The 288,358-nt window shown below is 38.3% G+C and overlaps 2 protein-coding genes across 2 annotated transcripts; one reads left to right on the plus strand and one right to left on the minus strand.

Annotated features, from left to right (window-relative positions):
• Positions 1 to 19,890: 19,890 nt before the first annotated feature.
• On the plus strand, positions 19,891 to 191,130 carry AOPEP (aminopeptidase O (putative); the record flags this gene model as incomplete). The annotated part of the gene is given in 18 exon segments (XM_080362763.1): positions 19,891 to 21,126; positions 28,517 to 28,683; positions 36,341 to 36,491; positions 40,725 to 40,973; positions 79,223 to 79,412; positions 80,976 to 81,082; positions 86,608 to 86,710; positions 86,829 to 86,936; positions 95,129 to 95,172; positions 102,366 to 102,426; positions 115,500 to 115,562; positions 116,192 to 116,275; positions 127,335 to 127,339; positions 127,341 to 127,394; position 127,396; positions 169,963 to 170,079; positions 188,255 to 188,341; positions 190,990 to 191,130. Coding segments are annotated over 18 exon segments (2,535 nt in total). The 5' UTR covers positions 19,891 to 20,323.
• Positions 191,131 to 205,932: 14,802 nt separating this feature from the next.
• Positions 205,933 to 269,740, minus strand: FANCC (FA complementation group C; the record flags this gene model as incomplete). Its single annotated transcript, XM_080363079.1, has 14 exons — positions 269,573 to 269,740; positions 267,897 to 267,981; positions 262,267 to 262,361; positions 233,056 to 233,175; positions 232,296 to 232,360; positions 229,524 to 229,688; positions 228,986 to 229,142; positions 222,902 to 222,954; positions 219,927 to 220,026; positions 215,671 to 215,746; positions 214,811 to 214,889; positions 210,967 to 211,138; positions 207,935 to 208,135; positions 205,933 to 206,076 (listed from the first exon to the last, which is right to left on the minus strand). The coding sequence occupies exons 1-14, from the start codon at positions 269,735 to 269,737 to the stop codon at positions 205,933 to 205,935; spliced, it is 1,677 nt and encodes a 558-aa protein (XP_080219205.1). The 5' UTR covers positions 269,738 to 269,740.
• Between the last annotated feature and the right edge of the window lie 18,618 nt (positions 269,741 to 288,358).

A 288,358-nucleotide genomic window follows, 5' to 3' on the forward strand; every position in this document is an offset into this window, starting at 1 on the left:
TATTTTATATATGTGTGTGTTATAACTGACGTATGTATTTTGCATTACTTCTTTGTAGATTATAAATACATCATAACAGTCTATCTCATGAGAATAAAACCTATATTGATAAATTGAGGAAAATTATCTTTCAACATTTACAGTAGTTAGAAGTAAGAGTTAGAATCAGTTAGGTTATTTGAGGCATGTAATGCATGTGGTATGGAATTTCGTGCTGAGCTGTATGTCCTACTCTGGAAGATGAAATGTACATTTCTTGGGAAAAGTATAACGATATTGCTCTTGTGAATACAGTAGTAAGTACCTAATCCAAACACCTTTTTAAGAAATTGTTTTTCATATTATATACTTCCACACAGTACAATTTTTTGGGTTGAAATTCTTCGGCTTGTGTCATGCAGAAGATTCAGGTTAAAGGTTCATCAACCCTCCTTGCATTCAAGTCTGGAATTTACTAGGGACACACTAAATTAAGACAAAACTTACTCTCAAGTCCTACGAAAGCAATGTTGAATTTTGCTCTTTAATCCAGGTGCTTTGGTGGTTTCCCCCCACACACTAGTGCTGATGTGATGGGCTGATTGCCCAGAACAGGCCCAGGCTGTAATGGAGATCCAGCGCATGTTTCACCAGCCTCCCCAGACACAATCCTCCAAGTGCTCATGAAAGGATTTTCACAAGCAATTGATCCAAAATGCCATTTGGAGCTCAAAAAGGCAACAGCTTTATTTTTCATTAAAAAGACACATGTATTTCCATCATTCAAGCTGGCACAGTGGTTTTTACGTGTCACCCATCACCCTGATATCTCAACACTTCCAAAATGTTTTGAAATAGAAATTCTATCTCCGCTACACCTATTCTCTTCCAAAACGTGGAGTAAGTAGCATGACTACTGAAATAGCCTAACTAGATCATAGCTCAGTTCCTAGGTGTGAGAAATGTGGTGAATGTGCTGAAGAAATCTGAGAAAAGCAATTACAGTTATTTTTTAAAATCAATTCTGAATTTAGCCATCTTGATTTTGGAATTAAATTGCCGTTTATGATATTCTTGGTGAAGTTCTGAGTTCTTGGTTCCCACGTTCAGTAACTGAAGGGGAGTTAAGAATGGGGCAGATGACTCTGTCACACTTTCCCGCCAAGTTACTTTACATTCAGTTTCAATCAGTGCCTTCTCAGACAGGTGTGTATGTCATCTACATACTGAGATAGTGCTTATTGTCCTAATAGAGATAGTTTTCCAAAAATTGTTCTGGCAGGTTCTCCCGCTTATGTCCTCACCACCCCTAAATAAGGTTTCTTGTGGATTTTCGACCAAACTATGCAGGGAGCCGAATGTCATGTTTGCAGATGTGAGCCTTCCATTATGTTTAATTTTGGTGCTGTTGGGGAAAATTGCACAGTGTCTAGCAAAATATTTCAGTGTATTCCTCTGGCTTCTTTTGGATGTGATGTACACAACTGGTGATGTGCAGGGGCACAGCTGGCAGGAGGGTGAAGGCTGCCAGCAGAGCTGAAGGGCCAGCAGCTGCCTCCCTGACACCCTCTGCACTCAAGTGGCCCCAGAGACTGGCAGCTGGCTCTGAAAACTGGACTTTGACCACTTTCCTCATCCTCTTGCTTAGAAAATGAAGGATACATACTGCATGCTCGAGAGGTCTCCCGGTAATGAGTGAAATTCATTTTGGCACTGAGTAACTCATATACTTCATGACTGCAGTTGTACTTCTTTCTGACATATGTGGAGCTGGGGAAGTTACAGCATCACTGGCCACTCCCTGCGGCCGTTCTCCTCCAGTTACGTTTAACAACCTTTTCAGCCTATCTGTCAGATCATAGAATATTTTCTAGACCCTAATTTGCTTATATTTAGTCCTATCCTGCAGCATTTCTTGTGTTCCTGAACCTTTTCTTTCAGTTTGCTAGTGGCAAGCCACTTCATATTATTAACAGTCATAGACCTACAGGAAAAATATTAAATTATGCATATGTTTAGTTACATTCTTTGTTTACATTACATTTGGAGATCAGAAAGTGAACAGGAGTTTTTCTATTATGATTCACTCCATTCAATGTCCCTTTGGTGTACTATTTGAAAGGGTCCATATTGAGCTTAAGTCTCCACTGAGCATAATGAAACCCACAATCCCAGGGGCAACAAATATTTTATTGTGTCAGTTGAGAAAGGTTTCCTGAAAGCAAGTCTTTTCAGTCTCTTTATCGCATATTTGAATTACTGTATTAGGATTTTATCAGGCCAAATGGTATCAAAGCATGAGGCCTAATTAAGACAATCATTGATGTTCATGTGGAGGGGGTGTTTTTCAGCACTGGATGAAAAGAATCACTGTAGCTGAAATAACAGACTGGAAAAAAGAAACAATCCTTTTAGGAAAATACAAGTTAAATTAGATTGCAACACTCTTGATGCAAGAGTAAAGCCATGGAAGAACATTTATATTTAGCAATTATATCAATGATGAATTCTTACAAGTGATAAGCTGGTAGCAATAGCCACTGAATCTACACCAAATTTGATCCTAAGGTCAGGCGTCCATTTTTATCTTTATATTTGCTTTCAAAAGGTAACTTTATATGAAAGATATCTTTCGAAACCCCAGAGTGGAAATGCTATATGTATCTAGCTAAGATATAACACAGCATATGAGGTTCACTTTCATCTCCCTTGGTTTCTTTTAATATTCCTATGTACTACTACTTTAATATGTGCAACCAAGGAAAAATCAGTAGGCAAGGTATAATATTTTTCCTACCTCTCCTGGAGCTTCAGGGACATATCCACAGCCAATTTGCTTTGCAGACTTCCACATATGGTATACTTAACACATCAGTTTTGAAGATTTCAAAAACCACCTGCAGATGGGTCTCCATTTATATTAATCAAACCACTGATAAAGTAGGACAGTCATTCCACCTGTTGCCTGCAGAAGCAACTAAAGCAGAGAGGACTTCCTTGGAAGAGGATAAAACTTAGCTGCAACAGGGCCACCCCAACACTCTGGACTGTGTGGGAAAAAGCTCCAGTTTTAGTGTCAAGCAGCATAATACCAGTTGGCACTTTTGTTAACTCTTTTTCCTGAACAATGTGTGGCATTGGGAAAAAAAACCAGCAAGCCAAGAACTTGTTGGTAAGAGTACCTATAAAAGTTATCAAAGAGTATCTATAAAAGTTATCAAAATAAATACAAATGACTGAGTTGTGCCAGCTTTGCAGGCTTTTAAATTCAGTTTCATGCATAACTGCTTTTATACCACATCCTCCAAGGTGCTTCATTACTCACCCTTACTGTATAACATTTATAAACATTTATAGCACTTAACACGTGTGTATCACCGCTACTAGAGTGGAGGTGTCTGCGAGATCCTTGCTGCCATCACGCTATTCATGCTGCCCTTCTGTTAAACCCTTTCCTCCTATCCTGTGTGTCTCGTTTCTTTAGAAGACAACCCTGAAATACAGGATGCCTCTTCCTCCATGTTGTTACTGCTTTTAGCTCAACTGGTTTGTAGGTACTATTGTCACAACTGTAATAATTAACAGTGCAAGGCAAGTCACATGTTCACAGGAGTTTGAAAGGAGCCAATGTCCAGTTTCAAGCTATGCCCCAGTTGTGCACACTCTCAATCAAATGCATTTTCAACTTCAATTGTCAAATATAATCTTCAACTAACATTTAACAGCTTAACTTGCTGTGCCAATGAAGTGACATACTCACATGTAGTGTTGCTTTTTGTGGTTTTAAAGAAGTAGTCATCATTTAACATGGGCTCATACTGTTCTTGAACAGTGCAAACTCGTATTGTAATTGGAAAAAAGATAAACTACGCACAAGCTTAAAGCTGATTAGACTCCGCAGGACGGAGAAAATACTAGTTACCAGATAATACTAGTTAATATATAACTAGCATGGTAATTTATGTATTAACTATGTTAGTTAATGGCAATATGAGTCACTCCAGAACACAATCTTTCCTTCTTCTACTTGTTTGTGGTCAGCATCTTGTCCACAACTGAAAGGTGTTTTGTAACTATGGTTTGTGAATTAAAAGCAGTCTAGATTAAGCTCTTTAGACTGAGTTTTGCCCTCTTCTCGACGTTTCAAGTACTCCTATAGAGCAATTGCTCCAAATAATTCCCACTGCTGTCATGCTTGGCACCAAAATAATGTTTATGGGATACCAGTGACAAAATTGCTTTAAAAGTATGTAGCAGTTACCTTCCCTATTTTTGACTTTTAGAACTTGTCAGAAGTTTAGCTGTTAAAGGTGTAAAATGTTAATACTAGTGAAATGTTGCCTAAATAAGCTGTTATGAAAATAACCCTTTATGTAATCTTCAGGTTTTTTTGTGAAAGTTACAGCAGTATTTTTGCACTAAGTTTTTGTTTTTAATGGCAGAAAAACTTCCATACTGGAGTCATAAGCAGGTAACCACTTTGCTCATGTTGGAGGCCAAATAAAGCAAGCATCCAGTATTTATGTACATCAGGCTATCACTGTTCACTTGACAACAGCAATCCAAGACTGTTTTACTATAAATGGGAAGGATGATGATGTGCCACAGTGTATATGCATTTGGACAGCAACAGAAAATGCTATTTGTCAGAGAAGACCTCTTCTTTCAATAAATAAATAGGTTTAGGGTAAATATGGAGCAAGAGAGGACGTTGTTTTACACTCATGAGGTTCTGGTTTAGGTTTTTTTTTGGCTAGAACAATGCATTCTCTCAGCCACTGGAAAAGGAAGCCATGTATGCAAGTAAAAGCAAGAACAGTCAGCAATGTTGACAATCCACTGATCCTTAACAAAGAGCTCTGTACATCACTATTGCACAAGTAAGAAACTTGACCCATATTGTGCACTGAAAATAAAACAAAAAGAAACCACTAAGGCTACTCTAGTGCAGCTTTTGCTTAAGCTACAGCATTCTCGATCAGAAAAAAATGCATTGCTTTTCGAGTATTTGTGAAGTAATGTGTGTTTTCACAGTCATATACTCTTGTTTATATATATCAGATGTTCTCAAACAGAACTGTTACAAGTGCCAGTTTCATCTGGATTCAGAACGCATACTCAAGCCTAATTCGAAGTGAAACACTTATTTTGGACTCAGCCTTTCCTTGATTACTGCAGATGGCCCTACGCAGAAAGTCCTTCCTGAGTAGGAGTAGTGTGATTGTAATCCTCAAAGAGATGACTCTGTACTGGATATGGCTGGGTCAGAGATATTTTCTATCATCTTCCTACCAGTGCTAGTACATTCCAATTATTTTAGAAAGACGGGGATATCTAGCAGCTAACTGGGATTTCTAGCAGCAACCAACGACAGAGCCTGAGGGAATGGCAGAAGATGTGCCAGGGGAGGTTTAGGTTGGACATTAGGAAAAGGTTCTTCACCCAGAGGGTGGTGGAGCACTGGAACAGGCTCTGCAGGGAGGTGTCACAGCCTGACAGTGTTCAAGAAGAGACTGGACAACACCCTCAGACACATGGTCTGAACTGTGGGGTTGTCATATGCAGGGACAGGAGTTGGACTCGATGATCCTTGTGGGTCCCTTCCATCTCAGGACATTCTATGATTCTAAGCAATTCCAGTGCTGGAAACAGCCATCAGTGAACCCAGAAGGCCTGTTCCTGCTCTTTTCCCTCGCTCCATGAAGAGAAGCTGCTAAATAAATGTATACTGTGATTAAGTTACAAAAGACGTACCCATCATTAACCAGTTGACATGACAAATGCTTTCTGACCACCTGCAAAACGAGGGGATGTTTTTCAAGCTTTAGATCCTTCTGCATGACAAGAGGGAGACAGAAGATTAAGTGACACATTGTTTAGAAGCAGAATGCTTAGTTTATATTTAACTAATAATTAATAGGTGTATTGTAAGTAAGAAACTAAACAATTGTAACTAACATAATCAATTATTTCTTAGTATAGACTTCAAAATTTTAAAAAATATATGCAGTAATTATAAGCAACGCAAGGGCATCCAGCGTTTGGGGCACTTCTGGAGGGTGATCCCCAGCGTTGTCAATTAAAGAACGCCGCTTAACAGTATAATTGACTCTACAGTTGAGTTTTCGCCGTCTCACCCCGACTCCCTGCGAGTGTGCAATTCGGCCGTCAGCCGGCGGGGGGCAGCAGGCCGGCCCGGCCGCGCCGCTGGGCCCCCGGGAGCAGCCGCTCCCGCCGGCGCCTCGGGGGACGGGCCAGGGCGAGGGGGGGGCGGTGCCGGTGCATGATGTCATCAAAAGGCGCCGCGGCCGGTGCGGAGGGTGGTGTGGGCTTGGCGCGGGCCCGGCAGGTAACGCCGTAGCCGGTGGGCCCTGGCGGCCGCTCAGGCGCCCGGCGCGGCTGGAAGGGGAGCGGGCCGGTAGCGACCGTTTGTCCCGCTCGCCTCGCTCGCCTCGCCCCAGGAGCCGGCGGTGGCGCGTGCCGCGGTGAGCCCGCCCGCTCCGCCCGCTCCGGGCGCAGGAGCAGCGAGGGGCTGAGCTCTTCGGGCCCCGGGGCGCTTGTGGAGTGACCCAGTCAGCGTCCCCGCCTTTCCCGGTGAACCGCGCTGCCGCAGCTGGAGAGCAGTAGGCGGCGGGGCGGTCAAGATGCGGAGCGGTGCGGGCCGTGCAGCCAGCGGTTCCTGTCGTCTGCTTTCACACTGCTGGTGCAGCTCCAGTCGGTGCCCTTCACGTAGGACTCCGTCTTAAGTATGTGTTTCCTGAGAGAACTTTAAATCCAATTCCGGTCAAGCTCGTCAAAGCTGATTAACAAAGTTTTCTACGTGTTTGCCTCTTTAACGCTTGGAAACTTACGGGTGAAACTCATGTCTCAATAAATGGCATTTTGTAATTCGTCTGTGGGTTTCAGCTCAGTTGTGTGTTAGGTCCGTTACTCAGGGTAACGCTTAGTTTTGCTGTGCCCAAGCTGAGTGTCTCGGGTAGCTCGCTAGTGTGAACACTGGAAAGTTTAATGTTTATAAATATGTAAAGGATGGACCCAGGCTCCTCTCAGTGGCAACCAACGATAGGACACGGGGCAATGGGTACAAACTGGAATACAGGAGGTTCCACTTAAATATGAGAAGAAACTTCTTCTCAGTAAGGGTGACAGAGCACTGGAACAGGCTGCCCAGGGAGATTGTGGAGTCTCCTGCTCTGGAGACATTCAAGACCTGCCTGGACACCTTCCTGTGTAACCTCATCTGGGTGTTCCTGCTCTGGCAGGGGGATTGGACTAGATGATCTTTCAAGGTCCTTTCCAATCCCTGACATTCTGTGATTCTGTGAGATGACTTTTTCAGATTCCAACCTTAAGGAAATAATTCTGTTACGTTGTAGGTGGCATTTGTAAATGACAGGTGCAGTGAGTTAAAAACAGTAATTCTATTTCAGCACAGATTTCATTTGGACACCTCCTATGTATGAGTGTCTTCTCACCTTCATGCTCCATCTCCTGAAAATCACACACAAACACACCTTTTCATTGTGTATTTTGAGTGGAAATAAAACCCAAAGTAAATTTGCACCTCTTTAATGCTGTTCAGTGTTTACACAGAATCACTGAGGTTGAAGGGAACCGCTAAAGATTGTCTAGTTCAGTGCCCCAGGTCAAGCAGGGTTAGGTATTGTAGGTTATCCAGGATCATGTCAACCTTGAGACAGTTTTGTGAAATAAAAAACTGAAAATTCCATCCTTAACACAGATGAGTTTTCTGTAAACATAGTAATTGTAGATTTGTGGGCAGGAACTTGTAAAATGTTTAGCTGTATATATTTGGGCTCCATTTAATGCTGTTAGGTATTTGCTCATTGCTGTAATACAAAGAACTGCCAATCCACTAACGAGAGTTTATGAGGAATATCAGGATGCTATTCCTAGCTTATTTACTGGTAGTAAGTTATCCCTCTGTCTCAATCTTTGTTTAATTATGTGGTTTTCTTTGGGAGTGGGTATTTTTGGGACAGAAGGGGACTTGATGTTTTTAAATGTTGTTTGTTTCAGCTGAGAGAAAAAGTTTCCTATTTTAACTTGTAATTTCAATTTATGGGAAGCAACTTCCACTGCTGCTACCTTGTAGTTGGTAAAGTCTGTGCTGCTTTGACTCAAAACGAGTTAATATTCTTCATGTAGTTGGAAACCTTTCTTTTTTGTAGCCAGCATGGTCATTCTTTTGGAATTAGTTTGAGAACAAGAAGGTAACACCCTGGGACAGAGTTGTCTGGGAGCTGAGGACATTCTGGGCTCTGCCCACAGGTGTGAGGCAGCGGGGAAGGGGGGCATGGATGGGGCAGAGCTTGACTGACATCCAGACTGATCCATAAGAGTATTCTGTCCCATTAGTGTCATGCTTCATATTCAAGGAGAGTTGGGATCTTCTGGCTACTCCTGGAGCTGGGACAGAGACCTCTTTGGAGGAGTTCTGTTTTGGAGTTTCTTTGGTTCGGCTTTTTGCCATCCTGCTGTTTTGCAGAGGCCTCTGGGCCTTTTTTTCTCTTCTCTCTCTGGGATCGGCTGTTGGGACCATGTGCTATTTCCTGGGACTAGCTGCTTGGTGTGGACAGATTCCATGAGGAATTGCATTGAGTATCTTTTATATTCTATTCCCATTTTATATATATTATTAGTAGTATATCAGTGTTATTTTATTAAACTGTGTTTATCTCAAGCCATGAGTTTCTCCCTTTCGATTCGCTCTTATATTTCGGGGTGTGGAGCGGGGTGAGTGAGCAGCTTTCATGGTTATATTGCTAGCTTGGGTTAAACCATGACAAGATCTTCCATTGTATTCATTATTTCTATGGTTTCCAGACTTAAAGGAGGCTTCTAGAAAGGCACGAATTGCTTTGTCGAGGGATGTTACTAATTTAATTAACTTTCACATCAAAGCCTCATTACTCTGTGTGCTGGTTTTCTTGTGACGCAGAGTGAGGTCTGCAAGCTCTTCTGTATAGATTGGGTTGCAGTAGTTTAACAGTAGCGAATATTTCTCTTAGTTTATTTAAGCCTTTCTTTCATATCCAGAAGAAAGTATTCCTGCCTTATGAAGGCTGATGATGGCTTAACTATTTGTGTTACAGGTGTGGAATAAAAGTAAGTTTGTAATTACTGAAAATTAGGCATGGTACATATATTACTTTAAAGAGCAGAATTACTCTTGATGCTGATGTTCAAAACTGACTTCTTGGTAAGATCTTAGTGTCTTACATTGTATAAAAAAATTATGAAACAGGAATTTAAAGAAGCTTCCTTGAAAGCACTTTAAAGGGAATTAGTTATAAACCTCTTATTAAAGAGAGTGTTTATCCCAAAGACTTTTTTTTTCTATTTTTTTATTTTTTTAAATGCCGAGTGGAGAGCATTGTAAGTTATAATTCTAACACCTGCATGTTGAAAGCAATTGATTTAGCTTTTTTGTACAGATGAAGCAAATCATGCTTAGCTGAAGGTGGAGAGAAGCAAAGCATGATTTAATTTTGCACTGGCTTTTACGTGAAGATAAAAAGGTTGTGTTGTTTAAATATGTAGCATCTGGATATTGGCCAGTGGCATGTAGGGAAAGTTTGTGGTGCTAAATACTTCTATACCTTTTGAAGAATATAGGGAGTACATAACATGAACAAACTGATGTCTGTGCATCTGAGATTATTGTTTGTAGCCTGCAATATCAGTTTAAATTACCAATTTGGCTGCATGGGTCAGGCCATGGGCTGGAGCAACTGCGTGCAGAGATATACTTGCCTCTGTTGACTGTGTTCAAAGGGGATGATTCTGGCAGAACCAGCAGCTGGGAGGAATATCTTCCAACAGATCTAGCATAAATTGGTAGGGTTTTTCTGACCATCCTTAGTTTTCTAGGAAACCCAATTTGTGTACATTTATTTTTAATTGCCTTAATTGGCTGTTATTTCAGGCAATGAGTTTGTGTACTGTCTGAAAAACAGAAAAACAAAGATAGGAATGGCCTCTGTCTTGGGCATTAATGGCTGCTACTTGTGTCGGCATTTGTCTGTGCGCAAGTTTGTGCAACTCTGATTTTGCACAATAAAAATATTAGTATGTTTTTAAGTCGTTAACAAGTGAATGTACTCAAATTTTTGGAACAGCTTTAAGTTAGGAATTTTCCAGGGCTTGGCGGAAGTCAAATACAGAGTTGTAACTGCCTGGTTTGGTTGGAGATCTTGATATTCTCTCATATAGCCCTCTCTTTCATTCATTTTTGTTTTCTAGATTGTCTAAATGCATAAAAAGAAACAGCTAGAGTTGCGCTCTGAAATAAGAGGTATTTTGCGTATGCTTACAAAAGAGCATGTTTGGCACAGTCCTACATTTTGGCATGAAGAGATACCTTAGACAACTGCATTTTGCACCTACCTTTATTGTCATGTGTTAGCCATATAAGACAGTCCATTACTGGCTGATCTAGCAGGACTGCAATGAAATAAAGTGTGTGATTGGAAAGTAAGTAGATGATTCAGTGAATTCTGTGTAGTACATTTATAGCTTGTGCCATGGTATCATGCAGTCATCTCTAATAACCATGTATCTTCCCTATTTCTCAAGGGTAGTTTTTTTTCTGAAGTTTGTAAGCTTTTCATTTGCTTCTACCTAGTTGTGCCTGTGTTGGACCTCTCAAAAAGTCCAGATGGTTTTCTGATTTTCTCATGTAGATTGTTAGAGTGGCATTAGACTGGAATAGTTAGTTGTTAGCAGTTGAAAATAATGGTTTCCTGGAATAATGGAATATCAGTATCAAGTATCATAACTGACCATTCTAGTTTTTAATAGGCTGTTTACAGGTTTAATTAGACTACTTTGTATAACAGTTATTCTCACTTTCTTCGTTTTCTATTTGTAGTGGATATATTACCAGGGTAGTTCAGATGCATGGGGTTTTTTTGCCCACTTCCCCCATAGGATGGGATTTTGTTTCCAGGTTCTTCCTCTCTGTCTCTTTATTTCATTTTCATTTTAACTGTAACAACCAAAACTATGCATTACTGTGTATTTTTTTTATCACAAAGAAACATTTTTTGCTTACTGGTATTTTTAGGAAGTTTATACTTTAATCTTGTCTACTTTGCAACCATGTTTTATTTTGACGGAAAGCTCTTTTCTCGGGTTTGCTTTCAGAGGCATATGATTCTAGTTCAGGCCGATGCTTTCGCTGTTAAATGGAAAAGTGTTGTTATACAAATATTCCATGAAGGATCACCTCTCCCCTATTTTCCATTCTTTGTGCCTTTTATGTAACTCTATTATGCACGGATGATAAAGAGTGATTCTACTCATGCTGGCCACCATCTGCTATTATTGTTCTTTACTCTTTTGCAAACATCTACTAAAATATTAAAACATATAACCAAACAATTAGCTTGCCTTACATTTTTATGACTTACAAAGCATGTTTGATAAAGAAGGTGCATTAAATCTGAGGTCTATTTTTAAAATGTGCTAGCAATTTATTACATCTTTGTATGCAGAAGAAGAATAACACCAAACAGTGTTTGTAAAATGATCATTAAGCATTTGTGGTAGCAGTATAGTTCCTTATTTGTTTTCATGCTTAGAATCCAGCCAGTGAACCTGTTTTTCTAAAGGTGAAATGCATTACTTTCAAATAAATGAAAGCTGGATACTCGTCTTGCAAACAGATTATAGCAAAGATATTACAGAAGACAATGTTGTGTAAGAGAAGTATCTCAACAAAGATGTCAGAAATAATGGCTCTAGTATGCTCTTTCTGATGACAATGCCTTCATATGTGCATAAGGTAGCAAGGAACTTCTTGTATCAAATCCAGGGATACTCAGAACAGCGTAGTTAGGAAGCAGTAGTAAAAGATGTACTATTTGCATATACAAAGCTGGGATGTGTATAGAGAACTTCCAAGGTGTACAGCAAAGATATTGCCTCAGCTTTTGAGGTAGTATGTTTCTTGTATTATGTGAACACCATGATTATAGTTTATTCTCTTAACCTGTTAAGGAAGAATGAAAGGAAATGCAGAATGAATAAAAGTTCAGTTATAAGACTGTATTAGATAGCTGGACCATGAAATAAACCAAATGGTACCTGCTTGCTTTGACATTTGTGTGGCAGAATGCATACCAGTGGCTTGTGATTGTCTGAAAAACACTTTTGAGGTATTTAAACCACATCGGTGACAACACAGCAGTGTTCAAAAAATACAGGTATGAATATATAGGCAAGACTTTCCATTTCTATGTAGTCAGCAAAGGCAGCTCTTTTTGTTTAAAACAGAAGCCCCATTTCTCTTTACATCTTTCATACTCAACCTCCTCATCCTGAAAAGTGCTGAAAATGTTGCATGACAAATGCTACTCTGAATTAGTTTCACAATCGTAGACTGTTTGGGAGTCAATTTAGTTACACTTCATCTGAACCTCTGTTGATTTTGTCAGAAAAAAAGCAGGGAAGAATCCTGCCTTTGTATACCTAAGCCTGACTTGCAAATTTGTGTTATGTTGCAGCTGGTGTTTATTTTGCTTAGGATTTTGATAAACTGTATTTTAGTACTTGCAGTAGAACACATATTTGTGGGATAATTATATTATGATTTCTGTACATTTTTGGAAGACTTGATTGAAGAAGCTACAAAAGTTGCACTTAATCGAGTGCAGTTGGAATCAAATGGTAAATTAAATAATTATTCACAGCCCGTTCTGCTAAACTCCCCAAATTACCACATATTTATGAAAAGACATCACAGTTCAAATAAAGAGGAGAGGATGGGTTTACAAGCCTGTTTGATTGTTGCACAGCTACACTTTTTTTTTCCATTTTTTCTTCTCATCTGACTCTTGTACCTATTATTACAGCTTTTGCTTCTGTGGGTGCACACATACTTGCTCTCTGTGTCATCATGCTGATTTGATTGTATGAGACCAATGAAGGACAGTCTATGTGTGGATGCTAAATTTCAAACAAAATATCAGCATGTTTTTACAGTATTGTTGAAATCGCAGTACTAATTGAGAGCAAAGAAGTAGATGCCTAGCATTTACACACATGCAACAATATATATACATTAATATCTTTTTGTCCTGTACAATTACAGGGTTTCACAATGGTCCTTTTAAGAAATTTTTTTTTAATTACATTTTAGGTCTGATATTACATTCTGCAGTAATGTTATCCTCCTCTTTTTGTTGAAGTGCATCCTTCCTTCAGTGCTACAGAAGTTGGGTGCATAGTTTTTTAGTTGCCTTATCTTCTGCTTTTTTTCTTGGTACTGAAAAAGTTACCTGTTTAAGTGACCAAATAGACAGTTTATTCCTAACTTTTCTTCTTGGAAGAAACGGAGACTTTCTCCCAGGGTGGCCGAGATCTAGTATTTGCTAAGCCAAGCACAGTCCAAAGGAGTGGATATCTATCTTTTCTGGAATGCAACCATTTATCCATGTATTTTAATGTAATGAAATTAGCAGTCCTGTTGAAGACAGGACTCAAATCAAATCAACTTAATTCATATATCATAAATCATATAATTCATATATTCATAAATCATATCAAATTCTTACATAAAATGGCTTTGGGTACAAATGTAACATTTAAATAATCTTTCTAGCTCTTATTCAGGTGACTATAATATATGCCTTAAAATATTTCTACTAGATTGTTCTAAAATTGCGTAGATGTACACTTTCTGCATTGAAAATGCCATGCACTTTCAAAATATGCATCATTTTACCATGAATTTTCTTGTTAATAAAGCAGGTGTAAATAAAATAGGATTTAAAAAGCACAACTGTTTTGCAGCTCTATTAATATTTACTTTTAAAAGTATCTGGAATATACATGGTTTTAGCACTCATTATACTTCTACAAATTTTGGTCTGATGTGAGTCTGAAGTTGTAAGAAGAGTAGTTAAAGGCAGTGTGTGTTGTTTATATTTTATAATCACTTATAATATAAATTTAAAGGCAGAATTTTATTGCATATGTACCCAACTGATTCAATATGTAGTGGTGTAACATTACCCACACACAAGAGGGCACACTAGGTCCTCTGGAATATTATTATGGAAAACCTTTTCATTTAGGGTAAATTAATAAGTGTTAAGAAAATAATATAAGCACACCTTGAATGTGCTATGTGTAATTTTTAACAAGCGTTTTTTATTAATATTTTATGTATGTGCCAGAAAACTTAACTAATCTTACCTTAAAATGCTTTTGCTTTAGTTCAGTAAATATTGTAAAGCTCTGTGATTGAACATTAGCATTGTTGTTTAACCTGGCTTACAGAAATGTAATGTAACACATCATCATTTCTTTCTTGCCATAGCATGTTATAGTAAAACGATTATAAATACAAGAGTTCTGTAGTGAAGTTCCAGGATTCAAATACAAACATTTAATGATCTGAAAAGCTTTTAAAAATTGTCAAGTTTTGGTAAATTTCCTTCTTTTTGTTTTATTTTGTATTCTTTCTCTGAAATAAGCATAATGCTTCTCTGCTTCCATCCCTAAAATTTATGTATGGAATGAAATCTTTTAAAGATACATTAGTGCCACTTGAAGATTTCTTTTTTTCCTTAATTTATTACTGAAGTAGCAATTGATTTAAGTTTTAAGGACCATTTTCTCATTGTCTTTTTTTTTTTTTCCTGTACCAGTATTAACTTTGTAATTCTGTTTCAGAGCTTTTTAGAGTCATTGGAGGTAGTAAATAATCAGACTTTACTATGCATTTGGGCTTCTGTTCATCTCTCCCCTTTTCCTGTCCCTTCCTTCCTAAGAAGGCATTCAGTGGCCCAGTTTCCACTAACAGCAATATATTGTTCTCTGCAGATCTCTATACCTTCTGAAAATCTGTCATATAGTTTGCAGAAAATGTCTTGCAATGCCTTTAAAAATATTCTTAAGGAATTTTCTTTCAGAAAACAATCAATGCAGACAATATTGTTTAACTTGACCCTGGAGCAGGACAGTAATATTTTGTTTGTTCTCTTGTTATTTCAGTTGCATTCTAGGTTTCCATTGAAAATGATAAGAACACTGTTTTCTTGGAGTATATTTCACTATGCTTATTCTCAAAATTATGTATTTTCGTTCTTATTCTTTATTTGCTCCTTACCTGCTCATCTATTCTTTCAGTTCAATACCAAGAAAAAAGCAGCTCTGCAGAATATAAAAATGACAATTTTTAAATTTTTTAAGTTAGCTCTATTTAATGCAGTATAATACAGAATGGAGTTGTATTTGCAAGACAGCTTAATATCTTTTTGCTTGTCTTTTGTCTGTGCCACTCTAAGAAGATTCTGACTGTATCTTCTGTACACACCCCTTTAGGTACTGGGGTACAGCACGTAATCTTCCCTCATCCCCAGGCTGATCAGACCTGGCATCGTCAGCCTCTCCTCCTACACCTGTGTGCTTCAGCCCTCTGGTCCTGTTACTGACTCTCTGCTAGGCCTGTTCTGTCAGTGAAATAGCAATTTTTCAGTAGACTTAGTTTCTTAGTTTTTTTTCAGAGGATTAAGTTAAGCTATGTGAATTTTTAGGCAATCAGTTTATGAATACTTAGTAATTTATTTTTTTTTAGTGAATATTTAGTGAAAAAACAAAAAGCTATTAGATAATGAAAAAATAATAGAAGTTTTGCCTTTGGATGAGCTGTTGTGTCCTCTGTTAATTTTCTTTAATTTGCCTTTAAATTTAATTTTTAATGTTATTTGTTTGTAATTTATAAACCCACCAAACAAAACTCCTAAGACCATCTTCAGCATTCACCAGTGATTTACTTTTTAACTCTTAAGAGCATTTAAAATTATTTCAACATACTTAAATGTAGTTGAGTCTGTACTGGGTTTTGCTCAAGTTTTATTAAATTTATATATAGCCTTGTGCTGGGTTTAAGTTCATCCCAATCTGAACTGCCTCCCAAAGAACAATCATATTCTGTCCCCAGCTGCATGTTCATGCCTCTTTCCTTGAGTTGTCTTCTGCACTTGTGTAGCTTCATAGGAAGGAAGGCTGTGTGGAGATTTGAGGAAGACAGACAAGTTTCCTATTGTGGCATCTCAGGCAAAGATTGGCTTAGTTTTGTTGTGAATAAACACCCTCATGTTTTATGCTTGCATTAATCAAGTGATTGAATGGGGTCAATCTGGAGAGATTACAAGCACTTTGGAGTTCAGGATGTACGTTATTTCTAAAAATTGGTTTAAGTCGTTGTTGAAATTCAGTAGCAGTTAGCAAGAAGTATTACAGAATGAGAAGTACAGCGTGCAAATTAAAAAAAAAATGGGAAGAGCTCAAAGAATTGTTTTGTGTTTATAGCAATATCAGCTCAGGTTTACTAGAGCAAATACTGAGATTTAAAGGCCAAGGTTACAAAGAAACCCCACTTTTGGCATTAGCAATACAAGTACCTATTGTCCTTCTTACGCTGGGGCTCTGATGCCCCTGTGGGTCTGTTGAATGACCAGGCTGTGTAAATGATCTTATTTTATTACTAACAAAATTAACTATTTTGACTCAGAGCACAATTAAAACTTTATTTTAATAATCTGCCTATTCTGAACTGGTGTGTTGGGTGACTGGAGAGATGGAAAAGTGACCTCTGAGTTAGAAGGGGTGAGAAGCAAATTTGTGCTTCCACTGTATAACAAGGTCCTCTTAATCCAAAACCATAGGAAGCATGAGTTTAGTGAAGCTTAGAGGGGAAAAAATGTTTACAGGAAAGAATATTTAATTCAATATTATAGAAAAATGGATCATACTAACTAGTGAAACTGAACAATACCCTTCTGCAGAGGTATTTAAAAACAATAGAGGAGTGTTTTACCTACTTCTGTTTCATCTCGAGGGAAAGAACTAGATTCTTCCACGTAATCAGGCATATATGCAATAGTGGAAACACAAAAAATAGAGCAAACATACACACAAACAAAACATACTTTGAGAATATTTTTAATAAAACTGGAATTTGGATGGAATGTGTAAGAAAAGTCAAATGGGGTAAAAACGACACAGCTGGCTGATGAAAATGCATTTTTATGTGAATGGCAGGTAACCTGCAAAAATTCTAGTTCACACATACAGGGCACATTTTAAAGAGCTCCCTGTGTGTATTTGAGAATTATTGCTTTTAATGAGTATTAGGTGTGTACTTCAAGCAGTGCAAATATTTGGAGTCAAGTTATGAACTTTCTAAATATTTTAAATGAAGCAAACTAGACAAGGATGCTCAGTTAATTTGAACAAATATGAATAGGACTGGGCAAGAGCTGCATGCATTAACAATACTGTGGAACCCCAGAGAGTGAGAGTTTTGAAAAGGATTTTTATGTATAGAATTAATTTTTTGGATGATGCTTCAATTAATTGTGGTTTTTAATTTTGGGGGGTTTGGGGGTTTTTTGTATTGTTTTGTTTTTGTTTTTGTTTTTTTTTTCTATTGGGATTGAATTTGCTTGTATGGCACTGTCAACATCTTAATCTCCCTGTTAATTGATGCTAAATATATATGACAGTCCTCTACATACAAAATAAATGTGAGCTATTTTATTTGAAGATGTTCAGAGGTACTTCTTACCATGGCAGCTGAGAATGTAATGTAAGTTAATTATCTTAATACTTTTGAGGTGAGAAATTGATCGCATCATCCCAGTGGAAAACAGGAAAAACAGGAATATAAACCACTTAATATTAGTACAGCATGAATAATTATTGTTAGTATAGTACTCACATTGTATAAAATGTATCAGTGTTATACTTGGTTTTCAAACCTAAGTATTTATGCAAAATGAATTATTGAATGCCACCTCACTGTTGAGGTTTTTTCCTTACCACCAATACATGGTCAGAAACCTGTCAGAAGTCATAAGGTTTTTGTAGTCAGAAAAAAATGCAGATGACATCAAGTTCAGTCCACAGTGTTATTCACAAACATGGTAGATGCATTGCTCATTTCGCAGCATTTAGAACCTTTGTTGGCTCTGCTGGTATTCCCAGATAGGTGTCAAGACAAGGACATGATTGTAATGGCTATGTGCTATTTATAGACATTCCTCATTCACCAAGCTGAGGTTTCTTTTGTTCCGCTTCTGTACTATTTTACGGACTTTCTAAATTAAAGTAGAAAGCGATCACTACGATGATATTAGGTCCAATATGTATTTCAGGGTACTTCTTCACCTTCCTCTATTTTTGTTTGGTTTTGTTGTTGGTTTTGTTTGGTTGGTTTTTTTGTGTGTGTGTTTTTTGTGGTTTGTTTGTTTGTTTTGGGGGGGTGGGTTGTTTGTGGTTTTGTGGGTGGGTGGGTAGGGGTGTTTGTTTGTGGGTTTTTGTTTGTTTTTGTTTTTTTAAGTCAAACTGGCCAAACGCAGAGCAACACTGCACATGTATCTGCAAAGATAAGTCATCCTTGGAGAGCCACACTGAAATTACCGGGATGCTGCAGAAGCTTATTAATCTGGTTATGGATCCTGATACAAGGTTGAATTCTGGAAGTACACAGATGTACACATCTGTCAAAGCAGTGTAAGATGCAAAGTGTATTTTTGCAAATACGTGAAGCTTGAAAGCACTCAAAATAGTAGACTGTTATGATGAAGAAGAAGTGATTAAATTTGGAGAAGAAGGCTGGGAAAACTCAGAGAAGTATCTACTTGATGCAGTTCAAAAGATGCAATGAGTGTCCCTTGGAGGCAGTCTTGAAAGTATTCTGGGTATTTCAGTGAGAGAGAGGCTTCTGAAGTGAGCTTGATGTCCTGGTATGTTTGCAGAAGTGCAGGAGTATTGATGTAAAACAGATTCTTTTCAGCTCATCTTCAAAGACATCCCTGTAAGAGCTGTTTCTGACTGGTAGAAGGCCATCAACAAAGAGATATTTGCCATGTTTTGTGTGCTTTGTGTGAAGCTGGTTCAGGGAACAGTATAGGTCATTTTTTGGCCTGAGTCTTTTCACTTACTGATGCTAGATTGCCAACACATCCTGGATTCCTGCAAAAGGAATAGCAGGTCTTGGGGGAGTGTGTCTTCTCCTCTGTGCTGACTTTGAGAACTCCACAAAAAGTGTCTTTGGACTCTGTCTGTGATGAGGCTGTGAAACTGCAACACGGTGTCATGATGAAATAACCTGTTTGCTTAAGGCACTTAAAAACTAGTCTTGGCTTTCTATCATGAAAGTCTCAGTGAACTGGCAGGGAGAGGACTGCACATCTTAACAGTTGTTTCTTCCTCTGATTTCTGTTTCTAGTCTAGAAAATAGACAAAAAGGACTTAAGTGAGCTAAAAGTGCATGACTTTAGCTTAATGGTCATCACAAAACAGAATGCATGCCAGTTAAACTTCTGTGACTAAATTCTGCCTGCTCTTCCAACAAATCCTGATGCATTTTAATATTTTATTCATTTTGTGGGTATTTGCAGATTTTTCCAGTGGGAAGACCTTTTGTTTTCTGTAAGATGTTATTATCCTGAGTGTTAATGGATTTCCAGCTATTAAGAAGTAATCATATACATTAAGTATTTAACTATAAATTTGAAAAATCTTAATGAGCAATCTCAAAGGAATACTTGGAATGCACTCCTAGTAAACTGGCTCATTTTCTTGTAATTTAGTAGAAGGGCTGATAGAAGAGCAGTTGTAATGTGGAAAGTATATTAAACCCTGGAGATACACTATATATCTTAAAATATCACTTTAAAACTTGAAGGCGTATGAGGTGATTTAGGCTTACTTTTGTAACTTAGAATCACAGTAGAAGAATGATTGCTATCTTTTGAGGTAATGCATTTGAAATAAATACAGCAACCTTAAAAACAAACAGCGCAGAGATAAATTAAATTAGACGTTCCACTACTATATATCTTTTCTAAAGGATTATTGTGGGTGAAGAGATTAAATGGGAGGCCTATAGTAAAATATGTTTCTTTGAGTTTATAAAAGCTGTTTAGAACTATTTTCATTTGAGATCTCTGAAAAATAATGCCAGTGGTTCTTGAAATCCAATCCTGAAGCAACTAGCTTGATGACATTCTGTGGAGACACAACCACCCTTTGGCTGTACTATTCTTCCTAATGACAACTGGACTTTAAATGACTTTTAGATATAGTGCATTTCAGAAACAGTTGTAAAATTACTATCTGATTTTTATTTTTTTTTTTTTCTACAGAGTGTAAGGAGTGGAGGAGCTGGAATTAATTTCAATAGTATAATATTAATTAAAAATATTTTTGGCACTGGGAGGCTGAAGATCCTTGTTTTTTATGGAGACATCATATTTAAGAAATGTCTGAGGCTTCGTAGAACTGTTGCCCAATAGACTGGAACATGGAGACACAGCTAGACCCCATGAAGGATGACTTGCCCTTAATGGCCAACACTAGCCACATGCTTGTAAAGCACTATGTGTTGGACTTGGATGTGGATTTTAAAAGTAAAGTTATTGAAGGCATCATAGTTTTATTCTTTGAGACTGGGAGCCGGTACAGGAAAACCAGCAGTACTGGCGAAGAGAGCTGCCAGCCACAGTTTGATGTAGCCTGTAAAATGAGAGCATCTGAACTTTGCCACATTCCTGTGACAAATGTGAGTGCCTGTTCATCTAAAATGGAATGTAATGATTTTGCTGCCTGTGGTAAAGGTGAAGATACTTCTGATAAAAGTTGTAACCATAGCAACAAGGAACAGGCTTCTGGGATTTCTAGTTTAAAGAACTGCTGTGACATAGAGAATCACGGGAATAAGGATTTTCTGCTGATTTTGGACTGCTGTGATTTATCCGTGCTAAAGGTTGAGGAGGTAGATGTTGCTGCTGTGTCAGGCACTGAAAAATTCACAACGTCTGCCAAGCTAACTGATGCTTCAAAGGAGATGGGAAATCTCAGGAATCAGATTGTACATGAACTTGTGACTTTACCTGCGGATCGCTGGAAAGAACAGCTATACTATTTTAGTTGCTGCAGCAAAGCACCTGGCTGTGGAGAGCTTCTCTTTACTACTAGCACTTGGAGCCTGGAGATAAGGAAATCAGGAATTCAGACTCCAACAGACTTTCCTCATGCAATAAGAATATGGTACAAAACCAAACCTGAGGGAAAATCAGTTACATGGACTACAGACCAGAGTGGCAGGTATGTAACTATTAGCTGAAAGCTTTGCATGCATTGATTTTAAACATAGGTGCAAGAATGCAGAATTGTGTAATGCTGAGCAACTGTGTGGGCATTGTCTTCCATTGTTTTCATTTAATCAATGGTTTGAATCCTTTTGCTGTCCTGTATGAGAACAGACAAACTCTCTGCTCAAGAAACCCCAGTGAATGGACTTGGAGACCTCAGGCCTAAGAGGTGGCGTTTGCTTATTTGGAGTGGGAGTAAATAGTTATGTATGAGAATACGTGTGTGCAGGGAATAGGGAATAATTACTTAGGGAGAGAGGAGTTAGGTATGCCTGACAGGTTATTTTCAACTTAATACTTCGTGTTCTTTTTTGTTCCTGGCTTACACAGCCGATCATACAGCACAAAGATCAGTATACGTATTTTTCATAGAACTGCTTTACAACTAGTCTTTTATCAATATTTTAATAAGTTTACAGATGCAGTCTTTTCCTGTTTAGTCTCTCATAATCAACTTTAAAAATCTCCTTTATCTGTTATGTAAAGTACATTGATAATAGCAAATGAACTGTGAGTTGAAACTGCAAGAAGAATTGGCATTTAATTTAGAATTTGTGAAATTACACAGTATTGTACAGAAAAGTCAAGATAAGCTGTTTATAGGAGGGAAACTATAATCCACTCTTGACTTCTACAACTGTAGCTGTTTTACTTGAATGTTCAAAGCTGTATTTTAATGGTTATTAGTTCTTTATGATACCTAAAAAACAGGAACAAATTTGGAAAATGAGGAAGAAATTTGGCCTAATTTAATACTTAGTTTTCATTCCCAAACTAGAGCTATATGGTTACCTTTCATTTCAGTTATGCTAACAGAAATTAACATTCTTCTCCCTGCATCTATCTGCATCTTCATTAGAGAGGAAAATGAGGCCTTTTAATTGTACAACTGGTAGTTAGGTAATTCCACTGCTAAACCATGATTTGCATCAAGTCCAGGAATGTCTCATTCATATTCATTACCTCATCCCCTTCCTCCTCCCATCTTCACTCCTCAATAAGTTGGTTTTGGTATGAGTTTAGGAAATTTAACTCAATATAGTGTCTTTAGTTTTGAAAATTCTGAACTTTGGTTACCTGCAAAGGTAGGGCAATTGCCTATGATCACACTTATCTCTGTCTACCTGCCCCTTACCAAAGTCTTTGAGTCTGTTAGGAACACTCAGCTGGTATAGGGCTCCTCCTCTGTGTGTTGGCTGTGTTTTAAGCATTAGAAGGTTTCTTTTAAGCATCTAAGTCACTAATGTCTTTTAGTTTTGACTCTTTTTCTCTGTCAGTGCAAAGCATTGATCTCGCTTTAGAGAAGTTTAATGGCCGTTGTATGGAAACACGTGGAATTTTATGTACCAGTAATGAAACAGGAAAAGATGGCTTGACATGAGTTAGGAAGTCTGATGGTAGGAAATAGTCTCAAGCTGGTTTATTTTAAGCCTTTTGTAGGGTATTCCATAAATTGATGCCTGTCAGAAAATAAGTTTTCATACAATAGTCATTAGAAGCTCTCTTGCTGCATTTTTAAAAATCAAATTCTGTATGTGATGAACCCATAAATATAGTGGTAAAGCTCTTTGTGCAAAACACTGTCATATTTTTCCTTCCCTTTCTTAAAAGCAAACCTATTGAAATGTATGGGAGAAGTGCTATTATGTTATGTTCTCATAGGGAAATTCTTGAACTTGTTCCAAATTACGCATATGGTATAATCCTTTCCTAGAGGAGTCTATAATTTATGGTTTTAACTCCAAAGAAAAGTGAAGTGAATAACAACATAGGAGCATTGTGTGGCCACTTCCAATGTATTTCCTCCAATGTAACACTGGTACAATGTTATGAAATTTAATCCATGCACTATTTTATAAAGACTTCCATTTGTTTTGTTTTAAACAATGATGTATTATAATACCAAAAAAAAAAAAAAAAGGGTTAAACCAAAGTTTTGTAGGATGAGTTTAGGCAGGTTGAGTCTAGCAGCAGCCTACGAAGATGATTAGGGGTCTGGAGCATCTTTTTTATGAGGAGAGACCGAGAGAGCTGGGTCTGTTCAGTCTGGGGAAGAGAAGGCTGAGAGGGGATCTCATAAATCTTTATCTTAAGAGTGAGTGTCAAGAGGATGGGACCAGACCCCTTTTAGTGATGCCCAATGACAGGATGAGGGGCAAAGCTCATAGACTGAAGCACAAGAGGTTCCATCTAAACATGAGGAGAAACTTCTTTAACTTGAGGGTGCCAGAGCCCTGGACCAGGCTGCCCAGAGAGGTTGTGGAGTCTCCTTCTCTGGAGACATTCAAAACCCACCTGTATACATTCCTGTGTGATCTACTCTGGTGAACCTGGTTTAGCAACTGGGCCAGAGGTCCCTTCCAACCCAACCATTCTGTGATTCTGTATGTGTATACAAACCTGATGTTAGCACAGCAGGGCACACTTCTGTTTTCTGTAGAGAAACTGAACACCTGGAATTTCAACATATCCCTGTTTGGGCTTTTGATACTAGAAAACACATGAATCATCAGAAGGAAGGTTTTCTTTAGCCTTAGAACATGTTTTTAATAACATGGTTTTTTTGTGGTCTTTATGCAGAAGTCTTAAAAAGGGGCGAAAAAAGAGGAATAGAGTATGTGTGGGTATGCATTTATTTTTTCAAGTTGAGCCCTACATATCGGATATACAGAAAAGGAAAAATTCTAGGAAGTAAAAGGCGTGTGCTCTGTGTTTGTATTTCCTGTCTCCAAGGTGTATTAGCAATACAGAGTCAACCGCAGAGCTGTGTGGTTCTAATGAAGAGAGGGAAGAAGGCAGAGCTAAAAAGGAATGAGGAAGAGGCTTACCAAAGTACAGTGGATACACTCTAGACCTCTCTAAACCTGGACGCTGGTTCCTTCCTCCACTGGTATGATGGCATAGGTGGTGTGTACAGCTGGATGATAAGGCATATTAGGGAGCTAATGTAACTGAAAATAAGCAGTGCGGAAGGGCATGTTGTTTGGAATATGCTACTGAGGTTAGTTTGGAAGGCGGAGTTATCTGTTTTCACTGGTAATAAGACTTTTGTGCCAATGTAACACTGTGTTTGTAGCCTTTATGGAGTTTGAGGCATCCAGTGAATTTGCATAATACGTTTGATATTTTCAAATCAAAATTTTTGCAGGGTAGAAATGGGAAAAATGGGTCAGATTTTCAGAGTTTAAAACTGCAAATTAGAGAATATGTCCTGAAAATAGATGTCCTGTGCCTACAGCACAGGACAGAGGAGGGTCATGCTGTGCACTACCAGAGGCACTGCATACTGGAGTACAAGGGGCAAGCCTGATGGCACTCCTTCAGGAAGATGGAATGCGAAAGGCAAGTTTTTTCAGTAAAATGTGCCAATGAGAGGACCACACTAAACCAGAGCAGGCTGAGAATGAAATAGTGCTGTGAAAATAACATCCATATGAGCAATAAAGGTCGAAGTGTTTTCATTTTTGAATCTAAAATGGAGGTGAAAACACAGAAGATTAAAGAGCTGGTGATATGAGGAAAGAACGGTCAAACCAGCATGTGCGTGTTTGTGAATTGGCCAGTCAAGAAACCAAAACAACCTTTGATTTCAGAACAGAGCTGAGAAAGTCCAGCTGTATTGCAGTTCATATTAATAGGAAAACTGGTTTTGAAGACGGTGGCTTACAAGAGGTGGTATTTTTTTTCCTTCACTGCTGTGGCAATAGAGCAATTAGGAAATCTCCTGTTTATTCTGTCAATAGCCAGTTATTGCCAGTCTTTACTACCATTTACACAGGACCTATAGCTATAAAATTACCTTTTGTTTAAATGCAGTCAGGTGATAGTTCCTAAGGTGTTACAGATGTAGTAATGAAAGTTGTATATGGAGTGGAATTCAGAATCATGAATCACAGAATCACAGTGTGTTAGGGATTGGAAGGGACCTCAAAAGATCACCTAGTCCAATCCCCCTGCCAGAGCAGGAACACCTAGATGAGGTTACACAGGAAGGTGCCCAGGCAGGTTTTGAATGTCTCCAGAGCAGGAGACTCCACAACCTCCCTGGGCAGCCTGTTCCAGTGCTTTGGCACCTTCACTGAGAAGAAGTTTCTTCTCATATTTAAGTGGAACCTCCTGTGTTCCAGTTTGTACCCATTGCCCCATGTCTTATCATTGGTTGTCATCAAGAAGAGACTGGATCCATCCTTGTGACACTCACCCTTTACATATTTATAAACATGAATGAGGTTGCCCCTCAGTGTCCTCTTCTCCAAGCTAAAGAGACCAAGCTCCCTCAGCCTTTCCTCATAAGGGAGATGCTCTACTCCATCATCTTTGTTGCCCTGCACTGGACTCTCTCCAGCAGTTCCCTGTCCTTCTTGAACTGAGAGGTCTAGAACTGGACACAATATTCCAGTGAAAGAATAAAAGATTAAATAATGAGTTCACCTCATAAACACTCCTCTCTGAAGCAGGAGACTGTTCAGTGTTAGGTGACATCTTAGTTGATGGCATGCTGTCAGTCAAGCCCCCAGGTGACCTTGCTATGAATGTATTAATATCTAATTAAAAGCTGACGTAATTGCTGCTCTTTTATTAATAGTTTCCTCTCAAAGTTTAGAGCTTTTCTTAGAAGAATTTGACATATTTGAATCCACTTTGATTTGAAATAATGACATTAATAAGTGTACCTGGGCAAAAATGGTATTAAAATGGGTGAGGAGTGGAAAGGAGGGTTAGTTTTGAAGAAAAGATTCTGTATTTGAGCAGTCTTTCTCCACTTTTCTAACTGCCTTTCTGCTTGGGCCTTAGTTGTACAGACTTATGACATGCCTGTGCTTTTTTTTGGAATTTAAATATTTTAGGAAAAAAAGTTATGTAACATGTATGATTTCTCGTAATGAAAGCCTTCCTAGTCCAATGTGAAGTCCAAGGTGCTGGACTAGAAGGCTTGATACAAAGCCTTTAAAGGCAGCTTGAACTAGTACTAGCACTAAGCAGATCTGTTCACTGTGTTTCATTTTCCTCATCTGCAAAACAGTATTGATATTATTTGTAAAATACTTCGTGATGTGCAGGTAAAAGGTGCTCTTGGAGAACAAGATGACGTTAGTGGTCTCTTCAGTGTCTGTTCCCTTTTATGTTTCTCTTGTGTTGGACACAGTGTTGCAACTTCCTGCTCAGTGCTGTTCTGCCAGCCCATTTTCTCAGTCATTGTGATGTTTTCTTCTAAAATTTCTTCAGGATGTGGAAATCCCTTAAGACTGGGTTGTACCAATGGCACCCAGCAACACAGCCTTTGTAAATACATGGTAAACCATTAGTAAAATATATGTATCAGCAGTCATGAATTTCACCTTTCCTCTCATTCCTATAAACCCTACTAGGATCTCTTTTTATAATCCTGTATATTTTGATTAAGTTTTCATGAATGAGGAAGCATCCTTTCTTTCCAGTTGCCTCCCAGCTCATGTATGTTTTAGGGTAAATATGTCCAGCATCTCTTGTTTAGCGCTATAAGGAGGAATCTGAACCTCCTAGGAGGTGAAAAAGCAAAAGCAAGCTCTTTTTCTTATGAGCTCACTGCCATGTGCTGTTTCTTTTTCAGAGAGAAAACCCAGTTATTTTATGTGTATCAGAATTGGTTACAGTTTCAGTTTTAGATTAATGCCAAAGCAGTAAAAGCTGATTAAAGATTTATACAAATTAGTGGTCTTTTACATTTAGCTGTGCTTTGTGTTTTACTGGGTAAAAGATAACCAGTTGCCTTTCTCACCACTGCCGTTATCTATTGAGCTTCACTGGACATTTATGTCCTAGTCTGTTCACTCTGATACATGGAAGGGGGAACCAGATTATTTTCTTTTTCCATTTGTATGCATTAACAATACACATACTTAAACAGTAGTTTCCTTCCTTGTTTTACTGAGTCATCAGTTGGCTTGCATTAGTTAAGCCACAGTGACTAGACTATGCCATGGACAGCCCTAGATCCAGCAGCACAGATAGCACTTTTGACAAGAGGGCAAAAATAGCTTCAGAATATTTTTCATCTGTGGCTGTCAGTATCTCCAAGTTCTTTCTCTCTGTGTAGTTTAGAGTTGGCTTTAGAAAAGAAATAAGTTGGATGGCAGAGCTCTTTGGAGGGGACTAAAAAAGATGCTCAGATCTTAGCCATTGCAAAATAGATTTTGTTCTAACAATGTGTCTCCTATTTTCCAGAGTGTTTTGATGATTTTTAAACTCAAGTGATGAAAGATACTGATCAGAATATTTTTGGCCTCAAGCATTCATGAAATAATGTGTTGTGCTCCTAGAATATTGGCTTTAAATATCACAGGATTTTAAAAACTCAGTTCAGTGAAGAGGTGCTTTTAAGATTTTCTTTCTTTAGGTGGATAAACACACTGAATGCATTTGTTTTACATAATTTATATTTGAAAACTTAGCTTTTTTAAGCTAAGGGGTGGTGCTATTCAAGTACTAGGAATTAAGATAGGACTGCAAAATGCAACAAAAGCATTGCAAACCAAGAATTGTGACATCTGTGCACCAGCAATAGTGAGCTAGAAGAAGTTAATGAAAGGCCTTGTTACCTTCCCAGCTGTGGCTAAACTGCTAAAAAGAAATCGGGTATCATGAAATATTGCAGGTGAAATTAGAAAGGTGCATTAGATAAAGAGGCTGCTTAGTAGAGCAGTACTGCAGGGAAGATTGCCGAGTGAAAAGCAAGAAGGAGGCTGAGGCTGATAGCAAAGACATGCTTTCTTTTCATTATATGCCCTGTGGTTGACATCCTGAAAGGAGGCTGAGCTAGCATGAATTACCTTACTGGAAGAAGAAATGTAAAAATACAAAGTTTTAGTGAGACTTGGGCTGATTAAGGCTCCAGACTAGATTGAGTGCTCTGAGTTTGGTTGAGCCTCCAGTCTGTATAGAGAGAGGGATTAATGATAATTAAAGCATTGCTATGGTGACAACAGGGAGGTGTCACAGGTGTTGGTGAAGCCCTGCAATGTCATCTTCAGAAGATATTCAGAAGCCGCCTTTGGTCTTACGGGTTCAGCTGAGAGCTATTGCATGAGACTGAAAGGCTCAAGCAGAAGCAGGATAGGAGAAGGATTTGATTTAATATTTTCTAGTTTTTGCGAAAGTTATTGTGGTGATCTTGCTTTTCTTCGTCATGCCTTAAATGACTTAGATTGTACTTTGATTGGTTCATGTCAGAGAGATTTGAAACCTACATAACTGAGGCTAAAAAAACCCCACTTGGAACAGCAGTAGATTTGAATTTTGACAGAAAACTGAATTCAGTCTTTCTAATTGTAACTCCACCTTCAATCTCTTTTCCTTCCATCTAGGCCATGTGTTTATACGATGGGATCGCCAATAAACAACAGAGCGCTTTTCCCATGCCAAGAACCACCTGTTGCCTTGTCAACATGGCAAGCTTCAGTTCGAACAGCTGCAGGCTTTGTTGTGTTAATGAGCGGTGAAAACTCAGCAGAACCAATCCAGCTTCATGAAGGTGAAATATGAAATGTTTTCTGTAGCAAAATATTTTCAATAATTTTATAATTAGAAATATAGCTTAGTAAATATATGATTGTTGAAATCATTTAGTTCCTAGCCTTAAAGGCACTTACATGTCTACCTGTAGTCTCTGTGTCATTCTATGGAAAAGTTAGCTGCTCAAGGCCTCAGGAGAGCGTAGTATGAATCCAAGCCATCTGCATTTCACTGTGTTACATCTACTTACTTTTTTCTGTGTTTTTATTCATTTTACTTTTTCCCAAACCTAGACCTCCTTTGTCATAAATTTGCTTTGTTTTAGTTACTCTGCAATTGAATGTTTCATAGGTGAAGTACCTTATCAGGCTCTTGTCAACTTCGGACCTTGGTAGAAAATTACCTTTCAGTTTTAGTTCTCCAGTCCAAGTGTAGCTCAGCATGGCACTGATTAGAAGCAGTCATTGTATTATGTCTCTTTACTGAAATATATGGAATAGATTAAGAATCTGAGGTCAGTTCCCTGAAAATCATGCGCTTTGTTTGTTTTGTTTGTTTGTTTGTTTTTTGGCATTGGTAAATCATACCTTGTGCAACAGTAAGCGAGCAAGTATTTTTCTCCTGTGTTTGTTATGCTTTATTGTCTAAACCTATGTCTGCACAGACAGGGAAGTTTGTAAGGCAGTTCTGGACATGATAATACAAAATACTTCTCGCTCCCATTAGTTTTGAGGTAGTCTGTCAAACAGGATCTATATTTCCCAGTGTAACTAGTTGGGGTAAAATTAGCATACAGAAAAAGGGTAGAATCTTTCTTCTGTTCCCCTTTAAAGAGGCAAGCTTATTCTTGAGGGAAAAAAAAAAGGAAAAAAAGTGTCCTGCATTTGAGAACCATCAGTTAATCCATTTGCATGGAATTGTCTGGTTAATTTTAGCCTGTGTGGAGCCTGTTTCAAGCCTCATCTCTGCTGTTGAACATGGAAAACTGCCACGATGAGCTGCTCAGCTCACTTGGACAATAATACTTTCCTGTCTCGGCAACAAGAAAGCAAGCATGCTCTTGACTTCAGACTAGGAGAGCAGCTCCGCCATCATTGTTTAATTAGTTTAATCCACACCTAGACCTTGCTAATGAGTTGTTGCCTGTCTGCACCTCAGTGGTGGCTATGTGGTCTGAAATATTAAGAGCAAGAAGGATGCTTTTGTGAATTTCTAGACATATAAACCTTAGAAAACTATTCAGGCAGTAAAAATTGGCACAGATCAGTTAAAACTGATACTCTCTTAGACCAATTAGCTAGTCGAAAAGGCTGTATTGTGAAAGAATTATTTCCTCATTAACATTGTTTTGTCACTCTAGTTTGAAAAAAAAAGAATAAAGAAAAAAATCAGTTGTGGGGAAAGGCATTTAAAAAATACTATTAATGGAGTGTTGAGAATAGTATGAGGCTACCGTATTGTTAATGGTAGCACTGGGACTTGGTCACATGAAGTCAACGTTGTTACCCTGTGGAGAACACAAGGGACTTTTGTTTAAATCCTTGTCATTGTTGCAGTGGGTCATTTTTTGTTGGTAATTCATATATCAGCTTAAAGCTTTGTTTGTTTTGGTTTTGTGGTGTGTGTGGTGTGGAGTTATTTTGGTGTTTGTTTTGGTTTTGTTTGTTGCTGTGCAGGTTTTTGTGTGTGTTTGTCTGTCTTAATTTTCCAAAGGCTAACTCAGTATATTTCCTTCCCTAAGAACTCTGAGAGAAAGAAATACTGTAAGAAGTCTTTAATGGAAAGGCCAGTACAGAGGAAATGACTCATTTTAGCTTCACTGTGCTAATGAAGTGCTGAGTGAAAAGAGTAAAGTGAACTGGGAAGAACCAACTGTACCATAAAAGCCGTCTCCTCTAGGAGCCATGTGACAATGGCAAAGTTTCGTGCTGAACTTTACTGAACTGAAGCAGCAGGAGGACCCTACTACACTTCTGTCCTTACAGTTTTCCTTCTGCATCTCCACAAGATTGAATTCCCAAGAGCGTGGAAGATTTTGCTTATTTCCAGATATATGTGAAACACACAATTATTTACGCTAGTTTTGATAGTGTGATGCAAAGGTGTTGGTTTTCTTTAAAGGTAGTAGGCATTGTGCTCCAGTACTTCTCAAAGACTCAATAATGGCTGAGACACTCATTATCTTGATGCTTACATAGAGTTTCAAATGAGAAATCGGTTTTAGAGAGCTGTTTGAAGTTGCAAAAATGTACAAAACAGATACAGAGGAAAGAAGGGAAAGGAGCAGTATTGTGAAGAATGAATTATTTGAAAACCAAAACGAACCCAAGGCTCAAGTGCTAGTCTGAAGCCTTAAATAATTTCTTAAAGAATTTAGGAATACAAATTCATTAGTTTAATTAGTAGGACTTTTATGAGTTAAAAAGTACAAAATTGTCTGTAGTGTTAAATATCTTGTCCCACATAGAAGTTGTTAGGCAATTATGCAGGGCATATGAAATCTATCTAACTTAAAATTTTGTCTTTATGTTTTTAAAACACACTCAAAAGCCTTTCAGGGTAGCTTCAATGAAAACAACTTTTCTTTGTCAAATTATTTACATACATTATGGTATTGCTGTGCTGCATATGTATAAAATCATACATAACTGGCCAAACACAAAAATATATTTTTAAAAATGGAGTTTCTCAGAAAGAATAAGCATTTTGGCAAGCAGTTGTGGATTAATTTATTCTGAAGAGAATTACAAGTTAGCTGAATATCTTTTTCTTTTAAAAGTCATATTTATAATGTGTACAGACAGATAATAGAACAGCAGGCAAGGATGATACCTTCATGCTTTTAAACAGAGATCTACATTCTGCTTCACAGACCTACATGTCTAGATGTGTGGATGCTGTGATCCAGGGCATAGCTACACACAGCTCACATGCCCAGATTCCTCATTTTGCACTTGTATTTGCAGGTTTTGGTAATAGTGTACTTCTGCCTGTAGGTTCCATTTTTGCATTCTCTCTTCTACAAAACTATGGCACATCCTGTCATTTGAAATAAAGTTAGGCCACATTTGTTTAAAAATACTGATATGTCACTTACTCAAGTATAAATGATAACTATTCAAGTATGACCTAAAAGTGCTTAAAATACCATGCATTCTTTCTGGAGTACTTAGAGAACAAAAATCTATCAGAAAAATGCAATTGACCATGTCATTTGGGAGAATATTTTACAGGAGCATGAAGTATGCGTGTGCGCGCGTGTATGGTGAACCATTTAACCTTTGGATTCACTTTTCAAGGCTTGTCAGTTTTACTTTCCTTCAGCATGTTGCTGTAACACATAGAAGGTGCAAATATATATAGTCACAAACACCGTTTGTTTTAGTTCATGTTCAACAAGTAGATACTCAGCCATTAAGTGTGAAACCGATTGGCTTGCTTTTCATGTGTTTACTCTACCCTTATGTAGTCTTGTTTTGCCATCTCTGATTCCAGGAGGAAGGTGTATTCTGCCATGGGGAGGAAACATGGTGCTAGAGAAGCCACTGCTGCTCTGTAGCTGGCAGCAACAACAGTTGCCTTTGTTTGTGTTCCTCTCACTTTTCACATGGCAAAACAAAGGAGTCTAGTACTTTTTTTGACTGATCTCCAACATCTATCAGGAGCCACAGCATGGGAGTTGACAGCTCATCACATGCTACTCATCCCTCCCAGCTAGTGTTGAACTAATGTTCCGGCAGGAATGTGAGGATGCTCTGTGGGAAATTACGGCTTTCAGATGAGAGCAAAGATCTCTGCAAGTTACAAGGAGTTTCAGAAAGACAGGGAGTTCTTAATCCTGGTGCTCCAGCCAAATAGTCATTTTGGAATAACTGCTTATTTAGCTGTAGTTTTGTATATTAGAGCTAGCTCTTACTTTGTATATCAAATGCTGTGTGGGACTGTCTCTTTTGTTCTTAGAGGTAACTGAGTTTTGCCTTTCTTTAGTAAATCATGGACACAATCTGTATTTTGTGGTGTTTATATTTGTGTTAGTGCAAAGTATTTGAGGGAAAATGCATTAATAACTAAAAAATACTCTTAATCTTCTTGCATCTAACATTAACAGATGGTGACTCTCAGGTGTTCCCTTACTTATAATGGACTCCACAGATTCAAACAATCTTAGTGGTTTCAAAGACAGATAAATGCATTAAAAATTCTAGGAAATAATTACATCATGCATCATTATTATTTTAAGTAGAAGAAATAAATGGCCTTTAAATTGGTCTTTTGCACAATTATAAATAGATTATAACTTTCAACACTTTTAAAATATAGTCCTAAATTTTGCATGGGATGTTTTTAGTTATACCTTATAGAATAGGTGATTGTTGTTACACGGTTTGCACAGTTATGACACATTTGCTTTACAGAACTGAAAAAAAAAAAGTTTTTTAAATAAATACTTTCAAAATTACTTGTAGAAAAAATATTTTGAAAGTATTATAATTGCCTAAAATAATTATGTGTCGGAATCAAGTTGCTTTTAAATTAATTTTGGTTTTAAGGAGGAGCATTACACATAAAAGGACAGGGGTGCTCTCCCTCAGTTTTTCCCATAGACTAAGGCCAGCCTAGTCTCCTGTTTTTCCTAAAATGTCCTTGCTTAGTCAGAAAATGTTTTTGTGGTACAGAGCGCTGATTTTGGTCAAGCAAGCCGACTCCCCGTTTGAGCGGCACTGTTTTCTCTTACCCTAGAGGTGGTGCTGTCTCCACAGCAGCTCCTGGCAAGCCCAGGGCACCCTGGGGAAGGGGAGAGCAGGGAAAAGGGGAGCTTGTGATACCAGTCTGTGCCCTGGGATACATCTGAGGTTACTGATGGAGGAAAACAAAACAAAGCTCACTGACCTGAAGAAAGTTAAAGAAAGGCAGTGAAGCTATGGGAGAAAGGAGCAGGTTGTGAGCCAGTCTTACCAGTAGTGAGAGGAGAAGACCTGAGATAAATGAGGGTTAGACTGTTTGAAACTGTATTTCACTGTAATTGCTGTAGAGAAGTCTTGCCTGCATAAAGACCGTTTCAGTCACTGATCAGTGAACACACTGCAGAGACAACTCAATTGTCGTGCCAGCACACATGATTTCAGTTGTTCAAGACAAAACATCTGTAGGATAAATATATATTTTTCCTACACAGTTCTAGAGTATGAATGGAGAAGGCATCTAAAAGCCCTGCAGGATATGGGTTCAGCCCCAGTTAGGTGTGTAAAGATAGAATAGATCTTGGATCCTGTTCTTGGAGTATCCAGAGTTTGCATGGTCTCTCTAATGCCTGCACAATAGAAGGGGCTTGGAAAAATACAAGGATCTGTATGTTAGCTGCCTTTTTTTTTTTCCCCCCCTCTCTTTTTTAGGGGGGAAATCCTAATTTAGATAAATCTTAAAACAAAGAGAAAGAAAAACTGTCTTTGGCATCTTCACCCTTTTGCAAGGTTTGCTCCAGCTCTAAATAGCATGTGTTGGTTGCTAATTCACATACATTTCTGAATGCAGTACATGCTGTTCTTCTCTCCAGACCACTAAACTGATTCCCCATTCATTTCAAGATTCTATTGAAATTACCCTTATTTTTTAAAAAAACCCTATGGCCTTGCTTGCTCCAGCCTGTCCTGCTAAACTTGTTTCTCCCTGTAACCCTCTCTGCTCCCTCTGTTCACATGACACAGGCCAACACCCTTTCCTTTCAGACAATCTCCTCACTGTTGTGAGAGCTTTTCCCTTTACACCTCCTGCCCTCTGGAACAGTTTTCTGTGACTGTCTTTTGACTTCCACACTTGTTTTAGAACTTGGTTGAGAACACATTACTGTTTTTCCATTATGATTTTTCAAATTTTCACTCTTCCTCTGGCGTTACTTAACTCTTAAGGTTTTACAACTCACATAACTGCATGGAGCATTTTGTAATGCTTTGTATATAACATGCTACACAATGTATTGTAGACCACCTATGGGCCTTCTCTGATATGCATTTAAGTCAATGGTAAAGCGTCCATTATCTTCAGGGTTTGCAGGCTTGGGCCTTTGGCAGTTTATATCAATGAAACTGCCTACATCAGGAGTTTGGTATTTCAGAATAATAAATTGTTTCTGTCCTGAGTGACCTCTTTCTCTCAAGGTGGCATTCACTTGCCTTGGCTCATTTGTAGCTTTGGTAAGTTAATAAAAAAACAGGAGGAGAGGGAGGGAATTTGGCAAAGCAGTTATCCTCTTTGTTCCTAATGTGTTTGGAGCAAATACATTCTTTCTGCTCACATACTGACAAGAGATTAGGAAAATTACAGAAGTAATACATACTCATCTGACAATAAAGTCAAAAGATTTTTGATGCTAGTGGTGGATTTTGCCAAAAGTGGAATGGAGTGAAGCAGTGTAAGTGGTTGCTAGTGCATCTATGAGACAGGGGCTTTATCTGCCTCTTACAAGACTACACAAAATCCTTCCTTTGGACAGCTTGACCTTTTATGACCATTAAGGTAGGAAACTCAGAGGTGCTTTGCTGCAGCTTATTTCTTTTCCTCTGTGCATTATGTCCTCCTCTTGATTGTGGGCTTTTTCCCTTCTTTTCCATTTGACAGTGTTCCATAGCCCTGGTCAGAGTATTATTGCTAAATAAAAAGTATTATTGTTCTCTTAAAGTAACTGAAGTTTGTATGTTTCCACAGTTGCCACAGCTACAGTTATTTGCGTATGATTCAGCAGGTTGTAATGCATGCTATACTCTTTCCAAAAGTAATTAACTTATTGGTATGGCGTAGTAGCTGTATTTGTGACCATAAATGAGTACTTGAATGTGACCCTTAAGCTATACCCTTTTTAAAGGAACAAACAGAAAACCTAAGCAACATTTAGATTAATGAAAAGCATGCTGTCCTAAAACATCCTCCAGTTTATCCAAACCTGTTCATAGATACAGCCATCCTATAGTGTACTTTTTGTCTTCCAGCACTGTGTTCCCATAATGGTGAGATTTATCATCTTTTAACCTTCTAATAGACCCTCTAATCGTGTTTTAGCAGTACCTGCATTATCGTGACCAAATCATTGACTTAAGCAATATCCCATCTGATTCTAAGCTTTGATTTCTCACTGCCTGAATGGCACATCATGTACCTCAGCTTGTCAGGTCCAATTCACAAGCACTGGTGGTTTTTGTTAGAACTTGCCTGTCAATTTGGTTCTGTCCAGAACACAAAGACAATATTTTGTTCTGTGTGAGATAATACAGCTAAGACAAAATCATAAGGCCATTGATCCAGGGTTGAAAGAGTTAAATTTTAATCTTTTTTGTGTATGGATTTAAATATGGTATTAGATTTCATGTCTGATGCAATTCTTGGGCAGTAACAGTACAGTCATGTTAAGCTGCATTGATAACATCCTGCTTATGGATTATTTATGAATAGATAAAGACATCAGCAGACAGAAGGAAGTTTCAGGTGTAAGTAAGCAGTACTGAACACGTTTGTTACCTGTGACTGCTCTTACATGTCTCAGTGAAATTATTTTTCTTTCTTCAACAGAAATATTGGGATGCAAGGAGGGAGGTTTGGCTCAAAATTTCAAGTACATAAAAACATGAAGTATTCAACGTATGCTGTGATGGATGAGTCTGTACAGATGTTCTTTTTATTTACAGATATCTTGAGCTGGTACTACTATGTGACTATGCCAATGCCAGCATCCACCTTCACTATTGCTGTGGGGTGCTGGCAGGAAGTTAAACAGCAGTCCTTCACAGCTGCTATTCAGACGAAGTTTTCCTTGCCATCTTTACAAGCTGATTTCAGGTTGGTGTTCACAATATTGTTGAAAAATGAGATACATGGGTAGCATTTTGATTTACTTTATGGAATGTGAAAATGAGTCATAACAGTACAGGAACCAAAATAGAACTTGTTTAATCTGAACAGAAAAATCTTGACAGGAAAATAATTCCAAAGGTATTATTTCATGGGTAAGGGTGCGGTTCTTTTTCTGTGAAAACAAGCTGCTTAGTGAGCAATAGGGTTAATAAATCCAAGTGTCCTCTGGGTTTGGATCTTACATCTTGTGTCTCTTAATGCCCTGCTGTAGCAATACCAGGTTCTCCCGTGTTTCTCACAATGCCTGGCTGTTAAGATCTTTCATGCTACAATATTGCCTGCTCACCTGCTTTTTTCTTCCTGTCCTGTCCCATCCCAGAGGTAGAGCTGGCCTGTGCAGTGGTTTGCCTGGGATGATGTGTAGTGACTGTGTACATGAAAGACCTGTTGCAGTGGTCCCATAAAATACAGTTAAACCACTGATTCTTTTCAATAAAAAATACTCTGTTGTCTAGTACATGCAGTGCTTACTTAGCTGTCTTTCTCCAAACCTGTAGAAATATAATTATTTTGAATACATCTATTCTTCCTTCCAATCTGGTGAAAACTGCTCATTGAGTTTGAATTATTACAGAGCAATGGATGAGCAGAACAAAACTATATAGGCCTGCAAATGAGATTTGAAGCCAAAAATTAAGTCCCTGGAGAAGTACCACTTGCTTCCATGTGTATTCAGCATAGTTAGCAGAAGACTCAGACATGGCACTTTATTTCCTCACGTGTTACTCTCAGCTTTTCAAATTCATAGAGTTACAGAATCATAGAACAGCCTAGGTTGGAAGGGACCTTCAAAGATCATCTGGTCCAATCCTTCCTGGGAAAGGAAATGCAGATGCTGTTATCTAGCACCCATTGCCCCTTATCTTCTCCATGTGGCTCTTTGTGAGGAGAATGCCTCTACGCTCTTTGTAGATGCCCTTTCAGTACTGGAAAACTGTGAGTCTTCTCCCCTCTCTCTGCTCTCTCCCCTCTTTCCTCTTTCTTCCCTTTCTAGCTCTGTCAGTCTTTCTTCACAGAGCAGGTTCTCCAGCCCTTTGATCATTTTGGTTGCCCTCCTTTGGACCTTATCCAGTCTGTCTGTGTCTTTTTTCAATTGTGGGAACCAGAACTGGACACAGTATTTCAGGTGCAGCGCAACAAGCACTGCATAGTGGGGTGATCCTGTTTCTATCTCTGCTAGTAATGCCCTTGCAGATGCAGTCTTCATTGCTGCATCAGTGCAGTGCTGACTCATATTCAGCTTGTTGTCCACCAGGAGCCCTTGGGTCCCCCTAAGCAAGGCTGCTCCCTAAACACACAGGTCCTGGCCTGTGCTGGGCTCTTTGGTTATGTCATCCCAGCTGCAGTACTTTGCAATTGTCTTCATTGAACTGTGCACTGTTCTTGCTATCCCGTACTTCCCACCTGCCCAGCTCTCTCTAATAAGATTGTTCTCCCTTCTGATGGCTTCACCTCACTGGCCTCATTTGATCCTGTCAGCAAACCTGGTAAGGTGCTTTCAATCCCATCATCCAGGACATTTGTGAAGATGTTGAACAATGTGGGACCCAGCATCAGTCCTTGGAGAACTTGTGACAGGCTGCCAGCCTGAGTAAAAACCATTCATCATCACTCTCTGAGTGTGTCCTGTGAGACAATTTCATACCCATCTTACACACCACCCATCCAGTCCGTAGCCTACCAGTTTGTCCAGGAGAAGGCCGTGGGAAACGGTGATCTTTTGTGGAAGTCCAAACGAACAATATCCGCTATTCTCCCCACGTCAACAGAAAATGTTATTTTGTCATAGGTGATGATCAGGTTAGTCAGGCTGTATTTTTTCTGTTATGCATGTAGAAACTTAGGTGAAACAATACTTGCCTTTTAGATAGCTGTTTTGGGCTAATACTGTCTTAACATTAAGACAATGGAAGTCCTTCCTTTTTTGGTAAAACTAGTGAGACTTTGGAACTTGAGGATGTAATAGGGATTTCTTATTGGAATTTAAAATTAAGGGATTTTCATGGCTTGCAGCTTGGCGAGTTTGTTTTTTAAAAAATCTACTAAATCTTGATAGTAGGAATTTTTATATTTTATCCAAGATCAGTAAGACATGCCTATTCAAGCTTTAAAATAGTTTATAGGTTTGATAAGCTTTTAGAAATTATTTTATGTCTATTCCTCTACTATTTATATATTTATAATATGACTGCCTTTACACAGTAGATTTTCACTTTATACTCCTCTCTCATGTATAGCATGTTCAGTAATGGAATTCTTATTGATTTGGTGCAAGAGGTTATTCTGACAGAGTGTTGATAGAATAAATGAAAGCTATCATTTTCTGTATAACTTCTGAAGAAAGGGGAATGTTTTTGTAGCTTTTTGTGGAGAAAATTAGTGCAAGTTTTAATCAGTGTGATGGTCATTGGATGAGTTAACTGGCACAGGGAGTGTGATGTATCTGCAGCCATTGAGTTAATGACAGTGGAAGAAACAGAACTGATGCATTTCAGGGAAAAAAATTACAAAAACAGGTCCTCTGCAAGTGTCCTGTCCATTATGCATAGACAAAAAAGAAGAGCCTAAGTGTACAAGGTTGTTTTGCAGTTATTTGGGATGTAAAAATCTATGTCCTTAAAAATCTGCTATTATAGTTATATCTATTTAATCTTTATTTGAGAGTTAGCCCAACAGAGACTTCTTACTTATTTTAGTCTTTAAGACTAGGTAACCACGCAAACATTTGGCAGAGTAGCACACATTTCTAGAAAGGGTGTGAAATGGATAGAGAAGCAAATGTTAAGGTAGTATCTTAGATACAGTAATGGAGATAAGCTCTTGGGCAGCAGGAAAAGGAAGGATTTCTCAAAGAAGTTCAGCTGAAATATGTAATGTAATTTATGTCCAGGTGCCAGTGCATTTGACATAAGGAGACTGTATCAAAGGAAATGTTACGTGGGGCTAGGGTTTTAAGTAAGTTTCTTATCTCCTTGTGGTCGGGAAGGGCTTAGCAACTTTTGTAAGAGATAGGGTGCTTACCTTTCATGTTCTTGCCTAATCTTAACTCTGATAGTTAAATAAAAGTGACATTGTTTTAAAGCAGAAATATACTGGGTTAGACCACCCTTGGAAAAAAAATGTATAATGATGGATGTAGTTTCTTTGCATATGTGATCAATGAGATAGCTTAGGGTCCACTTCTTTCACAGAAAGAGTTACATAAGATGTTCAAGTGTTGGCACTTCAGCAAAATGAAGTATTTTTCTACGTATTACCATTTGGTTTAGTGTCAGCACTTGCCTGGATTGTGATCTTCCAAATATAAATCCTTTGGGTGATGCCAAGTGCAATAACAATAAGTGCTTTGCCTGTCCAGGCATAGTAGAACCAGCTTCCTTCAGTTGAAATTTCAAACCAAGGAGAGGCTCTGTGCTCTACAGAAGACATGCTAGCAGGTGAAAACATGAACCTGATTCCTGCTTAGATATGAGTCTATTTGGGCAGATAAATTGCTGTGAAGTTGTATGACTCAGTGTTTAGGAAGGACTTGATTTATTCCTCGTTCCTTCCAGCTACAGCTTTGAATATCCTGTAAAAGTAATGTACAAGTAAGCTTGATCCTAATGTGATATTTTCAAATGTCTACAGTGGCAAGCCTGAATTGATATCTACTGTTGTTTTTTACTTAAGAAAAAAATAAACTCATAAAAATTCTTGGAGAACTTCAGCAACAACGGAAAAAAAAAAACACAACCTGTTGAATTTCAGTCTAATTGCACTTATTATATTTGTGTTAATATGTACAAAATTATGTTTTCGTAGTCAAGTTTGAATAGGAATTCTCTGAGTAAATATTTTTGTATTGTTACTTAATTATCTTCATGTACATTTTTAGCACTTGTTCTTTTGATGCATACCTATTGCAAAACCAAGGTTTGACTAGTCATGTTTTTTTAGTTATAAGTAACTATATCAGTTCTACGCAGACACATATTAATTAGTGTTTTCACAGCACTGCACATGTGTGAACAGTGTGAGAATACAAATGACTTGGTTTTATGCAAACTATGTTTTATTCTGATGTTTAAAGAATATCCTCGTGTTAGCATACTCAATTGTGCACATTTGTGGCATCATATTTAACTTCTTTTGTTTGTTTGCTTTTGTTATTGTCAGGTGGCATGAAGAAATCTGTGGTCATGTGGAATATCCCTGCCGTTTCCAAAATCCTGCTGCCAGGTTGCAGGCAGTTATTCCGTATAGAGTCTTTGCTCCCTGGTGCCTGATGGAACACTGCGAAGAACATTTGCTTCAGCTCATTCCTCAGTGCCTCTCAGCTGCTTACACCACACTGGGTACCCACCCCTTTTCCAGGCTTGATGTTTTGATAGTTCCTTCCAACTTTTCCAGCCTGGGAATGGCTAGGTAAAGAAACTCCTTAAAATCTGTCTCATCTCTGGTATTTGGTTAGACTCCTTTCAGCAGCTAGTTAACAGTGTCAAATTGCTATCGATATAAAGGTGGTGTGATATTTTTCTTAAACCAAACTTTAAACTCTAGTTCTCGCTTCATGTAGGTAGGTTTGTTTCTATCCTTTGTGCTATCATCTTTAATTTTAGTTTTAACAGGGCCCAGGGAAGTAAAACATAAGTTCCTTAGACATGTGGGTCTGAATTTCCTCATTTGCCAAACTGAAGTTCTTTTATTGGTTCTAGTGATTTCAATACTCGATGCTGTTATCATTTTGTCCTGTTTTCTTTTGGCATTGATTTTACTGTTGTGTCTTGACAGAGCAAGAGCATGTTAAAATCCAGATCCAAAGTAATTTGTAAGCCTTTTGTGATTTATGAGTTTCTGGTCAAAACTGAACTTTGGAAGCTGAGTAAGGCAAACTGTAAGGATTATATTAGCAAGTTTTCATGAAATTATGGAGAATAAAATGATTATTTAAATATTTTTGGTTTTACAGTATGATTCCCAGTTCTGGAATTACAATATAATTTTATCTCTATAAGTTGTAAGGCAATGCCTGGCAATTGAAATTCCCCATTTACTTTTTGTTTTTCTTAAAAATATATGAGATAGTATTTGTTAATTGCAAAGAAAGAAACACTGGTTTTATTCACTGTGTGCCTAGTGCCAACAGTAGAGTGGATTCATTTAGGCAGATGGATAAAACATCCAAGGGAAGAATTAAAGGCAAAGCTCTGTTAGAAGGATGAGGAGTGAAAGGAAACATGTATTCCCAGTCTATCAATTTTGTATTTTGGAGGTCTTGAGGCAGTTGTTGAGTAGGTTTGAAATCTGTAGCAACTTCAACAAATTGCACAAATTGCCAGCTTAGATGAACCAGAAGTTTGTATCTTTTTACAAACTGCATAATTAATCAAATAAGGAGACATTTTGTTTCATGGTGTGTATTTTGCTTCTTATTTTTGTAGATCTTTTTAATACAGCTTTCCTTTTTCAATCTTTCTTTGGGATAAAAGTAGAAAATTATGCTGGCACATAATAATATGTTATAGTTTTTAGTATAAGTTTACTTTCATTTTGTTTATGAAGATCTGTAAAATTTAAAACTTAAGCATTCAGTGACACTCCTCTGTCATAAGAGCCTCGTTAACTTGTGTTACCATGTACTGGTCACTGAATTTTCATTGATAGCTATTCATTCAATGAACTTCTAAATGAAAGCATCAAAAACTTAGACGAGTCCTGGTTCTTTGGGCACCTACCACAGACTATATTCTCTGATGCTTTGCATAGTGGTTTGATTTGGAGGTAAGCGTGATGTTGCGTACCATGTTCTTGGAGCTGCTTGGTAGAGCTGCTTAGCGATTTCCTCCTAGTTGTCAGGCATGGTACTCAAAGGTTGACACAGATCCTCATAGATCATCACTGTAATTGAGGAGGAAACTGGCCATTTTAGTTAGCTGTGTGATTAGAGCAGTGATCAGAGGAAGATGCGCAAATAGTGCAGACTGAGAGGGGAAGGGGAGAGAGATGTCTAGGCCAAAATGACAGCATGCAGTGGGGAAAATCTTCAAGATTTGGTTGTTGATATGCTATTGCTCTTTGGTAAGTTGCCAGAGCTTCCCCTGCATGTACCTTTCCCGGAATTTACAGGGGAAATACGCCTGCAGGTTATTCTGTTCCAAAACCATCTGTGGTTATCTGAGTCCAGACTGCGCGTTCAGAATATTATAATTGTGCTTTCTTTGTGAGGGAGATGAGAAAAACCCTATGCTTTGCTTTCCTTCTTCATCTTCTAACCACTGTCAGTTCCAAGTGATCCATATCACTGAATATAAGTAAAGGATGAAAGAAATGGCATGCATACTTCCTGGTGTTTTTCATTCAACAGTTCATCTAGCCAGGCACATCCAAATTTTTCAAAACTGAAATAAAGGAATAATTTAAGCTGTTTAAATGTCAAGCTGTATTTGGACAGCAAAGGAAATTATTAAGTGACTCATAATAGCTTGTTTGTTCTTGTTTCATGTGATTTTTCAAATAGAGGCTTCTATGTATGTAGCAAGCTAGTTAAATGGTTAATTCCTTTGCATGCAATGATAATTACCTAAATGACTTCAGTTAAGAATAAGCTATGTGCAAAACCATGTCCAAACCCACATTAAAAAAAAACAGTTAGCTATTATCTTGGGTTAAAAAGGGTGCTGTAATATTTATTTTTTTATCTTCTAGTCTATCTGTAGCAGTATAAACATAACACAGCATGCCAGCACAAAGGAGCTTTGTTTTGAGAATTCTAATTGTACGCCTGTCTGCCAGGGAAGGAAGCAGTCATAAATTTCAGTCATTATCTGAAGTATCAGGGCTTTACAGCATTTGGCACTTTTCTTTTTCTGTTCCTCATTAGCCAGTAGTGACTGTGTTTTTTATACCCCCAAATACTTCCCTTTCTTTAAGGGGTATGTTTCCCCAGCATTTTAGACTGGTACGAAATGATGATTGTTCTTGCATAGAGAGACCGAATTAGGTGTTTTAAGCTATTCCAGCAGCTGCTGCTGTGGGTCAACTGCATTTCTCTTCAATTCTGACAGATGCTTGATGAAAAAAAACTAGTTGAAAGCATGTAGATTTTACTTGCGTTTTCTGCACATCTCCACATCTCTTCCTGTGTTTTTTAATTTGTTATGGACTTCTGTATGGAAGTGGGATCCTGACTGTATAAAATAATTGCAGTCATCCCCTCTTGCTTTCTGCAGATCTTTGAGGCTGGAGGATTTAATTTTGCACTCTCTCTTTGTTTTACACTATTTTAGTTCAAGTGATTCAGTATAGCTTCTCCCAAATTTGTGTCTTACATGTTTTTGTTGGTAATATTATGTTAAACTGTACATAAACTAAATTAATAAAGCACTGTTGACCAAAGTTAAATAGCTTTAAAGCCAGAGATTCAGTGCCTTCTGTAGAAATTTGAGAGTTTCATGAATACCTAACAGCACTTAATTGTCTGATTTTAAGTTGTCTCACTAGCAGAAGGGAGTGAATTGGATGAAAAGGAGTAGGGAAGTGTGTCCAGATGGCAGATTCCAGAGCTCCTAATTAGAATGTTCAGGGAGGAGAACACTAACCTCACACTACACTGAAAGGTGCACATCATTCATGTGCTCATGAGCTAAGAGTTTAAAAGCAGGGGATTGAAAGCAGCACCATGTTTTGATGCTGTTGATGATGACATGCTGCTCCCTGAGGAACTGTCAGCCCCACTGGCATTTAAGTAGCAGTTATTTTACAGTTGCAAATGCTCTCATGTGAGCCAGTAGTTACCTACGTGAACAAAACTGGCTGAACGACTTCAAATAAAAAAAAGTCTATGTGTTCCCTGCTGATTTGCACTCTTCGAATCAGTTCATTCCCAGTTCAGTTTTGTTAATCACATTTGAAATCCTAGTGTTTCAAAATCTCTTCCTGCTGACTCAGTTTCCTTTCCTTTTGGCAAAAGCTGAAGAGATTCCGAATTACTTATTCTTTTTCATTCCCCGAGGAAATATTTTTTAATACAGAAACTAAAATATTTTGTGCCACCTGAGCCTCTGCTTGAGATCTTGACTTCTCTTCCAGTGTTTAATTGTGTAAGCACTCTTTCCTCTTCTTTCCTCTTCTCTTCTTTCCTCTTCTCTTCTTTCCTTTTCCCCCATAGGGGTTGTAAGCCTTTGTTTTCATTGAGTTGAAGTACTTTTTTGAAACAATGGCCTTCCAAGTTCTTTGTTTCCAGCATGTATAGTCTAAATAACTTAAGATTACTGCTTTTTCTGTTTGAATTAATGTACTTTAGATGTACTAGTTTTGTAGTAAGTGCCAAGCTTTTTGTATCATAACTTTACTAGTGACATCACATGTTGCTGGGAGCTAGAAGAGTATGATGAGAAAAGTGTCCCTTTGTAAGTACTATGCTCTTAGTTTTTCCTTGAGCACTTAGTACTAGTAACTGCTGGTAACAGAATAATGGGATAGATGGACTTCTGGTCTTACCTGATTTGGCTGCTCTTACATCAAGTTTGCCCATCAGTGCTAGCAAGTTAAGTGGAACCAAAGCACTTCTGAGCAAGATACTGACATACTCAAAACAGGATTATAATCTTAGGTTGTCTAAATACTTTTTAGGCTCTAAAATTCGTGGCCTCATTTTCAAGTACTCTGGACATCCTTGAAACCCAAATGGTGTTCGGTGACAGAAACATAAGGAATGCTTGGCATATTTGTAAATCAGGTCAACTTATATAGCTGGCTAAATACGGATTTAGCAAGCCCACTTTCAGTTCCTATTTATAAAGATCTTAGTCACTCTTCTTCTCTCTTGTAAGTGGTCTTTGATGGTATTTTAAGAGGAAAGAATATCCTTTTCTTCAAAACACGGTATGTCAGCAGAGCTCTTGAGTCTTTCCAGGCCATGTCACTAGGGTTGTTAACTTTTTCAATTGAAAAGGGAGGCAAAAAAAAAAAAAAAGAAACAAAAAAGGTCAAGCAGTCTCTTTGATCTGTGCATCTGTAGCCACCATTTATCCAATCTGTATGTTCTGCAGTGTTCCAATGACAACTGATAAGTCTATAGGAAAATCAGCCAGGACTGTTGGAAAACATCCAAGTGTCAAACCTAAATGTCAGTCTTTAGCATTGTTCAGTCTCACTGAACTCTGACTGTCTCAGCTGTGGAAACCTTTTGTGAGTGAATATATTTGTATACATTTTTGCACAACATTTTCAGTTGCGTTAATTTGAGAAAATACTTACATGAGTAATCCTTAAATATGAACTGTCCTTAGTCTGTTTCCAGGAAGAAATAACCATGTACAAAAATTAAAGTGAGAAGTAAAATTATGATGTCTGGAGAAAAAAGAAGAAAGTATTATTTTTAAACTTATTTTTGATTCATTATGTAGTGGAGAACCTTAACTTGAGTCTTGCATATTTGTTTGCTTATGTGTGTATTTTGGGTTGGTTTGTTTGTTTGTTTGTTTGTTTGTTTTTTAATATGAGAGACTGGTAATTGCCTGAGATTTTTAATCCTGATCCTGCAAATGGTTTTGCATGCCCTCAAATTTACATGCAGAAGTCCTTTTCTTTTCATTCAAAAGCCATACTTGCATCTTTACTTAGTGTATTTGTTGGCAGGAATCATGACTTATTTAAACATATGGGAACTGTGACTGAATGATGCAAGTGACTTTAATGTCATGTGAATGTAAAGAAAAAGCTATTGAGCTTAGATTTCCTGGAAATATTTGCAAGTAGTGCTGGTTTGGTATCCATCCAGTGTTGTTTAAAGAACGTGGAGCTTGAAATCCACAGTAGAATCCACCTAAGAGGAAATCGTATCTGCTTTTCTTGTGCTACTAAGATGAAGAGTCGAGCAGGATATTTGGTTGAAAATAATATGAAATCCATTCATCAATGCAAACAGAAGTGCTAAAACAGGACTGAGCATTGAACATGCTTCTAACTCTATGTTCTGTTTCTCTGTCCTGTTTTAGATGACTAGCTGTGCTGAGTTCTTTATGAAAGAATGTAAATTACCATTTTTTTTTCCCCAAGGCAGTTTCTCCAGTTGGCATTTTTTCATTTGGAAAATTATGTATTTTCTAAATCACACACAAATAAGTAAACATTGTTTATTTTAGTATTGTGGAGATTACCTATGAAACCTGTGTTGTCTATGGTACAAGGACTACCATAGTGTGTTGTGAGTAGAGAGATTCACTTTGGTATACATTGGGTTCCTTTTGAATAGTAGCTGTTGTGGTAGATATTTGGCACATTTCCTACCCTCACACACTCTAATGCAATGCTACTGTAAATAATAATTCAGTATACCTATGTTTAGCAAAGGGGGTCCAGAGATTTGCCTTGGGGAACGGAGAGGGGAGATTTTTTGAAAGAGAGAAAAAGTTTATTATCTATTTCAAATGTTGTTTTTGTTTTTAATACCAGAAAGGTGATCAGTCCTGGGTGACATAATATTCAAAATTCACTGTAGGCTATACAGGCTATAACCTACAGGCAGTTTTGAATTCAAAGAGATCTTAGATCTGTCTTCCAGCCATCTAAACACTTAGGTCTTTATATTTTGCTTTAATCTTTCCTGTCTCAGATTTGTCACTGTCCTAGGAATTTGGATTTAGTTTTTAGTGCTATAGAATTTAATTAGAATTGTAATGAAACCAATATTAATCTACTGATGGGGTAGCAAATTGGTAATATTTACTTTTGCTGAAGCACTACTTTACTATTTCAAAAAAATAAAGTTATTCAAAATACATCCTGATTGGAGTCTCAGTAATTCAGAGTCTGCAGTAATTCAGAGTGTGTGGCTGTACAACACATGCATATGAACTTAGTGGTATTTAGGCATTGAGAGCAGGTTCTGATTCTTAGCTGGAGCCTGAAGTGTAATTTGCTACCACTGCAATCACAGTCCTTCATCCAGTTGTCATTTTGGGATCAAAACAGGATTTAAAGTGCTTCAGACACTATGTATTTACTTACTAATGTGCTGAGTTGCCTTGTTGGTCTATTAACTCTTAACAGATGTTCTTTTGAATGTAAACCTGCAAAGAGGATAACTAAGCTCATTTCTTGATGGAAAACAAAACTTGTTTTTCATCATTTCATAAAATTGCTACAGTCAGAGAAATATTATTACTTTAAACCAATATCAGAAATAAGATTAATTGTTCCTAAGAGAATGTCCCTCTTCCCCTTCAGAATGATATCTAAAAGATTAATAAAGCAATGAGATTTCTTACCATCAATGCCTCTTTTTTCCTCTTTAGTTTCTTGAAAATAAGTACTTACAAAATAGAGAGTTCTTTAATTTTGACTTAGCAAATATGCTTTCATGTCCTTTGAATGGCACTGGAAAATGCCCAATTCTTTGTAAGAAACATATCAGGTTTTCCGTAAGGTAGTTTCTTAAGACAGATACTATCAGGTCTTATATTGGCATTTTCACTGATGCCAGTTATGTTTGACTGCTGCAGAACACTGAGAAAAGAGAGAATAAAAGGTTAAGCACTTTGGCTGTGACAAAGAAGGATGTAGAAGTTATCTGCTGCATTTTTTTTTAAATTATTATTTACCTCCTCCCACCAACTAACAGTCAAGTTGTTCTTCACTGTGTCTTGTGACAAAATAAAAGGCAGTTGATGTTCTTGTCACTACACATTTCAAATATTAGACATGAGACTGTAACAGAGGAAGCCTTGTTTCTTTAATTTGTGGGATATCTATGTATTTTAAATATGGTGTGTTTTTTTGGTGGTGTTTGTTGTCGTTTTTTTCACTATCCTTCTTATAGTGCCACAGCAATAGCTGCTTTTATACTTAATCTCCAAAGGGAGATTAGTCAAATGCCTTGTATAACCACCACAGTTCAGATAACATGTCTTTTTGTGTTAGTGTGATATCTTAATGTAACATTTGTGCAGGAGTGTGTATTGTTTTTCTTCCAGTAGCAACAGCCTAAAGCAGAAAACTATTTAGTAGTCTACTAAAACTGTGAAAGCAACCACTGCATCTTAAAGTGGATTGAAAAGGCTCTACAGTAATGTAAACTCCATGCTCTGAAACTACATCTTGAATTGAAACCAAATTCCAGCAATACTGCCTGATATTCTCAGCAGTCCGTGGTGGACCACTCATAGGTCCTCAAGACAGCACTCACCAGGACCCAACCAGATCCATAAGTGATCTTGTTGCCTCTGTATTATATCAATCTGACAATCATGACTTCCTGGCTTTTCAGTTGTAAGATTGCTGCCTCTTCGTGGACACAAAAGTGTAGAAGCTCTCTCTGATGAGACTTGTTCTGTTGTTTCAGTCACCCATTCTCTAAGACTAACTTCAGGACATTGCTAATCTAGAAAGTGGCGATGTTTATTCTTACTTCTGCTAGAAGAGCTAGTTTGAATGGATTTTCTATGAACTGGTGCTAAAAGAGCCCATTTTTCATATTGCTCCTTTTTCTTCTTCAAAGAAAAATGCAGAATAGAAGCTCTGGTATGATGGAATTCAAGTCTAACTTGATTGTAAAGCAAGTGGAAGGGCCACAGCATGTTTACACACAGAAGGTAACTCCATATAAGATTTATATTTCTCCTAGTCTGTGAGTTGAACTCTTTCTGCTGGTTTTGGTGTTTTTCCAGAAATGGGATTGTCAGGTAATTTAAAATGACAAACACACAGGGGCTTTTAGAACTTTTGAAATAAACAAATAGTGAATTATTTACTCCGGTGCAGAAATTCAAATTTATTTTTTTTTTTTTTTTCTTCCAGAAAGCTTGGGAAGAAAGACAAATTAAAAGAAAAAATAGTGTAAGCCCAAAATAATCTGGATAGAACATTTAGAACATAGGCTATGTAGTGGTGAAGATTAGGTCTTTCTCTGCAATTAATCATTTTTCTTGTAACCATGTGTTACTTCCACATTTCTGCACAGGCTTTCCTGAATATGTACTTTGGCTTATTTGTGGTACCAGTATTCATATTGACAAGATTCTTTGGCAGGAAGAAAACTCAACTTATCACAGCCATCTTCTGTAGTTAGTGGAATCATTTATTGGTCATTAAGAATAATTTATCTTCCATGGCCACCAACAGAACTTGTAAGATTATTGTTATGATCTTACTAATTTTTTATCATTAAGTGGTTGGATATGGGTTAGATGAGGCCTTAACTCTTACATTCCTTTGCAGTGAGGATTTGGATCTCATGGTTTTACGGTGCTCTAGGGATAGTTTCTGTTCTCAAAACTATGCAATTTCTCCAGTAAATTGTTACATAAACAAAATCTGGTGCTAACAGCTCTGACTTTGTGTGAATCAGAAGGCGAGAATCTCTTTCTTGTCACAGCTGGGGTTTCATATATGTTTGGTTGTTCTTTTAACTCTGAGACCTTCTCCAAGTACTTTATGATAGGCTCATTCCCTCTGACCAAGGTGACTTTATCTTCCTGGACCTTGGTTTGGCTTTCCATCTTATGTACCCTTGTCCTCTTTGAAAACTTATCTCAAGGTATCTTCTTCAATAGCATTGGCACTTGGGGTTTTTTTTCTCCCACTGCTTTCAGCTGCTGCAAGTTTATTTTTTTCACTTCCATAACATTCACCCCCTCTAACTCTACACTATTGTGTGGTTAAGTGTCTTTTCCTCATGTATGTTGTAATTCAGTACTAGCTTTGATCATGACCATTCAATTAAGTCTTCCTCTGCTTAATGACTTGGATCCTATACTTCCTGTATTTGCTGTTCTTCTCATTTCTTTGCCGTCATGACATTCTGTCAGCTGGGAAACTTCATTCTTGAAGGACAGCATTATCAGATTAATGATGTTCAGCAGCTTATTTTACCTTAGAGTGATCCTTTTCATTTAGACATTTTGTTAATCTGTTTCTCTCTGCTCAGTCCCCAAATCTGTCAGCATGGGGCTTCGCAAGGGCCTAGATCAAATTTCTCTCAATAAGAGGGAATAGCAAAACATTCCTTAGTGTCTCATGATCCATTATTAGTTTTCTAAGCAAAGCTCTGACATTCCCTTGCTATATGAGGTCTGACACTTCCCTGTAACTTCAGCAGTAATGGACTGCAAGCTGGTCTAGAATGCCGATGGAATTCTGAGTTTGGATCATAATCTTCAGGAGACTCCAGTGTGCGTCAAAAAGCATCATTTTCATCTCTCACATATTCTGTGCTTTTAGAATAGTAAATCCAGTCTGCTTGGCTAGCATTACTGTTCTGACATTTCAATGCTGATCAGTTAAATTTGCTGCTGAATCCACTTCTGAGGTGTGATTATGGTGTTCAATAAGCAGCTGCTGCCCTTTGGCTGAGAATGCAGAACTCATTTTTCAACACTGCCACCACTGGATGCTGGCAGCTTTGGACCCATTTTGCCAAGGAACACAAATTCCTCTTTCTTTCTGGATTCCTTCCACTATGTATAACTTCCAGCTTCTTTACACACCACTGTAGTAACATGTAATGTTTCTTTCTTTAAAATTAAAGAGTCTTCCACTTCTTCAGTTTGGACGAGAATGTTTGGATGTGAGCATTCAGGTGGTTTACCAGACCTTCCACAAGAAAGTTTTCTATTTTTAGATTAAAAAATCTGATTGTTTACAAGGTCTGATGGATAGCAGAACTGCTAAGAATAGCTTAGGCAGTGTTACATTTTCAGCAAAGTACACATTTTTGGTAGATATTGTAAGAAACACAGGGTCCAGCAACTGTGGAAAGATCTTATGATCCTTTACTGTTATTTTTGGAGTGTTTGTGTGTTGAGGGGATTGGCTGGCCTTCCTTTATGATTTTTTTTTTCCCGAAGTAAGGTTGGAAGGGATGTGGTTAGTAGTGCCTTGAAGCTTTTGCTTGAAATTAACTCCATGGATGCTGACTTAAGTCATGGATCTTTTGTCATGGAGGCATGTAAACCTGTGAAATTTAATTGACCTAAGTGAGTTCGCATAACTGGTTTCTTTAAGTCAGTCTGGACATTAGGTAGTGAGTACATCATGTCCCTCTTTTGCATGGAAATTAGACTCAAAACCTAAATGTAATAAGTTTGCAATGCCTCAGTGTTGAGCTAATTTCTAGTTTAGAGATCAGTATGCTTAGTGACAAAAGTCAATAACTTTACAAATGCTTCTGAATATGTCTTCATACTTCTGCTTAAAGAAAAAAGGCAAAATAAAAATGAGACAAAAAGGAGTCTCAGAAACCCCACACTGTTACTGACATTGACTGTGTTAAACAAGTAATATAGTATTGTTACAGTGGATGAAAAAGTTGATGTAGTCACTATGGACACCGCTACATCTAGAGTCCGTACAGTTGGAGAGATGTACTTTGTACTTGATTTAGTCTGGTCCCCTGAGCTAAATATTCTTTCCTAAGCACTGAAGATGTTTAGAGGGGTACATTTTTTTGACACAGTTATGTTCCTGTCATGGTGAAATAGTGCACAACTGGAAAAGAGAATCCTCTCTGGCTTCCTCTGGAAGTTACATAGGTTGCCTGCACCGAAATATCTGAGAGCTGAAACTTTGGAAGTGTAAGTGTGAATGACTGGAGAATTTGCTTTAAAAATATACTGTTGGTCTGAATGGAAACACTAGCATGGGCATAGCCATTATCTCCCTGCAGCAATAAACTTGCTATCAATTGCACTAAATAGTTTGCATACGAACTATGTGGTACAGTGTTTAACTGTACAGTTGTACATAGTAACAACGTAACATGAGGAGATTTTACAGTTGGGAAAGCTGAATTTATCTAAAATAGAACCTGAAACAAATTATTTCTTTGCGGATGTTGGGCTCTGGATCAGTTACCATGACATTCAAGTCCTTAGGTCTCCTGGGTTCTTAGCTTGGCAACCACATGCAAATTTTTTATATGCCTTTTTGGCTACACCTTTTTGTACCCTTTTGGATCTAACAGTGATCAGTGTTTCCATTCTTTTCCTCTTTGTGAGTGGTCACGCTTTGATCACTGCTCTTTGTGTCTGGACCTGGATATCTTTTTGAAGCTTAGGTGAGCTGTAGTCTTGATGACTTTCTAATCAGTGTACCATTAACACAGGGCGTCCTGAGAGCCTTGTCCTTGCTGCGTGTTTCTCGTGTTTCTCGGGGTGCCGCCACACCCGGGCATTCCCATTCATCCTCTGTTCATGCATACTGTTGAAGTTCTCTGCAATACTCCTGCCAAAAGTCAGACAGTAATGACATTTGATCTTTTGTGGCTTAGTTTTTGCTCTCTCTCAATGACATTTTTTCGAAAAAGCTTTTTTAAATGGTAGACTCTGAGGACAACTTGTGGCTGTGGTGTTAAATTTGGACTAGGCTATGACTGGAAACCAGGAGAGTTTTCAGCAAGCCATGTATGCCAGTACCAACCCTGTAAGCTACAGTTAGGTAGGGCCATTGGTCTTCCTGCTTTTTCCCCTCTTCCCCAAGATTCAGCTGCTCAGGATCAAGGTGCTCTCCCTCATCCTGGGACTGGCTGCTCAGTGCAGATGGAGTTTGTGAGGAATTCCTTTGAGCGCCTTTTGTTTTATGTTCTATTTCCATTTTAAACATAGTAGTAGTAGTGCTATATTAGATTTTGGGTTTTGTTTGGGTTTTTTTTTTGTTGTTGTTGTGTTTTCTTTGTTTGTTTGATTTAAATTAAACTGTGTTTATCTCAATCCATGAGCTTCTCCCTTTGCTTTTGATTCTCTCCCCTATTTGGGAGGGGAGGGGATTCAGGAGAGTGAACAATTGGCTCTCATGGTTAGACTGCTAGCCTGGGTTAAACTGCAACAGTACCATATCATAACCTTCATTAATTGGGTTTTGGATGAGAGTTGCTGGTGTTCTGCAAACAGCTGATAGAAGCAGCTTAAAGCTATGTGTGACAAATGAAGTTTTTGGAGAGTTTCGTGTAGAGCAGCAATTTCTTTTTGTACAGGTTCTGGCTATTTTGTTCTTCAGCTCATTATTCCTTGCTGGTGCTATGTTGTCTGCTGGAAAGCTTTTTCCATCGAGGCTGGAATCATTTGCTGGCTGGCCTGGAGACACCATTCTGTCCTGACAGGGAGCATTTCCTTTACCAAGAGAGTCTGGTTTGGGAATGTATCAAACCTTTGCTTTCAGATTGACTTTCCACAAAATTTAGATTAAATTTCAAAGCTTTAAGTATCTTAAAAACACTGTCATACAAGCACAAAACCCTAAAAGACCATATCAGGTTTCACTGTGGTGGAAACCGTGGTGATCTGCAACAGAGGGGCAAACTGAAGAAAATCAAGCTTTATCCAGGGGGTAAATGTCAGTGGGATTGATCTGATTTTACCAACGGGAAAATTGTTGCCCATGCTTGCTTAGTATAAATATTCAGTACTGCATATATTTATATATTTTTATAGATGTATGTATATTTAAAACCCCAAACCCTATCAAAACATGAAACATCTTTACTTCTGCTGTTCCCCTGAAGGAAGGATCAAAGAAGAAACAATGTGCAACAGTCGTTAGTAACATGAGTTAACCCAGTCTGATTTATAAAAGTATGGAGAATACAAATTTGCTTCTAGTTACATTATTGCTAGTAGATTAGCTCAACTGAAATCTAGTCAGGGTAGTACCAAACTGCGCAAGTATAAGAGAACAGAATTAGTCCTGCCCACACATATAGTTTATTTAGATTGTAAGGCTTCAGTAAGACTTTCCAAAAGTTTATGTGGTTGTGTTTATGTTAATTAAACCAATTCTGTTCAATGATGAGCTTTTGTTTATACACAGTGTGTATTTTCAGGAATTATTTACTCAAACATATAAAGACTGTTAAAAGATTCTGAGATGATGAGTCCTATAGCAGTCTATTTTTATTTTATGATTTATTTTTCTCCATTAGTGTTGCTTTAAAGCTTAACAAAAGTAAGTTTTTATATTCTGTGGTCTACACATACTTCTTTTTCAGTCATCAAAACTATGAAAAAACATGTTTTACCAGTGCAAGTATTTGTACTGTATCTTAATTACTATTCCAGCAATAATAAGTTGAAAATTATGCGTATTTTATTAGTTTTTCTTTTCCAATGACATAGTATTTTCATTCTGATAGCACTGTCTTTTGAGAGCTTCATTAACATTCCCTTGGGAAGTACTGCAAAAACTAATCAAAGATATTAGGACGCATTGATAGAAATCTCACTCCTTGTCTAGCAGAGCATAACATAGTCACTAAGAATTTAACAGCTAGCTCAGTAGTATAACACTAAGAACTCTAGAAAGTGACTTTAATGGTAAATTTGTATTGTTTAGTTGCACAACACAAGTTAATAAAACTAAATCAATAATAAGTATCCTAAGGTAACTCTGAATTGTACTTTTCTTTCTACACATGTACCTGCCAGGTATTATGTATGCATTGAATTAGTAACAGGTATAAGCTATTGAATACATTGCATATTTGGTGTAAAACTGTACCATGCAAACTTGTGCAATACATTCTGGACACCTTGAAAATATTCTTTTAATGAGAAGTAGTTGTGTGTTCGATTAAACTCTGTGAAGGTAGGTGGCAAAATTTTGTAGAAAAGAGAGAAATGTACAGAGGATGTTTCCAGTGATTAATAGCAGTGATAACATTTTAGTTAACACAGAAGTTTTTTATTTCCCTTTTGGGAGGTGTTTTTCACTTGTTTGACACTGGAGGCAGTACATGGGCCCTATTTTTAAACAGAATTCAGCAAATAAATATCGTGGGCATCTAATGGCATAAGAAGTTTAATTAATGTCTGCATAACAAGACTTAAAAAGCACTGCTTGATATATTTGTGTTCTAAGTTGCAGACTAAGGTAGTGTTTAAGGACAGTAGAACAGGAATTATTCATATTTTTCTCCATCTGAATGTGAATTGTTTTTTTACTTCTGTCTTTCTCTTTAGTCTTGTATTATCTTAAATATGATCCTTTGTGGAGTCAAAGAAGGGAGATTTTTCTTCTTTTGTGACAATTTTGTTTATTTATGAGCTTTTACTTGTGGGTTGTTGTAATAGTTCATCCTAAAATGGACACATGTTTGAACTCCTATATAAAATCTATTTCTAAACAGTATAGATTACTGCTCAACAAGAATGCTGACTGTGTCAGAAGAGAAATATCTTTCCAATAATAACCACCCTGAAAGCAGAAAATAACAGAGCTGTCAATTCAGTGAGATGATCCAGATGAAGATATCAAACTTCCATCATTATGTTTTCTCTCTGCTTACAAGTAATGGCATACATAAATCACATTATAGTGACAGCAGACCATTAAAAACTGCAAGCCAAAAGATTAGGAGAGTTCTACTTGTGATTTTTTTCTGTGTGATTTACTGCTACTTAGAATGAATTTTAACATAGATTAATTTTAAGTGAAATGGACATGGTACACACAAAAATCTGATAGCTGCATTATAGTAAAGAGAAATGCTGGCATCTCTAGAGGTCAACACATTTGTATGGTGCACTGCCTCTTCTCTGTCTACTCCTATTTAGTCATAATTATCTCTATTCCCACAGGTTTTCTCAGAGTTGGCATAACTTCCCAGTCTCATTAAAAAGTCAACAGCCTCCACAGTTCTTATTCTTCACAAAATCAATAATATATCTGGTAGTTTTTGGAAGTATTACTCCCTGAATGTCTGTCTGAGGCCTGGCGGCTGTTCTGTTGCATGCTCTCAGTTTCCATTGGGAGATGAATGTGTCTGCTGTTTTTCAGAAAGTGCTTATCCTTCTATAGATCACTGCTCTTTCTTTGTAGCTAGGTAGGAAATTTCATAACCATAACTGGCCTAAAAATTTTTGATTTGATATAATATGTCCTGCTCTTTCAAAACGAATTTTATTAATGCTAATGGACATAGCATGCTCACAAAGAGGTGGAAGGATAAACGTTTGTCTGAGATTTTCATAGTCTTTGTGATGTTATTTTGAAAGATTTCTGGGCTGCATTCGGGCATGAGATTTTCTTCACAGGGTTCCTGTTGACGTCAGCGGTAGGTATGTTTTCATATCTGGAGACTATACTCATTTGCTTTTAACTACATAACATATGGATCAGTGCTTAGATACCAAGATTATAGGAGCCAGAGAAATACCTAGCTACAGAGACATGGGTGGAATGGCTAAAAATATACACATAGTTTTAGATATTTTAATCTACTATAGTATGTCTAAAAATGCAAGGCATTTTTAAGATGTTGATCTTGGCACCTAAAAAAATGAGATTACTCTGTGATCATTTCCAAACAGTTTATAAATTTAACTTTCATTTGGATAAAAAATAAAGTAAAACAAAACTTTAAATTAAACTAGTCTCAGTTGATGGATATATGTGCTAGAAATATTGCCCTCTACCTTGTATCTTGTGCATAGCCAGATGTAGTCAAGCACAAATTATCCAGATCTGAATGTAATATTGTTGTGCTGTAATCTTGTTGTGAAGGTAATGATACAATATCACATTAAAAATGGTGGTTATTACGTTAAGGTTTTCTTTTAGTCTGCCAGTTTGTTCCTTTTCATTCTGATTAGATTTCGCTTTTACCATTCCAAATTGATTAAAAAACCAAATATTTCTTGTTTATAAGCTGTTATCACACAGATCTTTTCTTTTTCTGTTCTTGACTTGACTAAAAATGTGAGATGTATTATAAATCATAGCTAGCCACTTTCTCACATCATTTTAGCATTCTGTTTTCCACGTGTGTATGGTACTTTGCCTTGTGATTTTTTTTTTAATAGTCAATTTTATGCCTTTTTATGTTGGTTGAAAATGAGTTTACATTTTGAAACTTGCAATATGTCTACTCGTGTGTATCTTTTTGCATGTATTATCAGCATATTTACCACTACTACTGCATGTACAGTGAAAAAGAGTACATTCTGTGCGCAGTGTGTTTTTAAGTTGGAGCTAAACCAGTTGATCACTTTCTTAATCCAAATATGTGTGTGCTTCTGGTAGCTGGACATTTGGAATAAGTTGAAACTCTAAAAAAAAAGAAATTTTTCATTGTTCTTTTGTTTGATATCAATTTTAAAGTGTTTTTCTGCGTATGACCATTGTGGTAAAAATTATCTGCTTGTATTAGTTGGTATGAGGTTGTATTACTGATAACCTATCTGAAGAAATCAGGTGGCTAAATTCAAATCTGGATTCTCATTTCTGAATGAGTCAAGAAAAGTGTGGATGTAAGAATTTCATTCTGTTCTTTGTGTTTGGTATCAGGTGTAGGACCAAGATTTTTCATCCTGTGTGCAAAATTCTGTCATGAGACTAAACCAGCTATTTTTGCTGTTACAATTGCTTCCTAGCACCCCAGGCTTTTCACATGAGTTGATCATGTACAAGTCTGACAGCACAGGAGTCACTTAAGCTATTTGCTCTGGGTGATTACAGAATCTATGCTGCTGTCATCTGTAAATAACCTTAGGATCTCCTAGACACTATGAAATCTGTGAGTCTCAGTACTTCTGCCACAACAACAATTAGCTATCTCTGGACTTCTAAATGACAGACTGGAAAGGAGTTGGTAACATCCGTGATTTTCTTGTGGTTGTTAGGGAATAGACTGCCTTAGCTTATTGAATTATTTGGTATACTGCTTCTTATATAATCTGGTTAGAAACTGCTTATTTAGAATTTGCTTGGCATAAATAATTTTGCTTAGCGTAACTTCTGCATGCTGTGAATGTCTGAACTTTCTGCTTTGTTAAGTAAAAAAGGCTTCAGAGTCTTCAAGCTAGAAGACAAGGGGAGCTGCAACCCTGGAGATAAGTAAAGGAATAGAACGGTGTCTAACAGAAGAATATTTTGGCTATTGCCAAGATCTTATTTTCTCTACCTACAGGTGCAAAATAGCAAGTGAAGGTCAGACCTATAATTGACAGCCTGCCTGACAAAAATTAAGAGACCCAATGAAGAACAAACTCTAATTTGCAATTTACCCAGAGAGATATGCATGGACGAGGGCCTGGCTTGTGGGGATATCATTATCCAAGTTTTGTCCCACTGAGGGTCCGTCTTCAGGAGGCATCTAGCTTGAGCTGCTCTATGCTGTACCTTGCAAATAAATTATTTATTTTAGAAGAATTTCTGGAGCCCATGCCTGAGTCTCTGCTATGGGAAACCTAGGGAAAAGGAAGGTCCATAACAGGTAGTATCTGCCCCCTTAGGGTTCAGGTCAGAGGCCAGACAGGTTTGAAATAGGTCACACAGAGTGCCTCCTGTGAGTGACTGTCAATATACATGTTCCACTTTGGGGTATACTTGCATGTGTGCATCTGAGCTGATACAGCTTTTTCTAGCCAAAATAATCTGTACCTTGTACACATCTAGCTTTTCTTTGTGGTCTACCCTGAATGTGTGGAAGGCAGTGCATGTCTTTCATTCTTTAGTGCCTCTCAGCTCTAGCTTTTGCTTAGGTAAAGCATTCCATGGCTTCTGGTCCATAGTTATGTCATGTCTCTTCTAAGCTTCTGAAGTAATTTTTTTTTAAAATTACAAGTTTTTTAAAATTTGTGAATTACAAATAACTAGTCTTCCTTATTTTGTGCAATACTTTTAAACGGAGTTGGCAAAAACTGTGAACATGAATAGTATACGAATGCATTTGTGGTACTTTAAGTGATTGTGCCTCTGAAACCTTTTTTTTTTGTTTGGTTTATGATTCTCTCTTTCCACGGTAATTAGGCAAACAGAAAGGGGAGTTATATTCAGCATCTTAAAACCTAGCTGCCTTTTTTCAAATGCATAATTCATAGGAAGGATTACCCAGTGGTCAGATAGAAAGAATTGTGTTGGTATAGTCTTCTGTTACACTTTCACAGTCATGTCATGGAGAGACAAGGAACTTCTAGATAATTTCCTTTCTTCGGTCATGGATTTGCTGAGAGAATTGCTACCTGTGAACTGAAATGAATCTGTTGCCATTTATGGCTACAAAAACTAAGATGGGAGGCTCTGTAGAATTTTCCAGTTGAATGAAGAGTGCTACACATTTTCTTTTACAAATAGCCTGTTTTTTTTCTGGTTAAATTGTCAGTGTTCAAATCTTACTTAAAATATCTGCTCTGTTATTTTGTGTACAGCAGTCAGAAAGGCACAGTGAAGCAGCTCTGGCGAAGGCCGGCACTGAATTATTTTCTACCATATTATGTTTAAATTAAATGTGACCTGGAGCTTTCAGTGGGCAAGCAACTTGCACATAAAGGTGGCTTGGGGTTTTCTGTTCATGGTACTAATTGCATGGTGTAGTGTGCTGCTCCAGAAGCCTGTGATGAAGCTCCGTGCAGTAGATGCACATATTCCTTTATGAGATCCCAGAGAATGGGATCGTAGTGTGCTCATTATTCCTAGGGTCTGTTTTGTAATGTGTTTTGCAAAGATCTCTTCTGGCCATTTCTTTGTGTAGCGTTCATGTGGAGCCAGCGAGGGAGTCTTTGAGATGGTCATTGCTTCCGTGCTGTCAGCATGCTGAAGATACCCACCTCCCTGTCATCACACCCAGATGGTGCAGGCTCTGCTTTCCCGCTGCCTGAATCATGGACTTACATAAGGAGGAGTTGGCTGAGTTTCAGCAGGAGGTAATGCTAATAGGAGGAAAGGAAAAAAATAGTGCTGCTTTGTCTCATTCTGCAGTTGAGAAAGAATGTTCATCCTCTTTGAAGAAGGCTCGTCTTCTAACAATTTATTAGATTCTGGTAATTCTGTGGAATTGTTGGATACAACTTTATTTGTAGGAGGCACGTTTTTACTGAATAAATAATTTGTGGTGAGAATTATTGGTCAATGAGTGGATCTTCTTCATTTAGCACAATTTAGACCCTCCCATTTTAGCTCAGGATGTGGGTAGTCTTCTGCTGTGGGTTTTGGAGGCCTGCTGTCAGTCGTTTCCAGTCAATTGTTGTTTATTTTAAACTTCAATTTTAAACTTGCCGAAAGCTTTATGTGTTAAAATGTTTTATACACGTGAATATTAAAATAAACTTGTAGGCTGAGATACATGTTTGTCACTCTCCAGTTGAAATAACAAGAGTCATATGCATCCATCTGAAGAACTGAACTTGGCTTTAAACATTTTCTTGTTTCTCTGTATGGGGATCCCTGGAAGGGCACAGAACAGTCAATGCAGAGAAAAACTGTGATTCTTGCAAGTGTTTGCCTTCTATGTTGCATTTCTTGCTTTACTTTTTTCTTGTTTTCAGCTATTTTGAAATGACTTCTTTCTGATTTGTATGCAGGGTATACTTTGACTGTGAGGGACCTGAAGATGATAAACTATTCTGTGCCTGATCAGAATCTTCCCCTCTACACAATAACATAAGCATCACACTTCTGATGCAGCCAGTCCCTGCACCTCTAGGGAGCAACAGTCTGTTAGGAGCTTTGCTTAAGTTTCCTGCATTTACAGCACATTTGTACTGCTGTTTCAGCTTTGGTAATATGACCAGCTAAAATTTCCTTCTAACTATGCCAAATTATAAAATAAAGCCGTAGCAGTGCAGTTGCCAGGAAAATAAGAGGCTGGACACTGACATATTTATGATGTAAATTCTTCCTGTTGTTCAGTTCTGAGGCTGCTGTCACTTTTCCAATTTACCAGTCTAATGTACGTGTTCAAGACTGCAGATGTCTACATTAACTGAACCATTTATTTATGTATTTATATATATATTTATACACACACACACACATATATATATATGTATTTTTTTTAACTTGAAGGAAAATCCTTCTCAACAAATAAAACACAGTGATTAAAGTTAGGGAGTTGGTAAGCTGAGTGATTCTTGACATTGAGTAGACACCCATGCTAACACCATAATTCTTATAAAGTGTCAGTGAGCTGGTTCGTTTTTGTTAATTTAGTAGTTTCAAATGACCTTGTTTAATCTTGCTGTCTTCAGCTTTGTTATCTTAAGCTATGGGAAAAGATGTTGAGTAGTAGGCTACATTATTTGGGCAGTAGCTTAATTCAACTTTTCTGTACATCACTACCTGATCTTTACATAGTGGGGACGATAGATGCGTTTGGAAAGTTTCAGCTTAAAAAATAGTACAGTACGGAATTCCTTGAAGTATATTCTGCATAGTCTGAATAAATCAGCATTACAGATTGAGATTTTCCTTTATTGGGCTGTTTTATGCCTAAATCCAGATTTCTCCTATATACGTGACTTTGTTATGTGGACATATGTAGAAGACGTATATGGGGAACAGCTTTATAGCCATCCAGAAACATTATGTTTCTAGTTCTTGACCCAAGTCTGTGTCTGCTCCTGTATGTATATACTTAGATAGTACGTTTAGCTTTGGAGCGGAATGCCATCTGATCTTCCTGAGGGTATTTTGACTGGCAAAGGAGAGTTGATCAGAGAGGAAGCTTGTCCTCTTTCTGAGGTAGAGTTTAAGACTGCATAAGGAAATCTAATATTTTGATCTGTCTCCTAAGAGCTTTGTGTGTGCAATTTTAAACACACAGACAGCCCGAGAGCTTACCAATGTCTTGGATTAGTTCCTGCCTGTTGAAATAATTGAATTAAACTGCAATGACAATGTTGCTAAGCGTTTGAAGGAAACAGCTGGGAGTTAAGGATCTTACTGAGGGTAAAGAGTTTGTTTGTGACTGTATGTATTACTCCTGTCTCCCATCTGATGCTTGTAACATAGCTGAAGGAGGAATTGCAGGGGATCTGTAAGATACTGAGAGACTTGTCTCTTCTGGAAAAATGGATGTGAGCACTAACTTCAGAGTGTTAGATGTTTTAGCGCTTTTGCCATGAAATTGGGATTTAAAAAGAAAAAGGTTTTAACCCTGCTTGCAGATGCTAAGCTTCCTAGCAGATTCAGTCTGAGTACAGATATGAAATGTGATTGGAAGGTCCTGTGCTGCCCCTTGACACAGTTCTTACCCACTGGCAACTTCGTATTTTTTGTTGTATATAGCAGGTTTTACTGCTTTAAAAAAAAAAGGGCAGAAAAGTGTTGGTGATGCACCAAAAAACATGATACAAAAGGATTCCCTTTCCCTTCACTCTGATGCTCAGGGAAATTGCTCAGTATTTACTCATTAGGCTTGAAAGCACTTTGAGAACATAAAGACGCCCATGCTAACACCATAATTCTTACAAAGTGTCAGTGAGCTGACACTTTATCACATAATTTTTAGACTTTCGACATCTGAATGGGATGCATACATACTATTCTTAATGATGGGTGATTTTAATCTTCACAGTGACAATAAATCTGGCCAATCCCTTAAGCAACGATGTGGATTTCTTGATGTTTTGATCCCTTTCTACTTATTGCAGAGGTTGGTTAATTTTAAAAAATGTAGGCCTTTTATCTATTGTTACTACTAATGCTTAAAGGTCAAAGCAAGTATTCCAGTAAAGTTTACTTTTAACTATTCATTATAATCTGCTTATTCTAGGCTTTAACCAGTGTGAAGAAGGTCGCTTTGGCAGTAGATTATTTCTATTTCATGAGGTGTAGGAAACTGCTCTAATTTTCATAATTTCCTTTTCACATGTAAGTTAAGTAGAGAAGACTGTTTGGATAGAATGAACACAATGTACTGTTCTGTCATGACATGAATATCTGCATGTTCGTTTTGGAAATATTCAATGGTATACTGAAGAACATTCATTAAATAACAGTGATAAATGTGGTGAAAGGACAGGGGATATCATAGGACTTGTTGAGGGAAATCTGGGAAGTACTGATATTAATGCCTTGGTTTATCTTTGTTCTGAGACTTTTGCAGTGAATGCACCAATAAAGCTAATAAAATGAGGGATGGTTATTATAATTATTTTATTTCAAACATCTGAAAAAATTCTTTGCTAGCTTTTGTGCTTTCTCTGCCACTGCCAAATTTTTAAGTTGCATACAGAGCAGATTCGTCTGATGTATTGGTCTTCTACAAATAATTCTGCGTCCTTGTGTTTATTCATTGATGTATGAGGGAAGGACTGAAAAACGGACTTCTGTATCTGGAGAACAGTCATGTAGCTCTTGTGTCTATTCCACTATATTAAAGTAAAAATGAGAATTCTTTTCTTCAAAAGTGAATTAACATGTATAGTTCATTTTAATTTTTTTTTGAAACAATTATCATAAGAAGAAATATTATTTGAAAGGTCCAAGCAGATTTTCATACCTATATGAGTAAAGTAACCATTTATAACCCTTAATATATATTAAACTAAATCAATTGCCTTTTCAAAACAATTTTATCTGAAGTCCCCTTCCGTCCATTCCTTCCAAATAATTGCAACCTTGTTTAATTTTCAGAAGAAAAATACTAATTAAAACCCCTCATGCTTTCCAAGTGTTTTGATACTACCACCAAACCCTAAAGCTTCAATGAGTTTTCAAAGAGATTTTGCTGCCTTATTTTACATCTCAGTGATTGACTTCTGGCATAGATTTCTTCTGATCGTGCTTAATGAGGAAAAATTGGGTGTTTTTCTGAGAAAAGCTGAACTTGAGAATTCAGAATTTCAGAGTACTGTCAAAATGTTATAGCTTGTCCTGTAGAAGTTAGCACCTATTAAGTTGTGGATCATTATATTTTACTGGAAATTTGAAACTTTATTATGATGCAGTTGACATGCCTGAGGAACAGGGTGCCATCCAGAGGGACCTGGACAAGCTCAAGAAGTGGGCCCATGTGAACCTGATGAGGTTCAACAAGCCCAAGTGCAAGGTCCTGCACATGGGTTGGGGCAACCCCCAGTATCAATTCAGGCTGAGGGATGAAGGGATTGAGAGCAGCCCTGTGGAGAAGGACTTGGGGGCACTGCTGGATGAAAAATTGGACGTGAGTTGGCAATGTGCACTTGCAGCCCAGAAGGCCAATTGTATCCTGGGCTGCATCAAAAGCAGCATGGCCAGCAGATTGAGGGAGGTGATTCTGCTCTTCTGCTCTGGTGAGACCCCATCTGGAGTCCTGTGTCCAGCTCTGGAGCACTCAATACAGGAAAGACATGGACCTGTTGGAGAGGGGCCAGAGGAGGCCACAAAAATGATGAGAGGGCTGGGACATCTCTCCTGTGAGGACAGGCTGAGAGAGTTGTGGTTGTTCAGCCTGGAGAAAAGAAGGCTCCTTATTGTGGAGACTTGAAGGCAGACCTTATTGTGGACTTCCAGTACTTTGAATGGACCTATAAGAAAGATGGGGACAGACTTTTTAGCAGAGCCTGTTACAACAGGAAAAGAGGTGATGGTTTTAAAGGAGGGTAGATTCAGACTAGATATGAGCAAGAAATTTTTACAGTGAGAGTGGTGAAACACTGGAACAGGTTGCCCAGAGAGATAGTAGATGCCCCATCCCTGGAGACATTCAAGGCCAGGCTGGATGGGGCTCTGAGCAACATGATCTAGTTGCAGATGTCCCTGCTCATGGCAGGGGAATTGGACTAGATGATCTTTGAAGATTCCTTACAACCCAAGCTATTACATGATTTTTCTAAGGGCTGATATGTGATACATTGCAGTCTGAGTGTTGTCATACAGATTTTCCCTGCACAAACACATGCTTCCCACTAGTTTGTTGCTGTTAGAGATTTGCTTTGAGACCGGTAGAGATCTTGTGATATAGACTGTTGAAATTTGTAGAGGAATGCATGTAAGAATGTTTCTTCCTTAGGAAGATCAGAAGGGCAACTAGACTATTGAGAGTGCTTCCAAGGAGGAGAGAAGGGTGCTGCATATTTCCTTTCTCTGTGAGGGAATTTGATCTGTGATGGATTTGGGGGAAATCAATATGTAGGCTTGAGAATGAAAATATGAAAAAATGGTTTGGAGATTGTGATTTGTTAATAAAGCACCACCTCTGTTTTCTGAGATGGTTTTTGGCTTTCCTTTTTCTGTGGTAGCATGAAGGAAATAGGTGGTTTCTTTTCTTTCAATTTAAAGGCCAGTCCATTTTCTTGCTGGGTGGCAGGCATCTGGTTTGTGACGACTGCCTGCTCTGTCCACAATGCTGCGTAAATTATGTCTCTGCCTAATGAAAGAGGTTATTATGTGCTTTGGTATTACAAGTTTATAATAATTTTGACTTCTAAGTCTAGTTTTAAATGTTGACATAAAACAGTGAAGGCATATTCATTTGGTAGTCTGTCTCATTCGTGGTATGATGCTGCACTGGTATTTACAAAGGTTCGTTTCCCTTCAATTATAGTGCATTTTACTTATACCATCTTTAAGAGTACTTGGAAAATTGTTATGTTCTGCTTAAATTGTTTGAAGGTGAAATTAAAGTTAGTGTTTTGAACTGTAAAGAACCAGTACAGTGAATTTGCTGGAATGTTTTTTCTCATTCATTGTATACAGAGCTATTTTGTCAAATAAACGTCATGGAGTTCACTGTCAGGAATACATTTTTTGTATGATCACCAGCTTTGTAGTGATAGGTACTGAGTTAAAGCTATGACATAATTCTGAATAGCCTTCTTAGTCTTCTTGAGGATAACTTGTAGACAATCAAAAGAAAGGTGCACGTGGCTTGATCACAAAGCATACTTTTCAGAGCCCTAAATTAGACCTTAGCACGATGAAGTAAAGGAGGAGACTTGCTTGTCAGTGATTGAAATGGCTGTACTACTATCTTTTATATCTTACACATGTATCTTATGATATTTCAAAGGTTTCTGTCTTCACACATAAATTTTTGTGCAGTTCTCAGTGCTAGCTGAAGGGCCATTAATTACAGCAAAGTGCTCCAGACAAAAATGCAGCATATCAGTGACAAGATCGTTAGTTTGGAGAGAACACAAAGTTATTTCTAAGTAACTGTAGAACATGATTTTCAGCTGTTTGGCAAAATTTTTATCTTACCTGCTGCCTCCAGTAGTATAAAAGGTAAAACCTTTAGGGCCAGTGCTGCTTTTCTGATTTTGATTTTGTGCAATGTATTTGTAATGCTAAATATTACATATTAATATTACACAGTGTGTAAGTAAAGCAGTATGGGCAAGTTATGTCTTGGAACAAACAGATTTACAGAGTAATTCCTCTTTCTGAATCCTATTACTTTGGTTAAGGTTACCACATTTTCTTTGTAGGAATTTGATAGATTAGAGGCATGTTAACACAATGCTAAGAGTACTGCTCGTATTCACTCATTTTTCCAGAACAGCTGGAATACTATATTAATTTAGTTGCATGAAGATGCCTGATTTAAAAAAAAAAAAAAACAAAAACAAACAACTATCTGCCTTAAGCACAAGGAAGCAGAAAAGGATAGAACAAAGCGGTGCTATAGGTCTGTAGTCTATGTGAAGTCTTAGCTTCACATAATTTTCTGAAAAGAGATCTATTGGCAGAGAAAATAGGATTCAACAAATTCTACTCATAGACTAAGCCACTTCTTTTTCTTAAAAACCACACTGAGCACATCTTTGTAATTTCAAACCATTCTGCCATTACGGCCAGTATAAACCAACAGTTTCTACTTACTGCTCTTTTTTCTTATAATATCTGAGAAACAGGCCTCTGATTTTATGGTGTTATTGTGCAGTCTGGTAGTGCCAGATATGTTGCTTGAAGCTTCATTTCAGTTTTGGCTTGGCCAGTTGATCTGGGTTAATACAACAGTACATATGTATAAATGCAAAGTCTCTAAGTTCCCAGAAAACAAAAATGCACTGCAGTCACAGAGGTATTTCCAGTGCTTTCTGGGAAGAAACAGCTACATCCAATTTGTGTATGTCAGTATAAACGTAATATTTGCAGTGAATTCTTGGGTAGCTAAATTTAAACCTGTTGTAGGTACAGCTATAAAGTGATACTTATTGGCAGGGGTGAAGTACGTTTTACTGTCACCAAAGAGCTTTTTCCTCCAGAACCTGGAACTGAGCCCAGCAGAAGCACATTGGCAGTCACTGTGCCCTCCCGTCTGGTGTCAAAACAGCTTCTTGATTTTACCTGTGACTTGGCTAAGAGGTGGTGAGGGCAATATGCTAGAGCTAGAGGTTTGAATCCAGAATATGACCTCAGTTTGGAATGTATCTTTTCAAGTGTTTCCTACTCTAAAACCAATATGAAACTGCTATACTGAAGTTTAAGTAGCAGTCAGGCAAGTATGTACAGTTTGTCAGAGGCACACTGGTAGTTGAAGCAAGTCTGAAGGATTGTTCTCCCACTTGACATTAAAGTCTGCTTAAACTGAAAATGTAAAGTAATTACACTATCTGCAGAGATTAGCTAGATTTACAGCAGAGTGACTAGATTTGGCTGTAAAATTTTCTGAAAAATTATACAATTTACACTTCTTGATCATTTGGTTCATAAATCAAAACTGATATGAATGCCAAATACCATTAGAGATTTTTAAAAAAATTATTTTGTCAGTGTTGACAATGCAGAATATATAGAAATAAATTTAGCCATATGACAACATGCAGACACAACTGAGTCTGCAAGGAAGTATCCAACAGGGACTACCTGTTATCCAGCTAGCATTAACTGAATTTTAACTGGAAATCTGATCGTGTTTGGTCTTGGTCAGAATTTTGATATATCTTCTCCTTCTCTTCCTTTGAGTGTTCAATATCCAGATGAATATGAATGTATGGTCTGACAAAAAGAGAAGGGTTTTAGTGTATTGGCAGAACTGTTGTCAGGAGAGTACCTGGGGAGCAATCAAAAATTTTCTACTTCTTTAATATTTAAAATCCTTGGTGGTTAAAAAAAGAGAAAACACACAAACAAAAAGCCCAAACAAAACCAAGCAAGCAAACAAGCAAAGGAAAACAATGACAACAAAACCAACCAAACAAAAACCCCACAAACAAACCACCTCAAAACGGATATATTTTGACCCATGGAAATTTATTTGCTGTGCTATTGCAAGACAGAAAACCACCTTGCTCTCTCCTTCTGGGCTTGGAAAAATGCTTATTGATTTAATCTGTATTAGGCTTAGCATTTTGCCAAAAAAATGAATTTGGCATTCTCAATTTAACAACTTCAAAAGTTCTTTTCTATTTTCAAGGTTTATTTGGTGAATTTAGAGAGCGAAAGTTATCCAGCCACTGCTGGAAATCTCCAGAAGAAATGTTGCATGCATTAGATGCTTCTAGAATATAACGGTGTTTGCTTCTTTTTGGCATCTTCAAAAAGAATAGGTAAATGTATCCTGTGGCAGTGTCCTGGACAACAGGAAAAAAATTTGTTTAGTCCTTATGATGGACTGAATCAAATTTGGAGATGTATGAAAAGGTAAATTCACTAGAAGGTGCAGTGGAATGAAAGTTCATTAGTAGGTGATACTTAATATTGTAATACATTAACACTGTTCTCAGTGATGCTAGCTATTTCCAGTTAATCTGTCCCTTGCTATGTAATTAAATAATAATAGCTGGACATCTTTGTATGATGAATAAAGTAATTCACATGCATACTAACTTCTTCCAGCTAAACTGTCCCTCTGCTATATGATTCAACAATAATAGCTGGATGTCCTGTATAATGGCTACACTAATTCTCAAGCACACTGAAGCTCTTCTATCACTGGATATGATGTAATTTAACATATTCTTCCACCAGCACAATAAATGTGACTGTGTGTGAAAGAGAATCTGGTTTTGTGGGTAAGATTTTAATTGGAAATAGTCTTCCAAAAAGGAGGAAAATTAATGCATCGCAAAGAGTTTGCTGTTCCCAAAAGACTTTGTTTACAGTTTTGTTGAACTATTAAGCATTTATCGTAAGGAGAGTAGATTGTTCTAGTTTTAATAATTATAGTGCTGTTCTGTTTTAATATTGCATGGTCTGTGGGCTGCCATAAAGTTGTTACAAATTGAAGGGCTAATATAACACGAAATGAGGCACCTCTTCTGAATGTTGCTTTTGTTCTGTATTTAACAAATTAGTATGTTGACATTTGTCACTGATGGATTTCATTATTTGCTGAAAGGGCTTTGAGGGGTCTGACAGCATGAATGGTTTGTCCTGCAGACTTTTGAGAATTGATAATGGCATCTTTGTTCTTTGTGCAAAAGCACAACAGATATCTTATTGAGTGACGCATACAAAAAAGAAGGCTTGTATAGCTGCTGCACAGAATAAACTAAGAAAATAATTTTGAAGCCCTTACATATTCTTCTATGTTGGTTTTTTTTTGTTTGCTTTTTGCTAAAAACATGTATCACATTTATCTATGTACCAAGAAGCATTGGATCCTCATTCAGTAAAATGAAAACATGCATTTTGTGTCAGTTTATATACTGTTTATAGATGACAAAACCAAGAAAAACAGGTAATTCATGATAGTTAGTTGAATTTCTATCACCTGAATAATTTTTAAGAGAAGTGTGCACAGTTTTGTGGCATTTTTATATACAGAGGATAAAAACATAGGGGGAACAATGCATTTTATCATGGATAATGAAAATATAGACTCGACAGTGTTGGATTTGCACTCATTCTTTTAAGTATAATGAAAGACATCAGAAAATTGTTTTTTCAGTACCAATTCTTAAAGGCAGGAATTGTGGTTGAAACTGTGTATGGGCAAAAATTAGATCACAGGCAAATTGGCTAATTATCTTAATCTCATTGTTTTCTCCCACACTTGTAGTTGGCATAAGAATGAAGACTGTATTAGATATGAACTGAAAATTTAAAAGACTTGAATCTGCCTCCTTTATGATTTGAGAAGTTCTAATATTTTTTTAAAAACTCCAAGCTTTACCTTTTTATTTAGTTTTTCTTAGTAATATCAGGGATGTGTAGTGCTCTGTCCTCCAGAAATGTCTGGGATTTTCTGAATGATTCAGGGATATATCTGGAGTTTTCTTGCTCTGCAGGTGAAGTGTTTGCGATAGGAATCCTTAAAAAACAAGAGCATTCCTTAGGTTTATTTTGTTGTTGTTGTTGTTGTTGTTTTTTATACTACTCTAGCTGTAGTTTATAGAGATTCAATAAGAACCACTTCTGCCTTCAAGCAGATTTCATTTTCTTCTCACTTTTAGAATGGTGATACCACAAACTTTACATTGAGAAAAGGATCCTGAAAATTGAAGCAGCAGCACCAATCTCTTTTCCTTTTGTCTTGTTGGTTTGCCTTTGTTGTTGTTATTGTCGTTGGTTTTTTCTGGTATGTGCAGATAAAAGCTTTCTTGTATATATCAAGTTGGAGAAAAAAATTACCCATTGTTTTATTTTGTCTTGTCCATGTCACCTTTCGACAGCACTAATAGATAGGTCCTTAACATGAGTGAATTTTCATTGAATACAGAGAAGCCGATACATTTTGCTCTTTCTGTCTGATTATTTATCATCATTGGTTATTTACACTTTGGCTCTCAGCTGTGTTAATATATGCCAGAAGCTTCATGATGCAGTAAAAGGAAATCCAGGTCTTCCAGTAATAACAATGATGGAAAGCTACAAATAATGAAATCCATTCATGATCAGATAATACAATCCATCATTGACAAATGTCATCATTTAGACTGAAATGTTGTTAGAGACTGTTAATCATATTAATAATTTTAGCAAGAATTCAAAGAATAGTTTGAAAAGGCTCTGAAATAAATGCTGTGTGCATTTTTAATACAAAATGAGAGATCCTATGTTTTTTAGTCTTCCTTTCGGTATATGACAAGGAATCTCCCCCAGAAAATTATCACACAAAACCATTTTGTATTTATAAAATGAAAGGTGTGAGTACCTGCATCTATATGTTTCCATGATCCGCTTACTGTTAAAATAATATGATCAATTAAAACAACTGCAATGATCAATATCTGTCCATTGCTATTTTCTGTTCACTTTTTTATTTCTGCAAGACCTTAAGGTTAATTTTGTGGTCCCAATCTCATAAATCATTTTTAAGTGAGAGAGTATGAATGTGAATGCATTGTTCTAATAGAGACTTTCCACACTATTATTTGTTATTAACTATTTTCACATGGTTAATAGCATAACATGGTGGTTTGGTATTGTCTTGCTTTCCACGATTTGACTGTTTTCTAATATTTGGAAGCACTCAGAGAAATGTGATGAAAGTTCTGTATTAAATCTGGAATTTAGAAAGTCCATAATGTAAACCTAATATTGCATTTATATGTGTGTATAAAGTTCTTACTGAAATTAACGAGAACATGTTTTTTCTTCTGGCTCCTCAGACATGAACAAAATTTTCTCTTCAGGTTCTGAACCTCTTTTGTGATCCTGCCTATGTCAGCAAGAGTAGAGATGTTCTATCATTGTTGTGACCTTTGCATCAGCTCTCTTATGTCAAGCAGAAAAAACACTTCTATGAAAAATTCCATATCCTAAAATACTATTAACAGAACAATCTGAACTAGAAATATCTTTATTTTCTTGATCTTTATTTCTTTACTCTTTAACTGAAGTACTCTAGATTTACTTCCAATCTATTTTTCCAGGGAAAAAAAAAAAAAAAGCTAATTGAGCTGTGTAGCTTCTGAGTCTTGTTTGGAAACTTCTGAAATGAACCAATGCAATTTTGTACCATGAATACTTAGTAAGAGATCTGTAAATTGCTGTCCCTGATTCACAAATTATTTTCCATGTTAGCTATGTCAGCACTTTTTGAGGATCAATTGCATGTGAAGTGTGTGAAAGTTAAAAACTGAACTCTGGAAAACAGAGAGAGCAAAAAGGGTGCTTGCATTTTTTGGAGCCACTTTACTTGCACTTGCTCCTAAATCAGGTAACTAAAACAGTTAAATCTGAAAAATTAATTCTATGATACACGACATGAAAAGCTTTAGTCCTCAAGGTATTTCTCTTTCAAAGCTGACTGTGAGATTTTTGACAGTAATGTAGCCATTTGTTACTAGGAGGTATTATGTAATTATTTTTTATGAGAGAATTCCATTACTTTGTGGTTTTTTGGTTGTGAAGTTTCAAACAAATCCGGATTAAAAAAATCTTGATGGGAGCTGAGGATTTTTTTGCTTTTCTTTGTGTACAACAGCAGGTAGTTTGCTGCTTGTGACAAATCCTGGGAGTACAGAAGTTTCTAAATGAACAGATATTCCTGGGCTTATGTAAAACATTAGGAAACAAAATCTGGAGAGTTAAAAAAAAATTCATGCCCTGCAAGTTCCTTTTTGTGATACCAAATGTGTAAGATGTAAAGAAGTGAACTAGAGCTGCTGTTGGACATCTTGAGGGTCATCCGAGGTCAACTGATGAGTAGCTTCTCACCTCCACAGTTCTTAATTGGGTTGACTGCTGGTTGATCTTGTCACCTCTAGTTCCCAATGAGCGTATTGCAAAGTTGGGTTAGCTCACTGGCAATACTTGGATGCCAGACATCAGACTGGAGCCCGCATGTAAAATACAATGTCCTTTCTTTCCTTCTTGGGTTACATCCCAAGTGAGAACATTTGAAGCATGTAGGATTTATTACCGTGATAAGACTGTAGCAGGATATCAGCCACAGATAATTTGTTTAATGAATTTTTGTAAAACTCCAATTAAAGTTTTTTTGTTTTAGCCCTGTCAGTGTGTGTGCTCTGTATGTTACGGAGAACATGAGACAGCATTGTTTAAAGAAATTAGTTGCATTATTACCAGATCATTCATCCTGTGGTGTGTTTCTGTTCTTGAGAGTTTGATGTAGGGAAAATTCTCATAACTGTTCTGTGAGACGTTTCAGTCTACAGTTTTAGCATTGTATATTTTGATCAGATGATGGAGAACAGAGGAGCTGAGGCCCAGAAGAAAGCTGAAGCTTCAAAACACAGCATGCTTTAGAAAAAACACAGAAAAAGAAGACACATTTTTGGCAAGACTGGTGCAACAATTAAAACCTCCAAAATGGTTCCATACTAGATGCACATGTTGTTGGGTAACTAAATAAGTATCTTGTTTTAACAGGTAGAGCTCTGCATTTGTACTTGAAGTCCCCTAAGACAGAAATATGAATCTCACTTTTAGGACTGAATGTCCTATAGTATTCACATAAAAAGTTAATAGATGGTATAACTGTATGTGGTTAGTTCCCATTGATCAAATTTTAAATGAAAAGAAAATCTTCAGTAGTTTGTTTCTTTACATTTTTTTTTTTTTAATTGTTTAAAAGATTAAATATACTGGAGATTCTTTTCAATACTTCAACCTTTTACTCATGTGAAAGTTCCAGAGCAAGTTATGATTGAAATTTTGAGGGAATTTATGCAAGTAAATACATTATATACCATGAAAGGGTATAGCATATCTTTTCACTTGTGAATATGAAGTTAAGAGATTTAAATTACAGGGCATGTGATGAGTCGATAAAACATTTCTTTAGGCTGATCTTAGATGAGCTGGGAGTTTACGAAATTATTTGTTTATTTTTTTAAGCACATCAAACCCGTATGCTTTGCCTTTTGGTCAGTATGATCAGTCTTTTTGCAGTAGCAAAGTAAGGTTTCCCGACATTAAAACAAAATTGCATTTGTAAATTCTTGTCTATTTTCAGTGTGGTTTATTTTTGTTCATCATGAAGTTCCAGAGCTATTTTGGTATCTGAAGAAAACTTATAAAATTTCCTCTTAGTAACGTCTCGATAAATAAAGTTGTTGACTTGTAAGTTCAAAGACATTGGAAGATGGTGTATGTCACATTTATATGTGATTAATACATCCTGTCTTTTTATGAAGGTTTTTACTTCAGGGCTGTTCATTTGGTGTTATATAGGGTTGGAGATAATGGGAAATATCAAGAGTTGTTACAAAACCAGTTGTCTGTGTAGCAGCTGTTTGAGCTTAGGATCATGTTAGCTTTTTCCTTTCCCTGTATAATTTCTTCAGTTTTGTGCCAAGTACCAGTTTTGCTGTTGAACAGTAATAAACAGAGTTTCTCCTGAGAGGGTTTCACCCTTATTTACACACATACTGGCAATCTGGTTTGGTGCAGTGAAACAAGCAAGACTGAAGTGATTGTCTGCCAGTTTATGGAGTAGCTGTTCCTCAGGTGCTCAGATCATTAATTAGATGCTTGACTGAAATGTGAGGTTTGGATGTTGAGTTGCTGTGCTGAGTTGATGGATACCATCCTCCTTCCAACACTTTGGAGTTTGTTTTCTTTTCCTATTGCCTACCCGACTGTGTTATTGCATGATTTATGAAGTAAAAAGTTAGCCATCTGCTCTAGAATCATTTTCAGCTGTAACTTCCAGTCACTTGTTGGTTTCCCACTATGATGATAGGAAAGGAAAACTTTATGAAGTTTCCATTATTTCTGGAACAATACTCATAGTACTCTAAGTACCAGATCCTGGTCTCTGCAACTGCATCTGCATATCTATTTGAGTTTCTGGTACACTATAAACCTAGGAGATTAAAAATGTTGTATCTGTAGTTGTCTCAGTACTGGACCGTACCATACACCAGTATGCTGGAGATGACAGAGGTAGGTAAGTGGATGTTGCATGGTCTTGTGTCTGCATTCCAATGGCACAAATGTCCTCAAAGATAAATTAAGCTAACACTCAAAGTATGATGTAGATACCGCAGACAATATACGAATACTGTTCTTTGTATCACTGGAATAATGTAAGTTGAAGGCAACTGATGAGAGATTGCATAAACTGTGTGTAAAGAGCTGCCATTTAACTGTCTAACTTTCTCAAATTATGGTAATCTTTAAATGCATATGTTAATTTTAATGCATTCCTGGTTTTAGAGAGATTTCCCCTGCTCCCTTCTACATGTTTAAGGGATTTTCTAGAAGTACAGTAACTGTCTAACCCATTTACCATCTGACTACCTTTTTCTAAATAGGAAAAGATACATTATAACTTCCATCTCTAATAATGATTTTGCTTGTGACTCCAGAAGCATAATTTTTCCAGCTTATATGGTCTTCGCTCTGTTATTTCAATAAATACATAAGAAAATGTATCTGCAAAGGCCTGTGTGTTAAGAGGGAAAGACTTCTACTTCAAAAGGAATGGAACAAGTCTGTTAGAAATGAGCTTCATGTTCCTAGCTTTAAAGTTTTTGCACGTACATTTGGCCCGAGTTTGTGCTATGTGTCTCATCTGATTATGTGTGAGCAGCCAAAGATAGCACATTGCTGCAGCCTGTGTGCAAAGAGGCACCTGCATCGAAGTCATAAGTCTGGAGAAAATTTTTGCAAAATTGCTTTCAGAGACTTGGCCTCTCAACTGGTCAGATTACTGTTCAGAGCTCTAGGACTCACTGGAAACCTTTTATTTGTTAGAGACCATTTACTAAGGACATCTACATGGGTGGATTTGGATGCTGGAACATCAGGATCCTTTGGCCCTTAGCACCAAAAATTTCTTTCCCATTAGGGGTCATTTTTTCCTTCATATGCCTTCGTAACATAGTTGCAGTTCTGACATTTCCCTTAACCGCAGTTTATCTGGGAGAGGGAACTTCCTCCTTCTTTCAGTCAGTTAATACAAAGGTCTAAGTTATGAGATATGATTCTGGTCAGAATAATATAACCTTTTACTTTAAAAGCATAACCAAGTGTATGCTTGTTGAAAACAAGTCATTAACTTATTTTTCTCTAAGAGCCATTGGGAACTTGTCCAGCTTCCTGGGAAGGACTGGTGTGGTTTTTACTTTTTTGTTAACTGGGAGAGGTTTCCCATCTTCCTTACCGCATCCAGCTAACCTGTTCTGGCCTGCTTTAGAAATGGGGCAGACTTGAAAAGACATCAGCTAGAGGCATTTATAAGCTGCACATAGGACAAGGGGTAATGGGTTCAAACTGGAACATAAGACGTTCCACTTAAATTTGAGAAGAAACTTCTTCTCAGTAAGAGAAACAGAGCACTGGAACAGGCTGCCCAGGGGGGTTGTGGAGTCTCCTTCTCTGGAGACATTCAGAACCCGCCTGGACACCTTCTTGTGTAACCTCATCTGGGTGTTCCTGCTCCTGCAGGGAGATTGGACTAGATGATCTTTCGAGGTCCCTTCCAATCCCTAACACTCTGTGATTCTGTGATACCTTTTCAGGTCTTCCTGAAATGGCTGAGGGGAATCACCTTTGTCTGTTCCTAGTGTATGAATGGATTTATTTCCTTTTCAATTTCAGTTAAAGAAACAGAAATCAAGCTTTGTAATTTGTTCCTAGTAAATCAAATGGATGGTAGAGGGTCAAATTCCTATTCTGGTTAAACAAACAAACAAACAACCCCCCACACATACAAATGGCTATTGCAATTTAATCATCATCTTGATTATCTTATTTTTTCATGTAGACACTTCCTTGAATTATTGAGTGTATTAGTAACAACACTGATAGTAACAATGCACAATGAATAACATTGAACATCCTAGACAATGTAAGAAAACGTAGATTTGGCTAGCATCAGTAGAGGTGGAACAGAGTTTCTGGAATTCAAATGTATTGGAAATACCCAATCTTTATTTTAAATTAATACATAGAATCAAACCTCTCCCCAGACTAACAGATGCTGGACATATTACAGAGACATAGGCAGTCTTTGATAAAATTACTTTTAAGATAAATGGAAACTTTAGCCTGCTCTGTAGTGATATTTGATGGTATATGAGGCTCTGAATTGGAGATATAACTACTTGTTAAGGGTAAACGAAATAAAAGGATCATTTAAGTTGGTCTCAGTAAAGGAAATTGCTGGTTGTACCCAGGATCGGAAATTAAATTCTGCTGCAGCACACAATCTTAATTTTGGCCTCGTAGAAAGTTGTATTCTTATTCTTTGGCCAAATTTTAATACATACACATTTTTTCTCACTGTAATGATCTGTAATCCTTCCATAAAGGAGAAGATTGTCCAAATGTGGCTTTTCTGTTATTTAAGTGATTAGAAAAAGCAGGAACTACAACCTTTACTTTTATTGTGTATTTACTACAGTAAAATTAAAATGCAAACCATTCTGTAAGCCTGTTTATAAGGCATGAAGTTACTTTTGTTTTGCTTAACCAAATGGCCGAAACACTGCCAGCAGTATGTCTGGAATGTTATTTACTTGGTCCATTTCTGTGGTTTTTCTTTGTAGCACTGTACACATACCACAGTTAGGGGTCATTTACTTATAACTGACCAAACTAATACCCCTGAAGCTGCAGTTATTCTTCTCATCAGGGGCTTTATAATAAAAGGTTCATCATGTTCTACAGCTTCTGTGGTTGCACTTTTCCCCTCTCTCGCCCTCCCTCACTTCTCTTAATCAGAATTGCTTTTGGCGAAGATTTGGAGAGCCGCTGGGTTTTTTTATTTTCCCTTGTTCTCTGTGACTTGATTCCTCTATTAGTACTTCAGTTTCTTACATTGTATCTTACAATGCCAGCTGACTGAAAGGTATTAACTTGTTTTGCGGGAAGACTATTATTATTTTATAATGAGATGGCTATTGAGTATGCTTTTCTATTTAAGTGTGTATCATATTTTATAGTCTCAGTTCCAGACGTTCAACTGGTTGCAGGAAAACTGTGGGTGTTTTAACATTTCCAACAGAAGGGTAGGGCGGGTGGGGAAACTCTTTGGAATGCTGATGAATAATATTTGACTCTTGCAAATGTCTTAAGGCCATGCGGTCCCCTCCCATGCTTGGAAGGCTAGACTTAGTTTTAAAGACATGTGGTCTTGAAGGTATTACCATGATGCTTTGTTTCCTTTCTAAATGTCTGGAGTTGAGAAAACAGTTGAAATGCTGATTATGGACACGGAGAATTAGTGCAGGAATAATGTGCAGGTGGTGGGCTTTGGTGTGTGCCCTTTCTACTCCTATCTGTGGAACAGTGCTCTGTTAATCCCTTGCATGTTACCCAGAGGGCTTCATTCTCTCATTTATTTTTTCCCAGATGTACTTAATGTCAAAAATTACGTAACTTTTGAGTTGTTAATGTCTGTAATGTCTACAAGCATAGCAGAAATTGCCTTACAGCAGAACATGAGTTGGGAACTACATTAACTTGCAATTCAGTGTGTTTTCAACAGCAGAGTAGGAATTCATAACAGTTTTTTTCCACAATTTCTTCTTACGGTCCTTGAGTCCAAAGCAGAGTAGGTACAGATTGGGTTGTTCTCCCCTGTTGTGTAAAGCAGATATTTAGTGAATATCAAGACTCCTTCTCACTTCTGTGCTTCCTTCCTCTGCATTTGCAGAAATGATCAACTCTTATCATCAGACGGTATCTTTTTAGCTTGTTTTAAGTTTCAACAAGCATGTGTGCTTTACTACACATGGCTCCTGTTGCTTTTGGGTAGTGATTTGTTTCCTTTATAAAATGTTACGGCTTTGTTTATTTCCAGCTTTGATCATTTAATTGATAAATGCTTGCTGCCTATATTCACACCTGCTTTTATTGTCTTGGCATATATATAAATGTTACTATTCAAATACATCAGTCTTGTAATTTGAAAAATATAAAACCTTACTTCTTACAGATTTGACAGTTCAATGCAAAACAACTGCTTGGCAGAATTGCAGTTTGATTCTTTTCCAACCAACAACACAGTACAACCTAGTTCCTAAAAACGCCTGAGCTATAAACTATCAGTCATGACCTAGCATGCATATAGTAATAAGAGGCTGACAAGTCTAGTAAAGCCTATATTTTATTATGGCCATCCAATACATGTTATAGGAGGTCAATAATGTATTTTGTTACTCATTCCTATTGTGCAGCCCACACATCATCTTCCTGTCACAGAGCATACTACCAGGAGGGAGCCATCTCTGTGGAACACGTCTGTGCCATGAAATTGCTCATGCTTGGTTTGGACTGGCCATTGGTGCTCGTGATTGGACTGAAGAATGGATCAGTGAAGGTTTTGCCACTTTTTTAGAAGATATATTTTGGGCTAGGGCACAACAGGTAAGGTTGATGATATGTTACTTCTCAGTTGAATTACGTGGAAATCAAAATTATATACCCTGCTGTGAACTAGATATAAATTAAACCTCCTGTTATGAAGACAAATCTTTTAAAACAATCTTGGAATTTGCATGACAACTTGATTTTAAAAGAAAAATGTCCTTCCTGATCCACAGTGAACACTAATCTTTACAGAGGTAGATGTCAGTGCAAATGAGAATGTAAACGTGTGTTTGTCAATTATTACCTTCCCACAAATACACTACTCAATTATTACAATTCAGCTATCAAACAGTTGCTCTACATTTCACTTGCACTGTGTTCCTGAAACTGGAATAATCAGCAGAGCCTTACTGGCTGTTGTCATGTTCCAGGTACTTAATGAAAGCGATCTGGTTTTGTCCAGTGGATAGCCAAGAAGTGTACCTCAAAACAAAATGGAAGCTGATGAAATAGGGCATCAGCACTTCCACTTTTTCTTTTATACTGCCCAGCGAGAGTTACCCTTATGTCAGAGGCTTAGAAATAATTGTCTGCCTTAAAGCAAAAAGCTTATAAATTGTATGTCAGCCAGTAAAGTGTTTTTCTGATCCAAGCCTTATTTTTCTTGTACCTCTACTACTTCAAGTGTTTTGTGTGTTAGTCATCTCTTCCTGTGCTTGTGTCAGGCCCTGATTCTACCCACTAAGTCTGCAGAGCTCCATCTGTGGAAGAGCAGGGAACTGGGAACTGACATCACACACTCTTCTGAGCCTCACTTTTATTAAGTATCAGGCATATTTATAGCACTGAACACAACAGAATTCCTTGTCACCATGTTTCTGGAACAAGAAAAAGAGGAAGGCTGTCTAAACACTTCGCTTTTCCCTTCTGGCCCTAAAACTCATTTCTGCATTATATTGAGCATCTCTCCACTCTGTGAGCTCTTCATCTTAATTCTGTGCTTTTATGAGTCACTTGAAAGCATTTTCATGGTAGTAGACACCCTTACATGTAGCTGAAGGGAAGGAGTAAGCAACAAAAGGGTGATTAGTATGCTTGTTAATTTATAAGATAAGAAAATGTATTTTTTTTTCCTTTTTAGAATGTATGAGTAATTTTGGTGCTGTGCAATCATACAGTTGTACGATTATGAGTATATTCCATAGTGCCTGACTGTAATTTCATGTGATATTATTGCTGTGAAGTCAGAACACAAACCAGCTCTTTGCTTTCAAGGCTGGGAAGAGTAAAGATGCAACCAAAACCAATATGCCAGGTATTGGCCCTGTACATTCCATTCACTTATTGCCAATCACTAAAGGGAAAACAACATGCCCATTTCTCTCCACAGGCAAGAAATATTTAACTGACTATTGATTTGATGCACATAGGAAGGCTTTTGTTTTCCGTAGTGCTCCTATTAACTCTTACAGCAGCAACTGTTATGTTTTATTTTGTTGTGTTTTTCGTGGCTAGTTGTACTCCTTCCTGCATCTTCTGCAGGTTAAGGGGAAATAAAACAAGTTTATCTTTCTGAAAATTATTATTGTGTGTGATCTGTGTTTTTTGTATACTAAGCAGCTGTCACATGATGAGGTAAAATGGCATCAGGAATTGAAAGCTTTACTTCGCTGGAGACGACTCAGAGATGAGGTGCAGAACTCTGAAGAAGAGCTGCAAGTTTTAAGGTAACAATATGACAGTGTAATCTTTGCTTTTACATGTTCTCTCTCCTGTTTTCCACTGTTTTCTCCCTTCAAAGGATATGTATTCAAATCATCTGATTAAATCCACTGCATTTCCTTATTTCCTTCTGAAGAAAAAAGAAAAGTCAAATTAAATTGACTAGGTCATTCATCTTCTGTATAATGCAATTGCTTTTCTCTTTGTTATAGAAAGCTTTCAAAAACATGTGATTTAGTTTTATATAAAATGTCTCTGAGCAGTTTACAAGAGCCTCTATTCAGGGGAAAAAAAAAAAATAAAGGCCATTTCCTGAACAAAATTCACTGAAGCTGTAACAGATTCACTTTCTGTGGCTGAAGACAAGCACATATGGGATTATGGTGTCTAACTGCCAAGCTGAATGAAGCTTTAAAAAACAAATGAAAAACCATAATGAACTATATAAATCTGCTCTTTCTTTAGAAGTTACTAATACTGCTATGTAAACAAGATTTTGATCTTTATGTACCAGATGCCAAGCTCAAGTCTTCTTCCGTAGCTGAAGACATTAGATCAAACAAAGATTCTTGCTTTGCTAATGATTAATAATCTGGGCATCTGGGCTGTTCTGTTTGGTGCCCTGAGGGTTTGCTGTAGTCTTTTATCCTGAGTGGCTTCCTAACATCTCTGCTGCTGGTGTCCCTAGTCTTTGACCAAGAAAGGCAAGTTTACTAATCCTGACTTAAATTAGCCCTACAGTGACCAAATCACAGAAGTACAGGGACAGATTTCAAGAGATTATGTAGACCATTCTTCTACCCTGAAATACAGGTAGTATACACAAACCATCTGAAGCAAGTTTTTGCTAACATGTGCTAGAAACCTCCAATGAAAGAGTTTCCATGGTACATAGCTACGCTGCTTTAGTGTTAACAGTAAAAAGTCGCTTCATAATGCACAGATGAAATATAGTTTATTTCAAACATTGCAGGTTTCTTCTTTTCTTTCACCAAGTGGAAGCAAAGAACAAATTGATCCCTGTGTTGTATATAACCAACTTTTAAATGTTTTTGGAAGGCTTTTGCCATTTCATTCATTTTGAGGTCTTCCCTCCCTTTTTGTGCTTTCCCAGTAGGACTTCAAATCCTTTTATATTTGGGCAGTGTTCAATGGCATAGAAGTTCCTCTCTGTGGCCTCATGTCTTCTGAAAATGTGTCACTGAGTTTGCCTAACTGTAGGCCTTCATTGATCTGTTTTACTTAATGTTTATTGACGAATTGTTTATCCTACGTGTCAGTGAAGTTTTGCATTTGCAAGTGTGTGATTTGATGATAGGTGTAAATACAAAAGCAAGCTTTATTGCTAGCTGTCATACAGCTGCTACCAACACAACTACTTATTGACAGATGCTAGGGGTTTAATCTGTTTTAAAATAAATTCTTTTTAGGAACATTGGTTCTTGTGATATGAGGCTTATCTGGATGTATACTTCCATTTTCAACATGATGGAATCACATATGTCACATTTTGCATTAATTAAGCAGTTGTTATTTTTAATAAAATGTTTGCGGTGTAAATTTTTTAAATTGTTTTTCTAAGGGCCAAAATATCCATTGCAGTTTGAAACTAAGGAAGGATTCATTTATCTTTAAATTGAAATGTGAGCTTTCTATTGACTTCCACAGTTAGTAGACGTTAAATCTCTGTAATAAGCATGCTGTGTACCTTTTGCATAGTGGTGTTCTCAATGCTAATACAAAAGAATGACAAGTCATTTCTAGTTTGAAAAATATGCCTCTAGTATACACTTCAGGAGAGGAACATGATACCAGCTTGGATTTCTGGCAATCTCTTCCTTTCTGATGTTTCTAGTTTCCTGTGATTGCATTTAAGGGCTTTCCGCTGGTTTCAGTCAGGTATAAATATTTTCTGCTGGTTTTGTGGCACAGACTTGCATAGGTTGTCTCTTCATATCCTTACTGTTTTTTGTTTATTTTGTTTTGTTTTGTTTTGTTTTTGCTTTTTCTTTGTGAAATTATGTCCATGTGCTTTCCGGAGTTGGTATGTAAGAGAGAAAATTTCAGTCTTGGCATTGCACTGGGTTTTGAGTCTATACTGAGGCTTATGCTGGTTCAGGCTTGTGTTTTTATATAAGAATAATAATATGTCAGGAAGATAAAAAAGAACAGCCAATCCACTCTTCCCAAGCATAAGCTTATTCTTCACTTACTTTTTTGTTTCCTGCTGAATGATCGTATGATTTTCTGTGCTTTCTCCTGACAGCAGGAAAGCCCTGCCTAAAACCTGACCGCTGATCCCATTAACTTTTGATCCAGCAAATACGTACCTGTTCAGACTAGGTGAAAGCCACTCAGCAAACTGATCATCAGCATGATGTTTCTTCTTATGGATATTTAATACTATGTTATAGTAGCACCACATAAACTACCTGTGAAAAGAGAAGTCAGGTATGAAAGAAATAAGTAACTGTCTTTTCAGCAGACAGCAACTCGGAAAGGCAGCACTGGCAAATCTTATTATTGGAAAAGAATTTGTGGCACTGTAGTGCTCATACAGAATAAGGCTTCAGACAGAATACTATGTATTTTCTCAGAGTTTGAAGCAAACTTGCAGGGATAAAAGCACTTGTGAAATATGTCCTGGCACTTACTCTATTGGCAAGCATCAACACCACCATTCTAATTCAGTCTTTCATTTTATGAAAGCAAAGAAGACTACAGAAGTCCATTTCATTCTATGGAATAGAGCTGGTGGTGAGACTGCTTCATGTTCTGGTCCCTGTGACTGAACTTCAGTCTGTGATTCTTCATGAAGACAAAACAGTGTTGATAAATAATTCTCAGTTTGTCTCTGAGTTCCACCTGAGTCAAGTCCATTTTCTTCCCGATGCAATGCTCTTTGAAGGCTCTGTAGGTGTTTAATAACAAGTTCTATCACACTTATAGAAAACATGACTTTCAGATAGTCTCTTGTGGTCTCTGCATCAGTTTGCATGACTACCTAGCATATCAGAGTATTTAATTACCAAGGACTTCCTGGTGAATTTTTACTTTGTACAATGTACTTCTTCATCTGGAAAAACAAAAACAAAAAACAAACAAACCCTGCATGTTTTGTTTCCTTCAGAAATTTACCTAATTATCTATCTATCTAATTATCTAAAATGTGCCAGGTAGCAGATTGAATACTTTGATTCAGCTTGCCTTTAGCGTTAGGCATAGCTTCATCAACTAGGTTAGATGCCAGGTTTTGTAGGTCAGTGTAACAAACATTCAGTCTCTGTACCTTCAAGGTGTTGTAAATATACTCAGCATTGCTTTGAAATAGTGTGCTGAAATACTGATAGCAGAGAACAGGGTAACTTCCTGAATATTTACACTCTTTTGCAGACATGATCAGGGGTATATATGTGCAAAAGGAAAGAAACTCTGCAGCGCCATCATCCAGATGGGATGCTGCTTCCTAGTCACCTACTAGGATCTACATAGGCACAAAGTTGGTTGAGGAAGGAAGGAAGTATGGTTGCGTAATTTGGAATAATTGTGATTATGGGGTGTACTTCAGTTTAGTGTGGATCCTGTAGCCTGTGCTCAAACTCCATTTTTCAGTCTATAGACTGGGCTATTTATTATGAGAGAAATGAAGCACTTTGGGCTTTTTATATAGACAGAGAACAATGAAGAGTTATGTATGGACTGCCAATAGACCTGCCTTCCAGGAGACTCACGCAGAATGGAAATAGGTAGACCTCTGCTCTTCTAAGTGCGTCTGCAATAGTTACATTGTCTTGAAGAACTGGAGTTACCATAGGATAAGAAAAGAGTTATTGATCTCTTCTTGACTGACATCCAAGCTGATCAGTGAGGGTACTCCATACCATTAGCATCATGCTTTGTATTTCAGGAGAGTTGTGTTTTCCAGCTTGAGAGATCATTTCCTGTTCTGCTCCATTTTGAGTTGTGTTTGGAGTTTTCTTTTGGTTTACCCCTTTGCCATCCTGCCATTTTGCAGTGGCCTCTGGGTCCTTTTGCTTTTTTCTCCCTCCCTGGGATCTCCTGTTCAGCACTCAGGTGCTCTCTCTTCCCAGGACTGGCTGCTCAGCACAGACCGAGTTGGTGAGGAATTGCATTGAGTATCACTTACTTTATATTTTATTATTTGATATATATTAGAAGCAGTAGTAGCATATTAGTTTTATTTGTTGTTTCATTAAACATGGGTTTCTCCCTTTCCTTTTGATTCCCCTATTTGGGGGTGGGAAGAGTGAAGGAGTGGCTGTTGTGGTTGTGATTGCTAGCTCAGGTTAAACCGCAACAACATTGTTTTTCTATTTTATTTCAAACAGTTACATTTTATGAAGATTTTACTGTGTTAAGTGAATTTCATGTGCAGAGTTCCTAAATACAGTGCCTAAACAGTGAAAATACCAGCTTAGCACTCTGGACAAAACCGTAATAGGAAGCCATTACGTGGATATGAAAAAGGAAGCATGTTTTCCTCAAAGCTGACATACGTATGAAAGAAATTTGATCACAGGGATTAGCTTGTGAGAAGTGTATGAGTCATGTTGTTTGAAGAATCCTGTACTGCTGTGGCCTGTTCTGTAGGAGCAGTAGGAAGGGTGTTTGTTTAGAACACTTAGAACTGGAGAGGTTGTTTCAGTTGCAGGGTGAGGCTCCTAAGACAGACATCAGTTCTCAGACTACTGTTAGCTGGGACGTTTTCTGGGTGGAAAGAAAAAAGCTAGAGGGCCCTTCAGTACTCTGCCTGTGAAGGCACTGCTTACAAATGAAGAAAAAATGTTTGCATAGCTTCTCTTTAGTTTCACTCTGTGCTTATAAGAGCCTAGAAGTCCTCCAAACTTTACTGCTATAGATTTCTGGCATACCAAATGCTGTATTACATTTTAAGATCAGACAGTGAAGAAGTAGGTTTTTTCGAGACAGTATTGTGTGTAAACCCCGAACCTGTGTGTGAAACTCTTGATCTTTTAACATTTCAACTACTTTCTTCCAATCCCAAATGGCAGAAATTAAAACCAGAACATAATAACTTCTGCAGTGTATTACATGCAGGTGATAGACATTATTCTTGCAAGTATAGTCATGTAAACTGTTAAGCCAATGTTGAGATATCTCTAGTTGAATGTAATGACTTCAGTATCCATCCCTTTCCCTTAAAATTTCTTTTTTTTTTTTTTTTTCCCTTCATTTCTCTGTGCACTGTAGAATGGCATGCAGTGTGATCTCATGCTGGCAGCAAAAAGAATGTACCAACTTAGTGATGAATTTCATTTATACCCCACCTGTCTGGTCAGCTATGTGCCAAATGGCATTAAAAGTATGATTTCTTTGTTTGTTTGCCTGTCTAAGCCAAGTTATTTACTTATGGTAAAGACTGAACTAGTCACAGGTGTCTAAAATTACTACGTAATTCACAATGCTTTCAACTATGAGAACATGTAATGTATGAAGTTAGTTCTTTACTTAGTTATACAAGACTTAAATAAGTGTGTTACCATTTTAGGCCCAAAAAGGAGAGCACGGGAGAACTGAGTGAGTCTGGAGCATCTGTTGTCAAACATGGTCTTAAAGCAGAAAAAATCTTCATGCAGGTTCACTATTTGAAGGTGAGTACTGTCAGCTGATTTTTATTGAAATTGCTTTATTAATATGATAAAGACTTCTTTCTTCTAGATATCAGCTGATTCACAGCATCCTGTTTGTTTCTGGCTTAATTTCTTACAGGGTTATTTCCTTTTGCGGTCTCTGGCAAGGACAATAGGGGAGGCTTCATACCTTGCATCTTTACGAAAATTTGTTCATAAGTTCCATGGGCAACTTGTCCTTTCTCAGGTACTGTGCTTGGGGTTGTTCCAAACTTTTGGAAAAAACAAATGACCTAAATGTTCAGTTTGACTTTCTAAATCACCACTTCTGGCTGTGGTGAAAAGAAAGATGCAATTGTAGCTTGGCAATATTGGTGAAATTCCTACCTGCTAGAGGGCAGGACATTTTTTCAGGGTGATACATAAATTGGACACCCTGCTAGTATCTGATAATTTTTTTTTTTTTCTTCTTTTAACTTGGTACTTCGAAATGTCAATGCTCATAGGTGCTGATGTTCTCAAAGACAGGGTCATTTACCATACTGGAATTGTCTCCCGTAGTCTTTTATCTCATAGGTTTTGCTTGTGATCAGTCAATCTTTTCCCTTATACCTCTTTGTTTCTGTTAGAGAGGAAACACAAGATAGGAGTGTAACTGAAAACTTCTATAAATTTTAACAGTCTGTGCATTTTATATTTCTGACTTTATTTCCTTCCTCTCTGCCTGTTACTTCATTCAATGATTATCATTTCACAGTCTTTCTCATGAGGACAGTCTCATTCTCACCAAGTCAGAGAGTGATGTGCCCATCACTCTGTGATAGTGCACCCACCTGTATTACAGTCTTGTCACAGTCTCTGTATAGTTTTCCTCATCATGGTCCATACTCCCATGCTTTCTAAAACAATCTGTTACTGAGGTGTTAATCTAAAAGGCATGTTTAAGATGTGCTGCTTCTTTCTTTCAGTAGACTTTCTCTAACAGTGATACCATGCAGTGGCAGCCCACTCTTAAGAGCAGTTGTTGTCATACTTCAGGATTTCTTCCTGGATTGGTGAAGGCTTGGTTGTAAAAGATAATGTTGAATTAGGAATCAGAATCTGCTGCCTTCCCTAGGTCCAACTGCATATATTAATTACTTGAACTACAGACTTAGCTTTTTCTCTTGCTGGCATAAATGGTGTATAATTGTACCATGCAGAATAGAACAGCTTCAAAAAGAAAGATTGAACAAGTCACACGATATTGTACCATCTGTCACATAGAGAACCCAGTTGGGGTTCTAAGTGGAAATGTACCTCCCCCTAGGTCTTTCTGAAAGTGTCCTGTAGCCACTGGCTGTAGCATTAAAAGGGGGGCTGTCTTGTCCTCCAGTGTTTTGTTTTGAGAAGGGAATGACATGGTTCTCCAAACCCGAAGTTCTAGGAGATCTTGTCATCCAGCTTGCACCATGTAACTGCAGCTTGTTGACTTTCTAATGCTGTGAAGACAGTCATTCATGGGGTTGTCTGTGAACCAGCTGTGCCTGTAACAAAGGCACAACATGATAAATGGTTGGCATCACTAGAAGAGCAGTGTGATGAGAGTGAGGGGCAGGGGAAGAGGAGGGAGAAGAGGTATGAGTGAACTTCTGAAACCAGTTTCTTTGAAGTCTGTCTTTTCTGAAGTTACGGTTGAAGTCTTTGAGAGGATTCAGGATGGTGACAAATGTCTCCTTGCAAAACAGAGTACGCGCCTCTGATTTTTATGGAATGGGGTCTAACACATAACTGTTTCTTCCAGCCACAATGATTCTTTGCTCCTGCACTTGCTGTTTTGAATCTCACTCTTATGGAGTGAGATGTATGCCCACGTATCTTACAAGTAGCTCAGAGACCCATGGATTCTTTCGTATGTCAGCTCACCCAGAAGTTAGGCATAGTAGCTCTATTGCAACAGCTCTGCCCTGTGAAGGAACATTTGGAGTGTTCAGGGAGTTAAAGTTCCACTGCTGCAGCCGACTACTGTACCATGTTACTGAGACGCTGAGCAGTTATGTTTGGGCATAGTGTGGAGGATGCCAGGGACTGTATGAGCCTTGTCTACACTATGGTGTGCAAAATCATAAATATGACGCTCCGCTATTACAAGGCTAGAAACCTACAGAAATCATGAAACTGCTAAAAGCATGAAGCAGCCCAGTGTTTTAGTCTGCAGGTAGGAAAGGTGCGCACATTTTGGTGAGGAAAAGTCAACTTGTTGCTCCTGGTTGATGTGAGATGAGTTGTGTCAGTGGACTGTTTAAATGCTGCAAAATATCTTAGCACATTATACTATTAGTTATGATAGCTAGATTGCATTGTAATTGAACTACCCATTTACTAGACTTCTCCCTTTATCCATCATTCTGCTATGAAATGTCAATTTGTAGCTTATCTGCCTCCACTCTCATAAGATGAAACACTGTATGTTGTTTCTGCACCCAGAAGCAACCATTTTTCATATTACATAGATAATTGTTCAGTCTTTTAATGATTCAAGCAAGAGTGATGCTTTTATTTCAGGTTTCTTAGGCTACTTTTTATTTGAATATGTGCAACATGTCCATAGCTGCATGCTTAATGTGGGTCAAAAAATATACCTTCCTTCGTTTGAAGATACCTAATTTGGTGGAGAAAATATTGAGTACTATAGAACTTTTATTGTGTGCTTTTTCTGCTTTTACCTTGTTTCACAGCATTCTAAATCCAGCTCCCATTGAAGTTGCTAGGAAGGGAATCTTAACGTCATCCTGTTATTTGGCCACTGTGTTAAAAATGAAAAGGGTATAGGGCTATATCCAATTGTAAATGTACTTACTTTCTTTGTAAGAAGTTTAAAAATTTGTATTTATGTCAGTGTCTGGTATAGGTAGATAAGCAATCACAGCAGGAGTTGCAAATGCAGAAGCAATGAAGTCAAGTTAGTATGAAGTTTATTATTCAAGTTCCTTCTTGAACAAACATGCTGTCAGTGTTTACATGAAATAGAGGTGCAAATGGTAACTCTAAATATCATAGTGTTGACTTTCACTTTGTCCGAAATAATTGTAAAAGTTCCCAGCTTTAGGAATTGTGGGGATGAGGGAAAGTAAGAACAGCGAAAATAATTGCCCATGTTCTGAATACTGGTCTTGTTTTCAGTGGTGTTTGTAGTATTTTTCCTAGATGTAGCTGCAGGTGCAAGGAAATGACTTCAGATGTAAAACATTAATCAGTTTGCCTTTTTCCTCCATTTTGATTGCGTGTTCAGTACGTTTTTAATAGTAGTTTTTGTTTATTTTAGTCAAGTTAGCAACAGACGAGAAAAGTCTGGAATCTTTGAGGAGGATTTTTAAAAAATCTTCCACTTCTCTTTCTGTGAGATAATTCATTTAGTAACTGTTTTGCATTAACTTTTAAAATAATTAACAGAGTGATACTGACTATAAATAAATAGAAAGGAGTGCAAGCTGATGATATTCCTAACAGTTGAAACTATTGTTCAATTTTATACTGAAAGAACAAAGCCGTGGGAATTTACTTGTTTGTGGACTTTAATTTTCATGTAGTTCTGTCTGCTGTAATAATAAACCAAGATCTGTAGTGTTTATCCATCTGATAGAGTTACAATTTGCTATAGTGAAATGAAAGTTAAATAGGCAGTGCTTAAAAAAAAATAATAATTTATGCTATTCATGAAAGTTTTAAAGGCAAGGCTGCTGTGTATGTACCTATATCAACATGTTCCTGCACACCAGTTTGCATAGGTACATACCATTATTATCATCGTTTCATAGAATCAGTATCTGCACACACAAATTGCCATTCAACTATTTATTAGCTTGTAATTAGAATAGTAAGTCTAAACATGTAGTGTGGATGTATTTTGATCTCTCAGCCTCTAGAATCTTCTTTTTATATAAAGATTTAACCAAAAATTTGTCTTTGCAGTTTGGCCCCAGCTGTTTCATGCTTGCTAACCTATGAGCTTGAGTGACCAAGTGTTGACATCAGTGAGGTGTGGTGTGGACTCTGGTGCTGTCCCATCCACAGCAGCCTCTAGGACAGGGGCTTTGCTTTCTACATTTTCACGTGCTTGGAAAACAGAAATAGACGGGGCAGTTTTATGCAGACTGAGTTAGCTTCCTGTTCCAGTTCTTGCATAAATGAACATATTCCTACTTTTTTGTTAGCTGTGCACTGTGCCCATTCACTTTCCTTATATATATATATGTACAATGAGACAACTTTCAATTACTATAGGATCACTGTCCTTTTCTTAATCTTTTTCCCAAAGACCTTTGCCTCATTTATGTAGAACAGGTGTTTCATATGAAGCAGCTGTGTGGTATTTTGTTTTCTGTTCATTGTTCATAGGCACTTTATTTACCATGCAGTATGCTTTTCTTTCTGTTCATCTTTTTGAATTCTAACAAGTGTAAAGCAATAAAAAAGACTGCTTCACTAGATCAGACATTTTAACCTGAGATTAACACCTAAAGGCATGTTCAAGTTGCATGTCTTCACTTCCTTGCCTGGGGTCTAGTTTGAACCTTCCCATCAATAAGGTAAGGGGAATACCAATGCTTTGTTCATTGGACTAAGTGACAGTCAGCATTCTTTTTCCAATTTATCTGGTGACTGAAAGGACCTATCTGAATGGAGTTATCTGCTTTGAGGTGTTCTGACATGCACAAAGATGATTTTGTGAAAGACCTGAGGCTCTGACAGAAACCCTTTTACAAATACAGCTGGGGTGATTTAAGACTTGCTTCCCTCAGTTATTCACACTGTACCTAAAAGGACAAATACAGTGTTGTTAGTATGGACAGTTTACTAAGATTGGTTTGTGTGAAAGCACTGGATTGTGAATTTGGACAGCTCAGGTAGGCTACAGGTTCCCTTCTGCTGCTGTGCTACACGGGAACAATGACCCCAGTCAGCAGAATGCCAGGAAGGGCCATCCAGGGGGCTGATACCACCTTAATGATCCACAAGATTTACCAGAAATCCTCATCAGGTCTTCACATGTGCTATGTTTTCTGGTTTGCCACAACAGTCAGTCATTTTTTCTTCAGTGAATTGCTAGTGATCTGAATTCAGTTCCTTGGCACGAGGTGAATGGGCAATGGGTTCTGCTTTTGGCTGAAGCTTGTCAGTGGCTCTGTCGCCTGGGGCTTAAACTGCTAAACTGTCTGGATAATGACTGCTGGCTGATAATAGAGCGTATAGCTGGGGAGTCTTGCCTACTCATGATAAGCTGTTGTCTTTGGAGGGGCAATCTGAGCTTGTTAGCAAAACACCAAGAGAAGGATTTCAACATGTTGTCGATTTTCTTACATTAAAGCCAGGATGATGAATGGGGAGGGAATTAAAAACATACAGGATCCTAGGAAGGGTGCTCATTATTTATTTTTCCACCCAAACCACACAAAGTAACATTTACCATTTAGTTATGTCATTTGCAGACTGCATAATTGATAGGGATAGTTGAACTTTGAGTGGGTAATTTCCGTACGTGCATCTGGAGTTTATTTGTTGCCAACTGAATGTCCTTTTAGATGTATCACTTTTAGTCACGAAATCGCCACTGCCCTTATGCACCTCCTTTTATTTCAGTTAGAGAATTTAACTGAAAGTATCTCTTGGTCATAGAGTACTTGAAATATCTAGATTTTAATTTTTTCTTAAAGAGGATATCATTTGTCTTTTGATATTCAGCGTTCTTTATTTATTATCAACATGTGTGATCAGGGAGAGGTACCTGTCTGGTGCCCTAAAACAGTTCAAGAGTAAAAACTCAGATCTGTCTAATTAGCACTTCAAGTAGCTTTCTTTCTTAGGGTTCTCAAAATAACTTCTCCCAACCTACTTCTCAGTCATTGGGCCCCCACTTTTCTTTGCCTTTAACTCAGATGTGCTACACGCATTAACAGTGCAAAGAAAACTTCTCCCTGATCTCAGTTCACCGTCTGTATCCAGATTTGATCTGCTCAGCAGCAGGCCAAAGATGCAGTTGTGATTAAAATTGTTAGCTTCAGTCTGGTCTATGGTGAGAGCAGACAAGTCTTTAGGGAATTTAATTATGAGGGTCTAGCAAATCCTTAGTGAACATGTGTGAACTCATTTTTCAAGAACTTTTTCAGTTTGGCTACATGTCAAAAAAGTTCGACAATCTGCAGAATAACAGTTTCTGTATATAGGGAAAAGTTGTTTTCTAGCCTCTGGGTTTCCAGGCAGCGAAGAACAACAGGAGTACATAGGGAAGTGAGATTATTTAATAGCATGAATATAAGCCACCTTGTTAACAATGCAGCACTGTGGTGGCATGTGATTCCTAACTCATGTTTTCTTTCTAGCTTCATTGAATTACTTGCAACAAAGACAAAACACAAACTATAATTTGTTTTATGATATGACTCAGCATTTATTTATGATTATCCTGGTCACTAGCACCTCTTAAAGAAATGGCATCAAAGCTTAAAAAAACCACATTATCCCCTAACTTTTCTTTTGGACACTTCTGAACCATTTCATTGGGGAGAAAGAAAAAAATAGCCTGCGGATAAAATTTCACTCCAGATGGTTACAGTTTGGCAAAATTATAAGCAACTAAAAAGTCAGACCTATCATGGGATGCCATGCAGACTTGATAATAGGCAAATATTAAAAAGCCATGCAAATATGAGGTAAGTGGTCATTTGTTTCCCTACTCTGTTTTGTAGCATCAAAATAGCAGCAGTTAAAACAGAATAGATTAATCCTAATTTTAAGAAAGTGTGTAGAAGTATAGTTACTGCCTTATTTTTAATAGATATTTGGAAAAATGAAGACTGCTTTAATCACAAAGGAGATGTTTAATTTCATAGTATAATATACAGAATATAAAACCACTTCTAATACGAGCGGTATCTTCAAGTATACTGTAGATTTAATTATAAAAAGTTGATGCATTCCAATCAGGGAATCTAGCTGGATTAATGTATACAGAGATGGGGCAAATAGTGTCAAGGATGACCACTTCAGTATTACTTTTCACACACTTCTGAAACAACTCTACTGATGATATTTTCGTGTTCTTTATTTCCATGTAGCTTACTCTGCACCTCCAGCAAAGCTTCCACAAGTGAAAGGAGACAATAGTTCTCTGTTTAAATACAGAATAATGGTACAGAACTGCAAGAAGTAGTATGAAATAGGGGTATTCACACTTCATCATCATGTCAGCAATACACCATAGTTAGGACAGAACAAACACTGGCACAGTTAATGATGGCATTCTTTCCACAGCAACGCTGAGCCCAGTGCTGTGTAATTTACCTTTTGTGATACGCAAATTCTGCAGCCACTGCAACATTGCTTGAATCTCACTTGTAATCTGAAGGAGGAAGGCTTAACGGTGTTACCAGTAGTTTCATTTGTGCAATAACTATTTATTTGGTTCCCTAACAATGCCAATATCAGGCAGAGAAACAGCATCTTTTGCTGAATGCCATGGCAGGGTCTCTAAGTAAAAGCTTTTTGCCTTTTAGGAAACATTCTTCAAGACCTTAAGAGAGCAAGTGCTTGCATCAGAAATCAGCATGCACTTCTGTATTGCAGTGAGGAACATCATTAGCCTATGAAACTTGTCTCCACAAAGGCTAGTATTAATAAAGTGGATGTATTGCTTTATGAAGTAGCATATACATGAATAACTGATATTAATAAATCCTCTTCTGATGAGATTATTCACAGGATTTAGTCACAGTGATTGTCATTAAAATTAAGTCATGTATAGCATGGGGTGTCAGAGTACCTTTATGTCTTGTCAGGTATAACTCTCTAAACTTTCATACCCTTGTAAGTGAGGATGACAGTAATCCTGTTCTACTGGCATTGCACCTTCTTTGTAAATCCATGAAAGAAATTCTACCTACCTTTTCTTTGAACAATTTACTCCTTAGTTGGTGTGGTTGGCAGCAATATTGTGAATTTTGTCACAGAATGAGTAGATGTGATGTACCTATATATAATTAAAGACAGTGTGATAACATAAGCACAGTGGAGAGAACATAAACACCCTTGATTCTGCTGTTTCTTAGCCTTTAAGTATGCGAATCTGCAGCCTTTTGACAGTTTTAAATATAGATTGTGTGTCTATATTATAGATTAAATGAAAGAATGAAAGTGGGAATGTGGGATTTTGTTAAGATAGCCAGAAGGCTTTTCAAGCCCATATTCTTTCAATATTGACACTTTTTACTTGAGTGGGTTGGAAAACTGGCAAACATAACATATGTTGTATAAATAACTGAGCAGTATATTACCATAGTGCATATATGCACTTCTTTGTCATTCTGTTATCTGCGGTCTTTATAAATGTATTGCTGACTAGCAATGCCGACACAGTTATGTCTTCATAAACATACTAACTATGGTGCTCTGTTTGTTTTCCAGGATTTTCTTCGAATGCTTTTGGAAGACATCCCTGAACAAAAAAAGTAAGTGAGAACCAGGCTAGAAAAGTCAAAAAATAAAGTAGAAATCCAATTTAAATATCAGCTGTGCTAGCCAGAAATATTAGGAATTTTTTTTTAGTATTGTTCAGCTTATTTTTTCAAGAGTGTGTGTGTATCTTTCTCTGAAAATTCTCAGACATATATACACAACAAATATGAGGCTTGCTGTGTTGTTGCTATCCCATGCTCTCCGCAAGCAGTGCCTTTAACTTGCAGCAGTAAGGACCTGTGTTCACTACACGATCTGAAGTGCCAGAAGCAGCTGCCTCCTCAAATTATAATGATCTCTGATTTTGGCACATGGCGCCTTCGATTAAGGAGGCTACAGAGCTTTGTCGTGGATCTGGGAAACTAGAGAAGATGGATTTTCCTCAAGCAGTAGTCTGGAACCATCCTCTCTGTGTCAAACAGTGTGTCAAATGGGAAAGGATGGAAACCACTGACAGAAATCCAGGCTTAATTGCCTGACATGTCCTTCAAAATGCTGCTGTATGTGATTGTGACTGGCCAAAGATGATACAGCTGGTCTTTAGCAGAGCTTTGAATCATCCCTGCTTATCTGTTGGTTTGCTCTGTGCTACTACTGACTGTGCTACAAATAAGAATTCTTTTGTAGTGGTGCATTACATATTATAGTTTTTAAAGATAAGGTATTCATTTGAAAAATGCAATTTTGGGAGGCATGATTCCAAAAGTCTTCATAAATCTTGGTGAGTAGTTTAGAAAAAAAAAAGAGAGAAAATATTAATAGAACTCAAATGTATTGATTTTTTTTTAGTGAAACTGCTGTTCTTAGGGGTTCAGAGACAGAGAAGCTAGTTATCATTGAGATAATATGTTCTGTGGCATCATGAGTTTAGTCTGGGTGGTGTTACATTTTCCAATGATGTACCATAGGATGATATTTTATTTTTATCATTGGATATGAGTTTCCAGCTTAATAGAATCATGAATATCAAATGGAATATCTGGGAAAGACAATTATTTAGTGGCGTATTATATACTGATTTGTTACTAAAACTTCTGTTTTCCTTCCTTTGTTTCCCTTGTGTTTCTCTGAAGTCCAAGCCCAGTGCAAATTGTTACTTGAGGAAGCATCCAATATTCAGCCTAGAAACATGGCAAACTTTAAGCTTTCAGTGAGACTAATGCAGAAGAAATATGTCTCCATTTGCATTGCATAATACACCAGAATGTATGGACAAAATTTCAGATCTGTGGTAATTCATTTTATAGTCAGACATGTAACATATCTGAACTTAGGTACTGCCAAAATTACCTTAGGTGCAGATATCAACAGCAATGCCAAGAATAACAGAACAACTTTGATATACAGGCAGCCTTTCTTTCTTATCTGCTACAAAGACGTTTTTCATTCTTGAATGTATTCTGTTGCTAGTAACAAATACTAGCCTGAGTTAAAATCAAAGTGAGGAAAGATAAAAATAAAATATCTTTAGAGATCATCTACTGATGAGTGCTTTTTTGCACGAAGATTCAGTGGTAGGAATGAAATGCTTTTCAATATTAGAGCAATGAAATTCTTTGTAACATACAAAACCTTCCAAACTTGTGTAATTCTACCAAGTAGAATTTTAATGTTAAAACTAAATGCTTATTACTTGAAAAATATTAAGCACTCTAAAATACTGATATTTTTAATGGATGTTGGATTTAATCATTAGGAAAAAAAAAATATATATAATTTAGCAGTAGTAAACAAAGCCAAGTCCTGCCCTCAGCTGTGGCAGCAGAAGCAGACTAGTATAGCTATTATAGGAGCAGAATTTGGCTTATGAGAGACTTTTGTAATGAGAACAGGATTAATATTGGTGGAAAGCAATAGTGTGGAAATTTTCTGTAATCATTAGTTTTCTGCTATTGGATACAGCAGACCGTATCTAAAAGATTCTCACTCTTCCAGTACTTAATTCCTTTACATATTTGTTACAGGAGATTTTTTTAGAACATTCTCAGAGATGAGCAGTTCCAAGATACAGATGTAACTTCTTAAGTGTCAGTGATTGATTTTTGTGGCCTTTTATGCTCAGAGGAGGAGGATTATATGCCTAGTTTATAGGGCTACTTCACTTCCTGCTCTGACTCAATTTTAATGGCATGTTAGCAGTAGGAATCCATTCTCCAAGGCAGGATCCTCCTGTTTCTGGACTGCAGCTGGATACTGACATCAGACAGGCCTAGAAATCCCTTCTGGTCCTTTAGAATTTCCTGACTTACCCTTAGGGCAGATTATTTCTTTGCGTGAAGGGCTAATGGCCTATCATTATCCTCCTCTGTTTTCAAAGCCTTTTAAAATATAACATGCACTGGCTATAGCCTTACATTACCTTGACCTTTCTATAGAAAATCTACAGTACATCCCACCTGTAACTGAGGGATTGTATTTCTTCCTGTGTAATCTGAAACTTCTCTACTTTAAAACAAACAAACAAACAAACAAACAACAACAAATCCTCTCATATGACTGCATATCACAGTGCTCTAAAACTGATAACATTCCCAGTGGCTGTGCTCTCCCCAGGGCTTAAACCCATAGTCTTTGCTGTAAATTGACCCTCTCCACATCTGCCCAACATGTGAGCCCTGCAAACACTATGTTTTTAAGGCCCTGTAACAAAGAGAGAGTTTCACCAGCCTCAGATAAATCAGAGATTCAGCTGCTTGTGCTCTTCATGACTGCAGGATTTTTTGAGCAGGTCAGTTCTGTTCTTTGTGGTTTTCTGGTGTTATTTTTTTATTAAATTTCATTCAATTCAATAAAATAAGTACGTGTACTAATAAAGCTATGGTTTTAATAATCTATGATATACAAAGGAAGGCTTGTGTTGCAGCTTTGCTATTTCTACTGTTAATAACTCAGGCTTACTAACCACATTCATTAGATGTCTTCATAAATTGTCAATTAAGTACTAAATCAATGTTAAAATAATGCTGTAATTTCAAGTGACACAGCTATACAGGTACATGTCTCTTTCATTCATGCTTGCTTTCTTCATTACTCACATTGTCATGAATGTGGTTATTTTGACTGAGACAAACAGCTGGTAGGCACCTAAATCTCAAAGCAAATCATTGGGAAAGATTTTTTGCTGTGTTTTTGATTCCTCTTTTTTTTTTTTTTTTTTTTCCAGTAAGCCAAAATAGATATGCTGGACAAAAAACAAAGTGAATTTTATCTGCAGAATCACTATTCAGTCACTAGTCTTTATTTGCTCTAACTATGCCTCCATCTTTAGCTGGAATGTCTTCCTTTGACAATGATTGACATGTATGAATGTATATATCTAGGTGAGGCAAACACGCTTGTTGAAGTATTTTCAGTTGGATGTGGCAGACATTTTATTATCTTCCTTTAAAACAAACAAAAAAACCAACCAAACAGAAAAGTTGCACACTTTCACGTACACTGTTTATTTGCTGCAACATGTTATTCTCAAAGTGGTTTCTCCCCCTTGACTGAGGAATTTAGATAAAGTTTGCAGAGTGCCTTCAGGCATTGTGCAATGGTAGCTTGATATACACAGACATATTTTATAATGCTAGTTTTCAAATTAATAATGTTAGTATTTTACAGAACTTGCTCTGAGACATTGAATCTAGCCATTAACAGTATGTATGCCTGTCTGGAGATCGTTCCTAGGCTGACTGGTTTATCGTCTTAACAAATGGGCAAGAGATGAGATAATGGATGTACTAGCATTCTCATTTTACAGTAGGGATCTGTAGTACAAAGCAACTGGAGAACCTGCCCAGCCTTGTAAGAGCTCTGTTGTAGAGCTAATCAATTGAACCCAGATCCCACAGCCCAATACAGTATCTAAACCAGGCGGCTGTTCAGGAAATCACACACACACCAGATTTAAGTCCTTACAGATGCTTAACTGCAACATAAGCAGGTGGTAAGTGCCCTTTCTGAATATGGATGCTTTACTGAACTGCTGCCTCTATAAATATCAGGCTCTGTGACCTTTCTCTAGGACATTTGTTTTGAAATAGCAGTCTGCTTGTGATCTATTTTTTGGGCTTGATCCTAAGCCCAACAAGTTAGTCGAAACCTTTCCAAGGACTTCACAGTTCTCTTTTGATTGACTATCAGCACATTCAGAGTAAACCGGTGCAATAGTCTGCATATTACTAGTATATTCGGGAAAAAAATAGTGAATGCCTGTAAAACACTAAAACAAGGCAGAGAAATAGTAGCATTGTTGTCTCTGCCCTTGAGAAAAATGTCAAAGTTTCAGGAGAGGCTGCTCAACTTACTGGTGGTGTTTCTGCCTCGATTAGTGTGGTGTCAGAACAGTGCAATTCTCCTCAGTGTCATAAGCCTGTTTCAAAGCCAGTGTTTTGAAATGGCTGTTGTTGGCTTTGGAATAAATAGAGAGTGTATTATACAAAGGCACTACATAATAAATATAGTGATACTATTTTGCATAGATTTTTTTTTTTTTTTCTGAAGAAATGTCACACTTTCAATTAAGCTTAATGTCGGGGGGGGGGAGGGGAGGAGGAGAAAAAGGACAAACTGGCATTGTGAAGCTGTGTTTTTTTATCCCTAGGTAAGACAAATTAAATGCACAAATAAGGGTATTTTCCCCTAGCTGTTAGCTCTGTTTCAGCATTGGAACACTAAGCTGTATTGGGTTTGATCCATACAATAATAAATAAAAAATTATTATTCTGATTATACTGCTTGAGACAGAATAAATGGTACAATACACCTGATCCAGCTTTGACTATATAAAAGTTGAGTGTCCAGTTTTAAGCTAGTCCTTTATGTGCTCTCTGTAGTAACCAGACAGAAATAAGAACTTAAGAAAAAACATAATCTGTCCCGAGGAAGGTGAACTGACTGACTGTTTGGAGATACTATTCCTTCTCTCCATTCACTGTGAAAGAGACTCTGCTAACTAACTTAGACTGGACATCAATTTTTAGAGCACTGTAGTAAGGTAAAGGTAATTATAGCCTGAAGGATCTGGCAGTCAAATGCTCTAAATTTAATAACAAGGTACTATAAAAGATGACGAAATCTGCATATTTAGTAGTTCATTTGAATGTCAAAGACTACCCCATTATAAGCATTGTATATATGTTCAATTATATGTAGGAAATCAATTTACATAGGCATCAGAAATCTAGAATGGTAATTTCATGAAAATTCAGAATCCTGGCCATGTAGAAATGCTTCTGCCTGACGGCTGCAATTATTTGAACAACATGATCAGAGGATTTTTTTTTTTTCTGTGACAGTCTAATGTCTCCTAATGATACAAGATATATTTTGACATTTCAGATTTAGTGATTGGTAAGATGTCTTTGTCTCTATGAGAATTATTCTCTCTTCTGGGACTTCTTAGGTCATCTCAGGCAGGCTGGTACACCATCTCTTACTTGTAAAGATAATGTTGAAGTAAAGTTTGGACCTAAATTGCACGAACTATCAAAATTATCAAAATTACCAGCAGTGAATAGACTATTGCTGTTTCCACATTACCCCTCCTTGGCCTACACCTTAAGATATGAGTGACCAAAAAATGAAGAAAACCACTAATAGAAAATGAAAGCATATATAAATGGCTTTATTTTCATTGTAATCTGAATGTTCTTTTCCTTTAATCTGTAGCTTCATTTGATGTTCAGTATGGTGCTGCAGCCCATGTATGCAAGCATATCTTAAGTAGCTTAATGACAAACGGCAGCATTTGTAAGGCAAGACTTATGTTTAAGGCACTTGGGTGTCTAGTTTTTGCCTTTGTTACAAAATTCCTGTACATGCTGGACAAGCTTATTAAGACTAGATAGCTTATTTTTGCATACACAGTTGAACAACCACTCGATGAGAAGCCAACTGACTCTCTATTTTGATCAGATCCTCCCAGCTCTAATTCGCCTTGGCAGCATTTTATTCTGTTGTGTAGACCTGCTCATTTTAATGGACCTCCTTCAGAATAGCGTTCGGTGTGAATAGGGATGACACATCTCCCTGTAAAATGGTGCAGAGTGGATGTTATTGCTGTTAATTCTATCTCAAAGAATGCTAACACATAGTTCTGCTTGGAGACAGAGGGTAAATTTTTCATCTTGGATTCAATAAGGATAAGAATATCTAACCCAGTATATAAGCCATGTCTGAAAAAAGTGCTGTTGTTACGTGTATTAATATCAATAATTTTGGTTGTTCCAAATAAAACTAGCCAGGTTAAAAATTGTAACTATGATCAGTAAACACATAGACATTTTTACTCTGTGAATGTGTACCAGGGTCATCCACTAGCTTGGATTCATCCACTGAGCTTGACTGCTTTTGAGATTCTGTAAGTTCTCTAAGCCTTAGGTTTCCTATTTGCATGTCAGGCATAACAGTGATTGCTCTCCCTCCCATTGGCATATAGTGAAAGTTAATATTTAAAGATGTTTAAAAAACATTCAGTAAAAATGAGTGATGTATTCATTTTAAATCCTTATTAGTCACTGATACAGTCCATAAATAAACATCCGTTAGGGTCACACCAGAGCACAGCTTTGTCAAGGGTTAGGGAAAAAAAAAAGAGGCTTATTTGTCATGTAATTCAGATAAAATTTGTATTGGATTCCTTCTCTTCCTGCTTCAAAGCTTCTAAATGGCTGTTGTTTTCATGAATGCAGTGTTGGTTATGGGTCTACATTACACTGCAAGTATTAGAATGAGTCTTACCATGCACAAGACCATGAACATCTATTCTGCTTCTTCAGAATATTCACTTTCATTGAGGGCTTACTGAAGTTCCGTTTTCAGTATTGGCACACTGCATGGACCGTGTGATTTTTTTTTTTCTCTTAAAGAGAAAGTTCACTCAACAAGAAGTACAACTCCTGATCATACTTTACGTGTTTCATAAATGCAGTTTACTATCTTACATTTTCTTTGTCCATCTTCATAATCACTGTCTTTATCATGTGAGTTTTAAGCATACAAAAGCTGATCTGTTTTTAATTTGCTTATATCACCTCTGGTAGTATTATTAACTACAATAACAAGAATGTAGTACCACTGCAATACAACCAATACTTGGAATTCAGGGTTTTCCTCAGATTCTAAAGGGTTAATTGTCATGTGGAAAAAATTGTATTTTTGTGTCTGTCTTCTAATTTTTTTTTTGTCTTTCCTTTTTAAGATCTGGTTTAACTGTGGAAAGTATTGTCCAGAACTGGCTTGACACTTCTGGAATACCAAAGGTAAATACAAAATACCAGCTAACAGTTCTTTCTGGAGTCTTGCATTTCTTGTTACATTATATGCTTTTTAAATCTTTACCTGAACTTACAACAGGTATGATTTTAAATAAACAGTTTTGACGATGACCATTGTCTCAACAAACCTGCCAAATGGCACACTTTACAAAACTTATCCTCTTGCTTAATACTGTAGTTACATGGAAGTATGCTTTACAGTATAGTGGTGGACTCTGCTACATGTCAGGAGCATTGTTCAGAGTTTTCGGTAGAGGAAGTACTCGACAGCCATACTGACAGCAGTAACTAAATGTTAAATTATTTGCACTTTCATATTTTGTGAATATTGTGCCTTGCTGAAGAATCTGCTGAATGGGTAACATATTTCATTGGTGTTCCAGCTCTGTTGCAGTTGAGACTAAGCGTTATTTTCTGCTTTTAATATTAAAAGATTTTAATATTAAAGTTTTAAGTCCTGTGAACTGAAAATGCTTAGTTGTGTCTATGCTATGTGAAGGCTCTGATTATTCATTTTGGTCCAAAACTGCTATTACCTGAAGAAAGATACCTCTGCATAAATATTCCTAAAACAAGTTTTATTCTAAGTATGATTTTATTATACACTTGGGACTCAACTTCTAACTGGTTTCCCCTAAGATGGCATCCCCTAGGTTGCTTGGGACTTACCTTTCCTAGTGCTTCCATTTCTTTTGACTTCACATTAGCATTAAAACAAACAAGCAAAACCAACAAACTTTTAAGAGTTAGAACAGTAAGTCCTGGTTCGTATGTGCATAAGTGAAGGTACTCAGGCAGCAAGACGGAGGCTCTGAGGAGTAAGCATGTTTGCAGGTAGAATTGTCAAAACAGCTGGAGAGCTCAAAACAATAAGCAATGGCCACTGAAGCTGCGTGGTACCCAAACAGTGGCTGAGCTCTTCGCTTGGCAGGTGTGCATGTCTGCTGATCTCTGTATGGGCTAGAAGGCTCTTTGGGAAGTTTTGCCATGAGATCAAAATGTTCAAAGGCTAATATCTGAATATGCTGTAACAGCAAGGTGGAGGGTTTATTGTTTGTTTGCTTGTTGGTTTTTGTTGTTTGTTTGTTTGTTTTTCCATGTAAAATTATTGCAGATAAAATGAGCTTTAATTGGAAGGGAGGAAAGGAAGGGACAATAAAGTATCATCATGCATCTTGATGTTCAGTCATTTCTTGAAAAAGGACCGTGATTTTAATGCTTTGTTTTGATCAAGGTTTTCTTTCTGACACAAAATTCAATAGATTGTAGAACAGCTGCTTCAAGTGCAGGGGAGAAACTGATGTTGCACAGCTGTAAGACACTGAACTGGCTGTCTGAAATGAGAGAGTTTTCTGGCATTTTACATACATGTATGTCTTTGAGACTGTGCCTTATTAGTATCCCACAACCAACTCTAAAATCACAAATAAGGAAGAGAAGAGCAGACTAGAGAATTGAAAATTATTTTAATTAATGTGAAAACTGAGCTCTGTGTTCCTGAGTGTGTAATGAAAGTTGTTCAGAATAAATAGTGAGCAGTTTCATTATGCCCTGCAAGTATCTATTGGTTGTTTAAGCAAAACAGATAGCAAAAATATTTCCACATCCAGCAGACTGGATGTAAATCGTTGTAAATTTTCTTTAAAGACCACGGAGATTTCCCTGATAGTTTGGCTGCTTTGTAAAAACAATTTGAACAGGAATGGTGCTGATCTAGTATTGCTTCTTCTGAGAACCAGGATGCTGACCTCTTCGCTCTTTCTCTCTTCCCTCAGTAACCTTACCGTTGTTGCCTTCAGCAGTTCTCAGTCTCTTGTGGAACTAGTGAATAGGAAACCCTGTTTCATTCATTTGTTAAATCATTTGGGGAGCCCTTATTAATGAAATCAAGACTGCAGAGGTTGCTTATTAGCTCTCGATATGTTAGTATCTGTAATTGAAATATGACTGGATTTACTGACTACAGAACTATAAATATACTTGTGTCCTGTAAAGGAACTGATAATGAAACCCCCTTAAAAAGTATTATATTACCTTTATTTCAACAAACTATTAACTTGGCTAACACGATGAATCTGTGTGAAAAAGGCACACAGACTACCTTCTTGCATGCAGGTGAACTACTTGCATTATATACAGCAGCCCAGGAACACCACCGAACTGATTTATTCTCTCTTACATGGGTTGCCAGGTGAGTGGAGTAGAGTGTGTGAAGAGGAAGGTTTCCATCAGCCCCCTTGGGCGAGGTTTTGTGGCTGAGCCAGCAAGTCTGGCAGTGTGAGCAGCGCGACGTACAGAGCATCCGCTGCCGCTGAATACCGAGCAATTGAAAAGCCCCTGCTCACCACCCTTGTTTTACTGACTGCACTGTGGAGTCCTGTAGCATAACAGTCAGTCACTCTTAATCCTGTCCCTCTTAGAGGGACAAAACGCATTTCTTAGTGGCTTAGTAGATACCTCTGAGGAAGAACTTTATGGAGAATTTAACCATTTTAAATTTACAAATACTATCTAAGGCCTCACTGCATTTGTAAAGTTCCTTACTGGAGAGACTGTCATCTGTAATGAGACTGGGAAACAGGCATTATGCTGGCCATTCTGAAAATCAAGTCAAAACATGGTTCTTTATATCTCTCTCATATGAGTATTTTTGTATTTTGTAGTGGCTGTGGTTATTTCCATGGCATCTTTCATTTCTATGTTTCAGTAGGTTTTGCTCAGGAAATTCACATCATCCATTGACTATAAAGAAAATTCATCACTTGTGGTTCATTTGCAGCATTAGCTACCTAAGTGTTTTTTAGGAATTTTCTTCCATGGTTATATCCAAATGTATCACCTCTACACAAGTGGTACTCCCTAACAGTGCCTAGCTTAAGTACACTTGAAGGGTACTTGTGCAGAAGATGGATGAGGGTAAATACTTTCCACTCCCCAGACTGCTGAAAAAATGTTACGTACAATCTTCCTTCCAGTGGAGGAATTAGCATTTTGTGTTCTTTACAGTCATATGGCACAGCATCTGTCTTACTGAAGACCCTGTGCTCCTTTACCTGTGATTTGTTACATTTGCTACCTCAAATCCTGTCTCAAGCTCTGTCCAGGGAACCACATATATATACCCCTTTGTGCTTGTAACTATTGAAACTTTAATATTTGTCAATCTATATTACCATTTCATTATTGGAAAAATAATTTGATCTTTTCTCAATATTGTGCCAATTTCCTGGATCATATATATACTACCAGTAATCAAGAATAACTTAACCTAAGGGAGACATACTGATAAATAAACACAGAATTTGGCCTCTTGCCATGAAAAAAATAATCCTGCGTGCCAAGTTACACTTCCAAATTTGGTATTTTCTAAAGCATTGAAGGTTAATTTTATAAAGAAGGATGTGTGGTAATGGTTGGCATGGAAGAGTGCCACAACACAGTGGTTTTCTTCAGGCTTGCTGTGCAGGAAAGGTTTTCTCATACACAAAACAATCGGGAACATCAGAGATGAAAAGCAGGCATTTCTGAAATACAAGCTTTCATGAAGACTTTTTTTCTGGGAACACATCTTGGTGGTGTTAAAGAAGGTGAAGCATATTGCTTTGTTGAAAATAGCTTTTATCAAGTCAAGCAACCTTCAGCATGTACTTCTGTCTTAGAGGTGACTCACCAGGGGATTATAGCAACTTTTCATCATGTGCAAGTAGCAATGACTTAACACCACTAACTTTAGTCAATGAGTTAAGCTGGCAAGGAGGAGAATCAGAAGAACAAAACAGCATTTAAAGCTGGAAAACACCTATGAAATCACTTAAGTCCACTTTATTCCTGCTGCTGCTTTGTCCTCTTAAGTACAGTTTCTATTGTGTCTTTCAGTCTATGTAATGTTTAATTAAAGACTAAAAGACCATATGCTTCTTGAGGAAGATTTTCTCGGTTGTGCACAGACTTGTCTTTGTGTTATACTGCCCACTTACTCCTATCTGAAGTTCTTATTCTACCCTATATAATTGATGTTTTAAAAATATGCTTAAAATCTTTCCCCATTTTGAACTCTGTTGTATACTGTTTAATTGAGAAGTAGACCAATAAACATTAGGTATTCTCTGCATCTCATAAACTCCTATACATAATTTTTAAACTCCTTCCAGTTTCTCCACCTTTTTTTTTTTCCTTCCTCTGAAACGACATTGTTTCATAACATACTATTATTTACTGGTAAACTTGCTCTCTTGAATGTTCATTGGGTGTGGATTTCATTTAGTACCTTGAGTGATGGAAACAATCTTCTTCAGATTCATTTTTGAGTGGGGAAAAAAAAAGAGTAGTTGGCCTGCTCCTTGATGATTTTTAGTTTCCAACAGATCCTCAGCGTAATCGACAAGTCTTATGTGATCACATAGCGGCAAGCACTAAGATAAACACACTGAACATTCCCTCAAAATTAGGAAAAAATTGCTAGAGGTGATAGCACTGCTGTATTCTTCTCCTAGTCCATTTTGCTGCTTTATCCTATGAAAGCTTAATTCTTCTCCACTGTTCTACCTTAAACAGTATTTCTTGATGCAAGTAGGTACTGCCAACAGATATTTCAGAGTGTGTACAGCTTATAGTGTGTATTGTGAGAATACTACTCCGTGCTTTCTAATTCTCAATGATCATTGTTACAATGATCCTGTTACAATACCAAGAATTTTGCCATTTAAAAAGAATTCATATTTTTCCCCTTTGCACTGGTCTTTGTTACTGTGGTAAATAATTAGTTTAAGTTACATCTGCTAATGTTATTTGTAAATCATTTTTATTTCTGGAAAAAGACACTGTCAAAAGGAATCTTCCAGTAATGAATAGTCATTTATTCATAGTATTTCTACTTTTATTTGTATATGACTGGCTCCTGGATTGTCCTACTTTAAGAAGAAATGGATTGGAAAGGAAACTCATAGCAAAATTATTAAAAATTTTGAAGTGAAATAGAATTTGTAAAGTGTTCTAAATCAATGCAAGTAACATCTCTGTGGTTTCATACATTTTAGGAAGATGTTACAGCAGCTCAGCTACTTAATATGATGTCTGATAAGGCAGTCTGTTGTTAAGAAGGTTCCTGGCTTTTGCCTCAGTTACAACGTTTATAGATTTATTGACAAAATTACTAAGACAAAAATACAGATGAAGGGATAGCTCTACAAGAGAATGCATCACATGGTAGCAGTTATGGTCAATTACTAACAAACCAATCACATTCTTTTTTTTTTTTTTTAAAGTGCTCTTACTAAATTTCTAAATTACCTTGAGCAGTTGTTCACCCAAGTTTTACAGGTGTAATAGAAAAGTTTCCAACGAAAAGAATCAAACTTATTGGATCATAGGTTGGATTTGTTGACATTTGATATTTCTTATCATTGCTGGTCATGCCTTATCTTGTAATTTTTCTGTCAGGTCATACATTATAACTGCATATTTGTGGGTGACAACACTGAGAAAGCAAATAAGTGAAATCCTTATTGTTTCTTGAGATACAGTAAATTTGAAGGCACTGGCAGTGAGAATGACCTGTTAAGTAGGAAAAATCTCATTCAAGGTTGTGATTTGGGGAAAACAATTGCGAAGGGGCTATGAAGAGGCCAGATTTTCTTATTTAATAAAGTTTAACAAGTTGGTATTAAGTATTATTCACAAGAATAACACATAGCTACTTAATTACTGAAGTATGATGCTACTTTTTTTTTAATCTGAACATGGAGATGTGTGTTTTAACATCAATGCAGAGGATATAACTGCTGATAGTTGAATTCTAGTGAGTTGATACTTGAAGAAGAATCTGAAGAAAGCATAACTGCTGCTTTAAGATAAGCACTTATTATTGCATGTGGAAAGCACACTTTTAAGAATAGGTCCTTTATCTCAAGAAATATAGTATTGTTTTGATATCAGAAAACTTGCAGATTGGAAGATTAAAAGATCTTTCCAGGGTCCTTAAAAATTTAAATGAGCATAGGTCAACAATATAAATTGATTAGTGGATTCACTAACATGCACAGTAAGAAAAAAAGTTTTGAATATGAATTGTTAGTGCTGTGTTTTTCTGAAATTAGCAGTTGTACTGCCAACATTGCATTCCATTTTCTTAGAAGATGGAATTCTCAAAAATATAAAAATGTATTCAAGCAACATGTATAGTGCTGTAGTGTGCATAAATGTCAGATGAATCATGAAGAGAAACAAATCAAGACAGATTGCACTGACAGACTTTCTCTCGATGTCATCAAGTCTTTGGAGGATGTTTTACATGAAGACTATCCGTATGAAAGTCTTTCTAGACAGACTAAAATATATGGAGAATATGATACTTTGTTTGGTGCAAACTAGATCAAATAAATTGTAAGCTCTGTTATTATTTAAATAGATCCTGTGTTGATGTAAAGAAGGTTATTGGCATAAAATGGCCTCCTAATTTATTTATAATAGCTGTTCCTATAAATTGTACTTAAGATACTGCTAAATCAGATGCAACAGTGATATCTTCTTGTTTGTTGAATAGTTCAAAAATTCAAGAGAATTGCTTATATAAAATGATACATCATTAGTGGCCACTAAGGACCCAAATATATTTCAGAGCTCTTCAAGTTCAGGCATGGCTTAGAGTATTATAGTTTTGGAAGGTTTGGGATAAGTTTCTTCTGCATTGCTGATTTTAGAAGAAAAACACAGACAGTCAAGATCAGAATAGCATTTTTATGAATTCTTGTGTGATCACATTCTAAAATTGGAAAAAATTCTGCCTTAGTTTTGACACCCACATAATGCTGAGTAATTTGGTGTCTGGGTTCAATATATATATGAATTTTTAAATATTATATTTGAAAGTATTGGCCATAGCATTTCAGTACCTCTGTTCAAATTTCTAAAAGTGAAGTTTAAACCACAGTTTTAGGAGTCTTAATTTAGCCATTAATATAATAATTCAGAAAAAAAAAAAAAAGCTTTTGAGACTCTCAGCTTGGACTTCAGTCTGCATTAAGGCTGAGCAGGATACTTCACTGAATTCAGTTTTATGATCCACTAAAACATTGGGTTGCTTCTTCAGTCAAAAGCCAGATTTTCACAAACGTCTTTCTGTTTTTCTTCAGGCTGCGTTTCAGTATTGTATGTGTCCAGCTCAGATATACAGTAGTAGTAGTAGTATAGTAAATTTGTGTGAGTAATAGCTTGTTCAAGAAGCTGAAGTGCATTTGAAACAAATGTTCAATTTCTGAAATAACTGTGGACTGAATTCCACTCATTTGTTCATCAGAAGCTCTTTTAAGTTTAATAAATCTCAAGCAGTCATTCTGGTTCTCCTTTCTATTAATTGCATTGCTGAACACAAAAGCTGTGTTATGTGCAGAATGACTGAGCTTATCCCTAGTAGAAAGAAGTTATGTTTGGCATCTAAAGAACAATAGCAGTTTGCTGCCTGGCTGATCAATGCTGGATCAAGTTCACATTCCCAAGCTCCCACTCTCCCACCTACATGTGCAGAGGGTGGAAATATAGAAGAGAGAGGGAGGACAGGTCCTCTTTTACACAAAAAATGTTGAACTGAGACTTGCCTAATAGGGGCAAAGCTGGCCTTGCACAGCATTAAACATTGATTTTAATCCATTGCTTGTAAAAACATCCCAAGAAAAGCACAGAAGTTAGCAACCACTGCTTGTCACGTCAGTTGTATAGGACTGTCCAGTATCCATGTTCAGGCAGGTGTTTCTTTGTTTTTCTCTGTAATTAAAAAACAAATGAGCAAAAAAAAGCCCCAACAACACAGGGCTTTCACACTCCTATGCAGTCTGGCCAGCCAGTAACTATCCACTGCATACCAAGATCTTGGTGTTGGATGGAGCCAAAGTGAATTTTACAAAGGATTCTCTTATGTCAAAGAAACTTGAGCCATAGTTGTTCTCCTCTGGTTTCAAAATGTCTAGATTCAATTTACTTTTAAATTGACAGAATGCAGAGCTAACCTGAATCTGAGGTCTTATTTGCATACATAATTGTATTGAAAAATGTCATATCTTGTAGATTCACGGAAAGGGCTGTCAAGCATTGGAACAGGCTGCCCAAGGAAGTAGTGGAGTCACCATCCCTGGAGGTGTTTAAAAGATGTGTAAATGTTGTGCTTAGCAACTTGTTTCAGTGCTGGACTTGACGGTGTTAGGTTTATGGTTGGATATGATGATCTTAAAGGTCTTTTCCACCCTAAATGATTCTATGATTATCTTTTAAATATTATCTTGCTACTTGTAGAGGAAGGTGCTATAATTTGCAGTCTGGAGTGCGTTGGAAGTTTGTAGCACATGGGAATACTTCTCAAGCATAAAGGCCTAAATATAAAAACAATAATCTACTTTTGCAGTTGCTCCAGAGAGACACATGTATAGTAGTGAGAGCACCTGGCAAAATCAAGAGGAAAAAAAAGCATTTAAACTCTAAAAATATTATTATAATATAAATTATTCCAATATGACACATAATTAACGTATCATTATATGTTACGTATTCTTATTCAGTAATAAGCATATTATGTAGAGAACCTGTGGTCACGTGGCCAGAGATACTTTCTCAGATTATGAATCTGATCTTGAACTAAATAGGTGGGTACAGTGATTTATCTTTAGCCAGGAACTTTTTCCACAAGGCAGGGTTGCTAATAGGATATGAAGGATGTATTTGCATTACCCCTTTGAAAAAAAAATATTCCTGCCACAGTGTTTGAAAGTCATGTTGCAGTGTACTGAAAGTATAGGCTCAAAGTTATTGTTTCAACAGGTTTTTGTCGCTTGGAGGTAGAGATCTTTTCAGGAAGGACAAGTTTGACTTGAACATCCTGTCTCTGTAGGGTTATTACATTGAAGAATATCAGACATACAATAGCACGCTGATCTGGAAAGAGCGTGTATACACCACCACAGAGGCTTTTGAAGGAATTAGAACATTTGGATTTATGGTATCAATATAAATTACCATATTTCCTAAAATACAGATCATGGCAGAACAACGTGATTTTCCATTTCAGTGACTAAAGCTATGCTCGTGAAAACTGCACAAAATAAGTTGGAGGACTTGGTACTCTTACAGAGGCACATTCTGGGCTGAATTTCTTTTTTGGTTAGTTCTGATCCGCCGCTGTTACGCCGCTTCTTGCACAGCAGATGCACCAGCCATCTTGCCACTTTTAGTTGTAGCCCACTGCCCCCCTAGTCTATCTGCCACATTCTGATAACATTCTAACAGTGTTTTAAAATCCTTGCAATTGTTGCTCTTGCGGAATACAGTCAAATGTTTTGAGCTGTTATTAATCAGCTTCTGAGCTACTGGATAAATATACTTTTCAGTGTTTTCATTTTCCGAACCTGTTTACAAAAGTTTGGAAGCGACGTCTCTTTTGCTGAAGCACTTTTCAGGTCACATAAGCTGTTCCGAGGGCACACAGTATCCTCAGTTTGCAAGTAAGTTAGTTTTCCAGCTCAGACTAGTATTTTTTTCCTATAAATCTCCTGTGTGGTAGGAAAACAGTTACGTATCTTGCCTTTTTATCATAGTTCCTTTAAATTATCCTTTACTATCTTTATCCACAGCAGTGATGGCATCAGCCTTAAAAAGTAGGCAGTATCATTCTAGTACCTTAGTCCATTTATTGTTTTATGTCACAAGGAAAAGTGTAGAGGGGTACAAAATTGCAATTTGTAGACTGGTGAAGTTATCTGCACCTTTTAGGAGAAAACAAGACATGATGGTAAAATCTTTAGACTTTTCTGTGTGCTTGCTTGTGGCCACATAGTTCTGAATATATAGATGAAAGCGTATATATACGATGTAAAATTCAGTAATTTAGAGGAAAATAAAATCTCAAGGCATGACAGGCTGGAAAATGACTCAACCGCATTAATTATCAATTTCCTCTGCTTTGCAGAAGCTCTTCTGAAACTAATTTACTGTAAATATTTCCATTCCTCCATTTTCAGTTTTTTCTTTTTGCCTTCCAGTATCTGAGAACTGCTGGCAAGCCAACAAAATGGGCACTAAGTCAGTGTTCACGTTAGATAAAACAACCTTCTTAGCTTATCAATATTGAATGTTTTAGCATGAGAGTAGCACAGACCAGCTGAAGTTACAGGCAACCTACGCAAAGTGCATGATTATAATTTTTCATTGAGTAGTGAAATAACATTAGTAGCCATCACAGTCTGAACAATTTTAAACCAGTTTCTGTTTCAATTTAAAATGAAACAGTTTTCTGTTGCACAAATATCCTGCATATAGGCTATATAAGCAATCCTGAAAGTTCATTGTATGTTGGACTGACTTGGAGAATAGTTGGTGTAAATCATTGCCTAAGTTATTTACCACGGTATTGGACCTCCTCTCCTCTGTTTCAGAATTCAGTTATGTTTAATGCTTCTGCTGGAAGAACAAAGGATCCTAGCATGCTTTGACATGCATACATGCTTGTTTGGAACCGTAGTGGTGTTTGCAACCTAAGTGTTACATAGGATAGCTCCACTAGCAGTTTCTGAAAGTCTTCCCAAGTAAAGAAGGACACGGAGGATGGACTAATCTCTTAAATTTCTGTTGTGAGGGGATTGAAGTATGACAATCAGTGTCATGTGGAGAGCAAACAGGGCTGTTGATGGAGCATGATGCAGTCATTCTCCCTTTAAGTTGGGTGTGCCATCACCCTTCTATGTAGTGTAAGGAAGCTCCTCCTTCTGGAGTATGGAAGAATGCAGTAGGAGACCAAATGTTGTTAAAAATATTTTTTCTCCCTTTCTTCCCTTTCCGTCCTCCCCTCCTCTTTTCCACTTCCCCGTCTCTTTTCCATGCTCTCTCTCTCCCACTCCCAGCTTTCCCAGCAGAATTTCCTAATCTGGTCCCGAGCTCCGTCTTACTGAAGCACCAATAAGCAGAGTAATCGCTGCAGTGCAATCATCTCACAGTATACAACTGTTCAAGTCGCGGTGTGCACAGCAGCAAAGCACTGGGGAACCACAGGTGTTGGCTCCATGAGGTATATTGCTGTTACAAAAAGTCGGTAACAATTCCTGTGGAGTTTCCGTCACTGCTGTGCAGCTGCTAACAGGAAAACAGGAGCTACCTCTGAGTTTTAACACACAGCGTGTTGATGTGTTCAGGAATTTTCATCCCAAATCAGCCTCAGGGTCTGCAGATCAATGTCTCATGTAATTTTTTTTCCCCTAGTTTTCTCCAAACATTTGACAGGAGAGGAAGTGTAATTTAAAGTATAAATTTTCCATTGTTTCTATGACCCAGTCCTTCCCGTAACTTCTGTGGGAATGCACAATCTAATCTGTTAACTGATCCAAAGAAATATTGTTTAGGTAGTTGCATTAATTTGTGTCTGCCATTAACATAATTTTTTGTTCATATTCTTGTTCGTTCTCTTTGAACTACGCTCTGTTGTTCTTTCTTTATTCAAATGCACACAGTTCAAGAGTCAATCTCCAGGAGCTTTCAGAATTACCATTTAGCAGAAAATCCGTTGTGGCTTTAGAAAACAAAAATACATTGTTGATACAAGTTTTAAAGTATACCTGTTGTGAGTGTGAAATAAACATCTATAGTAAGATTTTCTACTGCGATATCTCTATTAAAAAGTTTTTCTTTGTGTAATGCTTCATAGTGAATTTGCTTCTATTTAAAGCATTGAGTTTGATCTTGGCTTTGATCTAAAGCTTTTGATCTTGAAAGAAGGCAGTAAAACAAAAAGGGTAGGAGAGAGGTTTTCTTTTTTCAAGTGATAAAGTTAAAGCGGTACTGTCAAAATTTAGTGTCCACTAATTGTACCTACCTTTGTTTACTTAAATGTGTTTGCAAAGTCCATCTAATTCTATATATGGGAAGGTTTGCTCAAAGACATGCTTTAGTGAGTCTTATTGTTTTACAAGAGCACAGATTTCCTTTTGAAGTTTTCAGGGAATTGTCATATGTAGTGCAGAGTATAAAATGTTTTAAAACTACTGAAAATACCTTACTAGCATTATTTTAACTCTGCCAGGTGTGATGCAGTCTGTACTTTATTGTCCCTCATTTTAATGGTAAACAGAAAGCACATAATAGAATCTAAACGTAAGAATTTCTAGTAGTCAGATTTTGCATGGCTGATGTTACTTGAGTCTCTCCCATCATGGTGGATGGAGTCTGAATATCCTTTTCCAGGGGTGCATAAACATCTGTTGAAGTCCCATGCTTAAATTTAATGACCTGCTCGCAGTCTCTTGTTGAGTAAAGCATTTCACTGAGGCCTCAGTAATACGAATAAAAAGCTGGTTTGGTTCTTAAGACGCATTTCAGACCCTCCAAGGTAATTTAGTACTTGGATTCTCTAGATGTCAAGCAAGTATTGGAAATCTTGAAGCACTTAATGGGGATGATACTTTCTCTCTGGAACTGGCCCCATGAGGCTGTTCCTCTGTAAAGGCCTGTAACAGAGGGTCTTTAGAGGAGGGTTCATACGAAAGCGTCTTTCACAGCGAGAGACCCGAGGGGAGAGCGCCTCTCTAAAAATTAGGCTGTAAAGCCGTGACGAGCGCGCACGCAGAGGTTGGGCAGGGCCGGCCCTTCGGTCGGAGGGAGCCAAGCCCCGCTCCGCTCCTCCGGGGCGCGGAGAGCCGCTCCCGCGGGCAGGGGCCCGACGGGCACCCCGGGCAGTGCTGCAAGCGGCTCTCCGGCCGGGGGAGGCGCGGAAACCCCGGCGGGGCCGCCCCGGCGGCGTCCGGCCCTTACGTCTTTAATGCAGGCTCCTCCTCTCCGCGGGGCTCTCGGGGGGCCGGAGCACGGAGGCGGGGGACCCCGCGGAGGTGTTTCATTTCCTACCGAGAGCTGCGGTGTGCCGCCACCGAGCCCGGGGACGGCGGGACGGGATGGGACGGGGGGGGCGCGGCTCCGGGTGGCGCTGTGGCCGGGCCGGGGGGCGGCGGGGGCGGCGGAGCGGGCTCAGCGGAGAGCAGCGGTGATCCTCCGCGGACGAGCCTGCCTCAACGTGCGCTTTCTCCCCCGTGTAGCCTTTGCTGGAGGAGGGTGAGACTTGGGAGGAGTGTCAGCTCGTCCAGCAAGTGCGCGGCGAGGTGAGGGGAAAACCTTTCCTTGGTGCTACGTTGTCCCCTGCTTCCTTCCCTTGCATATCTGTTCCTTGAGCCTTCCACCTGATACCCTCTTCCAACCCCGCCACGCTTTCACTTTAAAAAAGTAATCGCTCTTGTGTTAGGAGTAAAAATATTTATATGGCGTAAATAACCCGAGTATTATTACTGTATTAAATAATAACGACCTCCCCATCTAAATTTGGCATTAGTAATCTGGAACAACATTTGAGTGGGTGGATGGAAATAAATTTCTTACTTGAAATAGAAAGTGTGAGGGATAAAGTGCAGATATTTTTCCCAGGATTTTTGCACGCTGCCATGATAACTTTCCATTTTGCAGCATGGTCTGGCATCAAACACATTCTTTGTGCAAAAAAACCCTTACACTGAAAGCTCTAAGATGAACAACACTTCAGACTTTGACCATGCGCAAGTAACTAACTGGATTACCTAAAACCATGTCATTCTAAATGAGAAAAGTGCTTTTCCTATTTCCAGTGAAGCAATGGAAAAAATTGTCTTGAGTCTGTTTATAGCCACTTATTAATGCGGAATAGCTGTGCTCAGGTCATGTCGTCTTCCTAAAAAAGCACTATGGTTTTGAACTCCAGGTCACAAAATGGATTCAGACAAACCAGAGGATCAGAAAAAGTGGCAAAAAGAAAAGAAAACAGGATGAAGTAGTTTTCCAAAAGGTAAGGACTCGTTACGTGCGTTTGTGTAATGGGACAAAGGGCAACACATCCAAAATGCTTTCTGATGATGTTCTCTTGAGCTCTGTAGAGACGTTCTTTACCTTCTTCAACAAGGTGATACTAAAAGGATGTTACTGATAAAGTTTCAGTGTCATGCAGTTATGATGGAAAGAAATGAATAATCTTTTCAGATGTCTGTAATTTAGGAGGCACATTTTCCCTATATTTGTATTTAACTGGAACATTCCAAGGAAGAAAGAGGGCTTTCATCAGAGAAATCAATAGCACTTGAGAGCTTCTGACAGGACCTGCACCACTGTTTGGGAATTTTCAGATACTGGTAGCTGATAAACAGTTTTCATGGTGGATATTGGGACAATAGTAGGTGTGATATGTACATTGAAACACATGTTCTGACTATGTTCTTGGCTCTTCATTCAGAGAGTGAGTTTGAAAATCATCTATTTGCAATATAGATTTCAGTTAGTGAAAACATGTCTGGATATTTTTAAAATTGCTACGGAGGATTTTAGAAACTGAATACAACACAAACTATTTTTAAACTGGTGATTTTTGATTTAGCTATTTTGAAACATTTGTTCTATAATGTTGAGTTGACCATTTAAATCACAATGTAGAGAAGTAATTAGCTGACACTTCTACTAAGTAGCTGTTTTCTGTCCTTTGAAGAAAAAAAAGTGAATAAAGATGCATTTCCAGATGCATTATTAGAATTGTGCGGGTTTTTTTCTTTCTTTAGTTTTACAAACAAATCTATAATTATTTTCTTAAACCCTTGTTACCTTTAAAGGATTAAAATAGCAGTGTGTTGTTTTGCTGTTTCGGCACTGCTTCTAGAATGCATGATGAATCATTGCTGTTTCTGTAGCCAAATTCTTGCTGATAGCGTGGCTGCCAGCTCCTGGGATGTGTTGCCTTAGTATGGGCATTGCAGTATATGACAAATGTCTACCAAGTGCATTGTTCTGTGTGGATGATTTACCAGCTCCATGGTGAGCTAAAAACCATCAAATAGCATCCTTTAATTCATTGCGACTTCTATTTTGTAACTGGAATACATCACTTGGGAAAGATGTTTGTGGTGTTGTACTTTAGAATGACATGATTTAAACAGAGAGAGCATGAACTTTTGCCCAAATGATTGCATTGCTGTTTATATTTCCGGATGTGAATGTTTTTTTCCTTGTATGTGTAAGCACTTATATTTACAATCATTCTATGTCAAGATGAAAAAGGATTTTTTTTAAGGTTAAAAATAGAACATTGTGAATTGTGAGCAAATTGCATTCATGGTACTCATAGCGCTAGTACAGCGTACAGTGTGCATACATTTTGAAGTAATTTTTAAATGGTACAGTCCCCTGCTACATCTTAGCAGTCAGCTTATAGGTACCTTGTGCTGTTATATCCTTCCTCATCTCTTCTTATAGGGGAAAGCTTCCTCAGTGCAAAACCCCTTTGTACTGATAAAATTCCCTTTCTGTTGGAGTGGGGGGTTTATTCTCTTACTGCTTCAGAGTTTGCGAGAGAGAACTTCAGCATGTAGGGTTGCCATGTTAGAAGTGCAAAACCTAATGTGCAAACCTAAGTTATGCTGATGGGGTTTTTTTAAACAGTAACTCCTGAGTAAGGTCTGTGAGCAGAAATGTGAATTAAAATTGAAGGTAAGAAAGCACATTGTTGTAATATCTGTAAGTATTAATAATTATTGGGAGATTCAGTGCAGCAGTGCATCGGCAGGGTACTTAACCCCATGGTAAGGAAACAGCGTAACAATAACCTGATGTTTGGTTTTGAGACCATTGACTAGGCATCGAAGGCAGGGTTCTTCATGTTCCTTAGAAGTTTGGTCATAGCAATGGTGACTTTTCCAATACACTTAGAGATGGGAGAAGAGAAGAGAAAAAGAGAGAGACCTCGCTGGTGCTGGCAGAGCTTTACTGTATTATTTGGCTTCAGCATTGGTTACAACCAGGTTTCCAACATGGATGTAGCAGTCAGCGTGGTGCCAAGTCAGTGTGGACGGTGCTAACCTCTGTTCCACTAGAATTCTTGATTTTTAGGTGTGTCTGTATTGGCTTGTAGCAGAAGTGGCACCATAACAGCAGTCTAAGTACTTCTTTGGGGATGAACAAGAAAGGAAAAAGCACATAATGGAAAAGTAAGGCACTGTCGAGGAAAGTAAGCAGAGGAAGGAAAAAAGACATGGAGTGGGAAGAGGGAGGTGAGAAGCAAAGCAGTAAGTTAACAGAGAAGTCAGAAAGCTGGTACCAGCTCATATCACAAGTGTATTTAAAATAAGGATACTGATGTATTTTGCTACATCCAGAAAACTGAGCTTTGCATTGATCTTGCTTATCCTTTCAAAACAAGCACTAACTTATTAAATGCAGCTTCTAAACTTTCATGTGCCTATGCTGTCCGATTTTCCTCTATCATTTTTTTTCTTTATGATAGGAAGTCCTATTTCTAATACAAGACGGATGGCTTTGCTATACTGAGACACCGCCAAATCAAAGCAACTGCTTCTGCATCCAAGTACAAAATCTAGGACAGAGAGATAACTCTGTGTGGAATAAGTGAAACAGAATTGTGGAGGAAAGGTTGCTGACAACTACCGGGGAATTGCTTCTTGAAAAAAAGTTGCCTTCTAAACAGTTAAGTTTGTAGGAGCTGACTTTACATACATGTATGTGTATTTAAAGAACGCTGGAAGATACCGTGTGCTGGATCAGAACTGTGTAACTGGTAGCGTTGTCGGCGTGCAGGGGGCATTTGAACCAGTGGGGAAGCTTGTGTAGAAAGTTGTGGTGCTGCTCTCCAGTGTGGACCCGCACATGATGGATTACAGCAGTGTAACAAGTTCCATGGGTGAGGACGACTTCGTAGTCAAGTAACTAAGGATTCTTTTTCTTTTGCTCTTTTTATCTCCTTTTTTTTAATCTCTATTTTTGAGCCTCTTTTCCCTTTCAAACCTTCTTGCTGCTTTGTCTCTCGAGTATTTTATTTTTTCTCAACAGCTTTTATTACAAGCTTTTCTGCTGTTTTTTTCACCCTTCTTTTAATTCTCCATTCTCCTTTGCCGCCTTCAGTCACCTTCAGAACTGTTCATTACTTTCTGTTTACTTTTCAGTTGTCTTTTCTGTTTCATAAGTTATTGTTTGCTCACCCTGTTTTCTTTTAATAGTGCCATATATATCCTCTTCTTACGACGTGTGCATGCATATACACAAGTTTAAACCCACTCACACCTTGCATTTCTGCTCTTGTCATCTTTCCTATTCTTGTGCATTCTTTACTCCTCATTTACTCTTACGCCGTCTCTTCATCTTGTTATTTACCTGGTTGGCACATCTGGCAATCAGTATGTGTTTCAATACAGAATGTTGTTTATGTGAGAAAATTGGAGAAGGTAGAACAGACTTTGGAAATAATTGGTTGGCTAGAATTAGCATTGTTTTACTATGAAGAATGTGATAGAAATGCTAAGTCTTGTTATTATTTTTGTTGTTATACTGAACTGTGCCTTAAAAAAAACCACCAAACCTCCATTATCAGTGCCAGTGCTGAGTGTTAGGCAGAAGAAAAGGATCTTTCACTCAGACGAGTGGAATTGTAAGCATGCAATCTGTATCCACTGTGGAGTTTGAGGGAAGACTTACCTTTTTATTAGGACACTAATTCATTTTTATATGAAGTTTAGTGTTAAAACATAAAAGCTGCTTTGAACGTATTCCAGTGGCAGAAAAAGTGTCACTGGCTGGGAAAGCTAGGGTACACAGTAATTAGGGAGAGCATTGACAAATGTGTCTGTATATGTACTGGGTAAGGAATTCGCATGATTCATGCAAATTATCAAAATTGCATTTGTCTGTTACAGTTTCAGTGTGATACTATACTGAAACTTTAAGGAATAATTCAACTTTTCCAGAATAATCTCTACTGCTTTCTCAGAAATACTGTTTTAATGTGTTTAAAGTTTGTCTGCTAGTTTACTGAAAATGTGATTGTCTTTGATTTTGTCTTTGATCTGTGGGTTGTTGCTATTGGTCATTCTTCTCACTCTAGAGATTTACAATTGCCAGTATTTAAGATCTGTTAATAATCCGAGCAAATATGACTTTGTTGAAATAGCTGTTAAGTTTCTAATAAAAAAAGAAAAACAAAATTAAAAAGCAGTTGTGATATGTATGACTAATGCTAAATGCTATGACTATTTGTCCTTTAACAGTGAATTCATCAGTGTAACTGAACCACAAGAAATGGATCTTGTAATTCATTAAAATGAGTTGTGATGTTATACTTCAAGTAGAAAATGTTTTGAAGTCTCAGCAAAAAATAGGTATAAAAAAATACGATGTGGTAAAAGAGAGCTTTTATTTGACTAGGGAATTTATTCAGAGTTATGTGCTTTGCTAATTCGGCCAAAGGAATATTAATAATAAAATTACTTTAAAATTTTAATTACCATATCTTTTTTGTTTCTCAAAATGCATGTTTTCACTTGAATCCACCAAACTAAGAATCAAAGTAAGGATCAAATCTGAAATACATCTCTTGAGCTTGTGCACTGTATAGTGCTTAACAGCTTAAAGAAACATGGTAAGAAGCCCTAAAGCATTCTTCAGAGTGTTCAGTGGAGTTGTTTGCTGTACCAAGTTCTGTTAATCTCACAGAACTTTCTAGGAACCCTGTAAATGTGTTTGCTGGCCTTCACTGATTCCAGAAAACATTTATTTCCTTTGGCAAACAGGGATTTGGATAGAAAACTTTATACTTGCTTCATGTACAAGAGCTGAGTTGCATTAAATGTAGTTAAGCTATCTGAGGAATAGAGACCATGATTTTAGAAACTTTTCTCTTGAATACATATGAATATAATTTTATGCCAATAAAACTAAACATTTTCAGCATTTAGTTTCCATCCCTGTAGAAAAATGTGTGCTTATGGGTTGATAGGAAACTAATTGTACAGCTCCAAAAAACCATTAATTTTTAGGATAGTGCTGCTTTGAAGTTTACTTAGGAAACATTTAATAGGACAAGAAAAGACTATGTCTATGTGTAAAAAATACAAAAATTTGCATGGAATTTTTGTTTTAGCCATAATTTTTCTTTTAATTAGTCCAGTTCAGACCTCAGTACTGGCTGTATTTTATTTGCAGTAGTGTTTTGTCAAGATCTTAGTTTTGTTTTTAATAGCACCCATCTCTATTAGCCAGGAAGTGTTGTCGCATAGTATATTTCACATTGCATCTCCCAGATAGTTATTATTATTATTATTATTATGCTGTCAGAGGATGAATGTTCTTATTGGGCCACATTTTTAGATCAATGAAGCAACTTACCATTATGCATATGATGATGCACCCACTCCCTTCCTTTCAGACTCTGAGATGACCATTTCTAAATTAGGAGAGCTCAGGCCAGCATGGCCATGTGTTGAAACAGTTTAAAGTTTACAGATAATTAGATCACTGTTAATTATAGCGGTCCAAGCCAGCGGCCGTCCTGTGCAGTGAAAGATTCGGGTCACTTTAATGTAAAACACAAGGTTTGTGCAGAAAAAGGCAGTTTTCACAGAGAGGTTTTTTACTTTTGATTTGTAGGATGAATTAGTTATATGCCTGTGATGGAACACTGTTTGGCAGTCTTGTTGGAGGCATTTTAATGAGGCAATGTTTGTGCATGTTGTATGATACTAACAAGGTGAATTATATTACTGGGATCTACCTATGCCACTACCATTTCAGTGTGCTGTTGTTTCTAGTTATAAAGCCCTATTTTTGGTGGTTGAAATGTGCGTCTTTGTACCTTAGCTTACAAATACCTGTTGTCTTTAATAAAACAGAAAACGGAAAATGTGAGAATGGTTTTGTTCTTTCCAGAATAACAGAGAAACAAAAAGCATTTGATCAGTGTTAGCAGTTCTCAAATGTCTGCCCCCGACAGTGTTTATGCAGCGAATTCTGAGCAGTGATGTAGGGAGTTTTGGGACCAGAAAGAAGTCTGTCCCTGCTGGGGCATTTGCAACTGGAGCAACTTAGTACATTTGTAAAAAAGTGGTATGCTGCACTCAAACACTCCATAAGTTTTCTTCTACAGAATTTCCTATGGATTTTTTGAAGTAGTTGAGAATCTACACTTGTGCATGACAGCTGAATAACCCGCACGATTTAAATGTCCCCAGGTTCTTCTTGATGTGATTGACTGTAATGACTCAAGGAGGTTTACTGGTCTGCTGGCTCAAGTGTGTGCTTTATTTCAGTCTTACATGTGTTTTATTTCAGTCTTACATTTATTATGCATTGTCAGAAATAGGCTTAACAATTTTTTGATGACCAGTCTTAGCTATTGTCCTCATTCTGTGTCTTTTTTTTTCAGTTAAGATTATGTTCACATACTTTGTAGTAAAAGCACATGTATAGAAGTCTGTAAGTGTGGACATGGTTATTTAAAGAAATATATGAGCAAGGCAAAGAAATATATGAGAAGGCAAAGGCTAGACTTTTTACAAAAACAATTTAAACGGTTTTGGTAGTTCTTAATCTGCTTTTTGATGGCCTTAGTACTAAAAGTAGTCATGAGCACAACTTAATGTCATCCTCTCCTCTCCTTTGAGCCCCCCTCTCAAGAAGTTCTTTAGAGCAAGAAGGTGGCTCATTGTTACAAGCAAATACATTCTTGCTTTAATTAAACAGATAGAACTGAATTCTAAAGGTCTGTAAATTGTACTATGCTCATTTGGTCTGTGCTGCATGTATTTTCTCATCTTACTTTTCTTGTGGAGACAAGTTGACTACTCATAATTGTCTAGTTTCTCTCAGCAGACACTTCATTTCTAGGTTTTGTGAAACCTTTACCAACATTTGAAACTAGACTACAGTATGTCAACATTAGCATGGTATTTATGCTATATAAGTATATATAAATCTCTATATATGGTATATAAATACAGAAAATATTTTTGATCTGCTGAGATGAGACACAAGGTGTCCAATATCTGTCATTTTATTGGAACTGCGGTCTCACCATGGATGAGTGAACAGAAAATGTTTTCCTTTTCTCTTTATACTGTTAAGCTAAGTCGTTATTCTACAGTGAGCTCCACCTAGGCGCTCTCCGTATCCGAACAGCATTCCTGAAGCACAGGATATTGATACTTAAATTTTCCATAGTTTTGATTCAGAAATGATCGCCAGTGACAATTTGCTTAATAAAGAAGGTACAAGAATTTTGTTGTCCTCCTGTGCTATAATTGTGTTGTAGTTAGCAATCATTTTTCGAGAAAAGCTTTTGTTTTTATCCAGAAAAATTGCCGACGGGAAAGAAGCTTAGGTGATTGTGTTCTTCTATATGTGTCTTTCTCCCTTCTCTGCCTTTAATTTAGGCATCATTGGGCATTTTCAATGAAACCTTAGTGCTCTAAATCTGCCATGTTCCTACAAGATGCTGTGTGACAGGACCACATAAACACAGTGCAGAAGTGTCAGATCCATCGTTTCTGGGAATCCTGACAGATGCATGAGGGGTCGATGTTCTGACTGTCCCAACCATGGGAAACAGTTTTGTGGACACTTTGAGACTACGAGGCAGTTTGTTCGTGAGACACAAGTTCCTAAGAAATTGAATTAAATTACTTCTGATTCTCACAGAATTTAATGTTTTGGTTTTATGAACTGTATCCTATGTACTCTTCTGGTCACATGCTCCAAATGTGATGAACACCCTCATAATTAATTTGCCATGCAAAAGGAAAAAGGGGCTTCCTTCTTCACTCCTAACACAAATACCTGAGGAAAAAGGGGCTTAAGACTTAGCTTGGAAGACTGATGAGTGTCTCGCTTATGTTCTCTCATCTGTATTGCAAAAGGAAATGAAATAAAGCTAAAGAGCATTAAATGTTTCCATGTTCAAGATCCTGTTTATTTCAAAGAAAAGATGACCAGCTGAGTGCTAGTTTTGTAATGACTATGGTTGTCTTGTTTGAATTTGAGAGATTACTCTGTGTTTTGGCTGTACTTCTGATGAATTCAGTGAAGTTACTCATATATTTAAGCACTTTGCTCAACCAGGCCTTAGTCATTCGTCCTCAAGATAGTCTTTCCAAGTGACCACTTTTCCGATTGAAGAGGATATTTGATATCTCCTGATTGCTCAGAGTGCTTTTTACTGGGAGATAATGGTGTGATTTATACATCTTATCTATCTATCTGTCTGTCTGTCTATCTATCTATCTATCTGTGCTTTTCTTTGAAAAACTGCATGCTTGTTTATCAGCACAGGGAAGGAAACATATATGACAACAAAAGGCTTTTCTGTATTACATGCATTTCTCCTAATTTTAGAGCAGCTCAAAGTTGCAGGATTGAGTTGTATAAAAGTAGCTGAGAGATTCTGGTCATCTCAGAACATAATACCTAGTAGTATGAAAACACAGTTTTAATCCAACTGCTTTTTACAAAGTGTATTCTACAATTGCAGAGTGGTGGGGCTTGTTTGGTTGGTTTTGTTTGTTGGTTTGGTTTGGTTTTGTTTGTTTTATTTTAGGTGTTGTTTTTATTTTTTTAATATATGTAAGGACCTCACTATAATTTCATCAGATACCTCAAAAACATGTAACCTGTCTCTTAAAATTCTCTGTCCTTCAGAATTGAAATTAGAATGTTTATCTTGATTTTCCAGATGATAAGCGAAGGCGTGGAGATGGTTAGGTAGCTTGTCCAAAGACACCTAAGAATATTGAGCAGTGCAAGGAAATGGTCTGAAATGTTCAGGTTTGGAGTCCTAACACAAACCTTGACCTGAGGGCTCTCTGTGTTATAAAAACGAAAGAATTCAGACACATACTTTTTCGTGAAGCAATCAGTGCTCTGTGCGCCAAAGTGCGGACCGATTGGTGGCGTTTGAACCTGTACCAGAGATGGGAAGAGAAGCGAGCGCTGTGACTTCATCTCCCCAGTAATGCTGTGAAAGAGCCAGTGCATGTAGCAGCGTAACTGGAAAGATGAACTTGAGCATGGCAGGGTTAGTTTTATCAATGTTTATATTGCAATAGCAGATAATTTCTAGTAATGAATCAAGGCTATGGTTAGTGGTTTCTGATTGTAAGTATCAAAGATAAGTGTTGGCTTTTACTGTATTTTAAAGGTTTATAATTTAAAGGACAACTGTTTACATTTTTATCTTTGAATGCCTCAATGAGTGTATGCAGTCCTATAACTTCTATTACAAAGAGAGGGTGGAATAATTAATAAAAGCTTGCTAAAGCATGTTTTTTTCAGTGCAAATAGTTTTGAATGTGTGGTATGATAGGGTGTTTGGGGCCTTATACTTGGTTGAGAAGCCAGAAATGTGCCTGTGTGCTGTGTGTGCACAGCATAGAAAGAGGTATGATGGACAAGTCTGCTCCTGTCTTGTTAAGCTGCAAGTAATGAAGAGCTGCACCTATGATAAATAACAACTGCATACGTAATTCTTTACTACAGTTATCTTAATTATGTGTGTTGCTTCGCAGCTATCAGAAATACAGCATTAAGTATCTTGTGTGAATGTCCTGTGTAGTGGTCTAGCCTTCTGGTATGAAGTGGCATGTAAGTAAATGTTTAATTAGCTATATTTATTTAAAAGTATCTGGTCAGACTGTCAGATTCTCGTGTGGTTTGTCAGCAACACAGGGACTTATTCTGAAAAAAACCCCATTTTGTACTTCCTGGGTTTATTTCATATCTTGCACTTGTTTTTAATCAGTTAAAGCTTGCGAATATCCTATATATGAATTTGTTTGAAGAGTTTTTTAAAAAGGGAGATTGTGTAATACGAATGACCTAGATGGCGTGTAGACACCAGGTCTTTTCATTTGTTTTCTCTTGTCCAGAGCATTGAGACAGGAAGCATTCTTAGAATTATTTTTAGATTTCTAAAAGTCAACCTTGATTTCCTCATGTAACACTAATCCTTTGGCTAGCCCTGAAAGCAATATTGTTTAGTCTTCCATGGTGCCATATGCTTGCTATTTTTTGCTTTATTTTGGGTGCCTGTGGTTTTTTTAAGAAAGTACTCAAACTTTCATTTATATTGGATTGTAATACTTGAACTTTTTGAGCATAGAAGAAAGTGCTCCCTGTTGTATCCATTATTATTCTCACTGTGGGTCCAAATCTGGCCCAGCAAGGGTTTTGATTTATTGAAGTCTAGTGAGATGATCATGTCTAAAAGATTACTTTCTTGCTCTATAATTGTGTTGTCTTTATGTCATCACGTCTGTTGTGACAGAAAGGTGGCTGAGAAATTAGGAGTTAGGAATTCTAGTTTTCTCGTTAGCTTATATTCTGCTTGTTTTCCATCTTAGCATTCAGCTGAGAAGTGAGCTATATGGCCCAAAACTTCTTTACACCTAGGTCATGGTACTGCTGCTTTAGTTGATGCGTCCCTCCTTTTAAACTGAAAAGAAATTGGGTGCATAAGTGTGTTTCTATTTTTCCTCACCGTTCAAGTTTGGGAAACTTGAACAGAAGTGTTGTCTTAAACACGCCTGGTCTGCAGAATTACTGAAACTAATTATCCCTCCTTGTCCCCCACAAATTAGCTGTGCTCTGTAGAGTGGGTAAGGGGTTTCAAGTTCTGCATCTTTGTAATGTAAGAATATACGTACCTAAGTGTTTTGTTACAAGTTAATATTTGTAAAACATACTGAGGTTGGTAGATGTAGTGACTGTTAGAGTTCAGGGAGTTCCTTTGTGGTTGCTGGTGTCAGAACAATGACTTATGATTTCAAGTAAGGGAACTGATATGTCAGTTGTTCTTTGTGCTAGACATCGGCTTTTCAGTATTTTACCTGTATTTGTCTTGCAATACAACTTGATGTGTCCAAATCATATGCTAGCCAGTGTTCAACTGTGTTCTTCTCATCAATAAAAAAACAGTGTGTTTCAGCTCATCTCTTCCTGAGTCATCTTCATCTGAATGTTTTTATTACCCTGAAACCTTAGAATAAGACGAATTATTGAAGTGTTGTAAAAATGTCTCTTCATGACAGAATATAAATCCCTTGTGACTCATCACATCATCTGTGGAGAAGAGTTACTTTTGAAGACTATTGTGCGAATTTTACTTGGCTATAAAATTGCAAGTATGTGTTAAAGTTTATGAAAACCTGATTATGGACATGGAAACATGAACACTGGATTACTCACCTACAGATTATAGCTCAATATTAATTACACAAAGGAAAAACTGGAGAGAAATTGGATCAATATATGATCACTTGTACTATTGTTGATTCTATTCACAATTTTTATAAATCTGTAAGTCACAAAATGGGAGGTGACCAAGAGATGAACTGTTACCAACACAAAAAATACCCTTGAAATTTTATAACGCTCATTGCTACTCACGTCTTGGCTGAGGAGATCTAGGTAAGCATGGGAAAGGAATTGTAGAAGAAGGGTTGAAGCTCGAGGTTTTCTCTTTGTGTTCCTCTATCCCAGCCAGTAGCTGCATTTTACATCAAAGAGGTTTCTGTTCCCCTGTGGGAATGTTACAAATAGCCCCACTGTTGACTTGTAAAACACTCCAAAACTAGATATGCAACTGAAGTTGCTTGAAGTTACAGATAAGGAGAATTTAGCTACTTAATTATGTTGCATTTGCGTTCAATCTTAGGAGTTGGGGGGATAGGAATGAAAAGATATATGGAGGTAATGTTAAGTTAAAGATCCCCTTACAAAGATATCCTTCATATTCTGGATGCTAGCATATAATGCAAATGTATGGTTGGTTGTGTTGTTTGGTTTGGTTTGTTTTTTTCCAGTTTATTGAATTTCTTGCCATCTTGGCTTAGTTAAGAGTGGACTGGGTGGGTGTTGTGCAATGCAGAGTCTTTCCAAAACACTGGCAAAAATTAAACAGTGAATCCAGCTGAGTTCCCCTGAGGGTTTGAGCTGAAATTCTGACTTTCATATTAAATTAGGCATGGTTACAAGACAATAATTATTCGAAGTTTTTGTGAAACATGGGACTGACAAAACAGGCAACTAGCCTGCAGATCATTTTCATGTATGTTTTCTTTGTTTGGTCAAAAATATATTCAAGATACAAAAGGTTCTTATTTTGGGGCTTGAAAAGACAGAGATGAAAAGATAGTTCTTATATCTTAAAAATAAAAATGACCCTTGAAACTTCTTTGCTTAAGTTTCTTTCATCTGAGGATTCCCCTCCAAAAAGGGCTTCCCTTGTTTTTCTCAACACTTGAAGCTTCTTGCAACTATCCTATGTATTTCAAGCAGACAATATTTTGGGTTTGTTTTCATTTGTTTGTTTGTTTGTTTTTCTGGTTAGACTTTAGTTGCATTATTAAAATACTTTAGTACATATTCTCTGTGATGTGGGACTGGCCAAATGGACTTCCCATTTGCTTCCTTGGCCTGCTTCATATCTGTCTTGCTGTGATTCTTCATGGCAGGGTGCTGCAGCTAGTCCTGCCACTACCTTGGGTTATACTATCGATGAGAATCATGAAATGAACCTTGTTCCATGCCACTTCAGGCACGAATTTCTATTAAAGCTTGAGATGACCCATCATCACACCACAATCTAATTTTTTTTCTTTTTTTTTCCCAATTCAGAATTGTGCAATGGTTTGGAAGTAGCCGTATCTTTGACAAGTTTAGATTGATAGATAGAAAACAATGTTAAAATTTCTGGCAGTCAGTCACCCATTTAGACTTGAGTCCCATCCTTGATTGGTGCTGGATCCGTCCCTTGCTGGTGTCGGGGTCAGCAGCGCCGGGTGCTCAGAGGGGAAGGAAAGGTAGAGCAAAACAATTGTTAAGTCAGTCTCTCCACAGCAGCACACAGCAAATGCAGTTCTTTTATTTTAATCTCCTGTCTTGCATCATATCCCATCTGCATGCGTTTTCACATTAGTTTCTTACCATGTTTCCTGCCCTCACTTCTCTTTGCTACTTAGTTGGGAAGACCTGCATTTCAGCAACCTTTTTACTTCCTCCCTTTGCAAAAAAGGCTAAAATGAGGGTGAAAATCCATTTCTAACCAAAGAATGTTTATAGATACACTACTGTAATTAATACTTGCCCCTCACCTGATTTAAACCTCTATTAAGCTCATTTTTTTTCTGTTTTGCCTATGAAAAAATAAGATAAAAGTTTAATGTCTGCTTGTTTTGGTCTTTTTAATGAAATCAATGGAAAGCAAATACATCTTTCTGTATGAAGCAACTGCATGCTATTACTGATACACTTGCCCTACTTTCTTTTCTTTTTGTACCACTGTTCATCTGTTCTTGTGGAAGACAATGTTTTCATATAACATGAACTGCATAGAACCAATTCTTCATTAATGTATTTGTGTTAATTTTATGAAGGATTTAAGGAATACTTGGATGCACAGAAAATGCTAAAACCCGAAATTATGTTAAGAATGTGATGGTTTCATTTTAGCTTAGGTATGAATAACACTGCATGAAGGTATTGTCACTTAATCTGCAGTAAAAACAGGATCGTAATTTGGAAGCGGAAATTACACATGGCCAAAGAACCAGTACATATTTTAGCTCCATCCAGCAGCTCTCACAGTCATTTTAGATGCTAAAGGAAGGTGTGATCATCTCCAGAGAACTAGTGTTTTTGAACCAGGCCTTTCTGTTATGTAGTAGGCTGCTCCAAAATAGTTTTGTTTGTTGTTATTTTGGGTATTTTTTTTTTACTCAAATGGCAATAGAGCATCTCTTTAATGTTCACGTGGTTTAAATGCTTTTATAATATGCTGACAGTTCTGGTAACTGGACTAAGTTTCTGTGGAGAGCAGTGGCTGATATAGAGCATTTGTTTCTTGATTTAAGTGTGACCAAGATTGGCAATAGCTAAAAATTAGCTGTATCTAAAGGCTGCTGAGAGTTTTGGGTGAGATAAGCTATTCTTTATTCCTTCCCAGTAGGAATGGCTCCTGAACAGCTAACAATAGAGTTCGTATTGCTTAAAATCCTTTTTTGTTTGTTTGTTTCAGCAAAAGCCAAGGATGGTATAGATTTGAAGATAGATATCAACATCTGATGCTCTGAACTGATGCTAGTTCTCTCAGCCTTCTACCTTTTGCAGGCTTTAAAGGCAAAGAAAAAAAGAACAGAAAAAACCAAAGTTTTCCACTATTTACTCTGGGGGTTTTGTTTTAGTTATTTATTTCATGTTTTTGATGTGTAGTATTCATTATGGAAATCTGCAGTCCATACAGGGAGAGAAGACATGTTTAAACTGAGCAAGACACAAGGTCTGAGTACGTTGTGTGTAAGCCAGTCAGTGCGAATGCTCAGTCAACAAGCTCTTTTAAAATTAAAACTACTGCTAGGTCAATTGACAAGGTGGTCGGTAAACTGAGGTAGGGCAAGCAACAGCTGATTGCTCCTTTGCTGAAAGGAGGAGCTGCTGAGCTTGAAGTGTGTATAAAAGACAGCATCCGATCAGAAGTAGTGAAAGAATATTTACAGTCACACCACATATAATTGGGAGAGGGCTGAGAGAGATGCCTGGTTATTACCTCAGAGAGAAGGAAGACAGATTTTCAAGAAAAGCCAGTGTGGGAAGTTGTGAATGATGCACTCGCTCCTCAGCGACGGAGGTGAACCTGAGTTTAGATGGGATCGAAGCTGTAAGTTTTTGGGGAAGGAGTACCTGGCCTTGTTAAGAAAGGCTTTGTCCCACGTGGGATTATCTGTCTCCCAGGGGGTGTGGAGGGAGCACAGCAACTCCCAGCCTTCACAGCATCTTGGCTAGGTCACTGTTAGGAAATTTCTGCATGAAAAGTTTTGAGTTTTGTATTTTTTCTGTCTTGGCTCCCATACAGAAGCCCAATGTTCAGTCTTCTTTGGCTACATTGCTTGAGGATTAGGTAACAAGGGAACCCTTTTGAAGTCCTTATAAAAACTTCTGTCTGCTGCTCAGAACAGTCTGGAAAGCTCCTGAAATACAGGAGCAGGGAGCCTGGTGGGGAAGAGACACCTTAAAACTGACAGTGAGAAGTAGAAGCTGTACACACTGGGATCTCTCATACAGTGTCTTTGGATTAACTAACTGCAGGATAAATTATAACAAAAAGCAAACTGGTTAAACCAGGAGTTCCTGTTATTAACATCATAAAAGTATTAAAAATAGAATTCAGAGCAAACAGGATGTCTGGTCATAACTGTGCAGTTTCAGTTGCCTGATATGCATGCAGTTGACCTTCTGTGCTGAGATCAGAGAGCAGTGAGGAGCCCCGTGACTGTGAATAAAAATCCTGTTTTAATCTGATCACATCAATATGGCAGCTCCTGGGAGGAGTGGGCCAGCATATAAGGGTAGTGCAGGGAAATTAATTGGTACCTCCAGCGGAGTATACACAGAACTTCTGCTCTGGAGGTGACACATCCTTTTTGGAAAGCTGTAGTTTTACCTGGAGTAGTCGCCAGTGGAACTATGAATTTTCTTTTTAATAGTAGCATTATATATATATATATTTTTGTTTGTTTGTTTTTTTTGTTTTTTTTGGTACTTCTCTGGTATTAAATTTGGAGGTAGGCTGTCAGGAGTACAGAGACTTTATTCCAAGTTCCTGAAGTAATTGTATGAAATGAATTAACAAACCGATATTTTTGGTAGATGGGCTGTGCTGCCCAGCCGAGAGGATGTAGTGAGCAATCGGTGCATGGTGGGAAGTGTTTCCCATTGACCATTTAAAGTAGAACTATTAAGAAAATTCCTTCTTCGACCCGACAGACAAACAGGCATGCCTGCAGCTTGAAGCCCAGACCAGACAGCACTGACATTTTAGCGCAGAGCACAATCTGTGTGTGATGGCAGATGAGAGTCAGGCTCGCTCCCAACAGCTGGGGTGTGCAGGGCTGCTCCTGCTGCCCGATGCAAATGCGTTTTTCTGTCTTCATGTTGCTGTGAATGTGGTCAGCTGTGCCAACAGCACTTAGCTGAAGTTAAACCTTCTGTGCTGTGTGCTTTTCTGTTCTGAAAATTTCCACCGCTTTCAGCTGAAAGGCAGGCTGCCTTAAGGAGCAAATCCGTGGATGTGACAACAGACAAGGTAAAGAGTATCTGAGATACTACTTTAAAGAGCTCATAGCAAATGTTGAAATTTTATTGAAAATAGTGGTACCATGGTTGTATAAAAAAGGAAACCTAAGAATGAATGTTAAAAGACCTAAAGGTAAGGCTGTCCTTTTTCAGTGTTTGGAAGAAACAGACTGTTTCAAAGTCAGCATATCTCACTATACAAACATCTTTCTTAATGTTCAGATGACTTCTGAGTCATCTGTTTGGTATTATTTTAAGAACGCCTGAAACTGTATTTAGTATCTGTGAATATGTATGTAGTTTCTATGAGTCAGTATTATGAAAAATTGTTTTCCAGATAAGCATACCTTGGTAAATAAATAATAATAGGATAGAGGCTCAGAATTTCCCCAGATATGCACTGTGGAACAGTTGCATGTCAGCAGTAGACAATATATGTTTTGGAAAATGAGTATGTTGCCACAACTGGGTCTTCTGCAGAGAAAAAAAACGAATGTGGGGGAGTGTTTGAAAGAAAGAATATCTGTTACTCTGTATTGATCTGGGTCTCAATTTTGTGATGATTCACTGAGGTTAGTAAAGCTCTACATATAGATCTTTGTGCGACTGCCAAATTCTTAGGTTTTGGTAGTGCCCCATTTTCTGATTTTTCTTCCTCTTCCTTTAAAAGGAGGGCGTTGGCTTGCAGCATCAGAAATTCTGTTGCGTATCAACATATATATTAATGCCATACTTTAAATAAAAGTTATTTGTAGTAGGTATTCCTGTATTATTTCTCAGTTTCTTTTTGCCAAGCCATTTGTTTACTGAACCTTTGAAAAGAGAGATAGAATTTTCAATTAACTGAAGGAATGTATTATACAACATTCAAATACCACACCCAGCCTGCTTAGGAGGACAATATTATTTTTGTACCTACATGCCCTTGAATAGTTAAGGGGCAGGTTTTGGGTTGATGTTGGTTTATGGTGGAAAAATACAAGTCTGAAGCTATTGCTTGAGAGGGCAAAATGTGTAGTTGAGAGCAAAACACTGGAAGAACATACGGTGCAAGAAGGATGGCCTTCTTAAAGAAATGCAACTATATTAGTGGAACAGGATTGACAAAGAGCCCTAGTTCGAGTTTTTATTTCCTCTCAGACTGTGGGAAGCTTTCTCTAAGATCTCATTTATCTTCTTAAAGAAGACACAATATATATACACACATACATACACACACACACACACACACACACACACATATATATATATATATATGTGATTTGGCTTTCCTCCCTTCTCCTCCCCCAAAACAAAAAAGACGTGTTTTAAGATGTGATTGTCAATTTTTAATTGGTTTCATTATAACTTTAGTTAAAAAGACCTGGTTTTCGAAAGAAATTTGATAATACTATCTTTTTGACCTTGTTGGGAAGGTATGATTAATCTCTTTCAAGCCCTTGCTTGGTCCTCTGCAAGAACCATGTCTTTTCCTGTACTGTCTGTGTTTCAGCCAAGTGTCTAGGCTTGAGTAAGACCACACATGCATTTGGGTCTGTGACAGCAGAGGATGTGGAATTTAATTCTGCAAAGATGGGTTGGTCTACAGCAAATGTACTCAACACCCACAGAGGGCTTCCTTCCTCCCCACCTGATGTCCTCGCCAGCTGTCCCTGCTCACTGCCCATGGAGGGGGGTTCACATGGCCAGCTGTGGGCAGAGCTCCTCTTACAGTCCCACATCTCTTTCTCCGAAGGTACGCTAGGGACGAAAACAAGCTTTCTTCAAGGGTGTGGGCAGTCATGCAGGATGATCCTGCAGCTCAGATGGTTAATCAAGTGCAGAAGGCCAGGTCCCTAGGTGCTCAAGGCTATGTGGAGGCTGTGGGCAAGGTCTGCATTTCTCCCTGCGGGCTCTGAAGGCATTCAAGAGCCAACCTGTTGTAACCTGCTCACCTGGCCCCTTCTGCTGGGAAGCAGACACCATAGTTCTCCAGAGGATGCAACACCATGCAAGCGTGGAGTATGTTACAGCTCCTCACTGTGACTAATGCTAAAAGACTGGAGCTGGAAGCTTTTAGATTTTTTTGTTGTTGTTTTTTTGCATCCTTGTGTTACAGATTTCTATGCTCTGAAGTGATCAGGTCAATAATCTGCATGACTTCATAGAGGAAACTTTAAGATAGATACCAGAAAAAAACATACTTTTTCTTGTGTTCTGGCCCTAAACTGTCCCTGCTTTCCCTTTTTCTGTCTCCCTTATCTCTTGGAAGTCACAAAACTGAAGCTTTTTATATTTTGTACGTGTATCTACAGGACAATGAAAAGCCACAGGTTCTGTGTTTCATTCAGCAATACACATTATTGATGGTAGGCTTTCATAGAATACATCATTAGCAGGCACTCCATTGTGGATTGATAGTAACTTGATTATATTTTGTTGGGCCACTTGTCCCGATTTAAGCTCCTTTTGTTTAAATGTCAGTAGGTACTTGTTTTTAAACTAGAGCCTTTACAAAAAGGTGAAAAAGACAGTACATAAAATCATAAAACCTAATCTCACTCAAGATTCAACAAATTCTGGTTTTTGAGTCAGAAGCTCAGTCTTCAGTTTTCGTCTTTGTACCAGGACCCTACACATAGGAGCACAAAGCAGAGGCTGTTGCATACTTTTATGTGGAGGAGCATGCATGACAGTAAAAGCAGCTTTTTTAGCCCAAGCCTTATTTTGGCTTTCGTTGGTCAGTCAGACATTTTAATACTGGGCCAGTTTCAAGCATGTCTGTCCATCAGTCATGATGGAGAACAACTGTCTGTTTTGAATGAAGTGGTTTTGTTTAGTCCTATGTCACATTTAGCTTCAGTGATTCCACACTTTATAACCGATGCAAAGGAGCTACTTTGTCTATATTAGAATACAGTATTCCATGTAACAAAATTCACTTGTACTCTTGGAGTAAATGGAATAAATTTAAAGCAAATGTCACTGTGTACATTTTCTCTTATGAAACTGTGAACTAGTGTAAACTTTGTGTAACATAAAGAGTGCAATGGCACTCTACTGGGTGTAAAACAATATAGAACTTGGTGCTCTACATCAGCTTACAGAAAAGCTTAATAGTTTTGTGATTGTTTTAGGTCACCTCCATAAATGCTCATACTGTCATATTTTGGCAGTTGGATGACAAATAATTGTCTATTTTAAAAGGTCAAGGAAGAGTAATTTAAATGTTCAGATACATTAGCTATTTTAAAATTTTTAAATTGTCCCTCTTTTCAGTGTATTGAGAAGTTCAGTTGCATAAACAGGGAAGTGATTGAGATCCTCAGTAATCCACTGTAGGCTCATTGTTTGTGCCTTTCAAATTCAGTGGCTAGACTTAAGCAATGTAAATCGATCTGGGACCCGTACAGCATGTATAGATAGAATGTCTCCCCCTGGGAGTTTCTGGATCTTCTTCCACAGAGCAGAAATACCATGTCAGTTAGCAACATTAGAAAGACCAGTTTAGAGAGATTAGTGGAGGATAACACAGGATGGTCTGTCCAGTCACATTACAGCAGTATGGCTGTAGGAATAGGTGCGCCTAGTGACTTGGATTGCTTCTCTTAGTTCTTTACAGAAGAAATGATCAGTACTTTGATGTCATAGAAAAGCACTTCGTGTTTCACATCTGTAACAGTGGAGAAAAAAAATGATAACTACAAAGGTTTGGGCCAGCGTGTGCCGTATCAGACATATGTGTGCCAGATATGCATGCTTCTGGAAGAGTGTTTCTGCTCAGTGGCCTGCACAAGATGTTGTTCTTTAGTTAAGCTGGCTTTAGATGGGCCTCTACGAAAGATGGGGAATACAGTTCAGACAAATCATGATTCCTTCCGTAATTCCCCCATCTCATCTGCCTTTCCTGTTTTGTAGCGAGTTGTCTCCTGCTGACCGTTGCTGAGACACTGGCTCCAAATTTTTCTGCTGTTGTGTTTGTTTTGCCATAGCGGTTGTTACTTACACTGAAGGAACTTTCCTGGGCATTCTGGAGGTTCCCCTGGACTTCACCTTTTCCAGATGAAGCAGTGTAGCTGTGTGTTAGCTCTGTATGGACACCTATGGATCTTCTTCATCCTTAGCTGGATGATGGTCCTCAGTGATGGAGGTGACTCTGTGAAGTCCTGTGAGGCTTCCCTTACCAAGTGGAGGAGTTCTGTGTTTGGCCTCGCAGATCCCCTCTGGAAATACCTCTGTTCACTGATGGTTCCCTGCCGGTCATTAGCCAAGATATTTTACCCAACTCTTACAGATCAGATTCATTTAAAAGGACCTACTTCCTGTAAAATTGCAGTGCACACTGGCATTGGTAATACTGTTTGTTTGGGGTTTTTTTCTGAACTAGTAGAATCCTATTTATGTATTACTAGTTGGTAGGTTTCGGGTTGGTTTTTTTGGTTTGTTTTTACTTCCTATTTGAAAAGTTTGCATTAGTTCAGTAGCATTCCTGTTATTCTGCCTTGCTTACTCCAGTTATCTTCTTCCAAGCTTCTAAGTACCAACCGGCAAATAACTTCCACATTCTGTATTCCTGTTCTTTGGATGCACAATGCAGGATGTCAAGGCATGATCTTACAGCTGGTGGAGTTGCTGGCTGTGTTCAGGTTGAGCTGGATTCTTCAGCCTTAAGATCCTCCAGGGTGTAAAACTGCGAATAGCTGGTGGTTCATGCCTCATTTGACTTCAGAAGTCATGCTAGTGCCACGCACGTTTTTCTCTCCTTTCTGCTGAAGTCCAGGCACTGGCTGACCTCGTGCTCCTCCAGCACTGCCACCAGACAAGAGGTTAGATCTGAAAATTGAGTCTTCCACCATTACTTAGCTTTGAGTGGCAACCATAAGCTTACAGTGAGTGTTTTATCTAAATTACATAAGTCATTCTTTCTTCCCCTTTGCCCTTAATTGTTTCCTACAATGATATATTTGCTTCAAGGACATTCCCATCTGATTTCAGAGAAGAGGAAGAAAGCTGATCAGCTCCCAGGAAATTCCTTTGGTAACTGCAGGGGCTGGGCTTGTGATATTGTGGTATTAATAGTTGCTGTTCACAAATTTTATGGATGTTGTCTTTCACCTCCTAAAAGGATCAAATGTTATTTTAGCCTTGTTTCCTATCGTGTCCACTCACATAAAGCTAATTCCAATGTATGTGTGTTTATCCGTATGTTTTCTCTAGTAACCTGGCAAGACAGATGCCAAAGACAACTAATACATTAAACACTAGCCAGATAGAGGAAGGAGACTCAGGAAATAATGCCTTTGAAAGAGAGCTTGTGATTTGTTAGACACAAGGAATCTCTCTGTAGAAAGGCCCTAGAAGTACCTGAATAAACTTCAGGTGAGTTTATAGTCAACCACAGGACACACATCCAGGGGCAACCTGGACTTCATGGATTCTTATGCTTCTGAAACAACACAGTTTTGCTTCATAATGCTCCTTTGTGATGAGGCAAAGCTGTTGCTCATGCAGCTTTATTATTCTCCTACAGTAGTGTCAAAGGAAACAGGTAGGATGTTGGTGACACCCACAACTAGGAATCAGGATGTGCAGGTCTCTTTCTCCTTTTGATGCTGATGAACCAAATTATGCAAACTACTTCATTTTGGATTTTTTACAAAGGACTCAACATGATAATTGTGTTCAGTACAGATGTCTGCAATACCTATTTCAATGGGTGTCTCAGAGAATGCACAGTGTGGTGATTCCCAGTGCATGATCTGTAGACGTCTGTTCCTCAGTGGTCTGTTTGGCCATGCATTACTGGTTTTATCTTCCAGCTTTAAAGTCTCACTATCCATCCTTTCCTGTACTTGTAGCAGTTTTTCAGGAATGATACACATAGCACAAAAATAAAGAACTTTGAAAAAAAGATTGTTCAAAACTGCTTGTTGTTGTTGCTGCTGTTTGTATTGCACCAGTACCTTACGTAGTGTGGAGTTACTGCATGTACAGCTGTATACGGGGAAAATACAGTTTTGTTTGTTGTGATGTTAGCAACTCAGTGCTCTTGTTTCACTGCAGAGTGTTTCATGAACAAGACTTCCTGACGACATATTTCGCTTTCGGATACCCTCAAATAAGATAACAAAATGTGATCAAGGCAGAGGACAGGACAGGACAAACACAGAAGTAGTGATTACATTCTGATGAGGTCCTTAGGTTAATTTAGGATCTAGAGCTAACTGTTGAAATATCTTGCAAGAGGATTGAAAGGAATGCAAAATCTGCTAGTGTCATTTTTTCCTGGTTTTTGCTTGTGAATAAAATTTTAAGAAAAGTCAGATTTGGTGGTACAGGGGGGTTTCTTTCAGCATTGTGGAAAAGTGTATTTGAGTCTGGGGGTTTTGTCTTCTGTTTCCTCAAAAGTTAACTTACACTGAATGTGGATCCATTTAGACAGAATCAGTGGTGAGCTTCACCCAGGTTGTCCAGTCATTATTGAACTCACACTGTCTCCAAAGCTGGATTAAGACTCCTGAACCAATTTTGAAGCACACTGCTTGGCCTCTCCTACAGAGTGCATGTGAATAATATTATTAGCTAGACAGAAGTATTTTCGGACTGTCTTACACACTAAAACACAGGTATAAACTCTTCTCAGCTTGTTTATGTACCGTGACTTTTCTCATAGTCTAGTAGTTCACAGTCGTCAATTAAAAGTGCTGTGTGCATATCACTAGTTCAGACGAATTATACTTTGGTAATGAAAAAGCATCAATTTCTTTAACTTGCACAAAGTAACACAAATCCATTTAATTTTCAATTTATTCTTGATTCATCTGGTTTGCTGCTCTGCAGCTAAAAATGCTGTGACAAGTGTAGCTTGTTTTACTTAGTTTTCTCTTTGGGGAAAACCTAATGAGGCAGGGCTTTTACTACATTAATCTTACTAAATTTTAGCCGTCATCTGTATCCCTGCTATGATCTTTGGCATATGATAGAGAAGAGGAAGAGAGAGAGCCAAGCTAATATTCTTAGTGACTTTAGGTAAAACTGACAGCCCATCATAGCAGAAACCTAGAAATCTTGCATCATCTTTGTGGATGGAGCAAGTGCCAAACTCTCTGGTTCCACCTGAAACAACAGTGGCTTGTGAAGCTGGTTCTGTTTGATGTTGTGCTCAACCTTAAAGGACAGAAAAGTCTTCATTTTCATGCTTGGTAATTGCATTAACTCTGTTTTAGGAGTTTTAGTGTGCTGATAAACACCCTCCTCTGGCATCACATATATGAGGAAGAAAACATTGTTTTTCTCAAAGTATTTTGTTGTAGGCTACATATGGGCGGTAGGTGCCTACACGCATCCCAGCTCTCAAAGTTTTTACACTCAGTTTTCCAGAGGCCCATCTGTGGCTGTCATGGGTTGTTGCAGCTCTCAAAAGAGTAGATCAGTGACCACTTAACTCAGTTGAGATTCTTCAGTTTTCTTCCACCCCCACCCCCCCATTATTTTCCGTGTTAGCAAGCTATTAGAAGTTGCCAGATCTTACAAGCTGTTCTTTTGTGAGTATGCGTCTTCCTTCCAGGTTTCCTTACAGAACTCAGAGAAAGCTGTGGCTCGATAAGCTTCCCCCAGCCCTCACTGTGGTTTTCCATGCCATGAACTATTAAACGCATTAATCTGGTAGCAGAGAATGGGAAAAAACAAGATCAGAAGGAGGATGGTATGCCTGTTCTTCTTATTCAAAGCTTTCATTCTCTGATGCTCTGATAGGCACAGGGAACTGAACAAAGATTTGAGGCTTGCTGTCACCATCTGGCCCTCTGCTTGGGCCTCTGTTGGCCCTTTTCTTTTGTTCTCTGTCTTTTTTGTCTGCCTCTTTTTCTCAGCTTAGTGGGAGAGCTGTACTAATATCCTTCTCCCTTGTAAAATGCACATAAAATGTGAAGAATGACTGCTTTAAATCAATCCTTACATTTATCACAGAAGCACCCTGTAGTTATGTCAGCTGGCAGATTCTCAGTGCAGTATGTTCTGTTGCTTTGGAGGCCAAGAGGTCATGCAAAGATGGTGATCTTTGTTGTTCTTATTTTCCACCTAGTGTCCAGCATCAGCTGTCTTCAACTGATGAAGGCGAGTCTTTCAAAGACTGAGCTCAGCTTTCGAAATTCAGTGGCTAGGGGAAGATTACTCACTCTCTTGCAAATGAGGGAATACAGGAATGCAGGGAGAACTGGTAATGCTTGGTGCCCTTTTACAAAGTAGTTGCATTTCTTGTAGAGGTGTTGCGGTAGTGGTGCAATACATCTCATGTTGGAAGGTTTCCTGCTTTGACTATGTAGTATTTCCCATGTCAGCAGGAATGATGTGTAACCTCTTCTGAAAGTAAAATACATAGAGGAAAAATAAATCTTGAACCTAAATTTTAAAATAATTACATATATTTACTTATTCCTGTTGAATCTGAGTAAGTGACTCTCGCAAGGATGGAGTTTAATCTCTGGAGGGATTGTGAGACAAGCCTGAACTATCTAGCTGAGAGAACGATGGGGTAGATGCAAAGTGTAGCAAATAGCTTTTTACTTGGTGTTTATAACATGCTATGATCAGACATTAATTTGTGATTTTCAAAGTGAGACTGCGACGGTGTGTTTGCTGTTGAGAACTATATGCCCTTCCTCACTCTGCTTTGCTGAGCAGCTCTGGAAAGTTGTATTGATCATGTCTGATAGTTGTTTTTTTTTTCTTTGAAGTAATGCACCTGATATGAAAGAATCTGCCTTGAGTGAATTTCTTCTTGATTTCACAGTGAAACCGTGTCACTCAAAATATAAGTTTTAGGCTAGGAGGTGTTGATATAGTCCATCCTTTTTTGAAAAATCTCAGCAGGAAAAACGAAATGTTACAGTGTCTATTGAGACTTTATGACACACACACTTGTACAGTGAACCCAGTTCACTATGTCTTAAGTATGTTAGTTTTTCTTAATTGATGCCAGATTTGTAACCTGTATTACAGATGTGTACTGGGTAACATTGCTCAGCCTGCCAGCAGTAGCAGTGGGGGCAATGCCTCCCTTTTGTTTTCAGGTAATCCAAATTCACATGCTGAGCATCTGTACAGTGTTCGTAGTTCCCATACTGGTAGGAACTGAAGGCAATATAGAACTGAGCGTATAGAGTACCTCAATACAGGATAAAATCTGCCAGTGTGAAAAAGTGGTTTCCTAAAAGAAAGATAAGGCAGAAAATACAGATGTCCACTGATTTATTAATAGACAGTACTTTAAAAATGTCTGTTGCATCCATTTTCCAAGGAACACTGATTTCAGCTCTGGAAGGGATTGGAGGATTAGGTGAAATAAAGTACAGCCTGAGCATTTTAACACAGAAAATTAATCATTTCAGAAAGACAGGTAAATATTCAGATAGACTCAACATTCACACAATCTCTTAAGCTCAGGTACATAATATCTTGAATAAAATGTGATGCTTAGAAGTTGCATGATCTTGTCATTATCCCCTTATGCCTCTTGCAAAGAACAGTCATTTTTATTTTTGGTTCCTTTCATGATTCTTTGGCTTCCCTGGCAGCTTTTTTGGCATCTGCGCTAACTCTTTATTTGCTTTGTGTAGAGATCTGGAATCTGAGTCAAGACTCTGTTTGTGCTGTGGTCAGAAGGTTAACTGATGCATTTAGACAATAATAACTATTTTAGCCTGAAACAGTGCTTTAGTTGCATACCAACACTTGATAGACCAGTTGCAAGATCACCGTGTCTTTGATGCTCAGCAGGAAAAACTAATTTCAGACATCTTGTCAACTGTGATCGACAGCCAGCCATCTCTGTGGTTGAATTTGGCATATGCGTAGCGTAACAGCATCACTGCACCACGTGAAAATGTGTGTCAACAATGTCCACCCTTTAAGTTGGGACATAAATTAACCTCTTCATAATTCACGTGGTAGGGGGGATGTAGAGCAGAAATATGGTGCTACTCTGCTTGAGTATGGTCAGCATATGTTTTGAGTAGTAAAGCTTGGAGCAGAAATCTGTAGAGAAAATGCCCAAATTTTTGCTAAATAAGTTGTTTTAGGACTGGTGATCTTAGACAGAACTTACGGGGTAGAGTGGGTGGGTAGAGGAATGACAATATTTTCTTTCTTCTTTTTTTTTTTTTTTTAAATTTTTATTTTTCCTTTCCCTTTTCCACAACTGTTAATCTACCTCTAATAGTGCACTTCAATCTTAATGTCAGAGCACTGGTTATTGCAGCACATAGTATCTGTATTGAAGCAGTGAGTTCAGTCCTGATCAAAGTCTGTTCAACAGGTTATGCTAATTTACTCATTTTTGGTGTACTTTTCTGCCTTGACAAAACCTACCAGATCCTCTGTGAAATGAGGAGTCAGTAAGTAGTGATGCCATCCAGAAATGGATCCTAATTGTAGGTGAACCATTTGTAAGCCTTCCTTGTTCTTGAGACGATGTGGTGTGAAGATGAAGGGAAATGATGTAGTTTAATTACTGATCACTTTGCAAGTATAACTCTAGAATTTTTTTTTTAAAATACCTAAGTTTTTACATTTTAATTGCTCATCTGAGAACAGATGCTGCATTTTCATGGCTTGTGTTCATTTGCCTCATAGGCTGAACAGCACCATACTACCTGCTGTGTTCTATGGCCGTTTCTTTCCCCTATGTAATATGTTATGGTTTGGCTAGGGTGTATTATTTCAAACCTCTTTTTGCTTAAGGAATGTCTGCAAAATAGAGTGTGGAAAGTGTGCTTTGAATACCAACATATTCAGAATTTAAGCACTGGAAAAATTCTCCTGTCCAGAGCTTGACTGTTAAGCAGTGTTTCTTAGTTCCAGCTCTGTTTTGATGTCAAAGCATGAAGACGTATTCCTGAATTATTTCTTTTATGATCTCTATGCTATTGACACAAAATGAAGTTTTATGTCAATTACCCTAGTATCAGCAATGACTTTAGAAAACAGCGTACAACGTATTCCATACTTTAGAGTTCTCTTGCTCCAAATGTAGGAGCCCCCTCAGTTTGGTGTTTTTCCCTTCTTTCAGAAAGAAATAACAAATTATTCTTTCTTCTGTATCTTTCCATATTGTTTGGACTGATGGAAACCACCAGGATTTTCCAAATCTGTTGTTACTCTGTTAATGGAGAGGGTTTTCGTGTTGAAGGTGATCACGCTGAAACCTGAGGATAGAATCATTTCAGTTGGAAGAGACCCTTAGGATCATTGAGTCCAACCATAACATGTCCTAACTCTAGCACAAAACTATGTCCCTAAGAACCTCATCTAAACACCTGTTAAACACCTCCAGGGATGGTGACTCCACCACTTCCCTGGGCAGCCTGTTCCAATGCTGGACAACCCTTTCTGTGAAGAATTTTTTCCTAATATCCAATCTAAACTTCCTCTGGCACAACTTGAGGCAATTTCTTCTTGTCCTGTCACTTGCTCCTTGGGAGAAAAAGACCAGCACCTTCCATGGTACAACCTCCTTTCAGGTAGTTGTAGAGAGTGATAAGGTTTGCCCTCAGCCTCCTTTTCTCCAGCCTAAACAGCCCCAGTTCCCTCAACCGCTCCTCGTAAGATTTGTGCTCCAGGCCCCTCAACAGCTTTGTTGCCCTTCTTTGAACTCTCTCTAGGACCTCAATGTCTTTCTTGTAGTGAAGGGCCCAAAACTGAACACAGGATTCAAGGTGTGGCCTCACCAGTGCTGAGTACAGGAGCATGATCACTTCCCTAGTCCTGCTGACCACACTAGTTCTGATACAAGCCAGGGTGCTGTTGAGCTTCTTGGCCACCTGTACACACTGCTGGCTCATGTTCAGCTGACTGTCAGTCAACACACCCAGATCCTCTTCCACTAGGCAGCTTTCCAGCCACTCCTCCCTGATGCTGTAGCACTGCCTGGGATTGTTGTGACCCAAGTGCAGGACCCACCACTTGGCCTTGTTGAACCTCATACAATTGGCCTCAGCCCAAAGATCCAGCCAGTCCAGATCCCTCTGTATGGCCTTCCTACCCTTCAGCAGATCAACACTCCCACCCAGTTTGGTGTCATCTGCAAACTTACTAAGGGTGCACTCAATCCCCTCATCCAGATCATTGATAAAGAGATTAAACAGAACTGGCCCCAATACCTGAGTCCTGGGGAACACCACTCATGACCGGCCTACAGCTGCATTTGGCTTCATTCACCACAATTCTTTGGGCTTGGCCATCCAGCCAGTTCTTTATCCATTGCAGAGTACACCCATCCTGGCTGTGAGCTGCCAGCTTCTCCAGGAGGATGCTGTGGGATACAGTGCCAAAAGCTTTACTGAAGTCTAAGTACACAAGAAGTCTAACTTGTTCTCTACCTTCTTCAGCTGACACTGTAAAGTATGTAATTGTGACTATTCCAGGGCCAGGTAAATGGAACTTTGATAAAATGTCTTTCTGCTTGAAATAGGGCTTTGGTTTTGATGTTGATGGGGCAGGGTATTGCATCTGAAATTCCACCTTATGAAAAGAGAGGTGGCCCAAGAGAACTGGCAGTGGAACCTCTTGCATCTGGAGTGGTTGGTTGGTTGATGCTAGAAAGTACCATATCTTTGTTCTTCAGTGTCCCTTGTTAAATGAGCTTTATGGACACTTGGCTGCATTATGCATCAATATAGTGCCTGGATTGTGCAAAGCTGTTGACTAAAACAGGCTTGTTTTTGCTACTGTGTCCTGTTGAGAGTGTGATGAGAGGAAACCATGGTTTACTTTGTGCATGAATCTTCTTTTTCTAGTTTCAAAGCCTAAAATTGGTATAAACTTAGAACTTGCTGATTTTTGTGCTCCACCTTATTTGAGACATCATGTCTAAGCAGTGTTTTGCTGTAAAACTGAAAAGTTGTCAAGAGGGGCCTTCTGGTTTGCTAGGTAGTTGGGTACAGTAACTACTGTCATTTTGTTTTGTTCTAGAAACAAAGAGCAGAGGACTCTATTTATCAGCTTTCAAAAATACTAGCTTTCTATTATGCAAAAATGTGAATTCTGTATTTCTAAATAATTTAAAGTTCATCAATGTTTTTCCTTAACTCTTGGTCCTTTACATACATCGTAAATCGTACATCAAAACAAAATTCCTGCTGTGTTTCAGTTGCATTAGCAGAAACTAATATTTAAGTGAAACCAGCTGTTACATGGGATGCAAACTCCACTGTGTACTGGGATCCTTTTTAGAAGGCAAGGAGACAGCATTTATAGCAGACGCTGCTGTGGAGTTGGTCCGTGTGCCCACCCAGAACCTCCAGAGCTTGATGATCTTCTGGCTGTATGATTGTCACCTAGAGGTGGCAGCATAATTGGAAGATGTAACTTTCTGTGCATTTGTGTTGGCCTTATGCTATGGAAAGTTCTCTCATCAGGAGGTGGCTGCAGCATCAAGTGAATATTATTGTTCTTTTTTATGTATTTAGACTGGTCAGTATGAACGTATACATTACTTCTGCATTATTTTGTGTCAAAGTACCAGTTGGTGGGCTGGACCCCTGATTTTTTTTGCTAATTCAAACAAATAGTAGTTGCTGTTAGCAACTGAATGATAGAACTGAATTTAGGAAGAATTGTAAGGTTTCCATAGCTTCAAAGTTTTATTGGAAGATGTAGCAGCTCACAGTATTTCTATTCCTCTCTCCCTACCATGTAATCCTGAGGCTACAGTCTATTTCTGGCCACCTTCAAGATGTATTAAAAGCTGTGGTTCTAGTTTGTAACCAGGGTTTATTTAAGGAAAAGTAAAGGAGAGGCATAGTTGCCTTCTGGGGAATTGTGTAACGTATCTTTGTTTCTCCTCTTTGCTTTGAAGCTTCTCACTAAGTCTTTTGAGTGCCATGGCAAGGTCAGGAGGCAACCTAGAAATAGATCAAGTCATGGAGAGACATTCCTGAGTATTTAAAAATATCTCATTTGCTCCTTATTTGCTTATATTTTTAAACTTCATTTGTTAAAGTCCTGGGATGTTGTCATCAAATAAAATATAAAGGTTGCAGCCACTTCAGAATTTGATGTGTGGGCTTTCCTGAAGTAACGTTTCTCAGTCATGGTGAGACTGCTGTGCTAAGGAGTAAATTTCTATTTCAGAATTTGAAACTAGTATCATTCGTTTCAACATCGTATGTATTTCACTAAAAGTAAGTAATAACATATAGAGTATTCTTAATGTGTTGCAAAATAAATGAACACTACAGTTATTTTTTTTCCCTATTTCAGATTAAAACTGTTAGGTATTTCAGGATTGGGCTTTTTTCCCAGCCTAACACCCATGTAACAAATAACATTTTTGTGCTGTTGATGACCGTTCATCATATTTGGATATATCAATTCATTTCTGAACCTACAATCCCTTAAATAACTACTTCTGCTAAATGTGCCATGGGCTTTGAGGGCATAGCTGAATAATGTAGTTTTAATGGTTTGTATTTGACCAGAGGTACTATTTCTTGTAATTTGAATGATTTTCCAAATGTAGCTTTTGTTTGGTTATCTTTACACAGAGATAAGAGAGAGTTACGCACAACCATGTTCAATGGTGGCATGAAAGGACCATGGAAAGGGTTGGCCACTTCTAAAGAGCTTGCTCTGACGTTGTGTGCTGGGTGCAGAAGTAACAGGAAGGGCAACTGAGTCTCAGCTGACACCAACAGGGGCTTCGTTTCACATATTCTGGAGTAACTTGGTTGCTAAATTAATACCTACTTCTCTGGCTGCTGACTCATATGAGAATTGCGGTCAGAGAACTAATCCAAAAAGAGATGCTTTTGAGCCCATTTTCAGCAAGTTAATGTGGCCTTACCATGCTGACAGTGCTTTCTGTTTCTGCCGAATAGCCTGCCACAACAAAAGGGAGCTAGAACAGGGTAGTCAGTGAGACATCTAGGAGACGCAAACAGCCCTTAGATCCCAGCCCTGTAATGGGCATGTATTAAACATAATTCTTATAGAAATAATTTTACTTTCTTTTTTTTTTTCTTTTTTTCGAAGAGAACACTCTAATGATCTTATAATCTAGAAATATACTGATGCATGGTTCTTTTAACCCTTAGGACAGCAGTTTTTCCTTCCAAAGTATATACCTTTAATCTTTGGCTTATACTACATAGCTTGGAGTTATAAATTCAGTGCTAAGTAAGTTTCAACCTTATATGGTCCTTTGGGTGAGAGTGTCCTTGCTACTTAGGCTTGACTCTATTTGCTACCAGCTTGTGTCATAACAGCCTTGATGAACTCTGGGTACTTATTTGTGTGTCCGTCAGGCCAAGCCAGAGTGGGCAGGAGCAGCCACAGGCTTTAATTTCTCCTGTGATCCAGTGGCACTTAGCTTTGGTTTTAAATTTATAGTTAGGACTGACACTGCCTAAAATGTCAGCAGGCTCCAAGAGCAGAAACCATTCAGATCTCCAGAATAATGTGGCACACAAAAAATATCTTAGATAGGTTTGCATTTTGCAAAAGGTTTCTGCAGCTCCTTGTTGTCTTTGAAATAAATTGTTTTTACTGTGACATTAAGCAACATGTCCGTGCTTTCCTTTGAGCAAATGTTGGGATTAACAGGGTTTACTTTCCGGAGAAGGAAACTTCTGTTTGCTTCAGGTGTTATGGACCCTGGTAGAACTCTGATGTTGAGAAAAAGCCGTGGCTGTAGAAGTAGTAGTCTGATTTTATAGGCACAGCGTGTAATGTCACCCTGGTGGGGCTGCCTTTATCTCGTTCCTTTCATTTTGTCTGTGTTTTGGACTGACCACAAACATTGCATTTACAGTCATGGCCACATGAATGATGTGAAAGCCAATGTGGTTGTCATGGGATTAAATTGCACACTGAGATTAGTGATGAATGATATCTGTATGTGTTGCTTGCAAATAAAGTTACTTCTCTGAAAATGAACTTGAAAGCATAGAGAATATGATGGTTTACCTAGTAGCATGAATTTGGATAGCTGTCTTAATCAGAGATCAGAAAGTGTTGGGGTTGGGGGTCACACTGGAAACCATCGTAGAATGCTGCTGTGAAAATGGTGTCCAGTTCTGTCTTGTTGAGCATGTTTTTGGGCTAATAAGATTATCTGCACCAAGACCAACATTTGCTTTCCTTGATAAAGGAAGATAATGTACTCTTTTGAGGAAGGTGCTGGTTGAAAATGTACCTGGATATTTTATTTACTATGTAATTTCACTTGCAGAATGAATGAATATATTCTCTGATTTTTCAGACATTAGGTAATAGTATCTTTTCCTGTTTGTTTTGGGGGGTTTTAAGGTGTAATTTACAGTGAGATGTCAGGTTTTATGGAAACTTTATTTTTTTTATTTCTAGGAGTGCAGCCAGCTTCATCTTACAATATTTCCTGAACTGTGTGTTGAATTTTTGTTTTAAAGAGAAAGCTGTAAAGAAAATGAGGTGATGGGGTTGCTCGCTATTCATAGATAGCAGCCTGTAAGTGTAAATGAAAAACTGGCAGCAAGAATCTTGTCATGAGTTAGGAATAGCAAGAAATTCAGCTTAAGATGTTGGTTGTAGTGATGACCCTTGGGCATTCCTATGGCTGTTTGCATCACAGTGATGACTGGAAGTTTTGGGTTTTTTTGTGGCGGTTTTGGTTGGTTGGTTGTGGGGTTTATTCATTTAGTTGGTCTGTGGTTTTGTTTGGATTTTGTTGATTTTGTTTGTTTGTGTGTGATGGTGTTGTTTGTTTGTTTTTTAAACTGCCAACAATGCTAGCCACACCATTAATTTTTGCATAAGGACAAGCATCGCCTTTTATTATGCTAGCAGTCTTAACTGCTTTGCGTTGTCTCACTATAGCTGCCCTCATATATATAGCAGGAGTGACACACAAAGAAGAACAGACTTGACCCTCGGAACTGAGTTCTTAATCTAATTAGACATCCTTCGAAGACTGATTTTGGCTGTCTTATTTTTTTCGTTTTGATTTGGTTGTTTCTATTTACCTTTCAATTTGAAAGAGACGGTGGAAGAAAAGTCCCAGAATTAGGAGAGTTCACAGAAGGTTAGGTGTGTTGATTTCCTAAGTGACTTGATGTAGTCCTCCATGTCATTATGGAAGAGCCGTGTTGAAGAATTGCCTTTATTCAAAAACTACTTTGCAAGTCTCTGAAAAACAATAGGAGACTTCAGTTTGTGCTTCATAGATTGTTACCTATTTTCATGTGGTTGACCATAGTTTTTGTCCTGCCCATTGTTGCTGAACAAAATGACATCTTTGATAGGATTAATTACCAACTACAACTTTTTAAACTAAAAAGTAGTCCTGGACTGAAAGTAGTAGTAGTAATTTAATACTACTGATACTGATACTAATACTAATACTTATACTAGAAAGCAGACAATAGTGGGAAATCGGATCACATCAGACTTCTCAATGTTGGGGTGCATTAATGACAAAGTCATTGCAGGGAATCTGCTGGAGATTTTCTTGCAGCTGGTAATTTAGCACGCATGAAGATCAGAGTTCTTCTGCTTTTCAGTCTCTAGGCAATCTATAAAAGTCTAAAAACTGAATGTAATGGGATAACAGTGTAATAGTATAAATCCCCTGTGTAATGGTAGCTAAAGCAAACAAATTTTCAGCATAACCTGACTGCGTAGCAGATGTGGCTGTTGAACTAGGAACTGTAGCCGTGAGCCATTGGATACTTCATCTTTCTGTAGCAGTGTTCAGGAACAGCTAAATTAATTTCAGCTTCCTGAGTGGAAACAAAATCATGCTTAAATCAGATTAGCAGGAGCCTGCAATGAGAGTTCCTATTGCAAATGTCTATTGCAAACAGACATTTATCTTAAATTACTGTTTCAAAGAGAGATTATTATTTTTTAATTGTATTTAGCTCCCTTGAATAGTGTCATACTGAGAGAGCTGCAGTCTGAAGGACTGTGTCCAGGGAACAGATGCATCGTGGACGGGAGTGGTGCCGGGTTCTGACACGTGCTGGTACGCTGATCCGTAAGGACCACCTACAGCGAGAGAGGGTGTAATTCAATTTCCACACTCATTCAATCCCCATGTCCATCAAGGTTGCAGTTGTGAGGGCAGCTTTTGTGATACAGATGTTTTTTTCAGTAGAGGCTAAACTGAGGCAACTAAGCTCATTTCATCAAGCTGTCTTTGTTTTGTTTTTAATGTTGCATTTCTTCATGACGGAAGTTTATCTAGAAAAGAGCATTTAAGCTCCACTATAAATGTTTAAGCCTCTCTTTTCCATTTGGTAAATCTTTTTTTGCATACAGGACCATATGCCAAAAGTACATTCATCCTTTTACAAAGTTGGAAGTACACAGACACTGTGGACATGTTTCCTGTAGCTTAGAAGCCAAGATTCCCAGAGCTTACAGGGGGTTTGTGAATGCCTAAGACTGACTTAGCTGATAATTCCAATGAAGAATGGTAGAAAAATAGGAGAAAAATATTCCATTATGTATGAACAAAAGCATTGGAAGTATGCCTTTGTAAAAGTGTCAGGATTTGCTTCATAGGGTGTGTGTAAATCAAAAGCCCTCATTTTCTCATGCAATAAATTATTGTAAAAATGCATTACATTTTGTTTTTATAGCTGAGATATAAATTTTAAGACTTCCATCCAAAGCCTTTCAAAGTTCTTGTTTTCACTGTTGGCTTATGTGGATCTGACTGTTTCCAGTTGCAAAAGCTGAGGCTCAGCTTTTGTCTATTTGCCGACATGGCCACAAATTGTTTTTATAAAGTATTTAGAGTCATCTAAAGTCAACCTGCTAGAACAAGCCTTTGGACAGATCTCCAGTGGCCAAGGCATGTGTCAGAAAATGCCTTGATAATACACACTTCTTATGCATTGTTTATGTGTTTTCTCGGTTTAGATCCTATAGTAGCCTCCTGCTAGTTTCTAAAACCTTCTGTGTTGAGTTGGAAAATACACCTGTACTGAATTTCATCATTTTATAAATGTGTAAGTTAGAATTATTTTATACTGCTCTACATACATATATTACTTTGAAACCTTTCTTTTCCTATATTAATTTGACCCAAATCAGTATATATGATATTCCTCAATAAGACTGGACACAGTGTGCAAATGTCTTTAATAATAAAAGCCATGGACAAGATGGTCAGGAGAATGTTATGTGTTGGCTTCCACCTCTGCTAGAGTTGGGCAAGGCTGCTGCCTGCAGCACTTCATGTTATGCTCGTTAATGTTCACATGCTTCGGCTTTGCACTGAAAGTTTAAAGCTAACAAAAGAATATAAAATAATAAGATAAATTTAAATGATCATAGTGTGTGTATGTTAAGATGATTACTCAGAAGGTGCTGTGTGCCCCACCCTACAATCCTCATGCAAATGAGTTTCTCTGAAATCTATGGGAATTCTGTCTCAACAAGTACTGCTGCAAAATCAGGTTTGCTATGCCTTAAATGCCCAACATGTAAATCTGATGCAAAGCACTTTTAACTCAAATTTCCTGGTTTCTATGAAGAGCATACAGGTCTCTTTTTGAGCAGTAGATAGCCTATGTAGCAGAATGAAAAATAAAGTGAGTATTAATGTCCACTACATAAACGTGTTTGACTTTAGTATTGTCAGAAATAATTTGTGTCCTCTTTTTTGTTATTTTTGGGGGTTCTTTATCAGTACTGTTACAAGATGGTTCTCTCAGATCTTTTTCAAAAGTTTTAGCCTTAAATCAGTTCAGTCAGATCTGTTCTGTCAGCATTCATAAACTGTTGCAATAAACTGTGTCCATTCAGTGTATTATGTTTTAATTGTTGTCCTGCTTGTTTTAAAGGGTTTGTATGAAATGTGTATTTTTCCTATTAATGGCATATTATTGTATGCACACCTGTCAGAAGGGTAGTGCAAAACTATATCTGCGCTTTATGTCAGGAGCTACTAATTTGCTCTGCAAAGCACAGTGTTGTTTGCAAGTTGTGATGAAGGTGCCAATGTGCAAAAATGTATGTAACATTTATCTGAGCAGTAACTTCTCTCCTTGCTCCGTTCAAGTTGTAATAAAATTTATATTTAAAAATGTCCTGCAGGTTAGTTATTCAAAACATTTGCTGATTTGTATATTTGCGGAAAATCAATTTATAGTTATTCAGAGTAGCACTTTTTTCACCGTAGCAGATTAGCAGGAACACGCAACTAATACATGGCCAAGCTCTCTTGTGCTAAACTAAAATGCCTGTGATATTTACCTAATACGTTTATTGAAGTATCATATTATATAATTTAATTATGAAAATGTATGTGGTAAGTTAATATAGCTGGAAAATTAACATCCCATTTTATGTGGACAAATAGAGATCCTTGATTCAAGGCTGTTGTCTCTATGCTTGACTTTCCTTCTAGTATTTTTTTCTTTTACTTTTCACTGAATAGTAATTCCACTTTAGTCAAGACTGCTTCTGTCTGCCTTTCACAATAAGTTACTTCAAGCATAGCTTTGAGCATTGTTTCAAATACAAGCTAACTGTGGAGTACTGAAGCTATTTTGTATGAGAAATAGAAATAAGTAGATTTTTTTGTAGTAACTGCACAAATTACAACAGTTTTTACTTCAGTTTGTAGCCATTTAATTTTATATTTGCTTTGCATTAAAACTTAGAAATAAAAATGTGGTAGAAAATGAGTTACAGCAAAATACAGTTTGACAAGATCCTTCTGTAGGTGCTAGGTAGCATCGTGTAGTGTGTGGTTATTCTGCCTCGAATTGCACATTACTGAATTTAGCTGTTTCAACCACCAATAGCAAAAATTGATTTGTAGCATTTCTTGATTTCCAGGTATGTTTGGCTGTATCCCTTACATAACCAACAATGCTGAAAGCTTTTAGATGGAGCTCAGGAGAGTTTTACAGGAGCAGCGTATAAATGTCTTTTGAAAACTAAGTAGAGATCTTTTCTGTTCTGAGGTGCCTCCCTCTGGCTCCTGGGGAAGGTGTCCTTGTGCGTGCAGAAGCGGCCACTCCATGGTTGCAGTTTATTTCGTGGTGTTTCAGCTCAGCCGTCACCTCCACACGCCGCATGCTGACGATGGTCTCCTTGAGGAAGTGCACGGTCCTCATCAAGGGTCAAACACAGAAAGTGTGGGAAGTGAGCAGCAAGAGAGACGTTTCAACTTCACTTACACTGAAATACTAGAAAAAAACCCAAAAAACAGTGGCTTTGAAAAGTGGTGAAAGGGTGGAATGTGTAAAGTGTCTGCAGGAAGAAAGTGTCATTGTCTTCTGTTGAATTTCATAATACAAGCATGCTTCTTCATTCCCCTCTATTCCCTGTCAAAGCCCTCTCTTTCGATTGAGCAAAGTATTTTTCAAAATCTGCATTGTTCGTTTTCCTTTTGTTTTTTAAATGCTCAACTTGAAATCTAGTCGGCTTCAAAATACTAGTCGAAAATATGTAAGGTCCCCCCCCCTTCTTCGTCACTCTGACAAATTTTGTTGGTTTACAATCCGGTTTCCTGGGGAGAGTTTAAAAAATTATTATTGTGTTTTGTGTTGCTTTGTTTTCTCTCCCTTGTTACTGTGTGAGTAATATTAAAAACAAAAAAAGAAAAAAAAAAAGAAAAAATAACACCACCCCCCCAACTAGAGAAACTGATTGTCCAGAAGAAACAATAAGATGTCAAACAATAAGTAAACATTCCAAAAATAGAGGAAAATATCCAATCACCAAGAATTGGGGAAAAAACAATGTATGGATAGTAAGTATTAAAAAAAAAAAAAAAAGTGTAATGGGGCTCACATTTTTCTCTTACGGATAACCTGCAACACATTTTTAAAAAACCGAAAACAATATTTGATTTACTGCTCTAAACAGTAGCAGGTATACATGAAAACGGGGAGAGGCATTCAAGAAGTAGCTGGCTAAAAGCCAGCAGTTATGTTTTCCCATGATTTTGAGGTCTCAGCAGCCTGACACACCAGCCTCCATTCTGTCTTTTGCTTTGTATTTACCCAAAATCTGGATTAAACTAACCCCTCTTGCTGTCTGCCACTGCAGTTTAGAGCTATACTGTGATGTACAGTGTGTATCTGCATCGCCACAGTACCACTGGCCTACAAAGAGAGGTGGAACTGGAAACCTGGGCTTTAGGAAATAAATAGAAACAAACATAAGGGAAAGAGGTATTGTATACATCAAGAGGCCCATAATTTGGTTTCCTCATTGTGCCCTACAAATGCCGTCATTTGAAGGGTTGCTAAGCATAAGTCAGTAATTTTCAGTATTCAGGCCAGTAAGCTCTAATTGCCTTGGTGATATAAATTTAACTGTGTAAATGGTGAAAAAGACAGTCATGGCAATTTGGGGTTTTGTTTTCTCTCCCCCCTCACTTCCCACTTTAAAGTCAGTTCAAACTGTATGGTCAAGGATCCCAAGCGGATTGAAAAAAGGGAAAACCTATTTTCCAGAGCAAACCAGCCCTCAGCACTGTGTGGATCTCGGGCAGCTTTGTGAAAAAATTGCGTGCTGTTGTGTCACAACATGTCTTTGTTGTCACTTTCCTGTTCTTTCCCTTGAGATGCCGCTCAGAAAGCCACAGATCCTTATTATTTTGCGCCATGCAGACACATTCAAAACTAATCAGCATTGTAAACACTTTGTTTCTATTTGGACAAACTGTTTTTTGACCACAGAGGTTAATATAGAAGGGCAATATGTAATGGAAAAGCTGCTTATTTAAACTGGCTTTGTTAATGATACAGACCTGCTGAAATACCTTTGCTTTATTTGTTTATTCCAGCCAGGCTCCCTGTGAGCTGATTGGCATTGTGAAATCACACAGACCAGCAGCTACGATTTACTGTAAGCATGCTTACATAGTATTCATAATTAACAGAAACTACAGTTTCAATAGACTCTTTACTTTTATTGCTTCTATTTACATTAAAATTGCATATAAAATAAAGTGCAGTTGTTTTGAAGATGAGGAAATATGTGCTCCCCTTGGCAAACCTAGATGCACCTTCTTGATATTTCAGCTCTTGAAGCAAAAGGATATATTTACTGCATATATTTCCTTGAAGCCAATGCACTAGCTAACACCTGAAATTAACAAAACTCTTATGTGAATGGAGGCTCTCATCTTGTTACAGAAGGCAATAGGATAACTTTTCTTCTTTTTTTTTTGTGTTTTAGAAAATCATACACATTTGGGGGCAGATGAAAAAAGGTTTTACTTTTATGTTGTTATTGCCCCTGGAATTTTAAGATTTGTTGAAACTAGTTTCACGTTGTTTAAATGCCAAAATTAAAATTTCTAATTAATGCGATTATTAGATGAGAGATAATGATCCCAGAAGAGCATTGAATAAAAAGGGCTACAGTACGGAAAAGGAGGAGGGAAGTAAAGAGGTGGAATATGATCACCGAGAGCAATATGTAATTGCAAGGGTGGAGCATGTCCAAGACTGGTTTGTGATTGGATTTAGATTAAGAAGAACTTGTGCTTTTAGTCTGAAGAGAAGACGAATGTTATAGAGGCACCACAGTAAAGGTATAATCAGGTTAAAGGACTTTGTGCTCCTGCCAACAGGGTGGAACTGAAATTGCATTTTCAGTAAGTATACCCATGCCTTTTGGCCTTTTCACAATAATACTGCATTTCTTTTGTCATGTGCCTTACCAATTCTTGGAGTAAATCAGTTGTTATGGGCTACAGTGCTTGTTTTGAACACCGGTGAAATTCCTTTCATATCACCTTCTTGCCTCTATTGCCCATTCGCAAATAGTAGTGGTTAAGACCTTAGACTTATAATTTATTACTTGTTTTAGAGATGCTTATGAAAGAAAATTGCTGTCTGTTCCAGAGTTCAGTCATAACATTAAAAGAGTAATAGCTGAGAGTGTTTTACCTACCAGTGCCAGCCTGGGCATTTATAGCACAGCTGGTTTCTTTTCCCAGACTTTAGAGGTATATGAAATACAGCCAGCTTCTTTAGAAACCGTTTACAGGGAAGAAAAACATCTAATACACTTGTACTCGGCTTCCTGTGTCTGTTTGTATTTTTTTCAAGGTTAAAGTTTTTCAATGGTGAAGTCTAAGGCTGTTTCACGTGTTTTTTCCTGTCTTTAAAGTGAGTCTTTTCAGTTTCTCTGGAATTTAGACAAAGATAATTGGCAAAATGAAGACAGACACACTGATTGATGGCTAAGCTGCTTGTGGGCAGGAGTCTGCCCTATTACCAGGCCGTGGTGAAATAACTGTAAGATTGCCAGAAAACCAGAAGAGAAACAGGAGGTCTCAGTGGATAGTGCCTGCTTTGCTTGGGCCACTGCAGTGTACGCGCTATGGTTGTGAGGTCTTTAATTTCCAGAGGTGCCGAGTGCTCTCAGTTCCCAGCTTTCTAGGGCTTGTGGGTATGTATACATCTGAAAGCCGATGCTGCAGCAGCTTCCCAGCCTGAAGTAGTGATGCACAGAATCTGCCTTAAAACCTGACCTATTGTTGTAGCTCAGATGTGTGCGTTTGAAAATAACGGAGTAGTAAAAAAATGTTAGATTTCCAAGAATACGTTGTTTATTTCACTGTACTTTTTAGACTGGACTAGCTCAAGTTGTATATGGATTAATGAGTTCATTGTCTTCTGCAGATAATAAGCAGCGTATAATAGAAATTACTCTATGAGTCTGTGTAACATAATACAGAATCCTCATGATTTGACCTGTTTTGAAAACACAACCAGCATACTGTTGCTGCAAAATTCTACAGTGTGACTTTGCCATACATTTATTAAACCCTGTAATGTCCTTTTAAATGGGGCATTTAAGAGGGCCCGATGCTGTAAACTCGTGAGCGCATGTAAGCTGCTGTTGCTTTCAGTGGAGGTACTCATGCATGCAAAGTTAATTATACCTAACTGTTTGCAGCATTGAGCCCATAAACTGCAGTTGTCTTGGGGTTTTGTTGGGGTAGGTGATGAAGTGGCCAGGATTTTGAGAGACATGCAGACGTTGCTTTTAAGCAGTGGGAAAAAAAATACACAGCAAACTAAATATGTGCTGCCTAGTTCTAAAGAAAATAAAAAAGTGCTATCATTTTTGTTTATGTTGTTTAAGATGGAGCTGTGAAGAGTTAATTTTGCCAGTGGAAAATATTTATTCCTTCATGTAGCCGTAGCTATTCACTTTTTATTACTACAGCTGTCGTAATTTCAAAGAATTACGAATGTAATTAGATTCATCCTAGAGTAATGAGTTGTTAAGCCTTCATTTCTAAAAAGTAGGAGTCTGGTGATAGATTATTGTCTTGAATCAGTGAACTACCTCTGACATTTTATCTGGAATAATGATAGTGAAAGTAGTATTTTTAAAACCTCTTATAGGCTGAGAACTTTAATGCCAAGTTTCTTGCTGGAAGGAGTTTTTATAGTTAAGTTATAAACACCTGAAAACTGTGGTTTATAATGGAAACTTCATGTCTGTTTTAGCCACAACACCATGAACATATCTGAAATGAAACTTCTAGAGATTGATTTCACTAGACAGAAAGAGCTGATAGAGTGGGCACTTGCCTTTGCTTCTTAAGAGCAAGGTCCGTAATAAGCAGATATTTTGCTTGTACTGCGGAATGGGTTTCATTTCAGTGTTCTAAAGCATGCATTACTTACTTTAAATTAGATTTAAATGATTATGTTACCAAACGATTTCTCAAATTAGTTGTAAGATTGTACTGTTTAAACTTTTCATGTAAATAACTTGGTTCTGTCACTGTGTACAGCATTGTAGATTCTCACTAGAGCCGACTTCCAGTCAACTATTTCCATTAGCAGATAAGATTATGAATTACTGTTGAAGCACTGTACTTAGTAGTTATCCAGCCTTTCATGTATAAACAACACTCTACTGCTGCACAGTCAGCTCACTGCTCCCTGGCATTGCCTGCGTGATTGTTTTCACATTTCTGTGTAACTTCAGTGATTAAGTGCCAGTCTTGTGCTCATTACGTGAGCAAATGTTCCCTTGAAGTTAGTGGGAGCCCTCTTTCAATAAGGAGTTACAGAATGAGGCCATAGTTCAGAAAATTTTCCACATATCCTTCCTGGAGATTAATACTTTTTCCTCACCCTCCTTTCCTGCAGAGGGAGAAGTTAAGTAGCATGCAGCCTTAGAAATAAGTAAGTGAATCCTGTTTTGTAAAGGATAGGCTCCAGTAGTAAATGACTGGTGGAAAACGTAATAGAAAATCTCTTTTTGGAAGTGGAGAACCTAGAACCCTCTTCCATTTCAGCAAGAAGATTTGTCTTTATGCCTGCTTCTGGAAATGAAGTTGCAAGTACCTGCATTTCATATAAATACATCACATGATTCTGGGTACTCTGAAATGTGACATCTAAAGCTAATGGCGGGGAGAGGGTATGAAATTAAGGTCTTTCAAGCAACTCATTTAATCTTCCTTACAGATAAATAAAAACACAAAACCAAAACCCACTACTACCACCACAACTTTTTTTTTTTTTTTTAATTATGGGACTTGTTATTAAATAAGAGGGGTTTAGAGAGAGGTAAAAACTTCTCAGTGAGTTATTAGGTGAACATATCTTTGTATGCTTATGTGCATAAACCAATATAGCAAATGAGCACAGTACATTACATTTATCCCTATTTTATAAGGAAGTTAATGTTTTTAAAGCCTCTAGTTTTAGCCCAACGGTGAGAGTGAATTTATAATGGAGTTTGTGTCTTAAATGTCATGTATTTTTTTTATACCCCTTCACAAACTTAATAGTTGCTTAATATGTCTAAAATATTTTTTATTTTTTCCTATCACTTGCAGTGTGATAAAGCCAGCATCTTTTTCTATAATTAATCACAAGAAAGTTCTAATTCGGGAATTTTTTTGAGAGAGAGCTCTTCAGAGGCAAATGCTTTGATGTAATTCTATTAAATTGACTAGAGTTGTTCCCACACAAAGGTGTAGATCTGAGTCAAGAAACAAATCCATTATATTCATTTAAAAGTAATTATTAATACTGTGTCTATCCGTGGAAGTACTGGTCAGTACATGTGATAAAATAACTCCTACTGCCTTTTAATAATTCACATTTCTTCCTTGGCATTACAGAAAGTCTCACCTGAGAAGCATGAGTAGAATATAGCACTTTTATCCAATTTTACCTGGTAATTACTTCTGAAAACAGTAATATTTGAACTAGCTTTTAGGGTTTGGTTTGCTGGGTTGTTTTTAGTTTGCATGTGTTTGCGTTGTTGGTTGGTTGGTTGGTTGGTTTGTTTTCCTTAGAAGTCCTGCTCCTACACATGCTAATGTGAAATCCTGTCTCAAGCCACTCAATTTCTTGTGCTCCTTCAAGGTAAAAATCTGTAAGTCACATGCAGTTTGTAAAAGCTCATGTCCAGCAAGATTCAGCTTGGATTTATTTTTATGGTTAGTTTTAATGCTTCTATATGGGATTTTGAAAGAGAAAATCCGGCAGCTAGATCCTTGCTAATAACTATGGCAACTTCTTAAATGGCCCTGGGCATAATAAGGTGTCATGCCACACTCCTCTTCTTGTCCTCATATCTTTTACAGGCTTGATTCTCTTTTCCAATGGTAATTGTCTTCCACAACAGTTTTAAATAAAATCTTATCCATATTTTTAAAATCAAGAATAAAAAGTAATGGGATATTCTTACTCTGTTCCCTACCACACTCATAGCCATAGAATCTGAGTAGCGTCCACATTAAGCAATGGACTGACATCTGTCATGTGTTGTTTGTTGTCTCATCTTCCCCCTGTGAAGAGAGCAGTGTGCAGTGGAGTGTTGTTTTTTTTTTTTCAGAAAGGGTTTCTTGGGCTTCCAATGGAGAACAGTGGAATGGAGGAAGAGCTGGCTGTTGCCTGTGGTCCATGGTTGGCAGTCAGAGGTGGTCTTTTCAGTGTTACCAGTGCAGGCTGCAGTGGCTGGGTTAGAAGTGGTTCTGGTGGGAACCAGGGCAGAAACTGGAAGACCAGTCTGACAGGCGTGTGGTAACCAGTGTTGCTGGCGTAGTGATGTCATGTTGTCTTCTGAAATGCCAAAGGCATCACGTTGAGACGTGACCACGGCTGTGGAACTGTGTCACTTCCAGCCATGACAAAAGAGTTCTCCCAGGCAACTGGAGATTTTTAGTCCTGGGCGTTGTGAGATGTTACTTAAAACAAGAATCCAACAAGGTGATGGCAGTGGGTTGGCATCTCTACTTGTTCAGTCATTGGAGACTGGAAGCTCTACTTATTGCTCTTCTAAGTTCCCACTGCCACCTATGTAGTCTCAGGTTTAGATGTCATCTGTTATGTCTGTTGTATAATAAAGTTGTTTGTGATTAAGGCTTGCTTGGAGGAAGTATGTGTGTATTTCAGAAACTTCCGAGTCCACTCGGTCTGATCAGTTGCATTCTTAACAAATTCAAAACAAACAAACAAATGTACACACTACATGCACACACAAAAAAATCCCAACACTAAAAATCCTAACAAATAATCAAATCAACTTGGTGTGTTGGAAAACTGTTGTGAGTATGCACAAGCTGTGTTGGACACACAGTGCATCAGAGCCGGATTTCGGGTCAGAAGAAAATACTGCTAGATGAGGTCTGGAAATGCAGTTGATCTACAAATGTTGAAAGTCAACTGACAGACATTAAATCACTCATAACCTGTTGTTCTGAAATCAAAAGGGTAGAAAAGAGGGTTGATTCTTGTGGATTCCAGGCGAAAAAGGTGAAGTGATGGAAGTGCAGTTTCCCATCTGTGCTTTAGTCCTTTCCTCCAGGAAGACTTGGGACATTAATGCTTTATGGTGAACCTCGGCCAGCCCTCATGAGTGCAGTGCTGTCAGGTCCTGGACCTCTGAGCTGGAATTGACCTGACTTCTATTCAGCAGCAGTGAGGCTGAGTAAGTTCTCATCTCTCTCATTTTTTAGGTTCTTTCTCTGAATGATTCCAGCTGTTTGGGCTGACTTATGAGAAAGGGCCATTTTCTGGTGAGCAAGTCATGGTCTCCCCAAGACCTGACCATACCATAAGAGAGCTGGAAAACTCATAGTCATTTCCTATGATCCTTGAATATAACAGTCCCAGATGAATGTTGGGCATTAACTGCATCCTGCGCTGGTAGGCATAGGTAGAACAATTTTTTGTTTCAGAAATTTCCATGTATGTACCAATTTCTCAAGGAAAAAGAAGATATCTCTCATGCTAGCCCTTGCTCAGTTCTGTTGCAAGGATTTTGAACTGAAGATGTAGCTTAACTGCCCATGGTATTTTCTAAAGATTTGGCACTTTCAGTGCTGGGTGATGAGGTTACTTGGCTAGTAATTTGCAACACAGCAACACGTAGAAAAATTAGTTAATTTTCTTCAGCTCTCAGGCTTTTCTCCCTCTTTCTTCTTCTAGTACATACGGTCAAAAAACAAAGGAAGTCTGTCTGAGTGTGCTCTCACTGATGGTCGTGGCTAGCACAGTGATACTGGTTCTTCGACTTTCCATTGCACAGTGAGACTGGCCACTGAAACACTCAACTTTGGTGTCTGCTGTAGTCTGCAACTTTCTTTTAATGTCTCAGAGGACATCCACTGGTCTGTGTTTGTTTTCAGTGGTATAGGTGATAGTCATTCAAGGCAAGATGGTTTATACTGCCATTGATCTCAGCATCAGCCCATAACCTAGAGCAGCTGAGACCTAGGGTGTTTTGGGTGGATGAATAAGGAGGCAAATACTTCCACTTCAACATCTGCTATAATGTGGGTATTAAATCTTTACACCAGTTGCTAAGACATGTTGGTCTTCTGTATGAACCCTTTAATTTGTAGCAGTCTAAGAGGCTGGGAAATAAAACCAGAGTTCTTCATGGCTTTGTTTTTACTAGTTAGATAAATGGTTTGTTGAACCTGCCTCTGTTGGGTTTGCTGTTAAATGAGAAGGTGCTGTTAATGCCAGCTGCTTTCATGTGGTTGGAGAGCACTATCCACAAGGATGATGTTCTGATCACCTCTCCAGTGCTGAGGACTTCTGAGACCAAGTGAAAGGGTAGCTGAAGATCTTGCTGTTGCCATCTTCAACTTCAGTTTGTGTCAGAGCAATGCTGCCTGTTCCCAGTGTGTCTAAATAATGATCCTGTGGAGTGTGATTTTAGATGAGGAACCTGGCTTCTTGTCTCTACTTTTCTCTTGCTGTGGATATTTCATCTGAAACCAGGCTCAGCACATGCTGGAAGCAGGGTAGTAAGTGGCAGAGATGATAATCTGCATTGAATAGACAATGTGTAGCTTATTATGCTTAAAAGGGAATTATTATGCTCGGGGGTAAAGTTATGGTGAAACATTCCTTTGAGAAAACTAGCGTTGAGGGAAAGCACTGTATAACTTGACTGAACCTGTAGTGGAAGCCACCTGGTTTTCATTCTGCTGGGTCAGCAGTATGTTAGATCATAAAGGTTTAATAATTTTTGACATTTCAGTGCATTTATATTAGATTGCAGATGCTAAATTTCTTCATAAGTGGATTGTCTATCCATTAAGTAAATTATGGGAAAATATTTTGTCCTACAGCTTAAGAAGAAAATTTTCAGTTTATGGACTGGTGTCAAAGGGTGGCTTTTTAAAAACATTACTGCTAACGTGTAGCCAGAATATCAGACACAGAATATGAAAAACAGCTTTGAACTTGCATTTATGCTGCTGATTCCCACACTGAAAGCTTAAAATATTGATAAAATTAAATCCTTGCGTTCTCATGTCGCAGTATTATAACATATATACCCAGAGTTTGCCTGTCTGCTTTTGCTTCCATACTACCGTACAAATACTTTTCAGTGTTAAGAAAATTGAGTGCTAAGTTTGATGTATTAGTGCCAAACAGTAAGGTGCGAGTAATATGATTTGATTTGTACAACGATTTGTACTGTGTCAAAATCACATTTAAATGCAACACGACAAAAAGAACTGTAGGGATATGACAAAGTTTAAGCACACAAGTAGTCCCAAGAGCCTTCCCCAACTGGGCATCTGTAACATTTAGGAAGTACAACACTGGTTATGCAAACGTTACTTGACAAAACAATGTTAATTTAAGTCAGGGTTTGAGGAGGGCATCTCAAAGATTTGTAAAGTACTTGCCCATCAGCATCTCCTCTTTCAAAGACGCTGAACACATTGCTCAGTTGGAAGGATTTTCCCAAGTTTCATTGAGCATATCAGGTTAAGTTATAACTAAAATCAAACGCACACACAAAACCTTTTTGAACCCTCTAGGAGCCCACCTTAAATTGTAGCTGTGTCATTTATTGCTTGCATATCGACAGTTGCACTCTGATTACTGCTATTTTTGTCCTTGCATTTGAAAAGGAGCATTAAAAAGTCAATGGTCAGTTGACTTGTGTGCATATTTAAGTTTGTGCATTTCTTTGGGATTTGTGTCCTTCACCCAGCAATGTTTTCACATACATAGCTAGAATAAATCAAATCTTTATACTGGAGTAGGTAGTGGCCTTAAAACGATTTCTGACATAGATGATCTGCTTCCAAAAATAAGAAAACCCTAATTTTGATCTTATAAAGAAGAAAGTAATATGGAACGAAATGCAAGTGCAGTTGTTTATTAAATAAATTGTTATCCCTGTCATTTTTATGTCCTACTAGTATGAAGCAAGTGATAACCAGACATTATTGTCCCAGAAACAGTATTTTGAAGTGTAACACAAACCAAATCCTGATGAACTTGCTGCGATCATTACTTCCTGAAGTAAGACTTTTTGAAGCAAAGTTAATAGGAATTTCTTTTCTTTGTTGTTGTTAAAAGTAGATATTAAAAAATTAGTTGCCATGCACAGGAAAAAGTCAGATCAGAGACTGAGAAAAATTGCATATGATGGGAAGACATTTCCTAGAAGTATAATTCGTAGATAAATGAGAATGTGTTACAGACCGAGATATTTGTTTTGCTCTTAAATACAGTAAGGTCTGGTTATCTTTCGTAAACGTTCAAAGGGGAACTGATTTTTCAGCAAGAGGGAAGTCATAGACTGACCCAAACAAAGTTAACCAGAACAGTCTGCTTCACTACACACTTCTGAAATTTTGTCAGCCTCTGGCATAGATGGGTTTTATTTTGCGAACCGGTTCAAAGCATTTTTTTGTCAGCTGCAGATTACTTTTTTTCCCTGTGTATTAATCAAACTGCAGACTAGCTCTTTCAGGCTTAGACAGCCTTAAGTAGTGTATCATACTATGCTAGTTAACAGCTGTTAGCATGGACATTTTTATTGAATTAATGTGTAACTTGATCTGAGTACATTTTAGCCCCTGAAGGTTGTGGGGGGGAAACCTTGTTTTCATCTAAAAGAAGTCACTGTGCAGATAAAACAGCATCTGAAGAATATTGTTTGAGGTAGACGGCAACAAAGTCTGTCTAAAAATGTTGTTGAGTAAATAGCGTTTTATTGAATTTTCAAGCTAACAATTTTCTGGACAGCTTGAGGAAGGGGGAGATTTGTTTTACAAAGGTTTTTTGTTTAATTGCAGCCTGCAGAAATCAGCCCTCGAGGCACATTGTCTATATGGAGAGTTTATAACGTGAAAGTCATTCAGGGATTTGCTTGATCTGTGCGGAGTATAGGCGCAGAGATGGCCTGGCCCTATAAGTCCTTTCTCCTGGACTAGTAGCAGTGCTTTCTTATCTGCAACTAATGAGGAAATTCTGTCTGAAGGGAACTATTCACTATTGAACTCTGGGGTGGGTTTTTCCCTTTATTTCTTAAAAGGGGGGTAAGAAGGAATTCAGTTTGACTTTGGAAAATCTTGTAAAACTGTAAATGAAAAGACACTGCATGTTTTGGAGGCAGAACGCAAGTACCTTCTCCCAAATAAATACGGGAGAAATATATTGTGCCATAGAAACTTGAAACTTTTCTATGTAATTTTCAAAGGTCAAATCACTTTCAATCTGTTTTTGGCCTTGTTTGTCTTGCATTTCAGCCAGCGTTTTCCAGCACACAGTAGTGATTTTTTTTTTTTCCCTTTCCCCCCTGTTTTTGCTCAGTGTAAACAGTTCCTTGCTGTGGTTACACAGACAAATATAGCAGAGAACCCTTCTCTGGGAGAAGAGTCTCCCCGCGCGTTTCTTAACCATTTTTGGGAAGAATTGATCTATCTGTGCACGCAAAGAGAGGGAGGCAGGAGCTGTAAATTGAAGTGACATCATATATATTACTCCCATTGATCCGCTTTTAGACGAGAACCAGGATAAAAGGAAATGGCATCAGGGAGGAAGTATGCTCATTTAGGCGCAGATCCCAGTGTGATAATGGAGTAATAATAGAAATCACGCCACTGTCAATCGGTTGCTGCATTAGTCTGAGGCACATTTCCCCTCCGAGGAGGCTTTCAATGACTTCATTCAAGTGAAGGCAGGAGCAAATGGGATATTCAGCATACCAGCTGTAGGACTTTAGTGATTTGTGTGCTGGCTTAGGGGTGCAGCACGGGCGCTGGTTCTGTGGATGCTCATTTAGATAGATCTGTGTCACGTTTCATGGCTGTGAAAGGTCAGTAGTCAAATGTTTCAGTGGCATTTTTTCTCGTATAAAGGGTGAATCTGGCATTTATTGCATTTGTAAATGTAGGAATTGATAAATACGCTCCTTCGTGTGGGTGGTCTTCTGAGATGTGGGGTCGGTGACCTCTGTAGCTGCCTTACCAGATCTTTGAAGAGGGAAGATTTGTTTTCTTTCTGCTTTTTACAGGTTAGGGGTAGGATTCAGAAAACTCGTAGTTTTGTTCCGTGATGGTTTGTAGAAAGCTTTTCAAAGCTACCAATGTTTTTAACACAGTATAATGACTTAAGTGTCTTGTGTAATAATATGAAGAAAATACATATGCTTTTTCTTAGTTCCCAGTTATTCAGTATCCGTTGAATCTCAGCCTCTGTAAGCTGTTTTGGTGATAGTGTGAGTTATATTTTCAATTTGATTACGTTTTCTTTAATTCTTTCATCTTGCCTTTTTCAAATACAAACCTACTTTTCATACTCTCTACCATTTGCAGTTTGCTTTAGAGGTAACAGCCTAATTATTCAGATTTTAAAACCACCACATCAGGTAACACAGGGGAAACAGGGGACAGTAGCTGTTTAGTGGCAGGACAAAGTAAACTCCTTGAAAAGGCTGAAAAGTTGCAGGAGGTTTTTTACAGCCTTGGGCAAGATAAAGTATACAGTGCTGGGATACAGATTTATAGTGAGGCTGATGTTTAATTAGATGGGACATGACAGAAAACCTCTTGAGTGCTTGATGGCAACAAATTAATTTATTCCCTCTATGTAGTTCCCAGTACTCACGACTGGGGGAGGAGGAACCCTGGGAAAAGCAGTATGATTTCCATGCGACAGGCATAGGTTGGGACAGGAGCTACTTTAAATATAAATAGATGCTGGTGCAGCAATTGTTGCCATAACGAAAACTATGTCTTGATACTCGCCACATATTTCCTGATTGAAGTGAGCTACTTTAATAATTGCATATATTTGAGCATTGTGATTGAGCATGCTCCAGTACTTCAGAGACATTATATATTAATTTGTTTTGTTTTGTTTTGTTTTTTTTAACAGGAAAATTGAAATTTTGTGTTGGGAGTGTTATGGTTGTTTTCTTAATGTTTTCGACGTGGGAATGCACATTGACACAGTGCTGCATTTTTCTGTAACTGTGTTGTGTGGGGTTTTATGTATGTTAGATATTCAATATGCATTCACAGAATATGGATTTTTGTAAAGGAAAATAACTTCACAATACTTGAAAATAAATCTACTTTTAGTTTTCTCCAGCATTTCTGTTTTGGTAGCACTTAGAAGCAAGGGCCCTTTTGTATTAAGCATAAGGCAAACAAATGGAAAATCCACAGCATGTACCCCAAACACTTCACTTGATGTGAAAGATGAGAAGTAACAGGTGGATGGGACAAATAAGGATGGTGGTGGGGAAAAAGAAAAATAATGGAGTATGGGTTTTTTGACTTAAAATTCAAGTGAAATTTTATGCACTTTATTTATAACTGTTAAAAAGCTGCTTCGGTGGTAGCGTTAGTCACATTGCTGTGTTTGGGGAAAAAATAAACCCTGAAGGAATTTTGTAGTAGTCTCCGTCGTGAAACTTTGGCGGAGCTTTCTGCCTCTTTGCTTAGGATGGGTTTGTTTCTCTCTTAGGCAGAATCGCGTTTCTTAAAAGGGTTAGAAATGAAAGGGAATGTTTGTCCTGTGATTTTGTGTTGGAAGTAGCAGGAGAACAAAACAGAATCGCTCCACCCACTGGTGCCCCTTTGGTTTGGGGTCTGTCAGCATTCCTTCTGTGGGTGCCAGGGTTTGCTGCCTCCTACCTTAGACTGCAATTAAACCGTGAGTTGGTAACAAAAAGTCTCATCTCAGGCAGCTGAAACATGGGAAAATAACAGAAGCCATGGTCTCAGATTTTTTTTGTCTCTGCTGTCTCAAATCTAAACTGATAAGTGTTTAACCTGTGATTTTAGAATACTTTTCACCCATAATGCAGCACTAGGCAGAGGTAAATTAAGGGCATGGCTGTTGCTCTGCTGCTGTGCTTTTGTTGGCTTTAATAAGATTCTGAAATGTTATCTTAAACAGTAGCTTTCTGTGGGTGAATCTGTATAGCAATTATACTGGAGATGTATTGTAAAATAACAACTCTCAGCTGTTCTGTAACCTGTGCATTCAAGCAGCTGTTTTACAGTTTCTACAATTTAAGTATTGCTCTGCCGTCTTTGTAGTTAGCAGAGAAAGCTTTCTGAATCAGAAGGTACCTTTCTGTGTGTGGCGTTCTGCAACATTTCAGATTTTATTAGTGTTCGGAATGAATTCGGTTTCCAAGCAGAGGCACTTCCCAGAAGCCTTCCCTGTTTTATTTTTCAGAGTTAGACTCCATGATGAACATTCAAGCTGACACTTTAGTAGTTGTCCTGGAACTGAAATATTAAATAATTTTAAATGTCTGACTATTTTTAACAACTTCATTTTGTTGGCAGGCTTTGGTGTCACTTAGAAAATGTTCCAGTAAGAGCCAGTAAGATGTGAGGGTTTTTTCAGTCTCTAAGAGTACAACTTTAGTAATAAAAAATTGGAAAGGAATCAAAATGCAAGGAGACCAAAACATTAAAATCCTAGAGATCCCTGTTCCTCTTTATTCTGATTTAGGTATTAATGCTAAATTTTATCAGACTAATAGGTAAGAAAATGGCATGTTGCTTAGTTGGTTGTTAGCAGCAATATTTCACAGATTAAGACTTACCAAAAGATCCCTGATATCTTCATGGGCTTGCTATCAGAGATCAGGGGTCCAGGCTTGTTCAGTGCACATCAACAGCCCTGACTGTGGGGTGTGTTGCTGGAAGAGGCAACTCCTATAGCTGACTTTGTTTTGTACCTGTTAACACATCAACTGAGCAAATGGGAACACAGACAGCAGGGTGGGACCAGGGAATTGCCAAATGTGATAAAAACTGAACTAGTGTTAAAGTCATAGGGTATCTTTTTTTCATTAATCTATTTGGAGTACAATAGTAGTGAGCAATGCTGGTATATTTTTGTGTGCAAAAGTTTAAATTCACATTCTTCCTCCCTTCCCCATTTCTTGGTGCCCTGCAATGATGAATAGTGGGGAAAGCTTTGGGGCATATAACAAACTTCTGACTGATAACCCTGAACCCTTGATTTCCAGTAGATATTTCCTGGCAGCTGGTGTAATTTCTCTCTGAGCTCTGCTTGAATAATTTATTTGTTCATCCAGTAAGCCTATTAAACAGAGCACTTAAGCATTTGCTACATCAGACTTCTTATGCTTTTTCTCTTTAGGTTACATTAGGTTCTCATTGGAAATGATAGGTTCTGGAGTCAAGCAACTGACTCCTAAATATATATACATGTATAGACAGATCTATGCTGTGTGTGCCACAAACTTAATGCATCTTTACCATGTAATGATGGATGGGTTGCAACTCATTACGCTAGAATATGCCTCAAAATGTGTCACTACAGCACTTGCTTTATGGATCACTTATTTGTGTTGTGTTTCTTTGTTCACTATAAGAATATCAGGCAATTGCTAATATAACAGACAAAAATGCCACTCTTAAAAATTATACACTTACATATCTGTTTGATTCCTGAAATTATGCACTGTATATTGTTCTCTTTTTTATTCCTTCCAAGCTCAAACAAAATGGAATTACTTAAACTATGTATTCTGTAAAAGTCTTACTAAATAAGCTATGATTCTGTTTCAATAAGATGTGCATGGTTAAGATCTGATATAACTATACTAATGAAAACTGTGGAAAATGAACGTTCATTGGGCCCCAGCACAGAGTCTTCCAGAACACAGAAACGTAAACCCTGAGGTTTCTCAGAAACCAGCTAGAAGTTCATGTGATATTTCAAGCACGTGCTGAAAGTACACACGGTTTTTCTCAGTACTTCTCAGTACAGGTTATAACAATATTGTCCTCTTTGAATTTTTAACCATTTAATTGCTCAGTCTGTAGAGATCTATGTTCACACATGGCATTTATTTTCCTTTTAGCTTCTCCCTGACCAGCTGGTCTTACTTCTGGAGTCTCTCTTGGAGGAGAAGACATTGTGTCCTAGAATACTGCAGTGCTTAGAGAAAACGTACCAGCTCCGGGAACAAGACGCTGAGGTAATTAACTTTAAAAACGTCACCCTAACATAGGCCATTGCATTGTTGACTAGGAGTGACAGTGTTCTGCTAGGATCCAGGCTCACTCAAGTTCTTTTTCTTGTGTCTAAATCTGAAATCGGATGTTCTTAACTCCAGTATTGTAGCGTCTTCAGATGCCTTAATTACTCAGTATTTCTGTGTGTTTTGCGTAGGTCCAGGTGTGTTTGCATACTGTGGTAGCAGGAGACCATGCAGCCAAGATGTCAGAAATGTTGTGTGTGCACCTTGAGCAGCACATTCGCTCAGGTGTTAAATTTCTCACTCTGTCATGGTGACTGTGTATTAGAGCCCAGTTCATTTCTGTTGTGTGTAATGTCTCCAGACGCAGTTGTTTGTTATGGTCTAAAATTATTCTTCCCCGTGGTCAGCCCTTATTCTTCCTCCTTCAGTGCTTCAAAGTCTCTCTCAAGATTTAGAAAAGTTTACTTTCCGGAGACACTGCAGTATGTTCTGGCTTTGGGCATGAGTTTAAGGAGGAATCAGTTCTTTCCAGCTGCTTCTAGTAACTGCCAGGGATATTAAAAGTCCGCGAGGAAAACACTGTTTTACATGATACTGTAAATGTGCCTTCGCCATTACAGGCACAAACAAGTTAATGCCTTTGATGGGCAAACCAGTAAATCCTTATCACCACACACAGAGCTTGCTATTTTGTAGAGTTCTGTGGATTTCTCAAGGTGGGAGAGCTGCGACAATTAAGGCAGTGGAAGTTGTGACTGAAACCACCCTTGCAATGAGCTTTTGCTTTGAGTACATAGTATTCGGGGCAGGGAGGTAAGGAAGATGGAATCGGTCATGAAAATAAAGGATGTGTAGATTTATATATAAACAAGGGTTAGTCATGAAGTAGCGTGTGATCAAACCAATGTGCGATGAGGGAGCAGGGTATATTTAACATGACATATGACTCTTGTTTAATTAAAAACTAATGTGAAGGCTGTGGAAAGTCAGTGCGTATGACTTACCCTGTTATAATTGGAACTTTATGGCAATAATTGAAATTGAAGTAGAGTGCAAAATCTCTCTTGTTACTCTTATGCTGAAGTTGCTGGGTGGATGCTTATAAACACTTGTGAATCAAAACATTAGGGTAAAGATCAATAGAACAGGGGTCTGGCTTTTTCTCAGGAGAAAATGGACAACACTTCAACTGTTGCCACTTACTGCACCTTTTTGCTTTTTTGTTGATACAGGTTTCCACATGCCAGATTAATTAGTACTTGAAACAACATTTCTATTCATAGGTATTAGAATATATTTTAATCGCATCAGAATACCAGTGAAATGTCAGGCGTTCTATAATGGGGAGAGGAATTAATAGGGAGATAGATCAAAGCAGTAGCTGTAGTGTTGCTGCTTCTTGCCTGTGAATTGTAAGCTTTGGTTTCTCAGGCTTTTCCTTTCTCTGCACTTTCATGCTTTCTTTTTTCCTTGTGGTGTCATATAAAAGGACACAGACGATCTGTCAGAATTTTTTCTTAAAATAAAATAAAATTTGAATTAAAATTACAGCTTCAGTGAAAGAAGGATAATCTCCATTTTATTTTACAAGGTGAAACCAAGGGCTTAGCAGATGTTGAGACGTAAAACTTAAGATAACATTACCATTAGCATTTTACCAGTCAACAGACGCCAGACACCTATAGTGCTTTAGAGGGAACGTCAGTTTACACACCCTTACATACCTGAGGGAAGGGCTTCTCCTGCCTCTTTCTCCAGTATGTTCACAGGGGATTTTTCTTTTGACCCAGGGACAATGAACCACAGTGCCCGCCTATAGCCGAGCTGTTCTTGTGTAGCTTTAGTTTGTGAAGACATGAATTACTTACAGTGATCCTGTTGTGTTACTGGAGTTCAAATGTTCAAAGTAACTTAATGTTAGAAAAATACAAGCATAAGAAGTTACAGGGCAGGACAATAAAAAAAGAAAACTGTCAATGTCAGAGGTTTTATTCAGGGATTTTTGTTGAGTAAGGTTATCAAGTGTGTTCCAATTCAGCAGCAGAGAAGAAATAAGAACTTGTTTGTTTGTCTGTTTGTTGTTTTTGACTAGTAGTGCTTAAATTCACATTAATCTTCTTGTAGGGATTAGCAATGGTATGGCCAGTAGTATATGAGAGTGGTACGGAAGGAAGTGTGGGTTTTTGTGTTTTAAACACAGTTGGGCCATAAAAATCGTACATAAAATGTTATCTGCACACTCGGGAGCTGGAAGGCTCTCTCTGTTTGTGTTGTAGGTAGCTAAAAGGTAGCTAAAAGGCTGCCTTACAGCATCAGATGGAATATAAAGAACAGTGTGCATATGTGCTGCTGAGTACTCTTTTGAGGGCAAGAATATTCCACACTTAGTAGTACTTACATGGAAAAAGTAAAGGATTTCAATAATCTCACTTCATCAGGCACATATGTTCAGAGTAGTAAAGGGAATGGACACTTCGGTACTGCAGCATGCTGGCACACACTGAAGTGTGCACTGGGAAGTACTGAGAAAAAGCTGCCCAAAGATTGCTTGAGCTTGGTCAACTGGGAATGGGATACGTGTGCATTTGGCTTGTTTGAGTTACTTCACAGTTCACTCATCAAGAATTCTTCATAACACAGTTTACTAACTCAAATTTCACAAATGCTGTGAGCGAGCTCATTATTAGGAGTCGTCCTACACAAGTACATCATGGGAAGTCGTGGTTTGTGTTTCTTAAAGCTTTTTTATAGTTTCTGAATCATCTTCATTTTCACTTTAAAAGTCAGCATGGTGGTTGTTGTAAAACCCCATGGATCTGGTGGTATCTGCACTTGCCCATGGCGATGTGCCTGTCCGTCCTCACTCAGTGAAGATGGCTAACAGCACTGTTTGGTACTCCTGACCACTTGCTACCACATGCATGTCCAACCTTTCCAAGGTAAGAGCAGGCTTAATGCAGAAAGCAGAGGAAGGTTTGCAGCAGGTTATCTGCCTTGTTTTGATTCCTTCACAGCAGCCAGGAGAGGAGAGAGCTGCAGGTCAGCCTTTGCCGGGAATTTGACTGTTGATCTCTCTCCAAAGAGATCACAAGCTGTGTCCATCCTGGGATCTCCTCAGCAATTCAGTGTAGTTCCTGTCCTCGGTCTCACCACAGATATGTAGCTTCAAAAGAGGGTAGGAGATGAGAGGTAGCCTCTCTCTTCTAAGAGAGACATTGATTTGAATGCTTCAGCTTAAAAAAAAAAAATCAGAGGTTAGGTAACTTATTTATGATTCATAATACATAACACATCTCTGATAGGAACCTTGGAGCCACAGAGCCAGAAGTGAGATACTGATGGCTTAATTACATTTCAAACTGGTCTGCCCCCAGTCTGGGATGCTATTATACAAGAGGCTTTTAGAGCATCTGCCTAACTGCAGAATTTTTTACTCCCTCCTATTTTTTTTCAGTCCAATTATATACCAAATTGTTATTCCATTTTCCATTTTCTGTTCAAACCTTGGAACATCTGAGAAGGCACAAAAGTGTGTTTTCTAGAGGTTAAATTCACAATGTGAACTATTTTAGTTAAGCATATTGAATATATGTTTGAAGAAAGTTTTGAGAGCAATTAAGATTTCAAAGTTTAAAGCCATTTTTCCATCACCTCTCAGTTCTTCGAGCACATTGTGGCTCAGACCTCATCAGACAAGTGGGAGGCAATCGCACAGAAGAATGTGTGCTCCGTTTCCCCTTCCTGTTCCCTGTTTTCTTGGCTGTGCTGCCTCCTGCTGCATAATAAGATAGCTCCTAGGCTACATCTCCATGATATGCCACATGTCCTGTGTCCAAAAGGAGCATCGTAGAAGCTGGCTGCAGTTTGGAGATAACACAGTCCAGCTGGGAGTTCAGCTGCCTAAGGAGAACTGGGATATGCTGTAAAGCAGCTGCAGTTGCCATCAGACAGTACAGTAGGATAATAGAATTCAAGGTGAATCTGAGGTTGTTCGTGTTTTATTTCTTTCTGAGGTGGCTGGTTTATGCTGATATTTAGTTTATTCAGTGTCTTGCATCTGGCAGAACGTGGAGGATTGGTCCACATGGAAAGTTTCTGGTTGCTAGTATTTGTTTATGTCCACTTAACCTTGATGATGCTTCCTTCAATATGATTATGCAAGCTTTACCTTGTTTGAGCATGGGCTGTTGAGGACTTTCATTTAAAAAAAAATGGGAATCAGTTAGTTACAAATACCTAAAGACAACACTGGGAGCTCTGGACCAACACTCAGTGAATCTCTCAACTAGAGGAACCCTGTGATTATTTCCATTATTTCTGTTCTGACATCTTCATTTGCTCAGGGATAGGCCTGAAACGTGTGTGCACACAAGGTCACAGGATAGCTGAGTAGCCTGCAGAGCAAAGGCAATGGGGAAAAGATCACTAAGGCCGTAAGAGAAGGGCAGTGGGTCTATGTGACACTCTCAGTCCTGCTTAACACTTGACAAAATTTCTGCAAGTGTGTTTTACTGGTTACTGAATTATCTAAGACCTGGTGATAAAAAATACAGAATGCAGATGAGGCAGAAAGATTTATGGTGTATTTCCCCAGTCTTTTGACTGTAGAACTAGCCTTTCTTTCTTTCCTACTGCAGACATCACTTTTTTAATAAAATATCTTGCCTGCACAGCATATGGAAAGTTGTTTTGTTAGTTTTCCTTCTCTCAGCAAGTTGGCTCAAATGCTCTCCACTTATATAATGCTTTCCCTGTAGTCAGGTTCATAATGTGTTATATTTTAGGGAGAGAAGAGAGACTATAACTGTTTCTGCAGAGAATGTGAGTAAAATGAGTTAAGATCATGGTATCGTCAGTCATGTGGGTGGCATAAAGCTATTCTCACACAACTACTTCATTGTGCATGAGGTCTGCCTATGAGAATGAGGCTATAAAGTGGTGGCATCTTATTTCACTGACAGAAACCCAGCCATGCTAATATAAGCTGTATAAGGTGCTTGGCATCCTGAAAGTGGTGAGAATTGTGTTTAGGACAAAATGTCTTTGACTCATTGATGTTTCCTAGGCCGTGAAAAGCTGGCAGACGTGGAGGTACAAATGAATTACAGTGCGGCATCTGTCGTGCCGCTCCTCGCCCGACGCGTGAAGCTGCAGGTTGTGGCTGGGCTTTGTCGGGGGGCACCCTGGGGAACAGGGCTCTGCAGAGCACAGAATCACGGAATCACAGAATCGACTGGGTTGGAAAAGACCTTAGAGATCATCGAGTCCAACCCTTGGTCCAACTCTAGTCCGTTTACTAGATCATGGCACTAAGAGCCATGTCCAGTCTCAGTTTAAAAACCTCCAGGGACAGCGAGTCCACCACCTCCCTGGGCAGGCCGTTCCAATGCCTGACCACTCTCTCTTAAAGAATTTCTTTCTAATATCCAGCCTAAATTTCCCCTGGCAGAGTTTAGGCCCATGCCCCCTTGTCCTATTGCTGACTGCTTGGGAGAAGAGACCAATGCCCACCTGGCTATAACTTCCCTTCAGGTAGTTCTAGAGAGTGATGAGGTCACCTCTGAGCCTCCTCTTCTCCAGACCAAACAACCCCAGCTCCCTCAGCCTCTCCCCATAGGTCTTGTGCTCAAGTCCCTTCACCAGTCTTGTTGCTCTTCTCTGGACCCGCTCCAGCACTTCAATGTCTTTCCTGAACTGAGGGGCACGCTGTAAAACTGGACAGGAAAAGGGAACGGCGGAGGAAAGGTCACTCCATGCTCACGGGCAGACATGGCACAGGGGTGAGCTTTCCTTTCAGATAATCCTCCCTTGGGGCAGGGGCTCAGGAGCAGTCTCCAGCTTTTGAGTAAGATTAGCAACGTGTTGCAAATACCTCCACGGGCTTGCCAGTCCTTCTTGACTGGACCATGGAGCAACAGATAGGTATTTCAGATGGCGGCATTGCAATTAAACAGGAAGGTACACAATCCTTTTCCTTAACCTGTGTTGTCGTTGCTATGAGCCACTGATACAGTAAATGAAAAAGGCAACAGCTTGAGCTGGTGATCGTGTTACAAGACATTACTATCTTCAGAAGATAAGTGAATACAATGACTTTTTGTTTCTGGAAAAGTAAAAGTAATTTCTATATTTATATTTAAAGATACAATTTCAACTCAAGTCAGGAGGAGATGCATTACATTGAAAGGTTTTTATTTGCATTTGAATTGCAATTAGCAATCCAGTATTAAGGAATTATGAACTTAGAAAAAGCTCTGTAGAGCAGTCAGCCTGAATGCCAGATTTGTTTCTGAAATAAAGAAAGATTTGAAGTTTGTATATCCAATGATTACTGGAGTGATATGTTCATTAAATGAAAAAGAAAGAACAGAGAAGAAGTGTGAGTTTTTCTGAAGTGAAATCTCTATACTGTTATCAGATGCTTTTGACACTCATCCTGACAGAAATAGTAATTTTTTTTCCCTACTCTTCACCTGGTGCTTCCCCTGGCAAATAATGGCAAAGAATATCTCACTGTCATAGAAGATCTTTCCCATTTTCACTAGTAGAGGGCTAATTTCAGAATTTGACAGACTGTCCCAATCTCCTACAAAGAAAATGCTTTGACAGGCGCAGCAGCCACTTATCAGAAGATCCTCTGTGATGCTGATATGTTTTGGGTCTTCACTCCCTTTTGCGTTCTTACTTGTCTTGCATCTAAATGCAGTTTGCAGCTCTTGGGCGCAGATGGTATTGGTACTACTGCTGGTAAAGTTTTTCACAAGCGTGCATTCGCAGGAGCTGGATTTTTTCCCAATGAAAAGAACTTTGAAAAGGGTAGCTTCTGGGAATACGACACTTACTTCCCAAAGACGAGGCCCAAAATTAAGTATGAGGCTAAGAAAATTGGAACAGGATGAGGGAAAATTGCTTCCAGTAACAGTAGTGGGAGTCATCGCCTGGGAGTGACTCTGGCTCACATGTCCATCGTAACTGAGCCGATGTGTTGGGATGAATTTGTAGGACTGACCTAAGGATAATCTTAAGTAGCTATAATTTGGGTTTGTTTTGCTGCTACATGCAAAGTATGGGGGCCTTTCCAGCCACTTGAGAAGAACAGAAAATCCCTCCATCAGCATGAGATTTATGGAGCACTGGAAATAGCTTTGCACCAGTCAGCACTCCCAGTCCAGCTCTCTCCAGGAGCCAACACCAACATGCTTGTTCCAGGTGATCTCACTCGCTGCTGGGTGGCACCGGCAGGAGTTTCCAAGCCCCTGACTGGTGCCACTACTGGCATGGTTCATTTTTTGCCCCTTATTTTTCTAACTGGGACTAATCTTGGGACTTAATTTCCTCCTTATCTGGCAGCCCAACAACTGCTGATGATAAGAGGGAATCAAATACAGAATTGGGTTGGTTTGGGGTTTTTTTGCCGTTTATCCAAAGAATCCTTGGAGGAAGGGATTGGAGAAGGGAAGGGGTGGAGTCCTTTGAGCTTCTGAAGTCAGTTCCAAAGGTGTTTTGAATTGGGTGCGACTGCTTTATATGAAAGTTTATACAGCATTTCTGTGTAGGGCAGTAATACAAACCACCTGGCCTTGTCATGAAATTCAAAAGGTTACTCTGTTTGCATCTATACTCTAGTGCTAACATACGGGCCAGGATGTCAAGGAGAACATAGTTTTAAAAATGTAAACAAAAGCTCCTAGGTGTCAGCAGTATTTTTTTTTCATGATGAAGATATAGGCATTTTTGTGCTTGTGGCATGCATCCTCCTTGTTTGTTTTTATTTTGTTTTGTTTAATTCTGAAAAAAATAAAGAACAAAACACAACAACTCTAAAGATACTTTTCTTTTAAAATAAACTGATTTTGAGGCTACATCTGAACAGCTCATCTAGTACTTCTTATTCCTGTATAAAGGCTGACTGTAGATGAAGGTTATGCCTGGTAGGACCACAGATTTGGAAAAAAATCTGGTGTGCCATAAGCCTGTGAAGTATAAAGACTGCAAGAAACAGGACAATTCAAAACTGCTAACTGTAGCTTGTTCTGTCATCATTACCTTAGCCACACAGATCTCGTCCCACTGCTGTGTCACTGACTTAATACTGTGTGAGCAATAGTCTGCTGTCTTCCTTTCAGTTCTGTGCCATGTGAATTCCTTTGGGGTTGCAGTGTCATGGGGGAATTTTGTGGTGTTCCACATGGGGAAAGCATCGTTCTAAGCAGGAATGATAGCTACATTCTTGGGGACAGGGAAGAAGAGAGGAGATGACGACTCAAAAAACTGAAACGTGGAGTAAAATCCAGGTGTTTTCATTTCAGGAACAAACTCTTCTCAGTTTGTAAAATCAATATATATTTCCCTAAGAATTTTTGCTGGGGCCTGGGGAAAGAGGGTGTACATGTGAGAGTGATGTGAAAGGTCTTTGTCTTCAGAATAAAAATCTCGTGTTTAATTGTTTTGACAGTTGGAAGCAAAGTTTTAAACTATGCAAAATTGGAAGGGTGTGAGCACGGACTGGGGAGGCTGGCTGTGACCTAAGCTGTGGAAAAGTCAGGCAGCCACGTTGTTCATTGCCTGAAATTTGAGTCTCATTTTCATATGGAGATTCGGATTCTGTCTGTGACAATAATCTTGCCTGGATATCACAAATGTTTGAATCATAGTCACTTTAGGGGAGCAAAGATAAAAGGAAGGTGTTTTTTTTCCTCTAGTTGCAAGAAGGAGGAGGCAGAGGGATGGTGAGAGAAGCATAAGCAAAAGGGGTAGCCTACTGTTGCCTTGATACTTGCAGCAGCCTTTCCTTTTGCTGAACAGGGATTACAATTTAATAGTAATTGGTAACAGACAGTTGATGTGCTTGATCTAAAACTCTTCAGAGCTGGATTTCTGCTTCAGATGTATGGGTGTTTATGTGCTTTTTCCCACTACAACATATGGTTTTAAAAGCCCAGCATGCTTTTATGTGCATGTATAAATAGCTTGTGTTGAAATACATATACAAACACTGGATGGGTAAAAATGCTAAGGCAGACTCGTTCCAGAGACAGCTGGGAGAGGCAGCGGTGATGGAAAGTCAGAGGGAATGTGAACGGGGTTGTATATGAGACGGAGAGGCAGTTGTGGTGATGCATTTTGCAGGTGTCAGCTTGGGCACACGCGCATGCCCAAGCCAGTCCTACTGTGCTGAAGCTACGGGGCTTGGCCCTGCAATGCTTCTTGGTGGAGGCTGCAGCGTGAGACTGCTTGTATTTGAGGCAGGGACCAGGTCTTCCTTCCCTTCCTCGGGGGTACAGGACCACCCAGCCCCCAGCACCCCGTCCTTACTCACCCACAGCCTGTGCCCCACACGTGTGGCCATTGTCCCCTCAGCATACTACTGTGAGAAGGGACAAGCGGGGGTGGAGGGGGGTGGGACCAAAGCCCTGGGAGCACCCGGTGGCCCTGCAGCAGGGACGGGGAAGGTACAAGGTGCTGCGGGATCAGATCTGGGCGCAGCGTGAATGCCGCAGGCAGTGGGGCTGGACCCCCTGTTCTGGTGCAGGGTCCCGCTGGGACACCAGCACACCTCCCAGTGCTGGGGGCGCGGGGAGGTTTTTAGGGCAGTGCAAGCCTTGTTTTCTGCGGCCGGTCAGAAGGCAGTCCTGCTCCTGAGAGACAGCAGCACCACAGGAAAGTGAAGCTCAGCACACATCTCCAGTGAAATTGTTAAAAAGGCGCCCAATGACATCTTTTCTGCCATCTCCATCTTGCTTCAAGCTGTGAATGGCACTAAAGCTCTGGCGTGCTGAACAGGCAGTACTGAAAAGGCAGGGAAAAGGGGAGCATTTGATTCCAGTAGAAGTAGTGTATTTATGTTTTTAATTAAGGCTTATTTTTAAAAACCTTTGTTTTTCAAATTAGGTTAGTTCACATGCTGTGTTAAACACTTCCTTACCTCACATGCACTATGATATAGGAGCCACTCCCCCCAGTGTGGAGATGGCAGCAGCACAAGTGAGAAGATGGTGAGAAAAGGCTTCAGGCACGGTGGGGACGCTCTGACCCTGCTGAAGCCATCATGCTGCCTTGCTGCTGGTCTCCCTCTTCTCCTCTGACCGTGCTGTAAGTCACTGTCCTATCATTGCTTCATCCGTCCGCCATAAAAGAACGGAAACTGGATGCCAGGTCCTGTTGTATGCCCATCTCCTGGTAGACAAGGCGAGGAGAGACAGGCTAACGATTATTGAGATTACAGAATTAGGCGTCCTAAACTGAGTCACTTATTCAAAGTGACAGCTTTGACACCAGAAGAGAAAAACACTGCATGTGCCACCTTTGAAGGAGAATTAGACATGGCTTCTTAGTCTCTTGATTTTTCTGCCTTCTTTTTGAAATTTTTCTTCTACCAGCGCAGACGTCATTGATCACAGATGGGGCCCACATGGGGAGAAGAGTGTCTGATGTCTAATTGGGAGCTCTGTGTTTGTGAACCTGAAGTGAGGAAAAAAGGGCATTTGTCTTTTTCAAACAAGTCCTCAGCATGTGCTTTGCTGCCAGGAATGAATCTTGTCCTGAAATGCTGCCCTGTTGTTGCTATGCCTTTCTGATCACAGAGAGCAGCAGGGTTGCCCTCTGCTCTGCCTGGGCTTTCCTAAGCAGCATGTTTGGTGATTTCTGGCCTTCTGAATGCTTATGTAGGAAAGAGCCTCCATGCTGGCTGTGGAGATCCATGTGTTTCATTTGGAGGTGGGAGTGAAGTTGTGCTTATAGTCTGTGACAGCTGTGGTGCTACAGAAACTTTTTAACACTAAAGTTCAATTGCATTACATAGAAGGAGGTGAATGCTAAAACAGGACTATGCGGTTGGAGTGGAGGGGAAAGAGTAAGAAGGAAATACAAGCCCATAAATCACATTAATGAAGGTGAGATGGCTCAAGTGTGCAGCTATTGCCGAGGGAGGCTTGCAGAGCTGTGGGAGCAGACTGCCGGACCTGCTGGCACACGAGCGCAGTCACAGGTTCCAGTGCTGCCAGTTGTCCCACAGTCTGCTGCTTACCAAACAGGATTTGTCTTTTAAAAGCTTGATTGTACAACACCTCTCTTTTCTGTCACTAAGTGGAGGCAGTTGCTGCATGAGCTCTACCCACAGCACTCCATCAGTGCTGTCGAGTGGAGGAAGGAGAGACAGGGCTTGCAAGTCCTTCTCCCCTCTTGCCAGCACTCCGCATATTGTGCAATTGCTTGATCTTATACGGAAATAGAAATCAGAAGGAGTAAAATTAATTAAGGAAGTAGGCTATTGCTACGGGGTATTGCTACCAGTATTACCAAAATCTAAAGTCTGGTATTTTGCTAAAATTAGACTTTACGTTGCTGAGTGACCAGCTCATACTCCAGGTTTTAAAGTATTTATACTTCTTTGTAGTTCTCCTCAAAATGACAATTAGTTCCTGACAAAAATTATGGCCAGCCCATTATTACTGTAGGGTTTCCTGAACGACCATGCTACATTTTGCTGTGTTGTCAGTGGGCTAAGATACTTACACAGTGGGATGCACAGAAGGAGAGGAGATTGCTGAAGGTGGTAGGAATTGGCATGGGGCTGCCTGTGCAGTCAGTAATGCCCGACACAGGGCATCACGGGAATCAGTGAACTCAATCAGCCTCGGGTACAGCTGCCTCTGTCCCCACTGAACATCAATTCTTTCCAGTACTCAAAATGAAATACAGCATGAGTAAGGCTATCAAAGCCTTTTTAAAAAAAAAAATTTGAAGTGTAATCATAATTTTGACCGCAGCTCTGGAAAACTGACTGTTTAATACTGAGAAAGAGCACTACGCTGTAAGAAAACAGCTTTAGCTGAACCTTGACACTGAGGGTCTCAAGAAGAAAGGTTGCCATCAAAGACACCTGCTGCTGTGATGCTGTATCTGCCCACAGTTTCTTTGACCCTGCAGTGTTGTCGAAGCGAGTGCTACAAGACCGGAGAAAAGCTCAGGCTATAGAGCCCAGGAGTTTTGTTCCAAAATACAAGCTCACTTAAACTGATAGACAGCTTCTTTGCTCAGTTTCCTGAGAAACACTTGGCATACACAATAATTGGAATTACAGAATCCTTGTCAGAATGATGAATCCATTCTGCTTGCATCCAGTAGGTTTTTGGCTATTGAGTACATTTTTTCAGGTTGCCAAACTGATACTCTGTCAGCACAGCTGTAACATGTGTCGCTGTTTTCATTGCTCCTCCTGAGCTGCTTCAGCATCCCTGATAATCTTACTTGGGTAAACATTCTGAAACCAAATTTGCATGCTAAAGCATGCGTATACTTTGGCATAGAAGACTGGAGGGCCCATTTGAAATTCAGACTATATAGAACGAAATGTCACTGATGCAGCTAGGCTGGTGCATTAAAGAGTTCCTATTTCAGCTAAGATAGGGGAGAAAATATATTATTAAACTGTAAAATTAGCAATTCTTAAACTGTAATTCTTCCAGTTGTAAACCTTGTTTTTCAGTCCAAATACTGCCCTGCAACATGTGGCATTGTTCATTATCTAGGAAAATTATCTAATATTTGAATCCAGTTTATGGGTAGATATGAAGAGACTGGAGATAAATGCTTTCAAATGGAACAGAACAGCATTCTGCTGCTCTGGAGATACCAGCTTCCTTCTTGTCAGTTAAAAGTAATCAGTAGCAGCATAGCTTGGTTATTTGATAAAGTTTCTCTGTATTTTTTCTCTACAAATTAGACTAGAGTCTGGCCTCTGAGACTCTAATTAACATTTAAGATTCAAGTTGTTCAAATAGTTTTTGTTAATACAGTCTGAACCTGTGTTTTATAAAGATCACATATTCCTCCTACCTTTAATAAAGGTTCCATTTTGTTGAACAATAGCTCTTACTGTATTTCAAATTAGACCATTTTCTAAGATCTCTAAGTATGTTGCTTTTGTTCAGTGATTTAAATTTGTTCTCTCATGGCGCCTTTTAAATTGGATGCAGCTATTAGCAAGATGTACTCATTTTCCCTGAAGCTAGTCTCCCATTCTGCAGACCAAAGGCTTAGTAAACTCTAGCTTTCCTCCCCTCTTTAATAAAAGCATGGTTTAAATTATTTGCTTTTTAAATCTTACTTGTAGACCTCAGAAGTAAAATATTTATTTTCAATGGCATGCTTATGATTGAGAACGTTAGCAAGCTAGAGGATTACAAAATAACATCTAAAGATTTCTGTGAGGATGATTGTTTTAGGCTTGTCTGATCATTTGTGTGGGAAAGGGGAGAATAATACAGATTAGGCAAAGTAATTTATCAGCTGGGTCAGGAAAAAAAAACCACTTTAAGATCTATTCAAAACAGTTAAAAAATATAGTTTCTCAGGTATGTCACTATAGGCTCTTCTTTGGAAAGTCAAACCATTTGTTTGATGCTTAGATGGGTTTAGTCAATCAGCTTCAAGCACTGTTTCTCAAAATTTCTTGGCCCAAGTGGCTGGAACAGAGGGACTGGATTAGAACTGGATTATTAGTAGAATCAAGGCACCTGAAAGACCATCTAGTCCAACCCCCTTGCCATGGGCAGGGACATGTTCCACTAGACCAGGTTGCTCAAAGGCCCATCCAGCCTGGTCTTGAACGCTTCCAGAGATGGGACATCCACAGCTTCTCTGGGCAGCCTGTTCCAGGGCGTCACCATGGTGAAGAATTTCTTCCTTATTTCTAATCTAAATGTACCCTGTTTTGGTTTAAAGCCATTACCCCTTGTCCCATCACTACATGTCCTTGTAAAAAGTCCCTCTCCAGCTTTCTTGTAGGTTCCCTTTAGGTACTAGAAGGCTGCAATAACGTCTGCCTGGAGCCCTCTCTTCTCCAGGCTGAACAGCCCCAACACCCTCAGCCTGTCCTCACAGCAGAGCTGTTCCAGCCCTCTGATCATTTCTGTGGCCTCCTCTGTCCCCTCTCCAACAGGTCCATGTCTTTCCTGTGCTGAGGGCTCCAGAGCTGGACACAGGACTCCAGGTGGGGTCTCACCAGAGCCGAGCAGAGGGGCAGAATCACCTCCCTCGACCCGCTGGCCACACTTCTTTTGATGCAGCCCAGGATATGGTTCGCTTTCTGGGCTGCAAGCGCACATTGCCAGGTCATATTGAGCTTAGTATATTTTATATAGGTATTTATTTCAGTTAAATAATATCATGCTACAGCTTGCATTCTCTGAAAACGCACTAAGACAGCACAATTTTGGTTTCTCAACATCTTCTGTTGCAGTGTCAAAATACAGGTAATGTTTGAGTTGCAAACAATATTGTGCAATACTGTGTATTTTTCTTAAAATGAAACTAAAAAGTAATATGAGACCACTGGGATATTTTGCATAAGCTGCTTCCTCCTAAATTTGGAATTCTCTGCTATCTAACAGTAGCATCCCTTCAAGACATTTCGTCTAGGTGCTAAACAATGCTTAGATGTGGTTGATATTTATGAAAATGTAAGATTTCCAAATGTCGTACCTGAGACAGTGAGTGTCTTGGTGTCTTCCTGCCACCAAACAGTGCCTCAGAAATAAGCTACTAATACAGGTACTATATTGCAAAGCTCACAGTAAGAATCCATTTAGCCTAAAAAAGCTGATACTGGAGAAAGCCACATCAGCTGCAAACGCAGAGAGGGAGGGAAGAACCATTCCCAGGTGATGAAGATCCATCCACGAAGGAACCTGAGGTCCCAGCATACCTCTGTCACTCCCCCAGCCACCTCTCCCCATCCTCAGGATTACCCTCCGTCAGTCACGGGCTCCGAAGGACAGCTCTCTGCCTGGAACCAGAGGCTGACAAACTGAATTGCGTTTCCAGCTTTGGCACCTGGGTCCCTGCAGCTGCCAAACCCGTGGGAGCGTGGGTGTGTGGGTGGGCGGTTACAGGTGCTGCTTCAAATCCAGACAAAGTCATATGTGCTCTCTGCCAGCAGTAATAGGAAGGATTGCTATAAATTACTTTTCAGGTTTAGTTTATATTGTTTACGGTGTAACCAGCCAAAACGACATATGGTGTGCATCTCTGAACTGTGCAGAAAGCCTGGAGAAATGTGCAGAGAGAACTTCGGGAGAAGACTAATGGGTTCTTATTTTTGCCACTGAGTATTTATTTGCTCCTGGGAGGAAGAGAAAAGCCAAGAAGAGGGTACACAGGATGCGGTATGGTTAGCTCAGTCCTACTGCAAGCTACTTAGTTTTCAAAATTTCCTTTTGAGACTGGTTTGTTAAAAGTGCCTGTTCACATGACTCATTCATTAGGCTGTGAAGCTGTGGGGCCTGTTTTACTTTTCCTCCTCTAAGCATTGGATGAGGTGGTGGGAACTGAGTCTTTTTTTCCATCCCTGTCTAGTGTGAATAAAATTCTCATGTTTGTGGCATCAGCCTAGGGCATGGTTTATACTATAAAAAATTACTTCTTTATAGTGCGTGTAGTGGAGTGATTTCAGATCAGGAAATGTGCCGGGATTTGTGCTCACCCTGGAAAAGAAAGGGGAAAAAAAGCAAAAGAGAGTAAGAAATGTATGTGTTGTCTCAGATCTCACTCAACAATTAAATATTTTTCTTTTAAACTGTTTGAAAGGGGGTTGATTGCCAAGAACAGGAACCTGTGGAGGAAGGAACAACAAAGGCAACAGGCACAGCTTAATTGTTCCATGTTTTCCAAAGCAGTTGAGATGCAGATGATGAGAACACAGTGCAAATGTAAGGCAGACACACATGACATTAGTATATGAGGAAGTAAGACCACGTAAATGGCTTCACAGGGAGAACTTCTGCTCTAGTCTCCATGCAGTGATTATGGTCGCACCAGGACAGGTGTATTGAGGACAAGCTGGCTTGTGTGCTGCGCCACTCAGGTCCCTGCTGCTTATCAAAAGTACCCAGAAATTTAGGCCCCAGAGTCTTGCGACCTCCTCCTTTAGGATCAATAAATATTTTAATAACTGCAGGGGAAAAAACAGCTTCACCAGAAGGTGTGAAGAAAGCCCCATCCCAGAATACTTTATAACCTGCTGTTGAAATACCCTCACTGAAGGCACAGTTTGAGATCTTGCGCAGACACAGGAACTGGACTTGATTGCTTACCTCCTGGGTAAGTGCTGTCATTGCTGGACAATAAGATGTGGAAGAGCAATGATCCCAGGAGAGGACCACAGTAATTTCTCCTTTTTATGTTTTTCATACATACATGATAGTACAAAAGGAATATATATTTATATATGTTTTTTAAATATATGACAGAAAATGCAGAATAAAGTGAAAATTAAGATATACAAGCTTTTAAATCTTGGATTTAATGTTATTTATGTTCTATTTGGTTAACTCATGCTACGGATGAGAGGTATAAGCTTAATTTTTGAGATTTGAAGGTTTGGTCCGGGCATGGAGCTGCTTGATGCTATGAGGAACAGTCTATAGCAAAGCTGGGTTGCCTGGGAAGATTTACTGGTGAAATGTCTAGTATCTCCAGGGAGAAGCAGCAGCTGGGTAGGGTTTTGAAGATTTATGTTACGGATATGGGAATCTACAGCAAAGTGAGTTGAATCTTGGAAAGAGACTTTTGTAGATTTAGCTCTGGTTCCACTTGCAAGAATTTTAACAGCTGTTGTTCTGTCAGTGAAAAGCTTTAAGAGATGGCTTTCATTCCCTACCATGCATTGTGCTGTTGCTGTTCAGTATCTTAAACACTGGGAGTGCAAACTCCACTCAGACACAAAACCCCTCAGCATTTTTTTTTCATTCATAAGCTGTGTTCAAACTATTTTGTATAAGAGGTCAGGTGGAAAGAGATATCAGGTATCCAAAAAGGACTCTTCCAGGACCTGTGAGCGTTTATACCTTGTTAATTATGCTAATAGGATTAACATCTAATTACATAAGGCTGTGAAATTTTTTCCTGAGTTATAAAAGGTTGGCAAGGACTAGGATGACAAGGGAAGTATTTCCAAATACCTTATTTCCAAAAGCAACAATACACTTAAGCGTGACTTCTTTTCCCTCCCTTTCTGGCTTCCATTCTTGATGTTATCAGTAAATCATTCAGAGAAAGGTTCGTGTTCAGTTACTTGATACAAGCACAATTTGGACTCAGTTTTGAAAAATACTGGAAGTGCTAACATTTTACTATGACAGGTGATTGTTATTAGGTGCACTGTCTTTTGAAAGATGGTAAAAACAAAGGCTGAAACAGAAGGAATGGAAAGGTTTTACTGCACTTAGCTGTTTTCATTTAGGATCAGTACAGATCCACTAACGGAATACAAACTATTAGGCTGATCACTGCTTAAAACTGAGGAAGCCTTGCTGGAGAGTAAGATGATGCTTGTGCCACAAGAGTGGCCTAGAACAAAGGCAAAAATTTAAATAAAGCAAAAAAAACCCCAAACCACTCGTAATTCATGTTCACACTACTTAAATAAAAAATATTTTTCAATTTTGATTTGCTTGAAAATGTCCATACTTTTCACTACACTATGTTAATAACTGTTTTTGTCAATGTGTATTTGGTAGATTAGGTTTGCTTTTAAAGTGTAGATGGACTTTAAATGCTTTGCAGGGTGCTTAAAATCTATTACCGGCAAAGGTATGGTGGCAAAACTGTTTAATTTAACTGAAAGCTCCCCGTTACTTTGTTTTGTATCTAACTCTTACCCTTTTGGCATGGACTTAATCTTGGTACAGAATTATATTTAAGCCTTTTTATCACTTGGATTATGCACTTACATAGGGGAAATTCTCAATTATATCTTGCAGCTCTCTCAGATGTTTGCAGTGTTTATCTCCTTGTCCCGTGTTCCCCCCCCCCGGCTTCTCTCAGTATAAAAGAAATAGCCTTTAGCTTAACTTACAGTTAAAAAGGGCAAGAGAGGAAGCAGTGGAGTTAAAGATGCTGCAGATCAGTGCCAGTATCTAGGTTAGTTTACTAATGGAGAACCAGGACAGGCATTCTGAATTTCCGAAGCCTGGGCTCACCCCTGCCCATCCTACTGACCCACGTCAAGAGGCATCTGCAGGGGTAAGAAGACGCAACTCAACAAAAAACCCAGATCCAGCAACAGAACCAAACTGCTTAGAGATCTGTTGCTTATCAACACTCACACAGATACAATACAGTTTCTCTTTATTTTTTTAACCCACCCCCAATATTTTTTCTCATCTCAAAGGTTCGTCATCGGTGGTGTGAACTTGTTGTTAAACACAAGTATGTGCCTGGGTATGGAGATGTGGAGAAATTTCTCAGAGATGACCAGGTCAGTTACATTTAATTAGAATTTTCAAAATAATCAACTTTTTGACACCCTTACTATGAAACTAGAAAATGATTTGAATATATTTTATTGCTGCAGTTTGTCAAAAACCTGAATGTGTATAATCAGTTTTTGTCTCTTCAACCCTTTAAACATTGTAGTTTAAGGAAACCACCCTGGGGTATTCAGCCCCACCTGAGCATGCTGATCTGCTAAGTGGTGAAATAGAGCATACTCCCCCACTCCTTACATTTCATGCAAACCAGAGCTCACAATGGTGCCAGGAAGATATTTCTCAGTGTTGGTTCCTTTTGCAGAATGGCAAAGGCAAGTCTAGCTGTGAATGTTGATGCAGGTAGATATGAACTAAGTGTAAAGCAGTTGGTGCTGTCCTGATTACAGTTTTCAAGGCCACATGCAGAAGGAGAAGCACAGCACAATGATGCACATCCAGAGAATGTGGGCCTCTCCATCCTTAGGTAGATGCTAACAGAAGACTTCGAAGGTCTTGAAAGCCTGGCTGTATGTGATGTCTTTACTATGATCTCTTATTTAGTCAATTGTGAACTTACAGTTCTAATTGTACCTCTACCTTGTTCTTTCTATTTTATTTATTTTTATTCACTATGAACTCTATAAAATCAAGACATACACTGCCTAGGGTGACTGTTACATATTTAAAATAGAAAATGTTGCAAGATACATCAAAGTCTAGGCAAGATATTAATGTCTTTACCTTTTATGTTGACAATGAACAAAGCCATTTGCAGCCAATGAGGTTTTTGTGCTTTCTGGCAATTAACATTTTGTCACAACAGCACAATACAGTTATTGCAGTCTCTTGCGCTCTTTCTTCCAGCTCTGAAGTATACCTCCTATTTATATCTCTGCCAATAAACAGGCCCCAGACTTCCTGGCAAGCTCTTTACTTAAACAAAAACAAAAAGAAAAGAAAAGAAAACAAAAAATGAGTTATATATATTGTACATTTTTTAGCCCTCTGAAAGGGCAGTGATAACCAGCAGGCAGGAGCTGGGGGGGAGAGAGTAGGAAGTCCTTGTCTTCATAAAAGCAAACACATTGAATTGCATTATGTTTGGAGTGGATATTATGCTCAATAATGACTAACATTTTCTGCAGTGGAGGGAAATAATTTTTGCAACTTTCTGTTATGTAATGTGTTTCTGTTATGTATGTTTTCATTTCGTTTACTCCAGCAGTTCATACAGTTTATGGAACAAGCAGCTTCTGGAGTAATTTAAACTCAGACCAATTGCATGTCCTCACCGATCATGAAAGACTTGGCTTTTTTTAAAGTCTGGGAAAAATGCAAATGTGACTCTTTAAGTCCTCCCCAGGACTACAAAAACACAGTGTGTTTGCTGCATGTTAATGTTTAGGCTTGGGGAAAATTATTAACACTGCATAGAGAAGGTAATTCCTATTTATAACAGAATTCCAGCATTTTGAAATTCTGTATGAAAGTGAGAGGAGTCGCTCTCCGAGGCCGTGTGTGTGCCTGGTGTGGCTGCCAAACCCTGCACATCTGAGTTCTTTGGTGTCTGGGCAGCAGAGAGCACGCTGAGCGGATCGGCAAGGACTCGGTGGGTTTCTGCCTCTCTGGGACTTTTTCCTTTAATTTTAATCTTCCTTTAAATTTCCTTTCTTGTTGAACCTAATTTTTTTTAAGACTTAGCAGCCAATGCTGGAAATCACGAGGAACGCTATTAAAAATTGTGGTTTTTCAATGCTACACAAATTTTTCCTCTCCTGCAACTGTCCAAACATTAAGTTAAACTGTGAAAGTCAGCGTGCTAAACTGCTAATGTTTTGTCATGTGTATGACCCTATTTTGGTAGGTGCAGCTTAACACTTACTGAATTCCTGGAATTAGGTGAAAAAAATTGTATCATCAAAAAAAATGGCAATCCTCAATGTGTTTCCCGTTAAGGTAGCCAGTGCTTTGCTGCCACCATCGCAGTGGCCCAGAACTCACCCCCAGGTGCCCTCTTAGCTTTCTGGATAGCTGCTATGTCCGGATTGAGTAGTTAGGAAAAGCCTACCTTCTTACCCAGTCAGAATTTTTGCATGATCAGACAGATCTCAGATGTACAAAGAAGAATCTGAAACACCGACCTGGCCACATTGGGTTGATTTCTAGTTATAGAATTGCCAAGTGGGGATTTTGGACTGGACTGTTTTGGTTGATGGTCTCTTTATTCTTGTGTATGTGTGGAAACATCCCAATTGGAAAGAAAATGTGTGTCCTGTTGAAGGATGGACAAGCTGGTTTCTTAAGGTGCATTTGGAAATATTTCAGGTAGTGGATAAAAGAAAAACTATTTCAACTTCAAAAGTGACAAGGAGAGTAAGAAAGCATTTTCTTGTTACTACATAACGTCATTATAATATTCTGTTCTTAAACACTCAATACAACATATAGAGAACCATCTTTAGGCTACAGAGATCCAGATAAAACTGCTTTTTTGGGGGAATGGTAGGTATGATAGAGCATATGGTATTTCCTGTGTTTTGGGTTGCCTTTTATTTTGTTTGTTAATGAAATGCGTACTAGGAGGCCAATGGAATGAAAACCAGCTAACTAGTTGTTACTGGTGATAAGATGTCTGTGTGCTGTGTTCCTCTTTCAGGCAATGGGTGTGTATCTCTATGGTGAATTAATGGTGAATGAAGATGTGAAACAACAAGAACTTGCACATAAATGCTTTGCTGCAGCACGAGAACATATGGATGCGTCCTCAGCCAAAGTGGTGGCAGAGATGTTATTCTGAAGAGGTGATTTTTCTTTTTAAATTAAACACCCTCATTTTGCCTCATATGTGAAGAATGCAGAGCTCACTAAACATAGTAGACTTCAGCGTACCATACATTTTGAGGCCGCTTAGCTTGAGAAATAACTCTTGTTAAATATCTTGCTTTTCTTTTTGTTTTTTTTTAAGCCCAGCTGCTGGAGCAGTGAATTAGATACGTTTAGGCACTAGCTGGAGAGCACGGGGCGGCTTTGTTGTAAACTTGTTGTAATGGACTGTACAAGAGGCAACTGTAAGTCCGAATGGCCAGAGAAGGCCAGGCTCAACCTGCAGTTGTTTCCCATTCTGTATTCTTAACTCTGCTTACAGAAATTGCAATTGTGCAAGGAGCATTTCTTTTTAATGAAGCTGCATGTTGACTTGACAGGCAGCACAGTGGACGTATGAGGCTGTGCACTTGGAAAGAAATCTGAATCATGTGAGAACAAGCTGATATTTCAAATGTTTTTGGGTTATGTGTAGTGAGGCCTTTGAAGACTGATTATGAGGTAAGAAGAGTAGCCTTAACATTAACAAGCTGCTTAATATACATAATCTAGCTCATTTCTGAAATTAATGGGGAGGAATCACTAGAGAAGAAGCAGAATTGCAAGAAATATTCACAAAATAAAGATTGCTGCAGGCTATAAACTGGTAATTTGCAAAGATAGTCTCAATTTCGCAGTCTTGAGTAGCCAGAGGTGTACTTTACAGTGTCTGTGTGTGCATGTTTAACACATAGCCAATTAGGATTGGTATGAAGGTCTTTTCCAGTACAGCATACCTCAGATTTTTCTTAATGGTATAACTTGTCTGATAGTCTGATTGTCTTGTTTGTTCACATAACTTCACAATTGATTAGTGGTATCAAAACTTATGCATCTAATCTAGCAAAATTATCATTTTCTAATTGGTACCAAGCAGAAATTTTCATTTTCTCCTGTTCAAGCCTGCACATGTAACAGTACTTGGTAGCGAGTTCCAGTTGAATATGTCATGTTTACTTTGTTTGTATGAAATACAGAAGATGATAGATACCATGAAATCAGGTTTGCTTATGAACAACCATGTTGCTCTTCTGTGTAGACAAAAACTGTGCCTGCCAAGAAAACTTTTTGAGAAAAGTGGATCAGCCTGTAGAGTGCCAGGGTATCAGTTATGGCGTAGGAGAGTCACTTTCTAAAACAGGCAGGGTTAAGAGACTTGCTTGTGGGGTCCCAGTTATCAAGGACCCACAGGAATTAGTGTTATGTTCAAAAAATGTTAATGTGGTAGAAGCCTTCAGGTGTCTGAAGGCCAGAAAAATGGAGATGCAGTTTGTTCTGGTACTACTGTACTTGAAACTGTCTTCCTATAGTTCCATTTGTAATAAAATAAAAATCAAAGCTTCTACAAGCTTCTGGTGGTAAGTATCCAGCACAGGAAAAGTATGTGATGTGTACATATTAGTAATAGTTTAGAATTGCCCCTTTGACTTTTCAGATAGACTAGAAGTGTATGGTGAGGTATAACATAAAATCTAAAGGTACTGTTATTAGAACAACACTCTGTGTGACTGCACAGCTTTCTTCTCATGTTGTGGCTGTTTGGGTTCCTGGCATGATGATTTGTGACTTAAGATTAAAATCACATTGCCAGGGATTACCACACAGCCATTACCGCAGCTGCTAGTATGAAACTCACCATAACTATCCCCTCTGTGCAAGCGTGGAATCCTCTCTGTCCATTAACCAAAGTAAGAGGGAAGCAGCAGATGCATCGTGGAAGACCCTCATCTGATAATTAGCTATACCGAGACGGAGACCTCTCTGGCGAGGTGCAGAGCTTAGCTGATTGGTGAACAGTGATTGTTTCCCTCTTTGTTCACAGTGGCTAAGTTCTGCACCTGAGGAGAAGGGGAGAGGAGACTTTGCCTATTGTCAGCCTGCGCAGGGCACAGAGCGTGTGCTGGCTGAGATACGTTGCTGCTGAATGGGCAGATTTACCATGAACACACGTGTCTGAGATGCAGTATATTGAGAATAAGAGGCAGAGGTGGCATGGGGAGGACCAAAAGACTCTTGGCTTTAGCTGAGAATAAACAGCGCTCCTTAAATTCTCAGTCTGACTTCACAAGTGAGGCATTGCCTGCAGGGATTTGGTCACCGTGCTTTTCTACAGGTCAGAGGGAATAAATGTGACTTTAACCTGGAATTGTCTATAAAGCTTTGTTGGGTAGTCTTATATTTAATGGATGCTGATGAGGTCTCTCTGCAATTGTAGCTTAGCACTGTGTGTCGTTTGCAGGAAATGGTTGTTTCCACTGGGAGCTGCCACTTTACGGCTGCTGCTGTTGTTCCAGGCTGGTGATGGACCCGTCCTCCGGTGCCTACTGAGCTGATATCAGTTCTGATTTCACACACTGGCTCAGTTCAGCAGGAACAGGAGTCGAGCCCTTTTCTAAGAGCCTTTGAGAAACGTTGTTACTGTTTTCTCTAAAAAAGCCAATTGGTATACATTAAGATGTCCTGATGTTAAACACTAAACAGCCTAAGGTGGAAAGGCGACCTCAGTACTCTTTAGTGAACTGTTGGCTTAAGATGAGAAGGTATGTGGATATGTAGCACATCACACAGTATTGCTCTGGTGACTGACCTCCAGTGTTATTTTTCAGAGTAACCTGCTAATAACCAAGAAAATCTAAGGGGATAATTGTTAACTCTGTAATCTCAGTTGTGCTCTACCAGTAACCTGAAAAATAACTCCATTTGGAAAGCTGGGGCAATCAAGAACACACAGATACTCCTCTATCATGACGGAGAAATAATTTTTACTGCTGTTTCCGTTGCAGGAAAGATCACAGAGAAACTTTTAATATGTCTCCTACTAAACCCAGATGGTACTAGGATTTCATTGACCAAGACATCAAAAGAAGGATTTTGTGACGGCTAAAACAATCAGCTGACAGAAAGATTTACCTCTCAGTATTTATGTCTTCCAGAGTCTCACTGTAACTAAGAAGACGTGCGTAAAACAAGCTGCACATACACACCTCGCTGTGGCTTTAGGTAGTTCTTCAATACAATAAATGTGAGGGTTATCCTTGCTCTTTGGTGATATAACCATTCCAGTTTCCATATGACAAGGACTCTTGATTTGAATGGTTTTATGCACTCCAGTAATTTGGCCAACATTAGTAACCTCTGAAATTCTATTAAACTATGTTCTGTACTTAAAATTTTGTTTGTAACTTCTATGCCAAATTAAAAAGCCAATGTAAAATTATCAGGAGCTGGGGTGGGGCAGGGGAGGTTAATTGGAACTGGGCATAATCCGTGAAAAGTGATGGGATGGGATTGAAGGCAAAACACAAAATCAGAATTCTCTCTCTGTCTTGTTTTGGTTAACTTTTATCAAAAGTGTCAGACCTTCTGTTTTCTGAAAAATATCTTCCATATCCCTGTGCTGCTCTTTTTTTCACAGTGATATATCAAGTGTAGCTCTCCTTTCCTAGGAATGCACTGCTCCACTGATCAGGAGACATCTTAATTGTTCCTTTCAGAGAGTGAGAATTTAAACCACAAAAATCTGGGGATATATTTACTTCGTACACTATTGTTTTACATCAAATACTCTTGTAAAAATAAATACTTTTTTTTTTTTTCCAAGTATGTGTAGTCTTTCCATTGCACAGTGGTTCAATGTTAATATACAAACTTAGTAAGAAGAATGACACCATTTCTGCTTTTGCAGTAGGAGACAACCATGAGAAAGTTATTAGTTAATGGATATTAACAATATCTTTTTTTTAAATATTGAGCACAGTAGTAGTTTATATTTTGCTTGCTACAGCTGTTCCAGTCTGTCTCAGCAGTATTAACATAAGCATGAACTTAAGCACTGGTTTCCCTCACATCAGCTTTGTGATCCATCATGCATTGTAGCAACTGAGAAAATAAACAGAAAATAAAACATGAACACCAAACAACCTAAAAAAATGGCAAAGAGGTGGCAGCCCTGCCCTTGTATCTGGGCTTGTGTGGCCTTTGGTTGCTAATACAAGCATTGCTAAATAGAGTGGGTCTCTACATAGAGAAGGAAGCTGAAGATGCCTTCAAATAGTTACTGTCATGGTAACTCATCACAAGTAAGGGAGAACAGGAGATTCCTGTATGTATTCTATAGTAGCTTCATTAACACGATATAAGCATTACCATTAGTTTAACATCCTTCTGAGTCATGTGAAAAGCTCTGAGAGTGAACCATACAGAGTGATGTTTAATTATTTAGGTTTTTAATAGGCCCTATTGAAAACTTTTAGCAGAAAAAAAAGGACACAAACCAATGTTCGTTTTACTCAAGATTGTCCCCGGGTGGGTGTTTGCGTATTTGTTTCCTGAGAGGAGGAAGTTGTAGGTTTTAATTAGAGTAAATAAAAGCAAACAATAACAACAACAAAAAAGTCAACTTCAAATTGTATTGTAAATGAAGTGTGGAAGCGATGTTTTATCAAATGATACCTTTAGTCAGCCACCCCCTCTGAATAAAAAAAACCCCTTTTGTTGTTTTGTTGTTTCGTTGGTTGGTTTGTGTGTGGGGTTTTTTGGTTTTATTTTTTGTTTGCTTTTTGTTGTTCCTTCCCATCCCTATTTCAGCCCTTTCCAAACACAGTGGTGGTTTTACTTCGGATAGGATTAGAAACCCCGATGCAGAAGGCTGAAGGGTCTCCTGCTTGTTTATTAGGCCAGAAGCTGGCTAGTATCTCTCTGATTCTTTTCCAAACATGGCTTTTAACTGTAAAAAAAATTAATCTCAGATTAAGTTAAAACTGTATCATCTGTGTAGTTAGGCAAGGATCACAATCTGTATTCCTGTGCTGCTTGTTCAGAGCAAAGGCAGACCATAATGAGGACGTGACCCAGGCAGGTCCCTTCTCCCCTTGGAGGAGATGCGTTCCTGCTCATACACTTTCTGCTACAAACGTGGAATAAAACATAACGTTTTTCTGACAGTAGTTCCTCTGCTTTGTGTTCTGTCTTCAGCTTTGGTGGGCGGTGTTTGCAGCCGCTGCTGGCTCTGTGCTTCCTGCTTCAGATGGGAATTAGCTGTACCCTGTTGCCCGTTCCTCACACATGACAAGGAAGGAAGGAGAAAGGTCTGGCCTGGCAGCAACAGGTCTAGCCAGAAACACAGCCTAAGCAAGACAGCAGCTTGAGGAAACAAGTAGGACTCAAGGTGTAATACCCCATATGGATTTCTGACATGTGAAAATCACTATGAAAAAGGACATTACAAAAAAACAAACAGAACAGTTCTATAGAGTTAGGCCATGATAACGTATCATGCAGAATACTGCAGCTAGCCAGTTTATCTCCACAGCTGATTAAATTATCGAAAATTGGTACTTCTGTTACAAAGGATTTCAGCTGTTTTGTTAGGGTTTGCAGGTCTAGGCTCCTCTGCATCTGTAAGTACACGGAAGGAAACCATGGCACCATTGTAAGCATGAACCAGGAGCTGAGCTACTGCGTGCCATTATGCACTGAAGGCTTTACTCGTTTGGGGTCGATTCTTTCCATGCAAAAACTGGACTGTAAGTCTCTGGAAGTCGCACGCTGTTCAGGACTGGTGCGGGATCGCGGTGAGTCGGGTGCCACGGGTTGTCCTGTGCTCACACCCGTCTGTGTCTCCATACACGTGATTTAAGAGTCAGGAGTAGCTGTGTATGAATTATCGAAACAAATTCAAAATGCAAATCTGTAACTTAATGGTATCTTCCTCTGGGCAAAGCAGCCTCTTAATCATAGAATCATTTTCGTTGAAAAAGACCTTTAATAATATCATATTAATAGATTGATAAAATTATATATTTCTATACTTCTATAGTAAGACTACCGTTTGACATAAACCCACATCCTGAGCAAAAAATCTTACCCTATTGCACTTGCAAACCTTATTCTAGGACACTAATTCTTGGTATCTAAAAGTAAGTAACTTAACATATTTTGTGGTCTTTAAAAATTGTAAAATGGCTGCCTTCCTGCTACAATTCCCAGTGTTCAAGAGTCAGGTTTGATGTCCTCTGTAACAAAGATTTTAATAGACATATCAAGTGCATTTCTGTTCTTGGCCCAATCTTTGATGCAGAGACTAGTAGTACACCCCCCCCCCAAAAAAAAAAAAAAAAAAAAAAACAAGAACAAGGAAACACGCAAAAAGGAGACCCTGTCTCATCTAGAATTTCACCACAAGTATACTGAGTTTAGGCACGTATAAATATTGAAGTGAATGTATACATTTGTGTGTGTAGGTTCCTTTGTTTCTCTGGTACAACAAATGGGAAAAATTATTTTTAAAACTTTCCTTGCTGGCAGGCTGACGTGTGCCAGTTAACTATGCTGGCGCATAAAGGAATGGAGACATTTGCACAGTGCTTGGGAGATACACTGCATTTGCCTGCTAACTGTAAAACTGAGGGCATATGTTCTGCACAAAACTAAGGGCCTGATTCCTGCAGCCTATAGCTGCCAGAAGAGCAGGCATTTGCTGTTTCTTATTTAAAGGCATGTAGAAATCGCAGCTGCATGAAGATTGCTTTTTTGTATGATAATTGACGCATCTGAAAACAGAACTTAATTTTCAGCTGGCCATCGCTTTGTACGAACAGAGCACCCCAACAGCTGCGGTGCCCACTGTACCACCATGCAAAGACCTGTACCTACTGACCGCCTGCCTGTGGAGGTGACGGCTCTGCTGTCCTCTCACACACCTCTGACATTGTTGGCGCCTTCAGTTAATGTATCTCCCTTCACTCCTCTCCGAAAAACCACCGTGTCTCTGACTGCTTGCAGGCTTTTCCTCTGGGCTTGCTGGGAGTGGTGTCTCAGCACTGGGACTCTTGAATGAAACTCTCCGTGGGATGTTTAATTTGTGAGCCAGTGGTGCCTGTTTTGCCACTAGCATCATCCCCAGCCAGTGTGACTAGATGTTGGTAGATCTAAACAGGCTAGTTTGAGAAGCTGGTGTTTGGCACCATAATATATGTCACTTAATCTTTAATCCTCAAAGGACAGTGGTCATCATCCACTATGCAGGAGAAAAAAGTGTGTTTTTCAGTTAAACTCATGTTGTTACATCACAGTATCATCTAACTTTGTTATTCAGTTATTTTTATATTTGGCAGTAACCGCTGTCTGCTTTACGAATGTACCCCCTTACCGTCAATTCTTGCAAACACAACAAAATAAAAACCAGAGTGTGTCAGCCACCATCTTACTCCATTCTGCATCTGTGTCTTGGTGTGCCTGAAACTCACCTGTGTAACTGCCAAGCATGACCAATTGTTAGAGCGAGGCCAGAAGAGGCCACAAAGACGATCAGAGGCATTTCTCCTATGAAGTCAGGATGAGTTGAGGCTTGTTCAGCTTGGAGAAGAGAAGGCTTCAGAGGGACCTTACAGCAGCCTTCCAGTACATAGAGGGGACCTACAAGAAAGCTGGAGGGGGCCTATAAGGAAGAAATTCTTCACCATGAGGGTGGTGAGGCACTGGAACAGGCTGCCCAGAGAAGCTGTGGATGCCCCATCCCTGGATGTGTTCAAGACCAGGTTGGATGGGGCTTTGGGCAGCCTGGTCTAGTGGAACATTTCCCTGCCCATGGCAGGGGGGTTGGACTAGATGGTCTTTCAGGTCCCTTCCAACTCAAATCATTCTATGATTCTCTGATGAGTGAATTAAAATTTCATTCCAATTTATTCCGTTTTACAGCTGAAAAGTTCTGTTCCTTTTTCTTGTTCCCGAATGTAAGATATAAGCCCCCTCCTCCCTCATTCCACCTTTTACATGATGCCTCTTTCCTACAGCCATCTTATTATCATCCATTTTGACCTCTCCCTCCTTCCCTTCAGCAACATGGCAATATTACTGTGCAATACTGCCGCTAAGATTTTGTCATTGCCACCACTTCTGCTGAACCTGCCCATCATGCCCTAAATTCATTATCACCTTCTGTTCCTTTTAACTACAAGAAGGCTTTTTAATAAGTTATCAGTTTTTGTTCCTGTTTGCTTGAATTAAAAACAAACAAACATGCAACTACATGACATAAATGCTGAACTTTTGTTCTTTTACATAGATGAAGAGTCAGATGAACAATCACTCAAGATTGTCCATTTTATGCAAGAACAAGTAACCCCATCTACTGATATTTTATGGTTTCTATGCACACCACACTTCTCCCTAGGACTTGTCTCTTCTTTCTTCAGTCAAATCACAGGAATGCACAGGTTTCCCTGTTGATAGCTGGGAAGAAACAGTGGGAATTCGGAAGCAGTCATACTAAGAAAACAGTAAAACCGAAGTCTTAGTTATATCTTAAGTTAGGTGATTCTCTTTTATCAATATCAAGTAATGCCAGCATCAGCTGTAGGAAGGATGTGACACTGAGAAAAGCAATTGTTCTACACCGCAGAATGACTGTCAGTGCTAAAATTCAGTGAATTTTTAGCAGTATAATTCATATTTGGGCACCACAGTTGTTACATCACAGTATCATCTAACTCTGTTATTCAGTTGTTTTTATGTTTGGTAGTAACTGGTACCTGCTTTACAAATATACCCCCTGACAGTCAATTATTGTAAACACAACATCCAGCACCAAAACAACAGGTTTGTAAGAGGCAAGGAACAAAGTCACCAAAAAATTATTCCCTTCTTTGTCCTCAAACACAGCTAGTAAAGAATGTGGTTTCTGGTATGTTTTAGAAGTGGTGAGGACCCACTGCTCCCACTGCAGCCAAAAGGAGGAGTTTACTCTCCAAGTGTCTGAGAGATCAGAGCTAAACTATCTTCCAGATTCACAAAAGGAAACTGAATTGGTAAGAAAATTATGAAAGTGACACCACAACAGGATGTCACATGGCAGTCCTTTTCATAGTTTCTTTAAATACATGTGGATTCCCGGACTCTCATACATTTTGAACAACTGTCCCAAGTAGAGTTATTTTTGAAGAGGAATATCAATAATGGGCTGTTCAGATGCCTGATTTTTGAAACAAAGGAGAAACAGCACAGGTATAATACCAAACTCTTTTTTTTTTTTTTTTTAAATTTTTTTTCTTTTCCAGTATTCTATGACAATTAAGTTTGCCAAGTCTGAAGAAATCAGGGCAGGGAAGAGGCGACCTAGAGACTGCTGTGCAGTTAGACGTATATATGTGAAGGAGCTCAGTAGAAAGATACTCAGATTTTATATGCAAGTTATTAAATTTCATTCTATGATGTTTTTATAACTTTGGGCTATTCCCTCTGAAAAACAAAATTATAAAAAATAAAGTGACTGGATCTACCATTTGTACAGCCTGCCCATCCACAGCAAAGAGGTAAAACAGGAAATACAGTCTCCAGCTCAGCTGCTGGAAAAGCAGAACCGATCGTTTGAACAAAGTGAATCTTACTAAAAATAAACTAACTTTACAGGTGTGAATTAACAGTAATCAATACGTTAAAATTTATGGTAGGGTAGTGCCTGGGAGCAAAGCTGACATCACACACGTAGGGACATGCAGGGGCTGACACGTATCTTCCCCTTCCCTGACAGGTACACTGGATGACTTGCGCCTTTACGTATCTTAGCCTAGCAAAAACCAGCTCAGTTTGGTTGCTTGGCTCGCTTTCTCCTAGAAACCCTTTATGCATCATGCCTACTTTTGTCTTGGATCCTGGGCAGAAAGGGAGAGGGGGGAGGGAAAGTAATGGCAATGCTTCTGCCTGATGAGTAACTGCATCCAAATCTTGCTCTGCCAACACAGCAAAAGGGACCAGAACTGTTTAAATCAAGATCAGAAAAGCTATGATGAAAAACAGTCAGCAGCTATCATCTGAAACCTTTATATCCAGACAAAATTATGTTTCCAAAACAAATGTTATAGCTTAATTGCAAGATGTGGCCTTGACATCTGCTCAGCATCCTTTCATGGCCTTGGTCATGCAGGCCAGAACAAGCAACTACAGCAATTCGGTCTGCCCCTAAAGTACATTCTACGGTGTACTGATCATTGGTGTTTTAGCAAAGACGTGACCCCACAAGGAAGGAAAGTTGAAACATACCAGCAGTTTTTGCAATGCATTTGAAGAATAAATTTAATGGTCTATGGAGACAACATTTGTACTTTCTTTATGTCATCAGCAAAGGTGGTAATGATCCCGCCTACAAGAAACTCACAGATAATGTCTGACATATCACTTATTTCCATCTTAAGAATAATTGTGCAGCAAATTTCAAGGCCTATCTCTAGTGGAATTTGATGCTGGCTTTTCCATATCTATTCACGAATATCTCAGTCTGATATAGATGTGCAGCACAATCATGAGATTAAAAGCAGATAAAGACTTACTGGTAGTCTCTACAGGGCGTGATAGTACAGATGGGAAATTTGTACCTTCAGCTACCATTATAAGTTAGTTTGGAATAAAAAAATTGAAGTCCTATCTTTTGAAAACTTAACACGCAGTAGAAGCTACAGCATCATTAATCAAAACAAAGAAAAGCTGCTTTCTCATACATGAAACATTAGGGCAACTTTTAACAGTAGCATGCAAAGGACATATTGCATGCATCTGTTTTGGGAGCCTCAAAATAAACCCACAAAAGAATAAATAAAATCAAAACAGCAAGGAGTGAATAAACAGTATATACAGGCTGGTTTGGCACAGACAAATGGGAAATCTGAAGGACAGTGTCATTCAGAATGTGGGTAACGTTATGGTCAAGAATATGTGAAAATGTGATTTTTTCAAGATGGCAGTATGCATCTGCAAAAATTCACAGGCCTAGCAATTGTTTTTATTCAAAATGACAGAAAAGAAAGGGTCATTGTTCTTGAGGGGCTGCTTTTTTAATGAAATTACTTTATCATCTGACCTAATACTAAAGAGTTACAAAATACGCTTTTAAAGTACCAAGAGTTGTTAAGAGACAAGGGAAGCTAGTTAAATGCACAGACATGTTAAAGACATAGTATTGCTGGATTTTTTTCTGCTACTTGTTGATGTTCAGGTTAACTGTCTTATATGGAATTGTTATTTCCTAATCCTATCAGTACTACAATTAAATTAAATATAAAAATCAGGGCTAAATTTCTGCAGCTGAGTTTCAACATGCTAGGTTTTTTCTTCCTTCTCACCCTCTCTCCCTTCACATACATGCAAGAATATGAAATACAAACTACGGCACAACCTATGCCCACTAAGTATATTGCTACAACTCAGCTACAGCCAGCTGACACTCCGAATTTTTGTTTCAATGGCTGATTTTTGTTTCAATGGGTGATGGCAATGCGGTGCCTATCCCTAGCTGGCTCCTGGCCACCAAAGGCCCCAGTCACTGTGAGAACACTTAAGCCATCAGAAGGGGCTCATGAGGTTTGTTCCTTTGCAGCAGCCAGACAGCTGGTTAAAGGAAGACAGCCAACGCAAGCAAGGGAAACTCCTTCTGGCATTCCCTAGTGAACAGACCACCTAACAGCAAATTCCCAGAATAAGCTACTGTCTGCCAAGGCAGCAAAGGTAATGGCTACCATGAGCCTATCTTTTAAATCCAGGAAAGCATTTAAGGAAAAAATGTACCACGAGTAAGAAAAACTTGCCAGAGAGGTAGGTGGACTTAAACAGGGCCACATGTGAATACTGCTATGAATTAGGTGCTAGAAGGCTGCCTCTAGCACCAGCTAATTCAGCTACAGTGGTTTAACTTCTGGTGTTGCCCAGCAAAACGTGCTGATTGTATAACAAAGCCCTTTATGGCTCTGGAAAGTACATAGTACATAGATTCAAAAACATGCTCAGTGCTCTGGTGGAGGACTCCTGTAACATTCCAGGTTTTCACTTTGCAAACTGGGGTCTAGTAGAAATGTGCACTTCTGTGTCAGAATTTCTCACCTTCCTACAGTGTTCTTATATCAGAAGAAAAACTGCATTTTAATTAGCATGACATTATTTGCTCACACAGAACATTAGCATTTTGTTCTGTCACTGGATAATACAGCAAAGAAATGAAGTAAACCTGGTTTAGTACTGGTTGACTTAATAATTGCCAGTCAATTTTACTAGACGTTTCATCCTAAACCTCAAATGCTTCAGAATTTCTTTTATCATATCCCCTCAAAACCAAAACCAAGCCAAACATACCACCATGGCATGAATTCTAACTTACCAAACTAGCATTAACTTCCTTGCACCTTCAGTGTGACTTTCTGCTAGCACCTCCTTGCACTTGCAATGCTGTCAGTATGGAAATCTGATAAAAAAATCCCAGAAGTAACAGATTAACATGTTTCTACTAGTCAGCTAAATTGCAATAGATGGTAACATACCCGTTCCTACCTTAACTCAGAAAATGAAAGGTATTCTGCTTTGTATATACACTGTACTAAGATCTCGGGTGAATGGAATCCACAAATGGGCTTTTTTTTCTGAAGAAAATCCACAGAAACCACCCTGCCCCATTCTGGAAAGCTTGCAGAATTCCAAAAGCTGTAATACAGCCGTCCTTAAAATTGGAAAGAAGCATCATCAACAAACAAGTCAAACTCACTGGTTGTATTCGTATTCAAAACAAGTTGTTGGAGAAGAAAAACTTTGAGAATCTCTGTATATTCGGTACCACCTCCAGGACTAAGAGTGTGTGTTGACATGGGGATTGCAGGGAAGGAAACAAGCTACTTGCAGCCTGATTTCAGGACTTATTTTGGCTGGTTCAGCTCTGAAAGCTTCAAAAGAACTCTTCCAGAAAGCAGCAATGACAGAGGAGAAGACACACTTTAGATATACAATGCATGAGCCACCATTTGAGAAATCTTCCATTACTCAGATCCACCAAATGACACTGTTGCCTTCCACTGTCAAACTAAGAAAAGTAGCTACAGCATGCCACAAAATCATGGTTTATATCAAAGTAACGTCATAATTCAAGCTCTGTGAAAGAACAAGGAAAAAGAAATACCAAAGATTTATAACAATTATCCTAAATAAAGCAAAAAGAATGCTGGTACAGATGTATCTTTTTAAAGTTACAGACAGCATCAACTAAGTTTCTTCCTTAAAGCCTCCTGAAACGAGCAAGCCCTCCTTGTAATGTTTAAATCATGCAGTATTTCTTAAGAAGCCAAACACAGGAAAACAAGGATGTACCCACTAGACAATGTTCCCAGTAGACAAATACCTCAGAGTTTATGATCAACAAATAATATAGCTTAATCCCATGCTTTTCAGGTATGATACTCAGGGAACAGAAAACTGGGTTGCTTGATTTTGTATTTTTAGATATGTGTGGCTACCAACAAATGAAAATCGTGACATATTTCTTTCTGATTATTTATTCAGAAAAAAATCTCAATCCAAAAAGAGAGAGAAAAGAATCTTTCTTCACAGACATACATAATGTATTTACTGTTTCTTCATATGCTGGAATTGAATATTAAAAATATTAACAAACTGGACATGTAGCTTCTGTAATTTAGTCTGATATGACTCACTGGGAAAAAAATCGTAAGAAATCAGACAACAGCATTACAAAAAATATCTTTCCACTTCTTACAGCCAAGGGATATTAAGTACATTGTTTTTCTTTTCGCTTGCTCAAAAACAAATGCCACATTCAGAAAGCCGTGGTAATTTAAGACACATGCCTCTGATTTTATACGCAAGAATAGTATCTGAAGCAGCATCTTTGAACACAGCACAAATGTTGACATTAAAGCTAGGTAATATATGAGAAAATATTAATGAAAAGAGTTAAGATCCTGTGTCATTACTATTCTCCATGCTTATTTTTCTGGTTAAGCTAGAAACGGTTACACAACGTTTTTGGGACAAACACTTTCCTAGGGGTAAAACAGTGAGCCATAGCTCCCTGACCATGCTCTTTGCATGACAGAAAAAACCTAAACAAAGCAGCAAGCAAACTACCCCTGGACATAAAAGGAAGGAGATGAGTAGCAACCAAATGCTCTCTTTAGGAAATCTGGCCCTCAAACTGGAAAGTTTCCTTATGCCTATATTGTGTTGCCCTGTTTTGTCTGATTGTGAAAAAGATTTCTTAAACAAATAAAACAATAGCATCAGTCAGGGCACACTGAAAACAGGCTGTACTGCAAGCAACCTTCTAGCTGCAGTGTCTGTTGACAGAGACCAGCTATGGATATAGTACTTTGCAGAGAACACTGTGCTGTTGAAGCTGCACTGCTGAAAAAATAATCTAGCAAATCTGAGAGGAGTTTCATTTTGGAAACATTTTCAAAAAGAACTAAAGAGAGTTCAGGAAACATCAATTTCCTGAGAACACAGAGTGCATTCCCAATGAATCACTAAGTCTCACTTGAGATCATTGTTAGTTTCATAAAAGCAGAAAAATAGAACAAAACATTTTAGGAACAACTTACCAACCAAGCAATTGGATACAACTTGCTAATAAAACCATGTGTAAATTTGGGAGAGAAACAGATCCTCAGCCAGATAAACAAGGAGGAGATGAGTGAACTGCTTTAAATTATGTATGTCTCTTGTTAAAGGAGGTGCTCAGAGTATAATTTTCAACCATCTTTAATATTTACTGTTATGTTCTAGAAGGTTAACATTTCCAGACAAATGGTTATTTTCAAATGTATATGAGGGAATAAAAAAGTTGAGGGATATGCTCTGGTAGATATCTTTCTACTCTTGGTAACCTGCAGTGCAAGACATTTGTGAAAGTCTGACACCTGGATAAAGATCTGATTTGTTTGCTTGATAAGTAGATGACATAAAAAATCTAAACTTTCAATGTTAGTTTTTGAAGAAGTTCATTCAGTAGCTTCAGAGTCCTTTGGTTTTTTTCTCCACTATGGTTAATTCTGTATGCAGTACGGATAAGAAGGCTACAAACTTCTTTGCTTGTATCAGTTGTCTCAGTAATCTGAAAACAAACAGAGAAGACAGGAAATAATACATTTATGTTGCTAAGTACTAAGGATTCTCAACTAATATTTGCAACAAAACCGCAGATTTGTCCATGACCACTGAACATACGAGATGCTCTGAGTTCAAAAGCAATGTCTGCTCAAGGTGTCTCTTTTCATACATCTTGGTGGAACTGAGCAACTTTTGAGATTTTTACTGTTTTCTTAAGTAAAACAAATCAAAAGGTCAAAAAGCTTTTACAGGAAAGAAAAATGGACAGTGTAACCATTTAGAAGTCATCTCCTCAGAAAACAACTAAAAAGTACAGGAAGGTTTTGTGTGAGTTTGCAGAGACAATTCAATTCTGTAAATTTTCCAAAAGTAAAAATAAATCTCTCCCCCACAAGATGATACAGTACCTGGAGAAGACACTGAATTGCAATTTTTGCAGATCAGGAGGGACTATACATTATCTGCTGCATTAATCCCAAAGTTTAGTATGCTAACCAATACCACTGCCGTTTGGTTCCACACCATTCTGCCTTTCATATATTGTCTTCAGGCCTTTTCAAATCACGTGGAGAGCCTAGCTACACATTAATGATTACACAGATACATTCACAATTCATCAGACTGACATACTCTGGCCTGAAACAGCTCATGACCACCCTCCAGTGAGAAATACTCAGAGTTTTGAAAGTTAGTTATGTTGCTTTCTATAAAGAAACAAGAAATTGCCTTTGGTTTTCCTGAAGGAGTTTAAAGTAGCAGACTAGTATATTGCAGCATCACTGTTTAGCAGCCACACTCCTCAAAAGGGAAACTAAAAAGAGCAGACTGTAAAAACACATACAGCTCCTCTAATTTTATCATTACATTCTCAGGCTAAGAGAAATGGATCATTTGTGAACTTACACCTAAAATGCTAGAAATATCTTAGTCCTTCTAAAACAGAAAAACATTATGCTTGCACAGTAAACCAGAAGGAATAACCACCAAAATAGGTTTCCAGCATTATAAAATCAGGCTCCTTATACATGCCATATGCCCTATATACAGACGGAAGAGCACATTGCTGCTTAAAGGAAAAACTTATTAAGTGCTAAAACCACACACTGGCCCCTAGACCTGCTTGTACAGGAGGCCTGTAGTTCTTAAAAGAGTATGCTCTTACAGTTAGGAATAAATTTCTAATCTCATACTGAGATAGTGCTGTTTATCCTGAGAGACAAACCACCTTTTGCTATTTGCACCAATCCACCTGAAGGCTCTCATCAACAACACCAAGATACTGTGGCAGGCTTCCACCATTTTACTCCCCCTTTGGCTTTTTTCACCCCCTAAGTTATACTCTCTCGGGTCTTTGTTCTTTTTTTTCTCTCAATATCACACCAGTTTCCTCTCTGGCTTAGGTAAAGCATCAAGCTTCTGCCTCATCAATGCCAATGCTTAGTAGCTACCTCTTTTACATAATGGAAAACAGAGTGAAGACAGTTCCATCATCTCTGCAGCAACTGGATCATTAAGGGAGTGATTTGCAACTGGGAAAAGCAAAATATTTGCACATGCTATCTATGCCAGGTGTAAATGAACTGCAAGTATCCCTTAATTGTAAGCAATTGATCCAACTGTTTCTGCAGCTGTATAGTCAGGACAGCAACCTTTTCAGTGGGATCTTGTCAAGAAGTGTCAAGAAGGAAAATATTTTGACTGTAGCTGAAATAGATATATGGCAAGTTAGGTATATTTCCTGTAGTCACGATCTTCTTTAATTCTCGGTTACGTTTCTTCTTTATTAAGAGATAGGAGCTTAAATTCCAAAATAATAATAATAATAATAAAATATTTTACTTAAATAAGGAAGAAACACTTACATGGTCAATAAATTCCTGGGCAATCGTATGTCCACCAGAAGAAAAGAGCAAAAAGTTGGTAAGAAGATGTGTGATAAGATACTTGCTACAACACTGCTCCACATCCTTCACACTGTGGACAGCAGCCTCCAGATCTTTGACAGAAAGGACTGTACAGCTGAAGAGCCTCATTAGATGATTGTAGACTGTGTGGGCTTCTACCTGTAGGAAACAATTTCAAAGGACACAGGATCAGAGAAGAGGTCACACCTGTGGTATTTTTCCTTTGGATTTATTCACAAACAGGAAACTGAATCCTTGGCAGAAACGACCCAAATCTGAAGAGAGTTTGAATTTAAGCATCAGGGAGAACAGGGAAGGAAGGGCTGTACACATTTATTTTGTACTGATTCACACACACAGAAGGGGACAGAATGGATTTTTTAAATTTTCTTACGTCTTACACATTAAGCAGGCAGGGCATCAAGCCAGGATTTGACCTTTTTTAATAATAAAAGGAAATGGATAAAGTCCCTCAGCAGAACACAGTCAGAATTTTGCATTGTGGAAAAAAAGAACAGAGGCTCCTCATGGGCTCATTGCAGTATTGCTGCTACAAATCATTTAAATCCCCATGCAACCTGACCTCAGCTGATAAAATGTTCTGGTAAGAATGCATTTTTTTTCCTTCTTCCTGTGTTGTTTGCAACTTACGTTTTTACCTCTTGAGTTAGCCAATAAAAAATAATTTTTACTGGGAGTACAAAACAGAAGATTTTGGCACACACACAATGGAAAAAGAACTATATGAAACCATTGCAAAAAATCCTAACAATAATTCTGTTCACTGTATTAAAAATAAACAAACTGCTAGGAAAAAACCCAGATGATTAAATGCAGGAACAATGGAAAAATATACCACTGCAGAACCAAAGGAAAGGGACACCCATTTCTCCACCATGCTCATTAGGACAATTTGCTTCAGTTATTTACCTGACCTTGCTTTTCTCATCACTGCCCTATTAACAACTCCACATAAAATAATCTGAATTCTTGCATTATGTCCACAATTACATGTGAGCTAACAAACAATACCAGAATCTAAAGAAAGGTAGCTGGAATTCTTCAAGATCCTTTAGCCCTCCTTGCTTCCTAATGTTGTGCTGTACCAGAGACTAGAGATGGACAGCAGCAGGTTCTGCTCCATGAGCTCACCTACCCTAGAAGACTCAACCTTAGTGCCAAAGTTACTATGACCAGCCTCCACGTTTTGTTTCTCCAGTGTTTCAGAGACTAAAGGTGTGAAAGGACTCCAACAAATGAATAAATATTGAGGAGAAGAATATTCAGTCTTGCACATATGAGTAAAGTCCAGTGAACAGCAAAAGTAATTTCTTTAGTCTTTAAATAATTTTGACCCTATGTGTTTCACTCCTGCTGATACATATGCTGCTACCTAAAGTCAGCAACAGGAACACAAAATCTTAAGTTGTGACTGCATGCCTTTCCACACAAGAATATGCTGAATGAAAAGTCCTCCAGCTTGGCATCTGCCAAAAGTTCCTATCCCATCTTAATCCTTAATTGGTGAAAGGTTCAGGGTAGAGTAGCTAAGAGCTAACTTGCCAAAGAACAAATTAGAAGAAAAAGCAAATATCTAACTAAACACGGAAGCTTTGCATGAACTGTGGGAATACTTCTGAAGTAGCCTGACCTGTGGGAAAAAAAAATTTATTGCTTGAAGCAACTAAAGGAAAGAATCATAATGAACTGAAAGATTAGATTTCTGGGAGCAGATGAGTAACTGTGTGGGCTGTCAGTGGAAAAGCTTTTTCTCACTAAAATTTGTCATACATTACAACAGAATAACAAACTGATAGAATAGGGGACATGCAGGGAGATGATTTTATATATAAGACAACGTGATTTCATTCTGTGGTGCTGGAGTTAGAACAATGTTCCATATGTAGTTCTGCAACTCTAGACCCTGAGTTTCATTCACTCATGCTTACTGCTTTGGTATTTCCTTCTTTCCCAAAACTGCATTCTAAAACCAGCTCTGGTTTCTTCACTTCACCGTAGCTCTAACCTAACCCTGCTCAGCCAATATGCCACTCCCTCTCCTGGGCTATAAGAATTAAAGACCAAAAAAAAGTTAAAAAGTGATTGGGTAGTGAGCTTGCATTTGCAGTGCTGTCTGGGTGGTAGAAGGGGAAGAGAAGGAAATAAAATATTGCAGACACACTGTTACACGTGGACCATTAGATGTAAAATGAAAGCATGATGTTTAACTAGTGTGGTGTACTGAACTGCATTTTTAAATCAAACAATCCAGTTTTAGTTTAGTTTTAGAGATGCTGCAGCCAAATGTTGAATCTGGGCTTTGTAGATCAGATTGATAAGGCTAGTTCAAACTTGCAAAATCAGTCTAAATTAAAGGCTTTCTTGTATTTGCATGCATACATAGACACGAAGCAGTCTTCATGCAGTACAACACTGTTTCCTACTGTTAGAAACCTAGCATATGGAAATATAACATACTTGTTACAATCTCATACACGCCAAAAAACAGTAAAGATACACAACAGAAATCAGAAGAGTTTGGCAAGGTTAGGATTCAGGGCTGTGTCTGATAAGTATCTTCACTGCTCCAACTGTTTTTGTGATTTCTCTTCTGCTTCCTTCTCAGAAGACGCCAGAACACAGGAATGTTGAATTCTGCCACACAGTGATTTAAAAAACATCACTCCTAGAGCAGTTTTATTTCTGATTAAAAGCACCCAAGTTATCCAAAAAGGAAGCCAAGAAGGTACTAATCTATATAATATACTTTAAAAAGAGGAAAAATGTTTTATAAATGTCACCAAGAAAATCCACAAAAATTATCTTTCAACTGCTCCAATGCAACACAATTCCCAGGAGACCTTGTAAAGCCAATACCTTCTCCAGTGTAGATCTTTTGTTTTTCCAGCATGCACTATTTGTTTTATAGCAATAAAACATAAACAGACTATTGACTGCTTATTGCTGCTTACTATCACTACATTACCCACCATTGTCTGAGTCCTTTGTTGATTTTCATTCTGAGGACAGTAGTAAAATGCCAGCAGCCACAGCAGAGCATCTGGTTCTACAGCAGCCTTCAGTAGTTGTTCCGCTGCAATATCGATCCATTCTCCAAAATGAGCAACCAGAAACCAGATTTCAAAAAGGTCAGCAAGAGAACTGGAAAGCAACAAACATACAATTAAGTATTTCTTGCTATTTAATATTTTTAAATAAGTTAACTGCAAAGGTGCTGGCATGAAAATTAAAATCCTCAACTACTCTTAACAGATAATACCTTACCTGCTAAGCATACAGCCATGTACTACTCTATTACCTGCAGTCACGATCAAATGAGAAATATTCAGTGCTATTAACAGATAAACTTTGCCAGTAAACTAGACTATCCATAGCAACAGTTTCTAATACCTGTGACAAAATACTATTAAAATATGCATCATAAAATTAAACCTTATTGTTTATACTCTCCAGTTGAAGGATTTGCAAAACTTTAAACTGTATTTCAAGTGCTGTATTCTAATATACCGTTGCCTTATATTGTCTCCCAGTTTCTCTCTTTTGCTTTCCAGGGTTATTTTATGGTCTTTGGTAATTTATAAGGCACAGGCTTTTTGGTAATTTGTGAGGAACTACATTTATACGGACCAAATATAAAATTTTTAAGGAAATTCATCTCCTGACTCTTAAAATTCAGGTCCTCTTTAAGAAAAATTTTGAAACTATTTACAACTGAGTGACTACAGTAAGAAAAAGAAAGGTGAGAACAGACCACAGCTCATCTCTACACCTTCTCACATGCACTCTTCTAAAGTTAAGAATAAAGAAAAGAGAAATAATGAGAAGATGCAAACTAAGGGTAAGCTTCTCTGAAGCAAAAAGTAAAATGGACAGTGGAAGGAAGGACAGACAGAAGGACAGCTGGAAATAGATGAAGAACCAGGAACAATTATTCCTATATAAGTCTGGCAAAAGGTTGAAGACTTAGAGGTTTTCCTTATGTTTTACTTCTGAGGACTCCAGAAGCTGATCCTTTCCAGGGAACTCCAAGAGATCTTAGAAATTTCAGGAGTTGGTGAAGTCATCTGATACCATCACACCATATGGGCAACATGACAAGGTCATCGTTGGAATAAACTGTTATATCTTTAAGACTTTCCAAAGGGGTGGGAGGCACAGTTTTATGGATGAAGGTGTGGTGTGTGCAGACAGTATTCTATGTCTGGAGTAGACTGGTGACTGATGTTGTCTATAAGTGCCCCAGAAATTACTTGCCCTGTAAATTACATTGTCTATATGCCACAGAATCACAGGGCTTCTAATTCCTATTCCTAGGACACAAATCCACCGTTTCAGTATTTTGGGTGTGATAACTGACATCAGGCATAAGATGTTGACACAGATTCATAGAGAGAAAATAGAGTACTGAGGTGACTGCTCTAGAAGTCACCATTGTTGATATTCCACAGCTTTTGGAGGGCCAGCAGCATGGCTCAGCAGAGAACTAGAGATGTGTGACAAAACCTGAGACTAAAATTCCTTAGCTAAATGAACACAGGATCAGCACTGGTAAAGTCTTTGAAGATACTTGAATCTGAAAATGCAACTTTAAATCCTTTGAAAAAAACAAACAAATGTGATAGTGATGTAGGACAAGAGCAAAACAATCTGCTAATCTGACCGTAATTCAATGCTGTGACAACATAAGTGGATAGGCTAGCTCTGAAACTCAGAGATGTACAATCAAAGATGAAACTTAATTGAAAATTACTTAGTGAAAACAGATAACTATACTTAGGATAATATTGACAGTATTTATGACTGGAAGTCTTCATACCTCAAAGGGTAAATACAGGTCCTTAAACTTCAAGTATTAAACTGATTTTAACAGGTACTTAGCAGAATACAATTTAGTTCTTGCTTGGAAAGACTAATGCACTTACAATTCACCATAACTTTCCTAGTTCGGGGTCACATACCCTCCACTTCTGTCCCCACTGCTGTTTTGCCTGTTCTATAGTGCCACGTATGGCAACTGCTTCCCTGTCATAGCCAAAGGTAGCCCTTTGATTTTTCTGGGACTTGCCCCAGCAAAATGTACATCAGTTGATTTCTGTTTTAAAATGTCACATAATATTTACTGTTCACTGAGATGACTACATGTAATAATAATTAATGACATAGAAGCGATCTGTTCATTAGAAATACACAGAAAGCAACTTGCTGTAAGACTTACATTTGGTGTAAAACAAAAACATTGCAAAACAAGCAATATAAACAGCACTGACTACAGAGAAGCAAGAGGATATGCTATATCATAGTATTTTTTGCTCCTCTGTTAATTTTATTAAGTAGAAAGGATGCAGAATCAGGAATAAAGCAACAAAAGAAAATGGAATACTGTTTCATTATCGATATTGGTATTTAAAAACTTGAGCCAAATCTATTTTCTTTGTAACTGAGAGGGTTTTGGTAGGAAACATCATTGCTGCGTGAGTTCCAAAGGAAGCAGGAGGATATTCTGGCAAGTTCAGTGCTATTCAAACTAGTGTACTATGAAATCAAAGAGGGAAAAAGACAATATAAGCCACCAAAGGGCTAGGCAACAAGGCATAACAGACACTCTTCTATCATTGTAACACATTACGATGGATGATATTTGTTTTATTTGTTTGTTTTAAGTTTGAGCTATGTGTTTCTTTAAGAAGCCATGGTCAGCTACTGGTCACACTCCAAGGGTGTAAAAGGTTGACAGACTCCAGGCATTAACAGGTGAGACACAGCATGGAACTGCAGGTCACACAGAAAGTGAGAACCTGCCAGCAAGGCAGCCCAGCCTCAGAGGGAACCGCAAAAACCTTTTTTCTGCCACATAACAACAAAAATAAAGGTTCTGTGAGCTAAATGAAATCAAGCATGGATGGCACTATCTGCCTTCCAGGACACAAAGTGTCTTCCAGGACGGTTGGGAATCTTGATTTGCAAGTCTATCTGGCCTAGGTTTCTATTGAAATAGATCAGGTTTTAAATCAAAATGAAATTGGTTTCTTTGAATGTAAAAGTATTTCAATATTCTTTGTAAAGTTCACTCTTGGCGCAGATCTAAGCAGACTCCTGTCCAAGCTCTATAGGCAAGTCCCATCACAAAGACTCCTTCCTTCCTTCTTTCCTTCTTGCCTTCCTTCCTTTCTTTCTCTCTTTCCATATAGTCCTAAACCATCTACTACCAAAGCAGAATTTGTACAGACAAACACTATCATTTGTTGTAACAACTATTTGGACAAAAAAAGCTAAGGGCAATAGGTCAGAAACACGGGGTGTCAGCTCAAAGAGTAATATAACAAAAAATGATACTGCAGTTTAAAAGTCATATCTTCATGAAAATACCAAGAAGTTTAAAGTTTGGATGTTTGCACAAGCCCGCTGAAAACCAATACAATCGCCTTCATAAAACAATACCACTCAAAAAGGCTCTTTCCAATGCTGGCTAATTTTCTGCATGAAATAGTTCTCTTAACATTCAATCCAGAATCTCCCTGAAAGTTTTCAGGAAGAAATGGGAGAGCAGGCAAGTAAGCATTTCTGTTATGCAGATAGCTATTTGCTGAAATGAAAAGAACAGATTTCTTTACCCAGACACTTATTGGTCAGGTCTGTAAGTGCTACAAATTCAGGTTCTGTAAGTAATCTAAGTCCTGCACATTAAAACAAAGTTTTATTTAGAGAATAATAAGAAAATTACAAAATGTAGCTACGAAAGACTTCAAATGACATGACTTTTCAGTAGGTAACGTATGCAAAGGACAAAAAGTTAGAAAAGATAATACTGCTTACCTGTTTGTATCTTCTACCAATGCTCTGAGCATATGTGAAATGTGTTTCAAGTGTTGAGCCCAGTGTGTAGTTGGCAGTTCTGATGAAAAAAAAAAAAGACTCCTAGAAGTCTAGTCTGTCCAGCTAGAACAGAACGCTGAAATTAACCGTATTAGGCTAGCATTAAAATTTGTGCTACTTGATTCAGTTATCATCAAGCATTTAAAATTTCCCAATTTTCAATAATAACTATTACTGTGTTTCCTAGAACAATTCATTGACAAAACCATGTGAGGAAGTACAGCAAGGAATATGCAAATGAAGCAGATGTACCACTGTGTAAATGCTACCTCCATTTTAATATATAATCAGTAGAGTAACATTCTCAGAGGCTCTTGTGCTGAGCTGAAATTATTGCTCATGAAAAACTGTACCATATAGAGCAGTGGCTTCTTGGTCTATAAAAATGGGAAAGCTGAAAAAAAAATTAGGCTTGCAATCTAGAAGATGAGCAGAATTCAAGCAGGCTATTTCTTGTCATATACATCCAAAATTTTTAATAATGGCAATTACTAGTATAATAAGATACTTGGTAGATTTTTACAGTCTTGGTAACTTGTCTTCGCTCCTACAAAATTATGCACTATGTCATTCACTTCTGGTTTAGTTTTCTTTACAGTATAATTCTCTGTTATTGTTACATAAGAATTAGGTATTCCTGCAGAAAAACACATCAGAAGAATATTATTAGAATTGCTAAGTCAACACACCCTGCTGAGGAAATGGCAAAATTTTGTTTTCATCCCTTCTAAAGTTATTTTAAGAAATATACAGATCATGCAGGTTGGTTAATGCTGCAAGTATTTCATGAAGAAACTTACCAAAAGGACGTTTGAGCAAAGCTGCTACAAGAGGCTGGTGATGGTAAGGGAAGTAGGCCTTCAATGGAAATTTATGCTAAGATATAAAACAATTATTTTAAGAGTTTTCTGGTCAGTATTAAAAAAAAAAAAAAAAACACAGTGAACAATCTCATCTAAGGTAGTAATTAGCAACACAGACTGAAGCAAGAGAACACAAAAGTACATCTACACTTAATTTTAGGATTTTGCACAAAGAAAGAAGGGGTATATCTAGGAAAAGTTTGCTTAGAAAAATTAATCATTTGTGGATTTTTAAAATACATTATTAAAAAAGATTCAGAGTCAGAGGAAAAGTATATCTTAGTATTCTTATGCTTTTCCCCTGTAATCACAAAAGCCTTCACTCTTAATATGCAGAGGTAAAAAGATATTAATTAGTTTATTTTTCCAATGTAAACAGGTCCAGAGATCATATTAAACTAAGAACTAATAATATCCACAAAATCTGAGGGATTGATGTAGATTATTGCTGTATGTTCAAAAATAGAAACCTAGAATTCTTAGGATCTGCAAGTTTGTGATGACACAAAAATGGGATGAGTGGCTGATACGCCAGAGGTTGTGCTGCCATGCAGAGGAACCTTGACAGGCTGGAAAATGAGCTGACAGAAGCCTCATGAACTTCAACAAGAAGTGTAAAGTCCTGCACCTGGGGAGGAACAAGCCCAGGCACCAGTACAGCTTGGAGCCAACCAGCTGGAAAGCAGTTTTGCAGAGGAAGAGCTGGGGGTCTTGGTGGACACCAAGTTGAACGTGAGCCAGCAATCTGCCCTCACTGCAAAGGCAGCAAATGTTATCTTGAGCTGCATTAGGCAAAGGATTGCCAGAACATCAAGTGACATGATCTTTGCCCTCAGTGCTGGTGAGCAGCCACTACAGCAGCCAAACCTGGAGTATGATGTCTGGTTCTAGGCTCTTCAGTGCAAGAGAGACATGGACATACTGGAGAGAGTTCAACAAAGGGCCACAAGGATGATTAAGGGACTGGAACATCTCTCCTATGAGGAAAGGCTGAGACAGCCTGGAGAAAACAAGGCTCAAGGGGGATCTTATCAATGTATATAAATGCCTGAAGGGAGGGTGCAAACAAGTTGCCCACAGTGGTTGTAGAGTCTCAGTCCTTGAAGATATTAAAAAGTCGACTGGACATGGTCTTGGGCAACTGGTTCTACGTGGCCCTGCTTGAGCCGGGGTGTTGGACAAAATGACCTCCAGAGGTCCCTTCCAACCTCAACTACTCTATGATCCTGTCATTTCAGTCTTCAAGTCTCCAAAACACGCCCTTAGAACTCTTCTGTCTCCTTTCTTTAGGAACAAGAGACTATTTAGCAAATAGACCATCTCTTGAATCACAGACTGAGGATACAGACTATAAAAAAAAGTGATAGATTTCTAAATTAAATGAAGACCATATTTAGCAACTCATTTCTTTTGCAATATAAATGCATGCATCTTATAAACAAATGGACTGACGCATTCTCTCTCTACTAATTTTTTTTTTTCTGTAAACAGCAGTTAATTAACATTATAATACACTAATATGTACAGTATTCTCAGACAGTCTATGTATCACTGGTATGTTAAGGTTCCAAAAGTCTACTTGTCACATGGAATTAGGTTAATTAAAAATTAATAATTCCTATGCTAAAGTATGCATGTAGGCAATTAGCTTGCACCAAAAATCCCCATTAAAAAGCAGCCCTTGACACAATTAGTAGTACCCAAGACAACCCACAGCATGAGTTACATATGAAAACAGTATTGTAAAGTAAATGAAAACCAGTTTTCAGCATCCTATTTCAGCAAAGCAAAAAATGTTTGCTTCCTATCATACAAATACAGTATTTTAGGCAATTCTTTCCTTACATAAGCCATCAGAAAGTACAAAATAAGTACAAAGAGACAGAATGAGTTTGGATGTGGCTGATTATAATAATTGCTGTGATGTATAACAGGAAATTAAAGTTGAACACTGGCTTAAAATATTTATCCAGCTATTTAAAACAAAATTCCCAGGTGAAAATCACTGTCAGTTCTGAAATGATCAAGGGAATATAATCCTGGAGGAAATTATAAGTGTCATCAAATAAAAACATGAACTTTAAATTTATAAATTCACAAGTAATGTGACCCAAATATCTTTAGGTCAGCTTTCACTACATCACAAACTTGAAGGAAATCTGCTTTATAAAGCATTAAAAGGATTATTCCAGCAGTAATCTCAGTATCCCTATTCTTAAATTTCTGATTCAATGACTACACAAATTGTCTGTTTTCCTAAGTAGGTTTAAACCCTGCATTCCATTTATACCTTTTTCGGTCTCCCGAAACACACAGGAAACAAGACTATTCCTAAACCTGTAGCACTGGTTTTTCACACTCTTCAGCTTTTTTCTGCCAAACCTTGTTCACTCTAAATGGCTTACAAAGTTATTGGAAAAGACAGCTATTTCTGGCAGCTGCCACACTGCAATACAGAATTGTTCTCCTCTTACCTCGCAATTCAGTGCAGCTGTCAGACAATGACCTGGTTCTTTTGAAAATTTTGGGGACACATCTGTTTGCCTAGCCTTTTCTCAATTAACTGTACTATAAATTCCTACGGTCACAGATGACCCAGCCAGAACCCTCTTCATCCTCTGTCATTAATGGTTTTACCATTCCTCTGTGAAATACTAATGGAACACATTATGTCCTGTCAAGGGCATCCAGATACCACTAAGATCGGTGCCTTATGAATATATGTAATACTGGTATAAGAAAAAGATAATGATCTGACTTATTTAAACAAAGCTTAGGAAGCAGTCTGTGCCTGCATTTTTGCATGCCAACTGTTAGATAAGATTATGGTTGATAAACTGTGAAACAAGGGATTTTAATATTGAAGATAATACCTTAATTAGAGCACCACGAATTAAACTGTATGCAACTTAAATACAGAAAACATTTAAAATCATTACCAAAAAAGTGGGCAATAGTCTATGTTGCAATGCCAGCAGGTGAAGGACTTCACCCTGAAGCAAATGCATCACCTGCACAACAGAATTAGCTCTTGAGTGTCTGATGGGTGTGGAATCTTTACTTGCTTTTTCCACACAGTCAGCTCCACCCAGGGCTACATGGTGTGTTGCTGCCATGTAGTCAAGGTAGCATAGAATTAACATGCACAACACCTGTATATTAAGCAAGACAGCTGCAGTTTCATCCTTAATTCGTATTGCCTGAATCTAGAAGACTGATCCATTCACACTGCAAATCAAAGGTCAGTGCATCACAAGTCCCAAGAAGTCCCAAAATTTTCTCAACTACCATGTCCCCAAAAAGATGGAAAAATCAAAGGAACTAGGAATTTTCTTAAGTCTAAAGTGAAAGCCAATAAATTATAAGATACTGTCCAAACTTACATCATATGAATTGGAGTTAAACAATCAAACAAAATGGTCAGGATATGAAATGACAGTGTGATTTGGTAATGTGAAAAGAAGTCTGCAACCTATAAACAAAACTTTTTTGCATCTCCATTTTGAAATTTAGAAATGAGAAATTGATCCTGCTCCTGTTTAAATCAGTATAGGCAACATTAATTCTACTCAATTCAGTTCAGTAAGACATGTACAAAAATCTGTGCAGAAGACACTAAGCTGGGAAATTTGGTGCTTTAAACATGGGCAAAATTTCTGAGACGCCACTGTTGAGGACGATAAACTGAAAGCACTACATATTCTTCATCATTTACCTTTTGAACAGACGAATCTGACTATTCAGTGTCCTACTTAAAATTATTGGGGGGAATGGGGATGGGGTTATCATCTCTGTTTCATTTATTATCAGAAACTCTGCTACTGCAAAGGAAAAACACATCTGGAGTTTTTCATCCTTTCTGCGAAAGATGGATGATCATGACCATATTCACTACACAGGCAGAAATTTCAGCACCAGGGGAACTGCCCCTGTGAAAATCACAGTGTAGGTTGCAGGATTACTCCAAGGTGAAGATGGATAAATTGCTCTTACCTATTGGTTTTGCACTACAATTTTATTCACAGGTAAAGATGTTTAAACTGAACTTTGGCGTGTATCTACTGCTGTAGAGAGATGCTATTATTCAGCTAATTTTATCTAATCATCATTCTTAACAGTAGAATTGTTATTTTCTTGTGAAATTTCATATCTTCTCACTGAAAAGAAACATTAAGAAACAGATCTTGACTAACCTGCTTGTTTTCATTCTGATGACCCTGAAGGAAAAGCTGCGTAAACACTTGTATTATGGTCATAACTTCTGGTGCTCCATCAGTTTCCAGCACTGCATTCCTAAGCATTGAAAAGCAAGATTATGACAGATCAGATAATTAGTCTGCCTATCACACCACTGTTAACTGAAATGAAGAAAAAAAGGTACATTCTTTGATTGCTGTGGATTCATGCTGTGTCTGAGCTCATTATGCCAGTGTGGAAACTGACAGAAATACTATTAACTTTGCTGGGTTTTTAAATTTTATTTTTACTTTTAAAAAACCCCATATGCAACTCCTACAAATAAACTGGATTTAGTAAGTATATACAAGTATATACTTACTAAAGTATATGCAGACACACACAGGAAATCTGGCATCTGAACCATCTTACTGGGTGCAGAGCAACCATTCCCAATACATACAGTTAGCCATACTTCAGTGCTTTGTGGGACTGCATCCCATAGGCCCTCTCAAATTAAAGCACAGTCTAGTACAATCTCCTGGGATATCCTGAGGTATCTCAAGAGAAAACAAAAATCTTGACCTAAACTGTTAATTATAGCAGTCCTGCTGGAGCCAGGCAAACAAACACAAGTTGTTGATCAAATTTAAAAGCTAAGTATTTAAAAACCTACACAAGGAGATTGAACTTAATACAGCTGTTGTTCAGTTGCTGTGAGTCTTTAGTGATCACGAAGCAATGAATCAGTAGCACAAACAGAAATTAGTGTTTACCAAGGGTGTACTTTAGGTCAGTGATTGCTACAGATTTAATTAGGGACAAGTGCATTCCAATGTGTTTTCAATGGTAAAATCATAAAATCCACTCAGGAGGTTCAGGAAGGTGAACACTTTAACTACAGGGCATGTAACCTTGAGCAAATGGAGCAGAAAAACGTAAGGGCAGCAAAGTGTAATTTTCATTCTCTGATTTGAAAGACAGGTAATAGTAAGGAGGAAAAAAATGTTCAAAGTAAGTTGCCACTGAGGTATAAGGGTTTTTTTATTAGAGTATTGTTTCATTCTTTCCATAATAATCTAAAAGATAAGAACATCTAACACATTTATGTAACAGAGAAATTCCACAAAACTACAGGCACACATAATCACTAATATAAACCTTAGAAACAGTACATGGAAACTCCAGACAATCTATGTATGTGGAGTTCCGTAGAGTCACACATAGCAACAAAATAAGCTGCTACTTGGGAAATAGAAACACAAGTTAATATCCCCGAGATAAAGCAATTTAGCGTAATCGACCTCAACAAAAAGCATGCAAATAGCAGGAAGGTTACTCCTGGAAGAGACACAATGCTTAGATCTGTGCTTCTAACAGATTATTAACCCCCAAAATAAAAGGAGTATTCTGCCAGGTGTAGAAATGTATCACCATTTCCAAGCAACGAAGTAGAAGTTCTTTATCAGCAGTTCTCTAAAATCTCTACATGCGACTACGTCTGTAATAGTATCTTAACATCTGCACAGCACTCGATACTAGCTGGAAGGATGTCAGTGAAATACAACAAACATGAACACAAAGCTGCAGAAACCAACTGGTCTGCAGAAGCTAGCTAATATTTACAGCTTCACTTAACACCAAGAGGACCTGAAACACAGTATTTTTAAAACACATTAAGGTTTTAATACCAAGAATGTAGAGGAACAACCAAACTAAGTGGAAACAGCAGAAAGCAAATAATGGAGCAGGAATGTAGGCTGAGCAACAGGAAAACATGATGAATTTCTACAACGATACAGAACATTAATACAAGTTCAAACTTATTAGGAAATACTCTTCTGGGCCAAGTCTTGCATTATTTGAGAAACAGCGTCTCATCCATTTCTACTGCCTACCAAATGGAAAGGGTGCAAAACAGTTACGTAGTCTAATGTTATTTTTTAAAAATATTTTCTATACCATAAGCCTAAATAAGCCAGGAAACTTGAACAACTTTTGTCTCCCTATACCATCATAATATACGGCCTCCAGCATGAGACATTGGCATAGCACTGCTGAAGCCACATCAGTTTTCAAGTGTGTTTTCCTTCGGGAAAGTATCTGGTCTTAACTATTCTGAAAACGCTACTGTGCTCAGGCACTGGAGCACCAGAGGCAGAAAGGACTGGGACAGCAAAAGCTGCCGAGTGCTTCCACCCTCACTGCAGCTACAGCAAAGCTGCTTCTGTTTGTGCCCGCACCAGCCTGAACACGCACACAGACACACAAATGCCCCCAAACACGGGTACCCGGCAGCCCTTTTATCTTAAGAAGGAAAACACCTGTCCAACAGAGAATGTCAGTCACTAAATACATTACTGTTGTATCAAAACTGACAAACCCAGCAGCAGAGCTACTTTAAAAGGATGAGAAAATAAGTCAAATGGAGCAAAAAGACACTCTAAACTGAGTACAAAGGACCGGAAGCCCCCATGTGGTAAACAATATCCATTGCTTCAAAATAGTGCATTCCAGAACCAAAGTCATTATTAACAGGCAGATCAATAGTTTAATGCCATTAAGAGCATATCTGATATCAATCCCGAAGACTACTCAGGCTACACTGATAAGTGCAAATGTTTTAGCTAAATTCTGTCTTCATGCTGGCATGGGCCAAGCCATTTCACCATTTACAATTTTCACCTCAAAATCATATTTCATATTTCAACCACAAATCTCTACTGAAGTACAAAAGAAGTTATAAATTTTAAAGGCTAAAATTCAATGTAGTCAACTGTATAAGTTATTATTATAATCTAACTTTTATGTAAAGTTCACGAGATTTTTAATGTTTTTCATTATTTGCAGTATATTACACAAAACGGTACACTAAGTCACACAGCTAAAGACATCCCGAAACTATAATACATCCCAGATTATAATACTCCTCATGAAGAAAACCTCACTGTTTAAACTGATCATTGCATACACTTCCCACTTAAACACTTACTTGAAAATTTCATTAACAATTCTGAAAATGGCAGGATGGCTTGCTGCTTGTGGCTGTTGATAAACAAATGGAAGAAAATTAGTCATTAATAGGAAACTACTCAGCTGCCACTGTGTAATTTACAGCTTAACTCAAGGATGGTCTTACACTGCATTTATTAAACTGTAAATCTCAGATCAACTCTGACTAAACCCTCAGATTTTCTGAGGATTAGATTCTTCAGACTAACTATGTCAGGGTCATGGAAGGAGATCCAGAGCGATACCAAGCAGCATAAACAGCTGATAAATGCAAACACCTGGGCTCCCAAATTGTTTATGCCAACAATCACTAAAAATACTAAAGGCAGCAGATAGAAAGAACAGGTTATTGCATGCAATTGCTGGAGGCAAGAGATAGTGAACAGATTTACAAAACGTCTTTCTCTCCTTTTCACAGATAAACCCTTTTGGATATACTTGGGGAGTCTTGCTACATCTTCGAAATTAAATTCCAGAAATCAAATCTATCGCTCCTGTCTTTAACAGTACCACACATATTTTGGTCCAAAACACTTTCTGACACATTGTTGTCTTCTGTGAGTTTCAGAGTTGCTAGAATGAGCTAAATATCTCAGTGCATCAAAATGGTTTTTTTAATTTTTTATCATGCTACCACACAATAAACTGTTTTAAGACACTTGTTGAGTTAAGCAAGCAGTAGTAAACACACTGCTTTCTAATCTCATATTCTTAAATGCTAAGATTTATTAGGCTTTTATTGAGCACTAAGAACAAAAAACTACTTGTGCATTCCTCAAACTATATTTGCCTAAGTTAAAAAACAAATTCATGCTTTGCGTTTCTGAAGTTAGCATCTAAAGATGTGATAAGCCTATAGTTCTTGAACAAGCTAGAGTAATTCATGTTTAATAAAATGCACTCTATAAACTTCAGGATGCATGGAAGAAATAGCTTCTATGAATGACACTTCTTGCAACGGCTTTAAATGCCTGACACACTATTCCAAAGAAAACTTTAATGCATTTGTTTCAAGTTAAAAAGTACCAAACAGAATAGATTTTTTTTTTCCTTTTTAATTGTACAGGCAGAATGAGGACTTGACTCTATGTGGTTCCTACATGATAATTTCAGAAAATAGAAAACCTTTAAAACAAACTGTCTAGAAAAGCTCCTTGTTTGTCACAGTTGTCTTTGCCATACTGAAAATATTAGGTGACACCTCATTTTCATGTTTTAGCACACTCTGTCACAGGGCTGTAGGTAAGCTGTTCTATCGAATGTATGCCATCTAGTGTTTGAGAGTATTTACAGCTGGTCGTTGGGCCATGGGAAGAACAGGACGCGTCTTGGTGCAAACCTGGTCTCCAAACTTCCACTGCCACGGGGAGAAAACAAACAAACAAACAAACAAACAAACAAACAAAACCCAACCCAAACAAACAACAAACAACTGGCTGGATGAAACAAAAAAGAAACATTTCATCTCTTTTCTAAAAAAAGGAAAACTTGGACTAGATGATCTCCAGATGTGCCTCCCAACCCCAACCATTCTGCAACTCTGAGAAAACAGTGACAAGTGATAGGGCAGATGGGCTAAATGGTTGAATTCAGCCATTTCTCCACTGTCATTTCAGACACTCCACCTACTTCTGCATACGTACTTCTTTGATGATGTACTAACACACTGTTCCTTGAGACAGGTTGGGTATAAATTTGAAAGGGTCCATCAGCACAAAGCCACACGTATCACAATTGAATAATAGTTCTTTTGAACAAGACCAAAATAAATGTGCTGTATGCAACAATTAAAAACTCTCCACCCTGCCAGACAGCAGCAATCTAAAGTACACACTACAAGAAAACACAGTTAATAGGTCCTAGTACTTTACCCTGCTGAAATCAATATGAATTTCATCACTGGTATTCAAAATGGAAAACAAAAACAAAACAAAATGCCACTGTTATCTCATGCCACAAGAGTCTGATCAATGGACTGCATGGAATTAATTTGCAAGCACTCAACATAAGAATGCTATCATAGTGCAAAACTCTCCAAGGCAATTTGAAGCTGTACCTGTTGTGCAGCAGGACTAGAGCAGGCAGGACAATTCTGCTGTGGGCAGCAGCAATTCTGGACTTTGGGAGGCCTTACCAGTTTCAGGAGGGATTCTCATAGTGTGTTCACGTTGTTGACATTATCTATTTTTTGTTTTCCAAATGAAAAGGCATTTTACATTTTAATAATCTTGTCTGTGTCTATGCAATATTTTTTACAGAAAGATCAGCCAACAAAACATACTTTCTACCAGAAGCTTGTTCCATCAGCCTTAAAACATGGACAGTACATACAGCACAACACACACTAAACCAGAAAGATCCCAACACAGGGAACTGGAGCTCCATGTGTGGTACCATGGTTACATATTTTAAGAATGTCTGCTTTCTGCAGGAAAAATAAAAACAAAACCACCAGCGCACCACACCACAAAAACACTGAGATTTTTGAAAGAAATAAAATACAAAAAATATACATTAACATAGAGTATTACATACACAAATTCTATAGAACTACACTACTTCTGTATCTATACACAAATTCTGCCCAAGATCACACAGCAACGAATCTGAGGTTGTAACACCACAAATACCAGTTCTCTTGACTTCTAGACTCACATGCAATTAATTGGACACAACACTTCTACATCTAGCTTTAAGAAACCGCTACACTGCTGTAATTCAAATTTTGTCTGTATTTCCAAATTCTGTATTCACCTGTATTCCTGAATTTTACATTAACCAATGAAAAACAAGAAGTGTCCCTTTATTTTTTTCTTATACCAAGTGCCAAATGTATTTTTATTTTGAAGCATACACTTGTTTTGAAAGCACAAACATCTTTTTAGAGAGGCTTAAAAATTTCCTGAATTCATCAACACTATGAATAAATTACTGTGTACCATTTCAGAAATGCTACCATAACAACAAATGTTTTGATGTCAGGCAATACTGAGGGAACTAATTGTAACTTTGCTGGAGCATACTATGAGAAGGAAAAAATATCTTCTCACTTTCTCTGTCTATCCTTGTTCCTTTCTCCTTCATTAATGCCTGTTTCATTAGCACAGCTCCTAGTGAAAGGTGAGTGTGGATCCAGCCAGACCCAATACTTCGGGATAAGGCAGAGCAAGAGGGCAATGCAGGAGAAGGGAACCAGAGTTTTGTCTCATTATTCCACTTTTTATTACCATATCCATAAGGCAAATAAAGGTCACATCCTACAAATACCATAATCCATCTGCCAAAATATGCATATCCATATTCCTAAATAAATATTCAAATGTCTTTACTGTCTTTCCAAGAGTAATCATACTGTTGGAATCAAAGTGCTGACTGATCCAATGTCACACAAGTATCTTTACAGTACCATGTATAAGTTGTACAAAATATCGCTACGCATTTTAGAACACAATTTCTGGATCAATTATTTTCCTCTTCTACTGCCTCTGTGAAGCTTCTCTTCCTGTTGTTTTTAACTGGTATTCTATCGCCCATTCATGCATCCTCCCTCTTATCAATGCCCATCAATCAGCAATATGCGTCTTCCAGCTACTCTCTATGCCTCCTTGCCCACATTATGTCCTCTCTAAACCATCATTCAAAGCAGCTGCACTGGTCTTTCCACTCTGTGGAGATATTATTATGAAAGCAGGAAGTCTTTGGAGCAGAGGCAAGTTAAGGACAAAAGTGTGCTAGCACAGTGATGTTCCAGTCTTTTCAGGGATGAGAATGTGCAGACAAGGTAAATATGGACATTGTTAATAAACAACAATAAACTAATTATTAAAACAAATATTTTGCTTCTTTTCATAGACAACCTAGATTTTTTTTTCATCGGTCACATTGTGGTACCATATATTGTATTCTATTCACAGTATATGAGATACAGAAAACTTAGGCACAGGCCTTGGGTACAGCCTTGTTTTCTGGATTACTTAGATCCCCAGATAACACATGAAGTGCTGTTAATGCCAAGCATTTATGAGATTTGCAAGTATTAGAACAGATCCTCAAAACAGAAATTTGCAGATTCAATTAAAAAGGAAGAATATCTAAAGGTATCATTCTTTTCGTGTCTAAAATACATACCCTGTAAGCCACTTCGTAGGCTGAAAATAAGACACCACATGTCGTTTTTTAGTTCTATCCATTTCATGAAATACATAATTTAAGTGCATAGCACACGTGCTGTTTCACACTATAATTAACAATTAAATTTTCATTTTGTGTTGCAAACTAGCTCATTATTTTGGAAAAGGTATTGTTTTCTCATATGACAGATGTATGATATACTGTGTAACACAGCATTGAAAACAAACTTTAATTACAGTTTAGAAAATGTTTTGTACTAAGAATTCTGTTCAGGTTTGCAAACAAAACCAAGTAACTAATCAGTCCATAATAATCTACAAGGATTGCCAATGGTTTAGTCTGCTAAATATCCAAGGGCACAGAGATTGAAGTGAAAACATTCAAACTCTCCTTGGCCAAAGTTTATAATTTTTTTAAGACAGAGGCAGGTACTCGGCACCCTCAGCAGTCAGATTCTCATCTCTTCACCCATTCTTAATCACTAGATAAAACCTTTTTTTCTCTTCTACCAATTCAGTATAAAAACTAAAAATGTAGTTACATTTGTAAGACTCAAGATTTACCTTTGCATTAGCAAGTTATATCACAGAATCACAGAATCGACTGGGTTGGAAAAGACCTCAGAGATCATCGAGTCCAACCCTTGGTTCAACTCTAGTCTGTTTACTAGATCATGGCACTAAGTGCCATGTCCAATCTCAGTTTAAAAACCTCCAGGGATGGGGAGTCCACCACCTCTCTGGGCAGGCCGTTCCAATGCCTGACCACTCTCTCTTAAAGAATTTCTTTCTAATATCCAGCCTAAATTTCCCCTGGCAGACTTTAAGCCCATGCCCCCTTGTCCTATTGCTGACTGCCTGGGAGAAGAGACCAATCCCCACCTGGCTATAACTTCCCTTCAGGTAGTTATAGAGAGTGGTGAGGTCACCTCTGAGCCTCCTCTTCTCCAGACCAAACAACCCCAGCTCCCTCAGCCTCTCCCCATAGGTCTTATGTTCAAGTCCCTTCACCAGTCTTGTTGCTCTTCTCTGGACCCGCTCCAGCACTTCAATGTCTTTCCTGAACTGAGGGTCCCAGAACTGAACACAATACTCCAGGTGTGGCCTCACCAATGCAGAGTACAGGGGAAGGATCACTGCCCTTGTTCTGCTGACCACGCTATTTTTGATACAGGACAGGATACCATTGGCCTCCTTGGCCACCTGGGCACACTGATGGCTCATGTTGAGCTTCCTGTCAATTAGTACCCCCAGGTCCCTTTCTGCCTGACTGCTCTCCAGCCACTCTGCGCCCAGCCTGTAGCGCTGCAGGGGGTTGTTGTGACCAAAGTGCAGCACCCGGCACTTGGCCTTATTGAACTTCATCCCATTGGAATCAGCCCACTTTTCCATTCTATCCAGATCCCTCTGCAGAGCCCTCCTGCCTTCCAGCAGGTCGACACTCTCTCCCAACTTGGTGTCATCAGCAAATTTGCTGATGATGGTCTCAATCCCCTCATCTAAATCGTCAATAAAGATGTTAAACAGGACTGGACCCAACACTGACCCCTGGGGGACACCACTAGTGACTGGCCGCCAGCTGGATGCAGCCCCATTCACCAGCACTCTCTGGGCCCGGCCCTCCAGCCAGTTCTTAACCCAGCGTTGAGTGCACTTGTCCAAGCCACGGGCTACCAGCTTTTGCAGGAGTATATTATGGGAAACAGTGTCAAAGGCCTTGCTGAAGTCCAGATAGACCACATCCACGGCTTTCCCCTCATCCACCAGGTGAGTCACCTGATCATAAAAGGAGATCAGGTTGGTCAGACAGGACCTGCCCCTCCTAAACCATGCCACATGTCAGCCCTTTCCCTCAAATATGCTGATGTATTTGAAAACTCTGTCACTTCTCAGCATGGAAGAGCAGCATCAACTGTACTAGCTGTTGCACATACCAGTAACAAGTCTTTCATGACACAAGCCACTTCTTCCAGTGAATTCATCTGAACACAAACCAGTTGGTCTAGAAGATATAAGGTGGCTTTTTCAAGGCTTGGTAAGTGACGAAGCCAGAGGCTGAAGACTGCAGATTCAGAGAGGGAGATCTTCTTCCTGGTTTGGATAGAAAAACACCATTTTCCCTGTGAAACTGGGACAAAAATGTACCAACAAAAACAAAAACAAGGTAGAGGTAGGTAAGTCTTCACCCCACCAACGCTGACTGGAGTCTATCCAATAAAAGATGGATGGTTAAGAAGGTAATTATCTCTTCATGTAAAGCTGTCAGCTATAACCCAGCTGAAGTATAGCGTTGTATCACTAGGAAATAAAGCCTACAACCGTAGCTCTCTTATTCAAATGCAAGGGAAATATTTCACTAGAATGCAGATGTACAGTGCATTCAGCATACAAACCCAGAGAAAAAAAACATTTCATTGAATTAATAGTCTTTACGAAAAAAACCATAAAAATCATACAGACCATGCTACTTACTTTAAAAAGGCATCATTCACAGCCTCCAGAAATTCTGAACTGAGAATTTCTTTTGATGCACCTCCATGGTAAAGAAGGAGAGATTCCACCAATGGAGTTAGATCAGGCAAAGTAATGAGAGGGAGACAGAAAAGGGACACAGCATTCAGACGACTGGCTGAAACTCTGAGGGAAAAATAAATAGAGTTCATATTTCAGAAAAAATCAAAACTTTAATTTCTAAGCTGATAAGTTAAAAGAAGATTAAATTAATTACAGAAGGTTAAATGTAAGAGATGCATACCTAACTGCAGAAAAAATATTTACTGGAATGACTGTTGACATGTCATTACATATTGCCTTAAGGAGAAGTCAGATGAAAATTTTGATATATTAGTGCTCAAGGCAAATCACGGTATCAACCCAATTCTGAAGTGCAGCCAGTTGTGTCTACTCAGCAATCACACCCTTCCTATCAGGGAATGCTTTGTCTTTCCAAGGATCAGCAAAGCATAGGTAAGGAAGACTACAGATTGACAGCTCCCATGTAAGTTTGCTAGACCCTCCCAAGAGACCACACAGCTGCTTTTAAGGCATCCTGTTATTGACAGGTGACTATGATCTGCATTTCAACGTCACGGCAAAGCTAAAAATTACACAGTGAAAAGGCTTGATATAAAAAATAGTGACAACAGTACCATTAGGCAAATGTATTCCCTTTCTTATGATCACAGATTTTGGCTTAATTACTCAGATTTAGGTAATGTGGATTAAGAAGGTGATTATTCTCACTGACTACACCTAGACATGTAGAAACATCCCACACAATGTCGCAAGGTGATTATTAGCATCTCCTGATGATCTGGATATGAGATCTGCACAGAGAGCATCACAATTTCCTTCCCACTTACTTTCTCAGACTTTCATCCTTAGAAAATCAGGCCAAGAAAGCACTTAAATGGTGGAAGAACGTGTTTGGGTACATTTAAAATAGTTAAGTATGAAACACACAGTATTGGCACAGTACTGTTTGGTACCAGATCAAGGAAACAACAGAAGGAAAACAAGATGTTCTTTAAATAGGCATCAGCAAATTTTAGCACTCATAACAAGTGCAAAGTAACTACTATTCTGTCATATTAAACTATCACTCACACAAACAGGGAAAAAAAAAATCCTTTGTTTTTTCTTTTTATAGTAACTTGCAGTTAACTTTGGTTATAAGGACACATGTGGCAGCCAGTTATGATTATGAAGTTCATAAAGTTCAACAAGGCCAAATGCAAGGTCCTGCACCTGTGTTGGGGCAACCCCCAGTATCCATACAGGTTAAGCGATGAAGGGATTGAGAGCTGCCCTGCTGAGAAGGCCTTGGGGGCACTGGTGGATGACAGATTGGATGTGAGCTGGCAATGTGCACTTGCAGCCCAGAAGGCCAGCTATATCTTGGGCTGCATCAAAAGGAGCGTGGCCAGCAGGTTGAGGGAAGTGATTATACCACAGTGTGCCCAGGTGGCCAAAAGGCCAACAGGATCCTGGCTTGTATCAGGAATAGTGTAGCCAGCAGGACTAGGGAAATGATCGTGCCCCTGTACTCAGTACTGGTGAGGCCACACCTCGAATCCTGTGCAGTTTTGGGCCCCTCACTACAAGAAAGACATTGAGGTGCTGGAGAGAGTTCAGAGAAGGGAAATGGAGCTGGTGAGAGGCCTGGAGCAGCTGAGGGAACTGGTGCTGTTTAGCCTGGAGAAGAGGAGCCTGAGGGGAGACATTATTGCTGTCTACAACTAACTGAAAGGAGGTTGTAGTGAGGAGGGTGTTGGTCTCTTCTCCCAAGTAGCAAATGACAAAACAAGAGGAAATGGCCTCAAGTTGTGCCAGGAGAGGTTTAAGTTGGATATGAGGAAAAAATTCTTCATGGAAAGCATTGTCAGGCATTGGAACAGGCTGCCCAGGGAAGTGGTGAAGTCACCATCCCTGGAGGTGTTTAAAAGGAGTTTAGATGAGGTTCGGAGGGACATGGTTTAGTCCCTGAGGCAGGTTAACAGTTGGACTCTAGGACCGTGAGGAGTCTCTTCTAACCAAAATTTTCTATGATTCTGCTCTGCTTTGTTGAGACCCTGCCTGGAGTACCGCATCCAGCTCTGGAGCCCTCAGTACAGGAAAATTTGGACCTTTTGGAGAGGGTCCAGAGGAGGGCCACCAAGATTATCAGCAAATTGGCACAGCTCTCTTTTGAGGATAGGCTGTTTGTTCAGCCTGGAGAAGAGAAGGCTCCAGGGAAACCTTATTACAGCCTTTCAATACACAGAGGGGATACTAAGAAAAACTGAGAGAAACTTTTTAGTGACAGGACAAGGAGCAACAGTTTTAAACCAAAAGAGGGTAGATTTAGATTAGATATAATTAAGAAATTCTTCACCCATGTGGGTAGTGAGGCACTGGAACAGGCTGCCCAGAGAAGCTGTGAATGCACCATCCCTGGAAATGTTCAAGACCAAGTTGGATGGAGCTTTGTGCAACCTGGTCTAGTGGAAAGCCCATGGCAGGAGGGTTGGAACTAGATGATCATTAAGGTCCCCATCCAACCCAAATCATTCTATGACTCTCAAGTTAAGTACAAACTCCTACATGAAGCACAACTCAACAAGCTTGTCTGCATCTGAAATCATCTACACATACATCCAAAACTATCCAGCTGAGGCCAAAGTTGTCCAAGACTGTAAAAAGGTCATCAATGAACTGTAATGATCAAAACTAGAATATACAAAACGATGTTTAGATAACACATACCTCCCCTTAATGTTAAGTTCACTGCACTGATTTCCTCTGAGTTCTGTTACTAAAGAAAAGACCATCTGTCAAATAAAATAAAACAAATTACACATACGGCAAACAAGCAGACATTAGTTGCACAGTTCTCTATGCGACTGACACACTGTGGAGGTTAATAACTTTCTCTGTTCACTCAGCTTGATTTTTTAATTTTCTTAAGAAAAGACTAAGAAGCTATTTATTTTAGCTCTACTTCCTTATGAGTTAAGACAAAACTTTCAGAAGAGCACTACAAATAATTTTTATATGCTTTATCTAATTTAAGTCAACATATTATGAAATATTAGTCCCATTATTTTTATACATTAACTGAAAAAGACACTTTTCCTAAGATTTAGGGCTCATCTACCATTCTAAATGCAATACTTACAGTCAGAGACAACATTCCAAAAGCTATATTCTAATACACAAAATAATCTATATAAACTTCATAGTAAAAAAAAAATATGACAGGGCAGACATTTTTTGTTATACCACAGCAGCAACAGGAATTTTATTTTTACAAACATCTACTACAGTATAATCTAATAAAATTTTAGCTCTTTTGTCCAGAAATCTCCCACTTCATTTTCTCCCTTAAAAGGCTGTAAAAGTAACTGAGGTAAGAAAAGATAAACAAAGTTCAGTTCATGTTCCTTATAACAATGACAACTCCATGTATGTGCTTATAAATTGGTGATTTATTATTAACAAAATTTCAATCACACAAAATACTTACGTTTTTAACTAAGTGACAATAATAATCTGCAGACGTGTAGCCAAGACTTGATATGAATGCACTGGTTTCAGCTTCGCTACTTTCCCACTTAGAAGAAGAAAGCAGATGGCATAGCAAACTCTGTGAGAAATCAACAGAGGAGCAATAACAAAAAGCATTAGGCTACAACATGCTGTGTAAAAAGAACAGGCTGCTATTAAACTGCATCTGGGGTAAGAACTTTTGATCAGTTGTGGCTTTTTACACCATGTCATCGACACAGAAGAGCATACAGCTGCCATCACCCATTACAAAAATCCTGCAGCTTATACAATTAAAGGTGGGTTCACACACTACACGATTTCAATAGTTGTGCGGTGACAATGGAGCCCATCTGTGTCAACACCGGAGAGACCTTGGGAAGGTTTCAGTTCTCTGGGAGCCATTTCAGCCTGATATCGCCTGGGTAGCAGCAGTCACATCGCTACACAGCATAAAACTCAGCTGTAGTTTCAATCAGTACCATGATCAAGAAGACAAAGCATGAAGTTAACATTTAATTTTCCATATCGCCCCCTCAAGAGGCCCCAGTATTTTTGACAACATTCAAGGTCTGGCCTCATAATTTAATTTGCTTAATTTCCTCATTATCTTGAAAATACAATGATAAAATTTTATTCTGACATTTCACTTGCTACCTATTTCATTACAGAATGCTTTAAGTCACATTTAATAAAACCTATTTAATACATCATATAAAAATTAAAAAATCCTTTGATGACATATTCACACTAAAGTCGGACTAACACGTTTGGCAAGGTGGTTCTGCAGGCGGGCACAGGACTCTGCTTTCATGCTGTACTGCAGCTCTGCTCTCTTACAGACAGATCTCACACCTCAGCACCCTCCCAACTGAACTCATTTATGAAAACTGTTGTGCAGAATGTTGAGCAGGTTTTTGCAGGTTGTAACTAAGCAAAGGTAGTTTTATGTTGCATATCAAATCATGTTCATAATTTGTTACAGTTTTCTCTTTTTTTTCCTGTCCTCTGGTGCTACATGCTGATACGACAGCAACTACATTCCCCTTCAAGAGGTTCATTTCAGGGCTTTATATGTCATCGACACTTGAAGTATAAACTAAATGACCCTTTGTGTGGCAGTAAGTATAAAACCTTTTGTAACAGAGGGTCAGGATTAGGAAGCGCTGAAAAAGACCTTCATTTTAAAAATACATAGTTACAGGAAAAGTTCAGATGAAAGCTCAGATACTTCCATGGCCTTGGGAGTTTCACTCTACGTATTCTTTTTAAAAGAGGGATGTGATGAAAGATTCAAGACTGAAAAAATAAACATCGGTTAGCTCATTTTCTGCTTTCAAAAATCAAACCCAAATATTTATGCATGCTTTTGTTGAACATCCCTAAGCAACTGCTTCAGAAGTCCTGGAATTAGATGCATTCCGTGTATTCCACCTTTAATTAATGTGAGAGAGAAGATACAATCAGCAGAATCACACCAGAGGTCAAAGAAAATTCATTACCATCAAAATAAGTAACAAGCATTTTGAACACCTTATGTATTGTAATTTTGTACTACCTGGCAGTCTTATGTTAAATGTCTAAGTATCCTTTTATTTAATTGTAAACGTTTTTTACTAAATAGCCCTGAACCGGCGAAACTGCTTGTTTACTGCCACCTAGTGACCTCCCTAAAACAAAGGCGGAAGGAAAATGCTGCGCCAATACAGTTCCACAGAAGTAATTTAAGTGCAACTTTTGCATTCTTAAGAAAAAAGACATTAAAAAGTGGATTTTCAAAACGTACAAGCCCCTAAACATGGTCAAAAGTGAAAGCTAAGATCGATTAAACTGTACAATCTCCAAACACCCCTTAATCAATTTACTAATATAGAACCATATATATTTTAATTGTACTTTGCAACTACAGCTAAAGTTAAGGTTTGTTTTGAGAACATTATCAGGGTCGAGACAAGCAGTTCCTACAAAGTAAGATGGTTTGCCAAGTAGAATGAGATAAGGGATAAGACTGCAAGTTGAAAACTAAATAAAGGAGGAGTTAGCAAGAACAAACCTGGGATGCCAGTTTTGCCAGAGGTAAGAATGGGACTTGAAAAGTACAGTTTGTTGGATTGCTCAGTTAAAGACTTGCAAAAAGCTTCATCAGTGAGAAAAACAAACATAAAAAGCTCTGAAAAAGATGTGACAGGTTGACATGGCAGCTGATGACAGCTAAATGAGGGAGTACCTTAAAACCCCATATATTCACCTGTAACACTACAAAATATATCTAGTGACCCTCACACTGTAACCAGAATTGCCCCAATGATAAATCTAACCAAAAATTCGTTATGTCAGGAGTAATTTCAAAATTGCTTTCCCCCCACCCTTGTGTATAGTCATAGTTAACCAATCAACAGAGGAAAGGACAGGACAAAATTACTACACATCAGCAGCCTGTGCAAAACTTTCCTGTTTGTTTTTTGTTTGTTTGTTTGCTTTTTTCATTTAGTTGGTTGGTTGGGTTTTTTTTGTTTATTTTTCCTCTTCTGAGCACTTTACTACATTCTCGCTAGGATTTTACAGATCACTTCAGTTATTTTTTTGGAAAACACAAAAGCTCTGAACAGCCAGAAGGGGGCAAGGGAAGGAGGAGTAAGAAGATACTGCAGTCAAGATGAGGTATGAGGTATGTATAAAAGAAAGGTATGTATTAAAAATGGAAAACATTTAGAATTCAGTTCTATGTCTTATATATTTCATTTTACAGATGCTATTGCCAGTGCAAAGCTTAACACATACCTACAAGCCACAAAGGTAAGAAATTTTATAACAATAGATTAAAACATTTATTGTTTAAGATTTAAATGCTTTTTTGGTCCAAAACATGTCCAGAAAGTTCTCCTGCTCTCTAGAAAATGTAGCTCCTTTACTACACATAAATTCTGGTTGTAAGTGATAATTCTTTTGCATATTATTGCAATATATTGCATTAATGCAATATACTGCATTAGCAGCGAGCTGTCTAAAAGAAAAATAAATACTGACAATTCACTCTTACATTAGATGAGAAGACTGTTAGATGGCTAAGGATTTGGCTAGGTGGCTGTTTCCAAAGAGCTGCACTCAATGTCCCAGTGGACAATGTCCAGCTGCTCAGTGTCCCAGGGGAATTCAGTAACAAGTGGTGTCATTCAAGGGTACACACTGGGACCAATGATATTTAATACCTTCATCGATGAGATTGAGCAGGACAGCAAATTTGCACATGACAGCAATCTCAGTGATGCAGCTAGTACACTGGAGGGAAGGGATGCCATTCAGAGAGACTGTGATGGGCTTGAGAGGTGGACCTGTGCAGAGCTCACAAAGTTCAACAAGGTCAAGTGCAAAATCCTGCATATGGGTCAGGGCAATCCCCAATATCAATGCAGACTAGGGGACAAAGGGATTGAGAGCAGCCCTGCAGAGAAGGACTTGAGGGTACTGGTGGATGAAAAACTGGACATGAGCCAGCAACATGCACTTGCAGCCCAGAAAGCCAGAAGCACTGGGACAGGCTGCCCAGAGAAGTTGTGGATGAACCATCCTTGAAAGTGTTCAAGATCAAGTTGTATGAGGCTTTGAGCAACTTGGTCTGGTGAAAGATGTCCCTGCCCATGGCAGGAGGGACAGGTCAGATGACAGTTGAAGGTCCCTTCCCACTCATACCATCCTATAATTCTATGATTTGTGTAAGATGAACTGTTTCTTGAAAACAAGACGCTTTCAGCTCTTGTACTGCATAATCCTCTTGTAACATTACACTTCTGTGTAAGAACACAAATGGTGTGGAAGGGGTAGTATAATGGCCAGAAATAAAGCTTATACCTAATAACCTCCAACAAAAGAGAAGTATTCAATTCACATGAGTTTTCCGGTCACTTACCAGGAAGCTGAATAAGGCAAATTCAGTAGTTGTGAGAAACCAAATTTTCCAGTTACAACATGGAAAGATAAAACAAGCAAACCATTCCAAGAGATAATCTCTAAAGAGAAAACTGACTGAGGACAAAAAGATCATCAGGTAGTTATTTTCCTATGATATTTGTCCATCCTTTTTCATACTTGATTATCAAAATACAGTGTAAGTCATGAATGGCTAGTTTTTAACTAAATGGTAGTGAAAACTGTTGTTTTTACCTCAAGCCTCAAAGTTCACAATGTTTAAATTCCAGTAATTTTCAGATCTAAAGGGATTGTATCAGTAGTTATTTTGGATTTTACTGCAGAATTTCGTTAGAATCAGCTTAAGATCAAGTATAAAATGTTTTCTTATATGTTAGTTTCTCCTTTCCCTTTTGAAGTCAACTCTTTCAGAAAAATACTACAGAGAAATCTAGGAGTTTCCAGGAGATTTCCTCACAGACGTTCTTACAGGATGCTGTACAAATACTCAAAACTAATAATAGATTCCATTATTGCGTTATAGAGCTCCCCCAAAGCATTTTGGAAAAGAAAAACCATAACATTTTACGTAGCAACAGTGTAGATATCGAGGGTCAGAGAGATCAGTAATTTGAGACTAATGACTTTTAAGGAATCACTTCAAACCCACAGAAGGTATTCAAGAACATGATGAGAAAGTTGTCAGTCTAAGTGCACTCTGTATAGATGATCTCAGTCATGAATCCTAGCTGACTCCAACAAACATGGATTTGAGATCTATATAATAATCATTTTTTTCTGGCAGTAAATCAGTTAATACTCACTGTCTCTAATCCATTAATGCCATATTCTACAAGCCAGAGAAAAGGATGAGTCTGTGGCAGAAGTGCTGTATTCAGGAAAAATAACAAGATGTTATGATTCAGGAAACTGAAAGGCAGTCAGGAATACCGTGATAGCAGAAATTATTTCTTTCTTCATTTCGCTCTCCATTGATTAAGTAGGAATCAAGAAATAAACCACCTTGGTTCCAGTTGCAAGAGAACATATCCATCCTTATGGTCTTGTATTAAAGTTCTAGAACATAACCTCTTTCAGTCTGAAATTAAATGAATGAATTTTCATAAAGCACTCACAATGACCAACTTCCTTGAACAACTTTGCCTGTGGCTTTATTTTATTGATGCAATTTATACTGAGTAATATCCTAGGTAACAGTCTGGATCATTGGGCTGAGGCCAATTGTATGAGGTTCAACAAGGCCAAGTGCTGGGTCCTATGCTTGGGTCACAACAACCCCAGGCAGCGCTACAGGCTTGAGGAAGCATGGCTGGAAAGCTGCTTGGGGGAAAAGGATCTGGGGGTGTTGATTGACAGCAGCGTGCCCAGGTGGCCGAGAAGGCCAGCAGCATCCTGGCTTGTATCAGGGAAGCGATCGTCCCCCTGTACTCAGCACTGGTGAGGCCCCACCTTGAATCCTGTGTTCAGTTTTGGGCCCTTCACTACAGGAAAGACATTGAGGTGCTGGAGAGAGTTCAGAGAAGGGCAATGAAGCTGGTGAAGGGCCTGGAGCACAAGTCTAATGAGGAGCGGCTGAGAGATCTGGGGCTGTTTAGGCTGGAGAAAAGGAGGCTGCGGGGAGACCTTATCACTGTCTACAACTACCTGAAATGAGGTTGTAACATGGAGGGTGTTGGTCTCTTCTCCCAAGTAGCAAGTGATAGGACAAGAAGAAATGGCCTCAAGCTGTGCCAAGGGAGGTTTAGGTTGCATATGAAGAAAAATTTGTTCATGGAAAGGGTTGTCAAGCATTGGAACAGGCTGCCCAGGGAAGTGGTTGAGTCACCATCCCTGAAGGTGTTTAAAACACATATAGATGAGATTTTTAGGGACATGTTTTAGAGGTGGACTTGGCAGTGTTAGGTTAACAGTTAGACTCAATGATCGTAAAGGTCTTTTCCTACCAAAAGTTTCTATAATTCTGTCTATTGCTGCTGTAACATTTCTAATATATTTAACAGGTAGATAATCCTAGGAGCATTTGCATGAAGACATAAAATAATTTACTTTATCAGTGTAAACACAGTGTTCCATTTTTACCAGGTTTTGCGGTGGAAGATGTTTTATTTAATATTTACTTCTTTGATTTCCAGATTGGTTTTAAGGCAGTCCCTTATTAATTCACTCAAGGAAAGTGTAGGGAAGGAGGACAGACTTGTAACTGAAGACTTCTGAGAATGCAAACCGTGAGAACAAGTCCGCCAGTATCTAAAGAAGACTAAGCAAATGAAAAACATTTCCTACGTATCACTTTTCAGTTAAGCTACGCCAACTCTTTTGATATTCCTCTGTAGGTATTGAAGGCCGATTTCCATGTGCTAAGGGATTTGGTGAGTTACTCCATGAAGTTTATTTCTTAGAGACAGCCATCACTTGGAGCACAGGTGTCTACGAAAGCCTGGAGATCATTTTCCCGGAGCAGAATCTGCCTCTCCACTGAGATAAGCAGCACAGCACCAGGCAGATACCAACTCAGATAGTGTCCTTAACTCCAGTAAGGGGGATGAGATGCTTTAGTCTACTGATATTGCCTTTACTAAACAGGGATCAAAAAGCTCTGAAGACTTTTCCCCCTTTTTGTAATAGGAAATATCTTCCTGCTTATGTCTATAGGGAAAAATATAGAAGCTTGAATCAAAGGCACCGTTACCTTTGAAATTTTACGTCAACACAGAAATAGCACTTGGTTTTTGTGTAGCAACTGTGCTGGAACTTATGACATGGTTTCAAAGACATTCCAATGGAATCAAATAAACCAATTTGTTTCTGAAAATTTCTCAACACATTTCTCCAGTTTCACTGGGCTGAGCCATTCAAAACATACTGATTAGGATTTCCCAGTGACACTACAGGGATCTTTTTGTCAACTTGGATGAGTCGATCAAAGTGACAGGTAGAGCAGGATGGAACAGAAGGACCTATCATTTATTCTAAAGGACACTTCTCTTTAGTCTATTCTCCTTGAAACACAGAGTGTCATTATTTTTTCAGAAGAGATTATTAATGACATTTTGCTGAAAATGATGATCTATGTGAACACATTGGAATTTGTACAACACAGATACCCAAGGGTAAAGTTCTGAAATCTGTTCATATAACAGGTTTACTTCTGACCTTTCCATATGCTTCAAAGGGAGCCAGATTTCCTCAGTTCTGCTAAGAAAAAACAGGTCTAAAGGAAAAACTAAATCTTATTCAGAGAAAGCATTACAAGTGCTATTTCCTCTTCACATTTTATCAGATTTTGGAATGACTATTTCTTGTATAGCAACGATTTCAAGAGTCTGTATATCAGTTTTGTTCTTAGGTATTCCCCATATAGTCAGATGCCTAATTGCTTTCAACATAGGTCTAAAGCTGAGAAATCAAATTATATTTTCAACCTGGCTTTAAAGATACTTCAAAACCATGTAATCAATTACAACTTTAAGGATAAGTTAGATAACACAGTTTCCAATCATTACTAAAAAAAAAAAAAAAAAAAAAAAAAAAAAAAGCTATAGAATAAGTACTATTTCTCTCTTTAAATAGGTAGGATTCTAATATCCCAAAGTACTTTCTAAATTATTTAAATAGAGTCCTCAGGAAGCAAGGTATGCACACTGCTCCAATTTAAATGTAAACTAATTTGTTTGCTAGCTTTCAGCAGCTCAGTGCAAACCAAATTCCCCCAGATATTTTCTAGCAATGTTTTCTTAAAAATGTTCCCTGAAGCCTTAAAAGTTTTATTGTGTCCCACACCTTCTAGATTAAATTATGAACAATAAAACCCAAATAGGTCTGGTATTTTTAGAACCTTTTTTACTACAAAATAAAGGAGTGAGTTCTGGAGAATCGTAGTGGCTCGGTCTGTCAATGACAAGGCAGCATGCCCATTCAGAGACTGTCCCAACAGCAACTGTTTATGAAACCAATCCTTTGAGCAGGATGCTGACATTACACAATTCATATTATTTCCACACACTTATCTGATCATAACAAAGTCTGTGATTTTTAATTTTGCTTACAAGACCTCTTGCTCACTTGCTCCTTAGTTTCATTCAAAGTCTTCCGTAAACCAAAAGCAAAATGTAAAAGACAATAAGGTAGTAAGTCATCATTTAGATTTAAACATAATGTAACTTTCAAAGTGCTGTTTTACTCTAAACAATTCTGTTTTCTCAACATTTTATAAAAATCTCAGTGTATAAACATATATGGCATGTGTTTGTCAACAATTTAATTATTATCAGTATATGAGAGTATTTTATAACCTAGTAAAAAAAACCAACACACTACTTAACAATAACCTAATCAAAATTTTCAATTTCTGCTTTAAAATTGAAATTGTTTAGAACATTTCAAATAGACAAAATGTTATATTACGCACACACATATATTTCAATAATTAGCTAGTCTATGCACCCTCCCACTCTACGAAACTAAGTCTATTCCAGTAACCACTCAGATTTTAGACAAAAAAAGTCACTTGAGTTTTAACTGAACTTTAAGAAAGCTTAGAATATTCAGTAATTTACTGGATCTGGATCAAAGTGTCTAAGTACATGGTAGAGAGGGGTTTTCTTCCCACATTTCTTTCTGACATTTAATGTCAGGAAGGTTTTTTTTGTTCCAGCACCGTTTATGGATACACATTCTTTGCATTTATGAGATGGTTTTCATTAGCTGAATTCTATACCAGCACACTAAATAAAACTGTTGGCCACAAGTACATGTTCAGGATTTATTGGAGCTTCTCATTTTTCACCTTATTCACTTGGAATGACAATCTGACATCTGCCCACATCTAAATCTCCATTGATAACCATGAAACACTAGTTGACAGTAAACAAATTATTCTGCTAAACAGTCATAAAGAGACAAGGGTCTTGCCATTTAAGCATGTGATCAAGTTACAGAAAATCTACAGATAAATGACTAGACTGAGTTAATATTACTTCATAGTTAAAAAAAAAATAGCCAGGAATAATATTATTCCTTCACAAAATTAATGCTGCCAGATGCATAGACTTCATCGCTTTTCATATATTGCCAGACAGGAAAACATAGATTCTATTAAGTTCTCCACATCGTACCTGATGCAATGGAGCCCTTCATCCTGTCCTGTTCTCAAAGCATGAAAGCAGGTTCACCTTCAGCTAGTGTTTGCAGTAAACCTGCTCAAGCGCTCTTATGTAAGGCCAACTGCCTTAACTTTGCTTCCACAACTGTAATTCCAATATGCTTTTCAATAAAAGTAATAACAGCAGAAATATACAAAAGAACCATGAAAACCTACTAGAAAAACTTAACTGAAAAAAAAACCCCTCAAAAACTCATTCAGATGCTTTTTATTAGAAATTAATGTATGCTATGGATTGTGTTTATCTTGCAGATACATGTGGCTCATGAAAAAGACTAGGCTTATATTCTATGTTTCTTAAAACGGAAGAAAAATGTTACATACTTCCATATAAATCAAAATAAGCCTGATTCTGGGAGGGGTGGGGGGAGCCATGCTGCTGTTCCCTCAACAATTCAAGCTCAGTTAACTTCTGTGAAACTAGTATAGGACAAACATGTTGCATTACTACTGTGGCTAAGACCACACAACTTCTTAATGGATGAGTTCCAAAGCCTAAGCTCCATCTGCAAATCACTAACAAAACCCTTGGAAATCATAAGAAAGAAGCTAAAGAATTGTGGGGCTGGCAAGCTTTGAGTCTACTCTTGGCCTCAGACAGGAAAAGTAGTTTCAAATCTCCTTCTCTTTTCTTTCTCCTCTGTCTTCAAGAAACACCCACCTAGAAAGTGCTATTACGCTTTGTGTTAGAAAAGTGGAGACTTTTGCTGCTGAAATTAAACACACATTTACACTAACTTACAAAAGGAAATTCAGTAGCTTTACCAGAGTCAACTGAAAATCTTCTTTTTTTTTTTTTTTAAAGCCCTCTGGTTTACATAGCCAGAGATTTAGAATTCATTTCCCTCTTCCCTCCACAACTTTCAAAAGTCAAAATGCAAGATTCCCACAGAAGAATTTCTTAAATCCACAAAGCAATTATGTGGAAAAGAAGGATGAATAAACTTAAGTTTAGAAAGATCAGATTTATTATAAAATTATTTTACTTTCACTTTAAATTTGTGAGTTCATTTATTTATAGGAAAAAAGATAATCCCAAACTTACACTTTTTTCAACAAATGTATGTGCCCAGTGTCAGATTTCTACACATGCAATAGGTACATGTTGCAAATACCCAAAGATCACCTAACCTAGGATGATATTCAAAAGAAATTACTTTCAATCACTTGGTTTTAGACTTCATATGTATCAAGCTGTTAACAGTTTAAGGGAGAAAAATGTTCACTGACCCTTTTAGCAAAAAAACCTTGAAACACAACTATAATGGTGATGCAACAACTGCTGGTCACTAATTACATTGGGTTGGGCAAAAATATCTAATGATAGTAGAATTTCTTCAACTAGAGACCTCTTTCTGTTTATTAGTAACAAATCATTACTCTTTACTAGAGCCACATGGCAGTACGAAAGTGCTCTGAGAAATGCCAGCTGGCCAGCAAATTGTGACACTCACTGTTAAGCAGCCTTGCAAGAAAGCAGAATCCTTAGTTTCTCATTTGTTCTTTGAGATACTTAGCTTTTGTTTATTTTGGCCCAGAAAGCAAGAAATTATTTATGTTCATGTTAGCTTGGCATTGTTAAAGAATTATCTATTTGGAAAAGATGAAGAGAGGTCTATTTCCCCACAGCCTGTTCTTACTATCATATTATTTTTAACCAGAAAAATATGGTAATATTTGCAAACACTGCAAATTCACTTACATCCTACCAATGCAATTTCTCTTACATCCTACCAATGCAATTATCTATAGGTGACTAGAGAAGGTCCAAATCATCTTAGAAATTTGATTTACAAAGGGTTAGTGAGAAGGCTAACAATTTAGAAGTATGATCTTCAATAGGTTAGAAATGACCAAGAACTCCCTCAGGTTGACTTTTCAAAAACTGACAGAACAACAACAATAAAATACTGTAAGTGAACTCAGTAAAACTTTAGGATAATAAGCATCAAAAATGGATTATGTGCTGTGTATGAAAACTCATCTTTTTTTAAATGTTCTCTCAGTACATTAAAGCATCCCCAGTCTCTTCTTCTATGAACATCTCTTAACATCTTCAACCACCCTCCCATCCTTTAGGAATAAAATTGTTTTACAATACATTATATTAGAATTCTTAAAAACATACTATTGCTGTATCAGCTACTCATTCGTCTTTGACTCATCCATTAATTCCAATTTTCACAGCAATCTTCCCCCTACCCCAGAAGCAACCCACTCTAACCACAGCTAAGAATCTTGCTTTTAACCTACCAGAGGCAGAGCTGTTTATTAGCAAGCTTATTAGCAAGGCAGATACATCAAATCATAAGCAAGTATTGCTGGGAGAAGTCTATGTCCCTAGATGTGTACCCAGCATAGTCACACAGACTCCAACAGCTGGTAGAGCTGAACAAAAATGTTAAACAATGGTTCTGAAATCTCTCCATCTGTGGGCCACATATTTTGTGTATGCACAGGACACACACGCCAGGGCAGGAATTCAGAGGGCCAGCAGCTATGAGGAGCCTGCTTCCCTTTCCAGGTTGGTACCTGAGACACAACCGAATTGCACAAAGGACTGAGAAGAGTGCCTTTATCTCTTATTACTCCCTCTGGACACATGGCAAAACAAGTAGATTTGTTTTTCAAAACTGATTTTTAATTTAAAAGTTGAAAGGTTCCGTATCACATTAGGAGTTCACTAAGTCATTGGGACCTAACTAATGATGTTGGATCTTGAAAGTGTGCATGTATCTCATTCAATAATCTTTTGTCTTCTGTTTTGATTCAAAGGAAAATTCACTTTCAACTATCAGTTGCCCGGTGAAAGTTAAGATGTTTCTCTCAAGCTCATTTACATACTTAGTTCCACATATGCTTAAATACAATGTAAAAACTCATGTATCAAAATGTATCCTTTCATGACCATATGATAGATATATAATATATATAGAGAGATATATGTGAGATATATATATATACATACATATATATAGATATATGATAGATATGTGATAGAACTACAGTATGTGTCCTCAACTGCATCTCATTTACATAGTCCAAAAAAGCCTGTAAATGCTGTGTAAGTATTTGCATGACAACAAGTTTAGCCACTTAAATCTATTTCATTAAACTCAATACGCCAGATGAGTATATGGCAAACATTACAGAGGTGAGATCAGCAAAAAAAGTTCCTCTTCATTTTGCTTGTAGGAAAAGTACTGTGCTAATGGCTAGAGGGACAGTAAAACATTTTAGAGAAACAGTAAAACAACACTGAGCATCAAAGCATAAAAAACTGGAAGAATGAAAACAACAAAAAGCAAGACTTTTAAAAAAATGATTAAACGTTATACAGCACTTAATGTAAGTGCAGAGGTTACTTCTTATTGCCAAAAAACAACAAAACATTCAGGTTTTAAAGTAACATCTATTTTAACAAAAACAAAACACCAAAACCAAACAAACAAATCCACAACTTTTTGAAGAGTCTATATACGTTACATTATATACTATTTACTTCAAGCGGAACTGATTTGGTAGGAAGTGTGACCTGTGTGGTTACAGCTGACAGAAGCAAGCAGCCAAACAGAGGAGTGAAGCTATACTTTCTCAAAATTAAAAAAACCCTGGAAGTCTGTGGAATGCTGTTTACTCCAGCTCTGTTTTACAACCACTGCTGCAGGGAAAAGAGATTCACTGAAATGTTTGCAGCTTGTGGCCACCCACACGATGGGAAGCATGGTGATTAAAGAGAGTGCTACATTCTCGTATCTGCCAGCAAAGTCTGCTCCATGCTCTAAGTATTATACTTGCACACGTCTTATAATGTATTGCATCTGTTGTAGCAACTGCCCTTGTTCTGTCCAACAAGAAAACCACTGAACAGGAACGGTAAGTTACTTGTAATGTGCACAAATGGCTCGAAAACTGGATAGTTTAAATACTTCAAAGTTTACGAAAACATTTTGCCTTATTGAGCACTGCCAGTGCCATAGTGAAACCAGATCTACCACTGAAACATTTACTTTAGCCTCCTTACCAAAAGATACAGTCTGACACACAACCCTTTCACCCCACATCTTTATAGTGAGCCAAGTCACTGGTTTAGACCTTTAAAGCACAAAAACTAGGTGAATTGTGTACGAGACATGCATCTAGAGAGCACTAAAACATTACAGTTCCATCTGTCACTTTAAGTGATTGCACACATTGAACATTTCTGATGACCCAGTGACTTAAGTGCATTATAACCTCCCTTTCCCTTTAAGAATGTAGTAGTGACTTTGAAAACAATAAGCTCTGAACACCAAAATAAGTAGCAGTCCTCTTAGCAGAAAATTTTATTTCAGATTCCGATCTCTGCAATATGTATTAAAAAAGTTCAAAACTTGTACTCCATGAATTCTCCTGATGTTGTCTTGTGCTCTATCACTCAGAATTAAGCAGTACAACACTGTTGTTGGAAGCACAACACATCGCTGCTATTGCACCCTTCCATACCAAATTTATGAGGCAGTCCCTACCATTTCAACAATTTTGCCAGGAGTTCACTGCACAGATGTTCCTGTGAAAAGCACAGATTGACTACTGGTTATGAAGTGTTACACTCACCAGTGTGCCACTGTCAGGCAAAGGAGGGAAGAAGGAGGTACCAAATGCAAGGTTGAATGGAAAAAAATCAAGGAGTGAGTAAAAACCCATTCATCTCCACCCACTCCAGACCACTTCCACAGGAAATGTATTTAGAGTCTCTTTGATTTTAAACTTTGATTAGATGCTAGGGTAAATTCCACATATAGTGACAGAGGAAAACTGCCACAAAGACTCACAAAGGACCATGGAAAAATACAGAAAAAATATTAGGAAAATAAAGTATAAACAAGAAATACGTCAATCACCATCAGATGTCTTTCATCTGATGGAATGCACTTCAGTCTTTCCAGTGATCAAAGTTCCTGATGATTACTTGCACAGGTTAGAGGAGTAATGGTAACTTCTCTTTTCCAAACACACCAAAAGAGCCATAAGATCCCCAAAACCGCAAGAGTGAGTCTCAGAAAGTGATTAAGTAACTTTGAATTACTTTGGCCTCCAGGAGACTTAGCATTTTCCATTTCTCTCTTGGACACATGCATCCTGGAACACAGACCTTTCTCTTCCCACAACTGCTAGGAAAAACTAGATCCCCTGCTCCATGTCTCCCCTTCCCTGTTAAACTGGTATTCCCTTCTAATTATTCTGTATTTTACCTATGGTAAAATGTTATAATGATACTATTACTAAGATAAAAAATAGTTTAAAGAGACTAGTTATTTATCTTAGTCTGAATATTAATAAAAACAGTGTTCTCCCCTTAGAAGGAGGAAACAACAAAGTTTCAAATGTATTTGCAATAAAACTGTGCTAAAACCTATGCTCCATGAAACATTCTTTCTCCTCTAACTTTCTCAATAATAAATAGCAGGTGAAGTACATTCATAGTTTTAACTCAAATATCTCAGTTCAGCTCTTAATCTCCCTCTTTCAAAACTGTCTAGATAAGAAGGAAAAAACATGTTTCTCAGCATGACCTCTAGCAATTCATAAGCCTTTTAATAGACCTATTACCCATATATGTCATTAATACAGTATTCTTATCTCATAGAGACATCATGTATTGTAAATCCAACATTTTTTTTAATATTTTCCTGCATCAGATGGTCTTGGGGCCCATCTGCCCCTGCGGACTGACAAATGATCTAGGCTCTTCCTAGCTTAATACAGCAGACTAAGGAACAGATCTTGAGATTTGCTATAATTTGTGCACTACATATCTTTGTGTTACCTTAAATTCCCATCTCCTAGAGTCTCTCTTATTGATTTATTGTACCCGCCTGTAATGGCTACAAACTACCCCGCTAATCAGATAAAATCAAGTCATCTAGAGTCTCTGTGTAGATCTCTTACTTACCAGCTAGACCATGTAGAGAATGCTTGGATGGAGAATGTCCTCTGGGGTTTCACCTTTGAGGATTTTGGAAAGTGTCTGGACAGCAGACAAACCACTTCACTGTCATGCACCTTCCACACCACAAGACGCTCCTTTCATCTACCAGAATACTTCCAGTACCTGCAAGCTTGTATCAGATCATGACATCCCAGCATCAGTTTATTCTCGATCTCTAATGCACACACTCAAGTTTGTGTTTCAAATATTAAATCAACAAATGTTGTTCTGGCCACCTGGGAGAGACACACTGTGACCCTTGGGCAGAAAAAAATCACACGTAACAACCTGTCCCAGCTCCCCACTAGAAGTTCTTTCTATTGCCATCTGCAGAGCTGTTCTCACAGTGCACAGATTGTCTCGTTAACTCTTGTATACAAGGGGCATCTAACAGACACACGAAAATTAGCTTAACTGCCAAAGCTTTCCTAGGACTTTCATGCAAATTTCAGAAACTGTATTCCTAGGTCTTTTAATTCACATCTGCAGAAACCTCACATTGTATCACTCAAAAATAATTCAAGGCAAAAATAAGGAGGAAAGAAATCCCAGTCGGAAAACAAAGAAAGAAAAAAACAACACTAGCGTGGCAAAGCTCAAAAACAGCCTTCTTATTTGGGGCTTCCTAATATACTACATAGAAGAGTAAATCAAGCGCTGTACATACACTGAATATACCAGGGATATTAAAAATAAGTGAATAGGGAAAAAACTTTAATGAATACAGTATTTTATACGGAGGTTATCTCTGGGTAACAGAGCAATAATCAAAGTACTTTTATTTTTCTAAAAATTAAGTAAATCTATGCCTACACAGTCTTAGTGGATTCTCGCTTGACTTGGCTTGTAATTTCAACTTCTGAAATAACACTTAACAGATGTCTTTGTTTCATGTCATATTCATTTGAGACCAGTCTAAAACACCTCTGACAAAATTAAGAATTCTTAAATTTGTTAGTAAGCTTTATTTTTACTATTACTATTACTTTCCTGGGGAACCCTGTACCCCTGAGACCCCGGATGAAGCCAGGTCAATGGAGGAGTTTGCTTTAGTTGATGAGGACTGGGTTAGGGAGCAATTAAATAGTCTGGACATCCATAAATCCGTGGGTCCAGATGGGATGCATCCGTGGGTGCTGAGGGAGCTGGCTGAAGTCATTGCTGGACCGCTCTTCATCATCTTTGCTAAGTCTTGGGAAATGGGAGAGGTGCCCGAGGATTGGAGGAACGCAAATGTCACTCCAGTCTTCAAAAAAGGCAAGAAGGAGGACCCGGGTAATTATAGACCGGTCAGCCTCACCTCTGTCCCTGGGAAAGTAATGGAACAGCTTATCCTTGGTGCCATCTCAAGGCATATCAAGGATAAGAGGGTTATTAGGGGCAGTCAGCATGGCTTTACCAAGGGGAAGTCATGCTTGACCAACCTCATGGCCTTTTATGAGAATGTAACAAGGTGGATGGATGATGGCAGAGCGGTGGATGTGGTCTACCTTGACTTCAGTAAAGCCTCTGACACAGTCTCCCACAGCATCCTCACAGCTAAGTTGAGGAGGTGTGGTCTGGACAAAAGAGTAGTGAGGTGGGTTGCAAACTGGCTTAAGGAGAGAAGCCAGAGAGTGGTAGTCAATGGTGTGGAGTCTAGTTGGAGGCCAGTATCTAGTGGAGTGCCTCAGGGGTCAGTACTGGGGCCAGTATTATTCAATATATTCATTAACGATTTGAACGAGGGAACTGAGTGTACTATCAGCAAGTTTGCTGATGACACTAAGCTGGGAGGAGTGGCTGACACGCCAGAAGGCTGTGCTGCCATCCAGCAAGTCCTGGACAGGCTGGAGAGTTGGGCGGGGAATAACCTGATGAAATTTAACAAGGGAAAGTGTAGAGTCCTGCATCTGGGCAGGAACAGCCCCAGGTGCCAGTATAGGTTGGGAAATTCCATATTAGAGAGCAGTGTAGGGGAAAGGGACCTGGGGGTCCTGGTGGACAACAGGATGACCATGAGCCAGCACTGTGCCCTTGTGGCCAGGAAGGCCAATGGCATCCTGGGGTGTATTACAAGGGGGTTGGTTAGTAGATTGAGAGAGGTTCTCCTTTCCCTCTACTCCGCCCTGGTGAGGCCCCATCTGGAATACTGTGTCCAGTTCTGGGCCCCTCAGTTCAAGAAGGACAGGGAACTGCTGGAGAGGGTCCAGCGTAGGGCAACAAAGATGATTAAGGGAGTGGAGCACCTCCCTTATGAAGAAAGGCTGAGGGAGCTGGGTCTCTTTAGTTTGGAGAAGAGGAGACTGAGGGGTGACCTTGTTAATGTTTATAAATATATAAAGGGTGAGTGCCATGAGGATGGAGCCAGGCTCTTCTCGGTGGCAAACAATGATAGGACAAGGGGTAATGGGATCAAGCTGGAACACAAGAGGTTTCACTTAAATTTGAGAAAAAAACAACTTCTTCTCAGTGAGGGTGACAGAGCACTGGAACAGGCTGCCTAAGGTGTTGTGGAGTCTCCTTCTCTGGAGACATTCAAAATCCGCCTGGACATGTTCCTGTGCAACCTCACCTAGGTGTTCCTGCTCCAGCAGGGGGATTGGACTAGATGATCTTTTGAGGTCCCTTCCAATCCCAAACATACTGTGACACTGTGATTTTTCTCTATTAATTTATTTTTGCAGTGTCTTAAAGGAACCACCATGATGAAGTCCCATAGAAACAAACTGGGTACAAACTGGAACACAGAAGGTTCCACTTAAATATGAGAAGAAACTTCTTCTCAGTGAGGGTGACAGAGCACTGGAACAGGCTGCCCAGGGGTGTTGTGGAGTCTCCTTCTCTGGAGACATTCAAAACCCATCTGGACACATTTCTGTGTAACCTCACCTAGGTGTTCCTGCTCCGGTGAGGGGATTGGACTAGATGATCTTTTGAGGTCCCTTCCCTAACATTCTGTGATGCTGTGAAACCACCAGAGCACCTTTGCCCTCTCAAACTGACAGTAATAATCAGAACTACATTGTTATGGCTCTCTGAAGTAGTATTTTTAAATTACATTCTTGTGCTTTTAAATTACATTCCCTAGTGATACCTCTGACAATTAGCACACATGGTATGTTTGAAATGAGACAAGTTTAATTACACAGGAACAGAAACACCATAAAAATAGCCTTCTATCTAGTTAGTATCCTGTCTCTGACAACAGTCAGATGCAGAAGCCTTAGGAAAACCTGTACAAGCAGAGCAGGCATCTAGTTGTATCCTCTTCATCCCTCCTTCCTGGGGGTTTGATGCTCAAGGCCAGCTGTCAGTGCTGTGTGAGCAAGAGCTGCAAGCAGCTGGGTCCTTCTGGTTCCACTTGGGAACTGCAATTTAGCACAGATAAACAAGGCTTTTGGTCCTTGTCTGAGCCGTGCTGCAACCATGCCTGTGGCTGGCTGTGCACCTCGCTGCTCTGGAGCCTGACCCATGGCTGCGACTTCCCAGCTTGACCTTGGACCTGGCTTGTCACCGTGAACCTGGTCTGGCGATCACTGGACTGATGGCTGACCCTGATGACTGTCACTGGACCTGCTCTGCTCTTCTTGTGCAACTGCACTGCTCCTGCTAAAGGCAAAGCTGGACCTGCGGGTCCTGGCTCCCTGTGGCACATGGAGCAGCCCACACCTGGTCCTCCCTCACACTACAGTGACAGTGGCCATTTATCTACACTCAACCTCCTCTCTCATGTAATGGTCTCAATACTCAACTTCACAAGGTGCCATTAACAAGTCTTTTCAATTAGCCTCTGTCTTTAATACTCTCAGATCTCGACATGAATTAGAAGACTTGATCTACACCTCAGTTTTGCCTCACTTTGCCTCCAAGTGCTTACTAGATTTCCCAGTAAACAGCTATTCTGTCCAATGTCTGAATTTATCTTTGCAGATGCTACATTTCGAGGTGAAAAGTATTTGATCACTAAGTTTGTCCTCAGACCTTTTTCCTGAATGAGCACAATGGGTTTATTATCATTTCAACTGAAGCTTGCATTCCCCCCAAAAAATAACCCCAACGTTTTACTGCATGAACCAAGACCAGTGAAAGAGTAGGAGTTCTTACTCTTGCTTCTGTTGGGCCCATGATACAAACAGCAGCATTTTCCTTTTTAACTGATACGACTGGAGGGATACCACCTCTGTTTTTTTGCAGAGATGGTCACAGGAACTGAGGATTAGTTTCTTAAATTAGCCACTTCTGTTTCTCACACTCTTTTCATGAACTGCAGAGAATGCTTTTTAAACAGTTTCACACAACAATACACTCAGAAAGATGGTTCAGGCACTTGATTAAGTACATAAACTACATTCTGGAGACTTTATACAGTCCATCCACACACATGATACTCTTTCTCAGTACAATCTGTCTTGCTATACACTTCTCCACAGCTATGTCACCTCTGTGAAAGGGCATTTTTGCTTGTTTCATTTAAGTCAGAAGTTCTGCTTCTTTCAAATATGGCTTGGAACATCTGGTCATATTCTTTTATTGTTGGGTTTGGGTATTATTATTTTCTTCCAGATTCATAGAATGTCTTGTTTTTTTTAAAAACTGGTGAGTCAAACTGACTGCTGTACTGAACCCAAATGACAGTGAAAGACACTAAATCAGTTTTCCCTATGGTGAGGGCTGAATTTGGAAATGTTTGCTCTCTTCTAAGAGCAACTATTACATCCTGATGTTACAGCAAGTTTAACACCTGGCACCCACCAGAAATGTCTCTCCTCGTGTGTCATTATCAGATATTCTCTTTTCAAATATTTAATCTGGTCATCTTTCAAAGGTTTTTGTTTGGGTTGGTTTTGTACATGGCCAACAAATGTACCACTCAGGCATTCTTCAGAACAGCCAGCCTTTAGGAAAGAGCCATGGAATACTTAGGTCTCTTCAGCTTTATTCTGCACTTTGACTATTACTTTGCTGAATTGGAAGACTTTATTGTATTGCCCCAGCTCCTGGCAACAGTTACTAAGTGCCACCAAGTATTTTCAGATCTGCATGCCCCTTCAGCTCTTTTTTTTTCCTTTTTTTTTCTGTCAGATTTGATTCGCTAACTGCCTCTGACAAACAAGCCCTCCATCTCCTATGCTTTAGCTTTGACTCACAAAAGCTTTTTCGTCTGCTTTTGGCAAAACTCAAATTGTCAAACTGCTGCTGAACAAATATAAAGCATCAGAAGTTAGGTCTACGCCTGCTAATGGGTGTCTCATCACTTGTTCCAAATCCTGATCGCACTGTGCTCTCTCATCTCTGAGACAACCCTTATGTTTGTAAGACGTGGTTTTCTTAGTCTCAGTTGCAAACCGTTATACAGAATTTGCTCTTTTCATTTTCTTTATGCATTCTCTAAAATATCTCTTCAATGTTTCATTTTACACAATACATGTGTACAGCTTTTGCATACATATCTGAAATAACAAATCCCCCACTTCCACTGGATGAATTAACTGAAATTTGTTTTAAAATACCAGTTCATTTATCTCAGATAATTACAAAGAGGAAAGCTGCCTTCTGACTTTTCTGCATTTTAACACCTTTGTCCTTTCAGCTATACAGGTGTTGGCATTTAACACGTTCTACCTACAGCTGGAACAGTTTTTTAATTTTTGCTAGTATATGTAACTGAAAAACCACTCTAGAAAGAAGTACCCTTTAGATACCTGTTTCATTCTGCTCCTGAGACCTAGTCTAAGGGCATGCATATGCACTGTGCATCAAGAGAGGTGGACTAGGTGAAAAAACACAACTTTACAGTCACTGCCATTGTTATGTAATTAAACTTCCTTGTACAATATGGTGAACTGAGAATTACCCAGAAGCTAGCATGGTACAAATGCTTCTGCTCCTTTATTGCTTAAATAAACAATGGGAGAACCCTCAGTTTTACTGTTGTGACAATTACATTCATCCAGGTATGTTTGCTGGTTTTTAGTCAACTTCATTATTAAACGGATAGATCAAGTTTAAAACAAAAACCTCATGTATATTTAGCTTCACAAATAAAAAATAAAACCATGTAAGCACAGTTTTAAGTATTGAATCGAGAAGCAGTATCTTTTATGTTTTCCTCTATCTGGGAAACCTCTTTAAAGCAGCTTTTCCTGTTCAGAAAGCTAATATACTTCCTCATTATTCCTTGACTCACAAGTCAAATAGAACATTTGGTTGTCTTGGATGTAACTTTGATGGCTTGCCAACTTAGAAATGCCAGCAAAATCTGCATTTCCCATCCCGTCCACAGGATATGAGCCTATGTGAGATTTAAAACTGGATTAAAATTTTCATGAATGATGAGAACATTAATAATTGCATTGCATAACAATAAAATTTATAATATTACACTGAGTTCCAAGTGCTTCAATGCTCTGAAAAATTATAAGAATAATCCAAAAATCTACAAACACAAACAACATAATGTCATAAAAGGGATCACTAGCCTGTAATTATCCAGAATCTCTTGCGTACACACAAAAACCTCCCAAACAGGCAATCATTAGCAGCAGGATATTTGGTAGACTGTTTTGTTTGTTTCCATTCTAATGAAGTACATTTATTTAATAATTGCCATAGTTTTAACTAAGAATGGAAAACTTGTGTATCACGGAACAGCTTACATGAAAGTATAATGCACAACAGCTAGCTCCCAGTTTTTCTTTCTCATTACCAGCTCCAGTGACTGGCCTGTTTGGGCCTAATCTGTAACAGCATTATTTTATAGCCATTAAGTTGGCTGCAGAAGTCAGGTTCAATTTGGTCCTTCCTTAGAGGAACCACTCATCTTTATTTGTCATCCTCATGACAAATTTGACAAATTAAAGGCAGACTGCCACATAATACTGCCATTCTAACAAAACACATCCAGACAGAACCAGGGAAAGGCCACAACATTATTACCATTAGCTTAATCCTTAACAGCATCTAAATCACCCTACTACTTAAAATGGTGTGTGGGAGTGCATGTTTCCATGTGTATGTGTGTTTGTGTGCTGTACATACAGGCAGCCACATTATACAGAGAGTGCCATCTCCTGGTATTCAGTGGGGTAAGTTTTCACAGCTTAATACACTTGCTAGAGTTGCTGTGCTAACGCACTACAAACGGCTTATTACTCTTAACAAGGTACCAGGAACAAAAGAATGGATGCTTTGTTGTACCCGACACTGTCTGGAGAGTCTCACAATTACGGCAAATAAACTTTCAAAACCAGCAGCAGTGAAAAAGGTGACAGAATGAATTAAAACATATGAGCAGCAAAACAAGAAATATGATGACAGACTTACTAAAAACCTTCCAGAATAGACAGACGACTTGTCCTTAAAACTACAGCACATGATTGTATATAAATGGGTCACCATGAAACTACGTAGTATGTTTTGCCTAGGGAAAAATAGAGGAGGGGAAATACAAAATACCTGTGGTGTTCAGAATACTATTTGTAATTTTATAACAGCGAGGGAAGGAGGTGGCTGGAGGAAAGGAATAGTTGTTTCTTTCTGATTCTTTCTTCTAAATCTATTTGCACAGCGAGTCTATCACTATAATAATTTCAGAAACAAGAATGTTTTCTAAACTGTTCATGTACAGTGATGAATACAACAAATCCTCAGATGCAAAGCCACTAAGTACAAAAAAAAAAAAGAAAAAAAAAATTAGTCATTATCATAACAAGTGTAAACACAGGTAGAATTCTCCCACATCTCTGGAATAATTAAGGGCAAGAAAAGACAAAAATCCGTTCAACTGCATACACTGTACCTATAGGAAAAAAAAGATAATGAAGTTAATTTTTCTATTAATAAATATCCTGAATTGTTGCCAAAAATATCAGGAACCTTAACACAGAACTCTCACTAGTGCAGGCATCATCAGAGAGCTAAAACTCAAATTAATGCGACACAATCTGGGCAGCAGTGAAGCTGGCTTCTAAACTTGACACTACTATTTAAAGAAAATGTTCACTTTCCCTTAGAAGACTATGTATTAGAACACTGTGAAATGTGCATATTAGTATAAAGCTAACATAGGGGTACCTGTATGTAATGTGAAGAATGCCATCTACTGGTATGTAAGAATATATATCACTGTTCATAAGTAAGTAAATAGCTGTCATAGTAAGGACAAAGTTGTCATTACCGTGTACCGCAAACAACTGCGTCCAGTTCCAAACTCTTCCTAACATACTCAGCATACCGCACCTTAACAAATACATATAAGCCATATATCCTGCAGAATAAGCTTATTCCCATAAAACAGACACAGGAAGAAAATACAATTTTCTTATTCTAAAGTCTCAAGACCTTACTGCAATCTTTCAATATTTCTTACAAGAAAGATGGGGACAGACTTTTTAGCTGGGCTTGTTGTGACACAACAAGGAGTAATGGTCTTAAACCAAAGGAGGAGAGATTCAGGCTAGATGTGAGGACGAGGTGGTAGATGCCCCATCTCTGGAGACATTCAAGGTCAGGTCGGACAGGACTCTGAGTGACCTGATCTAGCTGAAGATGTCCCTGCTCATTGCAGGGAGGGTGGACTAGATGACCTTTGAAGGTCCTTTCAAACCTAAACTGTTCTGTGATTCTATAATGAGAATTACAGCCTACTTCCCTTCAACATCTTGCATTTAACGTAAAACCTATTTTGGATACTTTATAAAGATATTATGAGAATCCCTGCATTTCACAGAGACAATCTAGTCCTCTCAGTTACTTCATCATTCACTGTGATGCCTTACTATCCTCGTTGTGAAATATAGAAAATGCTTTGGTAACTCATTTCAAATAGAAGCCAAAATACATGAATGCACACACACACTTTTCACACTCCCTAACACAACTTCTTCCCACTTTTGTCTCAGCTATTCTCTACAGCTTTCCTGTAGCTCCATCAATGTAACTTTGTAATTTCTTTCTTGTAACTCTTCTATTTCAATCTGTAAGAGACTTCCTCAGTAAATCAATGAGCAACTCTTCCTTGACAGACAAAATAGTAAGTCCACTTGAACTCTAAAATTTTAAGATATTTCAATCGCTAAACTCCTGGTTTTATAACAGTGTAGTTTTTCTTCTGTTCCTGAATATTCTTGCCTAACCACATATATGTCAATGAATTAAACTACGAAGAATGACAAGTATGGTAACACCTGATAAGATAGCTGGATGATACAAGATACAAGCAAAGCAGCACACAACATCTTAAGGATGAAAGGAAAACCACACACAAGTGCAAGTTTACAGTGAGAAGTAACTCAGCATTTCAACACAGGTGTCTCTGTCCCAGGAAGTAAATCATAAACATTTCCATTTTGAACTTTCACTGAGAGACCATCCTTTCAATGTTAATTCGTAACAGTCTTAGATATATTGCTAGAGAATGCAGGAGTCTTAAAAACCCATTTTGCTGAAAATTCTGGGACAGATTCAGAAGTAGGGGTCAAAGGTCAGTGCTTCATTAACTGAACCAACTCATTTAAAATTATAGTTTAATTAAAAAGTCAAGACAATCATTAAAAAAAAAAAAAAAAAAAGGGTCATCCAGAGAACATCACTAAAAATCTCAAACATCCTGTGCTGTATTGGCAGTATATTTCTTGATCTGGCCTATTTGAGAAATAGCCACCCATTCCAAAACACTTGAATGCAATCTAATACAAGAGACAGAATTCCATCAAATTCAGTCTAAACAAATACAGCTTCAAGGCACATCAGAAGTCTGCCAAAGTGAAGGATTCTACTGGAAAATAAGACTTCCATTAAATGTTTTTATGTGTCCTCCATAGGATACAAGTGTAACAATACTAAAGGGCAAGATCCAAGACAAAAGGGTTTGTCACTGTTTTCAGACTTATAACTCAATTCTTTAAAAAGAAAAAAAGAAAGCAAAAAATAAGTCTAAAAACATGAATCTTTTTTACCAGAAACACTGGAGCATTGTTATACAAACAGGGGTTCTACTAAATACATACCACATTAAACTAATGGTTTTCAAACACATCTGCTATTCAAAAAGTAACAAGAGGACATTAAAGTTTTGGTATACCTCCTATTTCCCTAAAAAGCAGAGAAACTTCAGCAAGCAAATGCAGCAGTTTTAATGCAAACACTAAATTTGGCGAAATGTAAATCCTTTACCTGAAAAGACTACGTTTGTATTCTCAGAGAGGTACTCTCAAGTGGTGAACTTTGTTCACTGAGTGCTGACAGTGTCGAAAGGAAATAATAATAATATGGTCTCTGCTTTCCACTGCATACATTTGGAAATAAGTGGTGTCCACCACCTTTCCATCAACATTGCTTAGCCCAGCAGAAAATTGAGAAGCTAAACTCAAAGAAGGGGAGGCAAGGTCTGCAGACCATAATTCAAAATCTTGACCTTACAGCAGAAATATCTCAGTAACATTCACAAATGATTAATAGATGACTCAGAGTTGTAGAGGCTTTCCTTAAAATCAGTTTTAGTATTTTCATAGGAACATTATTTTTACACAGTTCTATTGAAGAACCAGAGACTCACTGATGGAATAAAAACTTTCTGAATTGAAATCTTTACATGGATTTAACGTCATACCATCCTCAGTTCGAAAATTACCTAGAACAACACTGGTAGGAGAAAACATGTATGTTTTACCTTTCATAAGATTTCATATGAGATTCATTAGATATTTTTGGAAAATATAACAAAAATACAATAATTTTACAATTCCAGTGCCATTAAAGATTACTCTTACAAAGAACACCTATTACTTTTGTGGTCATTAATATGATGTGGCTTTGCACAGGATACAGATACTTAAAAATACTACACAGTTCCAGAAATAAAAATTTGGCCAAGCCCAAAAACCACCTCTACAAACATGTACCAAGGCTGATGGGCCTTCCACCCTTGTTTAAGCTGTATGTATACACTCCCTTGATCCTTTGTACTCATTTGAGGGAAAGTAAAGTATTAAAAAAACCCCTATCTTATATTAAAAAAAAAATAACGATAATTCAAAAAAATAAAGAGGGCTATTAACTGTTCCAATTTGAAAAGTGACGTGCTATAACACTCTCAAAAGTATGTATGGCCTTCCAAAACAATACAACAGAAGCAGTATTTGAAACAAATTCCAAAACCATAAACAATTCATAAACACAGTTTATAAACTGAGAGTAGAGGAAGAGATGTGACCAAGTCAATAACACCGAAATCTACTTCAGAAAAGCTCTCTAGTTGCTCCAAGTTGCCAAAACTCTCTGCTCAGAGAAAGCCAGCTGGAGAAACTAAATCATCTACTTTCTCAGAGACTGGTTTCACCAGGTCATGATTGACTTCACCACTGAGAAATGTGTGGCAGCATGTATCTTGGCCTCCTACACTGCACCTAACTGTACAGAAAACCTGTGGAACCTAGATCCCAGCACTAAAATTAAAAACCATTTAAAAAAAAAAAAATCTACCATTTTAAACAGCATCTGATCCTAAAAACACTGTAGTTGACACTGCACTTTTAAATTAAATTCTAAGGCATTTCTTTGCTCATTTGATTATTTCAGAGGACTTGCAGATCTGCAAGATCTTGGTTTCTGAAACTTACTAATAATGTGGTTAAAAAGAGTAGCTACCCTTGTTGTCATTAAAAATAACACAGCTTTTCTATTACAATAGCAGGAAAGTTCAGGAGTAAGCAAGCCTCAAATACATTTTTTGCTGCTTTGAAAATGCAATTTAGTAGCTGAAACAAAAGACTTGAGATCAGTCTTCCTCTCAACAACCTTTGTCAAAGAAGCACCGAGACGCCACAAACTACTCTTCAGGAATTTGCTTGCCATGACAAAAAGCAGCATGTAAATTAATAGTCAATGTACATAGCTATAAAAAAAAGGAAGGAAGAATATTCACCACTAACCTGACTAAATAATATAATTTTCCAATCAGATATAACTTTGCATTTTGGGAGGAAATCTTTCATGAATGCCACATTTAAAACCCACAAAACAAGGAAGCAATCTTTAAAAAAATTGTTCTTGTTAAAATTAGGCAACTTTACCTACTTACTATTAACTGTTTATCTCCATTACACACTCCTCGTCATTTTTTTGTTGTTTGGGTGAGGTTTTTTGTTTGGTTGTTTGATTGGTTTGCTTTGCTTTTTTATATTTTCTTTGTTCTATCATCAACTAAATGTAGAAACAGAGGTCCCAATTTATCTCATGTATGCTGGCTTACGCAGTGAACTACTTCACCTTTTTAAAAACTGAGCCTTCCTCCTCAGCATATGCTGAAGAATTAAATGGAGGAGATGGAATTAACTCTCAGCTGCAGGGCCAAAGCACAAGGCTGCCATGAAGGTCACTTCCCCAGAAGCTGACCAGCAGCTCCTGTACATAAAACCTTTTCCATGGCTCCTGTGTCAGTGTGTATGGACCCGATACAGAGTCCTGTTCTGTGTGGTCATGGATGGCTTTCCATCCACACCCTCTAGGGAGAGCTTAAATACTTTAGATAAAGTAATACTTCATGCAAAGTACAGGCAAGTTTTCCATGATATTAAAAACTTTTTAAGTAGTATTCAAATTTCAGAGCATTACTTGGAAATACTTTCTGGATTTCAATTCTCTTTACATCATGTAATCACAAAACTACCTTCTTCTCCACCCCAAGAATCTGTTTCAACCATATATTTTAGACTTTTGGCCATCTTCTCCGTAGTGTGCGACTGTGTATTGCTGCTGTAAAGAGCTCCCATAATATTACAAAAAGGCTGAGGTAAGTTCAAACTACTGCAGAGGTTTCAACCAGCAAGACTACATCAGAAAAGGTGGAAATTTTTTTTGCATCATTCTACTTTGGCATTCAAGAATTGCCACACTGTGAATTTCAAGTATACAAACCTCAGGAAAAGCCTCTTGGAAAAAATTAAAGGCAGGAAGAAAAAAAGGCTGATTTTACTTAGTATTAAGTTGCTGAAAATTTCATGGTGTGTGGTACCATCCACCAAATAGGTACATACAGGCACCCAAGGTCATCTGAAAGTGTGTGAGAACTTACTGCTGAGAATTACTGCATCTAAATCAACAATACCACACAAATATGTTAAATACAGTTATTTAACAACATAAACATCTGCAATATCATTACCTATTCATAATAATTTGTACATCCTAGTATTACACGCATACCTGCATAAACAGACATGCACAAACATACTGTGATACTGTGAAAGTCAACCAATAAGTAAGAAATTAACTACATTGAGAAGCCTAGAAGTACCTTCAGTTTTAGCAACGTGTACATAAATAATGATCAGGCTGCTACACGCTCACCAGTTAGGAGGACTATAAGAAATTTAAAAAACTCACATTAACAATTCTATTAATATTTTTAACCATATTTCGATACAGACCCATAGAGAATGCAAGGATGTAAAATCAACAACACTGCACCCTGAAATTGCTATCCAGCAATGTAAACCACTAAGCGTCAATGTGCTGCAAGTTATTTACATACTGATGTGCTTTGCTAGTTCAGTGTGGAAATATATAAAATACGAACACATGTGCCATGTAAAACCTTAAATTTGGGATTAAAGTTAAGGATTCATTATTCCTTACGTCTCTAAATATAAATCCACACACCAGCACTACCCCTCCCCTCTCCCTTTGAAGAAAGTTTGGATACAATTAAAATCTTCATAGGCAAGAGATTAAAAAAAACAAAAAAGAATAAAATTAATGAGCAAATTTAAGCTGTTTGCAAAACAAACTATGGCATCTCTCCAGGTTATTTATTTTATCCTCATTGAATGGTTCTTTTTTTTTTAATATCACTTGTTTCCCTTCTGATTTGTGGTCATTGCTCACTATTAACAGTTACTAGAGCTGGTGAATCTACTAGGTTAAAAGCCTTCAAAACTACCCACTTTAAAATGCCACGTCTTTTTGATATTGAAAATGACAGAGTAGCACTGACTGTGTTATAATTAGAGTGATATACACGTCAACACAATACGTATGCAACTTGTGTTTGGAGCAGTTTCTTAAATGACAGTGTCTCTATGCCATAGATGTAGCACTTTTAAATAATCTGTTTAATTCAAAGCAGTCCTGGGAAGGATTAATTCCCTTACCCGTATCCAGCTGTTGGCCTTCAATTCCACAGAGTTCTGTGGTTCACTGCTGTATAGACAACATAAGCACCACATCAGAGTCTTCTGGCTTTCATCTGTAGGGAAAAAAGCAAACAGGATACAGTTAGAGGAAAAAAAAAAAAAAGAAAACACAGACAGAATTACACACAACAATCCCTATCCATCCACGAAACCAAAGCCCTAAATATCAGTCTCAACTCATAATGCTTCTATTCTACCAGATTCACACCACACATCTAATGTTATTCATATGTAGTTCTTGTGTGATCATTTCCTTTAATACCAATTTAATTTATCAAATTGCAATTTATCAAAGAGCTCAAAATCTATACAATACTTACATGGTCTTAAGAAACACACATGACCTAGTGATACATGTACATAGTACTTGCAGCTATCATCAAGGAACTTTCAATTCAGTATCTAAATAATATCATTATTAATAAAGAGTAATCAACAGTAGTAAAATAGTTATTAAATTGTGTCGAATGCTTGCAAAACTGAAAAATGCTCACTTCTGAAAAAGTTAAGTTTTTGAAGTATGAAACTGTTCGTTAAAAAAATTGCACAACATCAAGTTTTCTCCATGCTTCAGGAAAATTACATTTCTGCAGAGAGCAGAATAGCTAAATGCTGATCGAAAAAAATCATGTTCCGATTTTCTGTTCAGGATCAGATCAGGTCTTACTTAGTTCTAACCCACTGTTGGAAATGAGCTGCCACCTTTAAAATCCTACTATACTGAGCAACACTATCACTGCTCAGCTGCACAGATATTATCATACAGGAGCTGATTATTCAGAGTAAGCAGTTCAAGAGCCATTTAACTCATTATTATTTCCCACAACTATTTTCAATAGGCTTTTTAAAAAAAAAAAAGTCCTTTGGCAGATACTAAGAGCCTCTACAGAATAAAACTCCATGATTGTAATAAAAGTTATGAAAATTGGATGTAGTACTGCAGTTTTGATATAATATTCACTCAGCAAGCAATTTATTGTTGGTTAAAGCAATACAAACACGTAATACAATGTGAGGTTTAGAAATTATATTAGGATACAGTTTGATTACTGAGCTCAACACGCGATTTCTTTTGTTTTCTGTGTATTTGTTATCCAGGATGTAATAAACAGTATTATTTAGAAGTGTTTTGTTGGCAAAGCCTAAATTAAAAATAAAAGCTCTATTAAGTAATGCCTTTATTTTCACCAGGTAATCAGAAAAGTTAATACTGATTTAAGCCAGTATTCATCAATAAATGTCCAACAAGCCTGTAGGCCATTGCTGGCCTCCCACTGGCTAACACTTCTGCACAGAAACAGTTTCTCAAACATACACATTCAACTAACTACAGTTTGGGATATTTTCCTATTGTGTGTTTGGAGACTTTTTAATATGGATTTTTACAAGGTTAATAGTTTCCTAGGTTGTTGTCTCCTTGACTGAAGTTCAAGGAGACAACTTGCATACTGCTCAGCAGTAATTCAAAGCATCCTTATACTTTGATTGTAACTATATTCAGCTAGGATTCAGACATCAGCACTGAGGCAACTCTATCTCCTCCAAAAACTATTTCACCTAAACTCTGACATGAAATTACATGGGAGGAAAAATAAACAAATACTGTTTTATGTCTTTAAATGACTAATTGAGAACCATTTTCTTCTTGGAAGATTGAGATTTTCAACACTATTTATTACTAGTATGAACATATTATCTCTTTATAAAGTCTGGCTTTTGAGATATTTTTCAATTATATTAATTGTATTTTTAAAAAGCCTGACTACATAGAAAGAGATGGGGGTGGGGGGATGGAAAATCACATCCAAATTGCCTATCCTGAACGAAGAATACATAATTCAAGTGTTCCTTCTTTTGACTCATCCTATTTATACAGTACATCCACTGTATGCCATTAAGTCATTTTATTTAAGTTGTGTTTTCTTTTGACCTAAAGAAACAAAGGAAAGAGCCGAAAAAATGTATGTAACTGTTTCATTAGATTTCTGGGTGAGTAGAAGTCTTGCTATACATGATGACTCACTGTTTAGTAAAAAACAAATTGCATATACTGTTGCTGGTCAGAAATGTAAGTCAGTGTGATGAAAGCTAGAATGATGAAAACAAAGGTTGAATAAATGATATACTGGCACACTTGGCCAGCATAGTGCATTTACATTCAAATCTCAACCTAAGTGAAACCAGTTTGCATTGGTGCTATAGTTAGGCCAACAGTTCCAAAAAAAAAAAAAACCCAAGAGATTTGTACAACTTCACAACTCTCCCAGTCGAAATTACAACCAAAACAGAAGAAGCCTCCCGTAGATCTGTGAAAAGAAGGAAAAGGGACTATACAGTCCTCCTGCTGAAGTAAGGGCCACTGAGGGCCACTCTCAGGTTCACTGCTTTCTTTTCACAACTGTTTTGGAACTGGGGATGAAAGATCGGAAGATTAAGAATAAGGGGAGACAGATCTTAAAGTAATTATGGCAGCTGCAAAAGATAACCACATCAAAAGATCAAACACAGAGAGCCACAGAAATCTTACTGATGGGTTTTTTCCTTCCATTTCTCTAGTAACTGTGATCCCCATGGAAAACATAACATCATGGTATCCACTGAAAACCACTACCAGGATACGGACGAAGCCACTGATCTTATTATGGCATGAAGGAATGCTCACTACCCAAATAAATACGAAATACCTCCAGAGGAACAAAATTAGTAACCTGAAATTGGAAATTATATCCAAAAAAAGGCAACCAGTTATGCAGTGGACTTCTTAAGTAGGTTAATGTTGTAACTCCAGCTAAAGGAATGAAAATTTTCTGTAGGAAATTTAAGACAGCGTGGAAGCTGTTTCATTTAAAAAAAGAAAAAAAGAAAAACAAACAAATAAAAGCCCAAACCTTTATGATGAATCAGATTGCACTTCTTCTCTGTCAGTCTCACATAAAAAAAAAAAAAATCCAATGTTTTTCTTACAATACAGTGTGGTCTCAATTATCACGATACAGTTAGTTTATAAATAGCCTGTCATGAATGGGGCCAGATGCAAGGAACCAATAAGAAAACCTTAATCTTACGTCCAGAAATATTCTTTTTACAGCTTGTTGTAAAATTTTATTGAGGTATATCAGAAAATGTTGATTAGCTAAACTGAACTTTCTGTGGAAATATGTAAGCATGCATGCTCACACACATACACTGACATACAGAGCCACCAAGAAATTCCCCAGCATTTATAGTATTAGTTTAGGATTCAAGACATTTGCACTCAAAACTCAAACCAGGAGGGTCCTACCGAGAAGATAATCCCCCGACCCACAAAAAAAACATTGGAATTCCTTACCAAGGCTGAATTCCTCATGTACCCCTTGTGGTTTAGGACCACAAGTACAGCCATGAGATTTTCTTTGGTCGTGCTTCCTTCCCATTAGCATTCTAAATAAGACTAACTTGGTCACCTCCCGCCCAGGAGTGTTTATGATGAGATTATTTTCCCTAGGAGACCACACTTCCTGCACTGAGTGGTCAGCCATGTCAGCTTCCAGCACCAACAGACATTCATCGAAGGTGATAGGTATTGTGGTTTGGACATGATGCAGAAGTATAGTGTTTTTCCTCCTCCACTTATTAGTATGAAAGACTGAACTGAACAGAATCAGCTCCTTCTACTGTGAGGGTGGCCTGGTCTCAGACACATGCCTGAATGAGCTATTTATCCAAATGAGAAATTACATGAAACCCACTTGAGAGTCAGCATCTGCTATAGCCAACACTATCTTAAAGAATATCTTCAGAACTAGTGCCAAACAAAATGAAAATCTGCTGAATCTAAAATGCCAACAGTCCAAAGAGCACTCAGGTGGCTGACAAAAAAGGAAGTGGTGGGAATGTATAAGTAGATAACTTCAGGTCTACTGATGTCAGAAAATCTCCTTGACTCATCTTTAAGCTTTGAAGTGAAGGATACCATTCTGAGCAAGTGAAGGTCTCTGAATTGGCTTGCTGATATTTTGATACAAAAACCAAACCACCCTGTAGTAAAACTTTACTCTCTTGCAGTCTTCAGAGGTAATGAACAACTTGCAGAAATACTTCTTTTCTTACTTTAGAAAATGCTAAGGGGAAAAATGTAGGGGAAACCAAGAATGTATTGCTGGGATCGCTATGAAAAGGAGTCAAAAGCAGAAACAGATGGCTTTCAACTTTGATGAAAAATATAGATGAAGTTACTTTCTATACCACAATATATTGTCAGCTCAGAAAGACTGACAGTCTAAGGACTTGTATATTCCAAACAAAAACTTAGAAGAAAAGCACTTGTGTAACTGTAAACATCAACAGTTATTATCAACTATCTCAAAAACTGGGAACATGTGCATTGTAAAAATAAGTCTATAAAGAATGAAAAGGCCTTTCTCAAAAGGTGCCACAAAAAAGCACACATTTGCTGCACCGCAAAACTGATCTATGTTTAAATCTATGAGTCCTTCCCAAATTTTCCTTTCAGAGGGGGACTGCTGATATAATACACATCTACTACATGTTCTGCAGGCAAGTTCATTCTGCCGTGCTTGGAGCTGACTAGAAGATGAAGCCAAACTAGAAGATGTGATCACTTCAGCCTAATGCTGTGCTTGTTGACTTAATAAGCCCTTCCAGCTCAACACAAAAAGAGTGCTTTCCTGTATTTTCCCAAAAGAAAGCATAAAACAGAAGAGACAAAATATGGCGCTTTTTTTGAGTTGTAGTATTATCAGAAGACTGGAAAAATATTATTTTAAGGGGCTCACATAGAAACTCAGAATTAGTTTTCTGCTTAAAAGCAGATCCCGAGTTATTTATCAACGTATCAACATATCAGTTCCAGAAAAATGTACTGGAACTGCTCATGAGGTAGCACAGGTAGTCTCATCTACCTCCCAGCTGTTTTCCTGTCCCCAATTTATTTTCTTTATTCTCGCCTACACACATATACACTACCAGTAAGAGGCTTCTGGTTTTTCATGTTTTTTTCCCATGTCATCACTTCAATGTTTTGCTTTTGATTCTATCTGCATTTTCACTAGTTTGCAAGACAGCGAAAATGCACATTCAGAATAAACTCAATAAAAACAAACACAACCATAACTTTGTAGCACTTTACACTAACAAACAAAAAAAAAGTATCAGAAAAATGAATTCTTCTATATGAGCGTATATAATAGGATATTCTGATGTATAACTAGAAGAAACTTCTGTTTAAAGTAATCTGAAACGCTAGATTATTTACATTTTGAGTAACTAGAAAAAAAAAATATAGAAAGAAAATAATAAAAATGGAAATCATTAAACACATGAACACTCACTGGGTTTAAAATCTGCTGCTCCCAAGTCGAGATTCTATAACTAAGCCATGAAATTAATTAGCTCCAAAAGTAAATTTAAGATTTCTCAATGTCACATACTTATGGTAACTTGGCTTACCTTTTCATCTTACTTAAGTAAAAAAAAATTCTATGTTTTTATTGAAAAAACTGAAGTACAGACTAAGTTGTATCTTCCCAATTCCCATAGAATAAAGTTTATGGAACTGCTACAGAAATATCATTACATGTTCCTACCATATCCTATAACAAAAGGATTCCAACAAAGCCTTCCTAGAAGTTGGCCAATTAGAGGGAATTGCTGGATTGCTGTAATTGAATCCTGTTAAAACATAAAAACAAACAAAAAGATAATAAATATACTGCACATCAGAAGTAGGTTACGAGAACTGTTAATAATACATATTGTTGCGCATTACAATTCCAATGCTTTTGCTTTGAAATGCTCTGGAAGCAAAACACCTACAAGTATGTAATAAAAGCAGACCTTCCTGAAACTGGCTATTCTATCATCATTCAAATAACTTAAAGCTTAAGTAATTTCCTCACCTGACACTTAATTATGGTAGAAAATTTGTTCATTTGCCTCACATCCAGCAATCAGAAAACAGTATTAGTAACCAAGATTTCATTATAACGAAAGCACAAATAAACTATATTTTTGTTGACCTTCACTGTGTTAATATACTTTCTCACAGAGTTTCTCAAGAAATAAATACTTATTATGGCATAAACCTAAGTATACTTCTGTTACTTTCACTTGCTTTCTTTAAATTAACTTATGTCATGACAAGCCAGTAACAAGCTGCAATTTAAATTTTAACCAAATAGAAAGCAGCTTCACTATAAAAGTAGGACACAATGTAGTTTATATACAATCCTGTGTAATCAGTCTTATTTTTCCATTTTTGTAGCTTTACTATCTAATAAATGAAGGCTTTTAAAAGTGGTGCTGTGCTGAGATACCATGTAAGCAGCAGGAACGATAACCATCTCCTGCTGCTGCAATAAATTCCTTACATTTGTCTCACATTTGGGGCTAGCCCTAGACTTTCTGGGGCCATATTCACAAGGCCCATTTCAGGCCAAGCCTCAGATTACTTGAAGTAGCAACATTAAAAATACACTTTTTTTTTCATCCCTCTTAAGATATATAAATATAGGAAAATACACGGCTCCCCCAAAATATTTTATTTAAAAGTTACATTCAGTTCAGAAAGTAAACAAACAAAACACTCTGCCATCTTCAAATAAGAATATTTTAAAATAAGTTGTCCATAAGATGTCAGCCTCCTGCCATAATGCAATATTTCTACAGCTAATTATGCTGAATACATAAACTGAAAAAGCCATGCTCAGAAAAACATGTACATAATTAAACACATAAACAACTAAACTTACTCTAGTGAGTGCAGACAACAAGTAAATTACTAAACAGAACAGCCAGCAGCATGAGCCAATGATCTGACTATGCTGCTAGAATTCACTACCTGTGCCACAACATTGGGGTTAAAGTGTCAGCAGACCCTCTAAGATTTAAAGGATCAGTTACAGTTTTGCATGTTACGGCCTTTAAATAATCCAATTTATGACCTGACAACCAGAATGAAATTCTTGTTTATTTTAAAGAGTTTTTTAAAGAGGTTAGAGCACTGGCTAGGAAATCTCACATGACAACAACCAATCAAGAAGAAAAAGCGCCTTTCACAATAAATCAGGGAAACAGGAAGCACACTCCTGTTTGCATTACCTGTGACTGTTCCCCCAATTTGCCTCTCTGATCCAGCCAATACATCAGGTCAACAGCACAAACCTCTTTGCTACTGTTAGCTTCTGTTCTCGTCTAAACATGGTGCAGACTGTTTCTGAGTGCATCTCCAAAACAGATCGCTCTTCCTTTTAAAATCACTTACCATGTGCTTTAAAGTTTCATAAACCTGATGCAGAAACTCCTGGAGCTGGGGCAAGTGAAGGCACACATCCTTCTGGGATTCCAGTGTGGTGGCCTGACCCCATTCAATAGCTTTATCCAACCAATATTCAAAGTTCAGTTTGGGGACTGTAGTGTCCTGCGCCATTCCACAATCCTGAAATAAAAAAGAGGCTGTAACTCCACATCAGGCAACACTAAACAGCGGCTTCAGACCAAGAATGAAAAGGAGAAGACAGATTTCTGCTAACTTTTTTGTGTTCACATGTGAAATGAGGTGTGGAGGTTGTCTTTGTATTTACATCTCGTAAAGGTGGCAATTTTCTTTGTAGTAGTAAGAGGGTAAAATAATAACCCCATTCTGACAAAGTAGCAAAGAGGGCACAGTAATTGGTAAATTACATTAGAATGTACCACCCAGCTGTGTCTCAGGCTTTTATTATTTGAATTTGTCATCACAAATATTTCATTCAATGAATATTAGAATAATGTGAGTGTGCATTTATTCAGAATGCTTTGCATGATGAAAAACTGAAAATGCCCGTTTCAAGGTAAATGAAAGCATTAAAATAAGGCTCAATGAAAATAAAAGGAGTAAGAGGTCCTTTGACTGTTGTTAAGTTCTACATTTGTAACTGATCATTAGTTTTAAGTGCAAACAGAGTATTCTCCTTAAAGAAAACTAATAACTTCAGTATTGCAGGTCTGGTTTTGTTTTTATTATTATGCAAAGGACAGGGAAAAAAACATGACCACATGCAGTTTTACGTATAACTCCGTTCTGAATAAAAGCTGCACGATATATAATCTACATCCAATGGGGTACTTCACTGTAAAAAGTGGGTCTTTGAGAGATGAGCATTATTGTCAAGTCATAATATTAACATCTGACCAAATTGCACCAGTAAAAGACACACACACACAATCCCAACCCAACCAAACAAAAAGCCCAACCGAACAAAAAACCCAAACCATCACTTTTTTTCTGCTTTGCTATTGTATTTTTCATTGGCAGAAGCACAGAGAATAGCACAGCAGGCACTACACCAATCTCAGAAAGAAACACCTCATAGGCTGAAAGAGCAAATGAGCTTTCAGCCATTCAATCATTGTTCTTTCTGTCAGGACTGTAAAGACAACCGTAAATTAACACAAATGTGGTGGCAGTTTTCAGAAATGAACTGTTGCCTGCTTGGAGACAAATTCAGACACTCATAGATTCAACAGACATCAGTGAATACTTACCTTCCTAAGCTACAGACATAGAGCTACAGGCCAAAAATTACACGTGAGCTGGAGCAGCAGCCCTGCAAGTGAAGCTTGCTTCATACAAGCTAACCCTTGCAATCACATCACTTACATAACATGCTAATCTAAGCCAGATACAAATCTGAAGATCATTAATAAACTTGTTTCATTTCTAAGAGTAATAAGTAAATAAATACCCCACAGTGAATCACAGCTATGATTTGACTTTCGGTCCTGTCCGGCGAAAAAAAAAAAAATTAAGGTAAAGCTGCTGGCTTGCCAGAGTCCCATGTATATTTGTCCTAAACATGTTCAAAGTAATGCAAGCAAAGACAATGCTTTTGTGTTCCTTATTACACCCCTTTTCTACCTGTAACTCTTGCTGTCAGCAAAACTCTTAGCAGACATGTGCAGTGCCAAGATCTTACTGATCTTCTGCGAGTATCAAAAACCAGCTATGGGACTTCATCACCATAACTCGACGAAGTGACATAGGTTAAATATCCAGTAGCAATTACCCACCAAACACTCTTCTCATCACAGGGATATAACAAAGACTTTAAGAACAAATTAAAGCCAGGAACTGAATTCACACATTTGAGTGAATTAATGAGCCCATTCGACGTTCCCAGCTAAGATTAATCCTTCTGAATAACTGGAAAATGAGTCCCCTAACAAAATGGCTCCTAAAATGCCAAGAAAGTGGGAAAAAAAGTAGAAGGTAAAAAACAAACAAACATACAAACAACACATAAACAAACAAACAAAAATACAGAACAACAAACACTCCAGCACTTTGGGGACAGTCACATGAGTGGATAATGAATCAACAGGGGATCTGGGGTAAGCAAATCAAGCAGTCTTATCTTCTATCCCAGGTATCTGTAACTAATACTTCAGAAAGCATAATGGCACAGACATCACAGGTGAGGATGCTCTTTAACTAAAAGTCTGAAATCCCAGCTTCGCAGTAACAAAGGTGTTTTATTTCCTTTCCTAATTACAGGTAAATAAACTGGATTGCTAGTCCAGAGAAACTCCTTAATAACTCCTTAGATGGCCCATTGCCTTATAGGTAAAACCTGTCAAAGACTCAGATGTACATTCTTTTTAAAATACAAACAACAACAAAAAAAACAACCTCAAAAAGGAGAACATAAGCACAAATCTTGAAAGTATCTATCCTATACACTGCTAACTGCAAATGTGCATTTTTTACAGGTTGTCATAGCTAATTCCCTTAAGATACCTGCCCTGAGTATCTTGGATATAAGCAAAGAACTGCCCCACCAACACACCTTTCCTTCACTGGGAAAACAAAGTAGTTCTGTGCTCAGTGCTATTAGAAATGTTGAATATACTGAAATGCAGTGTATTTTCTACAGTTGTCTTGTATGAATGAACTTGCACCAAAAAAAACCAACTATACATTCTAGAATTGAGTCTGTCTTCAGAAGGATCAGTCTTGAACTTGCTCTGTTCACATCATTTTCTGATGAAACAGAAACAGAGTTCTGTTTCTAAAAGAGAGTTCAGAAATTTTAGCAGCCACCTAATGCTCATTCACGGACAAGTTTATGGGCAAAAATGATGGAGTCGGTTTTCCATCCCACTTCTAAAGTGGATTAAGGGACAAATAAATGTATTTTTATGTGCAAATAGTTTTCTAAAACTGCTCAAAATACTATAATACCAGAAATAAGGAGCAAGTGATCTATATGACTAAGAAAACAGGTAATCTGCAGTGCATATCTGTAATAAACTGTGGTACATACACTGAAAAAAAAATTAAATAAACCATTAATAGTGACATGAGGAACGATCTTTGTTTGCACTCTATTTTTTGGGGGAGGAAGAAAGGTTGAACACGTCTGTAAAGCTTTATACAAGAACCACTCTTGCCAGTTCAAAGGTAGCAGAATTCCTTACAGCAACCATTAGGAACTGAATGCAGATTTTCAGGAATTACCATCACTAAAATTCTGTAAGTGCTAAAAACATTTCTGTTACCTTTTTAGGGATGCAATCAATTCACATTCTTATAAAACTTATCCTGAGATCTACAGAAGAGTATATTAAAGTGATATTTCCAAGAGTTGCTGTGTTGACCATTTGCCCTTGTTTAGCACCTAGTATGTGCTTCAGTTCATCCTTGATCAAGAACACGCTTAATTTAGTATGCATTAATATTCTGCTACATCACAACACTGCTTATGCCACACTAAAAGAAAACAAACAAACAAAAAATAATTGTCCCAAACACTTGTCCTATATTTGCAATAGCATGATTTTTAAGCTGTACTCATGTGCTTGCTTTCTTTAGAAGCCTCCAATGAAATAGTGATTTCATTCTTTATTTTAACTACAGCATCTAGTCCCCAAAAGAGCAATTTTATTAATAAACCTTACTCTTCACTTCAACATTACTGGAAAAAAAAAAAAAAAATCATCTCTAAAACTGGCACAGGACATACAGTTTATTAAAAAGAAAAATATAAAACTATCAGTTAAATAAGAGTAATTTAAACATTCAGATCCCAGCAAGATATGGAACAATAAAAAGACCAACAAATATCATAGATAATAAAGACTTGATTAATAATTTGACTTGTCATACTGTCAATATACCCTGAAGTCTCTTTCAGGTTCACTTCCACTCTCTTCAGTAAGCTGGGATGTTTTTATTTCAGCTGCCAAAGATCAAAAACTGGATCTCGTTTACGACTGTTTACCCCACAACATGAGAAATTCGGAAGCTGGATTTACTGTGAATTGCCTTAAACTCCCTTTACTTCTAGAAAGAAGGGGAGGAGTAGTGTTTAGTCCTCCTCTCTCAGAACCCCCAGTCAAACCCTCCTGGTCTTGTATTTTCAATCACAGGGAACCCTGTGGAGCTCAGGCATGATGGTTCTTGTTGTATCTCTCAGAAGCTGAAGGCAGCATTTCTAACAAGGAATGGATTAGCTTTATTCTGACAAGTGAGCTATCTGGATTAGTGTCTGAAATGTAAGACTTTAGTCCGTAACTTTTGTTAACAGCTCTAAACGCAAAGCCCTGTAGTATACCAGGGCACTCCACTTCGTGCATGAGTTACTCCTACATCCTAACTTCACTAACTTCCACAGCTTTCAAAGTCCCTAAATCTGGCTTTAGTAGATTTCAAAAAATTATTACTAAACTTTTATTACTTAGTTTGTCTTTAATCTTGTAAATTCAGCTGTTATTTTTAAATAAATAAAAGCATTTCAAGTGGAAGTATCTGTGAGATACCATTAAGGTACAATATTGCCTTATGTCACAGCATTTGAAATAAATGTGGCAAAAACTTCCACTCAAGGTACAAAGCTCTCATTTGTGTACTTTTCCTTGAACCATAGCTCCCCACTCCAAATGCACACTTTCCATTACTCCATCTCTCTCAAATCTTGTCCATCAGCAATCTCAGCTTGTAAGGACAAAACAAAAGACGAAAACAGTTAAAATACTTATATGACATCAGGGTCTAAAGGTCCCAAGCAGAACAGGTCACTGTTGAGCTAACAGAACACATAAACATACTTTCCAAATTCCAAATTATTTTCAGAGTTGTTAACACTTACAAAAGCAGTAGAATAGTCTAACAGATTTATTACTCTAACAGATATTGGGAGACAAATACTAAGAATTAGGAGACTAGATATTAGGTAAGCACTTCAGTATGTTGTATACTCAAAAGGTATCATGATTTTGACTCCTTAGTTAATCACCCTTAGCTTGATTATGACACAGCATGGTTGATACCAGACGACTAACACCTTACTGTTGCGATGTTTCAAAGATTATGATAATCCCATCACAAATTTACTATCTAACGCATTATATTCTCAGGTCAACCCAAAAGAAAAGAAGTAGCAGTTATCCAGAACATACATACTATTTTCTCATTTATTATTTCACTACATAAAATGTCTATTAGATTCTTTCACCTTATTCCCACAAGTATATTTTTATTCTTCACCTTGACAACTCTACCTTTACTTGCCAAGGACAAAAGGAAAATGTAATACATATTTAAGTAGTAAGATCAAACATTATTTATTTCCAACTTTAAAGAAAATCTATTACTAGCCCCCGCAAAATAAATTCAGAAAAAGTTTATTGGGAAAAAAGTGAGTAATTTTTTAGAAACATCAGAAAAGCCCAAGAGTAAAGACTATTTAAAATTAAAAATGCATATAATTTATTCCTGTCATTGTATTTTTCACAGTGTCCCTTTTTGAGAAATTAGGTTCACAGGCTGGTTTATAGGTTGGTATTAAGTCTAATCAACACTCACTGGCAGTCCAGCAGTCAAGAATAATCTAGATAACAATTTCCATCTTGATTCTGAACAGTGCTCTTACGTACAGTGTTGATTAGTGTTGATTTTTTATTTAATAACTTTTGGGATAAGAGCAAGTTTGCTTATTCCTCTGTGTGCCTACATCCATAGATACTTTGCAGCAAGAACAAACCACTATTACAGATAAGTGCCTGTTTATATGAAGACTTTCTGAACTGAAACAAATGGCATGCAAATACATCATCCTTTGAAACTAACACTGAAGAACAGAGTTTTCTCAAAAGAAAGGAACGAGCACCAACTAAGCAACATGCAAAGTCTGGTAAACTAAATAGCTATCAAGCTGATGGTTGGCATTATCATTCAACATTTAGACTAATAATTCTCCTAGGGAAAATAATTAACTCCTCTCTTTCGCTCCTCTATTTGTTTCCTGTGTTTTCTCTGATAATTACTATTTTAACAGTTGTCAGATCTGCATTCTGAATTACATTACCAGGTCTCACTGGAAAAAGAGACAAGTTTTGATCTTTAAGGGGCTGTGGCCACTAGCAAGGCTACTTCTGTGGACAGCGTAAGTATTAAACCTCTAGCAGAGGCTTAATCTCAGTAATACTGCAAACAGCCAAATTATGTTTCCAGTTGTGTTCTGTTGTCCTGCAGGACTTAAGAAGACTCAAAGCCCTGAGGAAGCATGCAGTGCTGAGTTACATACAAGATCTCCCTTTCTGTAACACTGAAAACATTACATCTCCTTTCCACAACAGGACTATCTGATTATATAAGAGCCTCCTCCTTCTCTTTTTGAACAAAAAATTATTTATGAGCTTCCCTGATAATACCAACCACTTCACACAAAAATTGATTTGAAAACATTCTGGTTCCAATGGCAGGCTTGTCGTGCAGCAGATCTTCATTCTGACCTCATTTCAAGAGGCTAAGAATAAAACCTTCTTTAATGGGAAAGGCAGAAATAATATCTCAGCATATCCATCTAATTCTTATCTTTTACCCAAGGAGACAGTAAAAGATGAGAAAGACATTTAGGAGCAATATAGTAATTTTTACAGATGTTATTTGTTAACTTTCCATAATGAATCTTAACAGGACAACAAGGCAATTAATTATCACTTCCATACAGAAAAGATGTCATCACTAGCCTACGGAATGGATTAGTATGTTTTTAGGCACAAACTGAATACAAAGTCTGATCAGAAGCCACTGGACGTCACTCCTGCAAGAAATACACCAACCTATTATGACTCCAACACCACAAGCATTTTTTTTTAAAGCTAAATTTAAGATGATAAAACAGACAACGAGGTAAAGTACCTTTCTACCTCTAGGAGAAGGCTCCATACAATGTCCTAATTTAAAAGAATTTCAATGTCAGGACTAGTTAGATCAAAACTCAGCAATGCCCACATAAAACAGGGCATCAGATTCTTGTACAAAATGGAAATTTGTTTCAAGGCAATAAAGCAAATCCCAAACTTGACCAGTGCACGCTGATGTTAAGCAGACCAACATGGCCTTCTGAAACACAAGCCAGACTTATAGAAAGAGGAGCCTTATAGCTTACCCTTTCACTCCTTGCTTGTTCTTCCATATCTGAAGTGCTTACCTCTCATCACTACCACAGTGACCTACCACAGAAAGGTAGCAACAATATATGAAAAAATACAGAAATGACATACTGCGCATGGTAAATGGAAGCACAAACAAGTACACAGCTTCATCATCTTCTAGAAATCAAAAGGTGAAGCACATCTCATCACCTTTCAATATCATTCCTCAGTAAGACAAAAGAATGAAATTCTGATTCTGTTTACATCAGCAGCAAAATTTTTGTTAGTCTCAATGGAGCCTGAATTTCACATGATGCCTTCAAAACACTGAGAAGCTTATCCACATAAGAGCTCACCAAGTCACTGTATCAGAGATGTTAGACCTATCAGCAATAACGGCAAATTCTTGTTGGACGTAATTTATTGTTTGTACCCCTTTTCCTATACCAAATCTGCCAGCTAACACATCCCTCAGTATTTTCTGAGCTATCTGATGCAAACTCCTACTGCTAAGTTTTCATTACCCTCTTCCAGCAAATTTTATGCTCTATCTATATAGCTTCATGTAAGCCAAAGCAAAGAAGTAAACAAATCATAATTAGCTAGACACAGAGTAATTTCTGTACCAAATTGCACTTTCTCAGTCAAACTTTCTTACCTGGCTATTACTGTCTCCTGCAGCTTAAATCCACTATTAGATGTTATTACTGTAACTTCATATGCCTAAAAGGCTTTCTTCAACCTCTTCTCTACAGAGCAACACTTCTTGAGAAAAAAAATGATCTGGGGGTGCTGGTTGGCAGCAGCTCGGTACCAGTCAGTGTGTGCTCTGGCAGCCTGGAGGGCAAACTGCATCCTGGGGGCATCAAACACAGTGTAACCGGCCTGTCAAAACAGGTGATTATCCTGGTGTTTTCAGCATTGGTGCAGCCTCACATTGAGAACTGTGTGCAGTTCTGTGCCACACAAGTTTTAAAGGATGTGAAGGTCCTTAAGGACGGGAACAAAGCTGGTGGAAGGGCTGACAGGCATGAACTGTGAGGAGCGCTTAGGGCTTTGGGCTTGCCTAGTTTGGAGAAAAGGCAGCCGAGGGACCATCTCATTGCTCTCCACAGCTTCCTGAGGAGGAGACGTGGAGAAGGAGGTGCTGAGCTCTTCTCCCTGGGATCCAGTGACAGGATGTGCGGGAAGGGTTCAAAGCTGTGCCGGGGGTTTTACACTGGACATGAGGAAGCATTTCCTTACATAGAGGGTGGTCAAACACTGGAATAGGCTTCCTAGAGAGGTGGGTGACGTCCCAAAATATTCTGTTCATTCCGTTCTCTTCATAAACAAAACCAATCATCTAAGCTTCCCCATCAACAAACCTCCTCTCTAATTAACTTGTGTTTGTATACTGCCTGAGTGGAATACAATGAAATAGTTCTTTAAAATTCAGTTCCTCTGAAAAAAAAAAAACCTAGAGATGAATTCAAAGTTACACCATTAAATAAACAACATTCCTCCCTTTCCAGAGTTAACATACTTTGAGCTACCAGGGCGGGGGGAGTGTGTGTGCATATACACCGAAACTTTCTTTTTTTTTTGCTTTTTAGATGTTTCACTTTAAGTCCTGCAATTAACACATATGCAGTAATTCCCTAGTTTCCAAGCATAAGCAGAACATACATTAGCTTGTACACACCAAGTTAGAACACTAGTTGTCTCTTCAGAGCAGTCATATTTGACCTGTAATGTAAAAGAAAACTATATTCCTTAGTATTAGTATACCAAGGAACAGCATTCACTTCTGCCAGTACATACTAAATCTAAAAGGAGGCAGGGGGAGGGAGATGACAACAGGGACATAATCTATTTAGACACAGAGAAAAACGACTAGCCTTTCTTCAATGAAACTGTAAGTTCACACTAAAGGGCTTCATATTAGCAATATTTATGCCTCTTTATATTAGCAATAATTATGCTTATTTAGTAAGCCATACAACTCTGCGAAATTCAAGCTTTACCTGACTTACAGAGATATAAGAAGACACGTGGTCCAAACTCTTATCACAAGTACTTGAACAACAGTTGAGATACTGTCTATGGTTTTGATATCCAGAGTTATTAATACAGTGTATAGAGTGGTCTTGCTTACACTAAGTGAATTCCTTTTCTCAAAAAATCTCTAGAACTGTTTTTTCTAAGAACTTCTAATATTTACTACAGTAATGAAGCATATACCTTGCATTGAAACTCTTCAGCTCCACAGAGTTAAAGATTTCCTACGTAAGTGTAAGGAAAGAGAAAATGACTTATTCAAAGTCAGTGAAGAAACAAATGACAGAAAGAGATAAAAGACACAAATCTCATACGTTGTAACCCATTAGACGACACTGCTTCTCACCAATTTCCTCAAAGATAATACATTATTCCACCTAAGCTCCTCAAACATGACACAACGGTTTGTGCAACAGTGAAGGGCCATATTCCACTAAAAAGAAAATGGACACAAAACAATCATGGAAAAACATTGTCTTTCCAGTTTTTATCACAGAAACTTACTTTCATATGAACTCTAGTGACAGCATAAGTGTAAGTAAAAATCACACATATTTATTCTAACATAGTTGATGCTACTGAAATTCTGTGAAAAGCATTCACATAGTCCACATACAATGAAAGCACGTTTGCAAACACAAGAATGCATTCTTCTTTGCCATTAAAAAAACCTTACCTAAGAGTCTCATACTTTTCTGCCCTCTCTCCCTGACCAGTCACACCCAGAAATAGCCACAGAATAAAATCTTCTGAATAAAGATGTATTTATGGGACTAAGTACACCTGACAGAAAAAGAAAAGGGTATTCTTCAGAAGATTAAAAATAACTTAATGACATCCACATCAACATCTGCACCTCTTTGTTGTACATTATTTTAACAGAGTCCCACAGACACTTGTCCCTGGAGTCTATTGACAAGGTTTCATGCTATTCACAGGCACTGAATCAGGCTATTCATTCTTCGCAAACAAGAAGATGTAAGTTTCCTCAGACACATTTAGAGCAAAGACTTTCAGTGATTCACTCAGTCAAAATCATATTGCAGCAACAATCAGCTATGTGGGCATTCAGACTGCAGACAGAGTAGTGACATTCAAAGCGATGAGGCATTGATCTGGGGAATTCTCAGTTACTCCTGCATATTCTACATGTGTGTACTTTTCAATCTGCTAATAGTGGATCCTGTTACCTGCCAGTAAGATTTTTGTCACATCTGTTCATGAAGACCTCACAATTTAGCAACATCATCCTTTATGTGAAATTAAAGCTATATAATTATGGTATTCTGTGGGGAGTTCCCTATGAATTTGGGTCAGTTGATGATAGATGAAAACTTCTAATGTACAACATAGGAAAAAAATATTAGCTAGTGATATGTCTCTTGGCTTCTACTCCTTGGACACCCGTATATGTCAATTTAGTTGTATATTACGATACTTTATTACAGTCACTGTTTGGAGTATTTCAATACTGTCACATAGTTAATCAAGATTTATAAAATAAACATGTCTAGTGAATCTACTAGTAGGGAGGAAGGACAGCTTTGCAGTTTGGCTCAAGGAGTCAGAAGCCTAAGAGTCCGACTCTCACTTCTGACACACCTCACACACAACACTAAAGAAATCATTTCAGTTTCCAAGGCCTGTTCTGCTTCACCTCTACAGGAGCCTGATTTGTGCTGATCTGATTTTAAAGTTTAAGAGTACAGTCTACTTTTTTCCCTTTTTTTAAAAAAATCAAACTAAAAATACATGTTTGATAACATCAGATTTGCTACATTTGAGAGCAAAAATAACTTACTGCTCTCAAAGATTTATGAAGTATCGTGTGCTGCAGTAGCCTCCTAGACTTTATTTCACCATTATTACCATAACTAACTGATGCTGTGCAGATTACATTTGAGCAAGCCATCTGTCTTTAGATTGTGTCCAATAGTATCAGTATAATTCACAACTAGTAAGTTTACAAAATATAACTCATGGCATTGCTTACCTATAGAATTTCTATTAAAAGTTAAAAATGAGTGCAGAATTTCTGTGCCAGAACTCTGCAAGCATATTCAAGATTAACAGTTAAAAAGATCAATATCAGAAACCTCTGGCAAATATCATCTGACATGAGTCCATCCTTTACTATTACACAGTTTGAGTAAAAGCACTCTTGAAAAGATGTTAACGGAGTTGTAACTAAAAACTCCCAAATGCAGAAGATTTTAATTTTGTTAAATTAATATAGATTTCTCTTTATGACTTATTAATAATTTGTTTAATTAGTTTATGATTGATATAACTCTAATAAAAAGTATTTTGTATTAGGAATACAGTGTTCAACCCCAAATCATCACACACCACTTGTCACAGCCATCTAAAATCAGTATCATTTCTACAGTGAACTGCATAACTAAGTCTTACTAATTTTTAAATACTTTCGCAATACCCACAAAGTTATTTGCCCTCACCAAGGAGAAAATATTTAACATATTCTACATTTCTATAACTTACAAAGTAGGCTAACTATCTGTTCCTACCGTGGTCTCGGAAGTTGGTGGGATGTGCCACCAATTTTCAAGACACAAAAGTTTTTTTAATTCCAAGGCTACATGAAGGAAAACAGATTTTTCATCAGCATTACCACTGTCAGAACTCTAGCAACCCTGATAATAATGACAGTCATTTATGATAATATTAACCAAAAATCTAGTGTGGGAATACCCTTCTTAGTGAAAGTTGTTTAATTCAAGATTCAAATTGATTTTTGGGAGCTGTTCTACTGTTTATACATGAGATCTTTAGAACCTGGCATACATATGTGCATTTTTGGATCAGGCTGGCAGAAAATACATTTTAAAATCTGATAAATCAAAGACTGAAGATTTTTACTTGTGATTAATCTCATGCAATATATGTATCTTCCTGTAAATGTGAAAAATTATTCCATATATATTAAAGGACTCTCAACATTTTCTGAATTATTGCTTCAAGCAAAAATTATTTCACCCACCCTTCACAAGAGCCTTCACCCATCTTTTGAAAGATATCTTTGTAAACATCGGCACTTTCACAATTCTAGGTCAGTATATTGCAACATATGGCTTGGGGAAAAAGAAATAAAAGGAATTACGGTTTAAAAGTACACCAAGTGCACAAGGCTGCTTCATTAACCGAACGGTGCCTAGTACCTTCCTTTGTTGCTTTAACTCTCCATAACATCACTTTTAAAACCTCATCTCCACTGGTGTCTCTTATGACACTTTCACCCATGGCATCCTATGGTTAATTTCATGCACATACCACTCAGCTGGCCATTGTGCATGCACTGACTAGATGGAGAACTACTGCCAAACATCATGTGGAACAACAGTCTGTCTCAAGATGTATTGGAATATAATTGTTTTCAAATCCCCATCCTGCTTCCAAACTTGGTTAAAATTGGTTAACATGCTCAGTTCTTAGTGGCCAAAGACATAAAGATCACAGACATCTCATTTTCCGAAGATACCAAGATAAAAACCACAGAAATGCCTGCAAGTGAAAAGATAACCTTCCGGTTCTGCTCCATACTCATACTTCCCCACTGCCATGTTTTCTAAAGACAAGTTTCCACTGAGGGGCAATTTCAGCAGCGTTTATATTGTCATTGCAAACCAACCACTGGAGAACAACCATCATAAACCTTTGGCAGGTCAGCTTCTGCCCAAGAGATGGCAGTCGTGAACAAACATCCACGAGGAGAGGAGGCAGCAGAGTCCCCAGTAGGGAGGAAAAACGATGAACAAGAGGGCTTTCCAGCAGCATCAAACCTCCACAGACAGATGATTTTCATAGACTTGTCAGTAGCTCACAATATACTCTGATAAATATCTCAACCTCTGTTTCAGGTATCATATGGTGATGAATTGTGATGACACAATTTTTGAAATGAGCAAAGAAGGGAAGCTGGACATGAAACCAAATAACAAAGCAAATAAGCCGTGTAACTCAGAAAATAAATTCAATGTTTCTCAGTTTAATGGCCGCAGACAAGAAAGCTTTGTCTTTACAAAAAAGGTTCATAGAATTTGCACTGGGGGTGGAGGGAGGGAGAGGGGAAGCAAGATTCACATCCTTATAATTACACGTTGAAAAAAATTCCAAATTCTCAAGATCCTGCTTTTTTCAAACTTCTCCCAACACTTACGAGGCATTAGTCTTCCTTAATATTTCGTTTGAATAAAAGGCCAGCTACACTATCTGACAGTATTCTGTAAAAGCATACTATACTGGAGTTCCTTGACCAGAGCAGATGTCTGTGAGTGTCAGATTGCACAGTACAAAAGTTGGTGTACTGCTAAATCAGAAACAAAGCCGTAAACCTTTTACTCCATCTCTCTGTAAACTATTTATGCAGGTATCTACGTATTATAGTTGCACTTATCATGTACACGAATCACAAAATAGCATTTTATTGCTCAGTTTCCAAAGTTCATACAACAAAGGGGAATAGCAAGATGCAGACAGCACAGATAGGGAAGTCTCTCTCTTTTCAAAATGCTTTCAGTACCAGATGATACTGACCCAGTGATAGCTGTTAATCGGAACATGCATGCCGCCCCACATATTACCACAAGCCATTCCAGTGCTTCACCAATGTATCAAGACCCATTTCTAATACGAAGCTACAAAGTTAGCAGCCTAGAAGGTGCAGAAGCAACATAGGTATAAAAGATCCCACCTTCTTCCCCAGAGCCTTCACTGTGTGGAAGGAAAAAAAAAAAATCTAAGACTGGGTTGTTCAAAACACCGTTCCCAGAGTACGGAGGTACCTCCATGTGCAAACAATAAAAAACCTGGTGACGGAGATACCTTAAATCAAGCTTTTGCAGTAGTTAGGGGAGTTACTCAGTACAAGTACCATTTAGTATCCTTTCTCTGGCATTCTAAGCATATTATCCTTTCCAGGCAGGTGTCTCCTTTTTAGAAACAAAACAGATATTACTTTATTAGTATTTCCAAGGAACGTAATAGTTCAGGTGTTTGTCTTCCTCTCTCCCTTCATCTCCAGAAGCAGGCATTTCTTCAAAATCTTACCTTTAGTCCTATTCAGCAGAAAATAGCTAGGTTAAATTTCCCTCCTATCAATGTATTCAAAACCTTACCTCCCAAGAAAACCAACCTGTTTTCAGTGGAACTAACTATTCTGAAGTCCTTTGCCAAAATTTCACTGAAAGACTGCGCCTAAAAGATTTGACAACGTTTTTTGTTATGCTGTAAGAAGTTAGGCGCCTTTAGGAGAGCAGGGATCTGAACTCGATGATCCTTACAGGTCCCTTCCAACTCGAGATATGCTACGGTTCTATAGTTCCATGATCTCTGACAGCCCACAGCCTAACCAGCATTCTCACTAAAAAGCTGAACGCTTTTTTTGGAGAAGCGTAGCACAAACCCTTTTCCCCTGCGGGCGCACCGAACCAGCGCCTCACACCGCGGCAGCAGCAACGGGGGAAGCGCTCGGGGGCAGCCCCGGCTGGGGACGCTCGGTGCGCAGCGCACGAGATGTACAACGGAGCGCAGCACCGGCCTCCGCGCCACAGCCGCGCTCCTCCGGCAGACCGGAACGCTCGGTGCCGACGCAGGTCCCCCCTGCCCGGTTCCCCGCCGCCAGCTCCCGCGGCGCAGGGCAGCGGGCCCTCGCTGCCCGCCGCACAGCCCCCGGCCCGCTCCAGCGCAGCCACGCATGCGCAGGTCCCCTTGCCCGCGCCCCCTCCGCTCCGCCTCGACGGGGCGTCCGCGGCCACCGAGACGAGCCCGGCGGGCGCGGATCGGGCGGGGAACGCCGCTCCCCTTTCAGCGAGCCGAAAGGGCCCCCGCCGCCGCGGAGTTGGCGGCCGGCCCGGAGCTCATGGCTCTGAGCGGAAGGGCGGGAGGAACCGCGCACAGACCCCTCACCCCCCGCCGCTGAACCGGCTCCCGGCCTCGGCCCCGCCCCCTCTCCAGCGCCTTACCCCGCGGCCCGGCTCGCGCCGCCGGTTTGGAATTTTCGCGCGCTCTGCCCCCGCGTGCGCCGTGCGCCTGCGCGGGGGCGGGGCGGGGCGGGGCCGTTCCCCGCAGTCCGCCGCGCCGCCCGTTTTTCTCCTCCCAGCTCTTTCCCCTCCGCTCCATCCCGTTCCGCTCCTCCGGGTGCGTCCCCACACGCTTCCGGCTTCAAGCGGGGGCGGGGGGGCAGTGTGAGCTGGGTTTGACACAGAAGGTCTGTGCGTCTTCGCGGCCGGTGACCTCTAAGGGCTCCTGGTGACTGGGAACCAAGATTCTCGTGTCACCTGTGTAGGAAACAATTATTTTGCAAATATAACAGGCTCAGGCAGGATCTGTCAGCAAAGGTATTTTTTCTAGGACCGATGTTGCAACACTGGGTGTTCTGCCTAAAGACAGGCACACGTAATAGGGCAAAAATCCCGTGCTTATAACCCCCCAAAGTCCCAGCCGCGATTTCCCTCCGCTGTTCCCCATTGGTTGGGTACTTCAGGGTTTACGGGCTATCCAGATGCTTACACTACCCTTCCCCTTATCAATCTATTTAAGATATGCATTCCTGGTACTTTGGCTACCCTTCCTTCTAAATTAACTTGTAAATATCAGTATGTATACAGCTATCAGTGTATATCCTGGGAAAAGACCATGTTTTACATTAATGATTCACAGTGCAATGTCTCTCAGTCATTCCTCCCTGCTGGAGTCAGGCACCAGATCCTCAGTTATGTACAAACAACAGTTCTTCGTTAAACGTTCCTTACACCTGCGTACCCGAAGTTGTGCCAGCTGAAACAGAGCGAGATAGTCAAAGCCAGTTTTGATCCTCTTGTACGATGGAGGTAACGACTCCACGGGGAAATAAAAATGACAGGGTTGTTACACCCCTAGTGAGTGTCATGGTGAGTCTGCCACAGACAGTTTGGTGACAGTGGCCAGGTGAAGGCACTTGCCCATGACTCACCATGAATGAATAAATCCTTTGGCTTTTTACTCTTTTGGTAAGACTAAGTGCAAAACTTGTTAAACGTTTGCTTGTTTGAAGTTTTCTCAACACCAACAGGCCTTTTCACCTGTGTGAAAAAAAAAAATGCAAACAGTGGGAGTACACGTGGTAGATAATAAACTTTGCTTTGAATAAACTTAGGGCTTGAAAACATAACTGATTTCTCTAAATGACATTTGTACTGGTACTAAAAATGAGCAATACACACAGTACACCGTACTAGCCCTCAATTTATTAAAAAACATCAGTACTACCGAGAGCTGTACTCTTATCACTTAACCACTGTTGAGTTATGCTGGTCCTCTAGGAAATCCTGCTGCAAATACCAACCCTACACACTCTGACTGCTTGGTGCCAGTCTGCTCATCACTCCCTAGCCCGCTGACAGGCTTATACTTCATCCACCGTCCTGTCATTCTTACTCTTTTGCTCACCTACTCCTCCTGTTTACCCTAGTAGTTTTTCCACCCCACCACATTCACTACTTGGCAATGAAGAACTGGTGGGAAATGGGTCCAGTATTTCTGCCTTTTTGAGAAGCTGTCAGCACTTAGAGTTTCTTCCTTTCCTAGCATCTTCTTGTTCCTGCGTACACTACTCTGTTCTTTCTCCTTGAAACTGTGGATAGTGAAGCACTCATGATCCTACCTAAAGAAAAACAAAACCAATTATTTGAAATAATAAAGTCACTAAGGGAAAATGCTTGCTATCTTGAGCCTAGGTTGGAATGTATCTTTTCAGATGGATTTTAAATTAAACACCACTGACATCATTAGGCTGAATTAACAGGCTAGTTTGTATTAGATTTGTGTTCCAGATTTGTATTCTGCATAACTGTAGAACTAGCACTGCTGCTAAAGCTGAAGTTGCTGGTTTTCCTCTTTCCAATTTACCCAGTCCAGTTGATGTCCAAGCTCCTTACTCTTATCTGGCCACCACTGCTTTCAGTTGTCTGTAAAATGAGACAAAATCCCCTTCGGTACATAGGCAAATTCAACCTACCGAAATAGTGAGATCCCCATGTGTGAATACTTATACCACTTTTTTTCATTTCATCTCATCAAATCAGCAGCACCTGATGCATCAGAGGCTTGTCTGTGGACGTTTCAAAGTACTTTCTTGGGAAGCAGCAACTGCTCATCAGGCAACCCACCAAGACAAACTGGCGAGATGTTTCCCACACATCCAGCACATCTGCAGAGCACCACTTGGAGCTTTGGGTGTAATGCCCTTATTTGCACTGTGAGTCCGGTTCATAACTCATACAAGTCTTTAATCATTCTACTCCTCTTTCTTGTCAAATGAAAACATGGGAGAATTTTTGTTTTCTACCATCATTTCTTTAACACTTCCTTAGTTGGCAACATTATTAATTATTACATTGCTGAAGCACAGAACTGTTCTGGTACAGTGGAAGGCACTTGACTGTAAGAAGTTTGATAACATCATTTTTCATGTTTCTGGCTGAACATATTCCATTGTTGTCCAACGTCTATTTCTATTCCACAGTCACAGAGTAGCAAAAAGCCGTCTTCATTAATCAGCCTGATGTTTGTACCATCCTCAGAGCTAATTTTCTTCTTTGCGTTTAAGAATGTCATGGTATCAGGTATAGTATACAGATGTATAAAAAAAAGGAGTAAATATAATAGCAAAGATTAAAACAAATAGTTAATATGCATAAACTCTAATGGGTGGAAAGAACACTTGGTAGTGTTACCTTCAAATGACCCTCGTTTTAAACAGTCACAAAATAAGTGGCAATGATTTGAGTAATTAATTGGGTAGTACAAATCAAGTGAATGCCAGTACAAACCTTACGTTACTTCAGACGTTCTGCATGCAGTTTGCCGCTCTTGTACATTTAATAAATGCAGAACATTTGAGTGTAAAAAAAATGCTATTAGGACTATTTTTTGTAGTCTTGATCTTTGTAGCAGGTTCTATTGCATATAGAGCTAATCCAGCTGCCCAGTCTCAAGCAGCGAATTACTAGTAGTAAATTTTTGAAACTTCCAAAAAAATGTGAAACTTTTAAAACTCATCAGAAATATATAAGAATGCCATGACTTCAAAACCTGAATATTTAAGAAAGGATCTTCCAAATAGTTGAAACTTGCTGGCTGCTCCCTCAGAAGCTGAGCAACCTCCGCTTCCCCAAAGTATGTTGTAGAAGCCCCTTATTATGCTTTGCACTTTGTTGAGATGCAGCAGATATTACACTTTGATTCGAGGCAGCAAATCACCATTTTGTCTTCTGGCCAGTATTAATTTGGTAGGAAAAAATCCCCTCTTGGGGGAAAAGAAGGAAATATATCTTTGGCAGGTTTTGGGGGAAAAAAAAAAGTCCCAGCTGTGTGAAGCTGCTCAGAGGTTTGGAATGTTAGAGTAAATACTGGGGGAGATAGATTGATGGGATGAACTGCAGGTGAGGCATACAAAGGTGCATGGTAAATATAATTTATCAGTGCACATGACCACCACATATGTAATATATTTTGTGCACATTATAGTGATTGTCTAAAGAGCACATACTGCTTTAAGCAACACAAGAGATTGTGCTTAAATAAACAAATGCAC

The sequence above is a fragment of the Nesoenas mayeri genome, assembly GCF_963082525.1.
Source record: "Nesoenas mayeri genome assembly, chromosome: Z".
In the NCBI taxonomy this organism is placed as follows: domain Eukaryota; kingdom Metazoa; phylum Chordata; class Aves; order Columbiformes; family Columbidae; genus Nesoenas; species Nesoenas mayeri.